This window comes from Neolamprologus multifasciatus, chromosome 5 (assembly GCF_963576455.1).
Source record: "Neolamprologus multifasciatus chromosome 5, fNeoMul1.2, whole genome shotgun sequence".
Classification (NCBI taxonomy): domain Eukaryota; kingdom Metazoa; phylum Chordata; class Actinopteri; order Cichliformes; family Cichlidae; genus Neolamprologus; species Neolamprologus multifasciatus.
Genome location: NC_140443.1, coordinates 20,417,180 through 20,705,537, shown reverse-complemented (window position 1 = coordinate 20,705,537; position 288,358 = coordinate 20,417,180). Strand labels below are relative to the sequence as shown.

At 40.4% G+C, this 288,358-nt stretch overlaps 14 protein-coding genes, 2 long non-coding RNA genes and 1 pseudogene across 27 annotated transcripts in view; 8 read left to right on the top strand and 9 right to left on the bottom strand.

The window, feature by feature from the left end:
• srgap3 (SLIT-ROBO Rho GTPase activating protein 3) overlaps window positions 1-33,293 on the bottom strand; it is a 57,537-nt gene extending 24,244 nt beyond the window's left edge. The window contains exons 1-4 of one of the 2 annotated variants that reach the window (XM_085161004.1): window positions 32,663-33,293; window positions 15,477-15,672; window positions 6,388-6,550; window positions 2,715-2,777 (exon numbers count right to left, since the gene is read on the bottom strand). In XM_085161004.1, the coding sequence (XP_085017130.1) occupies window positions 2,715-2,777; window positions 6,388-6,550; window positions 15,477-15,672; window positions 32,663-32,726 (486 nt within the window). In that variant the 5' untranslated portion in view covers window positions 32,727-33,293. The remainder of the gene's footprint in view (window positions 1-2,714; window positions 2,778-6,387; window positions 6,551-15,476; window positions 15,673-32,662) is intronic. The other variant, XM_085161005.1, reaches the window with a different exon arrangement.
• A 7,590-nt stretch (window positions 33,294-40,883) lies between these two features.
• On the top strand, window positions 40,884-53,015 carry thumpd3 (THUMP domain containing 3). Of its 2 annotated transcripts, none has more exons than XM_085161025.1 (10): window positions 40,884-40,968; window positions 41,313-41,638; window positions 41,736-41,813; window positions 41,896-42,321; window positions 42,876-43,006; window positions 47,624-47,693; window positions 48,146-48,261; window positions 48,351-48,455; window positions 48,693-48,816; window positions 52,531-53,015. In XM_085161025.1, exons 2-10 carry the CDS (start codon window positions 41,393-41,395, stop codon window positions 52,720-52,722), a joined length of 1,488 nt encoding a protein of 495 aa, XP_085017151.1. In that variant the 5' UTR covers window positions 40,884-40,968; window positions 41,313-41,392; the 3' UTR covers window positions 52,723-53,015. The 2 variants fall into 2 exon arrangements, with proteins under 2 accessions (XP_085017151.1, XP_085017152.1); XM_085161026.1 differs by lacking the exon at window positions 40,884-40,968 and adding an exon at window positions 40,994-41,201.
• A 117-nt stretch (window positions 53,016-53,132) lies between these two features.
• Window positions 53,133-63,069, top strand: LOC146518541 (prostacyclin synthase-like). The gene is made up of 10 exons (XM_085161028.1): window positions 53,133-54,234; window positions 54,783-54,906; window positions 55,173-55,348; window positions 55,839-55,982; window positions 56,335-56,462; window positions 57,505-57,686; window positions 59,248-59,404; window positions 60,442-60,623; window positions 60,998-61,149; window positions 61,282-63,069. Exons 1-10 carry the CDS (start codon window positions 54,176-54,178, stop codon window positions 61,430-61,432), a joined length of 1,455 nt encoding a protein of 484 aa, XP_085017154.1. The 5' UTR covers window positions 53,133-54,175; the 3' UTR covers window positions 61,433-63,069.
• Window positions 63,070-63,086: 17 nt separating this feature from the next.
• LOC146518539 (potassium voltage-gated channel subfamily B member 1-like) lies at window positions 63,087-108,228 on the top strand. The gene is made up of 2 exons (XM_085161017.1): window positions 63,087-64,550; window positions 102,183-108,228. The coding sequence occupies exons 1-2, from the start codon at window positions 63,996-63,998 to the stop codon at window positions 104,001-104,003; spliced, it is 2,376 nt and encodes a 791-aa protein (XP_085017143.1). The 5' UTR covers window positions 63,087-63,995; the 3' UTR covers window positions 104,004-108,228.
• Window positions 88,866-102,184, bottom strand: LOC146518540 (uncharacterized). The gene is made up of 2 exons (XR_014874273.1): window positions 101,234-102,184; window positions 88,866-99,781 (listed from the first exon to the last, which is right to left on the bottom strand). It is a non-coding gene; the product is annotated as an uncharacterized LOC146518540 (long non-coding RNA).
• A 2,204-nt stretch (window positions 108,229-110,432) lies between the features above and the next one.
• On the top strand, window positions 110,433-115,508 carry LOC146518538 (retinol dehydrogenase 10-B-like). Its single transcript, XM_085161033.1, has 5 exons — window positions 110,433-111,498; window positions 112,736-112,834; window positions 112,946-113,091; window positions 113,193-113,324; window positions 114,503-115,508. The coding sequence occupies exons 1-5, from the start codon at window positions 111,049-111,051 to the stop codon at window positions 114,621-114,623; spliced, it is 948 nt and encodes a 315-aa protein (XP_085017159.1). The 5' UTR covers window positions 110,433-111,048; the 3' UTR covers window positions 114,624-115,508.
• On the bottom strand, window positions 114,822-125,369 carry cse1l (CSE1 chromosome segregation 1-like (yeast)). Its single transcript, XM_085161006.1, has 25 exons — window positions 125,236-125,369; window positions 124,328-124,420; window positions 124,021-124,163; window positions 123,416-123,517; window positions 123,169-123,314; window positions 122,986-123,076; window positions 122,786-122,893; window positions 122,503-122,595; window positions 122,248-122,415; window positions 122,032-122,161; window positions 121,849-121,914; window positions 121,483-121,685; window positions 121,282-121,366; window positions 121,018-121,079; window positions 120,780-120,916; window positions 119,482-119,585; window positions 119,271-119,368; window positions 119,027-119,177; window positions 118,727-118,935; window positions 118,354-118,451; window positions 118,155-118,240; window positions 117,984-118,065; window positions 117,453-117,599; window positions 115,613-115,844; window positions 114,822-115,486 (listed from the first exon to the last, which is right to left on the bottom strand). Exons 2-25 carry the CDS (start codon window positions 124,410-124,412, stop codon window positions 115,397-115,399), a joined length of 2,916 nt encoding a protein of 971 aa, XP_085017132.1. The 5' UTR covers window positions 124,413-124,420; window positions 125,236-125,369; the 3' UTR covers window positions 114,822-115,396.
• Window positions 125,370-131,050: 5,681 nt separating this feature from the next.
• Window positions 131,051-143,013, bottom strand: LOC146518536 (protein polybromo-1-like). 2 transcript variants are annotated; one of them, XM_085161002.1, is made up of 29 exons: window positions 142,864-143,013; window positions 142,636-142,733; window positions 142,371-142,518; window positions 142,118-142,267; window positions 141,027-141,143; window positions 140,873-140,941; window positions 140,687-140,785; window positions 140,523-140,608; window positions 140,346-140,431; window positions 140,020-140,236; window positions 139,556-139,697; window positions 139,272-139,366; window positions 138,890-139,169; window positions 138,397-138,502; window positions 137,664-138,303; window positions 137,360-137,571; window positions 137,058-137,243; window positions 136,792-136,949; window positions 136,454-136,705; window positions 136,225-136,370; window positions 135,832-135,989; window positions 135,545-135,728; window positions 134,182-134,383; window positions 133,891-134,092; window positions 133,587-133,739; window positions 132,943-133,104; window positions 132,517-132,566; window positions 131,630-131,843; window positions 131,051-131,461 (listed from the first exon to the last, which is right to left on the bottom strand). In XM_085161002.1, exons 1-29 carry the CDS (start codon window positions 143,002-143,004, stop codon window positions 131,298-131,300), a joined length of 4,917 nt encoding a protein of 1,638 aa, XP_085017128.1. In that variant the 5' UTR covers window positions 143,005-143,013; the 3' UTR covers window positions 131,051-131,297. The 2 variants fall into 2 exon arrangements, with proteins under 2 accessions (XP_085017128.1, XP_085017129.1); XM_085161003.1 differs by having other exon boundaries at window positions 132,943-133,101.
• Window positions 143,014-150,569: 7,556 nt separating this feature from the next.
• wdr77 (WD repeat domain 77) lies at window positions 150,570-173,041 on the top strand. The gene is made up of 11 exons (XM_085161031.1): window positions 150,570-150,996; window positions 151,222-151,407; window positions 151,490-151,631; window positions 151,785-151,834; window positions 152,168-152,238; window positions 152,348-152,405; window positions 153,193-153,264; window positions 153,362-153,470; window positions 153,552-153,620; window positions 153,698-154,605; window positions 160,407-173,041. The coding sequence occupies exons 1-10, from the start codon at window positions 150,888-150,890 to the stop codon at window positions 153,843-153,845; spliced, it is 1,014 nt and encodes a 337-aa protein (XP_085017157.1). The 5' UTR covers window positions 150,570-150,887; the 3' UTR covers window positions 153,846-154,605; window positions 160,407-173,041.
• LOC146518535 (uncharacterized) lies at window positions 162,274-169,790 on the bottom strand. Its single transcript, XM_085161015.1, has 5 exons — window positions 169,674-169,790; window positions 167,753-167,841; window positions 165,392-165,482; window positions 162,508-164,830; window positions 162,274-162,408 (listed from the first exon to the last, which is right to left on the bottom strand). The coding sequence occupies exons 1-5, from the start codon at window positions 169,750-169,752 to the stop codon at window positions 162,324-162,326; spliced, it is 2,667 nt and encodes an 888-aa protein (XP_085017141.1). The 5' UTR covers window positions 169,753-169,790; the 3' UTR covers window positions 162,274-162,323.
• A 68-nt stretch (window positions 173,042-173,109) lies between the features above and the next one.
• Window positions 173,110-192,384, bottom strand: LOC146518533 (uncharacterized). The gene is made up of 2 exons (XR_014874272.1): window positions 182,431-192,384; window positions 173,110-182,397 (listed from the first exon to the last, which is right to left on the bottom strand). It is a non-coding gene; the product is annotated as an uncharacterized LOC146518533 (long non-coding RNA).
• A 209-nt stretch (window positions 192,385-192,593) lies between these two features.
• irf6 (interferon regulatory factor 6) lies at window positions 192,594-197,650 on the top strand. The gene is made up of 8 exons (XM_085161027.1): window positions 192,594-192,860; window positions 193,193-193,371; window positions 194,039-194,234; window positions 194,324-194,422; window positions 194,515-194,775; window positions 195,266-195,658; window positions 195,875-195,993; window positions 196,241-197,650. The coding sequence occupies exons 2-8, from the start codon at window positions 193,198-193,200 to the stop codon at window positions 196,469-196,471; spliced, it is 1,473 nt and encodes a 490-aa protein (XP_085017153.1). The 5' UTR covers window positions 192,594-192,860; window positions 193,193-193,197; the 3' UTR covers window positions 196,472-197,650.
• A 112-nt stretch (window positions 197,651-197,762) lies between these two features.
• eps8l3a (EPS8 signaling adaptor L3a) lies at window positions 197,763-211,610 on the top strand. Its single transcript, XM_085161021.1, has 20 exons — window positions 197,763-198,515; window positions 201,794-202,705; window positions 202,822-202,895; window positions 203,168-203,235; window positions 203,327-203,485; window positions 204,331-204,480; window positions 204,580-204,644; window positions 204,733-204,824; window positions 204,927-205,039; window positions 205,174-205,288; window positions 205,868-205,941; window positions 206,041-206,115; window positions 207,127-207,272; window positions 207,380-207,638; window positions 207,724-207,749; window positions 207,823-207,919; window positions 208,010-208,117; window positions 208,623-208,708; window positions 211,199-211,331; window positions 211,443-211,610. Exons 2-20 carry the CDS (start codon window positions 202,605-202,607, stop codon window positions 211,452-211,454), a joined length of 1,953 nt encoding a protein of 650 aa, XP_085017147.1. The 5' UTR covers window positions 197,763-198,515; window positions 201,794-202,604; the 3' UTR covers window positions 211,455-211,610.
• A 208-nt stretch (window positions 211,611-211,818) lies between these two features.
• On the bottom strand, window positions 211,819-245,660 carry ampd2a (adenosine monophosphate deaminase 2a). 8 transcript variants are annotated; one of them, XM_085161009.1, is made up of 20 exons: window positions 245,530-245,660; window positions 245,168-245,214; window positions 241,539-241,951; window positions 225,305-225,435; window positions 224,930-225,060; window positions 224,274-224,342; window positions 221,384-221,495; window positions 220,896-221,082; window positions 218,990-219,131; window positions 218,808-218,897; window positions 218,584-218,713; window positions 218,247-218,441; window positions 217,991-218,122; window positions 217,734-217,897; window positions 217,366-217,492; window positions 217,109-217,272; window positions 216,865-216,985; window positions 215,953-216,126; window positions 215,743-215,853; window positions 211,819-215,046 (listed from the first exon to the last, which is right to left on the bottom strand). In XM_085161009.1, the coding sequence occupies exons 3-20, from the start codon at window positions 241,912-241,914 to the stop codon at window positions 214,831-214,833; spliced, it is 2,772 nt and encodes a 923-aa protein (XP_085017135.1). In that variant the 5' UTR covers window positions 241,915-241,951; window positions 245,168-245,214; window positions 245,530-245,660; the 3' UTR covers window positions 211,819-214,830. The 8 variants fall into 8 exon arrangements, with proteins under 8 accessions (XP_085017135.1, XP_085017136.1, XP_085017139.1 ...); XM_085161010.1 differs by lacking the exon at window positions 241,539-241,951 and having other exon boundaries at window positions 245,530-245,658; XM_085161013.1 differs by lacking the exons at window positions 241,539-241,951; window positions 245,168-245,214; window positions 245,530-245,660 and adding exons at window positions 231,716-231,831; window positions 232,177-232,289.
• Window positions 245,661-247,989: 2,329 nt separating this feature from the next.
• On the bottom strand, window positions 247,990-254,133 carry LOC146518529 (G-protein coupled receptor 61-like). Of its 2 annotated transcripts, none has more exons than XM_085161029.1 (2): window positions 253,533-254,133; window positions 247,990-252,140 (listed from the first exon to the last, which is right to left on the bottom strand). In XM_085161029.1, the coding sequence occupies exon 2, from the start codon at window positions 251,922-251,924 to the stop codon at window positions 250,521-250,523; it is 1,404 nt and encodes a 467-aa protein (XP_085017155.1). In that variant the 5' UTR covers window positions 251,925-252,140; window positions 253,533-254,133; the 3' UTR covers window positions 247,990-250,520. The 2 variants fall into 2 exon arrangements, with proteins under 2 accessions (XP_085017155.1, XP_085017156.1); XM_085161030.1 differs by having other exon boundaries at window positions 253,642-254,133.
• Window positions 254,134-264,277: 10,144 nt separating this feature from the next.
• Window positions 264,278-269,347, top strand: LOC146518528 (amphoterin-induced protein 1-like). The gene is made up of 2 exons (XM_085161024.1): window positions 264,278-264,596; window positions 264,955-269,347. Exon 2 carries the CDS (start codon window positions 265,023-265,025, stop codon window positions 266,541-266,543), a length of 1,521 nt encoding a protein of 506 aa, XP_085017150.1. The 5' UTR covers window positions 264,278-264,596; window positions 264,955-265,022; the 3' UTR covers window positions 266,544-269,347.
• A 7,920-nt stretch (window positions 269,348-277,267) lies between these two features.
• Window positions 277,268-281,288, bottom strand: LOC146518527 (RNA-binding protein 15 pseudogene; annotated as a pseudogene).
• Window positions 281,289-288,358: the final 7,070 nt, after the last annotated feature.

Below are 288,358 nucleotides of genomic sequence, written 5' to 3'. Positions count from 1 at the left end.
TCACCAAGCTGCCAGAGATCCAAATGGGATTTCACAGTTTTGTTTTAGCAAAATTTGTTTTGTTGCCAACCAGCAAAAGTGTTGGAAAATACCACGAGGTAACCACCATGTGGCAACGCTATTGATTTAGCTATTTTTGAACAATGAAGTAACAAAGGTCTAGTCTAAAATAGAACAAAATACTGCTGCCTGTGGATCATCAAGATGGGAAAGAGACTGCTCTGTCATGTTTTGTAACCTTTAAACTGCCTTGAAAGTGTTTGCCACAGGTTGTGGTGATAAGGAGAAACCATTTCTAACACACCACTTTTCAGCTCTGAAATAAAATTGTTGCAGAATGTAAACATAGACTGTATACAATGATGGTCATGGGCTTCAAGTCCAAAAAGTGAAGCCAGTAAGAAAATGACTTTAATCTGAATCTTTTTTTAATGGCTAGCACGTCCATGGAAACATTTATCAGAAGATCAGTACACTGTAGCCATAAAGGGATGGACACTGCATTAATACTCAGGTTGTCTTTGCCATTTAAACGATGCTCAATTGGGCCCAAAGTGTGTAAACTGTTACTGTTGTCTTCCTTTTATCTCAAAGCACTCTAGCCATTCTCCTTTGGCTCTGGTGTCAACAAATTCTCTTTAAAACTTCAAAACTTTAGAGTTGGCTGCATGGGAAAAACCATCTGGCACCAACAACCATGACACGTTCAAAGGAATTTAAATCACCTTTCTTTCCCATTCTGATGCTCAGTTTGAACTTCAGCAATTCGTCTCAACCACGTCTTTTTAAAACATTTGACCAACAAGACGGTCCTTCTGAAATTTGCATGCATGTAATTTATACATATAAACTTGTCATTACCTCACATGCGAACCCGAACACTGTGTGCTGTGTCCAAATCTACAGATAGCTTAAATAATGATGGTCACCAGCACTGCCTTTGGGGTTTTGACTTTCATCACACTGCACATATGAATAAGTCATTTAAGGCAGCTCTGCCATCTCTTCTGTTTCACCTCAGGGGGCAGAAGAAGCTGAAGTTGCTTGGTGCTTGTCCAGTTTGGTTTGCGTTCAAATTAGACTAACAGCGCAGCACCAGTACCATTTGTTGCTATCCCAGACATACGTTAATCTATCAACACGGTCTCTTGCAGAAAATCCTGCCATAAGCAAAGCAGTTCGTAAGCTATTGCTAATGACTGTACAGTGAAGACAGTATAACTGCAAATGGTTGGAGAAATATTGCGGAGGAAAGTTATGATAAATCTGCCAATACACTGCAGTTAATTAGAAATATTAATCATAATATATGTAAAATGATATAGCCCATGTCTTTTATTGTTACAGCAATGCGGAATGGGTGACACCCAGGCTTTGTAGACATGCTGTTTTCATTAATATCGAGCTCTTATTATACTGAACTGATTTCTGACAAACAAAGTTCTCTAGAGTTGACATTTCATAGCTGAAATGAAATATTAATAATATTGTACCTTTTGAGGATAAAACTTTCAAACTATAGTTACAATTTATATCACAAAGCATCCATCAATATGACATTTCACCATTAACCTGTTTTGAATTAAAACATATGGGAAGCAGATGCAGGATATGAGAAAGCTGCTTGGTATGAAATAAAAATTCGGTTGAACAGAAGTGAAGGGTAAAAAAAAAGAGAGAAAAAACCCCCAGCTTTTTCGAGAAAAATGGGGTAAACCACGGGCTACGGTCAAAATGAAGCAAAATGAGTGTTTCTACAAAGACAAAAATAAATAAATAAATAAATAAGAAGCGCACTGTACCAGCAGAGAAACTGCTCATTAGAATTGCTGCATATATACAAAGTGTTGGTATCAAACACAACAATGCAACTGAGCTAGAATAGGTGACCCTAAAATTAATGAGCACCTCTACTCTCTGACAGATTTATGCAAACACATTTCATTAAAATGGCACACTTATGTGTCAGCAGGCAATTATTTCTCAGCTCTTCACAGATGCAGTCAGTGATGTGAACCCTGAAATCAACCAGATATGCTAGTGATTTGAGCCCTGAAACGGTAAACCTTGGGGAAAAATGAAATTTTATTTTTCTTCATTCATACCTACCACACACGTTAATCTTGAATATTCAAGCAAGTATACATATAACAGGAAAGTTTACAGTAAACAGAGTGCAATGAACACTCAGGAAAGACACTGACATTGACCATTTAACAATACAAGAAAAGATAAACAAAGCTTATAAGAACATAAACTGGTTTCTTTTGATTCAGTACAACTCTAAAAGTTTCATTGATCCTGTCCAAGGCTAAAGGCAGTCCCATAATAAGGAGTGCAAAAAACTGAATCCATAAATCTGAAGGGAGAAAGGCATTTTCTCTTTTTAATAAGGAAGACAGAATGAAAGATGAAGGCTGCAAGGTCACTATAACCCTTCCATGATCACTAAAAGGAACCAATATGTTTTCAGGAACACACAAAGAAAGTAAAGACAGAAAGATGAGATCAATGCACGTGTTAATAAGAGTTTCTACTATGGTGCAGCAAAGGGAATAGAGACGAACCATGACTGACAGCTATTTAACTCAAAGGAATACAGAAGAACATGAAAAAACATCAGGAATACAGTGAGGAGAAAGAACTTTGGGAGAGCTCAGTGAAGAGATGAGGTGTGAGAGATCGATCTGCAGGACACACAGTCTATTACTTACAGTGTAGAGTTCATTTGTCACCTTCACAAGCTCCTCGTGCATCTGGATACCAATGTCCTTGCTCTGAAAATGGCAAGAAGACAGAGCAGGGGTAAGAAAACAAATACTGTCTGAGCAATCAGCAGTGACCCGATGTTTCAAACTCCAGTTGTTATGCTGGCGCTGTGACTTTGGTGAGTCACAGAGAAACAACTCAACAAATATTAGATGGATGACCACAAAGACTGGTGCAGAGGGTGTGTCTGACTGTCTTTTCTCATTGAACCCCGCATACAAGTGAGAATTGGCACAACTGCACAAATAGATTTCAAAATGTGCAAGCAGTGGAGTGTTTTGGAATAGGTAATTGTACTTATTACAAACAAATTTTGAGAATACAGTAACATATAAGCATTTCCACCTTTCTAGGACACCCACAACCTCTGTTGTCAGTCAACAGTGACCAAATATTCTAATTTCCTGCAGTTAATGCACACTACATTACATGTTAGATACTGCATATTCAGATCAATTCTATGTCCTCAAAAATACAACAGCTTATAAAATATCTCAGTTAATTCTTCTTACAGCTTTTAATACTCTTACAACTTGAATTTTACCACAGAACATGCCTTGTAATAGAAGGAGAAATAAATAACAGTCGATGCATTGACATCTGTTTGTGTGGTGGGGGAACAAGACTTAATATGAAGACTCTGAGGTGAGAATACAACAACAGGATATCTCAGTTTGATGGTCTCACACATTCAAAAACAGAGGCAACACCTTCCTAGCCTAAGAAAGTGACGTGAAAGTGTTAAAAAAGAATGACACAGATAAACATCAGTACAACCCGAAATATAAAACTGTTTAAACTTCCTGATAATTTTACTTGAAACTCTTGCTGTCCTTTGATGTCACAAAACTCAGAGTTCTATTTTCAAAAATTAGGTTTTTTCAGGTTGCGTAGGTATTTTTTTAGTTGACATTCAGGGTAGGTGTTGAATGATTACGTAGATTTTCTTAGCCTAGAACCAGTTTTGTTCTCAATCCATTCATTTTGTTAACCCTTACCCAGTCAGGGTCACAGGGGTCTGGAGTGTATACCACTGGTAATAGCATGAGAAGCAGTGAGAAAGATCCTCATGCCCAGTTCCACGCCTACTGCCATTATATGCCGAACAATTGTGTCTTTGGACTATGGGAGGAGAGCTACAAACCACAGGAAGAACAAACAACAACATATTGAAAGGCTAAAGACAACTAGGGGTTTCAAACTAAGAACATTCATGCTATGAGATAACTCACTGCACCACCCCGGCAGAATTTCTGAGCATTTTGAGTAAGGACGCTAAAACTCAGTAACCCATGATTCAAACAGGAATGATCACTACATGGGTGTTTTACTGTCTCTAGAATAAACAGTCAAAATGAAATATGTTACCTGACCATCAAATCAAATTCAGCTACTTCTGAATTATAACAGAGGTTAGGGGCTAAGCTCTGAGAAGCAAACTAAGCTTGAAGTTGCTGAAGGCTGAATCCTACTGTCAAAATGGAGTGGTGGAAAACAAGAGGTACATGAAGTCCCAAGGTTCCTCAGTAGAACTGGTGTGCAAACGAGACCCAAAACAGTTCCCAGAACCTTTAAGCTCTGATACTGTGTTGTTCGACACTTGTTTTGTGTGTTGCCTGGAAGGTGTCACCTTAGCCATTAACACTGGGAACATTTCAGCTATAAACTGCAACACAATAACATACTAATAAGCAAACATGATGTTATAATGCTGATTTCTAATGAACAAAACAAGTGGTTTGTCAAATACGGCAATGACTTTTAGCAGAAAAGATTATGTATCCCCTCCTGTGCACAACTTTTCTTAGACACATTTTTTAACAGTGAAAACAGCTGACTCGTTTTTTTCTGGTGTATGGAAGATAATGACTCAGCAACAGTCATTTCATATTTGAACAAAGCATCGTTTGCTGTCAGATCAATAACGGATGTATTTTGCTATAATGAAACCTTGCTGCACCAATGACAAAGCATAGCTGAACGCAAAAACACACAAACACACCCAGTATTTTCATCACTTCAGACAGCAAGACACTGACTTACTTTCATTGTCTTATGGGGACCTGCTCCTGCCCTTCTCTTCTGTAGACTTATTGTTACCCTTGGCATAATTACTGCTTGCTTAACTCTAACCCTGAATCTAGACATAACTTTAACACATTTTGTTTGCCGGAGTTTATTTTTAGCTTATTTTCATACTGGGACTCCACAATATGCAATGTCCCCACAACATAGGTAAAAGAAGTACAAACACTCAACTTAAACCACATCCACCCACAGATCAGAGGCGTTCATTGATATATGAAAGGTAACCTTTTTTTGTCCACACCCTGGTCTGCTATGGTAACTGTGCTTGAAAAAACTTGCAAGCCATGAGTCACAAACTAACCTAATTATAATTATAAAAGAATCTCAAAAGAAAATGTTTCTGTAACAGTTCAACTTGATTATAAAGTACGCTCAGAAGAGGAAAATAAACACAGCCTTGGTAATAAAGAAGGGATTTGATGTTGCAGCTTTGTTTTTATCTGGATCACAAGCAATAAGTTCTTCTCAAACAATCATTGAACTGAATGTAATGAACTGGTTACACCCTGAGAGGGCTCCAGCAGCTGGTGAATGGCATCTGTATGCATCAGTGCCTCTGAGGTGAGACAGACTGCAGCGTGTACTGCAGAGGCTTGGGGGGATGAGGAAGGTTTCATTGAGTGAGTAAAAACTGTGATGCAATACACTGTAAGAGCTGTGGCGCTTACAGAGCCCTTTATAGTGAATGTACATTTTTAAAATCTTCCCTCAATAAAAGGCACGAAAAAAGAAGATTATTAATGTATTCTGTTTGAAATTAAAAGTGATGTAGAACAGAGAAGACAACAGGAAAATATTGCACTCTGTACATTCATACTTGCCACACCTTTTGTAATTATATTACATCTGACTATTAGCACATTCATCAGAACACACCCTTCTAACTCTGATCAGCCCATCAACAGTAGCATAACAAACTAATATTCATATAATATCAGAGATATTACCTGTAACAAAATTCCTATTTTATTTACTACTTGACAAACTATTTGTAAAGTTTCTACAGATTACATTTTGTCTTTGTTCGCCCCGTCTCACATTTAACCAAAGCTCATTTATTTTAGTATAAACATTCATGATTTTCTGCAGAACACACACACACACACACACACACACACACACACACACACACACACACACACACACACACACGCACACACACACACAAACAGAGCATCAGAATCAAGCCTCATAAGCAGAGTTAAGTTCACTACAGGAAAGCCTGCAAGGTGAAAACAACCTTCTGGTGTTTGGATAGGGCCTCAGTCATTTCTAAAATGTGCTGACAGAGAGCCAGGTGTTGCTCACACTAGTACGAGCTGTAGATTCTTAGACCAGGGAGTCTCGGCTTGTCCCCCAAGCTGGTTTTACTGCTCCGTAGGCCGTGCAAAACCTAGACATCTTACGAACTCCATGTACACTTAATCAGCAAAATTAAAGGTTAAAGGCAGAGCGGAGGTTTGGCTGCATACTGAAATCTTTTCATTGGTAACAAAGTAAGAAAAAAAGGAGGGAGACTGATGATCTTACCTTTTTGAACAGGCGAATTACATCCTCGCTGATCTGGGCCAGGCGGACAATAACATTGTTGGTGTAGATGTCACTGAGGGTGGCATGGTCACGGCTCTCACGCCTCGTCTGGTTCAGCAACAGATACCAGCAGTTTACGGATGACAGCAAGTGCTGATCTTTCCTGGGACAATAAGAGACATAGAGGACTGTTAAAGAGCTTTTCAGAACAGAATCAGGTCTCACACGGGTGGTAATTATAAACTGAAAAAAAAAGTTTTGCTTCAAATGTTCAGATTTATTTAGTAAAATTATAGTTTAGACACACTAAGAACAGACACTTGTACCTAAAGCTATCTACAACTCAGAGCTAGCTGTGGCTTATAATAAACTATTAAGTTCAATATAGACAACATGTTTATGGTTAGCTGGGGCCTCTCTGTGTAGAGTTTGCATGTTGTTGTGCAAGTAGCACTGGGCAACTAAAACTGATGGGAATTTCACCAGCCAGATACAACAAAGTTTGGCTAAAGATTAACACAAAATTAATGTTAGGATAAAAAAATAATAATAATAAAGATTTTACCTAACTGAATGTGTTAATCCTTCTCACTATCACGTCCTTTTTGCTTACCAAGACACTCCAAGCAATGCTATAGCTAGCAAGGCACCAAGTGGTTAAATTTATAATGCTCGTGACCATAGCGATCGAGAGAGTCACAGGCCCTGATTGCTGCATAATCAGTTTAAACTGTCTTGGCCTCGGGTGCTTTTAAATCGCAAGACCAAGTCACATAGACACTGAACAACTGCACACACACACGCACAATCCCTTCAAACCCATACCCTTGTCTGGATTCAATCTGAGCATTAATCAATCAACCAACCCTGAGGAAGAGACAAAGGGGGTGGGGCAGGGAGGGGGGTAAGAGCATAGAAGGGAGAGAACCAGAGCACAGCAGAGGATTGGGTTTCACTGTTGAGGGGAAGAAAAAGATGAGCAGCACAAACATCAAAGACATCCCCTTCAGAGAGCTTCCATAATGCTAATCGCATCTAATGAAGCTGATATCTTGCTACTCCAGAGTTCCTCCACCATTATTTCTTTACTTAACTCTGCCTCTAAACACACTTACAAGAGGCTGACAGGATACAAACAGCAGCACATCATCTTCATAACATCCTTGTGGAGCAGAAAATAGGATAGCATTTGAAGTAAACTTGATCTGTCCATTTACTGTGCACCCTGCCTCTTAATGTTAAACTGAACATAGTGTATCCATGCACGTTATCCAAAAGGTAGATCAGTTCATTTAAAACCACAAAAACTGAGTAGTAAAGATCCGATATAAGCCAAGTGTTAATCAAACGTCACATTTCAGTCTTGATTGTGACAATTAAAAAGCAATAATAAAATTATTCAGCAATTAACTAACTCTATTATAGTGGTATGAACTCATTTGTAAGACTGTGTAAAGGACAAGTGGGACAGTAAAAACCCAACATTAGTAGGTCTAATAAAGACCATATTCTCTGTCATTCCTCTGGGATGACCTACTTTGACTGTCTCACCATCCCTCATTTTGTACCAGTTCTTCTTGACTGACCTATCTACCCATAAGAGAAGCAGCTCCTTGGTGTATAATTGCTGTTTGTGGTTGAGAGGTTTAGGGAACAGGCACCTCTACTCACTGTTAATCCCTGAAAGTGGCCAGAGATGCTTCATCTCATCCCTAAGCACAACCAAGCTCCAATTTTAGTTCTTTTTATCCACCCCAGCTTTCCACCCAAGCACCGAACACTTCCTACAGGCATAAATCCCAGGCCCGCCTATGATGATTTAAAGCGGTAGTGGACCTTTGGTCTATAAGTATGGTTACTTTTTCCTTTAATATCTGTTTAACTTGACTGGAGCACCAGATTCATGCCACACTGAAATAAATAGTAATTTGCAGTTTACTCAACAGACTTTAAAGCACACAGCTTTTAAAAAAAACAACCCAAAAGCTGTTTTTACATATGAACTCTGCAGAATATCGATAAACCCATGTTTTCTCACATATAGCAAATACTCACAAAATAGCCACGGCTAATATGCTATTCTAACCGTTACAAAGTTTGGTTCTGCAGTCCATGTGTGAAAACATCTGAAGAGATTAGTGCCTGTGAGTCAAGTTAATGTAACCATACATGGCCCAGTGTCATAATGCTCTGAGGATACTACCATGCCCAGCATACTGTTGCTTGCATGAGTAGGGCCGTGTCTTTAGTTAGCTATTAAAAAGCCTGATGGTAGCACAGTCAGTAAAATTATTTTTCTGAGGTCCTTGGCAGGTATTACAATACTGTGCAAAAGCATGAAGCAACACTTCAGCTTTCTCAGCTTGTATTTAGCTTTCAAAGAACCAGACTATCACTCAGGACTTAAGTGATACTTAAGTCCACTAAGTTTTATTTGTTAGTCTTCTTACCACTGACCTATGAATCCCATAAAAATAAACTCAAGGGATGAACCAGTCTGAACTGTATATGTAACAAAAACAGGTTTTAAATTGTATCTTTAAGAAGTTTGTTACTAGCAGCTTGTCATAAATATGTCCTCTGTTACCATCTCTTCAGTTTAATTTACAAAAACATGGCAAAGATAACATAGTTCAATAGGCATAAAATTATGTTTTTTGCACAAATAAGGTGATTCCCAAAGAGTTGCTGGTTTCCTGCACACCAAAGCATGCTGGTGTGCAGAAGAAAACATCTGGAAAGCAGGGCAAAAGGCAGACAAAATAAAGCATCACTGTGCCATCCTGTCAATTCAGTAAAAGTATCCCAAGAAAAACAGACAAGTGACTGCTATCAGTCATGGATTGGGCTCCCCAAAGCCATTCCATGACTAGTGATGACAGTTTGAACCAAAACTTTCAAGTTGGATTAATTACTTCGTAAAATCATAACACCTGTTAATTTCCAGTACAATTCTTGTGTAATCTGGCAGATTATTCCCAATTTGCCTTCCTTAAGAATGGCTTCTGCAGGGCCTCGACATTATTGAAGCACCTTTGTCAGAAAACAGAACAAAAAGCAGCCAACATCCAAAGAAGAGCTTTGATTGCTTTTCAAGAACCCTGGAGAACTATTCCCGAAGACTGCTTAAAGAAATTACAAGAAACTGTCTAAGAGAGATCAAAATATCTTAAAGAATAAAGCTGGTCGTACCAAATAGACTTTCAAGCTTGTCACAATTCTTAAAACTCCGTTTTTTGCTTTATGTAACATCACTGCACCCAGTTCCAATGTCACTCATTCACTGAGTTTTTCAAAAAATGTAGAAGGATGTTTTTTGGTGTGTGAGTGCAGGGGAGGACTCTCAATTAAGGAATAAGAAGGCATGAAAATGGAAGGGCACAGATTTTTAATGTTGTGGCATAAAACCTTGGCAACAAGAAAAAGAAAGCGATAACAGACACAAGATCTCCTTGTTTTATCACTGGTGCCCTATTTTCACAGAAATTAGGAGCATAAGGTCAGTAATTAGGCCTGTGTGGGAGCAGAGCCTGTTAACTCTGTACTAAATGTAGCTCCTCCACTTTTTACAGTACTGAGACACAACCTTCTTCTGTACTGGTTCTACAGAGATATATCAGTCATAAAAGACAGAAAATATTCATTCCTCAATCTCTACGTTTTACCCGCTTCTTGCCAATTTCCTGTAGAAGGATGAATATCAAGTGAGAACTTGCAGGTCAATTAATCTTGAAGGCTTCAAAAGGTTTGATTTTGAATGGCTTCATGCCCTCTGTATTTATACAAGGAATATCATTAACATGCAGAAGAAGGCAAATGATGAGCCCTGACAGTCTCTAGAGAAACAAAGAGGAAGAGGAGGAGGAGGACGAGTGCAGCTTTCTGGCATCCTTTTATATTCGTCTCATTCAGCAAAGCCGTGTCTGCCTGTCTGCATAGTTTTAGACTCTGCTCCCTGTGTGATGCAGGTACATACACTGAGCATGATCTGTGAACAATTCAAAGAGAATGAAGAAGAAGATGAGACACAGTGTCAGTGGAAGTGAATGGAGAAACAAAAAAGAGAGCGTGTTTGGAGAGTATAGCAATAATCCTCTGATTCAAGGATAAAATTATGGCAGGCTGTCTCCTTAATATACATACTCTGAACAAGTGAGTATTGTATAGAAGAGTGGCCATGCTTTAGTCACGGTTGCTCTGAATGCCACCATCTAATCACCAAGAGCCTCTGATGTGTCTGAGCCAGGATTTCCAGAAGGAAGTGTGTATTTATCAAACCAGGACTCAGCTTTATAAAGGCCTTTAATCCGCTCCACACTGCTTGCCTGCTGCTTATCAATGAAACAGCCAAGGAAAAGAAGAAAGTGCCAAACAGCTTCAAAAGACAAGGGACACGTGGGCACATGCAGCTTGCTTTGCCATTTAAATTTTCTTTTGCCCCCATTTTTCAGCACAGCTTAAATATGCTACATCGCTGATTTGCACACCATTTACTTTTGGGGTTTTCGAGGAGACACACTGCCAGCACTTGATAATGCACAGCTGTACAGACAGATGGGGCAGAGCAGGGCAGAGCATGGGGCAGTGCCTGCGAAGAGGACACGGGGCTTTGACAAGACCTGAAACGCAAACTGCAAAACAGCTACTCTATTGATCCGCACACCCAGATTTGCAAAAGCATCACACCAACTGCTGTGCACTGACTACAAGAGATACAACTCAACCTTTTACTCTTTGAACCTCAGACCACCAGAGTAGCCATACTTGTAAAAACCAATGGAACTAAAGTCATTGCTCTAGGTTGATGCTTGTCTGCCAAGCCTGCAAAGCACAATTAAAAAGGTTGTTGCATTCCTAAAATGAGACGAATCATAACTGAAAAGCATCATCATGTTTCGAGGCTTCTCAAAGAGAAGCTTGTTACGAGCACAGGCTGGATCAAAATGTGTAATGCTGAAACATGACAATATCCAGCTATACAGTTTCAAGTTGTGACATCTGAGCGTGACATGAACCGTGACGTCCTTTGAATGAGCAAAGGTCATTACTAAAAGGAAAGCCTGATATACACAAAGATCTCAATAAAGACATCAGACTTTTTTCCCCAGATTCCTCTCAAACCTAATGAGCATACACACAAACTTAGACACCGCTATAATCCCAGCTTCATCTCCACAGCAAGGTTGTTATCCATATTAGTGCTGCATGATTTGCCTTCCTATCTATATCACAGACATACAATATCAATCCATCCTAATTTGATGGGTTACTTTATAAAACCTGTTCATAATTTACTCGTAAACATCTGTCCCATAAATAAAATCAAGTCAACTGTTGTCTCTAAGGATCCAATAAGCAGGGTTTTTCCTGGCTCGAAATAAAATAGGCGGTGACTCCGTATGGCACTAAGCACGATCACTTTGTACAGAAAAGGCATTAAAAGCGTTGCCCAATTTGACATCTATGCAGTTCTCTAGCATCTCGGAGTATTTCGTAAACAAAAATGCACATTGCACATGGTAAATAGAGTCCAAACACTTTAATAACAACACTGGAGGATGTGGGAGCACCCTGGTGAGAGAAAGAAAAGCACTTGCACCCTAACTGTAGCACAGAACACCTAAGTAACCTCTCAGTGTGTCTTTTCACTGAGGCAAATGGGGTAAAGCGCCAGAGCAAAATAATTCTCGGTTGGGTTGCTGCAGTGTAGCCTTAGCTGCAGTAGCTGTAAATCACAGTGGCATTCAGCTTGCTAATGAATCTGCACTGGAAGGGTTCAGCCAGCAGCTGTAGGCAGGGATCCAGGACATATGGAAGTCTGTCCTGGTCAGAATGACGCCATTTTACCGCTGTGTGTTGATGTCCACTAAGCTGCTTATGAAGCATCCCTTAGCAGTACAGCACAAGGTTTCCTGAGCATGGCTTCCTTTGCAATGAAAGATGGTCATCTAAGCAAGGGTGAAAACATTTTTTTTCCAAAAAAAAGTATAAATGAAAGGCATAATGTACATTTCTGTGACTTTGATGTTGAATACTGCATGATTTGTGCCACCAAAGCGGAGGTTTTTTCTCTTTTTTAAAGAAAAACACAAGTGCTCTTCTTGCCCATTTGGTGTTTTAGTGGCTCCTCATTAACTTAACTACACTAAAGTAGAAGGAAAGGCTGACTGAAGGGTGTGTCACGGCTGATTACCAGGATGTGTGGTTGCCCGCCTGCAGACTGGGAGTTCAAGGAAGAAGGTGCGGTAATGTTATAAACCTTTTTGTGTCATTATCAAAAGCTTATGAACTCACTTTGGTTGATGAATGGGACAGTTTGAATTTACTGTGCCCTGATGTGTTTCTGTCTAACGCACACAAAAATGTGTGTGGCCTGAGTGAACCTTACATCCTCCCCACCCACACTTCCTCCGTTAGTGGTTTGTGAGTGCATCAGTTCTTTCAGACAGAGTCCAGAGTATTCTCTAGCAGTTAGTCTAATAAGCTTTTAAAATGTCACGTCTGCTTAAATATCATTTTACTCTAGACCTGTTTATGTCTGTGCAGGAGATCTCTGCCCAGACACTGCACTGAAACACCTGTCGGCTCACCACAAGCAGAAAGCATGAGTAGACTGGATATCTCAGGATTATTCTTCTAACACTTGTCCATCACTGCATGGATCAGCTGTGGAGTCAAAAGGTTAAGCCACTGTCTCGAACTAGCAGTTCTGGTTTTTGTGAGGCTGTCTTCAGAGTAACATACACCCATTCATACACTCATACAGCTCAATTATCCAGCCAAATCCTCATCTGCTTTAGAAACACTGTACAATACTGCTAAAAAAAAAAAAGAACGCACACATTACATGGCCTTGTGTACACAGAGTTACGCAAGTCTTCTGAAAATTAAAAACACTGGTTTTCTGGTTAAAAATTGAAAGTGGAAGTCGAGGCACAAACTTAATCATCTATCTGCAAATCTCAAGCGAGATTAATATATGTATTGCGTATTACATGTGACCCAATACATTGACTTTTTTTTCAACTTTCACACTTTCAGAGGGTTAAAAAACAGGAAATCATGTACTTTTTGCGCAACTACATTTTGGCTACCAAGACCAGTTATACTATCAAAACTGCTGCTTACATTTTAATGCATCAGCAACAAGCAATAAATAATACATCAATAGCATAACCCTAACAGTTTTCACTTTATATAATCTGTTTAAACTTTAACTAGTGATTCTGCTATTAATTATAGACTTTTGCACTTAGTGTGTCAAATACAGGATGTTTACACAATTCTCTCAAACAAGGTTTTCACACAAAAACAAAAAAAAGTTTTTTTGTTAGGCATCATAATTAAAATCAGAGGTGGAGGGTTAGAATATATACTACGCATGTTGGTGCAGATTTATGCCTCAGATCTGCTGGGTTAGTGCTCCCACTACCAAACTGAACAAAGTAAGATTAATATAAATATATTATTAGTGACCCACTGAGCTGACTTGTCACCTTTTTGCACTCACACTTTCAGAGGATAAAAAAAGCAAAACAGGAAATAGTTTTAGTGCAACTACATTGCAGCTACCAAGACCAGTTATATTATTCAAATGCTGCTTACACAGTAATGCATCAATGACATGCAATAAATAATACATCAAAGCATAACCCTACCAGTATTAACTGTGTGAAATCAGTACTTTACCTACTGATTCTGTTATTACTAATAGCCTGCTGCACTTAATGTGTCAAATGCAGGTTATTTACACACCTCGAAAAGGTTTTGACACCTGAACAAAATAATCAGTTTTATTTTTAAGAATCAGGCAAAACACTAATATTTCTTTATCAACTGTTGAGAAATAAACAGACCTTCTTATGGAAATATTGGAAATCCATTTGTGTTGTTCCCATTTGCAAGAATCAGAAGCTAAAATTTGACTACATACTGCGTATGTTGGTGCAGATTTATGTCTGAGATCTGCTGCCAGATCACAGCTGGGTTAGTGCTCCCATTACCAAACTAAACTAAGCTTGCCTGCTCGCCTGAGGTGCTTGATTTTGGGAGCGGCAGAACTCAATTTCATGCCCTGCGTGAGTCATGCACCAATGTGTTGTGGTAATCTCTGGCCAGACGATTCCTTATTTCCTCACTGGCATCTATTTCAGTACTTTCAGAACTTCAAATCTAAATAGGTCAAAGCTGCATGAGGTCTGATTTTGACCTGATGACATTTAGCGATATTTGCCTTTTTTGCTTTTGTACTTGGCTACAGGATTTATAATGTTCCCTCCTGTGACCCGTCTTTAAAAAACACTGGCAGTCACCAGTGCCTCCAATCCTAGTAGATGCATCTATGGGATTGATTTGAAAATCCTACGGTGACTTTTAGAAAAGTTAACCTCTGACCTTGAGGTCATGGTCACTGGGATTCAAACTCATAGATGGTATGGTGATATCAATGTAAAACTCCTACATCGCCTTGTTCTCATATTATCGCATTCACAAACTCTGGTGTCCGCCTGCCCACCCAGCCAATGGGGTAACAACAACACACAATCAGGATAAAAATGTAATGGCTTTTAATTTATTGCTACTCAGCACATTTATGCACATTTAATTTACATTTTTGATAAAAAGTTAGAAAGCTAAGTTCTCATTTATAGTGGCAAGAGTGAACTACATGTAGTATGTCCAACATTCAAGAGTTGAAATCTCTTATGAACTGAGCAGTCATTGTGAAGCTAGAATAATCTGACCTTTGAAGCTGTCATAAAGGCGAAGATTGTAATAAGAGACATTCCCTGACAGCACGTAAACAAATGGGAGCATTCTGTTATATAATGCTGCAATGTGATTAGCATCAAGGAAGGAAGTGTTTAGTGAGAAGAAATAGTGACTTGACATTCATATGATAAAAGAAATAAAGCAAGTAGGTCATGAAATTCCATTTAAATTCAAATCTAACAAGAAGCGAAAAACTTAGACAACATTAAGGAAAGAAAATATGACAGTGCACCTGCTTCCAATCAACAACACACAAAGACTCCAATACACAGAAGAATATACATTAAACAGTACCAGCTATAAATGCTTCAACTCACTTAAACTGTTGGTGTTCTCTGGAGCTGCGGATCTTCGAGGAGAATCTCTCAGCCAGTTTCTCCAAGCTGCGGGAGTATTCCAGTTCAATCTCTGCTTTGCGACGGAAGAACTCCTGCAGATCCTGCAGGAGCTGGATACGTGATTCAGACTGTTGTTCCAGGCATTTAAACTGCTCCACCAGCTGGTTACGGATCTCTGTACAAGAAAACACCAAACAAAAAGGAGTTTAATTGACTTTTTACACACAAAATTAAGGCACAGTAATGTGAAAAATAAGATGTTCATATGACTCTAGGCAGTACTGTAAAAAACTAAGTGAACCATTACTGCTTCCATAGGAATTAAGTGAGTAAGTAAACGATGCTGATTAACTGATTATCAGCAGGAGTAACCACCTCTATAAATAATACGTTTTGGCAGTTTGTTGGTCTGGAGCATTGAGGTGTGAGTTAACACAATCTTCCCCAGAGTGGGTGTGCCAAGAAATTCACCCTAATGTCAGACACTGCAGTGCTCAAAGAAACTAAGCGCTATATCTCATACTCTACAGACCTCAGTTAGCATGCTAAATGTTAAAGTTAGCATGCTGGGCACCTGGGCACCATACAAACACGTCAACCACGAACTCCTCTGTACACCAAAATATTCTCCATCTAAACATGAGGCCTGTCTGATAGCTACAGCTTGGCTAAAACTAGGTTATTTTCTAGAACATCAACCTCAAGAAGAGAGAAAGATTGCAAACCTCAATGGACAGAAGCAACACTCTAAAGGAGACTGGGTGAAAATTCCTCCATAACGATGTGAGAGACTGATAAAGTACATTCATTTGTTGATGCTAAATCGGTTCTACACCTTTAGTGAATAATGAATTGTACTAAGTTTTGACAGGACTCTTTGCAGTCCTGTGTAAAATCTTTTTCTCCTTACTGTATATGTTGAATGACTGCTTTTAAAATTATCCATCTCCATTTTTACTATAAGAATGTAACAAAGTTAAAAGCTTCTGTGACAAACATAAAATTCCCAAAAAACATAACACAACCCAGTTACAGCTACACAGATAATAAAGCACAATAAAACCTTGACTAACCTTCAAATTAAATGAAATCAACAAAATTGAGAAATCTGCTCGTAATAATTAAAAGCAGCAGAGCAGCGGTAAAGAGAGTCAGCTGCGAGAGAGAAGCCAGTAAGTTGACCTGTGTTTATGACCTCTCATGTACATCTAAATAAAACTGATTTAATGAGAAACGCTTCACTCCCCCTCTTGGACAAAGTAGCAACATTTCGCCTCAAGAGGAACACGATGTTAGCGGCCAGACTACAGACCCTTCATGCCGGTGGGAGCCACAAGCAAAACTCAATTCCCCTTTGTAGTGCTGTCATCAGCAACAATGACGCCTCAGCTCAGGAACAGAAAAATGCCTATTCTGTAGAATAAAATTATACTGTTAAGGAAGGAGCTCAAGTAAACAGGATGAATCACACTTGAAAAGAGGAAGAAAACACCACAAACCCATGTGAAACCTTTACTAGAAATCCCAGTTTTGTTGATGCGTCTATATTCTCAATTAACTTTATTTTTCCCCTCAGTGTGATTCAAGAAGCGAGTATCAAAACATGATGAAATGACAGCTACCAGTACTGCTGCCACAGATTTTTAAGCTTTCAAGGTTTCTCTTGTGAATACTTCATACTAACCTATAATGACTAAATAAAGCCAAGAGCCACATTGTGCTAACTTTTGGCAATTAAGATTTTCCACCAATCAAAAGGATCTTTTATTTTTTCTGCATAGAAAATGTGCTAAAAAAAAAAAAAGAAGAAGAAGGAGAAGAAGAAGAAGAAGAACTTCCTAATGCAAGTCATGTCATGTTGCAACATCCCTTATTTACAATATGAGTCACTGCAAGTTATAACCTTTAAAATGAAGGCAGGATGAATCGCACACGTATAGTATCAAAGCCGTGTCAGTGACACTCTGCAGGCAGACAAACTGCTAGCTGAATGGTGAAACCACAGCAGTGACACAGACTGTGTTTTCATGCTGCTGAGGGTGTAATTTGGACAGCAAAGCCCTCATCGTGGATATATGTTGGCTCTGACTGCTGGGGAAACCGTAACGCTGTGCACAGGGAGCCTTTGCTCTCCCTGTGATGTCGTGCCGCCTGGCTTCAGCCTCAAGCGGCATGCTTCACTCTGTGGTTAACCATTGTCCCAGCCCTCCCCTTTATCCAGGGGGCCTCCCTCTCTCTCTCTCAGCAGGGCTTAAAGCTCTGTTTTTAGTGGGAACTGAATCAGAGCTCAGGGATATACAGTATTTTACTACTTCACTTCTGTCAGGAATGCTTTGCCAAACATTCAGTTATGTTTTTTGGATCATATATATATATATATATATATATATATATATATATATTACTTTCAGAAGACAGAAACAGTGCAGAAGAATTCAAGGCAACAAAAAAGAAGCCAGAGGAAAATGTGACAGCAATGTGCGTGAGTGACATCGAGGACTTCTTTCACAGAAAGGGAACAACCAGCTGCAGCCTTGCTTTTGACAGATGAGATTGGAAAAATAGGTCACACCAGAAGTGTGCCCTTCCCTCTGAGAAACCATGAGCAATTGAAGAATTATTCTCTAAGTATTTCCAGCACATTGAGTATAGCTTGATTTGCTGTGGTTTCTTCAAAGAGAAGGACCCTTCTTTAGTTCGCTTCCGTCTGTGAGGTTGGCAAAATTATGTGAATATGTGTGTGCAGTAAATTTAAAGATGCCTTCTTACAGTTTTGAAGACAACGCATTAATATTTTTGCTAGATAGATACATTTCTGTAATATCTGATATCCTTTGTCTTTCTACCATGTAATTGTTGAAAGACTATTCATTGCCCAGATGAAATACTCTGTGACTAGTATGGCACACAAACCCTAATGCTTTCAAGAACATTTACACACTCGAACTGTGATGGCCCTCCTGGCTTGGCTGAACCTGAGGGGTACACCGTGAAGGTAGTTCAACACAACCAGACTGTGTCCGCGTTAGCTGGCTTGACAGAGTTCAAATGCTAGTCGGAGATAACAGGGATCAGATGGTGGCTCTCAGAAGTCTCTGTTAAGCCGGGCTTTCCGCTTCAAGCTCTGTGTGCTCACTCATCATGTGACTCTTCCACACTAAATGACCCCCAAAATCCTGACATGTTATCAATGATGATAAAACAGTGAGAAAAATCTTTAAAGAACATTTAACCCATTCACTGCCTTACTGAGTGACTGGGTTAAATGCAGAGAGGAATTTCCCCACGAGGATCAATAAAGTATACATTATTATTATCATCATCATTATTGAAACTGCGGCACTGTTGCAAATAAGACAAGAGATAAATACTGCAGAAAATCACTAATCTGGCGATCTATCCCGCAGACCTATAGTTTATTTGTAATGTGGCAGCTGCTAATTAGAACTGTGAAAAACTAAACTGGATAAACTTAAAGATTAAAGGTTACTAGCCCAAAGGCAGATCAATGTGAAATGAATTTTATTGATTGAACAGATGTTCCTGGTGTGTGTTCTACCACTTCCAGCAGTGTAGAACAGACGTAGCAGCAGGTTAGAATTAAGAATAAAAACATTTACACATTTTTTTTTGTTTTTTGGATTGCCAGCTGCATTTATGCAAATTTCAGTGATGATGGGATACACAGTTTGCACTGCTGTAACTTTAGAGCTGGGTTTCAGTTGTGATAAAACATGCTGTAAATAAAAGAATTAGAGAAACTGTGGCTCTTCTTGCGAAACAAACCTCTGAACAATAACCTGCTCCTTACCAGAGTATGTGTACCATAAGTTACCATGGTGATTTAGCCAGGTAAGAGGAGAGAAACGTTTGTGACATGTTTAAGTCTGACTTTAAGTTCAACATAGATCACTAACCCATTAATCTCACTTCACAGTACACCCAGCTGCTCTGTGTTCTTCCCCATTTCTCCTTCTGTGTTGTCTTGCAAGTTCCCAGTAGGTGGAGTTAATCAGTTCAAATGGGAGTACATGGCCTGTTTCTGTGGCGCATTTAAGAGCTGGTTATTTCAGACTTTGCTCATCCCATCAGCCTCCACCATGCTATTTGTTTGGCTGGCTTCACCCTGGTTATTTTAGCTTTTGTCACGGTTCATGAGTTGGACCACAACGAAACTATCAATAAATCAAATACTTCTACAGTTGTCAAACAATTCACGTAGAAGTCACATTTGTACTGTTTCATCAGAATAATATTGCATAAATGTATTTTGAGCTGTAACGGCCACCTCAAATGTATTTTCCTTTCTGGCGTGTATGTAAACAGGCTTATAACCCACACACTTTGGTGTAAAAGTGTTAAATATAGATGCCCCACATTCAGTTTAGCTGCTCTGGTTTTCAAAGCATAATTCTTTTTATAGCAAAAATATGACTGTAAATAGGGAAAGCTTTCTTTTCCTAATCATTTCCAGCTAGGGATGGGTATTGATAAGATTTTCACGATTCCGATTCCATTTTCGATTCTGTTTAACGATTCGATTCTTTATCGATTCTCTTATCGATTTTTTTTTTTTTTTAAAAAGGAGAACACTAAGGTCAATTAGCTTAGATCTTTGTTTTATATCTTCTCTTTGAACAAGATAGAAATTTAGGAGTAACATGGCCTTACAAACCCAACAGTGAGATCTTAACAGATCCAACCTACGGCTCTTCAATGGGGTGTCACAGGGTCCCCAGGAAAAAAAATTGTGAATGTAAAATAATAAAATAAATATTCTTCTGTAGCAATTACACAAGAATATCCAGTAATGTCCCTGCCTACAATTAAACACATTCACTTACCGAAAATCGGGGGCATCTGCTGTGGCAAATGGGTGCAAGCCTTTTACCACAAACTGAGTCACTGCTCGGTGACATTCGTCTATCCTGGCCTGAAAGGAGACGCTACCGGTAGACTGTAGCAAGAACTGCCAGCATCTGAGCCAGCCAGACTCTGTCTGTCTCTCTCACCATGGTCACCTAAATGCACAGTAATGGCAGGTTTTGTAATAAGGCAGATCGCGCTAACATAATATGCACTGTTAGTTGATTATTTACCTGCCGTATTAACGGGAGAGGACGTGCAAACGTTACCGCTGCTGCTGGGTTGAGATTCACGAGTCCGGAGCGGAATTAAAAACACGACATTCATTTAAGGTCATCGCGTGTTTTGTGAGCAAATGCTTTTGCATATTCGTAGTGTTTCCTCCCTTAAATGAAATATCTACTTTGCAAGTATTGCAAGTTGCCCTGTTGTCATCCGTTCTCGTAAAGTATAATCAAACTTTTTAGCGTTTGAGCCGCCATGTTTCCTGCCAGGTAAATGACGCTCCGCAACGTGGTGACGTCATTCGGGGCGACTGGAATCGATAAGGGAATCGTTTGCAAAAATGGCAAACGATTCCAAGGAATTGAAACAGTGGGAACCGGTTCTCAACAAGAACCGGTTTTCGATACCCATCCCTATTTCCAGCAGTATTTCTGCTTTTGCTTTTAGAAACTGAGGTGGGGCTCTTCTTCAGACAGAAATGCTGATGATGGACTGAAGCACCTAAATGTAATTGTCAAACTATGTTTGGATAATACAAACAATGGCTGTGGGTTTCTTAAGGATAATTTAGTCACTGTAAGCTTCATGACAGCTAATGATTTGATGACAGAATATATGATTGCATAACTATTTTTTTTCTTGGGAAAACAAGTGTAATTTGGACCTTTTGACCCATCTCAATAACAAGTGACAAAAAATTATTTTTCTCCATTATGCAAATATTCCTCCTGCTGTTTGTCCACTTGCCTCCCATTACCAGACAGCTATAACAGCTATAATCAGGACTACTTATTCCTTTTAAATGCTTCCTTTTGATGTTTTGCAACAGGAAATACAAATTCCAAAAGCTCCATTCAATAGTTCTAACCAGTTACTTTTCTGACATTTGATATTCAGTTCTAGCTGTACTAAAATTAAATACATTAACTTAAAGCATGTTGGAATGAGAATGTTTTCATATGTGCAGATTCATGTATCCTATAACACTGATTCAGTTCAGCTGGACACAACATTTTCTACAACCTTATAAACACTAAAGTTGCATGACATTTGAAACCAGAACCATAGCATAACACTGAGATGTGATATGATATGCAAATTGCCATGACTGTTATATGAGCATGTACCAAGATCCATTCATACCATAGATGGTGTGACAAAATACAAATTCATTTTAGGCGTCCAATTATACAGTTATTTGGTAGCACAGTAACAATGTATAGGAGCTAGAGATGTAGCATATTTGCTAGCACTAGCTAGCTTAGCTCCGTGCCATCCACAGTTTCGGTCACACGTCCGTGAATAGTGATAATATGACTAAAATAGCACACAAATTTCCAACTCCTTGAAACATTTTTAGTACAGTTAACTACACATCAAGTCAGGTTATTACAGATAATTTCATAAAAATGCTCCAAAAGGCACCAACACTACAAACAGTTGAGAGAGCCACTTCAATGATTCAAATGAGCTGAAGTGAAGTTAACAGATAGCTGGCTGTGTCAGCATCCACCTGTCATTAAAAATTCCTGCATGCATAAATTCACATCTTTGCACATTTTTAGATGTTTGACATACATAAAAATTCACCCTCGTAAAAGTTGATTAAAAAAAAATGTTGAATTCTGCTTCGGAATTAGATATTTAACACAGGACTAAGTTACCTTTTGTAGCAGCTTCTAGCAGTCATTTGAGCAATTGTTTTGTATTTCCTAAAGTTGCTACTTGCACATAGAAGTAACGGATACTTTATGTTCCTGACTTCATGATTTTAAGCTCAGGTCCTTCAGAATAGCACCTTCTCGACACTGAAACTTGTTATACACCATTTAGGGAAGGGAACTGAAGCACAGTGAACACTCAACTCTTCACAGAACAGGAAATCTTCAAAAAACAATAGTAGGATGTTGGAGATCCCTGAATTTTGGCCCCTTACAGACAAAATCCTATGCTGGCAGCTATGCAACAACACAGTAAGGGCATCTTTCTAGTAATCACTCTTAGCAACTCTAAGAAAACTCTAACTCTAACTCTCAGAAAAAATGAATCCCAAACTGACCGTCTATGAACAGAATTGTGGCATGTCTGTAAAAAGTTTGGTTCAAATAAAATGTGTATGAAATGATCTGCACCTTTCAAGCTTTTTATGTCCACCGGCTTGTGCTATGGCTATATTACACAAATTCGATTTGTGACTATTTTAGTTCTGAGCATGACATGTATTTAAAGCCCAGATTACGTATATTTTTAATAACATCTGCATTAGAGACATCCTCTAGTTGACCCACTTGACTTCCTGTTGACTCCCTGCACACAGATTACAAAAAATCTATTCAAAGACAGCAATATGATAGTTTTAAAATCACCGGCTTAGCTCTATAAAGATTCCGGTTTCTGATTTGTAGTACTCAGAAGTAAAGTAATCAAAAAGGAATAATGAATTTTTTTCAATGATTCAATAATGGGCAAATCTTGTCACACTGTGACTGTGGCCAGTTTATCCACATTGACTGCACATCAGTTCCAATGTGTTGTTCCTTAGTTAGCCAAAACAACTGGCTGCTCTGTCAAAGATTTACATTTTTATCCACATATCTCAAAGTCCCTCTGATCAGAAATCATGGTTTCTGATGCAACTTAAATATGTCTGTCTCCAAAAGCCAAAACACAACTCAGTGCAAAACAATGACAAAAATGTCCTAAACATATGCATGAGTGTAAAGCTGATCCACATTTAATAGACTTTGACATTTCTTTTAAGGCATCATTCCCTCTGTATGCTAAGCTGAGAACAAGACATCACCCTTTTCCACATAAAATGAATCAATCAATAAAACCTGCATCTCTTCCCAGAACCAGTACAGTACATCAGTGGTGATGCATTGGCAGAGCATTTTACTGCAAGTCTGCCGTTTGGGAGGGCCACGTGACGCCTTGACGCAATGAAGCGGAGATAAAATAGGAGTGCAGTGAATGAGAGGGATTTTCTGCAGAGCATCCTGAGGGCAGCAGGGAAGGATGGGCTGCACAGGGCAGCCAAGTGACTGAGGAGAAGCAGGAAAGACTGGTCATTTCCCTAAAGAGTAACATAACAACTAAAATGTAATCCCACATATAAAAAGTTTGAATGTGAACATGTTCTATTTGTCGTTAATTACAGGCAAGTACATGAGGCAGTGGTAAAATGTCTGAGGATGCAAGAACTATGAGTCTCCTAATGTAATTTGGCTAAATTATAGATTTTAATGAGCCTCAGAAGCTATTAAACACTTTGAAAATAATGTCCCTGGGTGTTCAGATCACCATGCAGTAAAACACACACAAAAATGAGACACACACACATAGACATCACACAAAGGCAACTCTGAGCCAAATTTCTCTAATCCCCAACTCAGCGCCGCAGTATCTGGGCTCTACACAGCAGAGACAAATTTGTGTGAAAAGAACAGACAAATGCAACCCTTAGACAGACCTTATTTCACTCTATCTGTCCCACACACAGAGTCTCATAATACAAGTTCCAGTCGTTGAACTAATCCCCCTTTTTTCTGTTCTGTTTTAATCCTCTAATGATTAACACAATTTTGGATTCACAAGGGCATGCTCCCAGTGTCAGCACAGGTTCTTCTCTGTATGTCTCTATCTCGTCTGATTTGTCTCCGGCACAGACAAGCTGCAGCACATGTCCACAAAGATAAGACAACAGGAGCTGAGTCCAATCAATGGCTGAGGAACTGATGGTGTATCCTACAGCAAGATGTCACTTGTCAGTCGTCCTTCCTGATTATCTGCTGGTTTATAGTATTTTCCACCGGATATTTTGTCTAGTAAAGTAAAAATCAATCCAGCTCTAAAGAAAAAAATCTATCAAATTACCTCGTGTCGTGCTTTTTTTTTTTCACTACATTTCATTATTACAGTCAAATGCTCCTCTGTGCAAATCAACGTTTTCTATGCAACAATTACTAGATATAATAACTTTGTATTTGAATGGGCAGAATGTCTTTTTTAACCCTTCTGAAACTGAAGAAAACACACGATAACAATAACTGTTGCTTTATAAAAGGAGCAAAGAAAACCATCCCTGGCTTCCTGTTCACGCTCTAAAGACTTCTGGAAATCATTGAAGACTTCAGGGAAACTGAAAGCTTGAGGAACACGCCCTCTCAGAGTCGAGCTGTCTATCATCTGCTGTATCCATGATCCATCTCTGCAGGACCAGGCTGAGAGGTGTTGCCATGGCAACATGGGCGTGTTCCATTCCCTGGGGAGACGCTTATTGGAGGAAAGGTGGGATCTGATGGGTGTGAATAGGTGGCAGCATTGAATGAAGAGACACGTGCGAGCTGTGTGCACTGACAAGTGGAGAAAATCTGAAAATGAAGTTGATGAGGCAATTTCAAAGAGTATTTCTAAATACAGTTGAGACAATAGGCAACTTAACCGATTGGAATCTTCCAACATTACCGAGCTTTCGTTGGATGGTGTGGGCTTCTGAGGCAAACACATGAGTGTATTGCATTTCTTTACTGGCTGAAACTGAGAGTGGAAGACAAAAAAAAAAGGCAGAACTTGAGAGGAGATGTGTCATCTATTTTGGCCTTTAACTAGACTCTCTGGTGAGCCACAACCAAATAAGTCCCTTTTTTTTTTTTGCAAGTTTCAGGTCAAAGTTCTTGAGTTATTTTGGTGTTTCACTGTCAAGACATCAAACATGCTACAATCACAGAAAAACATCAAGCAATACCTGCATTTTTATTTTTATTTTTTGCTCTATTTGTCTAAAGTGACACAGCAAATAACAAAACCATCTTAAGACAGTTCCTGGAATAATCACACAATTTAATCACTTGATTTGAGTTCAGCACATGGATTTTCCTTGTGTTCATTATGTGTATGAATGTGAAGAAGAGCTGTCACACACTGATCAAAGCTGTAAAATTTTCTGGTACTATTGGCGGTGAATCGCCATAATTCAAATTGCAATCTGCAGCAATGTATGACTTTTTACCCTATAAATGATTATTTTCACTGTCTGTTGCAGTTTGGTTAGGTATAGGCAACAAGAATAAGAATCAGAATCATCTGTATTTGGCCAAGTTTGCACACACATACAAGGAATTTGACTCTGGTTCACTTTGTTCACTTTGCGGTTCTAAATGCCCATAAATACACAAGGAACACATAAATATGAGGAGAAGACAAGAAATAAGAAAAATATAAGTTACAGAAAGGCTTAAGGAACTGTACAAACTATAACAAACTACAACTGGGCATGGATGACAGATTAAAACACAGAAATAATATTATATTTGCTTTAAAAATAAATTTCCAAGGTGGTCTGGGGGGACTAGTCCCCTCTCAGAGGTCTCAAAAATATTCATTTCATGAGAACTGAAACACATGAGTTTCATTGTCTTGCTGGCTATTATGAAAAAAAGATCAGTATGTGCTCATGACCTACTAAGAAATAGGTTGAAATTAGTGAGGGTCTGCACATAAAACCAAGCCCTAAACTTAATGTCTGAGTTTGGGAGTGGTGGTCAAACAAAACAAACTATTTAAAGATAGTTTAGTTTAATTATACTTTAGGTTACCAGGTTAATTAGTACTGGAAAAATATAATACCAGTAGTTGCAGCCACAGTTTTGTGCTTCTATTAGCATGTGAAACTGTGCCACTTATGCTGCTACAATCTGTTAGCTGGAAATAGGTGCACTGTTTAATTATCTCAAGTCTGCTGTGAGACATGTGCTTCACCAATATGGAATAAAGTTATCTAACAGGTCCCAAACCTGCAATGGCAAGAACCAAACTAATTACTTCATTAGTGACTTTTTCAAACTTGTTATTTTTACACAAACTTGTTTCTGCCTGTTTCTAAGGTTACTGTCTCTTGGCAGGAAGTGCATGTTGAAATTTTTCTTGTAAAGACTACTGCTATCAGCAATAACTCACCTCTGGAACAGCAATGCGAGTTTACAAAGTGACCCAAACACACCCAGTCTCAGCATTCACACCCTTCTGACTGCCTGAGTTAGACAAATGGGAATTTTTAAAATAGGAAAATAAGAGCATTGAAATTCTGCACGCAATCGTCAAAGATCTCTAAGACATGTTTGTGTCTTTCTGAGGGGGGCGACCGGCATGACAGAAAATAGAGGACAAACTGCAACTACAGTATGCTTTTATCTCTCAAAAGCAATAGTTGTGCATTGCTGGACTCGTATTGAATCAATTGAGAAATGAAATCATGCACTGACTGGCATCACATTAACAAGAAAATTAACCCTTTTTCATGTTTAAATGGACCTTTGTCTGGTTCATCAACACCATCGTGAACTGAAAAACTGTGGGACAGCAGTGAATGATAATCTTTGCTCAGAACATTAGGCATTTTATGAAAGGCTGATTATGTCTTCTGTGAAACGGACAGAGCAAACTCTCAGCTAAACGAGTGGCAGCTGCATTCATCATACTGAGCTTATAGAGACGAGAGACGAGTCAACAAAGAGGAAGCTCTATAGCAGCTCTATAGCTGAACGCAACACAAGTGGACAGTTTGTGCTGAATATTGTACTTCTTACTTATGGACACAAATAGAGTGAACAACCAAAATTATGCACTGATTCAAATTCACAGGGTTATATACAATTACTGACTTCAACAATCTGTCATTACAAACAGACTTTTGCATTATTCTTAGTGTTGTTTGAGGTGCATATACTATCCAACAAACGTATGAATGCACAGCAACTGAAATACAATGCATGGGGTTAGAGTGTAACTGCTACAATAGCGTGTTTTTTTTTTCATTATGTAAAACAGTTACTGTTTTGCATTCTCACTTTCTATATTGTTTTGACACCCACGATGTGCAATAGAATCTCACAACACATAATAATCATATGCTTAACTTCATGCATTTCACATGCATTTTGCCATGATAAAAATTATACTTAAATGTTACTAGCGTCATTACCATAAGTAATGCAACAAATAAAGAAAATCTCAGCTTTCTTTTCAGGTTTATTCAATAAAATGTTGAAAGGATAAAACACATTTCAGTCAGATGCACTATTTACAAATGATTTTGTTTCCATCTGCAGTCATTTATATATGTGGCAGCACGGCTTTGTTCTTCCACGAGCACATGTGAAGTAGTAGGTGGATGTGGGTTGCAAAGCAGCTTGCAGGTACACAGCAAAAGCAGCTTAAAGAGAGCGCCTTTAATGAGATAGCTCATTTAGCTAACATGGCCCGTCACTGAGATTAGCTGATTCTATAATCATGGCTAAGATTGGCTTGGTGGCCTGCCATAAAAGAATGTTGCAAGATTAGTTTAAGGAGTAGTGCAGTGTTTTGGAAATCTGTACAGTAAATGTAAACTAAAATTAGCACCACGCTAACTTCTCTTAGCTAAACTGTCCTCCCAAAGAATATCTGATGTGTTAATTAATGAGTAGTGACACAAGTGTGTATATTTTGTTAGTTTTGAACAGAACCAAGTTGTTTCCAGTTTATGTGCTAATCTAAACTAGCTTTATACTTAGAAATAGAGAAGAGGGTACTTTCAGGTGCTCCCTCATTTCCCAAAGGGTCACCACATCACAGAGCATGGACCTGCGTGTTTGATTTGGCAGACTTCCTCACATAGCCCATTAAGCCAGGCTTGTGACCCACACTAGGAGCTTGTGACCTCCCTGAAGCTGGGTTTGTGATCTCCTGTTCGTCTGGGGATCTTAACACTACACCAGCATACACAGAGTTGTACAAACCATCTTATCTAACTCTAAACAAGAAAGCAAATGAGCTGTGTGTTTGACTATTCACTGCTACTCCATGCAAACAAACCAACCCCGAATGAAGTCCAAGATTTATTGGACCACACAACAAACAAGCTGTCCCACACAAATTTTATTCAGCCTTAATATCTAGTGGATGTTTTTTGCTCTGCAAATGCTCAGCAGGTTTGCCAAACAAGTGGGCAGCTGGAGGATCCTCAGCCAGTGACTCAGTGAGACCATTTCTTCATCTCCCTACATGTGTGTTTCCACCCTGCCACACTCATGCTACTCAGCAGGGTGCTGAGAGGTAACTAACCAAATCTAAGCATGATGACAATACACTCTGATCTTCAGACTGACGAAAACAATACACAAATGCAACAAATTCAGCTACTGCAACCAGAACAGTGATTTGTATCTCACTCAGCAGAGAGCTGTCTGTGGCCTAGGGCAATAACAAACAGAGACACACCTAGTGTCTCACATAATTCTCATCAGTGTTTAACCAAAGCAACACTTCGGGGTTCATTAGAAGGTGCTTCATAACACATGGCATACTGAAGTCTTATTTTCACACAAGCGGTGAAAACTGTGTTTTATAACAGCACATGTGTTAATCTGGAAGCTAATTGTTGACCTTAAACTGCCAATAATATGTCATAACACCTCACAATTACACACATATAGGTGTGTGATTACCTTGCTGTATAGTGCAATGCAGTGCTTGATTTGTAAATGAGGCACACAGGTTTGTGCTCTGCAAAAAACACAGAAAAATATTTCAATCTTTGGTAAGCTCCATCACATTCAAACTCTACTTCCTCTCAATAACACTTCACCATCTCAGCATTGGTGAGTGTGTCCGTGTCTGAATGCCCGTTCAGTGTGTGGATGTATTGTCAGTAATGAATCGGAGGCTTGTGTAAGAGCAAGGCATTAGTTACTTCTTGGAAGTGACTACCATCATACCATTAAAAGGTTAAATATGAAGCTTTGGATATAAGCTACCAGACTGAGAAATCAAATGAAACTAGAATTAAAGCATCACGTTTCTTTGCCTCCGCAAACCAGTCAGGTTTCAGTTTACATTCATGCCCGTCCAGACTAACACGGCACATAAGAGAAGACACTGAAAGAACCTCATTAAAGGCAGTAAGTGAATACATGTTTGCTCAGTGAAGCTGAAGATGGCAGAATACAAAGTTGTAGCCCCATATTACTCAACATGCAAGTGAATCTTTTTCATAATTAATTCTTTCTCAGGTTAAGACCAAAAAGGTCAAACCACCAAACTACAAATCAGTTAATCCTCGAGTGCATGAGAATATTAACCAAATTTGAAGAAAGTCCTTTAAACCATTTCAGAGACATTGTGTTCAAAACTATTTGATGGATGGACGGGCCGACCAAAGAAAACAAACAAAAAACAATACTGTCACCATTGCAGACATTCAGAGACTGTCCATGCATGAGTTTAAGCTGTTAAATACAAGAAGACAGCATTATTTAAATGCACAGTTTGATAAATAAAGGCAACACGGTAAAATGCACTGCATGACATCCAATTAGTGATTTATTACAGAGCTGGATTTTGGGAGACACAGGACCTGCTACCACTTCAGTCAAAGCACACACAAAAAGAAAGAGGGAGAGAGACAGCGCGAGAGAGAGAGAGAGAGAGAGTAAACACCAGACTAGTTAAATAAAAATGAGTCACGGTGAAAACAGTGCTCAGCTGTTGACTTTCAATTTTTGGCTTCAAAGCTATTTCATCACCACCTTCTCTCTGGTAAGCCAGCTAATTAACTCATGATTGTCATGACTGCAAAGCTTTTAAAACATACATGTATATAAAATAACAGTGGCTCAAAAGTGTAGTTGTTCACATGTTTGCTTAACAAGCAAAAGATCCCAGTTTCATCTTGGGAGGAGGCACAAACCCTTTGGGGGTTGCCTTGGGAAGGGCGTAAAAAAAAAAGAAGCTGCCAAATCAAAGGTGCAGAGCTATCCGCTGCAGCGACCCATTGTGAATAACGGAGCAGCCAAAAGTAGCCTCTATGTGTACATAATAACAGACAAGCATGGGTTTATCCCCAAAGCTGCCGTTGTAAATGTCAAGACAGCTGCTGGTGATTTAGCCCACTTCACAAACTGCCTATAAAACTGGCAAACAGGAGGAAGAATAGCTGCAGTCCAGTAACCACACGGCAGTTAGTTACAAAAGTCCAAACTCCTCAGTAAATGCAGTGTATGAACCGTCTCTATTGACATGCTAATGCAAGATCTACCAGCTGAACAGCTTGAACAAAGTGAACCCCGTCTCACAGAAGTCCTTCAGAGGCCTCAGCTTTGGCAGCCGGCCTCAAGGGTTGTCAAGAATTCATTAATAGCAGGAGTTAAGATTTTAGCAAAGTAGTTTGTTGCACTCTAACAGATTAACTTTTGATATGACACGCCAGCTCCCTGCACCGGTCACATTTAAGCAACCCCAGTACTGATCCACAATGAACCTACTGATGGGGTTTCTTCTTTGTTTCTGAAGCCAAATGATCTTTTTGTCACCCATCTATAAGCCCTCATACATAATAAAGCAACCCCGCCATCGTGTTATTAACCCATCACTGACACTCTGATGATCTGGCCCCTTCTGCCATGTACACATTAGCCATTAAGCAATAACTCAGAGTAAGACAGGAGCGATTTTCAATCTGAATTTCATTACCGTGCGCTCACTGCCAGGTTCAGCTCATAACATTACCATTGTTGTGAGGCGGTGTATGTCAAGAGCAGAGCCCTCTCTGTCTGCAGACTATGATACACACCAGCTGTGAATGAGAAACAAGCAGCATTCATCATAAATTAACATCCTTCCTTCTCACGCAGCTGAAAGGCCCCGTCTAATTCAAAGAGGCAGCAGACAGGGCAGCAATTCTGTCACAGTACTAAACTGACGCCTGAATTATCAGAAAATGTCTTGGGTAAAGAGGAAAGCAAGAGAATCAGATAAGTGCTCAGTTGTTTACAGACAGTTTTTTTCAATGATCAGCCAAGGCCACAAGACAAAAGAATAAAAAACATAATAACAGTAAAAAAGAGTTAGAAAATGGTTGAAAGTAACAAAACAAATAAATGAATCCGCTGATCCACTTTCAACACCATGTGACAAGTGTAGATTCTCACACTTAGCATCCAGTGGTTCAAACAGGTACACGACTGAAAGGGTGATCATCAGACATTTAGCACCAGTGGAACCACAGAGAGTGAGAGTGCAAGCAGTGAGCCTACGGCCTTGAAACTGAACCCCAGAGTCAATCATGGCCAGCACCCTATGCTTGTGTGCACAATTGATGTCTTCATTCCTCAGCTATTTGCCCTGGTTATCTGATTTTTTTCTCTGATTTTTTTTTAAAATTATTAAATCAGGATTAAATGGTACAGAACCACTCCAAAACCAGCAGAGTCCATCTGAGCCTAGGTGTCACACAGTGAGAGAAACACTGCACTGCAAATGCTAATAGGCTTGTGTTATAGTTAAAGAGTGCCGGATGAGTTTTAGATAAAGGCTGACATGCAATCAAAGAGCGTGTGTTACCCATGTTGTCAGGTGAAAGCAGTGAGTCAAACCATAGGCACCATCAAGGAATCAAAGGCAAAGCATGGGGAGGGTGAGCAGGTACTTATGTGCATTCAGTCTAAGCCACCATGTCATCATATGAGATTAGCCTATAACACACAGAATATGGATTTATAATATATAACCTACTATTCCTAAATATTAGTCTATCATCCAACCACAAACCACAACAAGCCAAACACAGGCTTCCCCCTCAAGAATCTGAAAGAATGAGGTGCAATAATAAAAGCAGTCCAACCTCCATCCTTTGCACAGGGATCATTTTACCCAGCAACAACAAAGCGTGCAGAACCTGGACCCTAACCACATGATGACAAATTAACATTCAGCTTACAGACATCCCACTGGCTGGTGGTGAATTAATGACAGAAGCCTTTGCACACGGGAGAGAAGACTATAGTCTGCTGCTCTTGTCATTTACTTGACTGTCACGGTTTGCTTGTTATCTTGAGGGAGAGGTCAATCTGTGCTATAAGGTTTGCAATATAAAGGATATTGCTTTGATTTTTTTTTTTTTTCCATTTTAAAAAATACAAATAAAGGAGGGAAGGGGTGCAGGGCTCGAGCCAATTAAAACTGGCTCGTGGAGAGAACAGAATCGGCGGACAGACAATCCGCACAGAGCGGACACAGGCATCAGATTCACACCGCACCTTTCACTTGGGTCTCATATTCCGCTATGATCTCCTTGTCCTTTCTGAATCTCGTGGATGACATGATTCCTCGGGTTATGGGGTTGAGCCCCTGTCCGTCGACGACTTTTGGGGGGGTCTCTGCAGTTGATCTCCGACTTGCAACGTTGCAACGCGATCCTCCGTTTTTTTCTCCTTTGTTTTCTAGTGACCATGCATCGGTAAGGGTGAAAAAAAAACCAGTAACAATGAGGCTCAGTGCTATTGTATCCCGCAGTTGTATTCCTCCAGCTTTTTAATCACCCTATCGCAGAAATGACAGTTGAGCAGCAGTCCGGTGTTGCATTCTTCTCTCTGACTGCTTTCTCTGCTGCCAGGAGTCCTCCTTCTCCTGCTGCTCAAAAACTCAAAGCCTTCAGCAGGGTGAGAGAAAAACACACACACATACACACACAAACGGACTGAAAACTATAATAACAACATGATGAAGGGGGCAAGGAGACGCCTGAAGGTTTCCAACAGGAAAGTCCTAGTACCTCCTGTGTCCAAAATAAGCAGGCATGCGTACCAAGAGCGAAGCAGCCACACACAATTCAGACTGACAAATTGCGCTGCAGGGAAACAGGAATTTAAAAGCTTGTCACGTGAGCCCCGTTCACATTATCAACCATCCCTCCTTCCTCTTCCACCCGCCCCCTCTCTCTCGCTCTCTCTCTCTCACACACACGTTTATCCACGACTTCAGGAGACACACATTGGCACACATTAATGTTCGGAAAACAAAAACTATAGTTTTAACCATTACGTCTTTGCTTTAAAGCATGTCTTTTCCTTAAGAAGAATGGAGCTACCCCCATAATGTGACTGTGTAGTACTGACCATAATATCAGTAATACGTGGAGCTGTGCACACACACACGCGCGCACAAAGCAACGTTTCCATAAATTCAAATCTTTATTTCCTGGAGACCTCACTATAACTACTTCTGCCTACTTCCAACCCTGCAACCACACAATGGTTTATATCCTCAGAGCATGAGCAGCCTCATTCAACCACATTTGTAATCCACGCACCTTCTTTTTTCTTTTTTTCTTTTTTTTTACCGTCAGTTATTGTTGTTCTGTTCTTATTGCTCAAACATTTGCAACACAGAGCATCATTATCAACACTAAAGGTGTTCCACCTTCAGGCTCCTGTTTCAGTTGTTCCCACAGCTTCAGTGCTAACCTAACCAAGCAATCATCAATTATTCGCCATTGGCATGAAAACCTCATATTTTTATCTCTGCACTACTTTCACCATGGCTACTGTTTAAGAGATTGTAAGAGTTAATCTTTGAAATGTGAGAAGCCTGGTCCTTAAAGGGCTCAATAACACATCAGGACGGCACTGATGTGGTACCTATAAATGAACACAAGCCATTAGCTGGTGAAAGCAAAACTGTGTTGCCAGGATGCATCCTCCCGTCCGTGTTAGTCACGTTTAACCTCTTCTTTCTGATAATTAAAGATAACTTTGACAATAATGGCATCAGTCACAACAATATATTTAGTCTCCTAAGCCTGTGAAACATCAGTAGAAGCAAGAATAAATAAAATAGGGGAGAAGAAATGTTAATTCTTTGTAAAGGAACAAACAAATATGGTCCAAATTTATTCAGTTTCTGTTTTTAAGTAAGTAATGCTTGTACAGATCCCTGTGCCATGTCAGTGTTGCAGCCTGTTCCTTGCATTTGTGTCATGAAGATAAGAATTGTGACAGAGACTGAGTGTGTTTCTGACAGACACTGTCATTTGGCTCTGTCACTGTTTATAACAGTTCTGGGAACTCAGATTGTTGTCACCTTAGCTATTCTCGGTTCCTAAGAACCAGGCTGCGTGACTCACATTGAAATGGCATAAAATCGGCATACTGACACACTATACACCTCTGCATTTTATTACCATCTGCAGTTCACAGGCATCAGTATCATGAGCTGACACTTGACAGATTCCAGATCTACGTTCTGCCACATTTCAAAACACAATCATTTGATTTTTAAGAAGAAAGAAAGAAAGACTTTTTTCCCCCTGAAAGTGAGATTTTTAACTTCGTTATTGCAAAATGATTCAACAGCAGATGTTATTAACCGCGTGAGGTCCAATCCAAATCTTATGCTATCAGAATATATAATGTTGTTCTGTTTAAAAACAGTTCTTCAAAGTCTTAGCAATCAGGGGAAAATAATTCTCACTGATACGGATCAAAAATATTTATTTTTCATCAAAAAACAGCTTTTTTTGCCTTTTGCTTGACTCCAAACATTGGGTTTTGGTTAGAGCTCAGTGCTAGGGTTTTCGTCATCAGTGATGACTTACATCCAAGGGGTTTTACGCCCACCAAAACCTGTTTGGGGCTTAGTTTAGGTTTATTTCCACTCCTGCTCATTTACGATTTGCTGACATGAAGTTAAAGTCAAATTAAGAAATTCTTTCTAGAAATCATATAAGTGTATATATGATGGAGATACAGATATATACAAATACATATACATGTTTGTGGGAAGCAGTCTTTTACTAGCCATACAGATTACTTTTGTATGGCTGGTAAAAGACTGGTTCCCACAGACCAGACATGCCACTCACTGAAGACATCTGTTGCTTTCTGAAACTAAAAATATAATAAAGGAAGACCCAAACTGCCGATTCAGCTGAAATCACATATTAAGCAAGAAAGACAAAATATTTTGCTCTCTAAAGTACAGCAACTGTACTCCTTGGTTCACTTCTTAAATGCGCATAGAGTGCTATTAAAGGAAGAGATGATGTAACACAGGGATATTTAAAAGAAAAAAGAATGGTAAACGGACTGCTAGTCATACTGCTTCTCTAACTGAGCAATCAGAGCACTTTTTCCTCAGTCACCCAATCACACACATTCATACAAGTACTTTTCTTTTCTATATCTAAGCACATTAAGAATATTTCAATTTCACACATTAACCCTCTGAGGTCTAAGTCATCATAGATGATATCCCTTAAGCATGCATTTTGGAGAAAGTTGAAGCAGACTTTTATGGAAACAATATGAACAGCTTTCAATGTGTGAAGGTTGGTGATTATTTTCTTTGTTCCCTGATTACAGATTACCAAGACTCTAGAGAACGAAAGATTATAAAAAAATACAACTGTGAGATTTTCATAGGCTAAGGTTAGTTAGTTAGTTAGGATAGTTTTAGACCTCAAAGGGTTAATGACTTATAAGTATGGTTTATTCAATCTTTTATGAACTGTGTATTAAACATTATTGATTCCATTAGAAAGACTGTATGCATGGCACTGTTTTCGTAAATCAGTTGTTACAAATGAGCATTAGATTATCAAGACATGTAGGGTTTTCAGAATATAGCTACAAATTACTTTAATTTGACAAAAGAAATAGCATATCATTGTAAGCTAAGGGCCTTCATTAGTATTCAGCCAGCAGCACCAATTTAAGTACAATTTACATATTACATGGTACAAATGAGATGGAACAATTAGCTAGTCACCCAATAAGCATCTAATTGATCAATTACCGCACAGATCTCTAAAGCGTTTGTCTCCGTCAAACAGTGTGCACGCAGGCTTGCTCTGCCCTGCTGCTTTCTCACCAGTTATGATTTAAGGAGTTAGGTTAGAATTCTTTGCTGGCCTTGTGATGGTAACTGATGTTTTCAGGCTGTTGAACACAGCATGCACAAGCCTCTTCACAGGAGTAAAAGGCCCAGAGGAATTTTAAATGGCCTTTGAAAGGCTGTGTGTGTATATCTATGTCGGGGTTCAGTGAGCTTGGATATGAAAGAGAAACTGAGCGTCTTCCTGTGTTGTGTGTCTTTACTGTGTAGATAACTCTGTATCTTTGTGTGGTATTTGTCAGACCCTGTGCATCACCTACACGTCTGAAGAGTGAAGCCATAAGGGAGCACCTCAGTTGTGACATGTCAGGTGTGACAGAGATCAGCATTACAGGGTGGATGTTGCTTGAATTAGCTGTAAATCTCTTAGACATTGCAGGTGCTTTCACAACAAGTAAAATAAACTTAGATAATTAATGAAACTGTTCAGGGATTTTTTAAAATTAGAATTCATTTTTTAATCTGTCCAAAATATACTGGGGTTTTGTTGTTGTTGTTTTGGGGGACTGATGGAGCCTATCCCAGCTGTCATAAAGGCAAGAGGCAGGTTACACCCCTCACCCCTCACCAGTCATTCATATGGCTAACAAAGAATGAGACAGAAAACCATTCACACCTACGGCCAATTTATAATTACAAATTAACGTAATCCCATGCATGTCTTTGGACTGTGGGAGGCAGCCCGGGCACTTGGCCAGAAACCACACAAGCACAGAAATAAGGTGCAATCACAATACAATCTGCAAAGTTTTAGGTTAAACAACTGGAGGTGTATACTGAGGAGCATGATTGGCTAACTGGACACTGTTGTGCCACAGAAAAGTGTGTAAAACAGAACAGTGGGCTAGAAACACAACTAACTGTGTTGTAAGAAACAGGAAATATTGCAAAAGAAACCCATCATGACACACATGACAGCAGATTGTATATTTACCAAGAATGATTGTCATATGATTTGCTAGGATTCCTCTTAAGGTTGAGGTCACTTTGTAATGCATTGTCCCCACTGTGTATTTAATGTGTTATTTAAATATGTAAAATGTGGTCAAAGAGAAGGACTTTTCAGAATCAGATGCTCAATTAATATATAAATATGGAAGATGGAAAAATATGTCCTATATGTAAAAAAAAAAAAGGTGCTCTATTCAAGACGCAATATTCAAAGACGAATGCTCAAAAGGTGAACGATACTGTGTACAATCTATACAGCATAAAGCTCATTTAAATAGTTTAGGTGTCATAGGAAGGACTTTTATTGATGGACACAGGTACGAATGGTTTCCTGTGGTGACTGTCATGCAGAGAGTGTGCAGAACTGTCCAATATTGTCCGTGACTTGGACAGCATCCTCCTTTCTGACACCGCCATCTGAGAGTCAAGCTCCACACCCACAGTGCTACTGGCCTGGAGGATCAGTTTATGTTGGTTCTGCTACCCTCAGTCTGCTGCTTGAGTGTGCCACGGCATCAAGGGTGAGAAATGGCCACCAGACTCGGAACACATCCAGATTTCAAAGGGCCTAAGCTTCCCCAGAAAAGAGAGATGGCTTTGGTCTTTCTTGTCTTGAACTCATCTACACTTCTGACAATAGTAATTCTGAGCAAGGAATAAAAATAGTTACTGATCTTTGAGCTGGACTCAAGGCATGAAGTATCACTAAGGAATAGGTGGTAGTTGTGTTTATAGCAGCGGTGAGTTGCCAGTAAGTTCTCTGCAGTCTCTGTTCGTATGCAGCACTTGCCATCTGTTGAGCAGGACTTTTCATTCCCTGAAGAGATAAAACGCCCACTTGTCTCTCAGACTTGATGCTTACTAATCAGTTGACCTGCAACAAAAAGTTGGAAAACAACTAAACATTTTCAACAAACACAGAGGATGCAGTGTGGGGAGGCGCGGGGGCATTTCTCTGTTTTAGAAGGTGATGCAGATAAGCATCTTAAATACCAGTGATTCATAAAGCGCTTTTTACACGTCACAATAATAGTATAGAAAACACTGTGAATAAATAGACATGATATTTATTGTTCTCTGCAAGTGTTTGCTTTAAAAAAACAAGCATCATCTTGTACTGCTTAGAGGCTTCAGTGTTGATCACTTACCCGTGACACAGAGATTAAGGCCATTATTCACATCTTCACCCACAGCCTCATCTCCATTAATGACAAATGATAAATGAGGACCGGAGATTGTGTTTGAGTGCACTGGCCAGTGGAAAGACTAACACTTTTCAAGAGGGAAAAAAAATCAATAGCAGTGTATTTGGGTTTACCTGTGACATGTAGCTGTACACTGTGAGAAATATGAAATCCATAAATATCAACAGACACTCCTATATGTGAAGCACGATCACAAATAAACATAGATAGCAATTCAGAAAAACACACATGTAAATCTATAAAAGAGATGCTGGTTTTAAACCCTCCATCATATCTCACCTACTAGATTTTCTCTGAGATTTTTCCATGTGTATAATTGTCCATTTTCTTCTTCATATGATAGGATACTTGAATATTTGGCTGTGTGATGATACATATGATGTCTCTTTCTTCCCATGTCTGTTTTTTTTATTTTGGCTTCTTCTTTTTCCATGTTCTATGAATGGGTTTGTGCTCATTTCCAGCTCAAAGCATTGTTCTGTAGCGCCCTCTGCCGGTCAATCTTTTAATCGGTTTGTTGTGTTCGGGTAAATGAAAGAGGATATATCCCGGTGGCAAAAAATTGGTTTCTTTTAATGGATTTGTAACAGCCATAAATTCTGTTATTTAGTTGTTTTGTAGTTATTGTGACGCAAACGGCTTATCTGAATAAGGACACAAAACGTTTTACGACAGCTCCAAAAGCGCCTCTATTTGAAAACAGTCATGTGTATTTGGATAGAAAAACAGTCCCTCCAAATTACTTAAATATTTGTGTTGCCTTCACACACTGATAAAGTGTCATGAGGACTGTGATTCAGGAGTGCATATGTAATAACCCAGTCACATGTTTTTCTTTTTAATCCTTTTTTTAAGAACCTATTGGCTTTATGAGTAACAGCAATTTCGGGTCGGTGAATCAGCTATTTTCTGTGTTTCTGTGACTTAATATCACAGAGATTTAAATGATCTGTACATAATTTATCTATGTGTTCATGACTATTAATATCAGCTATATAAAGGATCAGGCTTTGTTTCAGTCAGCTTTACCTTATATGAGAGCAAAATGATCTCTGCTGGCTTCCTGACATTATTATTACCTTAGTATGCAGATGCTCAGCCAACAACGACGCTCCATAACCACTGTAGCAATTTACCTGCAATAAATCATCAGTAGACAAAGCATTTGACAAAGCTTATATTTCTTTGTAATGCGGCTTATATAAAGCCTCTATGGATTGACTTTAGGTTTACATTTTGTAATACAGTAAGCTAAAGCAAGCTAAACAACCCCATGTCAACATAACTTGTCAGAACACAGTAGATTTAGTTATCTGACTAGCAATCAAAATAATGACCTGTGACTCATTTTCATTAATTAGTCTTAATAGTTATTTTTATTCAACAAGTCTTGCAGCAGAACATTAAAATAGTCTATAGTTGTCGTTTGAAAGCAATTTCACACTAAAGCCTTCCAGTCACATCAAGTTACTATGTAAATAAGATGTGGTAACATGAAGGAATTACACAGCTTCATAGACATAACCTGAATATTCACAGTTTCTGTGGAAAGGGTTTCGGTCTCTGTTGCTATGATAACAATGGTAAAGTTTTCAGATGGAAACGAAAACGCCTGTGCCGTAAATCTGCCGAAATATGAAAGAGAAGCTGGAGCTGAGCTGGTATTCTCATTTAGTCTGTCAGTCATTGCGTTAGTGGGAGCAAGTTTGCTCCATGCTCCAGCTGTCAATAGTTCACGGCCTCCAGCGCGGTGACGTCATATATAGATCGGGGCAGATATACAAGATGATGATTATGCCGGCCAGGATGTCATAATTTGTCCAAGTATTAACAAGACCTTTAACAATCAACAATCTAAGAGGCTCTCGGTGAGTCTCCTCCGCTGGGTCAACTCTCTTTTTTTTTTTTTTCTTTTTTTTCCGTCCACACCCAAATTACAATTCTCTTGGTCCCCGTAGCCGACTAGTTATATGAAAGGAACAGAAATATGTGAAATGTGTTAAATATTTAATCGATTTTTGCTCATTTATGTGGTTCACCAAACGCATTACAATTTTACTTTGAATCCATACAGTCTCTGTTTCCGGTTTGCGTCGCGTTTGTGTTTAAACTTTGACGTACAGGGGACAAGCAGGTGCTTCTATGCCCTGAATTATATTGTACGTTTTTGTCAAAATCCTATACGATTTCTATTATAATATTTCTAAAGCATTGTTCCTGATGATTTTTTTTCAAGTTGCACATAATTTTTTATTCACTTTTTGTATGTATCTAAATGTTAATTTCGAAAAAAAGAAATGTGTTGCTTACTTGAAGTGACTTCATTCTTTTTTCTTTCTTTCTTTCTTTTTTTTTTTTTTTTTACTTCATTCTTAACCCATTGTGGGGTTTCTGAGATTCAACCCAGGACTAATAGCGCAAGATATGCTTTTATTTTGAAGAATGTAGACCGGAAAAAAGTGAAGCTGTTGCTGTTGTCGAGCGGAAGCAGCATGTTGTTACCTCGTGTGTGACAGGTTGGTCTTAATACATTTAGCAAACATAATACAACTTAGTCTTAAAAGGTTTTTGTGTTCAGACGGTGGGCCTGATGCATAAATACATATTTATATGGGTTAGCAGTTCAATATAAAAGCCGTGTCAGCGGCTAACGCTTCGTGGCTTTGCACGCGAAACCAACTTTTAGTCATTTAAAGCTAGCGTTAGCCAGCTAACTGAAAGCGTTATTTCCCGAGAAGTAACAATAAAGGTCTTTGCTTACAGTAGTTAGACACACAGACATTCATGCTAATTTAATGCCACTAACTATTTAAAAGACGTTTAAATAGTATAATGCTTCGTCACATATTTCTCCCTCCAGGTGAGCTGCAGTGCTGGATATTGATTGTCACAGACACAAGTATATCCGTGTCTATTGAAGATTGGGCCTCATATTAAAATATGTCCTGCGAAGAAGATGGACCTTCAGAGCAGGGCCCCAACTCTGTGGGACCGTGCACCTCTTTTTCCTCAGAGACGGATGCCAAAAGTGGAGACGTAATTACTGTGACCATCGGGGCGACTGTGCCCACAGGTTTTGAACACACTGCTGCAGAGGAGGTCAAGGAGAAAATTGGGGTGGAGGCACGAATTAGCAAAGATCGCGGTCGCATATACTTTCCTATAACTACTGACAAGCTTTTCCAGGTAAAAATGTTGCCACGTTGGGTTTTTATGTCTGCTTTTTTCAAGCTTACCAATCTAAAATCATTGTGTCTGATTAACTTGACGTTCCCTGCTGTAGGTTCATCTTCTGAGGTCTGTAGACAACCTGTTTGTTGTCGTTGAGGAATATGATCATTACCGGTTTAAACAATCCAAGGTAAACCAGGCCCGTCTTTATTCTTGGTGCTGATGTTAGGTGCATGTCATTGTCAGGATAACAAACACACTGGCTTCTACAGGAGGAGACATTGATGGAGCTGCAGCAGCTCGCCTCCAAACTCCCCTGGACTAATGCCCTTGAGGTTTGGAAACTAAATGGAACACTTAAAAAGAAGAAAGGCCACCGAAAAGGAGGCAACACCACCAAAGTGAAACCCAACAGGAACACAGCTGATGTAGCTGCTGCTGACACTGAGCAGCAGCTACATCAGGTGGTGTCTGCTGCTGAAAGCCATTTGGAGGCGGATAGCGCAGCTAACGCTGAGCCCTGCGAACAGGACTCGCAAGAGGCAGCGCCTGAGGCCAGAGTCATAAAGTTTCGCGTGACATGTAACAGGGCCGGTGACAAACACAGCTTTTCCTCTAATGAGGCAGCTCGAGACTTTGGGGGAGCTGTGCAAGAATTCTTCCAGTGGAAAGCAGACATGACAAAGTTTGACATAGAGGTAGGCACGCTTCAGCATTGATAGATGCAAAATAAACACCATAACATTATATCACACAAAAAAGAGTGAAGCTTGCGAGGAATATTAGGGAGTAACAAAGTAATTAACACTTTCCATTAAGGTAAAGTGTTTATATCATGTGGCAAGATGAGAAAAATGCTTTAGCACCTTAAAGATATTAGAGATAGAGATATATTAGAGATGATGTGTACATTTTGCAAATCACTGTTTACCCCCCCCCCCCCCCCCCCCAACATCTATTAATCCACTACTTTATTACACTCTCCACCACTTCTTGCCAGCTTTTTAGTTTGCTTTTATTTATTTGCTTAAGTTTAAGGATATCAAACTTTCTTCTAACTGTTATTTTCAATTTTTAACGACCTGCAGATCTGTTTCTCTTAATTTAGTCCATATGACAAAGTAAAACATGTCAGTTACAGTACTCTGCAATTAATTTATTTTAATCTGTTAAATAATTTCAGCACACTCACAATGATATAATATAACATAAAAGTGCTCCAGGACACATCAGTAATCTTTCTCTCCTATAGGTCTTACTCAACATACACAATGAGGAGATGGTGATTGGTATTGCACTAACTGAAGAGAGCCTTCATAGGAGAAACATCAGTCACTTTGGACCCACTACCCTGCGGTCCACTTTGTGCTACGGCATGCTGAGGTAAGTCTTCTAACAACGATTGCACTGTTTGAGTCCAAGAGTTGATGGGATGTGATTTCCAATAATTTATATCACATAATGTTTTCTTGTCAAACTTGCTTAAAGTGGAGATGAACCACTACATGTACAAAGGTTAATTTACATCATGATGGCCTACTCTTAAAAAAACCCTCATAGTTTTAACTCTGTCTGTGAAGCTGGACTTAATACATAAATGTTTAAAAGATTTTTGGAGCATGTTAAGCACCGTCTTGTGCCAGGACAGAACATGATGTCACTGGGTTTGTTGGTTGGTTGTTTGCTGCTAATAAGCTTTCGTTAGTTTATGTTCGCTAACTTTTGACAGAACTGACAACTCAGTGGAAACTCATAAGGACACTAAAACTAAAAAGCAGTTTAAGGGGGTCAGTTTTGTCCTGCCCCTGGCTGCAGCAGTGAGTTTTACGTTATAAAACAAGGATATTCTGTCTACTTTTACTCTGTCTTAGCAGTAAAAGGCTCTACTAGCTCAAATGAAAATCCACCATGTTCGGGTGTGTAGAGAAAAGCCCATTTCAGTGAGTTGCACTGGTGGTTCACTGGACCAACAAGTTGGAGTCAAACAGTGTTCGATGTCCACAAGATGTGATCAGCACCATTTTATGTAATAAAATAGTCTTTCTTTTCCCAGGCACTCCCAAACAGCCTAGAACATAAGCAGCTACTACATCTGCATCACACCCCAGACATAACTAAGCTTCTTATTGAAGCATGATTAGGAATCCTGATATCTATTAGCATGTCTATAGAAGTCTCCTTCACATAGAGTTGGACTTCACTTTTTCTTACTTCTAGTATGATGACAGTGACAATAGTGTGAGATAAGAATTTCTAAAAAAAAAATTAATCCACATTAACCTGTTTTCCTGCCAAGATGCTGATAACAAACCTAGTTATGTTTGGGTTGGCAAATGGACTGAGAACTCAAAGTGCTTTTGTGCAACGTGCCTCATTCACCTGATCAAGTACTTGATTTACTTTTTCTTTCATAAGTGCTTTTTGTGTAACATTCACACTGTGATGATCGCTCTGATGGAGCAAATTGGGGTTGAGTATCTTGCCCAAAGATATGTGGCATGTACACTGTAGCAGCCAGGAATCGAACCACAAACCTTCGGATTAGTAGATGACCTGCTCTACCTCTACCTGAGCTGAGGTGGTGAGATGCTCATGTATCTGTAGTAAACTGTTTGGATGTGACTGATTTATTGCATATAATCAGTCTGATCGCATCTTACAGAGCGCAGCAGATTCTCTGGAAGAACCATTTATTGCTAAAGAGACAGAGTGAATGTTGACAGAATATCCTTTTTTTATCTCATTGTTTTCCAGTTAATTATCAGTTCTGTCACTAGTTAGCTAACATAAACTAATGTAGGTCTGTTGGCAGCAGCTGACCAACCAACCAATGACCCTAGTGATGGTAAAATGGTAAATGGCCTGTATTTATATAGCACTTTATTAGTCCCTAAGGACCCCAAAGCGCTTTACATATCCAGTCATCCACCCATTCACGCACACATTCACACACTGGTGTGAATGCGTGCGTGACATCACAGAACTAGTGATGTCAAGTTCTGTACTAGCACAAGATGGCGCTGCACATTGTCTAAAAACTTTAACTTTTAAACTCTTGTTTTTTAAATCCAGCTTCACGGATAGACTTTGTTCGTTTTGTTGTTGTTAACCTGTCAGGCAACCAGAATTATGATCTGAATGCTCTGTTGTGCCAAGCACACCTGCTCTTCCAAGACGAGCTGTACACATGCTGTCTGTTGTTCATGTTTTTATTTTGCTTGCTTATTTATTCACGTTCCTTATTATTATTTCTATTATCATAATTTTTCTATTTATTTCAATTACGTCAAAACTGAGAGATGGGAAAAATGTTTGCCTGCAGCCTTTTAATTTCTTTATTTTGCAGATGTGTAGTAAACAGTGGTGCACGTTCACTGTTTGGCATAGTGTCCGATTCCACTTTCATAGATATGACTGAGGCTCCTCAATCTTTCTATTAAAAAGTGATGATTGTTGTGTTGATACTAATCAGGTTAGTGAAAGATTCCGACAGGTGGGTGGTGAGGCAGTCATTCTTGGCACCCTGTTGAAATGCAGGCATGTCCAACCATACTCTATTATACTAACAGGAATTCCTCTGTGTCTCCTAGTCATACGTCAGCCTTTATTTGAAGCTGTAACAAAACACAATGAACTGTCCTTCTAACTCACATTTTCCATAAAGATAAGAATGAGAGACAATAGATTCTAAATTCTTAAGTAGGGATGGGTATCGTTTAGGTTTTATCTGATACCGGTGCCAAACCGGTACTTTTGAAACGGTGCCGGTGCTTAAACGGTGCTCAAACCGGTGCTCAAACCGGTGCTTAAAGAATGGAGAACACAAAATTGGTCCAAAAACCTCTCATGTTCAGCTGTTTTTTTTGTAAAAAGATAACAATGTTAGCCTTTTCTGCAGCTATAGGGCATATATGGTATCACTCTTGGCTGGAAGCAGTGCTTAATCAATGGAAAAAACAAAAACTTTGTCCAAAAACCTCTCATGTTTAACTGTTTCCCACTTTTTATTTGGTCATTTTAGCCTTTTTGGCCAGGGTGAAGGGAGTATCTGCCATCAAACAAGAAGACAGCCGCATGTAGCTATGATGATGTTTGCTAGTTCACCTTACATGCATTAATGTAATAACGTGGTTAGCCTACTCAACGTAAATTATACACGAACAACATTAAGCTACTCACGCAGAGAAGAGCGGCTGCTGCTGCATCATCATCCTCATCATTTCTGCTACACTGGCAGGGCTGGGGGCCAGGACTCTACTCTTCAGCTTTTTGGGGGATGTTGCTAACTCTTCGTCCGATAACAGGCACCACACCTGCAGTAGATGCGCTCGGTGTGAGGTCTCGCAGCAAGCTATCAAATACGGCGCATTTTTCGGCTTTTAAAAAAAACGCTATGCGTCGCCAGGTGTTACCTCCTTTCCACAGTATCACCTTAAAGCACTTGTTGCAGGCTGCTGAGTTTGCATCTTTTGCTGTGAAGTACAGCAAGACTTTTGACCGCTTCGCCTTGGGCATTTTTAACCTGTAGCTCTGCTCTAAAAGAACGTACGTACCTGGACCCGCCTACTATCCCCGGAAACGTAAAATGATTGGCTAGAATTCAAAGTGTATCACATCTCAGGAAAAAAAAGCACCGAAATAAAGCACCGAAATGTGCGCTGCTTTTCGGTCTGGTTACTACCGTTTATATCAGAACCGGTGCCATCATGGCACCGGATACCGGTACCCATCCCTATTCTTAAGCCTCTGAAACAGAGACCGTGATATTCACTTGAATATTTGGACTTCTCTTTGCATACATTTACAATTGTGTGGTTTGGGCGTCATCAGCATGTTGGTGACTCTTCTATTACCAGTTAAATAAAGCATTCACACATAACATAATAATATTTGGATAAATGAATTTCAAACTGTGAACATTTACACTTCAAGTTGGGAAAAACTTGTGGTCTGGTGGCTGCTTTCACACATAAAATTATGCACATTTTAATTTCTGTTGTAAGGTTAAGTTATTGATGGTGGTTGCCATCATCGCCTCACAGCAAGATAGTCCTGGTTTTGAAACCACCGGCTACCATCCTCCATGTGGAGTCTTTCTCTCTGTGTGAGCCCTGTGGTAGCCTGTACAGGGTGTACATCCCCTCTCACTCTGTGACAGCTTTGATGGGCTCCAGCCCAACCGTGACCCTGAAGTGGATAGGGAAGAATTAATAACCACTGTATACATAAAATAGGAAGTCGGGCAAAGCAAAATAATCTGCAAATGGCACAGTGGTATGTTATAACAAGAGCTTGTTTGTTCTTATCCCTGTGTTGTAATCCCACATTACCACCATAAAAGCACATTAGCACGTGAAATTCACAGGAATTCCTTCCTAATTTGGGAAAAGGTGAAAATCTGAGAAGCACAGGAATGTAGGGTTAGATTAGTTGTTTTGAAGGTGGGATTACATGAACACTGAACGATTTCTCTAAATATTTATCCATCATTGCTCTCGGTCCCTTTGGAAAGTATCTTGACAGTGTGTATAAAACCTTTATAACACATCACATTTCAACTGTACAAAATAATTTCTGTCAGGTTGTCCCACAGAATCAGAAAACATTGTCTATTGCAGCTGCAATCTAAAGCAGTGGAAATTTTTCTTAAACTTATCTTCCAGTGTATAAAAATAAAACAAATAAGACAGCACACAGCAAGATTAAAACATCGGTTTGAAAAGGAAAATTTATAAAATTCCATTATGAGCTGTTAATCATATTAATAGCAGTTAAGATGAATGATTTCTTGGCCGTTTGGGTCCTGGATGCAGGGACCCTGTAGCAGCAGGCTGATGGAAGGAGTTAAATGAGTAGTTATATGTGCTGACTTTATGTCTGACTGCTGAGTTGGAGCATCGGAAGCGTGTAATATTGTTACAAAGAAGCATATGAGAGGTAAATGTGATATAAGATGAAATGCTTATGAAGTACGTTGTTCGTTTCCTTGTCTGTTGACAGGCTGTGTAAACCTCAGGCATCCGATGTAATACTTGACCCTATGTGTGGGACTGGAGCTATACCACTGGAGGTGAGACACTGCTTATCGTGACCCTGATAATGACCTTAAACTACATCAGTTTTTATAAGAAAGTGTAGATAATTTTGCACTACACAGTGAAAAGTGTACAAGTCAGTGCTTCCACACAGATCAATTCTCGTGGGTACCCATAAAAGAATTGGCTTGATTAAGAAACTATAGATTGCACACTTCAAATATTGTTTTTGTTTTCTGAGTCGAGTGATTTGAGCCTGCAGCAGTCTGTAACTTATCTCTTGTATATTGCCATCCAAGCACCACATTCTGCAACCTTGCTATTACTGCGATATTGATCACACAACCTGGATACTGCTAAAGGTGGAGATTAACAAATATGTCTTCCGGAGACTCTGCGGAAGGCAGAATTATCCAGCGATAGCCTCAAGATCCAAATAACAATAAACCACAGGCCACTAATTGTGTATTGCTTTTCTTCTCTTCAGGGTGCCATTGAATTCAGCAGTTCATTCTACATTGCTGGCGACAACAATGACATGGCAGTTAACCGCACAGTCAACAATATATGTCACATCCAGAAACGCAGGGCCGACAAAGGCAGGTGAGAGTGAACACACAGAGAATGAGACTGAACGCAGTACATGTGGTTGATGATCCCCATAATGATGTAATCTCTCTGGCTTCAAACAGAATATCTGGATTGCCTATTGACACAGTGCAGTGGGATCTGTGCAGCTTACCAATAAGGACCAGCTCTGTTGATGTTATCATCACTGATATGCCATTTGGCAAGAGGTAGCATAACCATCAACACTAGAAGATTTGTTTCCTGTATGTAGATTTTGAATGCTATAAGTGTATGTGTGGGTTTTTTTTAATGCCTTTGCTGTTCAACACTTAGAAGTAGATTGAAGTCAGAAATTTAGATCACAGTATAACAAAAATGCACATGGAAGATGAGGCATTAAACCCACTTTAAAGCAAAGCAGTAAAGTAGCTGTGTGATGGTGTTTTTTTTCTGTTTTCTCAAAGGATGGGCTCCAAGAAGAAGAACTGGGACCTGTACCCCTTATGTCTCAGGGAAATGGCTCGTGTGTGCAGACCAGGTTCGGGAAAGGCTGTCCTCTTAACCCAGGACAAGAAGTGCTTTGCCAAGGTAGCCATGTTAATGTTGCAGATAACACATATTTGGGTATATATTCTCATGAAAGTTTCCAAGGAAGTTGAAATCAGTACAGGAGAAAGACCAAAAAAATCCACAGTGCCACAAGTTTTATCTTGCTTTGAACTTTCCAATAATTCATGTCAGATGATGTTATTGCATCATATTTCCTTAAATCTTGATCCAGACCTTGGTTGCTTGCCTTAACCTGCTGAATTTACTTAGAAAAAAGTCATTCAGAATGTCTTTAATTTGCATTTTGTGATGTTCCTGCTAACTAGGCTTTTATTTTTTCATTTTTCAGTGGTACAGTAATTTGTGTGAATCACCCCGACACAGAAGTGGTAGACACACCAGCTTAACAAATCACTGTTGTACCTATTTGCTGAATGTAGCTTAGGATCAGTTGCACCCTGAGCAACCTCTGATGCTTTGTCTCTGATGGCGGGCAGGCATGCGTTCATAGTACTGTAGAACAATACACATAAGTCACATGCTCCACCTGAGGAAGGTTGTCCTGCGTTGCATCTACACCCATTTATTATTTATTGTTTTGCAGTGAGTTTGAGATGGAGGTGTGTCGAGGTTTAGCCAATACGTGGGATGTTTGTAAATGTTTGTAAAAGTTGTCGCCATGGTGCAGTTTTAAAATTGATGCTGTTTTGAAGTTCCCAGCTAGTTGCGCAAGCCTCACAAACTAACCAGAGCCTCTTTTAATCTTATTGTATTACTTGCTGTCAGATTTCTGCAAGTAAGACAGTACTTGATATTTCTGGTAAAGAGAAGGCCACATTATATTCTGAGTTTGTAAAAATAAGAGGATAAATATTGTACCAAAAACGTCATCAACAGGAAACAATCCCCAAAACCTTAACACATTAAACAGTGTATGAGAAAGTATGTTCAAACCTGAGGCCACAGCCCACACTGAAACCACAAAGTTACATGTGTATTTTAGTATGTCCAGGGATGAAACGTGTTGTTTTTATTTCATAGTAAAACTCTGTGCGGAAGAGATTTTGAGCCCAGTCTGGTTGGAGAAGTATGTTCAGTTTCTCCAGGACTGCTTCAGTTACATTGACTTTTACTTCTTTAATAATATCTCTGATCTGCATGAACTCATATCACTTTACATTTGTCCCAATTATAAATCATGAGTCTCCAAAGCTGTCTGAAATTATCCCAAATATCTTCTTTAATCAGTGGGATGTAGATCAATAGGAGAAATTACAGGAACAAGTTAAAAAGGAGTTAAAACTTGCTAAATGTGGCTACAAGGACAGTCAGGGAATATGCTCAGTACCAGGTATTTGCTCTGTGTGGAAGGGCGTAAAGTCCCTGATGGGGATGCAGTGCAGTGATCGTGGCCTAATTTGTTGGCTGATGGATTTTTTTTTTAACTGAACTATCACAGTGGGTGAAGGTTAATGGCATTTTAACACGTTCTTGCTTCACTATGTTGCCCTAGGGGTGCATCCTCACCATTTTTTCTTATACACTCAACACGTCAAAGCCAAAATGTTATGATTCATTATTGTCATTAGGTTTCCTTTTGACTCCGCCCCCTCAGTAGTCATGAGCCTGATCACGAGCCCATAGTGTGCAAGTCGTACTGCTTGGAATGTGTAAAAGGAAAAAAAAAGATTAAAATGTGATGACAGATTTTAGGAAGAATTCAGCTGTTATGAGACTTTGTTTAGCAACACTGTTATGTGTGTGTGTGTGTGAGAGAGAGAGAGCCCAACAGAGCATGCACTTGTGTTTTCTGTAAACAAATTCTAATTTAGTTGGGCTAAAAAAAAAAAAAGTAATACCAATACTACAGTCACTGAAATCAATATGAACAATGTGTGTCTGTGGAAAACCTGCAATCGAATCAGCAGCTAAAATATTTTAGTCTAAAGCTAAAGTGGTGGACTGACTGATCATTATTATAGACCCACACTCAGGGATGGGAATTGATAAGAATTTAGCGCTTCTGCTTCACTTGTCGATATCACTCTATATGGATTCTACTAAGCAGCTTATCAAAGACATTACATTTGTGCAAATTAATTGCATGCTGTGGGTCAGATGTTTGTTCATGTTTCCCCTCTTTTCTGTGATCAGCGTTGGGGTCGTTAAATGGTAAATGGCCTGTATTTGTATAGCGCTTTACTCAGTCCCTAAGGACCCCAAAGCACTTTACACTACATTCAGTCATTCACCCATTCACACATTCACACACTGGTGATGGCAAGCTACATTGTAGCCACAGCTGCCCTGGGGCACACTGACAGAGGCGAGGCTGCCAGACACTGGCGCCACCGGGCCCTCTGACCACCACCAGTAGGTGGTGTTGCCCAAGGACACAACAACTGAGACTGTTGGAGCCGGGTCTTGAACTGGCAACCTTCTTATTACAAGATGAACTGCCAACTCTTGAGCCACAATCGCCCTGTCAAATAAGTAATTATTTCAAATATTATACGCAACACTTTCCTTAAAAGTAATGCAGTACGGTACTTAATTATTCCCAAGGGAGAGGAGTTAGTAATACTACTCATTATATTATTTTCACTTTTCTTTGTAAAATGACCTGAAACGCATCGTCTCATAATTACCATTTAACAGTATAAACCTGAGTCCCACACAAACACAAATCTTCAAAGCGATCGCCACGGGAATTTTACTTTAGAAACGTGAACAAGTAGAAATGAAGGCTTCAGCCTGACTGCTCATCACTACTTTTCTTGAACTTTAGGGTCTGGCTGCTGGGCTGGGGTCAGCATTCACTCATCTTTAACATCACTCTGATTCTTGGCTAGCTTAGCGTCTGCGTGCTCACAAAGAGCCAAAGTTTGCAGCACAATGCAGATGTCGTTTTACCTAAAATGCTGTCGACCTTTTAAGATAAAAAGTAATATCCATATCCACACTGTATCCATATCCACCACTATTTTCCTCCTCCGGCACATGACCAGGATGAAAAGGCAGTCAGACTTAAAATTCCAAGGAACTAAATTACTGGGAACCAGTTCTCGCTTCCTGCACTGCTGACATGCCCTGAAAAAGTTTGAATGCAGCAGGGAGAAGGTGTTGGATTTACATTGTAGGGTTGAGTTAAAACAGATGATTTTGCAATGTTTATGTATTGTGTTAACAAATCAACATTGTATGTAACAATAGATTGTTGTTAGTTGTACAGTGTAGTTTTAAAAAAATCCTTCTTCTCTCCTAAAATGTCACATTTTCAAACCAAGCAGTACTGCAATGAACTTTTTTTTTAACCTAAAAAGGTTTGAAGGGTAACAGGAATTAACCTTTCTAACGCAGTGAATAAAATAGTGTGTGGTAAATTCCCAGCTTTACTCAATCATAAATGATTAATGCCACCAAACTGGAAAAAGCCAGTTCTGCTTGTTTGTTTCACCACTGCTATCCTTTTAGCTGTTTTTTTTAAAAAAAGGGCTCATGTTTTATATGTTTACGCTGCTCTTCAAGTTTAAAGAAAGTCTTTATGGTCGTTCTACTTAATGAATGATTTTTCCGGTTGAATTTGTCTTGAAATGATGTCTAAATAATCCCTCAGATGTTTAAGTAATGTGGGTTTAACTTTGCTCCATCACGATAAAAAAAACCCACTTTCATTCACAGTTTGTCTATAATTTACATAAAACAAATGTCTAATTTGTTAGTTTGCCTTCATGGGATTTATGTTGTCTCCAGGCTATATCGAGGATGGGAGGGCTGTGGAGGAAGCTGCACACTGTTTGGGTCAATGTCGGGGGTTTACATGCTGGCGTTTACCTCCTCAAGCGGACCGGGGCGGTGTTTGGCCAAACTCCTGAGGATGTCCATGAGTCACGAGGAATGTCTAACACGCAGGGGGATGAAAAGGAAGACAAGGAGCTCTCCTAAGTTACACCCAGCATTTCAGTTGTGAATTTAAATTGAGCCCAGGTTAAAATGATTTTATTTATATTTAGCAATTGAATACATTTTTTTTTAAACAAGTTCTCCGATCAAGCATGCCAAGCAATTTACTTTGTAATTCACCAAGAAACTGTCGTGATCTGCAGGTTTGATGGTTTTTACACTGTTTTCCTAAAGGTTGTTCACCTGTCATATTACTGTTCAGAATCCTGCTGAAGGTTGAGGCTGCACCCCTCAAATTAAATGTGTCCACTAATAAAGGCTCACTCCTATTGTCACTTGATTTAGTCATTCTTCACACCATTTGCAGCAGTTGTCTCAGTCCACTCTTATCCCAAACACAGGACAGGAAAATGTTTTTTACCCCTCAGCTGTAAAAGGCTGATTGCTGTCACTTCACCGATGAGGTGGGTGTTGTGGAAACCTAAGTTTGTGAATTGGGGAACAAGGCGACAGGATTTGTAAATTGATACCATAAGTATATCTTATGCATTTGAATCTCAGTGACCTTGACCTCAAGGTCAAAGTCAGGTCACGTTTTCTGGAAATGTTTTGAATGCATTAACTGTAAAAGGAAGTCACCTAGGGTTTTCAAGTTGTTATGGTAAGTGCAAGTGCAAGTGTAAGGGGGAGAGGGGTAACACTGCTTCAAGCACTCTTGATTGAGGCGTTCACCTTCCTTTCTTTATCTTTCACAGTCAACGTGCTGACCTGAGCACAACACAAGAAGAGACATGATGAAACATTACTTAAAGAAAACAACTGCATGTGTGAGTGACTCTAGGAGAGTTACAGCATTCAGCTACAGTCTGGTTCTTGCTGGCAGATTTCTGTTAACCTCCAAAGAAGTGTGTAAGACTCCAAGCAGCAGGAACTACACACACTCAAGGGATATTCCCGAGGAGGAAAAACAAACCAAGAAAAATGTTTTCAGTTCTTATGTGAACCTTAATTTTAAAAAAAAGAAGAAGCGAGCCTTAATGGAAACGTCACTTTCAGTGTTAAATTTCATGTGGACCAAACCGGTTTTGACACCTGATATGAAGCACTGCTTATCACTTTTTCCACCTTCCCACACCTCTTACATTTTTCTTTCCATAAGTGAATAAGAAACAAAGCTTGTTCAGGCTTTTAGGGTCACCTTACTTTTGTCTCTTTCTTATTATTCTTTGGGAGTGTCTGAGAGCAAAACCTGGTCCTAACGCAAATGAGACGAATGACGTTCGAGTCCCTCGTGTCACTGTGTCACAGTTTAGACAAGAGACTTTTTTTTTCTTTTTGATGTGATGACGCCATCAAATATACAGCGGATAATGGCATGGGAGTTAACAATGACACTGTTATGACTGGGGTTGAGCAACGGCTTGGTATAAATGCAGTGTGAGGTCTCAGGGTGCTCCAGTGACACTCCGAGCGAGCGCAGACGTAACAACGCGAGATGATCTGGACCATCCTCCTGCTCGTCCTACTCATTTTTATTCTAACAAACAGATGGAGGTAAGTAACTTATTCATCCACATGTGTTGTTTATAAATGAATGACGTGCTGTTGTGAAGTCGTGTTTTCTTTAATATCTGAATGTTAACGCGCAATCCTCGTGAAGTGTTAATAAAACCCGGCTTGAATTATTGGGGACTGACCAGGAGCGAATCTGTTTCAGTTTAGTGGGGCTTTTCCCTGCTCCGGTTTGAGGAATGCTGTTAAGCTGTGTGCTTAAACAACTCTGAGCGTCACACCTCACGGGCTTTTGTTTTGCTTTGGTGAATTACGAGCGACAAAATCTATGATGTAATTGCAACTTTTCAGCTAATTCCAGTTAATGCTATTTGTGCTCTTTCCCTCCATAGTAGGCTATGAGCTAAAGATCAGTTTTCGCTACAAATTCAAACGGATGTGGAAGACTAAATAAAAAAGAAAATGATAATAATAAAAAAGATTCCAGCTCACGTTGCTGTGAGGAGGAAATGAATCACATATAACTGTTGCAACATGCTTTTGTAATCATTAGATTGAATGCACAATTTCTTTTATTTTATTTCCTTTAGATCCAAGGGGGAACCACCTTTAGACAAAGGAGCAATCCCGTGGTTAGGTCATGCACTTGAATTTGGAAAAGATGCATCAAAGTTCATAAATCGCATGAAGATGAAGCATGGTGACGTTTTCACTGTGAGTTATATTATATGCATTTACATATTCAAGTTTAGATGCATAAGGAACTGTGATTTTAAGTTATCCTGATATAAAACGAAAATTTCATAGTTTTGTTTGTTTGTTTTAAATATACTTTTAAGTAATTTTCCATGTAGCGGGATCTTTTTACGTTGGTGTCATTCAGAGCACTCAAGGAGCACTGCCATCTGTTCAGTGCATTTTCTAAAGCATATACAGATGTTTTAAGAGCATTTACTCAGTGTCCGCTTTTGGCTCTGCAGGTGCGAGTTGCTGGCCGCTATGTGACGATGCTCCTGGATCCACACTCCTACGACACAGTCCTGGGTGACTTCGATTCCCTGGACTTCACACGTTACGCGCAGGTGCTGATGGAGAGGATCTTCAGACTGCGCCTCCCGTATAGCCAGCAGGCTAAATCGAAAGAAATCATGAAAAGGTACTGAAGCAATAGCAAAAAACACTTTCTTTAAATTTTCAATTTCATTTTTATGTTATTTGGGAAGTGAGAATCCTCTTGGAAATTCACTGGTTAAGGTTTTAACTAACTAACACAGAGATAAAGACTGGTTAAAGTACTAACACTGAGGATATTCCTGTAGAGCAACAGCACATACTTGGAAATCTATTTTAGCTCTTTGTTTGTTATTGTGCAGAACTAACCGGCATGCACATTTTTTTCATTGAAGGGTGGAGAAAATCTTTCAGCGTCATAGGTGAATTTTTGGGCACTGTGCTTCTTCAGATTGCGTCATCCATTTTTCTAATTACCCTGCCTTTATTAATTAGCTCAATCAATTTTTGTTTTCGTTTTAAAATAATGTTTGCTACAACAATGTTTTTAACAATCAATTATTGTCAGCTGATTTGCAAGACTAACCCTCAGCAGAATGGCGTTTAACCTTTTCTTTAATGGTTTATGTCTACAGGCACTTTGTGGGAATGAACTTGGCCACTCTTAACAGCGCCATGAGCAGGAACCTGCGAGCCTTGATGAAAGCAAAGACGACCCAGAACCAGAAAGACTGGAAAGAGGAGGGACTATTTAATTTCTCTTACAGCTTGTTATTTAGGTAGGAAAAAGCCTCATCCACCCACACACGCGCACTAATGCTGTTAACTATGTCAAAAGCTTCCGACCAAACAGTTTACACACCGATCCATCCTGTGGTCATCTGTTTGTAAACCCAGCAACAAAAATGTAGGATGACCACGCTGTGTCATAAAAATGTTTGTGGGTCACTTTTCCGGTTGAACATTTTTGGCTGATGTGAGTCAAAGGTTGTTTTAAAAATGAAAGCTATGGGGATCTTTACTGTGTCATGGGGACTAAATGGAAAAGTACCATTTAAAATTGTGTCATGTGCTGGTTATCTTCTCATCGCCCACACACTCACACGTTTTGTGTTTCTTCTTTCCGTGAAGGGCGGGGTACCTGACGCTGTTTGGAGGAGAACAGAACAACAACCCCATAGACCCTTCGAGTGTCTACGAGGAGTACAAGAAGTTTGATGGTCTTCTTGTCAAAATGGCAAGGGGCACTCTCACACAAGGTAAAGAGATGAACTTCAAAATCAAAGGAGCACTTTTGGTTGATTGGCTGTAGAGGTGCCAGCCTTCCCGTAAGCATAATTAGATGACACTGCAGAAATCTTGCCACTCAAAAAAAAAAATTACAAACCTTGTTGTAATCAGTTTCATCTAAGAACTATTTACTGTTTACTGAGCTACACCCACGAGCAAAATAATGGTCCTATCATTACAGCTCAGTCAAGAGGGAAGCTGTAAATATGTCACAGGTAGACGTATGCTTCCTTACACAGGCTGTAGTTCTGTAAACATAGCTCCTGCATGTGACTGCTTGCACCAAGGTTTGTGGATTTTGCTTTGGAGTAATTGAGTCATGATTGTGAGATTTTTAAATAAACCTTTATGGCATATTGGGCACCACAAGATGAGTGCTATTTAGTTCCATTATATTCAAGAGAAGGTGCATATCTCAAAATGAAACTTGGATGAGAATCTTCCAGATGGATAAATAACATTATTGTCTGAAGAAAAAAAACATGTAAATTTAGTTTTGGGTCAAGTTTTGTGGTTAACTTTTACTAAATGAACACTAAAAGAAGCATGAAGTCATGAGTCAGATGAGAGTGTTACTTGACGTCACTGTTTACATCATGTCTCGCTTAATGTGGTTTGACATCACCACTGACTGCTCCCATAGATTTGTTTTGTGGTTGTCATGGTGGGGATTGCTTACTCACGTGCTTACATAGTGTCTAGGAGTTTGTGTTTCTAAAGACTTCGTCATCGTCATCACTCCACTGATAACTTACTTCATTATCACAACACAGAGCCTGTCGCCTCAGGACTTGGCCCTCGTTATTGTGTACAATTCCATCCGTTCCACCCATTACAAAAATAGCAGAGACAGCCAGTTAAAATATTAGTGCGTACTTTTGTGCGTGTATACAATGGCATATTTTTGTCTGGCATCTTGCCCAGTGACATTTACTGTGACCTCGTCTGTTTATATTTGGTAACATCCGTGGTTCATTCACTCACTTAATGATGTTTATGTGTGTGTAACAGAGGAGAAGAAGACAGCTCAGAGTGTTCAAAACAAACTCTGGGAGCTTCTGGCTCTAGCAGGTCTGACTGACGATTCGGGGTCCAGCCCTTGGCTGCATGCCTACAGGCAGTTTCTGCAGGAAGATGGAACCGATGCGGAGATGCAGAACAGGGCTATACTGATGCAACTCTGGGCCACACAGGTGAGTGAGACAACCAAGAAATGTTGACCTGTTTGTACAAACGAGGGCTTTTTTGGTGATTACACTAGAGCTCACTAAAAATTAATTAATTGTAAATGGCCTGGTAAATGGCCTGTATTTGTATAGCGCTTTACTAGTCCCTAAGGACCCCATAGCGCTTTACACAACCAGTCATCCACCCATTGTGTCTTTTGTGTCCAAAAAAACTTTATTTAGGTGGGACTGAAATAGAAACGCAGTACTCTTCTTTGGCACATGAGGGTGCTGTTCACTACAGATTACAAGGATTAAGCACTATGAGACAGATAATGGTACAAAAGCTGAGTGCACTTTTCAGTGCTGTCGCAGTATTAGATATGACTGATTAACTGTTGAGGTTAGTTTTATTCAAGAGTCAGTATGAAAATAATTAGTGCATGTGTTTGTTATCAAGTAGCGTGTACATATAAAAAAAATAAATTTTCATATTTGTAAAACAAAAAGTAAAGCTGGGCTAGTGAGCTGATCTTAACACCTTGAAGCTGGACTTTGACTCAGAGTCTTGCTCACAGCCCCGCCGGAGAGTTTATTTCATGAAAGATTTATCATATATGTGTTTTGGCCTATACAATAAGCCATTTGCTGTTTTATGTCAACCTGTTTTGTTTCTGTTTGATTCATAACACTCATGAACACATTTTCTAATGACTCAAAAAAGAAAAATCAAACACATTTGATGGCATGTTGGGGGTTGGGGGGGGGGGGGGGGGGTCATTAATCAGACCCAACCAATATACCCCCCCTAAAATTGAATTATATTGCATAAATAAGCTGTTGATTTTCTTTACTCATTTCAGTAATTACCTATACCTATAATACTCCCCCCCCACCCCCACCCCCACCCAATGTTCAGCACAAAGTCACGGCAATGACTTTAAATATAAAAAAAATATTTGTGTCTGGGAAAGCTCTTCCACACTTAGGACTGTGATACATGGGCCAGCTGTGTCCTGGCGACAAATCTTTTTAAAGGATACACAAGTGCTGTCATCAGAGATGCTTATGTTTGGTAAAGTGATCATCAATAGTCTTATTAGTCTATTTCCAATAAACTAACAGCCAATTTTGTGATAATTTATTCACTATGTTATGTTTTCCCCTAAGATAATAGCACCATCGTTTGCTATAAAACTGAATAGCTTCAGTGTCCTGTCCTTGGAAGCAAGCAGATGGCAGGGGACCTCAGGTTTCCAATGGCTTTCCTTTTTAAGTAAACCATTACTGCACTGTGCCTCTGCCAATAGTGAGACAATCCAGAGAGTGGCTCTTCTAATCCGAGACATTCTTATTTTATTATTTTCCAGCAGTGCAAATTCATTACATTTTTTGTTTTAATGAAACTTATATTTCAATAAAAATAATGGCTTGTTATCACTTCAACAGAAGGTTGTGTAAGTACTCAGGTTGCCGTGTGATGTTTTTATTTGCCGTTACCAAATAACCACCTGCGCTGTCACTATGCAACGCCAGAGTGAGCGACCTTATCATCCTCCTCCTCATGTGAGTCTTTGTTTGTTTCCAGGGTAATGTTGGTCCTGCTGCATTTTGGCTGTTGGGCTTCTTGTTGACAAATCCTGAAGCCCTGATGGCAGTAAAGAGGGAGTTTAGCCAGAACACACAGATGGAAACCACCACAGGGACTCCCCTCATGGACAGTCAAGTGAACACCCCAGTGTTTGGTAAGGGCTTTTCTCCAGCCTGTGTAAACAGTAGGTTTATCATAGTGTCAGGAACATAAACAAGATGTTTGAGTTCCTGTCCCCCTCCCTTTACGTAAACTAGCTGCCCCCACAAAAACAAAAGGTTTGAGCAGCAGGTGGATGGGACTGCTGTGTGATGACCATAATGGGGGCATTAGCTCTTGGCGGCATCATATATGTCCAAAAGTAGAAAAAAAAACAGTCTTAAAGTGTTTAGAGCAGTCTGACCTCTGAACTTTTGGCTCACATAGTTGCACATACACAGATTTGATTATTTGAATCTATAGCCATGTTTAATATGAGCATGTACCACTGTGCAGCACACAGAAAAAGAAAATAAATAAAAGCCTCATGTGGCTGCCCACTATTAACAAGCAGTCACCACAGTGGACAGAGCCACATATTTGATTTACACAGGATTCTCTTCCTGACATGACCCTCTCAGGGATTTGTGTCTCCTCCCAGTCTTGAGCCTGAGAGCTTTAAGCATTAGGCCCATGTGTTAACCACTACACCAATGAATGGCACAATAATAGACCCCCTTGATCAGGTCCATCCATCTATTTTCTCTAACTTATCCAATTCAAGGGCAACTAGAGCTTATTCCAGCAGTGAGACGCAGGGTGCACCCTGGACAGACCAGCAGTTTGTCGCAGGACTAACACGGAGATAAAGACAAAATTTCACACTTGCGCCCATTTTAGAATCACTAGTTAACCTGCCATGCATGTCTGTGGACTGTGGGAGGAAGCTGGTATGCCCAGAGAGATCCCGCAGAGGAAAACAACAGAGAAAGTAGAACCCAGCAACTTCACGCTGTGAGGCGATGCTGCTAACCATCACACCACAATGGTGTGCTTTTTAAGAGCATGACTGCAGTTTGTTAATAGCAAGATGGTAGTAGCAAAAGAAATCATATAAAGTTTAGAAATACTGCAGATACTGACTATTTCTTTAATAATAATAATAATGATAATACATTTTATTTGAAAGCGCCTTTTTCAACCCCCTCTCAGATAGTGCCTTGGAAGAAGCACTGAGACTCACTGCCGGCCCGTTCATTACAAGAGAGGTAGTGCGGGAAAAGACCCTCTGCATGGCCGATGGCCGACGGTACCTGCTGAGAAAAGGAGACAGAGTGTGTTTGTTTCCCTACGTCAGCCCTCAAATGGACCCTGAGATCTACCACGAGCCACAGGTTTGTCTTCCTGTCTTGTTTCCAGTCTCTAATCCATGAAAATCTCCCTGTGCTGCCAACAGGAATAGCAGTAATTATCTTATGGACTCATTGAAGGCAGAGTTAAGTGTAATTAGTACCTGCGGTTGTTTATGTAACATGGAAACAACGCCTACACAAAGCTTACCTTGTGCTACCCAGCGAGAGGTCAAGTCCGGAGCTGTGGGCCACCGAGGGATTAGCAGAGCATGGGAACAGAAAATGAGCCGATGGGTGTGGGAAGGAGGGGCATACTTAAGAAATAAATGTCAGACAAATGCCAATGCATTTGAGTGATTATTCTGATATTACTTGCATCTAATAGCTGCTTTGCAAAAACTGTGTTTCCTTTCCAGAAATACAAGTACGATCGCTTTCTGAGAGAAGACGGATCTGTGAAGAAGGATTTTTATAAAGGAGGGAAGCGGCTGAAATATTACACTATGCCATGGGGTGCAGGGACCAATGGCTGTGTAGGAAAGCAGTTTGCCATCAATACCATCAGACAGTGAGTGCCCTAGATTTATTTTTACCCTACAACTTTAGGGTCGTTGAGAGCCTCAAAACGTTCCACGCTAGAGTTTTACATTTCTGCTCCAATACCCTAATTCTGTGTTTTATCTGTGTTTTTCCTCAACAGGTTTGTTTACATGGTGTTGACTGACTATGATTTGGAGCTTTGTGACCCAAATGCTCAGATGCCAGAAATAAATACCAGTCGTTATGGATTTGGGATGCTACAACCTGAAGGAGACTTGCCTGTCCGATATAAACCTCGAAATACTCACTAGGAAAATGAGCAAGAACAACAATTGTATGCACATTTCAACACAAAAACTTTGTTTATAGTGTCTCTATGTCTTTTGTACTTTTATATTTTCTTATTTATGCAATAAAGTTTGCATTTTTCTTTGCTATTTATCAATAAATATAAATAATATTGTAATCATCTGCTGTCAGTCTTCTTTAGAGAGGGTGTTTTGGATGCCCATTCTACACCTACTATTTTATTTTTCAGTAAAACCTCATAAGACACTGAAAATTGCCTTCATTTATGGGGAGGAAACAGTAAAAACGTACGCACTCTTTTTTGTCAGCTGCAGAGACTAAGTGTAATGAAGGGACTGCCTGTACTGTAAACAGAGCCAGTCACACATCTGTCACACTAACACACGCCTGCTGTTTGCGAAGTGAAGTTTGGATTTATACGCTGTTTGGAAAGCAATGATCAGTCACTGGCAGGAGATGATAGGTCACAGATTGTAAAGCGCTGTGCAGGTCTTCAAAGGACAACAATCTTGTGTGTTATATCACTTATTGCAAATGGAGGCGTGGCCATCTGCCACATCAGTTTGTGGTGAGGGGAGGAAGAGAGAAGTAATAACCAGAGAAAAGTAATAACTAATGATGCAGAGTGGTCTATAAACACATAGTGAGTGAGAAAAGGTGAAGTCCCCAACGACACATGCCTATTACAGCATAACTAAGGGTGATTCCAGGTCACCTGATCCAACCTAACTATATACTCTGTCAAAAATGAAAGTTTAAAGCCTAATCTGAAAAGCAGAGAGGATGTCTGTGTCTTAAATCCAGACTGGAAAATGCTCCCACAGACCTCACTGTAATTGTCTTTTAAATGTTAGCCCATTGTGTGAGGATTAATGAGAAACTTTTGCAATACATCAGGCCAAGCCACAAAACCCAGACTGTCAGATTGTCCTCTCCAAGAGTGAGTTAAGTAGCTGGCCAATCTTCCCTAATGTCAAATATTGTATTTTAATGTTTAGGAAGCACTTAAGGATCAAAGAGGTACTTACAGCATGTCTCTTATTTATTGTGATGTGAGTGCAAAGTGCAAGTATTGGCTTTGAATGACAAATTGCTTGATTAATGCTCACTCCACAGATTGTCTAACCTGTATGAACTTTGTGAAAGGTTATACTTTGTCCAGTTCTGGCCAGACATGTGAGTTTTGTAGCTCTATAACACTCCAGCACGAAGCACTGATGCACTGAGCTATTACTCGCTGCCTGGGCCCGCGAGGGTTAAACTCACACAGCCTGCGCCGCTGGAGGAGCCCGAGTGAAATCAGCCCCTGCAGGATCCCGTTCACAGTCAAAGGCGCCGGCCAGCACGCACGCACACTTTGAGCAGGTGGAGGAGACACACCAGGAGCATTCCCGACTAACTCTCAGGAGCTCTACTTGTTGATTCGCTTCCGGAGCGGTGCACAGGGCAGACTGGACGTGTTGATTCCTGCAAAAAGCACTTATAGTTTTCAACATGTCGGTACGCAGCTCATGATGCCTCCATCAGCTCCCAAAAGAGAGCCGAAGAGCCGGAGAGCAGTAACAAGTTTGAACGCGTTTAGTCTCGAAATGTTGCTGATGCCGCTCCTTGAGGTGAATCGGGATATAAAGAAGACAGGTATGCGTTACGTTTATTTCTTTGTCGTGTGCGATCCTGTTTTAGTTTGTGGTTTAAGTCTTATAAGCTTTGTGATTGTGTAGCAGACTTCGAGATGCTGTGTCCTGTTCGTTTGGCGTAGCTGGCCATCGTTACAACATGCACGAGTTCCACTTTCAGCTCATGTGGGTTACTTTAAAATAAATATATAAATATATATGTAAATGCAGTTTTGCTGAATGAGTCAGTAGTGGTCACGGCATGCTTGACTAAAGGGGTAAAAAAAAAACAACAACTTTATATATCAATTATTCCTCTTTTGATAATAACTTGTCGTTATGTAAACCCCGGAAAACCCTGCACTACTGTGAGGACAGTCCACAGAATGGTCTTAGAGGATGATACAGTGTGTTATGAGCCCTTAATCAAAGTTGATAATCGGCATTAGCCCAGCTTAATATCACTCCAGAGAACAGTTCAGCAACGTATGCTCATAACAACACCTAACACAAGTGCCTTTGGGCCGAGATTGATAGCTGAGACGTTTCAGCACCGGATTTCGTGGACAGCGAAAAGACGGCGGTCCTGGGAGTGATGGACGTTTCAGCACCGGACAGCGCTCGCAAGTGGAATCCAGTTTATCATTGACTCCGCTCCCCCACCCCGCCATCCTTGTCAGCAAGAAAAGCGGCTGTGCCTCTTAAAGCTGATTAAAATATCTATTTGGTTCTCTGATGAGTGGATAAACCACCTGACATTGCTGTTGTAGGACACCAGCAGTGCCCGTTCAGCAGCACCCACATTAATTTCCCCCCCTTTTCTTCTTCTTTTTGTCAGGCAAAAGAAACGAAAGGGGACCCTGATGCGGTCATCTCCAGGACCATGTTCTTTTAATCCACCATCCTGCATCTTCCAGTGTTTTCAAGTGACCCAGTGACTTGAGTGAAGATGATCAAAACAGGACCTCGGTTGGGCACCACGCTGCCGCCGGATACAATTGACATCATCCGCAGCAAGACCCACTCCCGCCGGGTGAGACTCAACGTTGGGGGTCTTCTCCACGAAGTTCTGTGGAGGACTCTGGATAGGCTGCCCCGCACACGTCTGGGCAAACTACGAGACTGCAACACCCACGACTCTATCATGGAGATATGCGATGATTATAGCCTGGATACCAACGAGTACTTTTTCGACAGACACCCCGGCGCCTTCACTTCCATCCTCAACTTCTATCGCACTGGGAAGTTGCACATGATGGAGGAAATGTGCGCGCTCTCATTCAGCCAAGAGCTGGACTTCTGGGGCATCGACGAGATCTACCTTGAGTCCTGCTGCCAGGCCAGGTATCACCAGAAAAAGGAGCAGATGAACGAAGAGCTCAAAAGAGAGGCCGAGAACATGAGGGAGAGGGAAGGAGAGGAGTTTACTACCACGTGTTGTTCCGAAAAGAGGAAGAAACTCTGGGACCTCTTGGAAAAGCCAAGCTCATCATTTGCTGCTAAGGTAGTGTGTCACTCAGCACTTTTTTCTTACAGGTGTTCACTTTGGCACAGGAGATCAAGTGAAAGTAGTGGGTATACTGAGAGATTGTGTCATTAGCAAACAGCCAGCAAGGCTTCTGGCGCTTAAGTTTTAGATAATCGTATATCCATATTTTGATCCTGACGACTGAGGTTTAAATTTAGAAATCTTCTAAAGACCAAAACAACAACAAACCAAAAAAAGAGAGGACGTGGATTCCAGTTTAACATCCAGAAGCTGGCGTACATCTCTGGTTTGATCTAATGTCTGACTTTCTTTTGACCTGAACCAGGGCTTTTAAGCTGTCACTTCCCGCAGCAGGGCAGAAAGAATGAGCGATGGATAGAGAAAAAGGCGTTGTTGTGCTCAAGGTGAACTTCAAAACTGTCTGCAAAGTTGCTTATTCATCACTCTCTATTCAATTAGTATAGCTGTGGAAACTAATTTTGTTAGCTGTTCTCTGATCAATAATCTAATGCCAACCAGGTGCGCTTTCCTTGGAGAAAGCGCCGGATGCTGTGTTCTCCGGTGAGTCAATTAAACCTCCTTTTGTCTTTTAGCATGAAAACATGACAACTTTCATTATTCCCCTTCACAGGTTCCACTCTAGTGTCTCCCGCGGTAATTACTGAATGTTTGTTTTAAATGGCAACAAAGAGGATGAAGAGTTTCATCAATGTCATAACTGCGAGAAGCCTCCATGTGCACATTATGTATTTTTAGACATCATCACACAACACCTCCTCCTTCCCACTGTCACCCCTCTTGGCTTTATTAGCCACCTCTGTCTCATTTCCAGTTCAGTATTCAATCTTCCAGCTCATTAACAGGCTCACAACACAGTGCAGGAACAAGAGAAGTGCGCTCCTCTGGATCGATGGATGTTGTCGTGTTAACAACTTTTTTAAGTGAACCAACTCGCCAAAGATGTGACTGACTCAGTATTCAGAGTAAATGTTAAAAACAAAGCCGGTTCCATGTTAAAGTATGGGTTTTTGTGGATTCTGCAAATTCCTGTTTAGTGTCTATTTCATTACTAAACAGGGTGAAAAGGAGGTTTTTCCAGACTGAATTTACTTCCTCTTTTGTGTCATCTCAAAATGCCTGAAATATATCTGGAAGACAGGAGAATGCCTCCCCTATGGAACAGCACGCTAAGTATTTTAGATACAAAAGATCTCATGGCAATATCATTACTCAAAGAAATCTCAAACACCTCTTTGAAACAGGGGTTCCTGCATAATTTATGTAACTCGTCTATTCAAAGAACCTATATCTCTGACCTTGAATTTCTGAAGCTCCTAATTATTTGTCTCTAATATTCAGCCACATTGCTCAAAGAAATTATGTCCCATTATGACACCACCCTCCTTTTCTATGCCAGACGTTCTGTCAACACTGGAACAAGCAAGCATTCTTTGTTCTTCATGTCAAATCCCTTTAACAATGCAGTTTAAACAGATCATGTTTGAAAACACAATAAAATCTTCCTATCTCCAATGAAATGTTTGTCACTGAGGGTGTTATAATTTTAGTGTCTGGCCACATATTTGTGGTGATGGCAAAATCTGTAAAGATCTACCAAGTTCATTTTGATGAGTAGCAATTTCTTTCTTTATTTATTTACAGGTGATATTAACAGCCTTCCCCGACTCACCAGTTTAGCAGGCACTCTTTGTTAAATGTTCACATAGAAACATTTCAATATTTATTAGCACCACCCTTTACAATTATTGTTGAGACTGCAGTATTTAATTAGAACTGAAAGCCATGTTAAAATATCACAACCTCAGCAACTGCAAAATCATTTTTTACATTTACATTTTTACCTGTGATTACTTATTAAAATAGTTTGTTCCCATTTCTTCAGATGACTCTATGTAAAATGCCAAATATCACAGTTTGACAGGCGTAAAATGGCGTATTTGCACCAACAAGGTGATTGCCAAAGAGTTATTATCCAAAACTGTGGCATATCTCAGCATGGTGTGCAGTGTTGAGAAACCTAGACAAATGGAGGACAAAAGAAGAAGTGGCAGGGCTAAAAAATCGAACAAAAAAAAAAGACCAAGAGGAGATGAACAGTATATGAAAGTCATGTCCTTAAGAAAATATCCAGCAAAGACCTGACATGGAACCTGAAAGATACACCTGACCCTTCAGCTGATCATCTACTGTTCAGTGAAGCCTCATCAGAAATGTTCTCAGTGGAAGGGCAGCTGCCAAGAAGCCATTCTTAAGGAAGAGAAACAGGTAGAAAAGGCTGAGGTATGCTGCATTACACAGGACCGCACTGCGGAGTAAGAAACCCAAATTTCAAATTTCATTGTACAGAGGAGGTCAGGAGAGAGAGATGTTTAACAGCAAGTGTCTACAGCCATCTGTTAAACATAGCGGGTGAAAATATAACAACTAAACTAAAAGAGCGACTCAAAGAACTAAATAAAAATGAGCTACCAGCCTTATATGTTATATTCCACACCTTGTGAATGTAAACAAATTTAACAGGTTTTATTAATATGTTAATACATGGAATAATAAACTTGACCACAGGGAGACTAAATGTGAAAATAAATGATTGAGTCTGAATAAACTGAATCAGCTTCTATTCACTGCTAGTTATAAAACAGAGATCAGAAGCATGACCAAATACTAATTGTTTACATTGCAAATTCACACATTACAAATTCATGATAAGCTTGTGACATTGTCCACAGCACAATTATTTATGAATAATCAGTTCAATTTGGCATTCGCGTGAAATATTTGAAAACTATTATAAACAGGTTTCAAAAAACATTTTAAGAAGCATCATTTCCAGCTCATGTATTGCCTCTAGGTTCTTTACATGCATTACTGTACTTTTCAACACTGGTACATGACCGTTTTCCACTAAGGCTGTGCCATCGTGCTTGAATTTATTACACAGCCCAATAGTTTGAAATAGGTGGATAATTTATGTCCTTCCGTGCTTATACTAGTATATAGCACTGAGGTAAACACATAAGAACTGTACATGATGAAGACTGTATATACAATTATGGGGCCCCGAAACATTTGAAGGAAAGCAGCTAGAGGGTAGTGGGTGTTGGTGAGACAAATAGAGGCTTTACCTTATGGGGTCTACAGTACTTTAATATGGGAAAGAGAAAAGTCCTCCCCCCCCCCCCCCCCCCCCCCCCCAGAAAAGTCCAACTGAGGCTAAATAGCAGCCATTAAATGCAATCTTGTTCCTAAAGCTTAATTGAAAAGTTGCATCAGTGAAGTGGCTAGTTCCCAAACACATACTCTGCCTCATTTATTTTTCAGTGCTGATAAATTTTTTATTGCACATTAACAATGCTTGACTTAATGCCAGAGGGACAAGGTGTGATTCAAAATGTCTATAGCTCCAGATATCTTCATTCTGGGCCTTTTGGAGTTATAACCACCCCCGAGGTTATAACTCTTTCCCCCATTTTTCATATCAAAGCAGTGAAGGACACATGCAGCACTTCATAGTTTGCACTCATGTTTGGGAGAGTTATGAATAGATTTGCAAACACTCAAGTCTGGATTTGTAATTGGTCCATCCTAAACATAAACTCTCCAGTAATCATTCCATCAGTAACAGATAAGCTCTTGTTGATACAGGCAAGAGTATACCGAATGTTGTAATATTTATAGTAGTGTGGCCTGGTGGCATGAAAGAGTAAGCAGCTGTGAATGAAATCAGGCTATGTAATACTGCAGATCCCAGCATGCTTCTGTTGCTCAGCTCTCCCCAAGGTACAGTTCAGTCTCAGAGGAATCATGGCCAATCAATAAATCACTAAGTCAGGATTTGGCATCAAGCAGGCCTTACTCTAAACCGTGAAACGGTTTTCTGAACATTTTGAGTATTTATCTCAAGCAAATTTAATTGTTTGTTAATTAATTGAATTCTTACTAAGTAGTTAGAAATAATTTAAAAAAACATTTGAAATGCCTTATTTTTATTTGAATCTGCAAGCAACAGGCCAACTTTAAGCAGTATCAGAAGGCAAACATATATACTGTAAGCATAGACAGAGCTATGTTAGCTACCTAGCTTGGTTAGCTTGTGCTAATGCTAGTGCTGATCTAATTATTGCTAGCAAAAACACAATAAATAATGATAGAATTTCACTACAGCAGCCTTCTTGAACTGCTTATACAGTTGGACACATAAGTCATAGGAAACCATAGCTTTTTTCTCCAATAGTTGTTTTTAAAAATACTCCAAAAGGCACCAGCACCACAAACATGTTCAAGAGGTCAAATTTAGCAACAGTTAGCGTTTAGCTACCTACTCGTGTCAGCATCCACTATCATTCAGTTTGGGCATTTTGATATGGGAGCAAGCTTGTAGTGGCCGTTCGAGGAACTGTACTTTCAGCCACTTGTTAAGGGTACAGAGGAGGTTGTTAAATGTCGTCTTTGTGGAGGACAGAGTCAAAGAATATTTCATAAACCATAATGATTATTTTCACATTTAATGCGAGCAGCTGCCGATAGCTGATGCCAGGTTAAATTTCATTAAAAAAAAAATTGGGGCACATAAAATTTTCCCAAAACAGACTTTTTTTGACACTCGCACACTTGAAATGTAAGTCCCTGTCTTCTCAGCGCCTTTAGTGTTGCCTCTGTACCCACTGAAGCTGTGGACCAGAACAAGATACTGAGCAATAAAAACTGACACTTCTTTCTTTTGCCTCAGCAGAGGCTATTTGAACTAATTGCATGGAAACATCTCCTCCCAGTGAGCCAGAGACAACCATGACTAGAGGCATTTAACCGAACTTCTTAGCACACATCAGATATGCCCGACTTACTTCTCTGTAAGCACTTTGCTGTGCTGTTTGTGAAGTCTGAGATCACTCTGTGTGTCTGAGGCTATTGGCTCAGAGCACTGTGCTCTATTACCTGCTGCATATTCACCCGACACGGCTCGCCAGATGACTTTTTGTATGGATGGGAGGAAATCAGTGGCAAATACATTAAGATATGAAGTATACTGAATTTATTTAAGAAACGCTCTAGGAAAGCCTAAGATGTATGACTTCCCAAGGGCCATTGTCTGCTGATACTGTTGCTCTGCATGAGGGAATTCACTCCATTTCCAGTAGTGTGTCACAGGGAGCGCAGGAGGATCAGAAGAGATGTGGCAGTACAGTAACGGTGACTCTGTTGTTGTTTTCAGCAGGAGCTTTGTAATGGAACAGAGAGCCGCCTCTGTCTCTGTGCAGCGCTTTCTCGCCCTACCTTGCTCGTGCTGTTTCTGTGTGTAAATATATGCTTAAAATCACGCTTAGAGCTATAGAACAGTCTGCATTTTATGAGTTGCTTTCTGGAGTCGTTGCAGAGTGAAGCAGCTCTTCCATTGTGCTTAGGTGAGCTTTCAATAGCCATAAATCAATGGTGCACAGTTTCACAGCTGCCAGGCTGATTGCAGTGCCATATAGCATCAACTGGGATAACACAGAGTCACAAGGCATATAAGCAATTGTTATTGTGCAAACTATAAACAAAGATTGAAAGGATGCTATAACTGTATAACTTTTATTTGTGTAGATGGAAATAGATAATATCTCACAATCACACATTTAGGAAAATTCCTCTTAAAACTGGTGCCACAACACTAAGATAGAGTGATGTACATTTTTGTGCTCCCTTAGAAGGACAGGCTCTAATTAAGCTGTGCTCTAAACTTAGGCATCAGCATTATTGATCTATAACAAGCCTTTGATGCTGTTTGATCAGCTGGAAGAAATTCACCTTAGGAAGTAATTGTCCCATCAGAGTGGCTGCTAATCTATAGAGAAGATCTGCCCATCTGTGAGCCGCAGAGATGTGGATTAAATTGTTTGTGTAGTGGTCGCAGTGTGTTCCATATGCATCTTCTGTGGTAGCCTGAATGATTTAACAGAGACTTCAAAGCATTATGTTGCAAGTAGCACTTCCTCATTGCATAAGAGCTAAGGTTTAGTTATGGTGATTCTTGAAAGCTTTGTTACTACTTTCTAGCATAACAAAGTTGAGATCTTGAAGAACTGCACTGTTCATGGAAGGAAAACCACGTTTCAAGGAGCGGAGCTTCTATAAATGGCTTCCCTCATTGATGAAGGTGCTGTGTTTCCAACATGGACACGCTGCTCAATTTGCCTGCCAGTAACTGTCTTCTCCTTCTGGACCTCTTTTATGGTTGGCTAATTATGTGACTATACAAATCACTCTGTGCACAAGGCTGCTATGCATTAGCTAGTTTGTCCCATGCACTGGTTCATATATGTTTTCTATCTGAGGTAATGACATGTAAACCAGCAAAATTCGTGTCACGAGCTGACAGCAGCCGTAAGATTTCACACAATATGTTAATGAGTTCATTTAGAAACTCTGGTTAATTAAACACCTCTGGCATACGCTCGGTGTCTTCCTCGGCTCTACTCATTATAAGTTTGGGTTTTTTCCCATATTTATGCATCGCATGACTGGGTGTGAATGAAAGGTTGATAATTGCTAATCAGTGCTTGCTCATTACCATCAACAGTTGCAGCTACAGCCACCTGTATTCAGTTGAAAAGCTTTAAACGCCCATTGTACACCAGCAGCTTTTTCCTGTCAGCCAAAAATAAACACTCGGTTGGGAAACAATGAGCCAGGCGTTTGGTGAAGGGCAAATGAAGAAGAGCGAATATTAGACAGAAACACGACTTCATCGGTGTCTGCTGAGAACTGGTGGCTGAAAATTTTCTACATTAGCTCACAAGGCATTTCATTTTCAGTAAAAGCAATTCTTGACCACATGCCATACGGCTGAGAGCGGCTGGCCCGGGCTCGAGTCCGACCCTTTGCCTCATGTCTTCCCCCCTCTCTCTTTGACCCTGCTTTCCTGTCCTCTTTTCACTGCATCTATCAAATAAAGCTGAAAAAGTAAAAATAATAATTTTCGTGGGATATAATAATTCAGTGAAGTGAGCAGGTAGAGTTAATAAATATTGTATTTCAGTAAAGGAAAGAGTGCTTCCTCCTACTTTTAGGAAGAAGTAGGCAAATGAAGGCTTCTGAAAGCTTTCAGTACTGGTTTCCATGGAGGGAGGTGATCTACTACGCTACATTAGCTTATCACACAAACCAGCTGGGGCTCACACACACATACACCACACAGTCTAACTATATAGTATGTCTTTTTGTTAGACCTGCAAAAAGCCATGTTTTATTTTTAGTACAATGCCTTAGCTTATTTTTCGCATGCTCCTCGCTGATGTAACTGGGTTTGTAGCTGTAGCAGTGAAGTTTTCACTGATGCTAACATTTAAAAGGTGACAGGTCAATAGCAATGGCATGGAGGCATGACTACTTTATTGCAGAACTTCATTCATTATTCAGGCAGACTTGTCAGTAAGAGAACATCACTCAAGAAGATGCAGAGTGGTGTGGGGACCTGTGATACAACAGAACTTTCCAGAGAGTTGGATGTTTGAACCCAAACTAATTTCCTGCTACAGCTTTTTTTTTACGCTACACTTGCCAGTGAGGTTTTCATTGCTCCCTTGGCGGGCTGTGATTGAAAAGGTCAGTTTCTAGCCACCTTCTAAGAAAAGACTGGCTAATGTCATGAAATTCTGTTGTCAGTCCAGTGCATTTTTTGTTTTTTTGACAGCAGATATATTTCCTGTGGAGCTTAAACCTGTGTAATCCGTCTCTGAGGCATTACAGACTGTTCTTTATATGACGCTCTTTGATGTTAATCCTCTGCCTTCATCCTAACTGAAGTGCTACACGTGTGTTAACTCACTCCTGTTCAGGTGGTGACAGCAGAAGGAAAAAATGGTTTGTGCATTTCATCCTCAAGCACTTAGCTTTCAAACAAATGGTAAAGAAGCACAATGAAGTAACAAGGACGTTCAGGGCTCATCTGATTGGATGTCAGCATGACTTTCTGAGATGGTTTTATGGGATTCTGTTTTGACAGCTGCAGGATCCAGAAGAGAAACCTCCCCAGTGTTGTGTTTCTAGAAACTAGCCTCAATACTAAAGCTGCAAATGTGTAACTTAACCCAAGAAGTTAACATGTTGTTATTATAAGGACATTTTGATGTGGTGATCTTTTACACGTAACCTGCCAAGGGACTGGAGATATAAATCAGCTTTAAACTCTGGGACAAAACATTAAATGTCCCTTTATTCAATGAAACCAATATATTTTGTTAATTAACAGCTGTAAGTATTAACATCCACAGCTAAGCCCATAAACTGTAATCTAAATTTGGTGTGGTATGCCAAGTTTAGTTATAGCCCACTGATGGCTCTAAAAATTGTTGCACATTACAAAAAACAATCATTTATGTCCTGAGGTGCATAAAAAGCTGATGATTGGTCTAGCAGTGGGTTACATTAATATGAACTCAGGACAAGATGAGGTCTCAGACTAGAAGTATGCGTTTTTAGTGAAAAGCCCATTGTCACAGCTTTTCATTGACAACTTATACGGTTGCTCTCTGACAACAACAGGATGTGCATTTCCCATACAAAAGCTTACTCGATGTCTTTTTTCTGGTATTAAAAAAATATGTTTCATGTGTATCTACGCGTACTGTATTTTTCTGTCTCACTGTGCGCTGCTCTGGACTGTCACAGTACAAAATGAGGGCAAAATAAACCTGCGATATGCTTTCATACACTCCAAAAATATTTATGCCCAAAATGCAGACTTCAAATAATTTGTTTACATATATTTTTTCCATGTAATTTTGTTAGCACAGTGTAAAATATTAAAAATTACGGAATCGGATCATCAGATTAAATATATTTGTTGGGTACAGATTCAGTTTATATCAAGCATATTTTCCTTAATGATTAATTATTTGAATAAATAAACCATCAATTTCTTTATATTATACTTAAATGATTGTTTTATGCATATGAGGGCTTATAATTAATTTTTGTGTGTGCGTATGTCTAATATTCAGTGCTGGAATAGTACAAACCCTCCTTCATACGTTGTTTTAATCAATGTAACATTTACACTTAATGCCCTGCAGAACCTTCACTTAGCCTGAATTTTCCTTCAGGAACAGTGATGCTGTCTTCATGTTGGATCTCTTGGCAAGTGTTTAATTCTTGAGAAAAAAAGAACGACTCTTCCTAAATGATTTATTCTCAGTGAAAGAGCAGATAGAGAAATGTAGTGTAATTACACTCCTGCGGTTTACTGCTGTGCTGAGCTGAGCGTACGGTATCTTTGGAGTAATGCTTATCTCCTGTAGGTTTCCTATTTAAGATGAGACAGGTCACATGATACGCAGGGGTAGACAAGGTTCAGCACACACACTCAAATCAGCTTCTTCCTTCTAGGTCCATTAGCTTATTGTTGTGTGTGCCTGTCATGACAAGATATGCCGTGGAAGAAGAAAGTGTAATGTTGTGCTGAATGACAATAAAGGCTGTGCTTAAAGTGTTTTCACAAAAACAAACCAGCCTCTGAAAGACAGCATGTAAAAAAATTCAAACCGCTGCAAACAACAAAGTTCACATTTCCTTGGAATAAAATGCAGTCGTGGTATTTGAAGTTCCTCATCTTTGAAGGCAGGAGTAAATCCACGTGCACACTGCTGCTCGCAGCAACTTGCAGCCTGAGAAACAGTAATTACCTGAACTTGATACAGAACACCTAAAAGCTCCATGAACAAATGGTCAACGACAGGGTTGAATTAACAAAAGATCACCTCCAGTGTCTTGCTGTGGGGCATCACTCTACTGCAGTATGCAGGCTGAGTTAAATAAACGACTCAAGTTACAGATGTGCCGAGCATATCACCTTGCATCATTTTGGCAGGTTCTTGTGCATAAAACAAACATCCTGATGTGAAATACAGTTTCTAAATGAACTGATGCACATGATAAAGCAGAGGGGAGGAAATTAAGGCTGTAAACATGATGTGATGGAGATAAAATAGCTATCGAGTGACAAGAGAGAGCAAAGTGACTAGAAAAAGCACAGCAAACACAGGAACATTTACACTCTCATTTTACAGCTAGAGCTGTGTCCATGCGGCTTTTAAGCCAAAGCTTTTGCTCTGCTTGTCTGTCACGTGAGGACGGTTCATTGAGCCCCCTCATGAGGTGTTTGCTTGGCTTCTGAGCCTTTATATGGGAAACGTAGCTCTTCAGGTCTGACTGGTTTCAGTGGAAATGATGCAAGAGATTTTCCGGGTGGCCCTGTTGTCACAGATTAAGCCGGGAAATGGACATTATGTCTTTGTTCTGTTTTGCTTTTGTGTGTGTTTGTTGATCTCATCACCCCTCTGTCTGTTTGGACTTTAAAGGTTGCACATTAGCCTGTGTGTTGGCAAAAGTTGTGTAGCCTACTCTATCGAGAGAGAAACTGTCTTGGAGAGTTGAGTTCGATTTTTGAATCAATGCAGCCTCCTACTCCCTTTCACTCTTATGGAACAAAATAACTCATTCAAACAGAGGGAAGGCAGAAAACCCTGCCTGTATATGTTTGTTTTGGGGTGTTTTTAAAAGCAAAAGCTAAAACGAAAAACACACACAATTAATTTGCACGAGAAAGCGTGACGTAGTATTTTTACACTTTTATCCCCTGAGGAGATGTGCTGTGTTGTTAATAACAGAGTTTACCCAAAGACATTTAGAAGAACACTGCAGCAGTGAATCAGTTCTTTGTGCAGGGTGTTGCCCACCCTAATGAGCCATCGCTCGCACAAAGTTATGAAGCCACCTCAGACTGGCATCCAGCCCAGCCCCACCAGATTTCCTACCTTAGCACGGTAATGACACTCTGCTCCCAAGGGGCTTCTATAAATAAATGCACTGTCACACACATGTAGACACAGACGCGCAGGTACACAAACACACATACGTACACATTTTGCCATCTTGTCACCGGCTTTCTGTTTCAGCCTGTTATTTTCAGCCTGTTATTTTCACACTCATTCCCCCCATGAAACACACGCACACTCATATCTTTAAATAGACACATTGATGTTGTAATTTAGTTGATTGTTTGTGACAGACTGGAACCCTTTTTTTCTCTTTTTTTTATACTGGGCAACATTGAGCTATTTGGAAGTCATCGAATTTCACCGTGAGCAGGCTGTCAGATTCAGAAGAATGCTTCATGTCTAAATCAGCAGAACGTACAGCAGAGGTGTTCTTTGATACCGAGGCGAAGACAAAAAGGGAGTGTGAGGGGGGGTAAGACAGGCTGACGCTCAGCTGATTGGTGTAATAGCGCGGTGCCTGAAGACGGAAAATGGTCTGAAGGTGGTGTTTTACAGTGCTCTTTACTTGCTCACACTTTGTGTAAAGGAAAGAAGTTTAACAAAATGTAATTTTATTTGGGTGCTGCAGACAGTCCCCCAAACAGTGCTGCAGACTGTTTGGGGGACTGTTCCAACTTAACATCCACATTAAGTCAGGACCAAAGGTTTCCCAGCAGAGCATTGTTATTCACTTCAACTGTCAGTGGTTTTAATGTAGTGGCTGCTCTGCGTCACTGTATAGCGTGTGGGTGTGTGAAGATTTTCTGGGTCAACAAAGTTGTAGCTGATTTTGCCTCTATTTTTTTAAAGGGATATAATGGTATATTTTTCCGCATGAGAGTAAGTTTTGGTTCTGCTGCCAATCATCTGTGTGCTTTATCCTCTGGGCTTCAAAGTAAAGTTGTCATCCAATGAAGCAAATGGGAAAACAGATGCACTCCTAGGCCTGACAGTCAAATAGTGAGAGAGAGCAAAAGTCAGTTCAAAATATGCTCAATCCAAAGTGAACACATGGTTAAGTGAAAAAGGATCAAAGGCCACATCCCTGTGGTATTTGTATGCTAATATTGATGGTAATTATGTAAGACTCCTGTGGTGTGCTGACTGAAGAGGAACTAATGCTGTAATTACATTCAAGAGTAGCGCTTCAGGTAGCAGAGTAGTGCAGACGAGCCATACGAGCCTCGGGACAACATCATAGTGGTACGTGACTGCCAGGATAACACAGAGGAGGTCCTTGGGGAGCAGCTGAAAGCAGTGCACCTCCCCGGGTAGCTCACATGAAACCCTGTAGCCACTCAGCACATCGAATTACTGGCATGCACGGGTTTCTCATTAATTTGCATCCATGCGAATTTAACTGCTGTCCTTAGCATACCGCACCGTAAGAACCACTGAAGCTGACAGTCAGTGCCGAGTAGGTGGATTGTGTGAGTTTCAGTCACTATCCCACTAATCTCCAGGCAGCAGTCCCAGGAGTCCCTGTTTTCTTCAGTCCACTGCCAGAGCCGCAGCCTACTCGCTGTTCTCATTTCTCGTCCCTCCACCTACCAGACACCAGTCAGAAGCACATCAGCTTACCTCTGTCTGGTGTGTGATATAGGCCACATATATAGGCATATTGGTCTTAAGTGGGCCAAGGAGGAGAGGAGAGGATCAGCTGATGGTCTGTTACTAATACTATGTGCCAGCTGTCTCTATTTTCTCTTTTAATCTTTTGTAAAACCTACTTTAATGGCTTCTTTTTATTCCATCAACTGTATGTAAAAGATGGAAGGAGTCCGATTATATTGAAGTCCAAGACAAAAATACCTAATTACTTATGATATATTTTGTGGCCACAAAACCAGCAGGTGATGTCACGGTAACTGTGTCCATCTTTTATAATCTGTGTTGCTCTCTTTATGGTTATGAACATTACTTACTGCATGACATGTATCTAAAGCTTCAGGTTTAAACTCCTCATCACAGGACATTCATCATCATTATTGCCTACCTCAGGCAGCATCCTCTTCCATGTGAACAGGAGCTAAGACTGAATGGCTCCTGTGAAAACTGAGCAGCTGTGATGTAAATTGAAAGAGTTAGTGATCTGTGGGAAACATGACTCCCTTGTTGTTAACACATTTGTGGTTCCAGATGCAGCTCTCTCTGGATCCAAACACAAACTGAGCTTAGAAGATCATATTAGCATGAACCCGAGGAGGGGAGCGCTAAGGTGGAATTGATTTATTTACCCCTGGCCCATCTCAAGTTTTCTGTATATGCTTAGCATTATTCTTTTTTTTTTTAAATATGTGTTGTTTAGAGTTAGATTGTATTCAGTTCTCGACAAAACCTAATTTCTCAAGTACCTTTTATCAGCCTTTTGATAGAGTTTGATTTTGTTTAATTTTCATATAGGACTTTGTTATAGAAGTCTGCTGATTTTCTTTTTGAAGGTTTCTTTTCAAATGGCCTTTCAAACCTGTTTTCTTTCTCAGGTTTTTCCCTTTGGCATCTAAAATATCCACAAAGTCTTTTTACCTTTTGGGACTTGCTACAGTCGTCAGAGAGGCCGATCTCACTCCCAGCACCCTTTCGCTGCTTTTCCACGGACAGATTTGAACAAATGTCACACAGCAGTCGGGGTCATTCTGTGAAAAGAAAATCATGGAGGACTGAGTCTGTGTGCTGCGCTGGTGAATATCTTGTGGTAGCCCCTCCCACACCTGCTCAGCGAAAAAGGAAAACTGAGACATTCCCTTGTCAGGATCAGTGTTGGTCAAGTTACTTGAAAAAAGTCATTAGTAACTAATTACTGATTACTTCCCCAAAAAAGTAATCCCGTTACTTTACTGATTACTTATTTTCAAAAGTAATTAATTACTTAGTTACTTTTAATCTTTTCGTTTTAATCTTTTAACTTTATGCATCAAGCAAAAATGAAATTATATGCACCATTCTCTGACTTGAAGAAATTAGTTTAACATTTAAACCTATTTTCTGCACGTTCCAGCACATAAAATAAAATATTTGTGTTTACACTCAGTCTTTCAAATAGATGCAAGTAAAACACAGCAGAAAATAAATAAAGTCAAAGACTAGCGGTCCTTTTGCTCTATTTTCACCTGTAAAGCAGGAGCGGGGTAGGCGGAGGTTTGCCCTGGACGCTAATGTTTTTTTCACTTTTTATGGAATCAAACTCAAAGTAAGGTCAGTACTTCCAAGCTTTAAACGCTGCACGCTCATACTCTCTACTGCACTCGATATATTATCGATTGTTGATCTGCACACAGCTGTTGTAACTGTCATGAGACATTCTCGCAAAGAAATCACGGTTTTAGTAACACAGTAACGCAGCGTTCCTACGGGAAAGTAACGGTAATCTAATTACCATTTTTGCGATAGTAATCCCTTACTTTACTCGTTACTTTTAAAAAGTAATCAGATTACAGTAACACATTACTGCCCATCTCTGATCAGGATGCCTATGCCTGACAGTTACCATCCTTTTTTTATGTGTACTCATTTATGTGCTGTGAAAGGTCATATTTTAACTGTAAACTGACTGAGTACTGTTAGTGATTCAAGTAACCAACAAACAAGGGAAAGTGAGTGAGAACAAACACAAACAGTGGTTTCATCATTGACTGGCTTGTCTTTACAACACCGCCATCCTTCCCACCATCTTTAGTGAACTTGCATTCAATATTGCCGTAGCCGGTGCACCAAATATGCCTTTTCTGATGGCTGAGGCATTAGTCAATAAAAGTTCTAAGGCTTGAGCTGCAAAATGTTTCAATTGTCACAAGGTCTGCATGCAGACATGCACCTGCATTTGCAGATTTGGCAAAACCCACATCGCTTCAGCTTCTGTCGTTAATCATCACCAGGATTGTGCAGTTGTGACTGGTGAGTCAAATAAATAATAAGCACCCTCATGTTTAAAGGAGTTAATATTGACAGACTTCATCCTCGGTCTTTCCCATATGAGACAAAGTGATGCTGACAAAGACAGCATGTCCAAACTATTTATATCTTATTATGCTTATGTAATACCATTCCTCCTGTGGTCAGTCCAGAGGGTTTTTGAGCAGGACGGGACTTTAAGAAAATGAGATGAAAAGGGCTGCTTATTAGAGCCTCTTCATCAAACCTCTATCAAGATCAAAATCAGTATTAGATGGAAATCCCAGGGCAACCTTGGCTCTTTGGATAAGGCCAACAACAGTTTTGCCAAATCTCTAAGGATTTGCCTTCTAATCTGAGTGTGATCTCACACTTCCTGAGTCTAATGCCAAAAGGGATTACGGAAATGCTCGCTCGCTGTAGAACATACACTATTTAAGAGAACATAATCAAAGAGAAGGATGGTGACACATGGTGGTACCGGACTGCTAACAGACATAACTTTCTGTCAAGTGAAAATTATTACAGAATTGTTTGACTTATTTTCGATATAGTACATAGTCTGGTTACGTGGTCACATGGGAGACTTGAGCTGAAATCCTGAAAGATCAGCTGAAGTGATTATTTAGGAAGTGAGCTTTTGAAGAAAGGAAAGTGATTGTCATCTAAATGATTTAAGAGTAACCACAGAAAAATATAATCGCAGTGAATTGTTTTTACCTTTAGAACTGGGAATAATTAAATTAAGAGGGATAATTGCTAGTTAAATGGTCATAGAGAAAGTGCTGGCGCTGTTGTTTGGAGTGTCATTAAAATCTGGCTAACATTCAGCTACAGCTTTGTTGGATGGTTTCACCTAAGAGAAATTTTTATTGACTGACAAATGAATCACCACAAAAAGGATAAATAAAAAAAAGCATGTTTGTTTTTTTCACTTGGATATTTCATTGACATCAAAGTGTGGAGTCACAGCAACACAGCCGGTTGGACGGCTGTGAAAATGCTCCAGACTCCAAAAGTAGGGGTGAGAGGAACTCTGCGACTGTCGGGAAACTCTGCATCTGCTCTTTAATAAATTAACCAAAACAGTAGTTGGTAGACAGGACAGCAGCTGTACTCGCAGCAGAAGAGGCAGATTAGTAGTGAGAAGGATAACAGCTGCAAATTAAAACAGCTCCCTGATTGATTTCTTTCATAATAGGAAGCACTGTGACTGCCCATCAGACAGGCAATAAAGTGGTGTTTACTCAGCCTGAAGTAAAGTTTGATCAGTAAGAGGGACTGTGTGTCTGTGGCGACTTACAGGAGGTGATATCATGCAGGTAAGCTGAGAATCAGCTGATATGGGTGGTAATGGAGGTCAAACGGATCTTTTATAAGAAAGTTGTCTTGATGAGAGGGTCAGGTGGGACAGCAGAAGACTCGTTCACTGTGTTTTAATCTGAGGTCAGAATCTCCATGTATGGCAGCGACTGGCTGGGCCGGCATGCTTGACTGTCGGCCAGTTTACAGCAGGCTGGATGGATGGCAGTGTGTGGAGCATCATCCAGCAGTCTGACATGTGTTTAGCCTCTTATTCAGTGAGTGGAGCTTTCTTCTTGAGCATGATGCGTAGGAAACTAAAGTTAGGGTTCACACCTATGAGACAATAGTGTACTTTTTTTTAAAAGAATGGCATGGTTAAATTATAGCTACTCATTTCTTACAGGCTTTTCTCACTCGGTTGCTGTCCAGTATCTCCGCCCCATGATGCCAGCGATGGCACCAGCATTAAAAACATTCTTTAATTTAGAGTTTTGTTCCACTTGCAAATCATTGTCTCTGTCATTTCAACTTTATACAACTGGGATGCACAGCCCGACTGAAAATCAGCAGTCTGCTACAGTCCATGTTGGCTTGGCAGCTTTTTCTGACATTACTTATTCTTATGGGTATTTCATGAATGAGGACCTATCGTGCTAATTTTCAGCTCCATATTTTTGTTATTGGACCCAGAATTGAAAATAACCTTTATCTCATTCTGTGCCTAGGTGCGTCCACTCAGTTCACCTCTGAAATAAGCTGTTTAGCTTCTCTCCCCTTAAGCCAACTGTCCAATTAGTGTAATGGGATGATTGCCTGCTGATTGGCTGAACATCAGGTGGGTGGAATTTCTGTGCTTCCAGAGGTGTTTGCCTGAGATTAATTTCTAAAAGATATTTTCTCTCCCTGACATCATACAGAGCCAGGAGTAGAAAAAAGTCTGGAGACAGAGCTTCTGACTCACAGGGAGGACTTTTTGCGCTGAGCACATCATTTGAAACTTTGGTCATGTGTAATATGAGCAGCCATCACCAGTAAAAACGGGAATGGTTAATAGATCTCCTTTAAGGGGAAAAAAAAGCTATATATTAAACATTTAAAGCTACGTTTAACACACTAAGATAGTTTTTTGTTTTAAGAAGTGTACACACAGCCTGGGACAATTCAAAAATTGTATTAAGAATGATACATTAGTAACATATTTGCATTAAAAGCATCTTGGCTCCCTGTGAGACGGCTTTCAGAGGAGTCAAATCAATTTTCTTCTCCACAGAGAATTTAGCATTTTTTGTGTGCTTCCTCTAAAAAGGGGTCTAAGCTTGATGCAGGTGGGTTTTTTTTTTTTTATCTTTTATTGCTAACATAACAGCAGCACAGTGAGGTTCTCTGAAACTGACTTGATACAAGCTCAATAATCCAAGTAAGGAAATCCAAAAAGTCGAGTCTGTTCAATCTTGAAATACAGTTTTTAGTGGAAAAATCTGTTCATCACTCAGCGTCTCACTGAAAATGCTGCGACTAGATAAACAGCAGTAACTTCCTGGGCTCCCCTTAAATTATTATATAAGAATGTAAGAATAAGCTAAGAATATTATTGATTAGAGTCAGCACGAGTAACTGTATACACTGAAAGACCGTAGTAGTATTCTTCTTGCTGAGCTGACACCATTATGTTTATGAATACACATTCCTGTGTGTGTGTGTGTGTGTGTGTGTGTGTGTGTGTGTGTGTGTGTGTGTGTGTGTGTGTGTGTGAATAATCTACTGATTATTATGAAAACAAACTGATTGTTAAGGTCTGTGTTGATGATAGTATTGATACTTCTGCTTGTACTATTATACTACTGCTATTCTATACAGTATAGTAATTATACATCAAACCTGCACAATGAGAAATCTCTGAGCTGTTTTGCATTGACTGCTGCATCTGTTTTATTTACAGCCTATGGCACATTTAAACAACAGAAGTTGAACCAAACTGCTTTAGAGACAGACACATGTATACTCCAGATCTTTGAAAAAACCCACTTTGAAATACATGGAAAGCTGAAAGGTGTGTTTGGTTGTATTAGGTATTGTGGAAAGAGAAAATCACAGTGGTCGTTAAAATGTGTTCTGAATATTTGCAGATTGATGATGATTCATCCCATGAATCATGGCACACTGCTCTCCCCTACATAAGCTGCCTTTATAAGTTCAAAGTATCGGTATGTTGGTATCTGCATACTGACCCTGTATTTACTTGGTATTGGAACCATATTTTAACAGCACTAGACATTCAGTGTAGAAATTTTTAAAACTGGAACAAAATAATGTTGTGGGTTTTTTATATTGCTCAACTAAATGATCCAATAATCTAATAAATTCAAATTTTCGTAGAATTTGCACAGCATGCCTGGAGCTTTTTTTTTCTAGCCGCCTACTTAAATGTCGGAAATTGAACAGAAATAAGAGTTTTTTTACCCTTTGTAATTTAATTTGTGTAATATAAAGGATATTGGATATGGTCTTCAGAGAATCTAGTCTTACTGGCTTCTCAAACAGCTTTACACTGCAAGCCACATTCATGCACTCATGCAAAGCTTTGTCTACCACACACATAGAAATAGAACATTGCTGGTCACAAGCCAGTGTACTCCTAGTGTCAGGCCTAAGCCCTGATAAATTGAGGGGCTTGCATCAGGAAGGACCTTTGCCATTGGTACTGGTGACCAGTGAGGCGGAGTTGGAAAGAAGAGAGAGAAGAAGAGGGCAAAGGTGCGTTCAGAGTCAGGGAAAGAAGAGGAAAGGTGGGAACATGGAGGTGAGAGTAGGGACGTTGCATGTAGGGACTATGACTGGCAAAGAGGGAGAGCTGGCTGAAGAGAGGCAAGGCTAAGATAATTTGGACGGTGGGCTCGGATATATTTCCCATGTTTTTCAACGATCGACACTTCAGCTGAGGTGGCGTGTTTTTTTTCTCTTCGTCTGGCTGTATTGGCCGGGCCAATAGGACCCCTGACGGATATTAACGCTTAGGTACTGTGTGTGAACGCTCTTTCACTTTGCCATAACTTTTGTGGGAGAGAGTGGTTTCGGCCATACTTTTGAAATGGCATCCCACCCAGACACAGGGAGCGAGGGAGACGGCTGCGACTCGGATGCTGAAGCTCCCAGCCTGACAAAGTACATCATCCCTCGCCCTACCCCTCATGACCTCAATCTTAAGGTGGAAAGCTTGCAAGAAGAGGTGGAGAAACTGCGAGTCTGCTTGCACGATTCGCTGGAGCTACAAAAGAGCCTTCTGAAGCACTTGGATGATGGCGCGAGAGGGGAACCAGGGGAGCAAACATCTCCTCAGAGAACCCCCAACCCAGTGGCTTTCTCCACACCATTCACACAGAAAGGGATTAACACAGAGCCCCCTCCACTTCTCCAGCGTCAGTTGGCGGAACTCTGCAATACATCGAGGATGATTAGCCAAGATTGACACTGGTGAAGACGCAGGAGTCTTCCACCAGTGAACGTTCAGCCATTTTACTCCTGGGACTCCACATCTCCTTCAGGGCACCGGACTTCGGCTCAGGAGAGCCTGGATGAGACTGAAACGTTGGAACAGCCCTCATTCCCGAGTTCAGGGGATATCGAAGCAGGCGGGCACCCCACTGAGGGTGCCTCTGAGTCGCCACCGGCTGAGGGGGAACACTATCGTTTGAGACCCCACCGGTGCCCCAGAATCACTGAGGGTTGGACTGCTACCAGGTGGACTAACCGTCATCATACAGACAGAGTCATTGTTGACTGAGGGTTGGTTTCATACATGTACATGCTGTAATTGTTCTGTTCATAAGGGGTGATTACTTGTTCTGTTCCACTGAGCCCTCATCATCGTGGCCCGTGAGAGCCTTTGTTTGGTTTTCTGTTGTACCGATTTGAGTGACCGGTTGTGTTGTATGTCTGACTGTTTCCCTTGTCTATGACCATCTCTGGAAGATGGATTGGCAGTAATACTGCATGTTCTGTATTGTTTGCTTCAAGCTCTAAGTTTGTTTATTGACTGTGCCAATGCTGTAAGGTAAGGGTGTCTAACAATTCCTCCACAACCTGCTTACTACCTAATGTAACTATGTATAGTGAAAAGGGGTAGCGGGAGGGGGGTCACCTGGGTCCGGCTGAGGACAGCCTGCTAATTGCCGGGGGGGTGATGTAACAACCCTTTTGGGTTATAGCACCACTAGGGGGGGTTGTCCAACTCTTGTAGTAGCTATGGGGGTCTCCTAGTGGGTGTATGTTGTTAATGGCAGCCATTCCATGCTGCTCATGTTCCATTCTCCAAGAAAGCACCTTACTGTTGTAACAAGCTGGCGCTGGCGATACCAATCCCCGCGCATGTATGCTCGGACGAGTACAGCTGAGGAGACCTGGCATTATAAAGTGTAATGTTGCTGACGGCGAATAAAGGTCTGTTATTGGATTTAACCGACTGGCTTCGGGTTATTCAGCTAACCCCCACACCACACGCTCGCTGGACCTGCTAGCCGCTCCTTCCTCGCCAGACTGCTGTTACAGTGTGCAGAGGAAGAATAGTGTACAAGTTGGACATATAATGTTAAAAATTGAGCTGCCAGGCAGAAGGAAAAGAGGAAGACCAGAGAGAAAGGTTCATGGATGTAATGAATGAGGAAGAAAGCAGAAAGTTAATGTGAATGAAGAAGATTGGATTAGCAGATGATTGGCTGTGGCAATCCTAAAAGGAGCAGCCAAAAGAAAAAGACAAATCTTGGCCATGATGATCTTTGACATGTAGTGTAGATTTCTGTACCTCTAAGCTCGTTAGATTTGATTTATAAATCATTTTGAAATGACCGATTTGTTTTAAAAATCCTGAGTGCCAAACAAACTCCTTTGAGCCTCCTGAACACATCTTAATAGAAACATGTCAGCCAGTGCTGTAAATCGCACTGTAGTGTCTCCTGTTTGTTTCAGTGTGATAACCTGCCCCCTGGCCTCTGTTTTTTTTCCATGTCCTCTTTTTTATGAATAGCTGCATGTGTTATGCAAATTCTTAAAAGCCTCGAGTCACCATGGAAACTATCAGCTGGGTTGTACGCTGAAGTGCTGCAGTTTCCTCATGAGGATATCTGGGTACAACTGTGCTGCTGTCCTGGCATTTGTGTTCTTATAACTATGTTATAAATACAAGGCGGGGATAATTCTGCACGTAGCAGATGTACAGGATGTGCAGATGTGCAGTGATGTTTTCCCTCTTTACTGTTTGTACATGATGACTATTAATCTAATCTTTCCTTTTCCTGTGTTTTTTTTTAAATAATCAGTGTCCAAATCCTGGTCCAGTGATTCAGACAGATCACATGCAGTTGCCTGCCTTTGTTTGCACTCACCATATGCTGTGGCAGACAGCTGGCCATGCATCTCTGTCTCATTAAAATCTCTGTCCACTCCTGTTACAGCATTATTGAATGGCCACGCAGCCCTGATGTGCAGAAATCTACCATTCTCCTATATCACTGTAAATACAGTAGTTTTATAGCTTACTGGATGTAAGTATCCTTTGCTCCTGCCATTTTCTCCTGTTCTTTTTCAGCCTGCATTGAAAGGCTCCATCACAAAGTCAGATGTAATGAACGTTTTATTTTTGTATCCCAGGCCTCTAAGCTCTGAACTAATGTTCATTTTAAAGGTTAGATCCCTCTAAACTGTTCCTATGGTAAATGTCAGGCTCTCAGTTCTTTCTTTCTTTAAGTTGCCCGTTATTGCACAACTTCTTTTTAACATTTCACTGAGGTATTTAGGAAAATAGGTCACTTCCAAAGTTTCCCTTCTGCCTGTTGCCTTAGGGCTCCTTAGTGCCTGTACATCTCAGCTGCATGCATTATACACCATACACTGCACTTCAAACATCTTTTTTTGCTGGTTCCTTTCTACATTATGTATTTCTGACTTCATTTTACCATTTTACCACGGAGAACGAGCAGGTGCCTCGGAGTGCTGTTACCTCAGCTGGACAGAAATGAGCAGCTTGACACTGACACAGAAGCCTTACTGTATGAACACGAGACACACTGCTGAGGTCAACTGTAGTCACGAAGGAAATCTCTTGGTCTGCCTTTCCACTCTTCTAATCCTTTAGGAGGAGACACTGGCTGGTGTACAGCAGGAGTTTCATCTGTACGGAAAGGAAAATAGATGTTTTTATGATGCACTTTGCATCTGTGTAAAGTATGTAGGATGTAAGATCTTAGATCCTTATGAGGGCAGTTAATATTATTCAACTAATAAAACACTAGGTGTTCCCCCACAGCAATAGAGGAAAAAAGTCCAAGGTGGAATCTGCCACTCACTATACGCATATACTATATTACACTTATATATGCTATATATATATATATATATATATATATATATATATATATATATATATATATATATATATATATATATATATATATTAGGGGTGCAACGATACTCGTATCGATATTGAACCGTTCGATACAGTGCTTTCGGTTCGGTACGCATATGTATCGAACAATACAACATTTTTAATTTATTTTATCAACTTTCCTTCTGACGGTGCTGTCTGTGTTGAGCGTTCAGTGGATCTGCGCTCGACAGTGCAGCCTAGGCGGAGTAGTCGAACACAGATTCACTGAGCTCAGGGCAAGCTAGCGAGACAGAAGTTAAGCTCTCCTTGCAACATGGCAAATTGAACCTCCCCCACTCTCATTCAGATCTGGCGTTTGGAACTATTTTGGTCTTCATGTGACGTATGACCCTGAAGGTAAGCGCGTCATGGACTAAAGTAAAACAGTATGTTGGAAGTGCCAGCAATGCTCAATTACATGGCTGGGAACTAGTGTGTTAGCGCAGTTAGCTCGTTAACGTGTTGGCCGTCCAGCCCCACGCACAGGTAGCTCGTTAACGGAGATTTGCCGTGTTGTGGCGTTAACCTCATTTCAGATTAATGCTGACAGCACTAGTGGGAACACAACGAATATGACTGCACATTTACACCGACATCATCCTAGTGCAAAGACAAGTGGAAGCAGAGAAAAACAACAAGCAGGCATGCTACAAACTTTACCGGAGTCAGCGGTTAGCACATGATTCTGCTGCTGAGAATATAGCCCAGAAGAAGCGTATATTATAGCTTTTATTTTGGAAAGAGCCATTCCTCTGTAATAAACTCTCTTTTCCAAAGATGAGTGATTCCTCAATCAGATACAGGGCTCGCAAAATCGCTAGCCCGATGTCCCGGGGCTAGCGATTTTTCCAATCGGGCTGCCCTGCCCTGCCCGTCGGCCTATCGTAGGAAGGAAAAATATATGTCAATGCTTTTGCATTCTTTCGGAAATGTAGCTGGGTAATTATGTCATTGGCATCGGTGAGCCACTGTGAATATGTGACATATTGAAATCGCGTTTGAATTTGCGCTTGTTTTTTGCTTTCACTTTGCAATCGCGCGAACTGTGAGCGACAGCACTGATTGGTGAGTGATGATAATTTGCGCACCAATTCCTCTGACATCATCTTATCAATCGTTAGCTTACTATGCAAACATGACAGGTGAAATCTCCGCAGCTTAAACATGTGAGAGGTTGATCGCGCAGAGAGTCGCTGAGCATTATGTGAGTGCGTGTGTAAAAGCAGCAGGATATATATTTTAGTTCTGCTAAGCCAAATAAGACAGGTCAGGGTGAAGAAGTGACAGCCAAAGAAAAGCTTACCACAAAACGGAAACGTTATGACAAATCAGACTATAAGGCAAAAAGAAAGAGCAGCTTTATGGTTTCATGGACAAAAGAATTTCTGTGGCTGCAATATGACGAGCTAAATAACCAGGGCTGCACATAAGTGGTCCGCAGGTGTGTATTCGCTGTCAAAATAAAAAACGCGCACAAGATAAGAAGTTGCAACGCCTGTTTGCATACATAAGATTTTCTGGAGGAGGACAGACATTTGTTTAGAACTCTTAAAGATGTCGAAGAAGCTCCTTTAAGCAGTTACTTTGGTGTTCCTCCACCTCCAAAGAAATGTCAGAAGGAGTCCAAACCACAAAAGAAGCACGTATTCTCGGACAAGTGGTTGCAGGAGGTGAGCTGGCTTCAAACAAATGATGAACGCACAGAGATGTGGTGCAGAATGTGCTGTGAAAATTTAATAAATGACAAATTAATAAAAAGGCATGAACATTTTTTTTGTATCGAAAAAATATCGAACCGTGACACCAAAGTATCGAACCGAACCGAACCGTGAATTTTGTGTATCGTTGCACCCCTAATATATATATATATATATATTACTATAATATTATCTATATCTCTCTCTGCAAAATCCAAACATTATATAACAACCATGATGAAAAATAGTCTAAGCTCTTGGCCCATTCTCCAAACTCCCCACACACAGATCTAATCCAGAGTCCCTTCCCTTTCACCCCTATTTGTAGATCAACCCAAAGGACCTGTCCCATTGCCAGACTCAGTAACCAAGGTCTCATTCCCAGTTGAAAACAGCAGAAAAGATCCATTCTGCTTTTGTGCACCACAGTGCATTACATTTTCAGGTTGTTTTTTAAAAGTTCCATTCTGACCACCTGCACTTTTTACCTGTCCACCACAGACCTCAAACGTGTACAAAGGGAAGGTTTAAATATAGAAATTTGTACACCAACCTTACTATGATACTATGATACAGTGTCATTGAGGATCATCAGTCACAGTGTAAATGGACTGACTCTTAAAAAACACTTTTGTACTCAAACACGTCCCATTCACTCGTTCACTTAAGCACTTTTCCATGTCTAAGCGCTTTCTATCTAACATTCATATTCCCACAAACACATCTGAAGCAACTCTGGGTTCAGTAGCCAAGGGTTGCTTTGGCATGCAGACTGAATCAGTCAGGGATAAAACCACCAGCCTTCTGATTAGTAGATGATCTGCTCAACCTCCTGAGCCACAGCCACCTCCATGTCAGATAGATTTCCAGCTATGACTCTATGAGACAAAAACAACTGTTAATGGCCACATGCTTGCCTGTTGCCTCTTTTTCAACAGCAAGCAGGCTCTGCTTGCAGCAATCCTTCCCCTACTTACTCAATTTGTCTACCTGCACCTTCATTCTCTTCCCCAGAATGAAATTCAGGTTGATGGGTTACAGTTTCAATAGTTTTGAAACTGGAGCAAACCAGTTCAGTGGTCAGAATGGGACTTCCAGGTTGCGATCTAAAAATAGCAGTCACGCTGGGAGAGGTCTAGATGTAGAAGAGGCGGTGGCCTTGATGACCTTGAAGGGTAAACTGACCTGACGCAAATCAGGTACACTAAAAGTTGTGATTTCAGCTTTTACTGCAGAATTCATTACCTCACAACACAGACTCTTACATTAGCATTAACGATCCAAAAAAATTCATCTTCATCAGTTGCCATGGAAATTTGTGATCATTTTTATTAGGCACAATGGTTTAATATTGTGGTTGAAAGGTATGTGAAGCTAATAGAGCAAAGTGCACGTTCCATCAGGTATTAATTGTTATGTCTAACTATTTACTTACTTTCCAGTGCTTTTAAATTTTTACAAACCAGAAAAAAACTATATGATACACACGCACATAAACCAAGAAAGACATAAAGGAAAGGAAAAGGAACAGGAACGGAAGGAAATAGATTCTGCCAGGCATCCAGTGGCGCAGCACTTTCTATAATTGCAACCTGGTGAATTTGTTGTCATGGCTACACTGAGTAGTGGGTCTGCACACTGGGACCAGTTAAGATAATTTTAGTTTTGATGCATTAGTAGTTTCACAGGCTCGCAGACACACATATAAATGTGAGATGTTACCAGAATTTCTCTACTGCTCTACTAGATTATGTATCCAAAAATAATAATACTTTAAAATCAGCAACAGGGACAAATTGTAAATAATGAACCTCTCAACATCCACCAGGGTTCAATATGACCAAGGTTACTGGACTGGAGGAGACAGGGGATCAATCCACTGACCTTCTGATTGGTAGATGACCCGGTCTATCACCTGAATATCAGTGCATATATAGTGTGCAATTTGGGATTACAGGTTAAATGCTGTAAGATTATTATTTGGGGATGATAAATGGATGGGTAAACCTAAACTAGTCCCACAAACAGGTCACTAGTGAACCTGTGAATATTCATAACCGAATTATATAACAGATTATGAAATCAATCTCATATCTGTATATTCAATATAAACCATTAGCTGGTTAACTTAACTTACCATAAAGAATGGAAACTAGTGAAAGCAGCTAGCCTGGTGGGGTCTAATGGTAAAATCTACCTAGAAAGGCCTCTGTGAGCTGTTAAGGAGCCAGGTTAGCTGTGTCCATCTGTAATTACTCTGTGGGATAAACAATAGACTGCATGAATTTTCAACAATCATTCAGGGCTTTGCATTTTGAAGCTGCTGCATTAGCATTTTGCCCGCTGCCCTTTAGTGTTTAACTTCTTGCGTGTCTGATCATGAGAGTAACAGTCAAAATCTTGAACTGTTCCCTTAAGTTATTTCACAGTACCATTGCACAGTCTGTCGTGAAGTCATTAAATGTCCAGCACAGAAACCGAAAACTTGCCTCACAGCCACAAAAACCAGGCCTCTCCTGTTGCAGGTAGTGTTTACAGTAAACGTCACGAGTAACTATCTCCACTCAGTGCTGACACCCAATCCTGTCACAGGAACCCACTGACATTTAGTCTTTGTGGTAAACAAAGACCATTATGCAAATAGATGAAGTTGTATTTGTTTTACTATGACTGACTCTTTGATTCCTGCTTTTGCTTTGTAGTTATTCTGTTTTGGGTAATATCCTGTTATTAGTAGTAGTACTTTTCAGCAGTACCTCTGTGATTCCCTGACTCTGTCTTGTACTTCTGTTAGTGTCTGTCCCCCTTCCTGTTATTGTGTCTGATGTAAATCTTCTTGTGTCTGTGTTTATTATTTATCTTTTAGTTACTTCCTGTTTGAGTTTGAAGGTTAGATTTTGTTTTCATGTGTCTAGTTTCACTTTCTGTTTTTCCCTCTTGTGTGATTGTCATCCTGGCCTACCCGTCTTCACCTGTGTTACTTACTTTCAGATGTGCTTCGTTCTCCTGCTGTCTCCTGCTGTCTTCTCATTTGTTGTCGTCAGATTTTCTGTTATGCTCACATGAGTCCAGATGCCAAGTAAGGATTTTGTGTTATCCGGGTAAGCTGTTGGTTAATTCTGGGTTTTCTGTACTACAAAGGGGCTTCCCTTTTTGTCCTCATTGTCCTACCACCATGGTAACTTGTGCTGCAAACCTAACCTGCTTCATAGCTGGTTAGGATCAAGATTAGAGATCAGCAGGTACAAAATTTACCACCTACTGACTAATTGATCCCCTGGAAAATAACGTAACCATCACTGGAAGTTCTCTCAGATGTGTATGTGTGGATAGGGGATATCATGTCTTTGTGTTTATAGTCTTAGATGTAACTTTGTTTTTTGTTTTTTTGTTTTTCTGCAGGCTGCAAAGAATTTTTTTTAAGAATTTCATTATTCTCTAAGCCTCAACATATGAGCCTAAAATGATTACCTACGCTTTACTTTCTTATGAAATTTGTAACAAATTTGCACGTAGACTAAGCCTGCATTTGAATTTCATTTCTAAATTAGTCTTGCTCTCAGACCATTAGATGCCACCTGTGAGAGCTAAAACCTTAAACCGTCCTTTTAAATTTTTTTTAATTTAATGAAACGCTTAATTATAATCCATCAGTATTGGCAGTGATCCTTTACTATCTGCTCACAGAGATTCTTGGGGATCTTCCAGGAAGGTGGTGCTATTTTCTTGGTCACGAGGCGTTGATTTCGTACCTGCCTGCTAGAGAGCAGGTTAACCCCCTTCATAATACTAAAAGCCCAGTTATAAACCTGAAGTTACATGAATAAGACAAATCCTCTCATTAAAAAGCAAATCAAGACAGTAAAAGGCCCACCCATGTAAGTAATCACCATTCACTGCTAAATGGTAGTGTCTGATGGCCGCTGATTATCGTCTCTAATTACAGGTAAACCTGTTTTCACTGGAATATTAATTACAACAAGCTCTGGTTACCTTCTCGACTGGTACTTTTGTCTAATTAACATCACCCCAGCCTTCATAGACGATAAGCAAGAATCTCATCGCTCTTGTTATGCACTACAGCACCAAATGGTCCATTTTCACAGTGGTAATGATTCAGCTGAAAAATTCTGTTCGTTTTCCATTCACCTGCCAACACTGCTGCCACTTTCATAGTGAGCAATGACCATAGCAACAAGAGACAGCTGGAGCTCCAGCCTGCAAAAAAAAAATAATTATTAGTATCGAGAACAAAGACAGATTTTGAGAACTTGTCATTTTCAGCTGGGTGTGATGTGTCTTCACTGAGAGGAGATGTGAGATGGTTGTGAGCCATGAGCCTTGCCAGTGTGCTGAATTTCAGCAAGCAGAAAAACGCCCACTGTCTAACAGGATTGTACATCTGAGGATCACAGACACCATACTTATTCCATTAGCAGGGCTCACCCATGCAGACTGTATTTTTTTCCCCATCCAGCTCGGAGGAAAGCTTCCCAAGCTTATTGTGGGTAACCACAGTAGGTTTATTTAAACAGGGACATGCTGTTTGAAAGCCCAGCCTGTCTCTGAGGTTCAGCAGAGAGTGCAGTCAGCATGCAGTTCATTAAAGGTTCGCAGTTCTTCAGACAAGTTTTCTCTTTTCTCTAAAGTCTTTGTGGTGACACCCGCCCACTGACTTGTCCATCAACACAATCCTAATGAAAATGGTAGAATTTATTACAAGAATTATGTGTAATTGCTGTACGTTATGAATGATTCTTACATGAGGTGGAGCAGTGTCACCTCACAGCAAAAGGATCCTGCGTTTGAATCCACTGATCGCTCTGTGTAGTTTGTATTGTGTCCCCGTGCCTGTGTGGGTTTCCTCTGAGTAATCACAGTTCAAAGTCATGCATGTTGTAGGCTGCGTTCCAGATACAGCACAGAGTGACGCCACTCCCGAGTTAATGCGTTCCAGAAAAATGAGGAAAAACAGGATTTATTTCAGTTCTTTAGCTAAGTAGAGCCATTCATGTTCATCACTGACAATACAGCAAAATACTTGCCTTCTGACTTTACTTCTGACGGGAGCACAGCATTAGGTTAACCGGTGATTCTAAATTGGCCTTAGGAGTGAATGTGAGTGTGAATGGTTGTCTGACTCTCCCTGTTAGCTCTGCAATAGACAATAGTGTAACCTGACAACTGGGATAGGCTCCACCCCCCTCTGATCCTGAATTGCATAAGTGGTTAAAAAATGGGTGGAAAAAATGATCTAGAACACTGTCCACACATTTTATAGCAACACTGCAAAAAAAAGTCCAATTTTTTTTATGTCAAAAACCAATTTAAAAAAAATAAAGAAGAAAGTGTAAAACAGGATTTAGATATGAAACTTCTGAATTGACCACTCTACGTGAGATTTGTTCTTTAAAATCTCTAAAACAGTTTATAATAAACATCTGTTTTTTAGGCCACAGTGCTAGAGATCCTTCAGTCTACACCATCTAGTGCAGCTGCTCCAGATATTTCAGACGCAAGGTTGGCCTCCGGTTGGAGTACAGATGTTTTATCAAGGAGACGCTCACACGGTGACAGCAGCGCTGGTGCCTTTTGTGCTCGTCATCCATAGGGAATAATCTCATTTCACTTTCTCACTTCTCCCATATTTTGTCTTCATTTTCACCGAGCCACCTCTGTTCTTTATGCCACCTCTCACCTTTTCTCTGCCATCCTCGAAAGGCAGACGTCTTTAACCTCTGAGCGCCTGATGATGAGCTCCTAATACAGTGAAACATCAGATGAAATGCACTGCAGACTGTTAAATATTAGTCCAGATTAGGTCACTTTCAGTTTTTTACAACCCATACTATAATTTCAGACATTTTGGGTGAAATGAATTTAATACTATATCTTAAATTATACTTTATCTTTTAAATCTGAACTGGATAACCACTAAAATAATGCAAAATATTGTGCATGTTAGACTTCTAGAGGTTCACAGAAAGTCAGACAAAAACCAGAAATCTGTGAGCGCACACTTAACGCACTTTGTCCTCAGCGTTTTAGCACCACCTTCACACCTTCAAAAGGACACATCCTGTGAGTAGCCGCGAGCTCAGTAATCTATCTCCCTGTCTTCTCAGTACATAGCACAGGATATACAAAGGCTCTCTATGGAGAGGCTCAAAGTTGGGACAGAAAAGGTTGCTAGGTAAGGTGAAAAGAAGCAGGGGGGTACGCCTGTGTGGGACACAGAAGGTCTTGTCAATTTCAATGCTCAAGTTAGACTAGAGTAAGTTTTTTGTTTAAAAGCTGGTTGTTGCTCTTCTGTATTATATTACTGCAGAAGCTACTTTCACCTGTCACCTCATTCATCAAGGGTCACAACAATGGGTAGCTCCACATATTTGATTTGGCAGATGCCCTTCCTGTGTTGTAAGACTCTGTATGTTCCAAAAACACATCAGGTTCCGTTTACTTGATTTTGAGGGGGCGCTCTTGTGCGCTGTTCTGCTACTATTCAACTCACCAGTATCATCACGTACATTTTATTTAATATTCTAAGGTTTGGTTTGTGTTCCAGGTTTTGGTGGTTGTTGTTATATTTCTGCTCTGTTGTATTTTCTGGTCTTAGTTTTGACATCTAGTCTCTGTGTGTGTTAGTTCCTGTTTTACTTTGATAGTCTCCATCTCGTGTGTACTATGTTCAGTTTTGCTTCCCCTGTCAGCTGTCTTTCCATCCGTGTCCTGTTCCCTCGTTATCCTGTGTATATATTCTATGTGTTTCCCTCTGTTCTCTGTTGTGTTCTCCCTCATTGTAGTTGGTTGGTCTGTCTTTAAATCAATTTATGCAGTTACGACACATTTTATTATAACCTAATCCTTAAAATGATTCAATGCCGTAGAGGCCCACAGACCAGATAAAGTCCAAAAGTCTTTTTGTAAGGTTTGTTCACAGTTGCAAAATATTAAAAAATGAAAACAAAGTTGTCCCAGAAACTATAAAAGCACTATATGGGAAATAAAAGGAAGGACAGCATGTTCAGGGGTTCATCATAATTATATTATGTAAGAGCAGCAGGTGAGAGCAGTTTTTATTGCACCGCAGTCCCTTTGTGGAACTTTCCAAGAAGGTGATTGTAACCCTGGGGAGTTATAGTGTTTATAGCTGCAACAGGCCTTTTCTCCACTAAGGAGAGGACTTTCCACTTTATTTATTAGCAATGTAATACCATCCATCTGTTCCCCTGTCTCTATTAAAAAACAAAAACACTCACCCAGTGTCCCGCAGAGGAAATAACTGCAGCACCACAGCAGCCCCTGTAGGAGGACGGGCCAGTCGTTTGCATAAAGGGCAGGAAAACATTTATTGGCCAGACACAGACAAGTACAACAATAAGAGGATTAGAGATGCCATCTTGCACTCAACATGCACACATAGAATAAAATGAAGTGAATCACTGTGTGACATAATCCCCCCTATTGATTCGTCTCTTGTTGCAAAAAGGGCAAATCCAGTTACAAAGAAGTGAATCATTGGTTCACGCAGCGTGACGCAGTGGAAAATCCTAAACTCTAGTAAAAAAGAGATGCTAGTTTTTTGAGACTTCAGTATCAAGTTTGTTTGTTTTTTTATCAGTTTATATATATCTGTTCTCCAACCAAAATGTCAGTCAATTGTCTTGTGCTTTATTATCTCACACACCCACAGTTTATGACGTTCTTGATGTCAGATTTTACATCATGAGCTACATCCAGACCACTTTGATCCTATGTGTGTCGGACCAGTGAAAACTGTCTCTATGCCAGTGTGCTTAGATGTGTATATTTAAAAAAAATTATATGCTATGTCAACAGAAAGACATCTGTAAGCATGACTCTTTGAAGTAAGAAGTAAGTGTGTAAAATTACAGAATTCTATAAATAATTACGTTGGTGTAGCATGAATGGCCATGGGGGAGGTCTTTATCAGTAAAATACAAAATACTATTAAAAGTCTAAAATTTCTTTTCTCCTTCACATTTTCCAAAGTCATCCAGTGGACCAGATTGGAGTCTTTACCGGCCAATTCTGGGCCCTGTACCTCATGTTCAAAACCCCTGCCTTACTACATGTATTTCTGTATTCATATCGTCTTCAGTTGTAATAACTCTGTGATGATTACTTTTTAAGTAACAGCTCTTGAAGCCAAAATGTAAATGTGGTCAAATATTAGTTTCTGATTAAATGCCCCTAAAACTGATAATACTCCCATAATGCTGACTTGTGCTTTGTGCTAAGTGCCGATTGGCAAATCTTAGCATGCTTAGGCTACACGTTGCTCTGAGAACATAAACATGATCTCAGAGATGCCAAGAAGCTGATGGAAAGCTGATGGGTGAAATGCGCTGCAGAAGCATTTGAAAGCATTCATATTGTGATGCATTTCCTCCCCATGGAAACATCACTTCACTTTTGTAAGTAAGTGCTCTGCCTCCGTAATGCATAAGTTTTATAGCATCTGTCTTGATGGAACAAGCCACAAACTTGGGCAAAGTTTGACATTCATTTTGCCTGGAAACAAATGAATCATTGTTTTGGGGCTGGCAATTTTTTCCTAATCAGTCACTACAACAACTTTGGCCTTGTTGCTTGTCCAAGTTAATTATTAACCATATATCTGAACTCAACACCAGCGAGAAACAAAATAACATATGTCTGATGAAATATAGAGGTGCGGACACTCGTTAAAAATAATGAAATGCTCTGTTTTTTCCATCCTGGCAAATGAGCACGACTTGGTTACACAACTGTATCAGTGTCAAGGCCCCCTTCCCTCTGTCTTCCGGTCCTGACGGGACACTCCTTCCCTGTGGAAGGCTCCTGCCAGGTGTTAATAGACACCCTGTTTTCCTGTCCATTCCTCCCTCAATCAAGCGTGAAGTTGAACCAAACCCCGAGTGGTGAACGCAGTGTGAAAACTAGGCTATATCTCTGGTTCTGCAGTCCGCCATGGCCCACTGATGATCCACTCATGCACACCTTTTCCAGGACAGCAAAGCTTGCACTTGAGGAGGATATTAAATATTCAGTCTCCTGCCTCTACAGGCCTGCAGGGAAAGGAGGCTTGGGGCTAATTACTGAGCTGGAGGGGGGAGTGTGTGTGTGTGTCTCTCTCTTTCAATGTGTTTGTGCTTGTTAGGGGTGAGCGTGTGCCATGGTTGTGCAGAAGCAGCAACAGCCTTGATCAGATTTATCTTCCATTTATGCAAACAGGAAGTGGGACGGGCTGTCCTCATGACTCCAGTGCTTGTCATTAAGAGCTAATGAGGTAACACAGCACTGACCATAACCCTCTTTAGCAGCGCATCTGCGTCTTAATGTCCCTGCTGTACTGTAATACATTTGCCCATACATATTTCAGCTTTCAGTTGTGCACTGTGTCAGCTACATAAAGACACTACTGATTCATTTTAACTTAAACTTTGGAACACAATCATATTGCACTCCATGTGTCCTGACCACAGGGAGCTCATTGGTTTCTGTTGCAAAGCACAGACTGGGTTAGCCTCATTTTCCCTTCGTCACGGATTTGTCACAGCGCCGAGTGTCCTCAGCAGACATCCTTCTCTGCCTGTGTCTATCTGTATCACTGTAGCGAGCTTGCGTTCCTATAATCTCCTCTCTGGCTGACCCTAGTTGGCTCACTACCAGGGTGGGAGGAGAAAAGGTGAGCGAGGGAGATAATTTGATGGGAACTGGAGCTCATCATCCTTCAGGTGCTCTCTTTACACAACACAGCCAGGTTTCAGCGTGATACATTAAAGTGCACTCCAGCCTGCTAGAAAAGTCCTGATCTGTTGAGCGCTGTTTCCACTGAACACTTCAGGCTCGGTCTTGAGTCCCAATCTGATGCTAAATCCGCTCCCTGCATGATTTGCTTTTCCCAAAACTCCACTTTAGGGTTTCTGCTAAATTGTGTGACCTCCACATCCTCGCAAAACTACTGAAAACAATGCCGCAATCTTTTACCTTTTACAGTTAAGTGTAACGTTTGTGTTTTTTATAACTTTAGCTGACTTATTCTCTTGAGTGTGATTATTTAGTTACCTGAAATCTACCTCTAACAAGTCTTATTTCAGAGTTTAATCCATCATTTTGACTCTCTTGGGATCCAGACCTGGAGGCAGGCTATTTCAGGGAAAGCTCTGATAAACTTTACATTTCAGGGTGCCCTTTAATTCCCTCTTGCTTCTAAACTCCTGTCCTCTCTTGCCTCATCCGAACAAAAGTTTCACTGCTTTTAGCCCCTCTCTCTTTAAAGGCCAAGCTAGGTGTGCAAGCGCTCACCTGTCAAGATTAATTAAAGCTTATAGAGGTTGACTGGCACAAGGGAATAATCCCGCTCTCCAGTCGCCTGGGACATAGCCTCCACAGTGACCTTGTGCTGGATTTCACACTGACTCCAGGACAGGAATAATAGGTGTGGCACACCTACACAGCCACAACGGTGTAGGCTTCCTAATCCCCAGCACTATGACTAGACCCTGTTGTACTCAGCAGATTATATCATTAGTAGGTAGCTCAGTGCTTTAAAAGGTCTCCAGTAGCCTTTCAGTGGGTCTCGCTTGCTACGCATGCTGTCTTTTGCAGCAAAGTAATTCATCTGGGTTTTCTTGAAGCCCGGGGCATTGAAGGGTTGTAGCAGAATGAATAGAAATGGAGACAGAGGCAGTAAAGTGTCAAAGGGTTTGTTTGTTTGTTTGTTGGGGTTTTTTTTTTCAGGAGTATCGGTACAATCAGAAACTCCCTCTCGCTCTCTCGCTTTCTTGTCTTTTGCTTACACTCTCTCCCAGTGTAACGCAAGACACTTACAAAAAGAAAAATGCCCCAGAGTTCATATTAGCTCCGACCCTTCTTTTGAAATGCTGACATGAAAGTAGAAAAGCTAAAGGGGCCGTGAACTAATATCATCAAAAGGATGAACCAGGGCGTTTTAGCTATTTCTGAAAAACGCAGTTAAATGCTACAAATGGAGCAACACCAGTTCTTCTCTTCTATACTGAGTTTCTCTCGGGAATGACCGTCCTTGCTGCCATACAAGACTCAAACTCATATTAGTTTTGATTCAGTCAAGCATCTTACCTGATCCCAGCCCTGAAGACAGCTGTACACAGCAAATCCAGCATGTCCAAATTAACACTGTCAGATTTGATTTCAACACTTTTAAAGTGTCTATATGGGTCCACACCAGAGAGTGTTAATTTAACTCTTTTTGGAGAGTTGGTATGTTAACTCTGATTTAGTGTTAAACACCAAATCTCTCTGGAGTTGATAATTTAACACTTGGTGTTAAGAGTTTATATATTAACTCTCAAAGAGTATTTTAGTTTAACTACGTAAGAGTTATCTTCTAATTAATTCTAAAAAGCGGGAATTTTACTGTTCTGAACTTCTAGAAATTTCTTTTGGAAATAAACATTTACTAAAAAGACGCAATGGTTTTTGAAAAACATTTATTCTGAACTGTGCACCACAAAAAAAAAGGTCTGACATAGGTGAGCTGGTAAATGCAAATAACAGCATTCTCATCACTTATTTCAATAAATACAAAATACAATATGCATGTCCTTCATTCATCACTTTGTGGAACTTCAACGCACTTCTGCTCTCCCCCATATTCCATCTTCACAAGCATATTCTATGTGGAGATTGAATAAAAATTAGTTGACACTAATTAATGGCACAAATCAATTGCAGCACAGTAAAAAAAAAAAAAAAAAAAAAAAAAAAAAAAAAAAGGAATCCTTTTTGAGACATTACTTGTGTAAAGTATTTTCCCAAAAGATAAGGACACAGGCAACAGGTAATACTGAACTAAATGTAAAACCTCAACCTTTTTCATTTTTACCTAAACCGTGTGCACAAAACTCTGGAGGGATCTAAATGCTAACGTAGAACCCAGTCAGGACGTCTGCTACTGCTGTTTGCTCGTTTTTTATGGGAGATCGTTTTCAGGCTTCAAGTAGCACCATTATACCAACATTTCACATTCTAGACATTGTTTTAGGTGTATTTGACCAAAAAATTTAACCGAAAATTCACATGCAAGCTTTTTTTCAAGGCTGTGGTATTTGCCGAAAACAATACCTTTCAGCTAGCTAAAACAGCGAGCGGTGCTATCAGCGAGCAACATGGCTAATGCCTTTCACACAGCTTTGTCTCAACTCCAAAGAGCCACAGAAGTAAAAGCTAATAATAATAATTGAAACAATCTTTGAAAAAATGACTTACCAAGCATGGCAAACAACTCAAATATGTAGAGCAAAATGTTCTGAAACGGCTTCACTTCAGCTTCGATTGGAGCCGTGCTGGGGGCGGAGTCTGTGAATTTACTCTATTAGTGTCATAGCCCCTGTAGGAGTTCAGAGTTAAGAGGTCAAGAGTTAATGTTTCCATTGTAACACCTCCAGATTTGAAATAGAAACACTCATTTTAACACTCGATTTTAACTACTATCATTTTACACCTCAGAGTTACATTAAAAGCATGTGACTCTACTTAGAGTAAAATTAACTCTAAGACTACTAACACCAAAACATTTAACACTTTTGAATTTGCTGTGTACTGTGTCAGTGCAGAGTTGGAGTGGCAGTGTTTTTCCCATTCATCAGCAGACACCCAGTCATAGACCTGACTGTCAGTTTCCATTAGCCGGCGATGCTTGAAGAAAAGCCAGAAGGTCAGTTGAAGACACTGAGTGTTGTTCTGAAAGAAGCTTTTCAAACCATCTGGTCTAAAAAAAATATCCCATCAAGGCTGTCATCATATCAGATTTTCTCTACATGATTAACTCAGCCAAAAGATGGTTTTAGTATCTGCACTGATATTCGCTGTGAATTGCAATAAAGCAAAATGACTCCCCTGAATGTACAGCAATGTTTGATGTATCTGTGATACTTTTCCTCTTTGTTGCGAATAATAACTTTGATGAATCTGGTTTTGAAAATAAAAACTGTGGTGTGAGCTCCATATTCAGGGTAATGAGAAGGAGCCTTTCATGAATACAAAACAGATGGCTGCAGACTTGTTGCATACTCTGTGCAGTCTTTTAATCTCTAAGTGTTCATTTCTGTCTAGACGGCCATCGGTTAAGAGATATTCTGATGATCAAGCATTTGCTTCTTGTTTGTGTAAGATTAACAAAATGGATTGGGCAATTACTCTAAACTATCCACATTTGGCATGCATGTGCTGATCAATATCACGCTTTTTGATTTGTTCAGCTCAGCTTCTGTAGTCTAAAATGTGAGGAATTTTACAAATAGCTGAATTTTAGCTAAATAAAGTAATTGACACTGCTAACATGCTAATGCTCCGTGTTCTACCTTCAGGTTTACCACAGCGATGGACTATGGAGTGCTGTTAAACTATTTCAGTGTGAACCAAAGGGGAGAACTGACTGTTCTGGGGAAATAGCGATAGATGAGTACAGAGCATTGGAAGTTTATACCTCAGACATTTTTTTTAAACATTTATTTCTCTCTGTGTTTTCCAGATCCTGGCAATTATCTCCATCCTCTTCATTGTGTTGTCCACCATTGCCTTGTCTCTGAACACACTTCCAGAGCTGCAGGACACAGATGAGTTTGATCAACCCACCGACAATCCACAACTGGCCCATGTGGAAGCCGTGTGTATCGCGTGGTTTACTATGGAGTACCTCCTTCGCTTTCTCTCTTCCCCCAGCAAATGGAAGTTCTTTAAAGGTCCTTTGAATATTATTGACCTGTTAGCCATCTTGCCCTACTATGTCACCATCTTCCTGACAGAATCCAACAAGAGCGTGCTGCAGTTTCAAAATGTCCGCCGTGTGGTCCAGATTTTTCGGATCATGAGGATCTTGCGTATTCTGAAGCTAGCCCGTCACTCCACAGGTCTTCAGTCCTTGGGCTTTACTCTCAGAAGGAGTTATAATGAGCTGGGTCTCCTTATCCTCTTCTTGGCCATGGGAATTATGATATTCTCCAGTCTGGTGTTCTTCGCTGAGAAAGATGAAGAAGACACTAAGTTTAAGAGCATCCCAGCTTCCTTCTGGTGGGCTACCATTACTATGACCACAGTGGGTTACGGAGATATTTACCCAAAAACTTTGCTGGGAAAGATAGTCGGTGGGTTGTGCTGCATTGCGGGGGTTCTGGTGATCGCCCTGCCTATCCCCATCATTGTAAATAACTTCTCTGAATTCTACAAAGAGCAAAAGAGGCAGGAGAAAGCCATCAAAAGAAGGGAGGCTCTGGAGAGAGCTAGGAGAAATGGTAGCATTGTCTCTATGAACATTAAAGACGCATTTGGCCGCAGTGTGGAGCTCATGGACGTAATGGTGGAGAAATCTGATGAAAAGAAGGAGAAACTCCAGGATAACCATGTGTCTCCTAATATCCACAAAGGGACTCCAAAGCAAAAGTCAAAGACCAACCCAGGCAGCCCCACCAAGACCCTTGAATCAAACTATGTAGAGCAGGCCAAGCCTTCCAGCAGCCCCCAGCACCTCAGTGCACAGAAACTGGAGGAGCTGTACAACAAGATGACCAAGACCCAAACGCAACCCAGCCTCACCGGCAAGGAAAAGGGGCGGCCGTCCAAATGTAGACAAAGAGCTGAGCTTGAGATGGGAAGCATCCCCAATGAAGCTATCCCAAGCACACTGGAGGTTGCGACAGACATGAAGAGCATGTCCAGTATTGACAGCTTTATCAGCTGTGCCACTGACTTACCTGAGAGCTCTCGCTTTTCCCAAAGCCCCATCAGCAACATCCCGGGCAAGGTCAGTACAAACCCGAGCCTGGAGACCACCCTGGAAAATGAGCATGAAGGTGCCACAACACCCTTGATAGGCAAAGGTACAAACTCCAGAGGCACACACATCAACAACCCACTCAAAAGTCGTTCTCATAAAGTCAACTTCAGAGGCGGTGAGGATTCGGGGACGGGAGTCCTGTCTGACAGCTCGTCCGTGCAGAGCCCCGAGGCGTCCATCTACACGACCGCCAGCAGCAGAACACCCAGCAAGAGCCCAGAAAACTTACGGCCTAGCATGTTCACGTTCCACGATGCCTCCGTCAGTAAGTTCATTGATGCTGACACAGATGAGGAGGAGCACCCGCATGATGGTTCAGTCACCAGCCCAGCCCAAAGACTCCTGGAGAAACCCAGCCCCAAGTTTGGCCATCGCTCCACTTTCCAGCAGGCTCCCAACCACATGGAGGGCCTCCAAAGGAAGCTGGGAAACAGCACACTGCCGTTAGAGGGGCAGGAGAACCACGTGGCTCAGGAACTTCAGCCACTTCAGGGAGAGAAGAGTCACTCTAACTCTTAAAGAACCAAAAGAAAAGAGACAACAGACAGAACGTGAATAGAAAGCAAAGGAGGTGACAAGCAAATAAGAAGCGCCGGGAACCTCCCGGCGTTATGAAAGGCACGGAAAACATTTGCGGGAACATTTAAAGACTTACAAAAATACTTCTATCCCGTGAAGAAACTAACTGTGCACACTGGGAAAGAACTTTGTGTCCTCTCAAGCTTCTTTCTACTAATAACTCGTAAATAAATCCTTTTAGCAGAGAACTCTTAAGAGATTTTAAAAAAAGAAGCAAGGAATACATTCTGAAGAGTTTTACAATTTATACATTTCTTTTAGCCTGTCTAGTTGACTACAGTTATTCTTTTTCACAAGGCAAAAACCTACTTTCCCGGCATCCCTTGATAGCACTTTGACGCCACAATAGCAAAGGCTGTCAAATCAGTAGCAAACCACAAAGGGCATTGAAACATGGCATATTGAGTTGTAAGGGGAATACACATTTTCTTTTACTTTCTACACAGTGTATAACCTATATTCAGCGTATATGATGAAGTGGTGGGAAAATGCATAGTTTGTTTCCTTTAACTTCCTTCCTCGAAATTGGCCTTAGTACACGTCGTCTCCTGTGTTTCATGTTTGTACGGCAGAGCGAAAGCCAGAAATTAACAGGCAGTCAGGCAGCATACACGTGTGCTTAATCATTACCTTTCATATCTATTATATTTATTCCTATGTAACGTTTGTGGTCTTGAGTGTGATCTCGAGTAAGACTCAAGTGTTTCAGTCTGTTGTTGTCAAAAAAATGTTCAGTGTCATACTCGTTGATCTCTTTTCTTTTTTACTGCACAGGTCACATTAAACGACACAGAGACACACTGTGAGGTTATATCCGTGAATGTCCTTCCTGTTCTCGTTGTGCCAGGCTGCTGGCGAGAAAGAAAGAGAGAGAGCACTTTTTTATTATTAACACAGAAGGAAAATGCATTATCCATGCTTGTGTACCTATTTTCTTTGTTTCTAAATGTCTTTTGCATGTCTCTTAGACTTCATGTCCAATGTGGAGGAAACTTAAACAGAAAAAAACAGTCTGACACTGATGAAACGTTTCTTGAAGGAGCTGAGGCGGAGTCGCCATTCCTGGTGTAGCTGATAAACTTTGCATTAAATGACACTGCTTATGAGCATCAAAACAGCTGGAAAGACAGCAGTGAAAATCCCAGAGATTTTCGGATGTTGAGCTTCCGAGTGTGAATATTGTACATTTCTAATTACGCGAGTAGAATCTGTTACAACGATACACATTTATTGTACAAGGTAAAGAATCAAAATAATTTATATTTTTAAGCTATTTTCTAAAAGAATGGATTCTTAGATAAATATATTGTGCATAATCTCATAGTTTTGCATTTCAAGTACTGCATTATTTCAATGGAGCTGCATTTATTAGACAATATTCTGCAGTGCATACATTTGTATTGTTTGCTACTGTCTCCCAGTAAATGTCTGTCCTTCTGTTCTTTGTGTGATGTGAAGAACCAAAGAATTGTTCTGTCTGATAACTCATGCAGATGATTTATCTCAAAGAATATTAGAAATTGAAGCATTCCTTTTCTAAACAGCAGAACGTGACATATATCATATATACTCGCTCATTGGGGACAAACATGTGAGCCAGAGAGAGCGTGCTGGCCCCTGAAGAAGACGACTGCTGATGGAGGATGAAATAAGGAAATGAAAAAGGAAGGCGGGAACAAAGCACTTTATTTCAGATCCATTTAGAAAGCTAATTTGATTATTTACACTCTCTGGATCCTGGCAAGTGGTTCGCTTCCAGAAATCCAAAACATTATGCTCACTTGAGTCCACATGACATCTCTTATAAACTTAAAGACACCTCGCAGCTATGTGCAGCTTGCCACTCTGATACACAAACAGCAAGGAGGTACATTAGGCCACTTTAGTTCAACCAAAGGGATCCGTCATCCCACTTTTCTGAATGCACATGATCACCGGACACATGAGCGATCCGGGCGTTGATCATCCGGTGCTCTCATGCTATTTCTTACAGAAACCAAGCAAGTATCAGTTTTATATTATTGTAACTTACAACATATCATGGAAGCCAGCTACGAGCAGTCGTTTTCAGTAGTGGACCTTAAGCTTAAAAGAAATATTCACTGCTGTGCAATGTCTGCAGTCATTAGACGTAATATGAGTTAGATATTTTGGTGCCTTTGCTTATAAGAACGCCTACTCTGCACACTGAATCTGTCGCTGTTCCCTGTCTAATGGAGCCTGAATGACAATAAAACAAACAGCGAATAAACACATAGAGAACTGGGTCATCATGCTGTCAGACTGATATATTGGATATCTACAGCCCTTTCTCTCATGTCTTTCCTGTGCACTTTCACTCAAAAAGCACCAAACGGGTGCACGGAAAAGGCCCGGTCCACACAAACAAACAGGTGGGGACTCGCTCGGTAGAGTGAACAACCACTGTTTCCATGGTGATGGCTGAGATGACTGAATGGCTCAGATTTGATGCAAGCAAGTAGTCGAATTTGTAGAGATGGAGTCCTTAAAGACTCAAATAGCATATTGAGAGTGCAGACAGCATTCACATTCTGTTCATTCCTCTCAGTTTGTTCCCTGCTCGCTTGTCACTCGAGTGTGGTGAAGGCTTCAAAACAAATGTGTAAACAGAAAACTGGATTATGGGCCTCTTAAAAACAGTCACATATTCCCTTTTTTTTCCATAGAAACACAGACACATTTCCGCAAATTACAAGACAGCAGACAGAGTATGAACATATGCCCCCATCTAAGGTGATGCAGTTAATAAAGACTTCAGCTTCCTAGCTGTGCAGTAGAACTGTTACCTTGATTATAACTGATGTTCCTCTGCTCTTTCACCTCATGACCAACAAAGACAGAAGCTAATCGTTCAGAGGAGAGCATGGAAGTATTAAAGAAATTTCCTCTTTTCTTTTCGCTCATTTTTGGGAAGAGTAAAGCGTCTCTCGGGCAAAAGAACTGCCTTGACATTCTGTCAGTAAGAAGCCGAGTTATGCAGTCAGATTATATCACTCGTATGCATTTTCCATTACAAGGCCCAGCCTTCTGCTCAAGTCTTCTGTGAAGAATGACAGTGCAAAGCAGGCAGATGAGGCAACCTTTTGAGGATGTGTTCTATTCAGTGAGTCTATAAATACAATCCCGGGCATGCACCGGAAAGGTCTGAGCCTGCAGGAAAGGCTCAGTTACAGCAGTGTGTTTGGTCAGATGGTGTCATGCAGTTTATGAAGAACAAACTTTGCCTGCAAGTCTGGCAAAAGGGGTGGCTTGGAGGAAGCTACACAGCTACACCGCTGACTGTGTAGTTACTTTGCTTTTTTTTTTTCTTGCAGCCCAGCCCAATGCTGCATTGTAATAGAATAAAAATGTCAAACTGACAAATGGTCATATAACTTTGGCTGCTGAAGGTGCTAGGGACATAAGAACAGAACAAGGAAAGGGGGGAGCATGTGTCACACGGTGAAGAATGAAGGCTCATTAGTATTCAACAGTCAGACATGCAGTAAATAATATTTTGGAAAATGAGCCTCTAATCTAGTTGACTTTCTAAACAAGCCATAGTCTATTTGAATTTTTTTTTTTTTTTTTTGTGTGTTGGATGAATGTTAACAATGTCCTTGTTGCTTTTTATATAATTTCCTCTTGTTTTCTGAACTGCACTTTATTTATTTTGCCTAAATTAAGCCCTCTGCTTCTTAACGAGAATAGGAATAACAACACAAACAAAGAAAAAACTGACAAAATACAAAGTTACACATTGGTTCAAATACAACTCCAGAAAGCACAAGTTTGATCACTGAGTAAGCATTTCAAGCCAAATACAGACACTTCATTTGATTTTAATCCTTTTCTTCCCCCTCCTTCAGGGAAATAATCATTCTGTTCAACTCACGCAGGTCTGTACGTCGCCCCATCTGTGTCTGGGAAAATGTCTCTTTTGTAAAGTTTAGTACTTTGTACCAGATGACTTTGTAGAATATTTGTGATTTCCCATTGTTCAGTGCATGTAGCGCTATGAAACTTTGACACACAGAACTTGTAAATATTATCTAAAAAAGAAAAGAAAAGAGAATAAAAAGCTTTAGGAAAATGTCTATAATGAGCAGTTTTGAAGCAGATTTCTCATTTTACTGACTGATGCTTAATAAAGACAAAAATCCAGTGTTGGTCCCGCGAGTCTCACTCTTCTTGTAAGACAGTTCATTATTTAAGCACAGAATTCTTTATTTCGATGCGCGTGGCTCTTGTGGTCCTCCATACATAACAACGTGTGACAGCAAACTGCAGTGATTGTACAAGCCTGAGCTAAAGGGTCGAGGACAAACACTGCTTGTTTTATACAATAGCTCCCTCTAGTGGTATGTTTTCGTATCCATTAAGATGTGTACGGATCTCAGACTAAACTTTCAGGAGTGGGAGGTTAAGTTCCCCATGACGCCACATGAGAAACTGGGACTGTTGTGGAGGTTTTCACCAGCAAGTTCATATTGAGAAATACTGAGCAGATTTGGTGCACCTCTCCACAGCAGTCCCAGTATGCCATTAATTTACATGGAAGAACAAACTGTATTTCCTGCATCAAAGACAGTACATCTAGTTTTAATGATGAGTGACCAGTGAAGTTTCTATTCTGTGCCAACGATGACCACCAATACCAACATCAACACTTAATTACTTGTTGATTATTTTTACAGTTATTGTTATTTTTATTGCATTTTTCAATAGCTTAAGGTGACGTGGATATTAAGGTAAACATATGCATCCAACTGTCCATTTTCTTCCATAAGAAGCAAAAATGGAGCAAACACAATTAGAACACTGGGACCAGAACAATATTTTTGTAGTGTAAGTGTGAATGTATGAAAGCAGTATATGAACAATATGGGAAAGAGCAGAGACACAATTTAATTTAATGACATACAGTAGTGGGGTTACAAACACACTGGGTGTCCAAAGACAGGAATGGAGAAGAAGTGCATCGTGGGAAGTACCACATTCTACTTTTAGGATCTCTCTGAACCACCAGGAAGTGTGCAGTCTGAGAACGAAGTGCTCTGATTGGACAATATGGTATTATCAGGCCTTTAAGGTATGATGTGGTCTGATTATTCAAGAGTTTTATGCGAGGAGACAGGTTTTATATTCACTTCTGCTTTTAACAGGGACCCGATAAAGAGAAGTTGATATAGGAGAAATATGATCTCATTGTCTAATCCCTTTTAATATTGTCACTGTAGAGATTTCTATGGAAGGTTCACTCTAAAAATTTTATAGTTTAACCATTTTAAAAAGAAGGTTTACAAGATCGTAGTGAGCCTTGGTATGATGTATGTTTGGAGGCGGTGGGACTGAAAAAAGGACAGGAGGCTAAGATGGAGGTGGCAGAGTTGAAGATGCTAAGATTTTCATGGGGAGCAAGCAGAATGGACAGGATTAGAAATGAGTGTATCAGAGGGACAGCTCAGGTTGAGTGGTATGGAGTAAAGTTATAGAAGCAAGGCTGAGATGGATTGGCCATGTGCAGACGAGAGATAGTGGACAAAACGGATAAAGGATGCTGAATATGGAGCTGCCAGGCAGGAGGAAAAGAAGACGACCGCAGAGGAGGTTCAGGGATCTAGTGAAGGAGGACGTGCAGTGGGCTGGAGTGACAGAGGAAGATGCTAGTGATAGGGTGAGATGGAAGCAGATGATCCCCTGAAGGGAGCACCCAAAAGAAGAAATTGTTAAAGACTATAACCAAACAACAAAAACTATTTTTCAGTGACTGTAAAAGTTATGTTACATCATTCTACACCATGACCGAGGTTGTGAAAAGGATTAAGCTACAGTAAACGCCAGCAACAACCTTAACTGAAGTAGTCACGTCTGTTACACGAGCACTGCAATAACACAAAAAGATTAAGTGTGACCTACAGCAGATCACGAGAAAATATTCCAAGAATATGAGTTTATGTAAAACGCTACTTATTACAGATTTGTGCGTACATGATGAACAGTTTATCAGCTTAACATTTTGTACAGAGTTGGATAATCCACCTCACATCATGGATCAGGAATAACTTCTATACTAAGATAAAAGGAGAGGAATGTATATCATAAAGTCGTTCACTGTAGTAACTGTGACACGTTTAAACTAAAGGTTATAAGTCGCACTTTGAAATAAGACCCTGTTTATTTATTATAAGAAGGACAGATTTTTTTTTTCCTCAAAATGTATAATTAGAAAATAGTCATAATAATTAATACTTTTAAAATATTTTAATAACTTAGTTAAAATATAAAATAAAAATATATAAGAAAGTTAAACTCTTAAAATATTTCATTTAAATTAAATACAAAAATAAAATAAAATCTACACTTGAGATAATAACATTTTGTGAACTTACAAAACTGCACAGCCTGCTTGATGAGGCTCGTGCACGTTTGTTGATTTGTTACGTCATGACGAGGTCAGCTGTCTTCTTCGCCAAGTGTTTGCATTGTAACACCTATTCCGATGGTCATAAATGCCGACAGAAACCGTATTGTATTAAAATGACCGAAAGCAATAGTGAGACTACTAAAGCGTTTATATGTTCGAATAAAATTCTCAACCGAGCAGATTCCCCCAAAAAACTTTTTGATTCTAAACTACGATGAAAACATGAACCCAAAACTAAAATAACAGCTCATTAGAAAGTAAAAGACTGCAATAACTCTGGGTCCACTGAGTGTTATCGTAATCCCTGCCTCAATCCCACAGCCGCTCTTTATGAGTGTGTTCAAGCGAGTCACTCAGCTCCTCATTTATCAAACAAAAAGCTGCTCTATTGGCGGCCGCCATCAGCCGGCCGTCCTATAATCCGGCACAGTTACATAAAACAAGCCCCCAACCCCAACGTCACACGGAGAGGTAACTACACTCCAAAGCTTGGCGTTCTTTTTTGTGTGACTCTTTGGCTTCTCCTGGACGCAGACGGAGCAGGTGTGTCTAAGCGTCATGATTGTGTTAGTAGACTTGTTGCTGATGCTAATCGACCTAACCGGCTCTATCCTGAGCGCCATCCTGCAGACTTTCCTTCGGCCGAGGCTTAAATGCATCGATGGGGAGCTGTGTCTGATCACGGGAGCCGGGGGCGCGCTGGGCCGGCTGTTCGCCCTGGAGTTTGCCAAAGAGGGGGCGCACCTGGTGCTGTGGGACTGCAACGCGGCTGCCAACGAGCAGACTGCCAGGCTGGTGCGAGAACTGGGCGTCCGGGTGCACACCTACACGGTGGACCTGTCCAAGCGTCGGAACATTTACGAGACAGCGAACCGGGTGAGAGCGGAGGTCGGGCATGTCTCCATAATGGTCAACAACGCAGGCGTAGTGGCTGGACGGAGGCTGCTGGACTGTCCGGATGAGCTTCTGGAGAGGACTCTGCTGGTGAACTGCCACGCGCTTTTCTGGGTGAGATCTGATGCTTTTTTTACGCACACATTCGTGAACCACCACTTTAAAGAAAAAAATTAATGGGCGATCCACCGGTCTCACAGGGTTTATGTAACACCCATTTAGTGTCCTCCTCGCTGGTTCCGGTTGGACTTGTGCATTGATGTGTCATAATGATGATCATAACTCATGTACACATGAAAATAAAAACATGCTACCAGCCAGCATCAAGTTAGGTATGTGATCCTGCTTTTGATCATCCTAAAGCCTCAATCTCCTGCTCACAAAATAAGTGGCAATAAGCGGATTTGCGTAAAATCAACGAGAGACAAACGGTGGGCGGCTTTTCTCTTTATTGTTATCAAATAAGCTACACCTGATCCGTCAAATGAGACTTGTTTCTCTCCTGTTTAACCACGTGTTAGCTTTTATTCCAAGTTTCACTGTTTGAATACATGTTCATAGCACAAATACAGTATCAGTTAAAGTCATAAAGCTGTGAAACATCGACAATGTCCCATTTTCAGTTTTCAAAACCAAGATCCTCCAAACAATAAAGCCAACCTTCATGTGCATATTCCCATATCTTCATAGGTTTTGGGGGATTTGGTATGTATTTACACAAGCTATTTTACACTAAAGCCTACCTGGAGTCAATTATTTTTCTCTGCATGTCTAATCAAGAGTTCATTTGCCATTAATAGCATTTCTTTGGGAATGTCCTCACTTGACTTTTTGCCCCATTAAATGGCCCTTAAAGCATTCTTAAATTACAGTTAAAAGGAGCTTCTGTGCAAGTTTGCAGCTCCATATTTTTATTGTTGGACTTTGTAATTGTCTTACAAACTTGGCCTGATGCAGCTTGACGGTTCCTCGTCTGTCTTAAACAAGCCCTTTTAGCTCCTATATTTTTAAGTCTTTTAGCATACTTTGCTCCAGAGCTGTGTGCAGGTGCTGATGTCTCTCTCTCTATGATGTCACACAGAGCCAAATGCCCAAAAAAAACAGTGCGAGAAAGGTCATTTCTAACAGTCTGGAGTCTGAGTACTTACTTGCATACTTTGAAATATCATCACTGCACGAGATCAAAATAAGGAAAAGCACAATAATTCCACTTTAATTTCTGAAAAGTTGTAGACACATAAAGTATGCAAATCCGATTTTGAGCTTTAAGCAAAGATTTATGGTTCCTGGCCCCCAGGATAAGCTTTACTGCTTCACTTACTGCTACAACCTTCCTAATTTCACCCAACAGATGACGAAAGCGTTCCTGCCACGGATGAAAGAACAAAATCACGGCCACATCGTGACCGTCGCCAGTGCACTTGGACTGTTCAGCACTGCCTGCGTTGAGGTACCCTGCAAAGGACTATTCAGCAGAAACATAATTTCCAAAGCGTATGTTAACTGACCCGAAAAATCTTTTAAAGGCTCCTCTCTCTGGTCTTTCTACTTCCCCCTACAGGATTACTGTGCTAGTAAATTTGGAGCTGTTGGATTCCACGAGTCACTGACACATGAGTTGATAGCAGAAGACCTGAATGGCATCAAAACCACTTTAGTATGTCCTTATATTGTAGACACAGGGATGTTCGCAGGCTGTGAAATCAGGTGAGATGCAATTATTCACAACTGGAGCTTGCTGGGTGGCAAAAATGAAGTAAAGCTGCATTTCAGTATGTCCTTTAATGCCTCTGTATTGCATTTACCAGGAAAGAGCTTCGCAGCATAATTCCACCCCTTGAGCCTCTCTACACTGTGCAGCAGTCTATGAAAGCCATCCTAGCAGAACAGCAGATGATCTGCATTCCTCGTCTTATGTACATCCCCTTTCTTGCAAGAGCGTAAGTACTAAGTGGATTATATGACATGATCAGCTGCTTTTATCAAGGCTTAAATTAATATGGGGCTTTTGTTTTCCATTTCTTGATGGATGTACAATAGAGCATGTTAGCTCATAAGTACTTGGGCATCTATATTGACACAATGTTGATTTTTTTTGTTGTTGTTTGTTTTTTTTAATGTGAAAAATTGGCATGAAAATCACAGGAAACAAAGAACACCGGTCTCTCAAACCAAAATATGAGAAAGCTGTTGTTCATCAGGTTCAGAAAATTGTTGATGATCCATCCCATATCCCTTTTCAAGAGTTATTATTCTCATGGAGACCATATAGAGCACTGATGTCAAACATATTTTGAACGAGATGATGATCTAAATAGGGCGGGGCCAGTGAGGCTATCCTGTCTGCTACTGAAAACGGTTAAACTACACATTTAATCCCTGAGACGTCTAAACAATATTCCTCAGCTTTTCTACATAAAGAAATGCTTCTGTAGTAAATGAAAGAAATCAGTCAGCATAACTCTTTGGGGTTAAACTGTCAGAGAAAAATGTGTAAATAAAAAAAAAATCAAACAGCTGTGGTAGCTCATTGCACACACTGTGCTATAATTTAAAGGTAGAAAAGCAAAATGGCTGCTCTCTGGGACTCTAGGTGTTAAAAAACGAAGTTTCTGTTACTTTACGGGAAATATCCTAGTGTGGACACATTGTAAAAATTTGGCTGTCTTTTAATTGCTTATTTTTTACTTCATTATTTTATCAGCATGAAAAAGGTGTTAAACCTATTCAAATGCATTTTAAAGGTCTGAAACTCATGCCCTTCTTCACATTTTCCAAAGCTGTCAATAGTGGATCAGATTGGAGCCTTTGCTGGGCTGATTAAGCCCCCTGGGCCTTATACTTGACTCCTGGTATAAAGCAACCAACTGTAAAGCAAATGCTATAAGCACTTAGTCCTCTCAAAACCTATTGTACTTCTAAATAAAGGCTTGGAACAGTTTAAAAGGTCTGGAATTTATCACAGCGTACCTGAATGTTTGCTGGAGTTGCATTACAGGAAAGAGGTTTAATTTTTGTTGGGTTTTATTATGTGAATGCAGCCATTTAGCACTGCATACCCAAGAGGGAAAAAAATCCCAGTTTTAAAACAAAGTTCATTCTTTTTTTTTCCTTCTAGCTTACTACCTTGGGAGGCAAATGTTGCAACGTATCGCTTCATGGGAGGCGACAAGTGCATGCTACCATTCATCAAGAACATTGAAATGAAGACCTCCAACGGCCATACCAAATTGTGCTAACGTTTCTGATGGTGTCTTTATAATATTCTGAAGATCTGCTTACCTTCGTTTTTTCCAGGACTTCCCAAAGGCAAAATTGTATGAAGCAATTTGTCATGAATGCTGAGCTGCTTAAGTATCCACTGCTGATGCTAAAGGGCCTCGCAAATGAAATAAAAACAATTCACAACAGTGTGGATAGAATAGTGACTGCAGTGATAACAGATCCATACAAGTGCCTCTTTTTATTCACATTAACAAACAGTGCAGAAACAACAAAAATGGACATTAACAAATGAAGGGAAACATGCAACAGAAAAATATTAAGCTTTATGTTTGAGCCACAGACTACAGCCTCATAACCGTAAAAAGGAAGTCAAACATACAAAAGAAATGATTTAAACCCTCCTGTTTGAAAGACATGTTCAGCGTCCCACACGTTCAATTTCTTTTATTTATTTTTACATCTGCTGCTGTTGCTGATGTTTTTGAAATAAACTGGTAAGTGCTTCACAACCTGACATTCAAATCCTTGTTAGCCTTTATCACATGAAAAGAAAAAGGCCCAGATATCTTAAAGTAATTCAGTTTTGGTCATGTTTCTTTTTTCCTTTTCTTAAAAGAAAAACCTTAAAATGACTTCCATTGGAGTACACACCCTGAATTCAGGCAAAATTTACTTCTCTGGTAAATCCATTTAACTTTCAGGTCTCGAGTTCAACTGAAGCAGGTCTGTCATATGACCGGGGGTCATTGTGGCTATTCCTGCAGGGTACTGAGATTTTGCTTTGGTTTTAAACCAGCTGCACAGTAGCCGCCTGTAAGTAGCCCTGCAGGAACTGGAGAGCTTCTGCATTCAGACTCGTGCTCAGCATTGAAGGAACCTGCACAGAGGGGGGGGAAAAAGTACAATGTTTATCAATATGGTTTCCAAAGTGACAATTCTTGGATTCCAAACACAATGAATCAAACCAGAAGAAGAACAAAACTACCTGCATTTGTGAACTTACCCTTCCAGGACAGGCAGTAGAAAGCTTGTGCAGTGACTGGGCCAGCAGGATTTTTGGATTGCCAACAGCATCTCCAATTGGGTCGTGCTCCTTCTTCCCGGCAAAGGCCAGCTGTGAGAAGGCAGTCTGATAGCCCGGTGTGTCTTCGATGTCAATGAAGTGCTCATCGTCTGGGATGCTGTCATCTTCAGGAAGCTCAAAGAAACCGATGAGGGCCTGGAGCAGTGGGGTCCTGAAGAGATCCAATAACTCGTCTTTGTTTTACTCAGGACAACAAATAAACATTTGTATCTACTAATATGTAATATTCCCAGCAGCCATCTCCCCAAGGACGAACAGGAGGAGTGCTGTGGGTTACATGTGCATGTTTGTGGTCCCAAATCCTTTAGTGGGACCTTTGCTTACATCCCAGCATCATCTGGCATTTTGAACACCTGAAGTGCAAGGAGCCCATTATTTCCCATAGCATCTTCAGACTCATGTACTCAGTGTGACCTAGCGCTGTCACAATTTGTCGACTATCAAAATCGTCGAAGATTAATTTAATAGTCATCTGAAGCTTTGTAAGATCCTGAAAGATGCAGGAATAAGTAGCAGGATTTAAGAGTGTAATAACGGACTGAAACAGAAGATGGCAGCACTGCATGTACAAGGATGCCAGCTGCCGTTAAACCCCGAAGAAGAAAAAGGAGTCTCCAGTATTGTAGCTGTGTCCAAATTCAGGGGCCGCATCTTTCGGAGGCCACATTTGTTGGCCAATTACGTTACAGCGACGCAAGGAAGGCTGTCCAAATTCAAAGACTCCTCCAAATTTGTCCTTCATTTCCCCAGATTTGAAAGATTGGTCGGGTGTATCCTTCGTTGCCCAACCCTATCCCAGAATTCATAGCGCGGCCCAGTCAATTCCAGTTTTCAACAATGGCGGCAGCTACTGAGTTTTAACATTACTCTTATTACTCTTTCTTGGTCACAAAATAAACTTTTAACATATTTTCAGGTGAGAATGTAGCTGTGTAAACTTTAAATATCTGCTTGGTTTATTAAGACATCAGATTTTTGCACAAGTGCGCCGATGTTTTTGGAGACACCTGTTACCCACTAGCTCGATAGCTAGCCGGGGGTTCAAGCCTCACTAGGGCCAGCGAGAACAAACTCCCGGCACATTGTTTTCAGATCCCCGTGGTCTTCTGCTACTCAGGTTAAACATGTTGTATAAGTCACTTAGATAACTTTTGTCAGTATTTTACTGAGAAAACGGTTGGCTGAGATTAAAGTTATAATTTTCACACAGCTGAATAAACAGAAAACAGAGAAGGGATTAAACAGAAGTGTGAGATGGTAGAATATACTCCAGTGTCCTGTAATATTTTAGATAGCAAGGAGCAGACGGCGTTTATTAAACTCCACCGAGACAATCTGCATATTTCATTAAAGGTTTAATAAACTATCATCTTTTTAGTCTTTTTAGTTAGCACATACCTTAAACACTTTAAGCTGTAAGCTAATGATTGTTACATAAGAGCAGATGCATGCTGGTGCAATAAACTTTACGTTTTATGTCCAGTGGATGCATGATCCGATTAGTCGACTATCAAAATAATAGTTTGTGGCAGCCCTAGTGTGAACCTGCTCTCTTTGCAGATGAAGTGGATTCAGAGCGGTTTATAGTTCCTAACTGGACAAGCTGACATCCCTGAAGTTTAACTGATTTTGGGTTACTGTAATATAATGATCCACTGTCCACTTCAATCGTGGCATCCTGACACCTCAGGCAGTGTAAATGAAAAGTGTGCATTGCTGTGTAAAGTTTTTAAAATGTTCGAGCTTCATGTTTTCTTACCAGAGTTTTGTGTACTCCGTGTCCATCATTGCAGGACACTCAGTGAGGATCTTTGTAATGCCAACAGCACAGATCTTTTTCTCGACTGGTCCAGACACCTTCTGAACTTCTGGAATAACAATTTTCTCCAGCACCATACCAAACATTCTGCAACACAAAGTCAGTGAATTTAATACACTTTTAAATCGGTCTTTGGTTTGAAATTAAATTACAGCTACTGGTAACTACTGCACTCTATAATCACACACACACACACACACACACACAGCAATGTCATCACTTGAGTCAACTATAGTTTTAATTTTTCATAAGCACCCAAGCTAGTGAAGAAACTAAAAGAGGTGCATGATTAATTAAGTTTTGACACAAGTGTCAAATAGATCAGAGAAAATTGTGCGTCTTTGCAGTAAGTTTGAAAGCCATCAAATTAAACAGGTCGGCAGCTTATCAACAGAACTTGTTGCTTCTTTTGTGCAACTGATGGATCAAACAACACTTTGTTTTGGGGTTTGGTTTTTTTGGAACACTTACTTTGGCTGGATGCTGTCAAAAATCTCCTGAAGTGCTATAGCTCCATATTTGACACAATACAAATTGACAAACACCAGGAAACCTATGAGAGGGGAGATCAAAAGGTTCAGTCGCTGGCACTGCTGGAGTAGATTAAAGCTTGAATGTTGCTAATGGTAATGGTATACTAACTCTTGATGAACTTGGTGGTTTTGGAACTTTGTAGCCTCTGGAAGAGCAAAATGAAGATCTGTTTCCTGTACTGAATGAGTGATTCTCTGGCAAAAGAAAGTGAAAACATTAACAACAGCAAAAAACAAAAACCTAAACATTTTTTGCCAAAGACAACACTTTATAAATGAACCACTGAGGAGAAGATTTATCAGCTTACGGGGGCATGTGCTCTATGATGCTGTTGAGAAGGTAAAATCCTTGATGATCATTGGCCTTGGATGCTATAAGCTTTTGGAAAACTCCAAGCAAGCCAGGCTGAGGAAAAAAGTCGACAAACAATAAGAAAAACATGCCATCTTTTTTGCCGAGTAAGAAAACGAGAATCAGAAGAAAACTTGTTTAGTTATTTTACTGATTAGCGATTAAAGTACTCGGTTGAGCTAGATTTTAAATTAGTCATCTTTTGGCCAAAAATAAATAAATATTTAAAAAAAATAACAACTTGTAAATATAAAATTTAAAAGTATTTGTTCATGAAATTTCAGTGAAGAAGAAGGAGAAGGAGAAGGAGGAGGTTGTGCCATACTCACTATTTTATCAGCAGCAGACCTAGCAATAGTTTCACCTCCCTTCTCCAGGTAAGCCTGAAGGAGGCGCACCAGAGGGGGGATGTTCCCTGTTCGTTCCCAAAGTACAGGCTGCAGCAAATGAGGGAATAAGGCCATATAGGAGGCGGGGATAGAGTTGGAGTGGATCTCTAGGAGGAGAGACATCACCTGGAACACATATGGAAGAAACTCTGCAAAAGAAGACGGATAAAGATGTTGAGTTGTCCCTAAAGAGGCACCGAATGTGTTTTAACACAATCTACACTTATATAACTGATGTACCCTGAACATCGTTCTGGAGGATCTCCGTGAAGACGGGGAAGAGTGCTTCCTCAAAACTGCTGACAGTAGCGGGGTTCGCCTTGCAGGTGATGCGGACAGACAGGCACAGGGACTCAAACAGGTAGTGGTTAAAGTGAGGTTTGCTGGGATTCTGAAAGCAGACGAAACATTTTTCAATACTTGATGCGTTTCCCCTCAAAACAAATCTATCTGTATCTATAAGTACTAACAAACATTGTGTTACCTTGCTGACTTGGAGGAGCTTATGAGTGAGCTGACCAATCAGCGTTGGGATGTAGGGAACAATGGACTCCTGCAGCAGGGAGAAGCTGCGCATGATGGCTTTGAAAATGAAACGAAAAAAATTAACATGCATAATTAGGCTATGTTATTAACTTTGGACTTCGTGTGACAGTGAGTGAGGAGCATTTCGATAACAGGCAAGTCAGACTCACCTTTCATAATGTATTCATTTTCTGCAGAACCAGGAAAAGCCAGTGCCTTGAACAAGTTGTTGAGCAGCTGTTCAGTAAACGGTGCCATCTCTGCAGCAGTGATACTGATAACACACAAAGAAGAAGACTGACTGCACTTTGGAATCATTTCATCTTACAGTTTAATACTAAATGGATGGAGAAAAGGATACTAACAGGCAATATAGCCACTACTAGGCATGAGTGCTCACAACATTACAGGATTAATATACAGTTTTCCCCTTTAATGATTGAGACAACATTCTAATGAGAATAAATGCTCTTTACTGCAAATGAAAACATTAAGTTAATATTAAAATTTACTTCACTAACAGGGTTTGACATACATTTGCGGCTATAGGCATGTATACATGTACTCTTCCTCATCACATCTGTTTTTGATACCAAGATGGTGATGGCAGAAACTCTTATTAAGGCTTCAGTACAGACTTCAGAAAACAGTGAGTATTGTCTTAAAAGCTACATCCACCTTTTATACTGTCTATGCTACACGACTGTAGCTGATAACTAGTCGTTGTAAGCTTTACCTCAGCAAACAATGATCAAAACAGTCCCTAGTTTGACGTTAGTTACCTTTAACTATCACCAAACATGATGCAACACATTAAAATCTGTTCTTTCCCGGCATTGTGCAAACTTACATCCACACCATAGGCCATGAAAAGTGATTAATCTCCCCACAGAATTAGGGTTGACATTTCCAGGATTTTCCCCAAAATGCTCCACCCTAAATGTCCATGACTTTTGCAGGCTTTTTACAACTGTAGAAACTCTGGTGTTACATTTGGGAAATGTAAACCTTCTTATATGCTGATTTTAACATGCAGCTTTATTTCATAGATCAGTCCAACTCATTAACCACTAACCACTTTGTTCTCGGCGTTTTGAGCCTTGGGCCGTGTCTGCTGGGGTGTCTTCTTTGGTAACGCCACTGCTCGAGTTTTAATCAACATTTTTTACTTTCGTTTTTTTTCTATTATCCCTCTCACACTTTCAACATACTGGGGCGTACAGCTACAGTAACACGTCCTACTGCCAGATGCTTATCCTATGCTCTGTGCTGCATGCATCAATTTAACCCAACATGGTTCTATTCCAGCCACATGACTGATTCAGCATTATTGTCACTATAATTGGCCTTTTGTGTTGCCTATCAAAACATGGATGGAAAGAAGTTCCATTAACTTTGCCTTACATTTCTATCAAAGATATTTATGATAATTATTATTCTATGTGTTACAATATTATTTGATACTTACAGTGTTGTGTTGTTGGGTCCCCTCATAGTGAACAGTCTCTCCAAAGCATGTGCAGCATAAGTGTGCTCCACTGTGCTCTCTGCCTGCAGGTGAGTTATTAGTAAAGGGACTGCCTGCAGCAGCTGCTCTTTAGGAAGCTGAAGACAAAAAGAAAAAAATGATAGAAGCACTTTCAGTATTGGATTTTTTTCTGAAACTGAGCTAGTCATTGGGGAGGAAAAAAAGCAGGAAGTCATACCTGACTTCTGAAGATCATGACATATTTGATGGCATCAGCCTTCAGCACTGGGAACTCATTAACTACAATGAAAATGACATGAAGAAAATTCACGTTTTTGTTTGTAAATGGCAGAACATTTACACAATATCTCAAAATCTTTAGGATCTCAAAATTAATAGTATCTCTATCATCCAGCTGGTTACAGAGGAATAAATGTGAAGAAACTGCTGTATCGCACAGGCATTTGCACATTAAGATGTGAAATATTAGCAGTTTTCTCACCATTGGGGGATTTTAAATCAGGGAGAATGTGGTTCACAAAGAACTCTGTCAGATTCACCAGCTCGTTGGCTTGTGTTATTCCATGCTGTTTGGATAAGATAAAACAAGTATAAAGGATTTCACATTTAACACAAATGTTTTAGCAGTTACATATGATTTACATCAAATTCAATAACTTTGGAGTGCGTATGTCAACCACACCTTTTGTGTCTGGGCTTTCGATGCCAGCGATGTGACCAAATAGATGGCAGCATCCTTGTGTTTCCAGTTCTCCCGAGGTGTCTTGGCATATTCGGCCAGCATCGAGTTCACGTAGCCGGAGAAGATTGCTGTGACTGGTCCCTCAAAAAATTTACAAAGTCCTCTCACCAAATCACACGCAGCCCTACGGCGAGTGTCGATGTCTGAGAAAGGATGGCAAAATAGGACTATCATCAAGCATTCTGATAAAATGTTTTATAACAACTATATAACATCATTATACATTTTTAAGATAATTTTAAATTAAGTAAAAAGCAAAACTTTTTTCATTCAAATTTAATTTAAGAGATGGTGATGCATTTTTACCAGATCCCTCCAGGTCTCTTCGGATGTACTCCTCTGAGTTATCTTCAAAGGCCTCCTCATCCGCACCTAATCCGACATTAAATGTCAATCTGGTCAGTGACACTCAGCACATAAGCATGTGTGTATCCAAGCAAGCAGCGCCCTGAATCTCTAAGCACTTCCAGGTGTAATTTGATGGCTTACTTCTGAACTCCATGTTGGGCACAATGACCTTCTCACAAATGCTTGTGAGTGTATTCTGGTCCTCAAACAGATGCTTATAGTGTGGCCTTTCACAGACCGATGCCAAGAATTGGATAGCATTGCTTACGAGCTGCAACAAAGACAAGGTGAACTGTAAGTATGGGCTAAGTGAACTTCAAAAATAACAGAAACACAGTCAGGTCTCACTGTTCTCACCAGGTCATATTTGACTTCCTGGCCAGTAGAAACTAGAAGGTTCCAGATTGCAGTAACAAAGCGTGGCAGGTATGGCTGAAATTCCTCATCATACTTCTGAGCATAAAGAGCCGCATTGTCACAGATCTGAGACTTCAGCAGCTCCAGGAGACCTGCCTCCTCCTCATCCTGGGAGACGCACACAAATGTCAAAAACACTTTTGCAATAAGTGATTAAACTATGTTGCAGTAAATCTAAAGGAGAAGATAACTCACATCTGTTTGTAAAAGTTTATTATCCAAAGTCAGTAGGCCATGGAAATTGGTCATCCAGGTTTCCATATGGTCTTCAAAAAACTCTGGAAGGTCCTGTGTGACACGGCAAAGTTTACTTACAGTGCACATGAATAAATTCCTAAACAGACTGAAGCTAACCAGATGTTACTGGCAACATAGTAGTGCTACCTTTTTTGTAACTATCCTGATTTATCAATAATTACTATACAACTACATTAACCTACATTAAATTCTTTTTTTTTAATTATTTCATAGAACTGACCTGAAAGTTAAGACTGTAGAAAAGCTTGGCGATAAGTGTGAGTGATGAGAAGAGGACCTTCAAGGCATTGACATCTGTAGCATGAGTTTGACACAGCTCGATTGTGGCCTGTAACAAAGACAGATGTATTCCTAAACCTTGTTTAAAAGTTTTATTTTGTTAGGTGTTACATAACATCTGGTTTAATTGCGATAACAAACCTTGAATAGTTCAGTCAGAGGTAGAGCAAACGTGTCCAGAACCAGTTTTATCTCAGACCAAAGCTCGTTTGACTTGAACTCATGGCGATACCTTAAAAAGAAGAAAAGGTGCAGAACACATTAATTTTTTTTATGAAAACAGATTCATAAAAGATTTTAAAATCACTGAGAAGAGAGTTCTACCTCTTGAAGAGTGAATGTGCAGTGCGCAGCACACCGTTGATGATGTGGAAATCTCCACTTCTGAAGCGAGTCACCATCTCTGTTAGAAGGTCTGGCCATTTTTGTGGAAAGTCTTCACGTCCTATGATGCTGATGGCATCACTTAACTGTGAAGACAGATTGGGCACATGAGTAGGAGTGAATTTATGGATATTCTTCCTTTGCTTTAAAGTACACCTTTTAGGGACAATGGCATGTTGGGACGCACCTGTTTCTGAATCTGTTCCGGGCTGCTCAGCATCAAATTTACAATGTTTGCTTTTATTGCCGTTCGGTCAGGATCAGAGATTTTGTTGGGTTCATCTTCAACCTGTGAGTAAACAAACCACAGAATTAGGCCAGCATAAACAAACCTGCTCACAGGTGTTAAATTGTATTACACACATACTTTTCGAGAACCTCAGCACATGACAAAATCAAAACAATTATTAATTGAATAAAGAGGAAAAAATCTTAATCTAGATCACTACAACCTATCAGCTTTATATTGTGCTGTTAAAGTGCTGAATACACTGCCTATGTAGTGCCGTTTCGGTGTAAATGAATGGCAATGCATTTTAAACTGCCCCCACCCCTGGACTAGTGTGGCATAAGCTGAAGGGCTTATGCCACACTAACACTGAGGTATTTTATGTGCATGGGAGGGACAAAGGAGACCGTTTCTTTCAGTTTAGCAAGCAGATAACAAAAGTGAACTCTAACAATTTCAAATGGACCCGAGTTCAATGATAACACAGTGTATTTCTATTCAAAGATATTAAACATGTGCAGAGAAAAACACTTTCAATCAGGCTGTTATTCAGCAAGACTCACAATTCTCCAGTTTCTTTTTATATAATTTTTGAATGTCACAGCAGCACAGACGCGGATCACGTTGTCCTGGGACTTCTCCAGCAACGTGAGAAGTAACAGTGGATAGTTCTGGTTTCCTTCTACAGATTCAAGAAACTTTTCAGCTGTAAGGGAGGGGGGGAAAAAAAGAAATGTTGTAAAGGAAGTATTAGAGTAAATATTAGAGTAAATCAAGTAAATAAATAATTCATAGCTCAATGAATAAGTGAACAACAACATTCATTGTAAACTCCTTTTTGATATGCAAGCTGTCATTAGAGTGTATTACCAGGACGTCTGACTGATGGATCTGGGTCTAGGGTTTTTCTTAGGAACTCAGTCAGGGTCTGTAGGTTAGCATCATTCAGCTCCATGATCAAAACTATGAGGGAGTGGAAAAAAGACTGAAAGAGTAAATTACTGAAAAACAAAAAGTGCGTTGCAAGACACTAAATGCAGTACCTGATATAGGTTCACAACATGTAACGATCTAACTAAATCTACAACATTTTTAGCAATGCCTTAAAACCTGTGCATTGTTTCCAGCAAAATAATATAAAAGTTCCCATGTGCATACGTAATTTGACTTGGTTTGATTGAAAGCCGTTTCATTGCTCTAACAAGCCAACTTGACTTTTGACTCCTAAGTTTACAGTGTCTGCTAGGCTAAATCATTCATGCATTCATTTTAGCCTGGTAGCAGCTAAGCACTATAGACTGCCAATGCCAGATTGAGGTAATGTAGCCTTAATTTGGCAACGCTGCTGACTCCAGATCGGTTTATGCGGCGTAGCGTCTGAGCTAGCAGGCTAAAGGCTGTCTAGTCTCCTGCGAGTTTTAATATAAGCACATGGCCGTCGCAGATTCGCATGTATTGGACAGTATGCAAGGTCTACGTTATATTAAACCATTTCATCGCTGTCCCGAACAAAGCAAAAAGAAAAAAAGAGCATATTCAAAGCAAGATGGAAATCAGGATCTCGATTCCAGTGAATAGACTGATCCAGCAGCCGGTCCTGTCCAAGTCATCCAGCTACAGTTAGCACTAGCTTGCTAATGTGTTTGCTGCTAACCATAAAGTTAGCTAATTTCCGAACAATATGAATTTCCTCTTAAGTTATTGAACCGTAACAAATGTCAGACACCGAATTAACTGTCACTGAATACCACAACTGTTAAAGCAGTGGGACGTCTTACCGTGATAGTGAGTTTAATTTAGGATGGGATGGAGAGCCACCACAAGTCGTACAGACGTACCGCTTCCCGAGCCAGCTTTCAAATACCTTGAGTAAAAGGAACTGCGCGGTTAGAGTACTGCGCAAGCGCAGATGTCACGCCAACGTCGTAAGGCACGCCCCTTGTCTAGGTTTAAGTGTAGCAGCAGAACTAAACGGTTATTTACAATGTTCCTGTTGAGGTGGAAGTCGGGGTGGGTTTAAAAAAAAATCATTTTGGCTTGAATAACTCAACATAGATTCATTAAATCCTGAATCTGTTTTTAAATATAAATGTATTATGCCAGAAATGCCTGAATTCCAACAACCACCAAACAGCTAAAACAACAAATGAGAGCAGGTAAACGGATTCCGCGGAAAGATATAAACACAAATCGCGGACCCGACTCATCATTATTAGTGAGATGTAGGCTGTCACTCGATGGCACGTACTGACATGCCGTCGGGGTTGGAAGCCTCATTCTGATGCTCCAACAAAAGTTCACTGAATCAGCAGCAAAAGAAGATCAAAACTACGCTTCACAGTTGATAAATATCGTCATCAATCCCCTCTTACTTTTGCTGTTTTGCTTCCACCACGATAAAATCACACTTCCTGCACATCTCTCTCTCAGTACACTTCAAGAATAGTTTCCCATCTCAAAGTGTCAGTACTGATAAATGAATCAGAATTATATTCTGACTGACTCAAAACTGAATCGAATCGAGTCGAATTTAGGATGGAATTGGACCTTGTGAATCGGAATCGATTGTAGAAACCAGTAACAATACCCGGCACTAATTAAATGTATGTGTTACATTTTTAAAATTTGAAAACAAATTTAAGGCCACAAACATAAGATGAAGTAGACTGAACACGATTTTTTATCAATTTGTTTAAGTAAGTCACCACTACTCTTTATTCAGAAAGCTGATCAATTCAGTGTGAGTTGTCTTAAATTTGAAAAACTTGGAAATTTTGTTTCCCAGTGGGAAGGATAAATGGTTTGAAAATGCCATGTCACTGCTTTCCTCCTCCCTCGCACAGATCAGTCTGCATGTTCATGGCGCCCACATATTTTTCTGGAATGTGTTGTGCAAACCTGGGTTCAGCTGGAGAAGCTTCAGCTCAAGAGATTATTGTTGGCATTGCTGTGATTCTTTGCGTGATACACTGATTTGGTGAGTAAATGTTTACTCTTATTCAAACTGTTTTGTGCCTTCTCTCAGTTTAACACCAGGTTTATAACATATGAACTTTATATTCTTAACTCCTGTATTATTTTAATGCTTTGTGGGTGCTTTTGAACACCCTTTCTTTAGCAACAGAAGCATACTGCTTTTACATTTAACAAACATTTCTGTTTAATTACATTTTAACCAACAACAACAACAACAATAATAATAATAATAATATTTGTTTTGTTAAAAATGTGTTTCGATACAGGTTTTGTTGTGAAAGTCCAAAGCCATAAATCAGATCAGTGGCCTGTTAATTGGTTAAAGCCTAAATTGGCTTTATAGTTGAAAATAAAGTAATTTAGCTCATCCTTCCAAACTAATAATTGAATTCCACAGTTGAAACATTTTGCTGTTGCCTATGTTACATATAAACACTGCCATATGTTTGGTCATTGTGCTTATTAGAAACGTTATATATTAGAAGTTAGCTTTTGACAAGGATGTAATGATTATATTTAAATTAGGTGGTCCTTTTTTCAAAACACATATCTCTTTAGGTCTAAACAGTGGCAATACCACACATTCAGACACAGTAGTATGGTGTTTTTAATATTATATGTGATTGTCTAATTTGGATGTATGAGGTCTGCATTGACCTTCTGTGTTGTAAATTATAACGGCTGCACAGCCATTAAGGATTAAATCAGCTTCTAAATAATTTTATGGTTTTTCTCCCTCTGCTTGCTTCTTACTGTCTTGGAGGGTCGGGATCAGCACTTCCCACATTACATGAAACTCTTACAAGTCTAGAAAAGGAGCTGTTGAACAGAAAGACATCAACTGAGTGGTAAAAATGTTGGTTTTCCAAAATATTAGTAATTGTCAGTGACATTTATATTAATCAGGCTGAACTTTAATCATACTTTAGATCAGTGGTTCTCAAACGTTTTACATCATTCCCCACATGGCAGGAAGAAATGTTTTCACGCCCCATGTAAACAAACGAATGACAGAAAATCCTAGCTGCATCTTTATTTAGATAGCAAACTCATTCACAATGAATTCTTCAGTAATTTTTGTTTTAAATGAACAACTTTCATTTCAAACAACTATTTGTGACTTTTGTCACTAGACTGCTTCATTAGTCTGCACCACTTCTACAAGAAAGGTTAAAAAAGTTAAACAGAATGTGAACTTTGCCAGGAACGCAAAAATAAAATTCAGTTTTAATCTTATTAAAAAAAGAAATCCAGAAACCTGTGAACAGAGATGAAAAAATATAATTTAGTAAGTAAGCTTAATACTTTTCACTCTTAGTAGCTGCAGTGTGCCCGTTTTTCACTGCAGAGCTTTTCAAAACGTGTTTGCAGGCTTGATACTGCCACTCTCGAATCATGTTTAATGTTCAGCTTAGATCTATGCTTTGTTTTCAGTGAGACAACAGCAGAAAACCCCATCTCGCAGAGATAGGACGTGGCAAACAGAAGCAGAATGTCCACAGCTCTGTCCTATGAGTGGATGCTCCCTCTCCACACCAGCCAGAATTCACTCAGTGTCTGAGCTGCAAACCTCAGCCTGAGTGTGGAGTCAGAGGTGATCTTGATGAGCTGGGAAAATCATCAGGTACAGATGCATTAAATGGATCTCTCCCTCAGACATACTGAGCACTGTTGTTTGGGAAGAATTTCTGAAAAAATGCTCTCAGGGAAGAGATGTGTTCTTTAAAACACAAGATCACTGTGCTAGCTCTCAGCTCACTGGGTTCGGCAAAGTTGATCAGATTCTCAAAGGAATCAACATTTTGTTCATCAAGTCATCTGTTGTACATCTCAAGTTTTCAAGTGAATGCACTGATTTTGCTTGGCTGGATGTTTGCCTCTACCTTGAAGCTGCCTTGAATCTGAAGATTTAAATCATTAAGCTTTTTAAATCTATCGATGAGATAGGCCAGCTTCATCAGAAAGACTTCATCATTAAACTTGCTTGCAACTTCATGCATGCCTTCCTCCTATAAAATCATCAGAATTTCCTCTCTGAGCTCAAAGACTCGTGTCAACACTTTACCTCACTAAAGCCACCTTGCCTCACTGTGAAACAAAACGGCTACATGCTCAGCTCCAATGTCTTCACAAAGTGCGGTAAACAGTTGTGCGCTGAGGGGTCTTGTTTTCGTTGCTTAAAACAGTCTTGAGTTCGGGGTTAATCTGCCTCAATGCGAGGGGTTCTCTGTGTACAAGGCAGTGTGTTCATTGCGCATTTGGTGAGACTTTCTTGATAAGTGCGTGCAACCCCTTCTTTTTCCCTGCCATAATTTGTGCACCATCCATGCAAATTCTCACACAGTTGTCCGATTGAAGGTAATGTTCTGTAAGATAACAGTCAAGAAGCTTGAAGAGCTCATCAGCTGTCACTCTACTTGAGACATACTTGCATAAAAGCAAATCCTCACACAGAGACTCTGACATGACAAAGCGCACATAAGCAATTAACAGACAGTCTGTGCCAGTGATGCCAGTGAACTTATCAGTGGTTGCTTTAAAAACAACAACAACAACAAAATCCTCAATGAGCAAGCACTTGACAACAGTGGGGAGGAAAAACTCCCTTTTAACGGGGAGAAACCTCTGGCAGAACCAGGCTCAGGAAGGGATGGCCAGCCTGTCGGGTCCGAGTGGAGTTAAAATATTCAATGACATTGTATAAACATTATATGCACATTTTAAAAAAAGGCTTTAAACTCCCAGTGCCCCCTCCTTCTGAAAGGGACTGCTTACAGAGCAGGTATGAATGATGCCTGAGTAGACATACACAACTCACAACTTCCTGGTTCTCATGAGTGCTCTGCAGAGGATTTCCCTAAGAAGTGGTGGCCTCGCGGCGGGTGTTGGGGAACGGGGAGCTGTGCCTCACTGCCCTTCCCCTCTCAGAGAAACCCTTCTACAGAGGAGTGGACAGAGCCAGGAGCTTGTGAGCTGTGTACAGTATGTCCTGGTGAGCCTCCACCTTTTACAGGTGGGTGCAACCTGGACTGCCTAGAGACAGACCAGACCAGCTGCACCACACAGACACTTCAAACCGCATCTGCTGACAAAAAAATAGATAAGATGATAGATAGATAGATAGATAGATAGATAGATAGATAGATAGATAGATAGATAGATAGATAGATAGATAGATAGATAGATAGATAGATAGATAGATAGATAGATAGATAGATAGATAGATAGATAGATAGATAGATAGATAGATAGATAGAATTTAAAAAAGAAATTTTTTTAATCCTATCTATCTATCTAACTCTCAGAAGGAGAGAGGCACTAAGGCACCGGCTTCCGCCCCCCAGCGCCCGCGCTGTGCCCCCTCCTTCTGACAGGAACTGCTTACAGAGCAGGTATGAATGACGCCTGAGTGGCATCATTCAAGAGATTCTCACTCATAATGATTTCATTCATAATGTAAGCTAGGACATGTAGAAAAACTTTCATATTTAGTAAAAGATATTTATTAACACTATCTAATTACCAGCATATTTTTCTGAGTTGTCTCAATGGCTGTAGGCACTGGGATCTTGGTGGTTGCCTACGGTACAAAATGTCATCTATGTTTTGTTTTTTTTTAAATTCAGTTTCATTTCATTTCACAGATGTTAATAGAGGTTTACTAACTCTATGATATCCAAATTGAAAAATCTGTATGGATTTAGCATAATATATTAATCATTCATTGGAATCCAAGTATGCAAACTAAATATCACATATTTGTTTGTAAGCAGCCCTTAAATGTTTTCAAAGGTGCCTACTAAAAATTAAATGTAGGGGTGGGTTTAAAAAAATGATTTTCCGATTCAAATCGATTTTAGCTTGAATAACACAATATCGATTCATTAAATCCTGAATTGATTTTTAAATATAAATGTATTTTGCCAGAAACGGCAGAATCTCAGGTTAAAGCTCACAAAACGTTTTCAACAACCACCAAACCAGCAAATGAGAGCAGGCAAATGGACTGCGCACAAAGATGTAAACACCAAGCGCGGACCCGACGTCTCACGAGTCTCACAAGTGTCAGTACTGATAAATGATCAGAATTATACTATTTTTGACTGTCTAAGTCAAAGTGTGCATCACTTTAGTTCAAAGAACCAGCCAGATTTACTGTGAAGACTGGGTGGGGGGAGGGTAACTGAGTTTATTTGGGTACCAGCACACTGGTAATGAGGTGGAATGGCACACATGGGGCTAAACAGGTACTACAACAGTGCGTGGAGGTGACACTTGGTAAAATAGGAAGAAAAAAACCTCCTAATCATGGTGAAAATAAAAAAGAAGTGGCCGCACAGTAGAACAGGGAAGATAAAGTATACAAGAGAGTAGGGCCAAGCAAGGCAACTGGAAGAAATAGAAAAAAGGAAGTCAGTTTCTCTAGGCTAATAATAGGTCTGGAATAAGTTCAGCCACACGACCATTAGGAAAACATGATTCAGAGCAATGTGTAAAATGCAGGAGTGCAGCATGTGTTACTGAAATGTAATGGATACAGACAGCTGCTGTAGACCTCTCAAGTCATGCTCCTCAGACATAAACAAATACCAAATCAGTCAAGGAATGCAGCCGTGCTGAACTCTTCACATTTTAATTGTGAACGCGTGAAATCCTTCAGTACAGAATGACAGTCATTAACAATAATGCACTTTGAACAGCATATTTAAACTGTAAAACAGAAAACAGCATCAACACAGAAAGCAGCTTGTATGAATGCAAACATTTCTTTTTATTATGACAACACAAAGTAAAGACTTTTTAGTGAGCTTAACCCTCATCCTGTCTCACAGGTTTTGGAACAGAGGCTCGCAGTATGAGCATGCTACAGGTTGTGCATCTGACGGATGTTCAGGGTATCCCGCAGCATTAGGTCACGTAGTCGCCAAAGTGCATCTGCCATTGTCTTGTGGGCGCCCTTACTCTTCAGCCAGTGGGACGGCAGTCTGCTCTCTTGCTCTTTTGTCAAACGCACGTCTTGTTTTTGAACTGAAATTGCGAAGACATTAAATCAAAGATGAATATGAAAAAAGTACAATTAAAGAAAATATTGGTATTCATGGATAAGAAATACGCGCAGTATGTGGAGATATTTCTACTACTGTAACTACCTTTCTATGTAGGCTGAATGACTAACTATTGAAGTATAAAATGAACCTGAGAGAGCTTGGTCCCACTTGCTAACAGTTGAGGATTCTGCTGTAAGGCCCTCGATGTATCTCAGGTAAGCCTCAGAGTGGAGCACCCGCTGATTTTTGGCAGGCGGGGACACAAACACCGGGGTGGATGGCTGCTGCAGTGCAGGTTGTCCCATCTGAGCCTGACCAGGGTACGGTGGTGGAGCCTGCTGTCCTGGGCCAACCAAACCCATCTAAACATAACAATGCAGGAACTCCATTATTTCTCTGATTAAAACTATAATTCAGCTCAATGCCACTCAATTTCTTTATACAGCCCAATATCACATGTGGAGGTTGAAAGGGTTTTACAAGCAGGAAAAAAATATAAAAAGGACATTCACATTACATTTGATCATCATCAGTACTGACATGTATACAAAGCTATAAAATATTGGCAGCTGCCAGTGCTACCCCTCCTAGTAGATACAAGTATGGTATAAATTTCATAAACCTAGGTGACTTCCTTCTTGAATTATTGTATTTACACGATTTTCAGAAAGGTTGTCCTCTGACCTTAAGATCAAGGTCACCAGAATTCGAACTTGTCCAAAATTATTAGTAGATATACCTGTGGTATCAATTTCAAACTCCTGCGTCATCTCGTTCACGATTTAGCGGATCCTCAAACTCTGCAAATGGTATAAAGGTACACTTTCTTGGAGGGAGCTAAATAAAGTGCAAACATTAAAGAAGTTTTTCAGGTACTCTGTATTGAAGTTGTTTGATGTAAACTTTAAACCAATGACCTGATGATTTCCAGGCTTATATCCAAACACACATCTGCATAAAGGTTGCAAACTATACCTAGACACAAATCTTATATACAGTTTTAATGGATTTCTTTTTCAGAGCCCAACTGATTACCTGAGATCCATGAACACTTCCTGCTCCAGGTCCACCTACGCCATTGATACCTGTCAAGATATTAATCCATGACAAATTGGAGCCAGCCAAGTGCTACTGGTTTTTATTCCAAATACTATGTTAAAAATACAATACTAGAAATTAACCGGTGTTTTTAGGAATTTCAGAAATGCCAATCGTTAAAAAGATGATTACATGTGGATTTATTAGCATCATAAGCAAGGTTATGTTAACACATTACCATCAGGTCTGTTGGTAATGAGCTGCATAAATACCCAAGTCCTTGTTGAGACTATGCGCTCTCAGCTGTCTAGTCATCAACTTAAGGACCTCAGCCTATTGGTACAGGTAGCCCCTCCAGCAAGTCAGATTGGTAGACAGGAAGCAACTGCTTGACAGGTGGTGTGGCTATGACAGCACTCTTACCAAAGTATGGTATTCCAGGGAACCCAGGCATAACGCGCAGGAGATGTTGGGGAAAGACAGGCACCCCCATGTGATGTGGTGGTATGCCAGTCATACTAACCATGCCTTCAACATGTCCTTGCAGGGGCATCATAGCTGACCTATATGCACCCATCCTACCTTCTTAGGAAGGAACAGTAGTAACACAAAACAGCAACATGCATTAGTCAAACATGCATTCACTACCAGGCATGCAGTTATATGTTACTATATAGTTTAATCATAAATGAATGGAAAAGGTCACACAAATGGGAAATGTGCATGAAATCGTTTTAGTGTATGTGCAGCATGGCCAAGCATTCATTTTACCGTATAAACCCTTAAATGGTGTATACCACCCTTTCATGTGTAGGACACTCCATGATCCAATTGAAATGCAGATTCTACGATTTTTATTATGTGTCTGGGTGATGCATAATGGGTGTTATGCACAATTTAAGTTTATGAATTAGGTGAAATAATGTTAGAGGCAATATAAAAGGAAATCACAGCAAAATGAAAACACAAAAAATGAAATTGAAAATGTAAGTAATTCTAGCAGTTAAGCTTCTTATTCCGGCCTTGTAGTGTGCACTGGGGATCCATCTGCATCTATGAGGGGTTACCTGACACAGGCGTCATGCTGGGATTTAGCATCCCCATGGGGGTTGGGGGAGGCACCACCCCCATCAGTGCCCCTACTGGGGTACCTGCTCTAGGGGACGTCTGATGCTGGGCCCTCTCACGTTCCTGTTGCTCAGCCACTTTTGCTGCTCGCTCTGAAACACAAGAAATATAAGTATAAGGTGTTAACTTTATCATTCACAATTCGTGAGCCATAAATAAGTGGATCGATAGATTCAATCAATCGATCCATCAATCCATCTCTATGCTATTAACTGAATAGGAATATCAAATAAAAATACTCACCTTCATACTCTGCTTTCCTGGAACTGTCCAGGTTCCTCCACTCTGTGCCAACCAGGCGGCTCAACTCCCCAAAGGAAAAGTCTGGGTGCTGAGCTTTTATCACCGCTCGCATCTCACTGCTGAACAGGATGTAACCGCTCATGTTGATCTTCCTCTTTGAGCCTTCCTTCTTTGAAAGCCCTTTTATGGACTTTGGTGTGGACTGTAACCAATCAAAGGGGAATAATCCGTAAAAATACCGCACAATTATTATTGCTCAAAATTATTTAAAATAATTACTTTCATACTAACCTGCGGAGGAGTGTAAGGCATGATATCCATGTCACTAGACATGGAAGACTGCATCTGTGGAAGAGTCTGCTCCCCTAGCTCGCCATCATCATCCCCAAGATCCTCTAGCTCTTCATCAGTCATGTCAGCAAACTTAGCTTCCAGTTCCTCAATTTTCCTATCTAACAGAGGGGATGGCTCCTTCTGGGGTACTATAAGCTTCCTGTACAAGACATTCAGTGTAATTTATTCTTCTTTTTCAAATAAAATCTTCAGTTATGAAAAGCTTGCTAATTGATTTAAGTTCTCCTTTCAGTAACTCAAATACATACATGGATGGCAGTAGAAAATTAAAGCACACCGAGAAATGAAAACCATCCAGTATGAAAAGATCAGCTGTCTCTATGCAAACTATGCCAGTCTTTAAAACAGTTTGGACTAGGGATGGGTACCGGTATCCGGTGCCATGATGGCACCGGTTCTGACATAAACGGTAGTAACCAGACCGAAAAGCAGCGCACATTTCGGTGCTTTATTTTGGTGCTTTTTTTTCCCTGAGATGTCACACACTTTTGATTCCAGCCAATCATTTTACCTTTGCAAGCGTAGTAGGTGGGCCCAGGTACGTACGTTCTTTTAGAGCAGAGCTACAGATTAAAAATGCCCAAGGCGAAGCGGTCAAAGTCTGGCTGTACTTCACAGCAAAAGATGCAAACTCAGCAGCCTGCAACAAGTGCTTTAAGCTGATACTGTGATACTGTGCAAAGGAGGTAACACCTCAAATCCGATGAAACACCTGGCGACGCATAGCGGGTTTTTTTTAAAGCCCAGAAATGCACCGTATTTGATAGCTTGCTGCGAGACATCACACCGAGCACATCTACTGCGGGTGGGTTGCCTGTTATCGGACCCGGAGTTAGCAACATCCCCCAAAAACCCGAAGAGGAGAGTATTCCCTTCACCCTGGCCAAAAAGGCTAAAATGACCAAAGGAAAAGTGGAAAACAGTTAAACATGAGAGGTTTTTGGACAAAGTTTGTGTTTTTTCCATTGTTTAAGCACTGCTTCCAGCCAAGAGTGATACCATAAATCCCCTATAGCTGCAGAAAAAGCTAACATTGTTATCTTTTTACAAAAAAACAGCTGAACATGAGAGGTTTATGGACAAAGTTTGTGTTCTTCATTCTTTAAGCACCGTTTAAGCACCGGCACTGTTTCAAAAGTACCGGTTTGGTACTGGTATCGGATAAAACCTAAACGATACCCATCCCTAGTTTGGACCAATAAAACATTTATTACTTCGCTCTTTAACACTTAATAGCTGAGACGTCTTGATTTTTCACCAACCAACAATGATAGGCATACATAGTGTACAGACTGTTCACCTAAAATAGTAGATTTCATCTTCCAGCACCTTCCCAGAGAGTGAGAAGCGCTTCAGACCTTTGAATTTCTTCATCTGCTTCTCACTCTCAATGTAGCGGCTCTCACAGAGCAGAACGTTCTCTTCAGGCACTTCAGTCGGCCGACATGACAAATAGTCTTTGAAGGACGACACGACACACTTTCCTGTGAAATGAGAACAGATTTAATTAATGCTTTTAAGGATTCTTCTGATAATGTTATCATCATAAAGTAGTACACAAAACTGATGGTGTTCTGTTTAGGGTACCTATGATGCAGGTCATGGGACAAGTCTCCTCCAGGTTGCTGAGGAACACTTCCTTCTTATAGAACATTTTTGTGGGTTCGTGCTCCGTTTCTTCAGGATGAATAAAGATGGGACCAAAAAAGTAACCTGCTCCATCGCGCATCCACATTTTCTCAATCCTGTTCAATAAAAAATATAAAAGACGCTGTTTTTTAAGCATTTGATTAACTATTATCAGCATACAAACAATAGAGTTTCAATTATTATAACTGCAGGGAAGCATGAGGCATATTCCAAATGGCAGATTGAATTGTAAGCATCTTTATAACTAAGCAAAAATATTAGAATTATAATATATTATAATACTAAGTTTTGTCTGTCATAACGCAACTTTCACAGGAGCAGCTACGCTACCTGCCAACTCGGTGGGGCACAAGTCCATGAGAAGCGATGTAAACGAAGTCTCCTACTTTAAGCCACAGGTTGTTGTAGCAGAGTTGCTCGTAGTACTGACACCCTGGCTCCCCATTGGTCACATCCAATGGCACATCTTCCCTTTCCTGCAGACACAAATCATTTTGCTGACAGCGAGACTTATATGCACACTACCAGTTTTTATAGAAGCAGTCAAATCGCTATTTACCTTGTCTATTATACCATTTGTAATCTTGCTTTCATCTGCAATCTCTGGTGGCTTCTCCTCCTGTTTCTGGGCAAAAATGGATGCCACACGGACTACAGGAAGGGGTACCTCTCTGGGAACAAACCGAACAGAGCTCAAGGGCATCGTCCACATCTTGATCTTCTTGAAGGATTTGGACTTGGCAGAGTAACGGGACTCACAGACATAAACATCCTCCGCTCTGAAGCCTTCAGGATGAAGCTTGAAGTATTCCTTCAATGAAAAACGCATTTAAAACACAGCCGCCATAAAACAAAACCTATTATTAATCTAAAAAGAACAAAAAAGCAGTGAATTACCTTCACAAACATGACCACACATTTTCCCATAATCTTGCTGACAGGAGCTTTGTTATAATAGTCACTCTTAAAAACTTCCTTCTCCAGGAATTTCCTTGTAGCCAGATGAAATGTTTCATTTGGCCTATAGAACCAGCAGCCATACAGCCACTTTTCCCCTGTGTGTATAAGCGGTAGAAAAACTTACTCAGTTTTACTGCCTGAAAATATCTATATGATTTTTTGTTTTAATGACAAAATAATTTAATTAGTGTTGAGAGACTGACCGGTGTTGTCTTGCCAAAGACGCTCAATGTAGATTATATGGGGCTGGAGGTTAGGCTCCGCAGGCTCCACGTACACGTAGTCTCCCACATGGTACATACTGTCCTTGAAGCTGCAGTCCTGACTGTATGTGCGCTGTAGGCCCGACTGCCATGATCCTCCAACAGGATCCTCCCTCTTCTCTGCTTCTGTGAATTCACCACATATTCAGCAAAACAAGGCTATATGCACAGATGCATGGTAGTCTATGATAGCACTTTTTATGGACTTTTAGTTTGAATACATAAAGTGTTTGACAGAATACCGATTTTCTCCTCTTCTCTCTTAATTTTGTCCTCTTCAAACTCCTTAGGAAGCTTCTCTTTCTTCTCCTTTTCAACATCACTATGCAGATGTTTAGAAGTATAGCTGAGCGCTGGGGACATCAAGATCTCTCCGTTCTTACACAGTTCATCTCTGATACGTATGAAGAACTGCTGCAGCTCCACAGCATCTTCAAAGATCTCTGAGTCTGTCCTGTAATGAACAAATGGTGTAACACTAACTTCTGCTTTTTTTAATAATAAGCACTGATTTGGTTTTGTGCACAATGTTCAGCAATACTTTACCGATTCAGTCTTCTGGCCTTCTCCAACACTTCAAACATGTGGTCCTGAAATACATCCAACCTCTTGTAATGGCCTCGATCCACATTATTTCTGATAATCTCAAAATTGAGCGATGGCTTCTCTGGGTTAGCGGGATCAACAGCTGGGATCTCAGCGAGTGAATCGCTGTAACAACGTCCTTCATCATCTTGGTGGCCGAGCACAGAAACAAAGAGGCTGCGAATGAGTTCCTGGATGAGGCGAGGCACATCGGGTACATGGGCATCCTCTCCTCCCTCCAGGTCACGCCTCGTCTCTAACAGCACCCTGTGCAGCAACAGAGCGTCGCGGTAAATCAGAGACTCTGGCTCATTGTAAGTGCAGGCGTTGTTGAACATGAGCACCAAGTCCTCAACCAGAGCATCTACATCCTGGTACTTGTTAGCCAACATGTGGCTCCTGATCTTCTCCATGTCCACAGGTTTCTTGATGGCAATGTAATAGTCAGGCAGCTCAGCACGAGAAGGCAACCGCAGGAAGATCGTGCTGAGACGACGGCCCCGCTTATCAGTGTAGTTCTTGACAGCTTCATACAGTTCATGCAGTTTCTGCTGTAGAGGTGTTAAATACTTTGACTTCTTTAGAGTAATGCTGTTCTTTCCTGCAACAGAAGTAGGAACATTTCTAATTCTTGACAGATAAGAAATTTACATACTTGCATATATGGTTTGATTATGTTACTTGAGTGACATACTTATTTTCAACTTTGGGGACATCATGTCATCATCATCAGTTGCTGGGCCAAGCTCTTTGCGCTTGTCTTTCATGATCTTCTCTAGGACGTCTGCATCGTTGTAGACCTACAGATACAGAAGTTCAGGGTAGACCCCCTCTAGGTTCAACCTCTGTGTCAAACAAGCCAACTTTCCTTTGATTGGCTGCCCCTTGCAAACAAAAGATTTGAAGTGGCTCCGCTGACAGAACTGCGTGGCTTAGATGATGATATCAAAGATATCTGGTCTTAATAAATAAAGTCTGAGCTTCAAGCTCATAGGTGTGTGTATATGATTGAAAATAATTAAAAGCTCAAAGGAGACCTTTGATTTTTGTCATACTATCTACTCTAATAGTGAAAGAAGGACTTGTCTTCAGGAACAAGAAACAAATCAGCTTCTTTAACTTTAGAAAATATAGAACAAATAACTGGGATCTCTAAAATGTATCAAAAAAAGGGAGGCGCATCAAACCTGAGAGCCTTCCTCATTGTAGTGTCGCGCATTGCGGAACATCAGCTTCATATCTTCCAGCATTGAGTCTTCGGTAAGGTACTTGTCTGAGCGGATATTGTGCTCTATGGTCCTCAGGTCCATTGGTTCCAGGATGACTTTGTAGTAGTCGGGATAGTCCTTCTTCGAAGGCTTGACCATGAAGAGGTCACACAATCTGCGACCAGTGCCGGCTTCTCGCGCCTCAGTCACAGCAGCAAAGAGAGCTTTCATCCTGTTTTTCTTCGTATTCTTCTTGTGACTAGAAACCAGAGAGAAACCACCAAAGAACTGTCACACAGGTATCCCCTTTCCAAGAAATAACCAACTTCAGAGAATTCAACAAGTACGTGACAAAGTGCACCTTTTTCTTTTTGTGCTACTGGTGTCAGAGGTGGCAGAGGAGAGCATGCTGTCTCCATCATCATCATCTCTCTGTAAAAGCTCCTTTCTCTTCATCTAGGTGAAAGGTGATAAAAACAATCCGGAGTTACAATAATTCTTTAACAAAAAAACCCAAAACAAAACACCACAAAACGGACAGAAAGGTGTAATCTTTAATAATCCATAAAGGAGCTCTTTTTTAAAGAGAATGTCCAAGCAAATCCAACATAGACGCACAACTACGAGGAACAGGCAGGCACTGACCTGCTGAATATGCTGAAGTTTTAGAGCACGCTTGTAGATGGAAGAGTGAGGAACGTTGTAGCGCTTGGCATTCTCAAACATCAATGTCAGATCTGAGTCGATGTGCTCAACACTCTCATACTCATTGTTTTTCATCTTGTTCCTGTGGGGAATTATGGGCTCTCACATTTGGGAAGGAGGGCACAGGAAAACTGAACTGTACAGTGAGTGTGTTTGATGCCACATTTTCCCACATAAGATAAAAAAGACAGGATGCAGGTGAAAAAAAAAAATAAAACAAATCATTGATGAAAACATTGAAGAACAAATGAGGAACAAAACGAGCTGATATTTGCCAATATAAGAAAATGAAGTTTTCTTTCTTGATTTCTTTAAATTCTGAACTACAAATAATTTTACCAAAATAAAAAAAAACAAGTTTAAGAGCATGAAAACCACACTATGAAAACACAGTTCTGTCATACTTGATCTGATGAAGGCAGATGGGCTGACTAATCTGGTGGTAGTAGTCTGGGTAGTCTTTCCTGGACGGTAGCTGCAGGAAAGGCTCAGAAATCAGCTGGCCTTGGCTGTTCCTGGCACCGCGCACAGCTTCATACAGCTGGAAGATGGGATTACTCATGTCCATGTTAGAGGTCATACTCTCTGCCTCTGATTCTCCCTCATCATAGTGGACAGACCCTGTCAAACACAGAAGGAGATAAATGGCTAATGGCACAATCTCTGTTACAACACCGTAAAGAGCAACTTAATCAACATCCAACAGTTTAACAATGAGATGATGATGTACCGGAGAGTATGCCTTCCTCATCACTTTCATACTGAAGAGCCATGGTGATAGCTGAGAGACGGTCTCCCTGTGCAGATCTTCTATTCCTTGCAAAGACAGACAGAAAAATTTAAAGAGCCGAGTCAAAACCACACAGTTAACACAACTTCTCTCTACATTATTCCAGGTGTTAAGTACCTGATACGAATGCTGGACTTGATTGGCTCTCCGTGTTCTATCTCTGACTTCTTTTGTGCAAAAATCTTTTTAATGGTGTTTGCATCCTGCAAGACAACAGCAAGTCACAAGTTAGTCTTGGACACCAGCAATAGCCTGCATCATGCTTTCAGATGCACCCTGACCTTAAACACCTGTGATCCAGGCTCATTGTAGGTTTTGGCATTCTTGACCAACAAGTCTATGTCCTTAGCCATGGCATTGACACTCCTGTAATGGCCCAACTAAAAGCAAAAGTATTGGTTGGACATTTCATTAAGAAAATATTTAAAAACACTAAATCAGAATTTAACAGGAAAATATAAGCGTACCTGAATCTTTTGAGCGATGATTTTCAGATCTATTGGTTCCTTAATGATGGCATAATAATCTGGGTATTGCTAAATGAAAAAGGCAAACTGCAAATCAAACTAAACAAACGGATTTTATGTTTCATTTTACAAGTCATACTCAAGGTTCTCGTACCATTTTGGAGGGAAGCTTCTGGAACAGCTCGCTGACAAGGCGACCAGTAGGCTCAGTGTACGACACCACAGCATCAAGGAGCTGCTCAAGGACTTCTTTCAAACAGGTAGGTGCACTCTGATATGCAAGTATTTACATCAGTCAAGCAGCAAAATACAGTATCATCTTAGTCATGCCAGCTGTAGACCATATAAACACTGACACAGTAAAAGATGGCTTTTAGATCTGTTACTGCTGGGACTGAGTTTAAAAGTCCTTAAAACAGATGAGCTAAATGTTTCACATGACAGAACTGCAACTGCAATATCTTCAGAAAAATTTAAAGTCCTATCCGGTCGCTACTTCTTCTGTTAAGATCAGTGTTAGTATCTTGGTATAAAGTTTACATAATGCATTAAAATTTAATCACACTTTCTATTAAAAAAATTTGTAATTCATGATTAATTTTCTCATTATTACTACACATAAAAGTGATCAGCTTTATTAACAAATTAACCCCTGGAGAAATCTTGCTGTTTAAAAAGCACAATGGCATTAATTGATCATTATCATTTTAACTGTAGGCTGCAGTCAGAAAAAAAAAGCAACAACCTGTTACTCTGTTGCTGCATTTATTGGTTAGTTTGCTTGTGTGACTCATATTTTAACACAGCAACCTCATGTTTGTAGATTTTTGGTTTTGGTCTTTTGGTGGGTTTAGCGCTGGTAAAATATTAAAAATAGCTGTGACGGTAAGCAAAGCAAATCAAATAACCTGAGTATAAACTTCAAATAGCCCAAATCAAACTTTTCTGTTTGCCAATCCCATGGAAAACCGAAACCCCAGTGAAATACTTCATACATATGCAAGTGTGGAACAGTGCAAAGAATGGGACACTCCAGTTGTTGCAGGGCTAATATGGCTAACATAATTTTTAGCTTTGATCAAAACTACACTAACTAGAGCTGTAGTAAAAATGCAACTGAGGGACAACCATAAACTGTAGAAACTTTGCTGATTACTAACAAAATACACTGAGAGCTAATTCAATACTGATTCTGGCCAGTAGATGGCTTATACTGAAGAATAACAATGTATCCCTAAAATGCACCTCATCTTCGGTAGATCCTCCAGGGTTGTCTTGTGCATCGTATCCATCTTCATCATCTTCATCATATTCCCCTCGCTGAACAAACTCATTCTTGGTGCGCAGGTAAAGGTCCCACAGTTTGCAGGCTGCTCTGTATTCTGGACTGTCCGACTACATTAGGGCAAGACAAATTAATTTTATGTTCATACTTTGGACCTTACACTTTCTTTACAAATATGTTAAACCATTTAGAGTAGAAATATCTATTTGTTACCTTATAATAAGTCTTTGCATTGTTGAATAAAAGTTGAAAGTCACTAGTTAGTTGTTCAACATCATCGTACTCCTCCATCTTTAATTTTTGCTGGATCTTCATCATGTCAATAGGCTGAGACACCACGTGGTAATAGTCTGGCTGATTCCTGTAGGGAAATTAGACTTTTTTTGTGATGTTTGTCTTCAACTTCACATTTTGGGATTGCTATTATAGGATTTTAATAATGTAAGTATGTCTAATGATCACTCATCCCTCTCATCACCTCCTTTTCGGGGCTCTAATGAACAGCTCACACAACATCCTCCCCTGGTCATCCTTGTAATCTCTGATTGTGTTGTATAGTTCGTGGCATACAGCAATCTGTAAGGCAAAATTTAAACACTTAAAAACACCCACACCCTTTTCATCATTAAATACTTACGGTCAGTGTGGCACTATAATTCTCACAGTTCATTTTTTAAGAAATGGTAACTGAAATTTGTAAAATTACAGGATCCACAGTAGGAATGTTTGAGGTCCTTCTCCTCTTTCTCCCAAATGAAGGCACTAACGACGAAGCCTGGCTATCGTCAAAATCTCCTCCACTCACACTGCTAGAGGGAGACGTCGCCCTTCTTCTTTTCAAGGCCATGACGAACCCCTGAGAAGACAAAGTCCAATTAAGTAACAGCATTTGGGAAATAATGCACAGAATGAACAGAGCTATACTCAGTTGTACTGTATCAGAAGCAGATGATAAGATTGTCACTCGTGAAAAATATAAACTGATATTAGGAAGTCAAAAGATTTGAAATGCCAGCTGTTCACGGCAGTGCTGCTGTGACTTTTCTTGGAGTCAAAAGGGATGAACATAAAATAACAATTTGACATGTGATTTCCTATACCTACAGATAACGTGGTCTCAAAATCTCACTAAGATGATTTCACGTATTAAACATAAAAAGTTGCCTTAAGGTTTAGAACTGGTCTCTTCCCCTTCTTGACAGAGCCTCTCATCCTTAAGCGCAACATGTACTGCAAATGGCGTGAAAAGGGCAGAAAATAAACACAAAGAAATCAGGCTCAAAGCATACAGTGTGGCTGTCGTTTTCTTGATTTAAGAAAAAAAATGCAGGTTTCTCAAGTATTCTGGATTTCTGGCATACACTTTCACTTTGAAAAACTAGCAATAAATGATGTTACTTCTCGTTATGGTAAAAGCAATTAAGTATTTAGTTAAAGGAGTCTCAGTAAAATCAAGAACGTCAGTGAAAACAATTTCCGCAAACGCTTTGTTGTACACACAACCACACTGTATGACTAATAGTTATGAAAATGATTAAAAATCTAAGCAAGTAAAGCTTAAATGAGTATGAGAATGGGGACCATGAGAGACTCCCACTGAAATGAGTGGTTGTTTATCAACTGTCACTCTGTGGGGGTTCAGCAATAGTTATTAGTATTAGTTACAGTAGTTCAGTTAGTAGTTACTAACTGAAAGTCCTTCCCAACTCAAAGTCCTTCCTCAAACCCACATTTTTTTCCTTTACACATGCACTCAACAGGCACTTTATTAGGTACATCTCGCTAGTACTAGGCTGGCCTCCCTTTTGCCTTCAGAAATACAATAATTCTTTGTGATGCCGATCTAACAAGGTGCTGGAAACATTCCTCTGAGATTTTGGCCCATATTGACATGATAGAATCACATACAGTGGGGCAAAAAAGTATTTAGTCAGCCACCGATTGTGCAAGTTCCCCCACTTAAAATGATGACAGAGGTCATTAATTTGCACCAGAGGTACACTTCAACTGTGAGAGACAGAATGTGAAAAAAAAAATCCATGAATTCACATGGTAGGATTTGTAAAGAATTTATTCGTAAATCAGGGTGGAAAATAAGTATTTGGTCAATAACAAAATACAACTCAATACTTTGTAACATAACCTTTGTTGGCAATAACAGAGGTCAAACGTTTACTATAGGTCTTTACCAGGTTTGCACACACAGTAGCTGGTATTTTGGCCCATTCCTCCATGCAGATCTTCTCAAGAGCAGTGATGTTTTGGGGCTGTCGCCGAGCAACACGGACTTTCAACTCCCGCCACAGATTTTCTATGGGGTTGAGGTCTGGAGACTGGCTAGGCCACTCCAGGACTTTCAAATGCTTCTTACGGAGCCACTCCTTTGTTGCCCGGGCGGTGTGTTTTGGATCATTGTCATGTTGGAAGACCCAGCCTCGTTTCATCTTCAAAGTTCTCACTGATGGAAGGAGGTTTTGGCTCAAAATCTCACGATACTTGGCCCCATTCATTCTGTCCTTAACACGGATCAGTCGTCCTGTCCCCTTGGCAGAAAAACAGCCCCATAGCATGATGTTTCCACCCCCATGCTTCACAGTAGGTATGGTGTTCTTGGGATGCAACTCAGTATTCTTCTTCCTCCAAACACGACGAGTTGAGTTTATACCAAAAAGTTCTACTTTGGTTTCATCTGACCACATGACATTCTCCCAATCCTCTGCTGTATCATCCATGTGCTCTCTGGCAAACTTCAGACGGGCCTGGACATGCACTGGCTTCAGCAGCGGAACACGTCTGGCACTGCGGGATTTGATTCCCTGCCGTTGTAGTGTGTTACTGATGGTGACCTTTGTTACTTTGGTCCCAGCTCTCTGCAGGTCATTCACCAGGTCCCCCCGTGTGGTTCTGGGATCTTTGCTCACCGTTCTCATGATCATTTTGACCCCACGGGATGAGATCTTGCGTGGAGCCCCAGATCGAGGGAGATTATCAGTGGTCTTGTATGTCTTCCATTTTCTGATGATTGCTCCCACAGTTGATTTTTTCACACCAAGCTGCTTGCCTATTGTAGATTCACTCTTCCCAGTCTGGTGCAGGTCTACAATTCTTTTCCTGGTGTCCTTCGAAAGCTCTTTGGTCTTGGCCATGGCGGAGTTTGGAGTCTGACTGGTTGAGGCTGTGGACAGGTGTCTTTTATACAGATGATGAGGTCAAACAGGTGCCATTCATACAGGTAACAAGTGGGGGACAGAAAAGCTTCTTACAGAAGACGTTACAGGTCTGTGAGAGCCAGGGATTTTCCTTGTTTGAGGTGACCAAATACTTATTTTCCACCCTGATTTACGAATAAATTCTTTACAAATCCTACCATGTGAATTCATGGATTTTTTTTTCACATTCTGTCTCTCACAGTTGAAGTGTACCTCTGGTGCAAATTACTGACCTCTGTCATCATTTTAAGTGGGGGAACTTGCACAATCGGTGGCTGACTAAATACTTTTTTGCCCCACTGTAGTTGCTGCAGATTTATGGGCTGTATATCCATAATACCAATATGCCGTTCTATCACATTGCAAAGGTCCTTTATTCAATCAAGATCTGGTGACTGTGGTGACCATTTCAGTGCACTGTCATTTTCAAGAAACTGGTTTTGTGACATTGCACATTATCCTGCTGGAAGCAGGCATCAGAAGATGGATGCACTGTGGTCATAAAGGGATGGACATGGTCAGAAACATTACTCAGGTAGGTTGTGGTATTTAGACGATGCTCAGTTTAAGAAGGGGTTGAAGTGGGTCAAGAAAATATCACCGGCCTTATTACAACACCACAATCAGGCTTAACCATGAATATAAGGCATGGTGATTTGACAAGGTTCAACGTGATTTGCATTCAGAGATGATCTTCTGCATACCTTGGTTGTAATGAGTGGTTATTTGAGTTATCTTTCCCTTCCTATCAGCTCAAAGCTATTCTCCTCTACCCTCTGGCATCAACGAGGCATTTTTATCCAGAGAACTGCTCTCACTGGATATTTTTCCTTTTTCGGATCATTCTCTGTAAATCCCTAGAGATGGTTGGGTAAATCCCAGTAGATCAGCAGTTTCTGAAACAGCCCGTCTTGCACCAACAAACATATCATGTTCAAAGTAATTAAATCACCCTTTTTCACCCAATTCTGATGCACGGTTTGAACTTCAGCTGGTCATCCTGATTACGTCTACTTGATCTTTGCATTATTGAATACACTGCAGTCGCATGTGATTTGCTGATTGTATATTAGTTATATTAACAAGGACTTGGACAGTTTTATCTAATAAAGAGGTTAGTGAGTGTATGTTCACGTAGGGTGTACTTGATACCCATCATGTAACTGACATTCACACCCATTTAAAACAAACGACTGCGTGTAGACTGTGTACCCAGAAGAAGCCCACACAGTTGCAGGCAGAACATGCAAACCAGCCTGTGGAATCCAAACCCATCTCTAAAATACCGCATCACTGTACCCCAAGTCAATATAGCCCATAGCTTACATTTTATTTAATACATACATATCCATTTAAAGTGTGGATTGTGAAATACACACATTTTGTCTTCTTATGTTTACTTTTATATTATACATGACATTTTACATTATACAGGAGTATTCTTTAATGTACAGAAAGTGAGGATGCCCCAACTGTTAATTCTTGTACCAACGCTAATGTGTAAAATGACAAAGTACCAGGTGACCAAAATGATCAGTATTATTGTTGTCATTCATTCCTCTTTGTGAAACAGCCAAAGTAGGATTTATGCAGCACCATGGGTGAACACTGGCCACTGCTCTCAGTAAATGTAATGCAGATTTTTGGCTCCTATATCCCTGTAGAAAAGCAGTAGTAGTAGAAAGCTTAGTCTTAGTAGAGTAAACAGCAATGATCCTCATACATATGTGATATCAAACAATAGGCCTAACGCAGAAATGTCAATAACTGTAATAAAATTATACTATTGGCACTGTGTACAGTGGAAGGAGGAAGAAAAAGGCGCGTTGGAGCCTTAATGATGAATTTAAAGGTATTTAACATATACTTTCGGGAGAGGAGAACTAGGAAAATGAAGGTGTTTAAAAAATTAAATAAAAATAAAATAAAAATAAAATAAAATAAACAAACCCTTTGCTCTCCTAGTAGGTTTTAAGTACCTTATTTTACGTTGTTAAATGCTGCAGACCCAGCAGCTCATTGCTTTTACCTCGAATGACATTTCTCTTAGTGCGTCATTCACCAGGTCCCAATGATGCTGGTATGTCTGGAGGTCTGACTCGCCAAGAATGTTAACAGCTCTCCCTTAATGCTCCCCAGCAGCTGCGCACAGGCTGCCGTCCAGCGTGCACACATCAGCAGCCTAGCATGCAGAACGGCAGCTGTCCACACACCTGAGTGTCTGTCACTCAGCGTGGACAGGTACGCACCTCGGAGCAGCTAGCCTTAGCTACAGTTAACGGTTAGCCTTAACGTTACCTGGTGGGTTAAAGCCTAGACAAAGGCATCACTGTAACGACGACTAACGTTACAAAGCTACCGTTATGTGCACCGACGACACTTGTATAAGGAGAGAAAACACACACACGTTTTACAACTTGACATGGCTGTGTGCTTACCTTTTGTGAACACGACAGCACTACACCCACAAAATCTTAACCATCAAGTAAGCCAATCACTTATCGATTTTAGGTAGGGGGACAGAACTGTAACGTTTTCGCCAATGTAACCTTTATTTCCGTTTGCTTACCTTCACAATAAAAGCGCAGATGGATTTGACGTAGTTATACGTGCGCATTTACATTACTGTAATTGCTTTTCTTCTCTTGTCACTTTACTGTGGGGGTTGTTCGATAAGGAGTTGACATAAAAGGGACTACTTTAGTATACATAAACTGTCCCATGCCAGAATTATAAATAAAAAGGGTCAAACTGGAATTAAAAAGGAGCGCAAATGGACTTCCGGTTAGTTCAAAATTATTTTACTAACTTTTACTGCGCCATTAAAACCTCATTGTTGTTAGTCAAAAAACCTATTGAGCTGTCAGACTTACCTAAACTGTAACTCCAGTTACATTAAGCAGTAACTTTCCACATATTAGCCCATGTTTGTGCTATATTCAAACAAACTCATTTTGCCACATTCAGTCAAGAAAAACAATGGTAAATGGACTGGTTCTTATATAGCGCTTTTCTACTCTACCTGAGCACTCAAGCTCTTTTTACAACATTCCTCATTTACCTATTCATAATTTTTTTTCTATTCTTTCTTTCTTTCTTTCTTTCTTTCTTTCAATCATTCATTCATTCATTTATTTATTTATGTATTTATTTATACTCCAATGGATGGATAAGATAAGAACTTGGAGTTAGAATCTGGCTGCGGATATTTGGCATGTAGACTGGAGCAGCCAGTTAAACCATTGAACCACCAACCTTCTGATTAGTAGATGACCGGCTCTACCTCCAATGGATATTACATCCATAATGTTATGTCATGGCTTTTTCTTCTTCGTTTACTTTTTTTTTGCAGTATGCACATGAAGTTTAAAAATGCTTTAAAATATATCAACAATGTTTTCTTCCTCTTTTGGCTGCAACCAGTGGTCACCACAGTGAATCATCAGCCTCCACATCACCCTATCCCTAGCATTCTCTTTGACAACCAACCCTCTGAATGTCCTCCATCACTAAATCCATGAATGGCGGCTACATATTTAACATCTTTTGTCCAATATCTCCACTGTCCCCGGTGAGAACGTCCAAGCCTTCTCAGTCTTGCCTCTCTATCTTTCTCTCCAAACTGCTCAGCCTGAGCTGTTAGTTGTGGTCCCTCCCAATAAAAGTCTTAGCATCTTCAGCTTTTCCACCTCCAGCTCAGCCTCCTGTTTGATAAGAGATGGCAAAAAACAATAAGATCTTGGAGGACATGGGAATTTTGTGAAATGATGTCCTCCCGATCCTGAAGACCTGAAAAAAAAAGGAAAATATATGTAACATAATTTATACATCAAATTAAGTTCTGAAGGTAGCTGGCCAAATAGTCATGCCATAGTCACATATGACTTGTGGCACAGAATCTATCTTCTAAAGCCCCAGAAAAAAGGACAATATCAGATTTCTTGGGCAATAAGAGGGCACTGGGGAAACCTGTCACCCAGCTTGAAATCCTTTTATTGAAAGATTCACTAATATGAACATTGATCTTGTTGTGTGACAATAAAGTAGTTATTCTCAGTTCTTCTACTCTGATATTTAGAAAGAGGAATCTCAACTATTGGATAGATTGTGGTAGACAGATACCCCTTCAAGATAAGTTTGTGGTCCTCTGTCTTTGCATCTCGTTCCATCATTAGGTGAATATTTTAATAGAATTGCTAATGATGAAATAGCTGTGTTACTAGACGATATTAGGATGGCAGACATTCACATTTTTTGATGGTTTAAATGTAATGTTTATACTTGCTTTATTTTTCAAAGAGCTAATAGTGCTACACTCATATTAACTGGAAAAAACAGTGCTAATCCTGTAATAAATTATAAAACAGTAAATATGCTGTAAATAATAATAATAATAATAATAATAATAATAATAATAATACCTTAAGTTATTGTAGAAATTCCACGTTTTAAAGTGGTATAGTGAACCTATCAGCAGATACAATGCCATCTACAAAAGGCAGTGATCAGGTTTATTTTATCTTTATGATCAAAACCAGATGGTGTGATGAAAAGCTGAAGGGCTTTAAAGCAGTTCAGTTAGCTTTGATGTTCCTGTTGACTCGGCACGAGCGGCACGAGCATTACAAAAGTTAAATAAACACCAAAATAGGCTATCTGCCGAAGTGCGAATCTAGAAGTTCGTATCTGTAGCTAGCTGTATCAGCCCGGGAATGAAAGAATGTAATAAAAGAAAAGATTAATAACTCACGGACTGATTTGTCTGTAACTAACATACTAACTAACTGACATAGGAGTTCACATCAAAGTACAGGCTGGAATTATGTCTTGTTTTTCGGAAGAAAGAAGCTACACCAAAAACTTGTTTCTGCCCCAGGGAGAAAAAAAATGGCATCAGCATTATTTGCCATCCATACGTTATAAATATGAGTTATCATCACAAAATTTCTAACACTGAAACGAATAAAAACTCAAACTAAATGAGCAAACGCACTCCGAAAATTAACTGAAACTAAACAGCGTTCAAAACAAAAAGTTAAAACGAAATAAATAAAAACATAAAAACATGATATGGAAATACAAAACTATAGTAACTCCAGGTGGCAGTGCTGCATTACATTACAGCATTATACCTTTGAAGAGGCCGCATAAGCCTAATAATACTGCAGAGGGAGGTAACACGTCTGGAACTGTGTATGCGGCCAAAAAAAGGAGAAGAAGAAGAAGAAGAAAAAGCTACACCAGACAGGAAGTGTTTGCTAATAGTCCATGTGTTGCGCTTCTCCCGGTCATTCATTCGCGAAACAAAAAAATTACGGACTCGTTTTTCATGCATTCAGGCTTAATCGTGTTTTTTTAGGAACCGACTGTGTACTATTAATGAGAGTAATAGTAATAATATTTTCCAAATAAACTAAAAACAAAGCCTGCAGCATTTCTGCAGTAGCACTAGCTAGCTAACGCAGGAGTTGTGTTGTAGAAGTTTAGGAAATCTCATCAACATTTAAAGTGCGGTTTCTGGATGAATAGTTCCGTGGATACTAGCATGGTCAAGGAAAACCGGTGGGACATACCCCCCAATGCTCCAGCGTGCATGGAGAGGCACCTGTGCGCGGCACAATACAGAGCAGGTAGGGAAAAGGAGCGCTAGCTGAAGGTTAACGTGTAAACACGTGGAGCCGCTAGTTGGTTATTGTTATTGTGTTCACATTTGTGCTAAACTGTTCAAGTCCTACGTTGAAAATGTTAAATAAATAACATTTTATGTTGAATACCAGTCAGAGTAATCTTAACTGGCAGGCGATGAATGAAAATATAGATGTTTGAAGGGTTTTCTCGTTGGGTTTTCTCCACAGATGGCACCCTGCTACTTGGTGCCTCCAGCCTCTCTGGCAGAAGCTGGCAGGGATCTGTTTGGATCTACAGCGACCCTGACCAGGCCCCCAGTGAGGGATTCTGCAAAGCTGGTGTGCAGACTGAGGCTGGTGTCACAGATGTCAAATGGGTGTCAGAGAAAGGAATTATTGTTGCGTCAGATTCAGGTAATGAAATGTTTTTTTTATGGCAGATGAATCAAGCACGCACTTGAAGCTTGTATGAGACTGGCCTCATTTGTCTGTGCAGGTGCCTTGGAGCTCTGGGAACTGGCAGAGGATGAACGTCTACTTGTTAATCGCTTTACCAAGCATGATCATGACCATATTGTCACTACAGTAAGCCCCGTGGTTGGAGCAACCGCTGCAGTCACTGGCAGCATGGACTGCAGGTTAGACTTGTTTTACATGAACATACATACACCATTCCACCTGTCACAACAGAGCAGAAGCAATGTTAATTGCTTTTGTTTCAAACTTTGGCTTAATTAATTTTTGAGTTGCCCTTGTCATTCCTTAAAGTGCATCTTTGCTTATTATTACAGAATTAAAGTCTGGGATCTAAGTCAGGAAACGGTTGTCACTACCTACAATGGTAAGCATCATCTTAACATTTCTTCATACAGAAATGCACAAAACTTATGAAAATGCTTTTTTTCCCTTAATGTGGAAAAATAAAAGTAAAGTGTTTATTTTTTGTAGCATTCCTGTATGTATAGATTTTAGATTAATTAATTTACCAAGGGTTTTTTTTCTATTGCTGACATTACCAGACTATCCCAGTGTCATATTCTTATTGACTCTTTGGAACGATTAATTGCTGAAGGAAAGTTTTATATTAAAATGGTTTTAAAAAGCCAAAAATGTCATAAATGTCATTGATGTGAAAAGTTTAACTCAACAGTTCTTGGTTTTTTTCTTCCCCCAGTGCACACACAGCCAGTCACTTGTGTTGCCTGCAGTCCTACAGATGAGTCTCTGTTTCTCTCCTGTAGCCAAGTAAGATACTAATCAGCATGTTGTTTGCATTTTTGGTTTATTTTTTGGACCATAGAGCTGCAATCATTCAGATAAACTCAACTACTTCTTCTTGTCACCTCTTCTTTAGGATGGCCGTGTGTTGTTGTGGGACAGGAGGAAGCCCAACAAACCTGCATCAAGAATAGGTAAGCTATGTCACCAAGCTTTGATAACCACTTTTGCCAAACACTACTGCAAGAATAGTCGAGATTTGGTAGAGCTGCACAGGAAATGAATTATGACAGAGAGTAAAATTTGTTCCAAAACAAACAGTTATGTTTACATATTTATGCCAGTACACACACTATGCAGCAGTCATTCACTCTGCAAATGTATCTGTGCTAAAGTAGGCGTATGTACTAATACCTAGCAGGTAGAGAATATTGCACCTGCAATGGAGATGATTCCTCAAATACGCAGCCATTACCAAAGTAATCAACCCAAATCCAGAGCCTTAACTTTTCCCCCACATTTGAAGACTTTATCTGTCCTCTGAATGATGGATTTTGACACCTCAAAACCCATAAAGATGTGATTTCAGGACCATTGTAGTAGTTTTCAGGTTTGTCCAGGAGTGGCTGCATAGGCAGAAACCACCCTCACTAACTTTAGATCCAGATCCCATCATTTAGTACTATAAGCAGGCCTGAAATATGACAGAAACCTCTCAGTTCACAAAAGAGCTTTAAGGGTTACTTTCACGGGGTAAAGAGTGCTTCCAAAACTTTGGAAGTGCTCCATAATTACCTAATTAGCTACCTAGTGTTTTATTTTTTGTCTGGATAATTAAAGAAGGACTTTGTCTTATTGTTCCTGGAATCTGTTTATAGGCCTTCTTGGAAATATGTCAGTGTCTATGCTGTACAGGATGTCCTGTGTAAGTAATGAGAGATGGCAAGCGCATTCTCAGTTTCTGTTTTTGTTTTGCCTCAGATGTAGAGTCACCTAGCTGCTCCCCTACTTCTCTAGCTTGGCACCCTCACCACAGAAGCACCATTGCTTTTGGTAAGACGCTGCACTTAGTCACATTTGATTAAAAGCTGAGTTTAATTGAGAAAAAGTTGATTTCCTTTTTTTCTTTTACATTCTCATCGTGTCTCAGGCGATGAGCTCGGCAGGGTGACTGTGAAAGATTTCCTGGGATCGGAGCCGTCTCAGGTGGAGAACGTTCACAGCCGCAGAGTTAATGGGCTGGCCTTCTCCACACACAGGTAAATGTAATGTGTGTCACGATCTCACCTTTGGCTTTATTGCTCTTTTACAAAATTCTGACTTCTTCCTTTTCTTCCCAGCACACCCTTGCTAGCCTCTGTTAGTGATGACTGTAGCGTTGCTGTTATGGACTCTGAACTGCGAGAAATGTGAGTACTTGTAATTCATGCTGAAAGCATTTAGTTTGTTGTTCTATTAAAAACACTAATCACATATTTGTTTGTAGACTCAGAGACCGGCGGCACCAGGACTATGTCAAAGGTGTGAGCTGGCTTCACAATGGCTCCTCCACCCTCACAACAGTAGGCTGGGATCATCTTGTGCTTCACCATAAAGTCGGTCCAGCTGATGGCATTCCCAGTTCCTCTTCTTAGACCCATCAGTTGGAAATGCACTGAAGGAAAGCACTGTTTTCCCCTCACTACTCTCCCCTCATTCCTGAGGTGTGACATTTTGCAGAAAAGAAAATCTATTGAAAGATCTCACCTTAATTTAGCCCCCGAAAACCACACAATATTGGGAATTCTGCTCTCCTAGTCATGGTTTTTGTGCATTACTAACATAGAGAGCATAAAATGGACCTAGTTACCTAGTGATGAGCGTTTCTGCTGTCACCATCTTGGTTGCAAAAAATGGACATGCTACAGAGGGGCAGGTCTGATTTAAAATGCTTAGTCATTGGCTAGTGACGCGATTGACACATCGTTAGCCACGAAGTGAGCTATTGAAGGGTATAGGATGAATTCTGTAGGAGAGTCTTTTTGCAACCGCAGCTTTCGCCCTTAGGTGGTCTTCACATATTTCTGACCAGATAGCTGCGTCCATATTTTTATACTCTCTATGACTACTAATCACATCACAGCCTCCCTATCCACTTCTTTCATACTGTATAGTTTGTCTTTGTGTAACTGCATCAAAGCAGCACATTTGTATTGCAGAATTTTACATTAAAGGTAACTTAATGTTATCAGTGGCATCATTTGGTGTGTTCTTTGTGTTTACTGAGATCAGATATGATAAACTGTTACTACTGTGAGGTAGTGGGAATAAGAGGAGTTTTCAAGGATACACAAAGTGCAGTCAATAAGTTCCTCTTCCCCGAAAAGCCATAAACCTTAACCCCCCTCCTTCAAGGTCATGTCCTTCATTTCAGACACTGAGATTCACCCTATAGCTGTCAGCGATCATGCTCCTGTATCTTTAACACTAATACACAAGAATAATACTACGCCAAGTAAAAACTGGAGATTTAACACATCACTACTTAAAGATGAAGACTTTATTAAATATTTTAAAAAGGAATGGACTTCATATTTAGACTTTAATGACACTCCCGGAACATCTGCTTCTGTTCTATGGGAAGCAGGAAAAGCTGTGATGAGAGGTAAAATAATTTCTTTCTCATCACACAAAAAGAAAGAAGAAAACAAAAATATTCAGGAATTAGAAAAAACCATCAAATCCTTAGAAGAAGCCTACGCGTTCCACCAAGATCAAGAAATAATGAACAAAATATGCAAAACAAAACTAGAATTAAATGAAATTATTAATAGAAAAACACAATTCCTTGTACAAAGACTTCGCTTGCAGAATTTTGAACACAGTAACAAACCAGGTCGATTTCTAGCAAACCAGTTAAAAATAAATAAAGAAAAAACAACTATATGTGCCACTAAAGATTTATCAGGGAACACAATATATGACCCTGGAAGAATAAACAAGATTTTTAGGGATTTCTATGAAACTTTATATTCACCACAAATAAACCCGTCTAAAAATGAAATTGATTTGTTTCTTGACAACGTAACTCTTCCAAAATTACTAGACAGTCAAGCAATGGCACTGGATTCGCCACTGACGCCAGGTGAACTCCAGGAAGCCCTGATAAGTATGCCCATTAATAAAGCTCCAGGTCCAGACGGCTTTCCTGCAGAATTCTACAAAGAATTCTGGACAATTTTGGCACCAGTATTCCATGGAATGTTGCAGGAAATCAAGAAAAATGGCAGACTACCACCAAATATGAATTCTGCTAACATTAGTCTCCTGCTAAAACCAGGAAAAGACCCTTTATTTCCCTCAAGTTATCGTCCAATATCCCTTATAAATGTAGACCTTAAAATAATCTGCAAAGCTCTCTCAAAGAGATTAGAGAAAATAACCCCCCTCTTAATTCATCCTGACCAAACTGGTTTCATAAAAGGTCGGCACTCCTCAACAAATACTCGTAGATTTCTTAATTTAATAGACTACTCATACAATAAAAACATTGAAACCATAATATTATCTCTAGATGCAGAAAAAGCATTTGACAGAGTTAACTGGAAATTTTTATTTGCAACTTTACACAAATTTGGTTTTGGAAACTCTTTCATAAATTGGATAAGAATATTATACAATTCCCCAACAGCTCGTATCAGAACAAATGACCAGACATCCTCCAGCTTTTGTCTCCTGAGGGGCACCAGACAGGGATGCCCACTCTCCCCTTCACTTTTTGCAATTTTTATCGAACCTCTAGCAGCAGCACTTAGACAGGCTACAACAATTAAGGGCATAAAATGTAATAACGTAGAACATAAAATCAGTCTCTATGCAGATGATGTGTTGCTTTTTCTGCAAAACTCACAAATCAACCTCTCTGAGGTAATTACTCTAATAAACTGGTTTTCAAGAGTTTCAGACTATTCAATTAACTGGCCAAAATCTACAGTTCTTCCCATTAACTGCTCCTTCCACAATTCATCTTCTGCCCCACTACAATCTGGAAATATTAAATATTTAGGTATTATTGTTTCTCCTAAGCTTTCAGACTTAATTAAATTAAACCACATCCCACTTCTAAAGAAAGTAGAAGGCGATCTGACTAGATGGAAATCTCTACCCATATCACTCATGGGAAGGGTCGCCACTATAAAAATGATGATCTTGCCAAAAATAAATTACTTATTTTTAATGATCCCTAACAAACCATCACAAGATTGGTTCAGATCTCTGGATTCACATATTTCTAAATTCCTTTGGAAAGATAAACCCCCGCGCATCAGCTTAAAAACGCTACAAAGAACCAAGGATAGAGGAGGACTAGATCTGCCTAATTTTCACCAATACTTCTTAGCCAACAGGCTTCAGTTCATCTCAGAATGGTTAAAATGTACCCTCTTAGATGAGCCCTGGCTAGATGTTGAACAGGCACTATGCAATGATCTAGAGATTTCAGACCTACCATTTATTAGCTCAAACATCAAAAGACATGAATGCTTTAAAAGCATCAACATCAGCTTTTCTCTGTCAGCATGGTGGGAGTTTCTAAAAATAACGGAGTCTTCATTAATCCCATGCAAACGTACACCTATCTGGAATAACCCTGACATATTACAAAACAAAAATATGATTAATTTCCCAGAATGGAGTTGTAAAGGAATTAAATACTTAGAACATATATTAGAGGGAACAGAATTTATTCCATTTGACAGACTAGTTACACAATATGGGATCAACAAGAAAAGATTTTTAGAATATCAACAAATTAAATCCATAGTAAAAAAGAAATTTAACCTCAGTCAAGTTGAATTACAAACACCACCAAGTGTGGTTCAATTTCTTACTCTTAAATCCCCCCAAACTATTATCTAAAATATACAGAACACTTTCGAAAATAGATGAATCAATATCCCTTCCTATTGCAAAGTGGGAAGCAGATTTATCAGTCAGCTTAGACCAAAACGTCTGGTCTCAGATTTGCTTAAAAACCTTTAAATTTATTAAAAATCCCAATCTGCAATTAATACAATACAAAATACTGCATAGAGTGCACTATACAGGTCATCGAATGTTTAAGATGGGCTTTACATCCGCCAACAACTGCTCACACTGTCAAGGCAATACACCAGACAGTTACATCCACGCTCTTTGGTTCTGTCCACCAGTGCAGAAGTTTTGGCACGAGATATGTGAGGACTTATCAAAGTGTCTGAAATGTAAAATTCCAACCTCCCCTTTAGTATGCTTGTTGGGAAATTTGGATGATGTCACTACAGAAATTAATACAGTCCACATGGTTTTTATTGCCCTATGCATCGCCAAGAAAACGGTCCTCATGAACTGGAAAAATAAAAATAATCTTAATTCTAGCCAATACAGAAACTATCTAATAGATCACATTAGTCTCGATATAGCCTCTGCCACCACATTAGATCAATCCCTCTGGGCTCCTTTGATCGGCTCCATCACCTAGCGGGGGTGGGGGGGTCGTGGTTTGGTCCCGCCTTGGCTATTGTGGTTGATGTGGAGGTTGGGATGGGTTTAGGGCACCTGGAGGACCCCTAGAGACGTTATCCCTGGAGGGCTTAACCCGGGGGTTGTGTTCATAACCTGGTTAGTGGCTCTGGTCGCTCTCAGAGGTTGTTCTCCTCGTGGCCGCGTGCAGCGGGGCTGGAGGATGGTCTGTGCTGGCGGACGTAGGTTACTGGCCTGGTGGCCTGGCTGCCCCTGAGTGGATCCGGGGCGGGCGTGGGGGTTTGGGGTTCGGGGGTGCTTCGCCTCCATGCTGGGGCTCTGGCTGGGCCTTGGGGGCTTCGGTCCTCGTCGGTGTGTCGCCGAGGTTGTGGGCGGGTGGGTGCACGGGGGCTCAGCCCTGGCGCAGGGGGCCTCTTGTGCATCGGCCTAACCGGGGGGCTCTTGAACTGGCAGGGAGGTTGTTCCATCTTTGCAGGAGTCCACTCTGCAGGTGGGGGAGAGACATAGGAGAGGTGGAGAATAAACTTAACCTGGGTGTCTGTGTCTTGTGTAGTCTGGGAGATGATTGAATGTTGGGGTGGGTACAGTTTCCTCTGCGGTGGGGTAGAGTGGGCTGCCCCGGGTCCTGTGGGGCTTGGCGGTGTTGCTGCCGTAGGCCCCGGTCTGGATGGGCCTGGGCTCCCTTGCCTTGGTGGATACCAGAGGACGGGGGTGCATATTGGGGTCAGCGGGGGAGCTGGCCCTAGGGAGGGACACCCTCCCCTCCCTTCTTTTCCTCCCCATCCCCGGCTGCCTCCCTCTTCACGCTCCACCACACCCACCCACACAGGTAGGGCTTTGGGGTGCGGGTGTGTCACCAGGGTGCAGGGGAGACATTCCCCCCCCCCCCTCTGTCCTCTTCTGGCCACCTGTGCCTCAATTTTATCTCACAACTTAGACATCCACATTACTTACACTCTCATAACACACACATATATATATATATAGGGCCTTGAGGGTGGGCACGTTAACGGCGTCCAGTAGACGGTCTGTGTATTCAAACCTGCCTCTGGCGCCGGTGCCCACCTCTCAATTTTAAATCCATGTAGACATTGAGGGTTCTCGGGAGGGGCCGTGCTAACACCTGCTGCTCTCTGGCAGCAGCACCATGCTCTCCCTTGTTTTAAATACACTTTAGAGCAACACGCAGCAACACTACACTTGAGCGGGAGGAGGGAGGTATGGGGTCTTAACACACCCCTGTTCTCTGCTAGCCATCGGGGCGGGGGGGCTGGGAAGAGATGCTGGCTGTCCGATTGGCCTCCCTGCTGCTGCGGAGCCTGGGGCAGTCTGCTTGCCTCCACCCCGGAGGGAAGGGTAACATCTCTTGGGTCTGGGTGCCGTTTCCATCTCTGGGGGTGAGGATACCTGGACCCGGGATATAGAGTATGTTTGGGGAGTGTGATTGTGTGTACATGTCCATTTACGTTTATTCCTGCGTTGGGTGAGTGCTGAGTGTTTGTATATGTGTGCATGAGGGTGGGAATGCATGTCTGTGTCTGTGTGTGCCTGTTTGTCTGTGTCTATATGTCAGGTCGGGTCTTAGACTTCACCTCTCTGGGAACTCCAAGGCCCTCCAAAGTGTGGAGGCCTATCTCCCCTCACCACACTCCCTGCCGGTGACTGATGCCCTCAGGGGTCGGTGCGTTGGTGGTTCTTGGTGTCCGGGGCTGGGCGCTCAGGTATGTACCAGCTCACTCCCGGTGACTACTTGGCGGGGCCTGGCGCCTGCTGCTCGGTCAGGCCTCTTCCGGGGCGCGGGGGGCCCTCGGGCCTCCGGCCTCTGTGCCTGCGGCTCGGTTCACTCTGGCACAGCTGGCTGCCGGCAGAGCCGGCGGGCACGCCGGTGCAGCCCCCTCTAGCTTCTGCCCGGTGGCTACTGGGTGACCCCTCATCTGGGGATCCTCAGCCCTTCCCATGAAGGTGGCACGGATGCCCCTCCGGTGGTCCTCCTTGGGCTCTTGCACTCTGGGGCCTCTGGATGTCTGGGGCCTGGATCTCCTCCATGCCTGCTTCATGCCCTGGGGGACGGGGCTATGGCTCTCTACATCCTCTAGCAGACCATTACATGGGGAAACCATTTGAATACAAGCGCGCCGATCCACACAGGTGTGCACATGGGTGTTCACTATTCGTAGACTTAAATCACACCTTTCTTGGCTGCTACTTCAAAGCACATTGTGCGCTGTCTGTCCTGCGTGCTGCACAACAACATTCAATATTTAGTATTTACTGCTGTTTACACTTAGCTAGATTAATGCGATGGTGTTGTGTATAGTATGTTGCATTGTTTTGTTTTTTTGTTTTTTTTGCTTGTTTTCTATTCTTTTTCTCTCAACAGGTGATCCCGGAGATATTTTTTCTTCCCCCCTTTCTCACTGTCCCTCTCCCCTTCTGTTTTTCTTTTCCTTCCTCTTTCTTTCTCCCTTTCCTATCCCTCACTCATGTCTGTCCCGTCTGTAACAACTGAAAATAAAATAAATAATAAAAACAAAGGTCGATCAAATGGACCAATACGGCAATGCCATGATGATCCATTTGGCAAAATAAATCCATTGGGTATCCTTGTTGGTCTTCAGACAACAATTCTGACGGCTAAAGAACCAAATGGGACAGGCGGAAAAAAAAAAAAAAAAAAAAAAAAAAAAAAAAAAAAGGTCATGTCCTTATGCACCTTTGCACTGCTTCCAGCACTGCAGCTATTTTGGAGTTGATACTTGGAATTCCTGTTAGGCTTTTAACTTGGAAATTCATTTTGTGGAAAAGGACAATAATAGAAGGAAATACAACTTGGTTGCAATGGTAGCCCTGGAGAAGCGATGAAGGAAACCATCTTGAGTAGCATAGTAGCTAAATTTAAATTGAGTATGTTTCTTTTTGTTGTTGTTTTCTGCTTTTTATTGGCAGAACTTATTTTATTCGTGGAACTTTTTGATCACATGCCCTGTAAATATAAACCACTGTGTTGGTAAGGGTGTGGCTGACGCAGACCCCAGTCATTCACTAACAGTGTCAATGTGAGGTCTGATGTTGTAGATAATAATGATCTAACTTTTGGTACATTTAAGGCCTTTCATGGAGGTCTGTTAAATTACATGTGCTTTGATATGTTTTGGTTATTTGCATCAACAACAAAAAAACACATAATTAAATCTAAATGTCTTTGTTAGCAGAATCTTGGAATTATTTGGAATTAATTGCGTGATGCTACTTGGGACAATTCTTAGGAAGGAAAAACAACTTACACCAGTTCTTCAGCTAGCTTATATCTTACTTTAATACAAAAAAAATCTCTGTTTGCACACAAGCTCCTACATGATCTGGAGTTGGCACAGGTTCTTCATGGGGCCCTGACGATTCTTGTTTATATAAAATATTATGAGGTCATCATGTTGCCTAGCAGCCACCTGACAATGTGGCACAATGACACATTTGTAGCTTTTATGCACCTACAAGAGCCTTATAAAAGTATTGTATCATTTTAATTTCACAATAGTAACACAATTTATATCCCAAAAACTAAGCATGACATATTACGATGATGTCACACTGTCTAGCAACCACCTAACAACAAACTAAAGCCACAAACTAAACAATACTGTACCCTGGGAATTTACCAGTATATTAAATCTGCACTTACATTCTGAGCCACAGCTAAAAGCTTTAATTACTAGGATGATGCAATTCACTGCAGTGTTTTTACATACAATTGTAGTACACATGCAAGCCATGTGTACTCAGCTATTTGTTACATTTATTTATTTCCTACTTAGAGTTGAATGTCTTAATTTGATGACTTTCTATATACAACTTTAACATGTACATATAACTACATCTTGCAATGTCCAAATGTGATTTTCATATTATACAAATTGATATCTCCATCAATAACAATGTGTACGTAACTAGATTAACACTCTTTATTGTAGTGGTATAGAAAATCCAATACAAACCATAAAGGATTTTTTGGGATAAATGTGAGAATCACACTAGACCCCTACTACTTTGCGCCATAAGACTTTCATAATCGAGATGTAACAGTGAAAGAACATTTCCCATTATTTGGCAGGTAATTACAGCATGAAATAATAACAGTTATGCTCCAAATTACTATATTTTACAATTAAAATTTCTTATTGTTTTATAAAAGACTTTTTAAAAACCTTTGTTAACTTTTTTTAATTTAAATATTAATGGAGTTTTCCTATACAATAACATTACCCAAAGCTAATGTTAAAAAGTCAACATATAGCAAAATATAGCTTAAGACTAAATAATTAGCAGCAACTACACAAATGTTTAAAATGTTCTTTCTGACTGTGACACAATAGAAAAGAAAACACCATTTGACAGTGACTGTGTCGTGTTCGTCTTTATGATTCGGCAGTCCTTTGTCAACAGGCATTCTTAACATATTTGCTACCCAATGTGTAAATAACCTGTGTGAAGCCTTCTTTTTCAGCTGTGGTACACACTGCTGCTGATAAAAGTGTAGTTTCACACACGCTGTGTCCCATAGTCTGTGTTGAAGGTCCCAACATGTCCAAGAATCGAAAGACCCTTAATAATCCCCGCTACTCATGATAAGTAATAGGATTTTTGGTTCCAGGCCGAACTGTGAAAGTCGTACCATGTTGATATTTAGACTTCGGTCCATTGCTGAAAAGAAGAACATTTTATGTATGAATATATTAGCCAACCAGTGAGTTTTGGCATCTTAAAAAGTCAATGTGTGACATTTGAGCATGACAGTCTTACCTGGTCAAAGCTTTTGTTGGCGAGTTATCTGGATATTTTTTGTTCACTTTACGCTGCAGCTCCGTCATGTCCAGAGTTGCTGCTTTCTGGTGATATTTGGTAGTTGGTGATTTGAGCTGGTCATTGGACTCCCATTCATCAGACGAAGGCTCTACATCTTCCTTTTGGTGGGAAATTTTGGGGGCCATTTCCTCCAGCTTCTTTTTTAGGATGCACTGGAGATCAAAATGTCTTTGTTCCAGAGTGCGTGCTGGCTGAGTGGAGTCTGGCTTGGGTTTTGTCTGGACTTGTGTCTTTGGTTGGACATTAGGAGGTGGGTGGTTCAGAGGAGGAGGAGGTGGAATTGAAGCTGTAGGTGCTGTCTTCAGAGGAGGAGGTGGAACTGAAGAGGGAGGTGCTGTATTCAGAGAAGGAGGTGGAATTGAAGCTGAAGGTGCTGTCTTCAGAGGAGGAGGTGGAACTGAAGCTGGAGGTGCTGTCTTCAGAGGAGGAGGTGGAATTGAAGCTGTAGGTGCTGTCTTCAGAGGAGGAGGTGGAACTGACGCTGGAGGTGCTGTCTTCAGAGGAGGAGGTTGAATTGAAGCTGGAGGTGCTGTCTTCAGAGGAGGAGGTGGAACTGAAGAGGGAAGACTTGCAGAGGGTTGTGTCTTATTCAAAGGATACTGAACTGAGGCAGGAGAAAGAGAGGTTACAGGTGGTGACGGTGCCTTTTTTGTGGGAGGGTCCGGTGGAATGATGGAAGGTGGCAGGTCCATAATCTTGCTTAAATCATCAAACTCTGGTGGTGGAGGTAATAGTAATGGCATGCTGAACCCATCTTTATTGCCCTCAGGTTGTGGAGTCTGAGACAGTGAGCTGCTTTGATATGCATTTTGCTCTGCTTTTTTGCTAACAGCAGGGGTTTCTGTGATCCTGTTGAGAGCTGGACTGGTAGATGGTGCCTGACCATTGACCAGGGCATGACTGCTTGAAGTTTCAGGAGCATCATTTGTTTGTGGACGGTCTACTGGACTGAAGGATTTTGGAGTCTCTGGTAATATTTTTTCTGTCAATTTTACAGCTGAAGAGACAGAACTTGAAAGGTCACTTGAGTGAATACTTGGCTGCTCATTGTTCTTTCCACTGTTTTCCTGTGAAACAGAGTGTGTCGTTCTGTTTTTCTCTCTTTCTTTAGCTGCCTTTAGAAGAGCCAGCGGAGAAGCTGCATGCCCGTCTCGTGCTCCGTGGGTTTCACTTCCTTTCAGGTTACGTAGTTTGTGATCCAATATCGGACTGTATTTTTGGTTTGGATTTTGATACCGTACAGGTTTGACTGGGGTTGGACTTTGGTACTCTCCAGGTTTGACTGGGGCTGGACTTTGGTACTCTCTAGGATTTTCTGCTTTTGGACTTTGGTTCTCTCCATGTTTGTCCTTGCTTGTCTCTAAATTAATCTGAGTATTGTCAACTTTATCAAGCTGTAGAGACTTCTGAGGCGGTGGCTGTACTGGTTTGGTTATTTCTGGTTGCACTGAAATTGTCTCTGTTTTAGCCTTTGTCTTAGTCTCTGTCTTAGTCACTGTCTTTTGCTCAAATGGGGTAGATTCAGAAGGTTGGGCAACTTGTAAATTCTCCTCCAGCTCCTTTACAATGGGAACTGGTTTAGATAGTGTAGGCACTTTGGGAGCATTACCGTCCACCTTGACGAGAACAGGGCCAGAGCTGGAAGACCCGGAATCTTCCAGGAGTAACATGTGCTTAGGTTTTTTGTCACGGTCTTCAAACATATTGAGAAATGAGGTCTTAGGAGCAGTGTTAACTTTTGCTGTGTTTTGGGGGTTGAAGGTGGACAATGTGGGTGTCTGCACAGGGGGTGGTGGTGCAGGAGTCTGTGGGGGGGAGTCAGAGTTGGAGACTGAAGAAATTCTAATGGGCTTTGGAGGAGGTTTCTTCTGAGTCTTCTGTTGCCTTTCAGTAGGGGGCTGTGGGGCGGCAAATTTTGGATGCTCTGGAACTTGAGCTGATGTTGGACTAGAGATGGGTATGGATGATGGAGAGCCAGTAGAAGTGGTAGATGGAGGCTTTGGTGGAGCCATTGGTGGTGGTTTTAGGAAAGATAAATCCTTTGGTTCTACTGAAGGAGGGTTTGGTGCGGGCATGGAAGGAGGCTGTATGGTTGCTAGGTTTAGAGTGTTTAAGTCACCCAGGAAGTCTGGTGGAGGTGGAATCCATTCACTTGGAGGTGGTGGAGGTGCTACAGAAGGAGGAGGAGGAACAAATATTTCCCCTTTATCAAGGTTAGGCACTGAAATAATGGAGCCATTGGACAACGGATCACAACCAACTGTGGATGAGAAGAAAGGAAAAATGAGAAAAGTTTTTGCAGAAACAGATACAGTATTCAAATATGCAAACTTGCTGCATAAATAAGAGACTAAAATTGAAATCCTTCTGTTTCATTTAAAGAATGCAATTCATTTGTGCATATAATATGCAATAAAAAGAATATTATTAAAGAGGCAGAAAAGATTATAAAGAATAAGGAAATTCTTTATAAAGCTTTAAATTCAGCTTTCTTACATAAATTTAGAATTGTTAAAAAAGGAAACAAAAGAAGTAAATGGTTTCCACTTATTGAGAATGCTAACACTCCCATTATGTAAATATATTTGACGTCTGGTATGAACGTTTGGACATTTTCAGGGGGAGTTATTGAGCAATGCCCGAGCAAACATTAACCTGCCCTCCTTTTTTTCCTCTTTATTTTGATTGCTGTGATCCATCAACCGAGTCTGAGCAAAAGCCCCTCAAGTTATGTGGACTTTTTAGGGTCTAATTAATGGGATTCTTGCCTTTTAATCAAGTTAAACCTAAAGTACATATTGGAAGGTAGCTAGATGCTCACCTGAACCGTTGGTCTTTGGACCATTGACAGGGGGCAGGAGAGGGACTTTCGGCATTGGGACAGCAAAGCCTTGGAAACTCTCAGACAAGGACTGCGAGGGAAGAAAATTAAACACCATCAGACTTGATTTTTCAAACCCCTTAACACAAGAGACAAAGATCAACAGTAAAATTGAGATAAGGTTACATACTGTAGCCTGTATGTACAGAGATTTTTGTCTGGCAAGTATTTGGTCTTGAGGTGCACAAACCAGTTCTCAACTATATCAGCTCTCAGTGTTCCTTGAAAACAGGTTGGCCTGTCCAATGCTTGCAGCATTTTTAGCGTCAGCAGAACAGAAGTAGCTGCCAAAATCATTTCAATGTGCTGTTACGTGAAAATTCTATGATGATGGTTTGCAGTGCCTTATGTTCACAAAATTAAGTACTAAATATGTCAGACTGCTTTACAGCAACTTGGGTACATGTATAACCTTTAGGCTTCTTCAACATAAAACAGCTAGAGGTTTAAAAAAAGAAAAGAAAACACGTTTGCATACTTGAGTGATGAGAAATATTTGGTGAATCAGAGGATACACCTATTATTCATCACATTGTCTAAGATGGGCCTGGCTGACAAAACTGCGTGTTACTTAGATACATGGGTGTTTTATGTTGTAGGCAAGAGGGGCAAAATAGAGGAAGAGTTATGGAAAGTAAGTTGCTGTTCTCTCTACGACACCAAATAAATAGAGACTGTGTTGACACAATACAAATCTAAGAGACTTGGAAAGTTATATGTCCTTCAAATGGGCAGGTATTCAGTCCAGGAATACATAACAGCTGTATCCTTTTGATCTTAGTCTGCTGCAGACCATTTGATGAGGAAAGCAACAAGGAAATTTTTAACTGGACTCAATTTATGCCCTAAGAGCTCCCCTTATACCACGATGTATGCAGTAATGAATTAAATCAGCATCAATAGATAAGAATAAAAATCTTCAGTTTCAGGCAGCTGCCATCCTAAAAGATAAATCACACCTTGAATAACACCCTCTTTTGCTAATAATCCCAGTTGCGTAGCTATTAGGAAAGGTATGAAAACTGCTTCACGGAGCGAGGGCGTGCCATTAAAGACAGCGTATGATCCAGTTTGATTCCATCTCGCCTTTTCTCCACGCTATGACTCACGTTCATCTGTCGCAGCGCTCAGAGCTGTCCTGCCCATGTGCTGCAGGGTGTGCCGCATCCACATGCCACAGACACATTCACAGAACACTCCCAGAAAACACTGAGCTGAGGTGTGTGAACCAAGTGCTCAGATGAGCTTTGCATTTTTGTCTGCACCATGACAATGCGATGGGAGACGTGTGGTCAAGATGAATTGTTCCAAACTTCAAAACTTAACGAAATGTTTTAATAGAACAGTACTAAAAAAATATATTATAAGCAAAAGTGGTGCATCTTAAATAATTTGCAGGAAGTCTCATATAAAGGACCCAAACTGGTCACTTTTATCTTTATCTAGACATATTTAATCAATAAGCTTATTGCATTTTTTAAAAACAAAATCTTGCCACGTCAGTTAGCTAGTAATTGGAAGGTAAAGTAGTAGTATCAAATGTGAAGTGAACCACAAGCTTTAAGTACAAGACTAAATTGTAATTGACTTGCTCTAATGTCTTATGGCAACTTTGGCAGCTGTAGCTTTTGTGCGCAGTGTGATGTGACCTGCAGAAGATCATTGATCATGTTTTCTGCAAATTACCTGTTGTGACAGCATCGCTGTGAGATATGTCGTTTTTTATAGTCATATTGCATGTCATTCTAAAAAAAGAAATGAGCATTATCACTCCCACATGAGATACTGGAAGAAAATAAGTCGAGATCTCTCTGTGAAGACTTTTACTGTGCGGACCACGTCACACATCAGACTGCACGAGTAAATAAACTCTTTAAACACTAAACTGTCAGCTATCAGTTCATTTGCATCTGCAGGCGCAGGGTTTGAGACTGAATAAAATGGTGGAGCTGTTCACATGCAAATCTTATTCATTAAATTCCATTTTATGTAGTGTCAAATCACAACAGTTGCCCCAAAGGGCTTTACATTGTAAGGTAAAGACCCGACAATAATACAGGGAAAACCCCAGTAATCAGATGACCCCCTATTAGCAAGTAGTTGGTGTCAGTGGGAAGGAAAAACTCCATTTTAACAGGAAGAAGCCTCTGGCAGGCTCAGGGAGAGGCAGCCATCTGCTGTGACCGGTTATGGTGAGGGTAGAGAGACAAGAGACACGTAAAACATGTCATTTCAATTTCAGAAACTGGGTAATGAACGTAAAAATTGATGTGAACCACATGGTTTCACAGAGATACTCACAGCACCATGCTTCACTGTGGGTCTAGCTCGCACGCTCGCAGTCCCTGACTCAGGAGTTGCAGATGACCCCAGGACCAACTCTACATTGTCTGTGAAAAAGAAAAAAGATCATTAATATCCAGCGGGCCTCTGGTAGCAAAGCAAGTTCAATTGAATTGATTCAGCTATTAAATTTCTAATCAAATCTCCATCATTAATCTGCCAGTCAAGGCCAAAACAATGAGGTTGTACACTTGCAGTGTGCAGGTAATGAGATACTGTGTGCATCCAAGTGTCCTCTAAGTAGTTGTCAGTCAGCCTAATAATCTGCTGTGTGGCCGTTGGTTGTTGACAACAAAATAGCTATGCACAACTGAGCCGATGATTGCAGTCTTTATTTAAAGTCCACCATTGTGTTTAAGTGAAAACAGTTATGGTGCCAACTGAAATCCATTGCACCACCTTCTGCTTGCTGTACAACACCACAATGTTTATCATATAGCCAGACGTAAATAGTTTATCTGTCGCAAAGCCTGGAAGAATGAATTCAAGGTTTATTCTTGGGAAAAAAAATGCTTTAACTGTGTTCACTCTTTGGGAGGAGCTTCATAACATGCAGCCAAATGGTGCTGCTTTTATGTTGCATAACCCTTTGTTCTTTAAACAAACAGTGCCACACAATGATCGTCCATTCTTAAGTCAAAGTGGTTAAGAGACCAGTCACATTTGTCTTTCATGTCAGTGGAAAAGCCTGGTTTTTCTGTATGTATCTATGTCACAGGATGACACAAGACACTCAATGATGACTTAAAAGTGCACCGAGGCAGAGACCCGAAACATGACCATAGTCATTTTTAGATATGGAAGACAAGCAATAACATTCCTGGGAAACGGATGATTTGAGAACGTAAACTTCGAAGTCACACATTCCTTTGTTCCAGTATGACATTGACTGCTGAAAGACACTTGCCACTTGAAGATTCTTAATCTATGTGTTCATTTAGCTTTCTATTACAAAAGAATCAGCGTGACAGAGGAGCCTGTCATAATAGACAAGGAAAGGGAACTGTTTTCCCACCTATTCCCAGTAGTCACAGGGTGTAGGTCCTCATAGCTTTTATGCACTTTTGTGTCATTTCAGGAAAATGTGGGAACTACAGAATGAATTGGCTGTGGTATTAAACCAGTCTAAGCAAAGGATTAGTTTTTCCTATTGCGCCCCTTTCTGATTTAAATAGGCAAATGATCTTTCCTGTGTTGCAGCTTTGCATAGAAATTGTCCTCTCCTTTTCTGCTTTCGCTAGTCAAATGGCACTAATGTCACTTAGAGCTTATCAGTAAACTGATATCAGTGTGTGAAAGTAATATTTTTATTATTAAGCTATTAAGTTGTGTTTCCTTTTTTAAGGCTTTAAACTGCATCACACACTCTTGCTCAGCAGATGGAGCTTGCCCAGCTGTTCTACTATGGAAATATGCTGTTATGCATTGTTGTGGCCAGAAGAGTGAATTTGTTTGTGTCAGGTAAATAAAAGTAACAGATTTCTGTTTTCATCTATAACACCGTGGATTGTATGTCTAAGAGTAGCCGGCTCATGTGAAATACACCCAAGGTACACATTTAGCTATTCTAGACGAAATCTTAACTTGGATCAAAGTGAACACAGTCTGAAGAGGACCCAGACTCTTCAAGTGGGGTCATTCACATTAAAAATATGGATTTACTTTTGTTAAAAACACCGAACAAATTTCCTAGATGACACCTGCTGCTACTTGTTTAAAGCACCTGAAGGATTCACTCCTGTCAGCACGTCTAAAGTTTGGAGCTTGGTGGAAACATATGTGTCCTATTGCAACACCAAGTCCAAAGGTCGTGCTGCTCTTCACTGTAGGCGTAAATACCTGCTCTTATAAACAGACCGCACTGTAAGACTCTACTCACCCATCTCCTGCATTTTGACATTGGTGTCGAAAAGAGAATGATTCTTTCGACCCAGAAAATTCAGCGACCCCTTCTTCATTGTTATTGATTAGTTGATGCGTAGCTACGATTCTCGGCTTCAGCGGATCACTGGCGCATTCTCGCTGGCAGGTAAATCCGGGATAAACCGCAAACGTGCTGCTCTGAATGACGGCGTTTCTCCAGGTACACCTGACTCCAGTGATTTGGTGCAAACTTCTCGGACAGACAGAGAAAATGGAGCAAACCCCGCCCACTCGCCTTTCATTGTGCCTCCCTGTTTCTGACTGTACTCTCCCAACAACAGCAGCAGCAGGTGAGGCTCTCGGCTCTCCTTACATTCCAGCGCAAACCTCACCTGTGGAAAGAATCAGGTCCTTTAATCACAGGTTTGCTTACGTTAATGGCCTGTACTCTCACTGTTTGATGAGTCTGCCATCCGCATCCGAGCTTTAGCGCACTGGTCTACCTGTATCTCTAAATATGGGGCGAAGTGATCACATTAAAATGCTCAGGAACGCGGGTCTTAATCTTAATCAAAAAAGACAACAAGGGTTTATTGCATGTAGGTCACTGCTATTATGGTCATAAATGTAAACAAAGAGCAAAATAAAACAAAGCATTTGAAAATGTCAAAACATTTTAGTATCCTATTTTTTTTTTTTTTTTTTTTTGCTTATGCTTAAAAATTTGATCCAAGAAATGTATAAACCTAATAATCAGATTGTAACGTGTGCTTGATTAAATCATTCAAAATGAATTAAAAGCCACAACATTAAATAAACTGGTTCTCTGTAAGGATGTAGACTAATACTGAAAGGGCTCTTTCTATCTCCCGGTGATTTTACATTTAATAGAGTACATTTTGCTGATTGCACTTTTGGTTGAGTACCATTTCACCTGTTGCTGCTTTTATGTACATGATTAATTATTTCCCTATCTGTGTGTCTTGCATGTGCACCTAAAACAATTGTTATGATATAGTTTAAAGTCTGAAGAATAAAATAAAACCAATTATCAAAGTAAAACCATTGTTTATTGTAACCTTCCTTTTTAGTTCAAAAATTCTAGAAGAGCAGCTATTAAAAAGTTAGGCCTAACTGACTATTTACAAAGGAATGGTTTATTTGAAGAGTTTCACAGAAACTAGTGAAGGTTACAAATGATCTTTTTACAGCCTTTTATAATGGACTCATCTCTGTGCTTGCCCTGGTAGGTCTCAGTGCAGTGTTCAGTACCAGTACTGACCATAAAACGCTACTACAGAGATTAGAACACACACTTGGTATTAAAGGAACTGCGCTGCAGTGGCCTGAATTATATCTGGCTGATAGATAACTATATACGTTTTCATGGCTATGCAGATGATATCCAGCTTTATCTATGCATGAAGTTTCGTCTTGATGCATTCTCAATCATCCAGGAAAGTAAATCTCCAAAAAGTTGATTCTGTTTATCTGGACGTAGCGTTTTGTGGGAGAAACGTTTTGTCACTCATCCAAGTGACTTCTTCAGTCTCAGCTGACTGCAGGTTTCCCCAATCTTATAAACAGTACATTTGCATAATGACTGAAAGGAACAATGAGCTGGGAGGTCAGTTCCTTAATCTTAATTATGCAAATTCTCATGACCATTGATCAACAACCACTGACCAAAACCCACTGATCAAAGACCACTGATCAATGGCCATGAGACGAAACGTTTCTCCCACAAAATGCTACGTCCAGATGAACAGAATCAACTTTTTGGAGATATGCATGAAGTTGATACACATCAACTAATTAAACTTCAGGCCTGTCTTGAAAACATAAAAACCTTGATAGCCTATAATTTCCTGCTTCTAAATTTAAACAAAACTGAGGTCGCTGTACTCTGCCTTACTTTAAAAAATATTACCTTTGCCTTCAATACCACTGTGAGGAATCTTGGAGTAATTTATGACCAGGATATTTGGTTCAGTGAGCACATTATACAAATATGTAGAACTGCCTTCATTCTTTTGCGCAGTATGTCTAAAATTAGAAACATCCTGTCTCAGAGGGATGCTGAAAAACTAGTTTATGTATTTATTACTGGTAGGCTGAACAATTGTTGATTATTCTCCCATATTGACTTTACTTCACTACTGGATTTCTCTTACATTCAGAATCAAATTTAGAATCCTTGTCTTCAGATAAAAATTCTTGAATAATCAGGTGCCATCATATCTTAAAGACCTCATAGTAGCTTATTATCCTCTGGCTGTCCCTCTCTGATCCTGGTAAAAGGGAGATTATTCTCCCCACTGTCACCAAGTGCTTGCTCATAGGGGCTTGTCTAATTGCTCTGTTAGCAGGGGTGTCAAAATCATTTTACATTGTAGGCCACATACAGCGCATTACGATCTCATGTGAGCCGGACCAGTGAAACTCTTCTTTCTGCCAGTGTACAGAAATTTAAGCAGATATCCCTAAGATATTTTAATATAAAAAAGAAGTCCTATTTACTTTTTCATTCCTTCCATTTTTTTTCAAGATTCAAAGATTCAAAGTGTTTATTGTGATGTGTACAGAAGAAATAGCATTTCTCTGTGCAATGAAATCCTTTCTTTGCTGTCCATACACAAATGCCCAGTTAGGTGGGGTTGAAGGAACAACATAAATAAGGATAAAAAATAAGACAAGATATTAAGATAAATAAGGAAAAAAAAAAAGGATAAAAAATAGTGAAAGATAAATAAATAAGTAAAAAAATAAGTAAATGAAGACAAGTGAGTTAAGCAGTTGTCAATGTCAAAGGATATACAAAGGAGCTTAATGTGCAAATTGTCCTGATGTGCAAATTGCAGTTGAGGTAGGTCAGCTGTTCAGGAGTCTGATAGCAGTGGGGAAGAAATAAAATAAATCTGTCAGCACAACGTTTTGGACTTAAATTGTAAGAATAATTTTTACTACATAAATAAAACCAAACTGCACTGAACTGAAATCATGAATTAATGTCTTCATTCCTGTTTCAGTCACATCACATCACACAGGTGATACAGTCAGAGAGTGACTGAAGAAAGACATTTGTCACTTAAAGATTCTTACTCTATGTGTTCATTCAGCTTTCTGTTAGACAAGCTGAGACAGGAACCAGAGTGACAGAGGAGCCTGCCATAAAAAACAAGGAAAGAAAAACATATTTCCATCACTAGGTATAGGCATCATAATGTCCTCATAGTTTACACTTCGAAGCAAAAATGTGTCACATGTGATTTACAGGTAGACCTAAAATACATTTCTGACATAGAAATATAAAACAAACATTATTAAAGAACAACATAAATCACAGTAATTGAAGTTTTGAAAATGCTATGGTGTGTGGAAGCTGTTACGGATTCAAATATTGGGAATGGATACAAGAGGAAAACCAAAATAACCACACTGGTCCGGCCGGGTCTAGTCAAACGATGATTTAATGAACACACGCGTGGGAGATGGACACCATACAGCAGACAGCATCAGATCTCAAAATGGTGGAGCCTTGATCAAACTTTTATAGCCTCTAGTGGCCCCCACCTAATCATAAAAGCCTAAACATTCACATTCTTTCTCTCACACAGCGCCTAAGCTACAACCTTGGCTCCCTGTTTATCTGCTCCTGCTAAGATGGGGCAGTATACTCTGTTCTCTTCTAATCAGACAAATAAGACGATGACTTTCTGTGAACAATATTTCTTATAACTCAGCAGTATAATGCATCATAAAACAATATCATTCATTCACAATAAATCAGCAGTCTAATGTAATGCAAATTAGTTTACCAAATGTAATAGTTATCACCCTCTTCTAATTCAGGAGCATAATGCAAACTAAAACTACATAATAATTCACAATCTTTAATTAGGGGTCTAACATGGCATAAAATAATATTATAATCTGACAATTCCCCCTGATGAGCTCTTTAGACTTAAAGAGCTCACTTACACCCTCCACTCCAGTGTTACCGGGTTCATTTCTCCTTACTCCTTAGGCCCTTTGTCCCCCTGTTGGGTGAACCATATGTGAGATGACCTCTGTGTTTGCGCAGTTCAGATGCAAGAAAAACTTTTATTACAACAACAACAGTAGATACAGATGATACTCCCATCACTCCCCAGTTCTCCCACAGCTTTATTTCGGTGCTACCTTATACCCTCCAAACGTACTCGGACTAGAACCTCTGTCCGAGGAGCTTTTAACCTTTATTTTATTGCTGTAGGCACCAATGTCTTCCAGTCGGGTGATCCTCGGCTCTTGTTTCCTTCAACATCAGGGGTTAGACAACCCTTCAGTCGTTGCACAGATCAGGGGATTATTCTGCCCCGATTTCAAACAATGATCTGTGTATTCTGGGATCACAGCTGTGTTCCCCAGGAAAAGGAACAGAAAGGTGTTCTCCTTATGACCAACAGCCTCTCGAACGTCGTTGGTGTGGTGTTCCTGGATTTCCGTCAACCCCTTCATGGTTATTGCTGTGTTTATGGGATCCATCCTTTTGAGGTGACTAACTGGAGCCCAAAATGCCATGACACTTGAACCCAGTTGATGTTTCAGCAGTCACCGTGTCTGTCTCTGCTGCGAAGGATCCTCGTATATCTGTGACCTCGTCTGGTGTCTGTTCCTTTCTCTGTAAGAGACAGAAAACCAAAACACCTCTCTTCCTAGCTCTAATCTAATGTTGCTGTCTACTGATCTTTTGGTGATTCAGAATTGGTTTAGAACATTCAGAATGTCCCAAGGACTTATCCTAATTTAGTGTATGTGTGTGTAAGCGTGTTTGCATTTAGCCCGCTGCACTCAAGGCATTTCCTACACTTTATCAGTCCGGACTATCGCCGAACGAAGCTTATGACCTTCAAAAAAAAACCGAGTGCCAACTCATTATAAGCACATTTGCAAGATATGTATAAAAATGATTAAAACCACTCATTCTAATAAAAGACATAAAAACAAATTAGCCATTTCTAATTCTAACATGTGTCCATTCAATGAAGCTAGAAAATTAAAAGAAAAGGTTAGTGACCTCATATCTTAGAAAGTATCAGACTTTCTCCTGTCCAGTGTCGTTGCTCCAGTCTTGTTATTCTGTGTTAGGGAATGAAATCAATTTAATTGTCATGTTAGATCTGTTCAACACCTGGCTCCGCCCAGAGCCTGCGTCTTCACAATCGTCTACAAACAAAACCTGTATTATTATGAACTTCACTTCAACATGAACTTGTTGACTACTTTTGACACCTGTAGATAGAAGATTAACATGGGGTTATAACAATCACTGTAATACAAATGTTAATATGTCAATAACTTCAATAAATGTTCAATGCAATGCTTGTTATATGATTCTGATGTAACAATAATGCTGATGCTAAAATAACAGTAAAACACACCCTTTTTTATCCCTCACTGACCACAACAGGGGCCTCTATGTTTTAATTCAGCCATGAGGCTCACCTGAGTCATCACTGAGCCCCACCGGCACTGGCATTTGACAGGGTGGTGCTGCATATTCTTCCTTTAATGTCACTATTTTCAATCTGTTAATTAGAGTGCTTAAACATGAAGTAGACTACGTCCACTACAAGTCAATACAACTGTGAATGTGGCCAATTATCAATCTATTTACCAATCAATAGCAAAAAATAGCTTTTATTTTATGCATGCTTTTAGTCAACCACTCACCCACAGGATCTCCAATCCCAGAAAATTCCTTCTCCTCATTTAATGAGTCTGTCCTCCTTCCATGCCCTGGTAACTGGTCCATCCAGAGCTGTATCATTATGAAATATACATACAACAAGCCAAACCACACCTTGGTCACACCAACCCTTTTCCGCCCTGAAGATGTCCAACGCCATCTTAGTCTGGACTGTCAAAGGTGATTTTAACGCTGATTGTTCCGACAATCCATTTATAACATTTCCTGGTCAGATTAGCCAATCTCTGCACACTGGAATAAACATAATCAACATGATCAACATTTTTCCTGCGTGTTTTTCACCATCTTATTAATTCCAATGGTCCATCCTTATGTGGTTTGCTACATTATGTTTATCTAGAACTCCACTCTGTCTCTAAATGTCTGAAGAATTTTTCATGTTTGGGGTCAAGTTTTAAGAATTTGACCATACGTGAAATTAATGGTGTTATTGTAACATGGTAGACTAGTGTGCCTGTGTTAATTCAGCTCCATATTATTGTGTGAAGTTGCACTGGGTTGGGAGTGGTTTTTTGTGTGTGTGTCACATTTTTGGTTAGCCAATGGCTGGAATTCGGTTTGACTAATTACAGGCAGGTGTACTTGATTGCACTGATACACTGGTCTACTTATAGCCCACACTACAAACACTGCTGTGTCATTTTGTCTCTCTGTGCATGTATGTAATGTGATAATCTGATATGTTTGGGATGCATGGGTTTTGCGCTATGAATTTTATACTGAAGGTGTCATTTTGTCTCTCTGTGCAGGCCAGGGCCTATTATATGCCACAGCCTAAAGGCAGCATAGTTGCACAGGTTGGAGTGATCACTGGCTATATGCTTGCAGGGTGGTGGGTCTCCAAGGACAACTTCTACCCCTGTTAAAGGCAACATGTGGAGTGCAACTGGCCGTGTGGCATAGCTGGCTCTGACCTTGGGACTGTGTGTTTTTATTTGATTCATGAATGGGACACTGGACTGTTTTATCTTTTATCTCTTAATATTTTTTGTCACTAAATTATCTTTTAGAATTTTATTGACTGTCATCGTTTTGCCCACGACTGAGACGGTTGGTCAGACCTAAAATCTTTCTTTGGGTGTGTTACATTATCACCCCCCATCGGGGCTTACCTTTCCCACTTCTGATGATATTCCTCCCTATTCTTTGCAAGTACCCGCTTTTGGTGGCGAGAAACTGTTGGTGTGGTCAAGTGGGCGCTGTAAAAACAAAAGCTCAGGACAGAACAGTTATCAGTCACGTACTTCATACAAAATTAGCATATATTGAATTTCATATTGATCCTCTGAGTGTAATGGTACATTTTAATTTTTCTTTATTTTGCTCTTATTCTTGTGCAGCACCACATGCCCCTGTCTGTCGGTTCTATCTTACTTTTCTAAATTATTGACTATTTCAATGGAGAACCTAAATGACGTGGACCAGTGTTTGTCATTACATATCTATATTTTGAATGTGACAAGTCTATCATTCCCCTGTTATTCATAGACATCAGTAGAGTTTTTTGACTTTTTCTATCTAAATTAATTGGCTTTTTTTTTTTTTTTACAGTGGCCTGCTATGGTTAATAATAACATGTTCAGTCTTGAGTGAAATCAAAGCTTCTCTTCACTTTAGCATTTAACATTCCCAACAATATAATGTGCTGCATTAATCGAAACACAGCTAATAAAACCCAATTTTCTTAATGGAAACATCAGTAACTCAAAATTAGCAACCAAAGGGTTAAGTCTGCAGTTCACACTCATGTGACGCTGCAGCCTCCCCCCTTAGCCTCTGTCCTCCTACTCCTGCAAAAACAAAACAAAGCGAGACAAAACATCCACCCTTCTTTTACAGGCGAGGTGAATTGTTTGTAGACATGTACTAATCCTAAAGTCGGTACCGTTTTTGTCTCAGTATCAAGTCAGTTAAAACTTTTAGTCGTCAGTCCATCACAGTCCAGTCACATGCATACATTCACACACATTCATACCAGATATTGCTGATAATGGAGTCTCACGCGGAACCTATTCGAGGCTCCATCACCAGCAAGATGACGTCATCATTTTAAAGGAAAAACAGTTCCTTGTTTTTTGGACTGGATTGACTCGCTGCAATCCTTTTAGGTTCAGGACTTCTCATGTGATCAATGTCCCATATAAGTGAATTTCTCCAGAGCCCATTATAATCATGGAGAAAAATACTTTGCAACTGTTTTCAGTAAGAATGTTTTATAGCGCTTTAAAGTTCAATCTCTCAGGCCTGGATTAAAGAGCTGATTTGTTAAATCAGGAACTCACAAAATACCAAAATATCACCACCGGTGGATCACTCCTCTCAGATGTTCTTATTTCAGTGCACTGTGACAAAAGCAAAAACAACGTAACCAATAAAATACTCATATAATAACAAATACTGGGGCCCATTAGAAACCTGTCCAAGCATAAAACCATCTTTCTCTCTCTTAGAGAAAGAAAACAATCCAAACCTCACTGATAAAATCAACCTAGTGTTAAGCAAAACCCAAAATCAACCAAAACTTCACCAGAAAGTTTTTCTCTGTCCCGGGACAATATTGTGTAGGAATACAGGTACCGTAACTTCTTTTGCACTGACAAAAACATGTTGGACTTATTTGATTCAATAGTGGACACTAGTTGCACACAAATGTTTTGCTTTGGTAGAAACTTAAACAACTGAGTTAAATCAACACAACCTTTTCATTTTCAGTTAACCTGTGTATTTTGAGTTCATATTACACGATTAAAACATGTTCAGATGGAGTAAGTTGAGCTCCTGGAATATTTTAATCCTTCACAATTCTGTCCTTTTATTTCAACACTATTCAATAACTTTTATCCAAATTCTACTTGGTCCCTTAAATACTACATGTTGTCTTCATATTGCCTACGGTTCAACAAAGTCTAAATTCTGGTTACCATAAAAATTAAATGGGTCTACAACAACTACCATCCTCCTATCTTTATCCTGATTGCACGAGGGCTGGGAAATAACTCTAAAGTGATAGGTTACGAGGCAGGGTGCACCCCGAACCGGTCACCAGTCTATCACCTAGAAACAAACAACCATTTACACTTACATTCACGGATAATTTAGAATCATCAATTAACCTAACTCTAACAGCTGCATGACTTTTCACTGTGGCAGGAAACCAGAATACCCAGAGAGAAACCACTGCAAACTAGCCAGACTGTGGACTTGCACCCAGGACCTTCTTACTGTGGAGCAACAGCACTCACCAGCATGCCAACAATGTAGGAAATACAGGGAAGCTATGATTTCCTGTTGAATTTTTGTACAAATCTTTAAAGCCTGAGGCAATTGTGTTAAATACACGTGGGATGCTTACGTAAATCCAAGGGCTGGCCCCCTTTTCTTCTTTTTATTTTATATTTTATTATTGTTATTATTTTTATTTTATTTTATTATTTTTTTTTCAGTGTGTTCCTCCTTCAATTAAATCTCAATCACAAAAATGTGGCGCTCCGAAGTAAGGCCCACACCATTAATTCACCATTTTCACTCTGTACCACTGCTCCTTATCAGGCTGTGTGAAGCACAGTAAACAATTCAGTTGAGGCCTTGAGCCATAAACAGACATCACTCACAGACATTGTTTTCTTAACCAAACTGCTCTAGACCCTGTCCCCTAAATCTGCACAAATGCCCTCTGGGTGACATGAAATGCATTTAACCAATTAACAATCAATGGCTTCTTGTTGTTGTAACAAATTCTGTATTTGGACGTTTGTGTGCAGCATTTTGCGTATCAGCATAGCATTTGTTAGTAAAGCATTCTTCATTGCAGCAGCGTGTGTGTATCACTCTTCATTGCACAAACATGTGTAGGTGTATGTGTGTATGTGAGTGTGTGTGTGGATCACTTCTCAATGAATTGAATCAGCATTTTGATTTGTGTGTGTGTGTTTGTGTCATTTCTCAGTCAATCAACGAGTGCATATGTGTTCATATGTGTGTTTCTCTTGCTTCTGAGTCAGTGTGTGTAAATGTGTGTGTTTGTGTGTGTTTGTGTTCATCACTTTCCTGTTCTGGTGTTCTGGGTAAACCATGGCCTGAAGCACGCCCTGGGGTCCTGCCCTCCCCCTTTTCAGTCCGTTTGGGTCCATTGGTGCTGCTGCCCAAAGTTCTCTCCATACTGGTTCTGGCCCCAATTGAGGCAGTCCTTTTCTCCAGTGTCCTGCATCTTCTCCTTAACTTGACCCTTTTTGCTTCTGTAGGTCTTTCAGGGTTTGCTCCTGGTGTTGGAGCTTCTCGTCAGGTTTGACAACCTCCTGCTCCAGCAAGCTCCGGCCTGATTTTAAGTCCTGTATCTGGGACTCCAAGCCTGACTGATGGGTTCGATTAGCAGCCAGCTCCTCCTGAGGCATGCTCAGTTTCTGCTCTGATGTCTTGAGCTCTCACTGAGGGCAGAAACCTCCGAGTCTTTTCCGTACACGTCAGATTGAAGTTTATTGATGTTTTCCTTGCTTTGCTCCACGGCCTTCTGCAGCTCTGCTGTTCGGCTCTTCTCAGAGGTCAGCTCCTGGCTGCCCCGACACCTGTGCCTTCAGCTTATGTTCTTCTGCTGCTTTTGTCCAATCTGAGGTGCCTTCTGACCTCAGTTACTCCTCGTGTCTCTGGCACGCCCTTTTTGCTGCCCGATCATCCGTGTTGGTCCATCACTGTCCTGCACAGTTTTAATGCAGAGTTGTTAAGGTCAGCATTCTTTTGCTCGGCCTCACTTTTCATCCGGGCTTAATAGGCGTCTCGTCACAGCTCTGTCAGCTGAAGCTGTCTGGAAATCTCCCCCGTGTAGTGAAACGGGCCTTGGATTTAACGTTCTCCGTCTCCGCTGCATGAGATCTCTTTCCTGCAGCACTGTTGACATTCTCAGGCTGTTGTTGTGAGTCCAGCTGCTGTAGCATTTGGTCAGGGTCACATCAAAGATGGTAGAAGGGAGAGCAAAGATGGTAGAGGGGAGAGCAGGAGTCCAGGTCAGCCTCGGCTTTCCGGGCCGACAAAGCAGCCTGTAATTAAGCATAAAGAGAAAAAACAAAAACAAAACAAAAACAGACGAACAGGAAAATGATGTTGTTTGAAAATAATGTTGTTTTGGCCATGTTATTCAGAGAGGGGCCAGGCCCTGTGTCAGCCTTCTCCCCCCCTTTTTTTGTTTTTTCTCAATATATAATCAACTCATAACCCCCCAAGTTGACAGGACAACACAGGTACACGTTAAAATTCTTAAGATCATGTTTAATAATTCAAAAAAGGAATTTTATTTCATTCAATAATCACTTATATTAATCAATCACAGGAAAACATGTCACAATTTGACTCTTTTAACCACTAAATTTGTTGTTTCATCACTGGTTTGTGATTTACCAGTGTCTGTCTTTTTGAAGTCAAGTTGTTGTCCTGCAACCCAGAGAGTTTAATTGTTAGTAGTGGATAGACTTTATCATTTAACATCAGGTGTATGTTAAGTTTCGCTGCTTTAACCTTGCTTGAAAATTTTCACGTGTTCCTGAGTGTAAGCTGTTTCTTCATTGCGTGTATGTGCGTTTGTGGGTGGGTTATTTTAACTTTTTTTTTTTTTTTTTTTTCTCAAGCAAGGCATTTCTCCAATTGTATGTGTTTTTAATTTTGTTTCCCAAATTTTTGATTTCCCACCTTAAATAACAGCATTCCATGTCTTCAGCCAGGAATTAGAGCTTGCTTGTGAGATTCAGGGACACATGGTGCCAAAAACAATTCAGTGAAAAACTTGCCTGAAAATTTCCAGTGATGGTAACCGATAACTGGAGGAGAAGATGTCCTTTAAGCTTCTTTTTCGGGTGGGGACAAAGTGAGAGGTCAAACTGTAAAATTTTGAGCCAGAGCTTGGCATGTGTGTCGTCCCAATTTTATTAATCTATCCTTTTGCTGCTGTACTCAGGTCTCCTGGTTGAGAGAAATCCACCTGTATTAAGAGACTAAAACATTCATTTACTATTTTTCTTACAACATCCATTTAATTCATCCACCTAGATTTTACTCTCTCTCTTGGTGCATAGTTCACACAGTCAGGCAGCTGCCTTTTATGGGCATGCAAGTTTCCGGTCACTTACCCCCAACAGCTGCGAAGCCATCTCTCCCATATCAAAACTCAGCCAAACATTAAACATTCACCGTAGTCATTCAAAACTTTATTTGTAATATTATAATCAGCAAAATCAGCGTTTTAATTACAGGCATGTATCATTGTTTGCAAATCATACTTATAAAACTCAATAACACGCTAAACAGGAAGTCCTCTGTGGGCTTCACAGCAACCACCTCATTTGCATGTTCACACACTATCTAAAAATAGCTCGCAGCGCTGCAGCGCGCTGTCGTCACACACAGCCTCGTTTCACACTCAACTTTCTATTATATTACAAAGACGTCTTATATTTACAATCACTCTCAGGCCTGAAAGTTTTAGCGCCTACACAATTTTGACAAATTTAAGATAACGGGTCCAACCGAAGAAAGTCCAACTTTTTTGTAATCAATTAACCAGTATCAGCCTCTAACTGTATCTGGCCTCATCTCTAAAGTCCCTAAGTCAATTTACAGTGCCCAAAAAAGCGCAGATAAGGAGACTCTAACTCCTAGTTATTCTGGAGTGCCCCAAGCTCCACAGTGACCAACTGAACTAACCCTGTTCGCCGACAGGTCAAGGTCGCGCGTCCGCGGCCAGGAGGGAGCGTAACCTCCGGGCTATGCGCCTCCTAGTGGCCTCTAACCACCGTTCTAACAAAATTTATAATACTTTTAAACCGCCGTCAACCCTCTAAAACAAGAGTATGACTGACGCAGATGCAACGTTATGGACAATGGAGCCTCTAACTCTCAACATGGCCAACACAGATGCAATCCTTTAGACCAATGGAGCCTCTAACTCACAAACTGACCAATTCCCTATCAAACTACCTGAGCCTCTAACTCAGCATTATTTTTCCTTTATCTTGGGCCTCTAACCCAGTATTATTACTTTTAAGCTTATTTCAAGTTTCAAAACTCATGAGATTTTTTCATCAAAATCAAAACAGGCCTTCACCAGTAATTTCAGTGAGTAGACTTTTAATTTATACAGTCCAATTTGGCACAGTTTGGATTTACATTCAACAGGTTGTGCCTCACCTTTAGATATGCCGGCTTGCCCACTCACGTCAGACCACTGGCTCGTGCCTGCCCGTTCAACCACCTCGGACCGTCCAAACCTCCAAAACTTCCATCCCAATACCACAGGACGAGCCCCCAAAACTGTTACGGATTCAAATATTGGGAATGGATACAAGAGGAAAACCAAAATAACCACACTGGTCCGGCCGGGTCTAGTCAAACGATGATTTAATGAACACACGCGTGGGAGATGGACACCATACAGCAGACAGCATCAGATCTCAAAATGGTGGAGCCTTGATCAAACTTTTATAGCCTCTAGTGGCCCCCACCTAATCATAAAAGCCTAAACATTCACATTCTTTCTCTCACACAGCGCCTAAGCTACAACCTTGGCTCCCTGTTTATCTGCTCCTGCTAAGATGGGGCAGTATACTCTGTTCTCTTCTAATCAGACAAATAAGACGATGACTTTCTGTGAACAATATTTCTTATAACTCAGCAGTATAATGCATCATAAAACAATATCATTCATTCACAATAAATCAGCAGTCTAATGTAATGCAAATTAGTTTACCAAATGTAATAGTTATCACCCTCTTCTAATTCAGGAGCATAATGCAAACTAAAACTACATAATAATTCACAATCTTTAATTAGGGGTCTAACATGGCATAAAATAATATTATAATCTGACAAAGCTAAAATAAAGTCTTCTTGGAAAACATTAGAAAAACTTCAAGCAAAGATATGATGGCGCTGTAACGTGTTGTAAAAGTAATCAGCTTTTTCTCTCCATTAATGTATGCAAGGTGCTTGAACAAAACAAATCACAAGAGTTATATTCAACCCTCTGGGTAATTGTTCAGTTAGCTATTAGCTCACGTTGGAACATTACATTTGTGTGATAAATGCATGTTTTTAATCTTAAATAAATCTTTGATATTACTGAAGGAAAGCCTTCATTCCTTGGTGTGACTTTCTTAAGGATAGTGAAGGATGAGAAACGTGGAAGCAGGATACTCATAAATTTGATTTTGGCTAAAATGGATCAAAAATCTTAAACAGATGAGCTAACCCCTTAAAGTAACCCTGTAACAGCATTTTATCTAGTGTGCATCACAGTTTAACAACCTGTGGGTATTTGGGGTTGATTACAGCTGGTAGCAGAGTAATAATTTGTAGAAGTATGTTTCCTTACACTGATATTCAGTTTTATAAAACACTTTATACTTTTTACTTTGAATTTCGTAACATTTTAGAAGGATTTAATTTGTGATGCTCATATATTCAATTCAATATTGTTATTAATATACTGTGTTATCAGTATATTAATAATGTACTTGATTGGTCTAAAGTGCATTATAGTAAACTAAACCTTTCACTTCAGTAAGCTTAAAAATGGAGAAATTATCATGAGTAAACATGAAATTCTTGATAAAAAATATTCTGATTTTCTGACAATAGTGTTGAGATAAAGTTTAGGCCTTCAGTTTGTCCGAGCATTACAATAACTAAGTACATGATGTGGTTTAAAATTGACATTTTATTTTCATGTCATCCAGCAACAGACACATTTAGATACATTAATTTTTTGGACAATGATACATTTTTCTGTGCACCACCACAGTGGATTTTAGACCAGATAATCAATATCTAATTGGAGTGCCGACTTTCAGCTTTAATTCAGTGGGTTTAAATTTCTGAGTTAACTATTGGAGATACATCGTTCTCCAATTTCAGAGACTCAGAAGTAGAATTAAGCGATAAACTGTTTCAAGGTCAAGTAAAGCCTGCTTACTTGTTATTTCAAACTAACTAATCAGATAAAAGATCTGGAGTTGATTTCAGGTCTTGAACTTTCATTTGCTATTGTTAACTGGAATTCTAAACATGCGGTCCAAAGACATGTCCATGTAAGTAAAGAAAGCCATCATTAGGCTGAAGAAACAAAATAAACCAGTCTGAGAAACAAAAAAAGGAGTGGCCAAATCAGCAGTCGTGTACACTCTTAAATGGAACCAGTGGAGCAAGGTCATTAGCGTTCATTAATCATGTGACTGCTGATAGACATAGCAGGGTGGATTGTGAAGTATACAGGGTTATACTCTCTGCTCAAATTCAGCCAACTGCCACAAAACTGTTCAGAGAGCATTTCGCAGTGTGAGTGGATGATGACACAAAAGAAATAGTTTCACAGGGCAAAGAAATGGGATATTCTTCAGTGGCCAAGTCGGCTATCTGATTCCAGCCCCAAAGAGCGTGCTTTTTATTTATTAGATTCAAAACTGAATGCAGCAGCTGAAGGTAGCTGCAGTAAAAGGCCTAACGGAGCATCTCAGTGAAGGAAACACAGCACTTGGTAATGTCCATGGGTTCTACGGACCTTACATTTAAAACTACTTCAGGTTGTCCACATCATTTTGTGCTTCTAAAAACAGGAGACTGTATATGAAAATAGAGTCCAACACTTGGCTGTGTTTTGTTGTTGCTGATTCCTTTCACTGTTTGATATGTTTTCTGGTGTTTTTGTGTTAAGATTTAGCTGCTGAAACAGATGTACTGATTGATGCCTCGGTGCTCATCTTCAAAGTTCTCTCTTTCAAATGTTAAATTTAAAGAAAGGTTTCAATAGATATCCAACAACAGCTACGATCTAGAGAAGTACAACTAACACAATAACTTAGATCCCTGTCACCCAACATATAGAGCTCTTACCTTAAAGACCTCATAGTACTCTTACCTCATACTGACTGTATCGAGCCCTCGCCTGCAGCCTGTGAAAATATTTTACACTTTTTTATTGAGAAGGTCTTCTCCACCAGGGCTCAAATCTCTCCTTCATGACCTCTCAGTCTCTGCTTCCTGCGCTGCTGTCTTTGACAGGTTTGAGCCCGTGACTCTCTTCTCTTTAAAGGAGATTTTTGGTCGTTTTAAGCCTGCAGGGTCTCCAAATGATGTCCCTCCTCGACTCTTAAAAGAGGTGTTACCAGCAGTTGGACCTTTGGTTCTTGAGCTGGTAAAACACAGTTTGATGTTAGTTTGATGCCCTAAAGATTTTAAACATGCTCTAATCAAACCCCTGATTAAAAAACCTGCTCTTGATCCTGCAATTTTTGCAAATTACAAGCCTATCTCCAAACTACCTTTTCTTTCCAGAATTCTTGAAAAGATAGCTCACAGCCAATTAATGACATTCCTGGAAAATGTTTTAGACGTTTTCTAATCTGGTTTTAAACCCTCACATAGCACTGAATAGGCCCTTTTAAAAGTTTTTAATGACATATTTTTAGCTACTGACGCTGGGAACTGTGTTGTTCATGTGCTTTTAGATTTGACGGCTGCGTTTGATACAGTGGATTGTGCCATTTTACTCTCTTGTTTGGAGCACTGGGTGGGCATTAGGGGCACAGCACTGGAGTGGTTCAGGTCCTGCTTGGCTGGGTGAACTTTTTGTGTCAGTCTCTGTGACAATGTGTCGTCCTCCGCTCCTCTCTTGTGCGGTGTCCCACAGGGCTCAGTTCTAGAGCCCCTCCTCTTTTCTTTGTATCTGGTCCCTCTTGGTTCTATACTGAGAGAACGTGGCATTGCATTTCATCTCTATGCTGATGACTGTCAGATCTATGTCCCTCTAAAGAAAAAGGCACATATTCCATACAGCCATTACTTCAGTGTCTGGATGACATTAAGGTTGGATGTCTCTTAACCTTTAAAAATGTAATGACAAAAAGACTGAGGTGATGGTTTTTGGTAGCCCCAGTGAGACCCCCAATGTGTTTTTAGATACTTTGGCCCAGTATAATAAGCCATCTGTCACAAATCTGGGGGTCAAAGTGGACTCTGAACTGAAGCTTGACAGTCGGATAAAAGCTTCTTTCATCTTAGGCAGCTGGTTAAAATAAAGCCAAATTCTTTCACAGCAGCACTTTGAGACAGTTATCCACGCCTTTGTTAGCACCTGATCTGGATTACTGTAATGCACTTTATATAGGGGTCAGTACTTCATACATTACTCATTTACAGAGGGTGCAAAATGCTGCAGCTCGTCTTTTAACTGGCACTCAAAGGTTTGAGAACATTTCCCCTATTTTAGCTTCACTTCACTGGCTGCCCACTCCTTTTAGGGTTCATTTTAAAATTCTTTTATTGGCTTTTAAAGCCCTCCATGGCCTAGCCCCATCTTATCTCTCTGAGCTGTGCCTTAAACGCCCACCTGCTCTCTCAGGTCAGCTGATAGGCTGAATGTACCCAGGATTGAGACTAAACTTAGAATAGATCGTGCTTTTGCTGTAGCAGCTCCCAAACTGTGGAACAATCTGCCTTTAGAGATTAGACAGGCCTGTTTTTTAAATCACTCCTGAAAACCCATCTCTTCACCCTGGCCTTTGACACCTTGTGAGATGTTGGTTTTAGTTTATTCTATGCTGTTTTATCTTGTTTTTAAATATAGGGCTGTTTTAATTTTTGTGTATTATGTATTTTATTTTCTACTGTTTTGTTTTATTCTATTGTTCTTAATTTATTTACTGTACAGCACTTTGTCCTGTGCTAGGTATTTTAAAGTGCTTTATGAATAAAGTTGGATTGGATTGGATTTTAAAATATACAACGTAGGCTTCTGTGAATCACTTTTCCAGCGCTGATGTACTTTTACATGAAATAAACTCAGGCATATTAACTGAATCTAACTTAAGATTTCACAGAACTCACTTAATTTTGCACACTAAATTAAGCTCTGGCAACTTATGCTTTAAGTAAGTAGCTCTGCTTAATGTAACTGTTGCACAAACATAAGTTGTTTTTGTTTTTTTTTCTCTGAGACATGCTTGAGTTGCTTTTTTTTTGGTAAACATAAGATATAAAATGAGATTTAAATCTCAATGAGACTTTTCACCTGGATAAATAAAGGATAATAAGGTAGCTTTCACATAGTGTAGGGCCAGATTTAGCTTAAGTATATTTTTTATAAATTACAGGATGAGGAATATACGCATTAAAATATAGTATGTAGTTATGTAAGCGCAGTTTTGGCACAATGCTTTAACTGATTGTTTTTATTTTATTGCTGTCCAGAAAACCAGTCCGTCCTTTAAAAAAAAAAAAAAAAAAGTCTGTCTGTAGCACCAGGTCGTCGTGGAGACAAGCTGGTCCATCCAGTTCCTCTGTACTTGATGGAAGGTGATCGTGGCCATGATTTTCATTGAAATGTGAGGAATGTTTGGTGTGAATGCGCTTTTAATGGTTTACCTGCTTGACAGCACTGGACTTACTGCCCAGGATGAGACAGCAGTAACAGAAAGAGTTACTCACAGCATTAGCGTCATTCACTTAGTTACCAATTACCACAAATAAGCAATGGAAGTGTTGCTGTTTTTTATTTAACTGAGCTTTTTCCTTTTTTCCACTTGCTTCCACTGCAACTTTAGCTATGAATCATGAAAAGACAGACAGCTTACAGGCACTGAAGTAAAAGGAAATGAAGACCTAAAAAACACAAATATTTTTTGCATTCCATTATGATGTGGTGTAAACTGGCTGGAAGTGGAAATGAAAGCACTGATGATATCTTAAAATTTACTGAATGAAAGAATGTGTGCAATAAAGCAGTTTCGGTGCATGGCAGCATCGTAGACCAAAACTGTAGCTTTCATTTTCATTATTACTGCGAAAAGTGTTCACAGGAAGATCTGCAGCTTCTCCCGAGGAATGAAGGCACTGTTGGTGTGAATCCTGATGCTGAGTTTTAGTTCAAGTCTTTGTTGTTCACCACTGTGTGTGGTCAGGGTGCTGTTATATATATACCTCTATCTCCATTTGTTACTGTCCTTTCATTCTATTGTTTGAGAATAGTGACTTTTATGTATTTATGTATGAGTTTCTTTTAATTCATGAAAGCTCACTTTGTCTACTCTGCATTCCTATGAAATTTTTCAAAACCTGTTTCAGTGTAATGAGGTATGTCAAAGAAAGTTGGTGCTTCTTGTGGCTAATTTGATTATTAGTGTATCATTCTCCTTGTTAAAGAAACCTTCTCTGGTGATGGAAGTAGAAGTCTAATGAAACCAAAACTATATGCATACCTGCTGCTAAGTGAGAGCTTAGAACATGGTGTACCGCCTTTAATACAGCGTATCACTATTACATGTGGTATTATTTTGGATAGTAGCGCAGTAAATGGGTAAGTTGAGACATCACAGAGAGAAGACTGGAGAAAGGACATGTGTTATTATAGGGAAATATTCTGAGTCCTTGTTGAATGTAGTTCTTATCAACATCTGCATTTAAACAGTAGCAGCAGAAGACTGACTGTGTTGGCTGAGGGACTTCAGGCCAGCTGTGGCCCTGATTTCACCTGTGGGACAGTTACAGGACTACAACCTGAGGAAGAAGATTATCCACGCGTACTCAGTCCTGATTTATAGTTTATGCTGCTGTTTTATCAACATAAAATTATATGAAGTTTTTCACTCTTTCAACCATTCGAGTAGGAATTACAACATCGCCTCTTCCAAACTGAACTATCTCAACAACTTCTGGATATTTTGTTAATTTGTTCCGATTATTTAAGAGCGATTTGTGATCCGGTGATTTTTCACGTGAACCATGATTAAATGTTTCAGCTTTGATGTTACAATTATTTTGCTTTTTTTAGCGCAGACATATAGGAAAGAAGGAGGAATGCATTAACTTTGAGTAAACATAAAGAGTTGCATAAATCCACACCCTTTTTGATAAATAATACTTCCTATCAATAACAACCAAAAAGCTCAATAATGCCTACAGAGGGAGAGTTATATAAAGCAGTGATAACTGACACTAAGCTGACACCTGCTGGTTGACAAATGTAACAATGAAGCAGTCAGTTTGAGTCACTTGTTAACCTCCTGTGTCATATTTATTCACCGTAATTCCAGGAAGTCAGAAGAAGACAACATGACTGATGTGTGAAATGAAACAAAATGTCACAACTGCAGCGACTGCATCCCAGGTTGTGGTGATATCTTCATGAAGCAAAAAGAGTACACAGAGAAACCGATTTCTAGCTGCACTATTTTACTACTAGATTGTTATTAACTGAGCCAAGCAGGTTATGTTTTTGCAACCGTTTGTGAGTGCGTGCCATAATTTTGTCTGTGAACTTTAGAGCTTGAAGAGTTGTGAATGAATTCTGATAAAACCTTGTAGGAGAGTGGAGTCATGTAAACAATTAACACTGAGGTGTATGCAAGCCAAAGTGTACCCAAAGACTTATAAGTGTGGTGTATAGTGTTAACATGTTGAAAGATTTAAAATCTCCTGTCATATTTAACCTTTGACCTCTCCTTCAAGGTCAATAGATTGATCTGAAGGGCAACGTGCTAATAACGGGACATAGAATTAATTCATTTCTTATTGCCATTGTTTGCATTGGCAACATACAGGCTTACAGATAATAAAATATTGGGATACTAAATATCACATTACTTTATTGTGGCTTGTTATTTAGATTACAGTAACAGGTTAGAACTGTTTACGATAAGAAAAGTAAAGTATTGTATTTAAAAAAAAACAAAATAAACTTGTGATCAAAATCTTTTTTCACATGATATTTTTGTTACAAACCTTTAAATGAATTTTACTAAAAAAATGAATTGAATGCTACATGTGTGCTATCCATCATCCAGTTAAAAGTAATATTTTCAAATATAAAAAATACAAAAGTAAATACTGCCCAGGCAGTGAGCTGCCTTGACGAAGGTCTGCAGAATGCTCAAAGTGCTTCATATTACTGTCCACTCAGATTTTAGTTCAGACTTTTTAAAAAATTATTTATTTATATGAGGGAGTGTTTGGACATGAGACACATTGTTCAAGAATCCAAGAAAAATCAGAACAAATGATCTGAAAGTGAATTTTTGTGTGTATATGCTATCTACTGATACCACTGTATAAGCCGTAGAGGCTGGGAAAATTGCTTTAGTGGGACACCATTTCAGTCTTCAGATTCACTGTCTGCCAATTCCTGTATGACTTCTATCCAGTGTTTATTATGCATTACAAACTTGGCAGTATTGTTTGACACATCAGAGGTAGAAGGGATGGTGCAATGGTGTGAGAGCCACAACCTAATGCTAAATGTTAGTGAAACTAAAGAAATTATTTTGATATTAGATGTAAAAGAGATCATAGTTTGGTCTTAATTGGTGAACAGAAGGTTGGGCAGGTAACAATATTTAAGTAGAAGTTAACTTACAGTTTGTCAGTTATAGTAGTTTAATCATGTGAATCCAAAATGCTGACTTTATCTAATTTCCAGTAATTAGATGCAACGTTTCCATGTAATTTTGAACAGTTTTTAAATGTTCATTTTAATGGAATCCGGTAGAATGAAATACTTGATTGGTATACATTCAGTTTATACCAAGCACGATGTCCTTAATGATTATTTATGTGAATGAATAAACATTTTATTTAATATATTTCCATTGCATTTTACTCACACATACTCCGGCCCCTGTTTTTGTTAAATCTATTATCCGACATGGCATGCAGAAAAATGTAGCATTTCATTGAAACGTGCAAACATACATTGGAAAAACAGTATCTAAGGCAAAAATGAATTTGGACAGTTCTCTGAAGCTTGGAAGTCAGTATTTGGCATGATGATTTTCGTATGAACACCCTCTCTTATGCAAGCTGTTTTGTAATTTTTAACTAGTCTTCAGAACTGTTGTACCTCTCTCCTAACATCCACCATACCCACACTCAACATGATTTGAACCAAGAATTTCAAATTTGGATTCCTCACATCATAACAGCTGTTGCCACTGACTTTCACTGAATTCCAGTTCTTGTGTAATTTGGATTTCAGTGAACAGGAGACGGATCAACTGAAGAGTCAAATTCATCCCTCAGGTCCTGTGTCATGTCTTTTTTTAAAAAACTTATTTCTTGTGGACATGACTTTCAGGTACTGTTCATCTGATGTAGATAGTTGTTGTTTTTTTATTGTTGGGATTTTTTATAGATTCAACTAAAGAAATTGGAACAAATGTTTTTGCAGCAGGCTGCTAGTAACTAAGTAGCTAAAGGTACAATTTAGAACACATTGCTGCATCTATTCCCAATTTCCACTTCTACATATAAAGAAATGAGTGATTGCGCATGACTTTTGCTTGTATCTCAGTTCTTGGAGTGCCTCCCACTATTTTATCTATTAAATCATCTATTAAACCCTTTGCAGCCCCTAAGGTCACATTTATGTTGGGAGAAACTGGAAACATCTGGTAACCGAACTGGATCAGACAGATCGATACTGCAGGCAGTTGGCAGTAAACTGACCCTATCGCCCCAAGCAAAAGAAAACCAAAAAACCCACTATTCGCATCACACAAGAAGCAACAAGCACATGATGTATGCTGTGCCAACACCGGAAAAAAATCACAAAAGCAGGCCAAGTGACACGCTTTCTGCAGTCCATGAGCAGTTTCAGGGAGTGGTTTGATATCGTCGGCCTGTTTTTGGCTCCCAATGGTGATAGGATCATCATCAACCGTCCACTTGTCTGGAGCAAACTCATTGTGTGCATTGTTTTGTTTTGTTTTTTTCGTCGAAACGCCTCCTTTTCCTGCCAGCTGAGTCATGTCACACCGGTCGCGCTTTTCTTAGCTAAGCAAAGCAAGTGTGTGAGTATAAAAAATAAGCATGTAAAGCTGACAGGATACAATTAGTTTAAGTGTTCTCAAAAAGGCCAGCTTTGCCCCCCGCCAAAAAAGGTCTTAATATTAATTGTCCCAAAAAGCACGGTGTATCTCGTTCTATTTATTTATTGATATATTATAAATAAATAATATATATATATTATTTAAGGAATATATATATATATATATATATATATAAGGAATGTAGAGTATCCAAATTACGAATCTGATCAAATAAATTCCTAAAGGACAAAAATAAAAAATGTCGTTCTCGTCGAGATCAGCTGAGATATTCGTGGAAAAATAAAGTGCCCTGTCCACATGCTTGGTGAAAAACGATCACCCAGCTGCTCAGAAAAGGTGTGCCGCCGGTGTGACGTCACACTCCTACCTGAGTTTCGGTGTGGAAAGGGAAGGACCAAAGGAGTGAGGAACATCAGCCATTCTGAGCTCCAGCTCTCCGCCTGTCGTTGTTATTAGTCGCCTTTCGTCGAACCGGTAAGCGGTGAGTTCGCTTCAAGGGGAGATTCGTGGGGAGTTTGAACCCACCGAAGCGGTGTTATTTCCAGCTGCTGCTTAACAGGCCGACGAGATCTCCAACTTCCTGCTTTGCCCACAGGTATGTGTGTCGTCTTTTGTTTTCGTGTTTGCTTGCGTCGGGTGTTTGATTTTTGGACTGGATTGGACTGACACACAGATACTGCACTTCACATATTATTTAAACACACCGTGCAAAATCGCCATACGAGGCCTAGTCTGTAAGTAACCTGGCAAACAACTGAAAGGTCGCTCCGTCTGCCAGAGCTGAAGTCCAGCAGCTCTAAAATGTTTGTTTCCCCCTAAGTGCTGCAGCGTAGTTTGCCGTGGGGTGCACTAAAGATCATGGGGGGATGTGGGGGGGTTATTAAGACTTCTGAGGGTGGACTGATTCCACTTGGGTTTTATCGGCAGTGAGGATGGCAGTCACCCCTCGGCGTGTCCGCCTGAAGCCCTGGCTGGTCGCGCAGGTGGAAAGCGGGCGATACCCGGGATTGACGTGGCTTGACCGTGAGAACATGCGCTTCAGGATCCCATGGAAACACGCCACACGGCACACACCCCAGCACGAGGATGAGGACACCATCTTTAAGGTAAAGACTCACTAAAAGAGGGGTGTCTGTGTGTGTGACTTTATTCCTTATACATGATCAGAAATTGTTCTTCTGCAGAGAAAGTGAGGAGGTTTAAGCAGGGGTTATGCTAATTCATTCCTGGTTAATACCCTTTTAAAAAATACAATCTAATAATGATAATAATAATAATAATAATGAGTAGGACTTTTAATAAAACGTCTGGCTTTGCAGCCCAGTTATATTTGGTTTTTCTGGGTTCTGTTGAATGAAATTTTATGTAGGTGTTTTATTTTATCGTTCTTCTATAAACCTACCAAATTAAACAGGAGAGGCATAAAAGGAAAAGGTTGTGGCTCATGAGGTTGTTTTCTTTTCTTAAAAAAAAAAGTAAACTTTTTTTTTAAAGAAAAGAAAACAGAATTTGATCAGCATAAACTTTGTTGTGACGAGGTGTGTGTGCCTCATGAAAAATTGAGCCTCTGGGCTTGAGTCTTTTCCTTCTGACATAGCTGTGAATACATTATACAGCTGTTTCCTGACAAACATGCTGACCCAGCACCACTCAGTAAATGAAGAGCACTGGTTTTATTTTATTTTTTTTAAAGTGAGTGCATACTGTGCATATATAGAAATAAAAATAACTGTGTGATACTGATCCCTTCATTTGGTCTAAATATTCCCCCAGGCATGGGCTGTGGAGACCGGAAAGTTCCAGGATGGAGTTGACGAACCTGATCCTGCAAAGTGGAAAGCTCAGCTTCGATGTGCCCTGAACAAAAGCCGAGAATTCAACCTCGTCTATGACGGCACCAAAGAGATCCCTATGAATCCTTGGAAGATATATGATGTCTGTGACATCCCTCAGCCCCTCAGCAACCACGGTAAATGAGAGCTCTTTAATGCGGCTCGCTCTCGTCTTTCTTCGTTCATCTTTAATTTTGCAGTATTTGCCACCTCCCTCACTCTGCAGGCTCTTCAGATGCTGGCCCCTGGACACCTGGGGATGATGATGGTCTTGAGGAAGATATTCCAGATACTCCAGAGTCTCTGCCTCCATACCCATCTAATGGTGAATGGCTTTGTCTAAAAACATTACACCTGTTTCTGCAATGTCTAGTTTGATTGCTTATTAACAGTAAATGAATTATTTTCTTCGTGTAGGCACCCCCTCTCCTCTCATTATGTGGTCTCCAATGGGTTCTGAGTCATCCATGCAGCCTCCCAGCTGTCCCCCATCAAACGAGGTCTGGCCCAAAGAGGAGCCTGTTAAACCCTGGCCTAAAGAGGAGCCCGTGGATGTGGAGATGCAGCAAACGACACACGACATGCCCCCAGTTACTCTGCCCGATCCGTCTTTGCAGCCCCCTCCCCTGCCCGACGGCTTGTTTGCCTCTCCCGAAATGTGGATCAGTTCCCTTCCAAGTGAGTGTGAACTGTTGCTAAGACACGAGTCTTGTACCTGCTTGCTTGGCAGGCTTCAACTTAAAATAACAATTTGAGCTTTTTGTTGTGGCAGGCTGAGGTGCAGGGGATACCTGCTGTAGCTCTCCAAGTGCAGTTGAACTTCATGACATTTGATTGGTTTAAATTAGGAAAATATAACATCAGAAAACCTCAAATCTTCTCTAGACAGCAATACTTGCTGGTTCTATAAAAAGATAGTTTCAACTCCTCTGCTTTAAGCTCGAAGATGTCCCTATTCCTGTTTTTGTTTTTAAATAAACAGAACTTTTTATTAATTAATTGAGAATGTGTCCAGTATGTGCTCCATGGTTGTAAAATTGAGGTTTCTGCTTCTCTGTGACCTCTCCTTTTTCAAAAATTAAGCTTAGTTCTTTTTCTGTTTTTACCTAAAATATAGTTTTATTGCATTTTCCTTTTTAACACGCTTCCACCTTCATCTCTGACCCAGTGACAGACCTGGAGGTGCAGTTTCTTTACAGAGGGAAGGAGATGTGTCCTACAGCGACAGTCAGCAACCCGCTAGGCTGCAGGCTGTTCTACGGAGACCTCGGGCCCATGGTCAACCAGGAAGAGCTGTTCGGCCCAGTGAACCTGGAACAGCTACGCTTTCCGACCACGGAGCACATCACCAATGACAAGCAGAGGGTCTTCACTAACCGCCTTCTGGACGTGATGGACAGAGGTCTGATCCTGGAGGTCAGCGGCCACGATATCTACGCAGTCCGTCTCTGTCAGTGCAAGGTGTACTGGTCTGGCCCCTGCGCTCCAAATCCAGCTGCTCCGAATCTCATAGAGCGGCAGAGGAAGGTCAAACTGTTCTGTCTTGAGTCTTTTCTTGCTGGTATGTATTAATGTCACTTCTTTTTAATAAATGAGATACAATGTGTAGTTAAACATCTTTACACTGACAAAAATGGGAGTTTCAGCGGTTTGGCCCATGCCTTAACATCAAGTTGGGCTGCATGTGGCCTGCAATGTAAAATAAGTTTGAGTACCTGTGGAAAAGCATTTTTATTTTTATTTTTTTATATATATATGTTTTTTGTTTGCTGTGCAGGTGTGATAGCTCAACAGCGTGGCCAAGCACCAAGCACTCCTGACTATGAGATCAATCTGTGTTTTGGGGAGGAGTGGCCAGATGGAAGGCCCAAGGAGAGGAAACTTATCATGGTCCAGGTAAAGAAATGTGTAACATAATTTAATGGTCATCAAAGGATGATGGAGTCGTGTCATCGCAGCACGCAGAAATAATTTTTGAGTCTTTTTGCCTATAAAATGTCACTAAGTCATAAAAAATGACAACCAAAAGTTTAAAGAATCTCAAGAAACCAAAGATGATAAGTGTTCTATCTTGGAATTTTTAAACAAATAAGATTGCGAAGTGTCTTTTTCCAACACTTAACGGCCCTCTTTCACCCTGCAGATCATTCCAGTGGTGGCCCGAATGATAAGCGAGATGTTTTCTAGCGACAACACGCGATCACTTGACAGCGGCAGCATCCGCCTCCAGATTTCCATCCCAGACATCAAGGATAACATTGTGACCCACCTAAAGCAGCTTTACTGCCTGCTACAGACCCACCAGGGCCCGGAAAACTGGGCGTTGCCGCCTGGCTCAGCCCTCAACATCCCCCCGGCACTGCAGACTCAGTGAAACACGTAAACCTGTGAACTAATAATCACCGATCAGCCACAACATTAAAACCACATGCCTTATGTTCAGTGTAGGTCTCTGTTGTGCCAACTAAACAGCTCTTGCTCGTTGGGAAATGTACAGGCGATGTCTGGGTGTGTCGTGGGATGTTGGAACTGTGTTCTTTGTGTCCTGTGTCAACTCCATGGGCTCTTTAATTAAAGTTACTCGAGTGGTTTTTAAGCACTTTCCACTGAGTCATTGCCAAAGTAATGTAGTATTGTGTATAAAACAACCTTTAGGGGGGAGGTACACGCCAAAGTAAGATGAACGGGCTGAATGATTCCCAGCAGACTGTTGCATTGTAGCAATGATGTCATTCACATCAGTTGTTGTGGTTTTAATGTTGTGTCTCATCGGTGTTTATCTACACTACACTTCATCTGACGGTTACCTACTGTAAGCAGGGAACTGCTTACAATCATATTCAGAAGTGTACTCAATACTGTAGGATTTATACCCTTTTCAAATTTTCTCTAGTATAAATGTGCCGTGTTTGTGCTTTTCTCTATATAAAAGTTGTGCCTTGAAGCCTGCATTACTCAATATCTGCAGAAACCATAGACAAATGCTGTGGCTTCACTGGCCAAAGTCCTGCTTGTTGCAAGGCAACATTTAACAGAGTTAATGAGTTACAGATATCACGCTGTGCCTTATTTATCCTGAAAGGGTCCTAGAGTCTGCCATTCATGAAGGGCAGAATGCTTTTTATGGTTTTCAGTTTAAATATTTTGAAGCTACATGTTTAGCACGAGATTTATAGATTTTGGAAAAATAGATCAATGTGAATTAAAGTTTGAATTAATAAATTTTTCTACAGTTCATGCATGACTACACAGTTGAGTGGTGCCCAGCTACTTGAGATCGGTGTGGAAAAAAAAATGTTTTTTTTTTGTTTTTTTTTTGTATGTATGAGTTTTGTGGTCAGCTGGCCCAAAGTTTCTGTGATTTTTCTATTTACTCTTATAGGATAGTTTCCATATCTTTTGTTTCATTGTACTAAACAATACTGAGTAATGGGTCTGTTCTGAAATGGATGCTGCTGCACTTTGGGTCTGAATTGTTTTATGGCTTGTTGAACGTAACTGTATTTAGCCTGTGATCGCATGTTTATTTTATCAATAAAAGCGTGACTGTGAATTTGTGTGAAATCCTTTGAAAAAATACAAATTATGCTCGTCTTTGAGCCATAAGAGTAAAATGCACTTTATTAGTTACATGATGTCATCACTCCGCTGCTGCAGATGTGTCAGCTGCACATCAACAATATGGATCTCCTGCTCTGTCACATCCCAACCGTGCTCTGTTGGATTTGGATCTGTGGACTGTGGAGGCCATTTGAGTACAGTGAGCATAGATCCTCACAGACCTCTGAAGAGGTCATGCATATGTACTCAGTACTTTGTTTGGGCCCCTTTTGCATTAATTACTGCATCAGTGCAGCACGGCATGGATGCTATCAGCCTGTGGTACTGCTGAGGTGTTATGGAAGACCAGGATGCTTCAACAGCGGCCGTCAGCTCTTCTGCATTGTGCGGTCTCATGTCTCTCATCTTTCTCTTGGCAGTGCCCCTATAGGGTTCAGGTCAGATGAGTTTGCTGGCCAATCAAGTATAGTAATCCAATGGTCATTGAACCAGGTTTTGGTACTTTTGGCAGTGTGGGCAGGTGCCAAGTCCTGGTGGAAAATTAAGTCAGCGTCTCCATAAAGCTTGTCTACCGAAGGAAGCATGAAGTACTCCAAAATGTCCTGGTAGACGGCTGCGTTGACTCTGGACTTAATAAATCACAGTGGATCAGCACCAGCCAGATGACAGGGCTCCCAAAATCAACACAGACTGGAAAATGCACACTGGACTTCAAGCATCTTGGATTGTGTGCCTCTCCATTCTTCCTCCAGACTCTGGGACCTTGGTTTCCAAATGAGATGCAAAATTTGCTCTCATCAGAAAAGAGGGCTTTGGACCACTGAGCAACAGACCAGTTCTTTTTTCCTTTAGCCCAGGTAAGATGCTTTTGATATTTGTTGTTCAGTTCTTCCACACTTTTCCCTTCCACGTAACTTTCTATTAATGTGCTTTGATACAGCACTTTGGAAACATCCAGCTTCTTTTGCAATTACCTTTTGGGGCTTTCCCTTCTTATGGAGGGTGTCAATGATGGTTTTTCTGCACAGCAGTCAGGTCAGCAGTCTTCTCACTGAACCAGACTGAGAGACCATTTAAACGCTCAGGAACCCTTTGCAGGTGTTTTGGATTAATTAGCTGATTAGAGTGTGACACTTTGAGCCTACAATATTGAACCTTTTCGCAATATTTACATTTTCTGAGCTTTTGAATTTGGAGTTTTCATAAGCTGTAAGCCGTAGTCAGCAAAATCATAACAAATAAAGGCTTGAAATATCTCTCTTTGTCAATCTATATCATATATTTTTTTCACCTTTTAAGTTGAGTTACTGAAATAATGAACTTTTGCATGATATTCTAATTTTTCAAATTTCATCTGTATAGTGTTCACAGTATATACATACATATCTATTAAATCACCTTTTTCAACCTATTCTGATATTCAGTGTGAACTTCAGCATGTTATCGTGATCATGTGTACATATCTCATCGCATGGGGTGTCCGCCATGTGATGTGCTGATTACATGTTAATGTTAACAAGAAGATGAACAGGTGTCTGACATGTGAATGTCTGCTCATAAAAAAACAGACTTTGTTAAAACATTGTTTATTTTTGCTGTTGATTCTGGAGGTTGAGAGATATTTGAGTTAATTGCAAATCAGCTCCCCAGAAATGATAAATGTGCTCAATGAAACATAGCTGACCTCCAGTGGTTTAGTTAAACAACAGCAAGCATGAGATCAGCACAACACACTGTAATGTTAAAGTCACAGAGCAGGCACTGAACGTGTGTTTGTTGAGTCACTTACACTTGGAAACCTTTAAAAAATTATGTAAAATTTAATGTATCACAAATCTACGTGACAGTGATGAATTTAACTGTTAATCTGACAAGCATCTGTTCCTCCAGCCAGAGCCTCTGATCAGTGTATCCTCTTTATTTTGGAGGTGGTCAATTTCCAGCGCTCATTTTTTTTATTTCTTTGACTGAGAAAATGTTGATATTCGTCAGAAAAAAGCGTTCAACTAAAAATCATACAAAATAAATGACTTGCTCATCAAACATGTATTATTATTTTTTATGCCTGTCTAACAGACAAAGAAAGAGAAGCATGTTTGCTTTAAAATCCTGTCTTTCCTGGACACATCCCTATTTGAATCTTTTGAATACAAGAGATTTTATTATATATAGTCCCCTGCATTGTGTTAAACTACGTTCTGTAAATGATTCTGACCCAACACACCATGTTTCAGTTTTGTTTAGCTTTTATTGCACACTCCTGGCTTGGCACACATGGCAGCCAACTTTCCAGTCAGCTGTGCCCTCTCCTGCCCTCTGCTCTCCAACATCATCCAACAACATCTGCTCTCCCCTCCCCTGCAGCTGAGTCAGGGATCACACCTCAGCCACACTTATCATTTCTTTATATTTTGTGACGAAGATGGGAAATAGATTTATTGAAACGTGCAATTATACATAGAAATACAGCACAGAAGGAAAAACTAAAGTCTAAACAATTGGAATGAGCTTGAAAGTTAATATTCTTCAGCACCGTTTGAACTCTCTTAGTCAAGATTTCCTGTCATTTCTTTGAGTAGTCTTCAGGAATAGTTCTTCAGGCTTCTTGAAGGACATTCAAAGCTCTTATTTGGATGTTGATAGCCTTTTGTTCTGTTCTCTGTCAACAGGATCCCACATTGCTTCAATAATGTTTAGCTCCAATCCATGACCAATTGTGAGCCACTCAGCATTTTCCATGTCTGCTTTTTTAATGCCATTTTTGTTGTTTGAAGTCTGTCAGCACTTGGAGGCACTTCACTGGCCTGAGGTTCTAAGCAGTTATCTGCCTTGCCTAAGGGCAAACAGCACCTCTAGGAAAGAATTATATGTTTTTGTCTCAGGCTGTTCATAACAAAGTGCCTAAAGACACAATCGGGTCCTTTGCCAAGTTGTCTGTTATGTGTAGACCCAACACCGATTCATCCCTTGATTCAGGAGCCTTTTTAATGTGTGAATGACTCACTTCTTAATTAGCGTTGCAAACAAAAACATTCTTCTGATAATGGTCACAAACAAGGACTGAACTGAAAGTGAGTGAAAAAGTAGCCAATTCTAAAGAAAAACTTTGATAGATCGCCAGAAAGCCTGGAGAACTATCACTCAAAACCACCTATAAAAAAGTTCTGGCTCCTTGGAAATAAAAACTAAGGAAATGAGGGATGACTCAAGACTTTTCTCAACATTTTCTTAAGGTATTACACTTTTGAATAATATTGCTGCTTTGGATAGTGACAAAAAAGCTCATTTTAATCTGGTGTGTAATGTCATGCTTTTATGATTTGTCATATTTTTGGATTTGAAGATCTTAATCTGCAAAGCTTCTGCCAGTTAGCGGCTTGAATGAGCAAAGTTCCCTCTTAAATACAGCAAAATGGCAATACGAAGTAGCAAACCTTTAACGAGACATTGTTTATAGTACAACCATCCCAAAATAATGACATGGTACAGTAGCCACTTCCTGCTGTTCAGCAGGCAGGATTTCTGCAGGCTCCTCGGTTTACTTTCTGGAAGGATGAGCTCAGTCGTATAGAAGCAATTAAAGCAAATGTGGTGAACAAATTATTCTCAATCTGGTAAAGTTTTCATAGATCATTTGAGCTAAATACATTCACACTGGATGCTGTGACACGCTGTGTCTGGTTAATGTTTGGCTTTGTGATATCTGCTAAGAGGACATAAAAACCAACAAGCCAGGTAGATGGTGTCATAATCCTTTTTGAACATTTATAACAGGGCATTTAAAGCTAAAGGATGTAAAAGGGAGACTTTAAGTGCTACAACGGTATTTAGATTTCCTTCTCTCTCTCTCTTTTAACCTTGTTTCACTTGTACCCATTTAGCTTTAGCTCCAAATGTATTTATGTATAGAGAATACAACAGATATACAGATTACATAACAGCAGACTATTGAACAGATATGAAAGAATAATAAAATAAAGTGGTGTCATCTTATCTTAATATTTACAAATGGAAAGAATGCAAAATGCTGATCAAGTTTTCTTTGTAGCATTTATTGATGGGAGGGTGATTTCCACGATATCTGGTAACCTTTGCTCAAACGGGATACCACTAAAGATCTCACGCCCTCATCCAGGTGGCTCTTCCACAGATCCGGACTTTGTCCTTCTCTCTGATGAGGAAGTCTAAGCCGTACATTGACAAAGTGCGGGTTTCAAACATGAGCAGAGTTTGATTGGAAGCAAAAACAGCGCATAAGGAACTAACAACAAAAGGTAAGAATTGGTGACAATATCAGCAGTACACTGAATATGTCTTTATTGTTTGTCTGAACGATGTACGGCGAAGGCTTGCTGAAAGGTTGGACTTAGTTCTTCTCTTTATTCACGGCTATCAACATAATTTAAAAACATGCTTTTCAAAATAAAATTTAAAGAATAAGGGAAAACTTGAATAATTATTTAAAATGAATTCGTGGTGTGGTTTTGAATCCAAACTTTTAAAGGGTTAATGATTTTGATTTCTACTGGCTGTCATTACGCCACTTTTCCACCAACTACACATCATATGTCAGTCAGGATTTGAACCTCATGTATTCTTCATATGTCATTAATCAAGATCTGATTTAAGTGTTCCCTTAATTATTTTGATGTGTAGATAGATAGATAGATAGATGTTAGATGTACAGTGCACGTTGTTTTATTTGTATCATATTTATGTGTTGTGTTCAGTGTGTTTGGTCATGTGTCACTGCAGGTGTGCAGTTGTGATGTAACTGACCACATTTCTGTGTTACCACAAGATTGATTTTTATAATTCTCTGCGTTTTAATGTAATTTTCATTCCTCTAATTAGCTCGGACTTAACACAATAAACTTGTAAAAGTGGAAGATTTATGGGTTTATTTCAGATACAGGTGGGTGAGTCCACTCACGTATGACGTGTGTATGATTCATGTGATATCCCAGGTGAGTCCAGTCAGCATGTTCAGGAATAACAGCCCCTTTGGCTGTGATACCAGCAGCTATGCAGACTCACTCCAGTCCAAGTATGTATTCTGGCAATTTTTTATCTGGGCAACAATCAATTGCCTGATTGCTTTATTTGTTTATTTTATTCAAAGGTTCAAAGGTTTATATTTGGGTTTTTGTTTTTCTGTGACAGTGGTTATTCCACGATGGATGAAGCGCCATCACGGCTTTCAAATATGTCGAGGCCAAGTGCAAAATCGATTTACTGTAAGTGAACATTGCTGTTAAACGTACTAATAGGTTTTAATTTCATATATATAACTCTGATTTATCTTATTGGATATTTATTTCTTTTATGACCTTATGTAACTGATCATTTGACTATGTCATTGCTGCCTTTCCATCCTAAATATTTCAATTGTCAATTGTTATTATTATTATTATTATTATTATTATTATTATTATTATTATTATTATTATTATGCTTCCACCTTTAATTGTATTTGTGAAAGAACATAAAGACCTGCTTTGTGTTTCAGCAGTGCAGAGGCAGGAGTATGCAGCATCAATAAACAAGATGATGGGCAACTTTCAGTGCAGGGTGGAGGTGGAGTATTAAGAACATTTTCTATTATACATCCAAATGTACGTGTCTCTGGATAGTGTCAAACTTCTGTTTTAATCCTTCTGTGCCGCAGCACCTGTTCACCTGTGACCTGGACGGGAAGGACCTGAAAAACATCACAGACTGTGTGGACCGTTTGAACCTGCTGGAGGAGATGGGTCATGTGTGGGGTCAGAACATGCAATTGGAGGTGCAAGGCACCAAAATGATGCTCACAGACATTGAAAACAAGGTAACAACCACAGCGCAGCTTACAAAAAGTCTATTTAAACTGGAATGAGTTAATTGGATGAGTTATCATCTCATTAAATTTGTGCCAATTTGCATAAATGTCTGATATCAAAAGTACAGTAAAATGCAGACCCGCTGTCATGTGTCATACAGGCGGGTTGAAAGTTCTGGGTAGGGCTAATAACATGGTGAGGCAACCACGTGTATGTCAGTAAGAGGAAAATGCACATTTGCCAGTAGCATTTCACCTTAAAACCCTTTAAAACCTTATTTATTTATTAGGATTTATTTATTTATTAGGACACACTAACCAATAAAGTAAAAACATACCTGGATAAGAAACTCACTGCGGATCATTATCAGTCATCGCCTGCCTAGAGCCCAAATATCAACATTATTGAAGCAGTGTGGGATTATTTTGACAGAGAACAGAACAAAAGGCAGAAACATCCAAAGAAGAGCTTTGAATGTGACTCATGAAGAACTATTCCTGAAGACTACTTAAAAAAACCTAAAGGAAAACAAAGAGAGTTCAGACTGTGTTGAAGAATAAATGTGGTCATGTGAAATATTAATTTTCAAGTTCATTAGAATCATGCAGACTTTGTTTTTGGCTTTTGTACTCTATATCAGTTTATTTTATTAAACATTTTAATACATTCATTTACCTATTTTCAGTTTCTCTAGCAAAACATAAAAACATGAGCTGTGACTCCAGAGGTTTTCACAGTACTGTTTAATGATGTTCAAACTTTTATCCTGCAATGATAGAAGCTATAAAAACATGTGAATCAACAACACAACATCCTTTGTGATGACTTTGTACTTGCTACTGTGCTTTTTCAGGACGAGCTGGAGTCGATGCCTCTCAGTGACATCCAGGAGTTCAACGCTGTGCTGAACGCCGGGGTGTTTAACTCTCTGCTCACAGTGTCAGTCCAGGCCAGGAAAAAACACAACCACACTGTCTTCATGTTCCAGTGTGATGATGTCAGGGTGAGGGCAAACTGGCCAAGATGGCTGCCATCATGACTCATATCAAGCGAAAGCAAAGGGCAAGTGATTTTCTAATTCTTTCTTCTGTTTTTTTTACAGGCCGACTATGTTGAAAAACATCTCTCACTAGCACTGGCACGCCAGGGACAGAATTCGGGCATCAAGTACTGTAAAATTTCTGTGTCCATACACTTTAATCTTTATTAAAGTTTTCTTCGTGAAACTGTATCTCACCTTTTTTTAAAAAATCAGAAATGAAGGAGTGAAACCTGCAGTAATCCCTACACCCAGAGAGCCAGAGCCTGCAGCTGAACCAGCGTGTCAGTGGAGTGAGCCTGACTATGGTAAGGTTGTGACAGCATACATGGTGATACTGATGCACTGGTTATTGGTGTGATGATGGCGTATTCATCCTCTTTTTCATCTGTTTGTGGTTGTGTGTATAGAAGACCATTTGCATGATCCTGAAATGTTACTGCCTGAAGATGAGGAGGAGGATGAGGAGCCCTTCATGCGTAAAGACGTACCTCGTTCATACACGGAGCTGGACAGGAATGTGGTGAGTTTTCTTTAGAAGTATCTTTTGCTTCTTCTTTGCATGCTTAAATCAGAAAGCATCTTTAATAACATCTGATGAGGGAAGAATAAATGAATAAATTCCTCTTTTCTCAGTGGCTTTTTTCTTTCTTGCAGGATATGTTGAATCATATTTTAAGTGACATCGAAATCTTCATGGGACAATTAGCTGCAGCAGAAGCTAAAAATGCAAAGAAGAAGAAGACAAAGAAGAAGAAGCAAAAGGGGAAAGGTCATTTTACGCAAAAATTAAAAGCACAAATCCCATATTGTGTGAAATTCACAGCTTCCAGCAGCGCCTGGTTAAGTTTTATTTATGTAGCGCCAGATCACAGCAACAGTTGCCTCAACGTGCTTCATATTGAAAGGTAAAGACCCCACAAAAATACAGAGAAAACAGAGAAAACCCCAACAATCAGAGGACCCTCTATGAGTAAGCACTATGGCGACAGTGGGAAGGAAAAACTCCCTTTTAACAGGAAGAAACCTCCGGCCTAGACCTATTGCAGGTCTAGGCTGCGATAACTAAGGGAGGATTCAAGGTCACCTGATCCAACCCTAACTATATACTTTATCAAAAAGGAAGGACCTCTATTTTTTCTTTTAATTTAGTATTAAAAATATAATTTTAGATGTTAGTTTAGTTTAGCTGTGAGTTTCCCCTTTGGTCTATATTCATTACATAACTGTAGATTGCTGTGGGCTGGCTAAAATGACAAAGACTATAATCTGTATTTAAACAAATGTATTGCCTTTACTTATTTATTTACTTACTTTACTTATTTATCTTTGTTTGTTTTTTATTTTTCAGTCATGGACAGCATGCCCTTTCAAGAAGAATTTGAAGAATGCCTTCATAAAATTAAATTTGGCTTAAACCTGCTGGTCTGTTTCCCCTTTTCCATTAACACAATATCATCATGCTGTGGGTCTGTGTGTTGTTCCTGTGTAACATACAGTACGTGCGACATCTTTCTTTGACAGGGGGAGCTCAATGGAAAGATCAACAATCCCAGTGCTCCTGAATTTGTCCACTCCTTTTTTGTCTCATTAAAATTCGTAAGTGACTATTAAAAACATTTTTGGCATCATCTTTAGAATTTCCCAGCACTGTTTCCACCTTCACACACACACACCCACACGCACACAGGTGCGCAATCACAAATATAACAGAAAACATAAATTGATTAAATTAATGATAGTCTAGAGTGAGGAAGAAATCTGAGGAAAGATAGCAAGGACATTTAAAAAATCACGCGTAACAGAGCTGCTTAAAAGCAGGACTAAAAAAAATTCTCTCCTCACACAGGTCATTTCAAAACTGAAGCACCCTGACTGTGAAACGTAGTTAAAAAGACGTTTTTTTCACAGGACTGCACCCCATGATTCATTAGCTTGTAGAACCACTTTTAGCACTAATTGTTTTGTGACCCTATCAGTCTCTCACATCACTGTGATGAAATTCTGGCCCACACTTTTTTACAGGGTTGTGTCAGTTAATTGAGTGTTGTGGGCATTTTATTTATGCGCAGCTCTCTTAAGGTAGCCCCACAGCATTTCAGTTGGGTTAGTTTGGAGGTTGCAACACGTCCATTCTTTTCTTTTACAGCTGTTCTGTTTGAAATATGCTGCTCTGCTTGGGATCATGGTCCTACTTATAACCAGTTTAAGCTTGAAGTGTTACACAGAGGGCCTCATGTTTGACTTCAAAATACTTAGCAGTTCATGGTTGTTTCAGTGACTGGTTTCCAGGTCCTGTGGCTCCAAATGAGCCCAAATCATCACCCCTCCATCGCTGTGCTTGACAGTTGTTATGAGGTGTTCATGCTGATATTCTGCATTTGGCTTTTGTAAAAATGCTGTCACATAAAGAACTGTTAATGAGTGTTTAAACACTGGGAATTAACTTAACTGGGGATTTGATTCTCATTTTCTCACTGGCTGGACTTTAAACTGCACAGACACCTTCTGCTGTCATCTCAGCAAGCCTTCCACCTGCTCAGGGTGGGCTGTGCACACCACTATTCCACTGGACTTATATTTGTTATTAATTGTTAATGCCCTCATCAGGTGGTGTCACACTGTCCTGAGGTTCTGCCGCCCAGTATTATTGCGCCGTTGCTGACGCCTCAGTGTATCCGTCTCATGAGTGAAGTGGCGTCCACGGAGGAGGACGAGCTGTGGCAGTCTCTGGGAGATGCCTGGAACATTCCCAGGTGTAACAAGACATCTCTTATACTTTGACTTCTTTTTGTTTACAGCCGAGAAAGTGTTCTGTTAAATGTCAGCAGGGCAATCAAACATGTACTCTTACTGTTATCAGTACCCAGTGGCCAGAAGATGATGAGGACATCCCAACCTACACCCCGCAGTTCTTCGATGGCTGGCAGCCCCCTGAAGTCACTGCAGAACCTCCCCCCACTCCACCTCTGACCAGACAGAGGAGTGCACCCAAATCTGTGGCCAGACCAAAGAGCCCACAACCTGCACCCAGTAAACCAGTAACCAGGCAAGACAGCCAGCAATCTGCACCCAGTAAACCTGTGACCAGGCAGGAGGATCGGCAACCTGCACCCAGTCAGGTAAACGAAGCATTCAAGTATCTTCTAGTTACTTAAATAAATAAGACAGAAATTCACATCAATGCCATTTTCTTCTTCCACACAGACGTATGCCAGTTGGAAACCTACACGGTACGCACGAACACACAAAGGAGTCAATGATTCAGTGCAAAGTGAGTGTTTTTGATTTTGATTTTTTTCCCAGCTCAATGGAGCCAAAACTGCGAGAAGTGCATGTGAAGTCCGACTTCATTTCAAGAAACCAAAGAGAGCTCACCGTGAGAAAAGGAGAAATAGTTCAGGTATCAGCAAAGTGACTCATCCAATTTTTCTGTCCCTACTCGCATTTGTTTTGCAAACTGCCTCCATATTTGCTTTATTTGTGCCTACAGCTGCTGGACAAGTCCAAGCAGTGGTGGAAAGTGAGGAATGACAGAGGGGAGGAAGGCTTTGTCCCCAGTAATATCCTGAGCGATAATGATCACCAACCTGATGAAGAGGTTACCACTCAGCAGACACAAACACGTTACAGTTCACATTAAACTCAGTGTTGTAGAGACACACAAACACTGAATTATTCTGAGCATAAATGATAAGAAATAAAAAGCATGTTTGTGTAGGATTAGACTTTTGCAAAGCCACAGGTGCTAATGGAAATGATCCCATTCCTGTTTTACTCCACACTCCAGGAAACTGGGAATTTACTATAAATACAAGAAACATTACTTGTAATGTGTAACTGCTGAGCGTTTTTGCCCTTCTAATTTGATGTTTACTTGTGTACAACAAAGCAGAAAGCCCAACAAAGACAGGAAGTAAAACTTTCAACTGTGTAAAAGAGACCAAGAATTACAAAATAAATTAGGAACGGACATGAGCAAAAACCAATAATCATATAATTTACACTATATAGCAAGCTGTATGTGCATTTTTATTTTCATACTTAATTATAGTAATACTACTTTACACTTAAAGTAATAATACATTATCGTTCCATTTTCAAAGGAAATTGTGGCCTCACCTGTCCTAACAAAGAGGTCCAAGCCTGCCGAAGTGAAAGCCTGGCTCGAAGACAAGGGCTTCAGTAAAATGTGAGTAAAACCAGAATTCTTCACTCCCTAATGTAATGAATTGGCTGTGCGGGTGACCTTGGTGTTAGTTTCTGGCATTTACTATCCAGTGTCTGCATAAAAAGAAACATGAAGGTCAGAAAGATCAGCTGAAATATCAGGGAGGAGGGACAAATGTGGACAAACAGTTAAAGAGTAAAAATGGTCTCAGATGTGGATGATCAACCTGCTGTGACATGTGCAATCATCTCTGTTCTCCTTCATATTAATATTAGTGTTATCAATTATCAAAATTATCACAATTTTCATACATTTCAGCTTTATTTATTCATTTTTTCAGTCTGTTAAGTATAAATATTAAAAACAACCTTAGCCGAACAACAAAACATGACATATTAATGTATACTTCATTAACCCTGTAGGAAATTGCTTAGTCCTCTGCATTTAACCCATTCTACCAGTAAGCAGTGGGCAGCTACCAATCCAGCACACAGGGAGTAGTGTGTAGAGACAGCACCTTACTCAAGCCCCAAAACTATTCATGGCAGCGGTGGGATTCAAACCAACGCCCCCAAAGACACCGGAGCCTTAATCCAGCACCTTAGACCGCTCAGCCACGCTACCGATTGCACTGTGTTATTATGTATTTAATCCAAAAAGCAGAAGCTCCATGTGAAAATCGGAGTTCTCCTTTACCCTCTTAATCTCTATGGAAGCAGTAAGTATTATGCAGGTGCTGCTAATCAAATGCACATGACTGACTTAACTGATCATCAGCAAGTGTGAGCAACTCTATAAAAGCTGAAGTCTTGGCAGTTTGCATTGCCAAGACATAAGCAATGATCTCATTTTCAAATAATTTCAAGTCTTTCACTCTACGGTGAGAAAGATTTTTCGCAAATGAAAAACATTCAAGATTTTCCAATCTTCCCTGGAGTAGACTTTTCAACCCAAGGTCAGACCATGCAATGCAGAGGAACTGCAAAAAATCCAAGACTCACACTTTTCAGACTCTACAGGCTTCAGCATGTTAAATGTAAAAGTTCCTGACAGCATAAAGACTGAACAACTATGGCTTGTTTGGAAGGATTGCCAGGAAAAAGCCTCTTCTCTCTAAAAAGAACGTGGCTGCATGGTTTGTGTTTGCCAAGCCTAAGCTACACTAAGAACAAACTACAAGACTTCTGTAACAATGACCTTTTGACAAATGAGATCAAAATGTTTGGCCACATTTGGGAAAACCAAACACAGCATATCAGCACAAAAAACAAACACCTCATACCACCCGACAGCACGTTGATGGAGGGGTGATGATTTAGGTTTTGTTAGCAGCCACAGGCCCTGGGTATGTTGCAGTCATTGAACTGACACAAAATCCTCTGAGTACCACAGTATTTGTAGAGTCTAATTGATAGGTTTGTAGCTTAAACCTATTCGCTGGAACGTTGAAGACAATATAATTACACAGCAAAGCAAGACACAAAGTAGGCAAAGTTCTTCATGTTACTCATGCATGAGGGAGACCTGCCTGGAGCCAAGTGTCGTTCCACCACTTGACCTCCGTCAGACTCTCAGCCAGGTTCCCCATAGCACTCCTTTTATTGTGGTAACATGAATATGCATAGGGTCATTAACACATAACATCTTACATAGGTATACATGTGAACAAAGGATTGTGTGTGTGTGTGTGTGTGTGTGTGTGTGTGTGTGTGTGTGTGTGTGTGTGTGGTCAGAGTGTGACCGTGTGTGTGTGGGGTCAGAGTGTGACCCCATAAATGACTTCCCTAAACCTACTAGTCTGGAAAGTCCAGCAGTTCACATAAACAAAAGGCACTTAGACTAAAACAGATATAGCCACGTTTATCCTACCATAAAACAATAAAACAAGGTACGACCTCTTCCCATGCTCCCAGGATGTAGGTGTGGATTCCAGAACACTCTGGAATGCACACCAAGCCTTTGCAGCCTGCTAAAGATCACACATCCTATCACTACACAATTAATTATACACCTCTAAGCATATATAAGTAGATATTTCTAAGCATAAATGACAATCAACAATACAAAACCTAACACTAATGTGAGGCCATCTACCATGTTTGGCTGAAAGTGAGTGATGCAACAATGATCCCAAGCACAGCAGCAAATCTACAACAGAATCACTGAAAGTGAAAAAATACAGGCGTTGATCCAAAGTCCAGACCTGCAACTGACTGAAATGCTGTGGTGGTACTTTAAGAGCTGTGCATGGACAATGTCTACAACTTAACAGAAGAGTGGGCCAAAAGTTCTCCATAATTACACGAGAGACTGTTAAAGTCATACAGAAAATGATCACTTCATGTTATTGTTGCTAAAAGCAGCTCTGCAAGCTAGTGAATCATGGGAGGTACTTAGCTTGGCTATATAAATCTGCAGGTATATAAAGACACAGTTGTGTGTACTGCTGCACACTAAGCAGGTTTTCCAAAGTGTGAGAAACACAGATCCATGTTACTTTTTCTCCTGCAGCACTGTACGCTGTCTCGGCGTGGTGAGCGGTGCTACGCTTCTGGGCATGACAAGAGAGGAGCTGAAGGTGATGTGTCCTGAGGAAGGAGGCCGAGTCTTCTTCCAGTTAAAGGCAGTCAGGTCGCAGCTAGCCGTAAGTGACAAAGCACTGCTTCACTCACTTCTCCCATCCATGTGGAGTTTCTATAGAAGCATGCTGCATGTAGCACAGACAACTCTGCTCTGTCTTTTGTGAACACTTTAGGCTTCCAGTTAAGTGAGACCAGTGACGGGACATCAAAGGGGACAGAAGAGGACCAAAACTGGTCACCGATGATCAGACTCTGAAAACTTTGAGCTTTGAGTTTACAGTGCATACTTACGTCTAGTCTGAAATCGATTAAATATGCTACTATATATATATATATATATATATATATATATATATATATATATATATATATATATATATATATATATATATATATATACACACACACACACACACACACACACACACACACAGTCGTGTTGTCGTCTTGTGTAATATAAGATCAGTAATCGCTTGAACTCTGTAATAAAAAGTTGGAGTGTAATTTGTCACAGAATAACCTGTAAATAAAAGTGTGACACAACCTGGGTGAATTAACATGCTTTATTTTGTTGTCGAGTCATTACACGTGAACCTCAGAGGCATCTGAATCTGTAAAACACTGGCAGTCCATCTCAAGCAATAAGGCTACAGATTACAGATTAATGGAAATAAAATCAGGCAGAATTTAAAAAATGATAAAAATGATAATAATAATAATGTCTACACAGTTACATGGCTGTAAAAACAAAGAAAAAACCTCAGCTGAATACAAACACACACTGAGTATCAGAATACTTAGAGCACTATGAGGTTAGTAATGTAAATGATGCTGAACATGTTAACTGTTAACGCCATGTTTTGAATATATGCTGTGTTTCTGTATTGGCTCCCACTCAGTGTTACTCGACTTCACGCTTTTTCTCTCTGACCCTCATGTGCTACTATTTACTGAGCTCAATCTCCGGTATATATTGAAATATTGGTTTTAATACAACAATACCAGAAACGTGAGCTTCTGAAGTAAAAGGAGTTGTTGCTTTTTCTTTTTTCCTGATGGTTGGCTTCAATATATTATTTATATGAGTAATATATTAATTTGAACTATGCAAACTATAATGGGACTTTAATGTAGTTTTCAGTATGTCAGCATGCTGTCAGTTGCAGTCTTGAATACTGCTGCTGGGCTCCAAAAAGACATGATTTGTGAGGTAGGGTGTACTATATGTTGGACATAATTAGCATAATAAACAATAAACAACAAGAAGTAAAAGTGAACAGATAGAAACCGAACAGGTGGAAAAGTTTTGGGTTGGTTCAGATGACAAATGCCGTAGCAGCATGAGCAACTGTAATCAAAAAAACTCCCATAATCACAGTGCAAAATGTTACAGAGTAGTCAAAACTGAATATTAAACGAGCAAGTAAAAGGCTAACGTCAGTGTAGATGTAAAATCCATCAGTGTTTTGGTTCAAATGAAAAAGTGCAAGGGCCAAAGTGTTCACAGACACTGCTGGGGGTGACGTTTGGCTTTAGAGTAAAAAGTACCAACTTTGACACTTTATCTGTTACATTTGCATTGAAATACTGAGAGTTCACAGGAATAAAAACAGGTGAAGAATAACGACTAATGAAGTAATAAAGAGGCAGAGCAGACACTCTGTGTCCACTTAGATTCAAAAAGCAATAAACAGACAAATTGAAGTGTCAAACCTTCACATCAATTAGATAAAATTACACATCTTTGTATTGCCTTTGAAAAATACACTCTTTACAGAAACTCCCACAGTGACATTTCCACGGAGCTCCACTTGTGTAGCTACAATTTATAGCTGAAAAATGACAGATTCTCCGTTTTTATCCTAACCACCTCTAAAGCAAACACTTTCCTACCCTAATACTTTACAGCTGGTTATTCAAATAAAGCCCAATACTTTCTGACTCGTTCTCTTCTAGTCTTGGCATCAAGTCTTACTCGACTGGGGTTTAACAAGTATGCTAGCAGTTTGATGGGAGGTCCAGTGGCAGGCAGTGTGATGTTATAATACAAAAATCCCGAGGTGGGTGATACCAGCTTTGACCAGGTTTGGGGCAAGTAAAAAAAAAAATGCTACAAGTACCATGCAAATGTCTTAACCATGTCCCAGCATGGTTTGTGAATTTGTACATGGTGAACAGAACCGAGTACAAACCTGCTTGCTACATTACAAAACAGATTCTGGATTGAAACCTGGTCAGCAGCCCTGAATTAGTTTAGATGTTTTACACTAAAGCTTGCTGTAAACATCAGTCTCATTCTCTCCTGCCATCCATTAATCATGCAGACATGCAAATAAAAAAAAAATCATCTACATACTCACAGAACCGGTAATAGATCCTCCTAAAGGCCAAAGTAAAAGCTACTTTACACTGATCATGCAGCTAGGTGGTTTCAGCTAATCGGTGTGAAGCGTGTATATGCTCAGTGTTTATCGACTGAGGGAAAATAAGCAGGCGAGAAAGAGAGCATGCACTGCTCAAAGCTAAAAATGAAAAGGCACTGTGAAACCTTGGCTGGGTGCATATGTACAGTGCATTGCATGCAAAGGGGAAAAACCTCTGTGACTGTCTACTAAAAGGAATGAGAGTGATTGGGGCCCCTAAGACATACAGAGGGGGTTTCGTGGTCACAGTGAGGTCAAAGTGAGAACTCATCCACATTTTTTGTGCTGTGATTAAAATCTACAGTGTCTCTCCTTCAGCACACAAACATCTCATCATTTTTGACGAGGTCGCTTCGTATGCTGCTTAAAGAGTCCCATTCGCTTCAAGGAATGTTTGCAACAACCTGCTTCTCTCCTCTCGACTGTGGAGTTTTTTTTCTTTCTGTGCTGACTGAATCATGGAAGAACGATTCTAGAAAGTGCAATTTAGCAAGTATATGATTAAAAACCACACCAAGCAAGACACACACAGCTATGATTTAGTTTAGTCAAAGTTTGTTGTGCAGGTAAGTCCAACCTCCACCAACACTCAAAGCGTGTTATTCCTGCAAAAATAGATCAGTAATTTTTCATTTGTGTGTAATCAAATGAAAGAACAGAATGACTAAGTATAGAAGAAGCTGAGCAAAACAGGGGAGGTTTAAATGTGCTGGTTGTCAGTGTAAATACTGCAGCTACTTCTATGAAAGCATGTTACTAATTAATAGAAAACACCACAGGGACCATCTGATGGACAAGACAGGAATACACCACACGTTTCCCTGCTGTTCAATCTCAGAAAACCCTGATGGCAGGCCCTGCAAACCTTCATGGAACTGACTCAGATTGCAAACAATGGACATTTGGAGGAACTTTAAATAAAATAACACATGGCTGGATGTCCCCCCCCCACCCAGCAACATTAAAGTAAGTGGAGCCTAAGTGTTCTGGCAGAACTATATTCTTGGCTTTTTCATAGCTGTGCAGCTGACATACTTGTACAATTGTTGTGGTGGTGTTTATGCTGCTCTCACAGCACATGTCTTCAGTGTCATGCTGAGTGGACCACGGGTTTGGGGATTTTACATTTTGTCAGGTTTCAACGCCGTCCCGGGAAAGAGCCCATGGTGAGAGAGTCCTCCTCCTCGATAGCGTCCAGCTCGTCCGTGCGCACAGCATGAGTGATGAGCTGAAGCTCCTCGGTGAGCGTCTCGCTTCGGTACGCCACGCGGATGTCCGGGACATTGGTGCGGCGGATGTCGTTGCTCTCAGAACCCTCCTTAGCGTAATTTGGACCCAACCAGTAGCTTTTGGCCTGGAATGAGAGGAAAATATATAGTTGACACTGATGTTCAGTGTATGTGTGTGATGGCGCTTCGCCATCTTGTGGTGGCTCTGTGTGTGTGTGTTTTGCTCTGTTGCAGGGTTTCCTCAGTCGAGCTCAGCTATTGTACTTCCACTTGCCTGTAGGCCATCGTGCCTGCACCCTACCTCGCTCTGAATGTTTTAATTTATTCTTAATTCTTTACATTTTTCTTTAGATTTGTTTCAAGATTTATTAATTACTGTCAAGTTGGTCTGTGTGGGACGATCATTATTTTTTGGCATTTTTGCCTTTATTGGATAGTGGAGACAGACAGGAAAGTGGGGAGGAGAGAGGAGAGGACACGCAGAAGGTCAGACTCAAGTTCACTCCTGCCCTCTGGCATGTGATCACCTGCTTACCCACTGAGCCAAAGTGGCGCCCGCAATGATTTTAATTTTTTGAAGTCTTGCACCACATTATATAACAATGTATTTCTAACCTAATGTTACATTATTTAACACTGAGCAATACATTTAAGATATTTTTAAAGTGTTTCCACAACAAAAAACTTGTAAAGGATACTATTTATGATCAAACTACAATATTTTAATGACTTGCAATGGATTGTGTGGATATGTGCAGTGCATACATATACATGTGATCCCTGCTACACAAATACACGAAGAGAGCTTTAAATTAGTTTACCTTGTGTGAAAATCCACTCATGAGGACACTGTTTCTTGCCAGCTCACACATGTCACATGAACTTAGTTTCCACACTTGAGTGGCAATGCTGTACTCCTCCATCAGAGGTTCCTGGGTCCAAACAAGCAAACATGGAGATTTCTACAATTTCCTTCTATAACTTTTCACACTGTGTGCCTAAAGTGAGGCCATGTGTGGATTCATACCAACCTTGGTAAAGTGGAACTGGAGAGGATCATCGGTGGACAGGGAGACCATGAGGCCTCTGGACAGATACTCTGGCAGTGGGTTGCGGTGGTAACTGAGGAACAGGCTGTTGTTGCTCAGTGGTGACATGGCAATGCCGACTTGAGCAAGGTAATAAAGATACTGCAGCACCGGAGCCTGAGGTCAGACAAAGGTGAAAAGCAACAGAGACAAAGAGACAAATCAGCAAATACAGCTGCAAGCTACAGTGGATTGGCAGATTTGCTTTGATTATTCTTGCAGAAACAAAAAAACAAAAAGCACACCACACACAGTCACACTAAACTAAAAAAACAGCCTCTCATTTTCAATTTATAGCATATAGGGTTAGATCTGTAACTCCTTTGAAAAATTAACTCATTTCATTCAAAGCAAAATTATACAAAAACCCCAAAACAACTATGTCAGTGTTCAAAATCCTATGGCCATAACTATAAGTGTCTCAGTAAGGTCCTGGGCCATCAGGACATCTTCAATGCACTTTCACTGTACAAATCTCCAAATTTTCACCATCCACTATATATAGCACCGCTATGATGATGGTGATGATGAAGGTGGTGGTGTATCAGGTCAGATGATTTATCTTCTATTTCAGCTGCTATGATGGCAATTATAGCAAATGTGAAAAAAATGCCACTTTTTAACCACTAATGGTTAAAAAACATAATATAATATAGACCAATATAACAAAAACAACGCACCAAGCTAAGGACCCCTGGTGCCCTGTTAATGTTTTTTTAACCCGTCAGAAGTGTTGATGCAATGTCAGCATTACAAATCCAAAGTTTGTAAACTACTTTGTTATTTTTTTATGATAAAGTGAAAAAAAATTCCACAACTGTCTTTCAGAAACAATCCCCTGTGTGGTGTCCTGACCTTTCTGAGCAGCAGACCATGAGAGATGTTCTCTGACAGCATGAAACCCGACACCAGGTGGTGGATTGGCCCTGCTTCCCCACAGTGAGGTCGCAGCACAAACGTATGGAAACCTCGCCGTCTGAATCAAATTAAAAAAGCAAAGCTTTATGTATTTGTCATTTATGATTTTAATGAATCATGTCTTTAAACTAACAGATATGTTAAATTATGTAAAAAAAAAAGAATCAATATATCCATATACCTTCGCAGGTGGTTGAGCACACTCATGTTGGCATAGGTGTAGTAGAGGTAGTAAGAGTAGGGTGGGTTGTCTTCTTCTGTCCAGTTTGCTGGAAGCGGACTGTCAAGATTAAAAATGTGGTGCTCAGGTTTGGACTCATCGTCCACGCTGTCAAAGCCCACCACCTATTAAGCCACGAAAGCGGACAACAACATAATCATTTAGTGTCTTTAAGTACGGATCCCGATGCGGTGAATTCCTCGTGAAGAGACACTCACATGCTCCAAGAAGAGATGCAGCTCAGGATGACTACGGGGGTTGATTGTGACTTCAAACAGAGGCATGAAGATGTTCTCCAGCATCTCCTGGAAATTAGCCAGCTGCTTCTTTGTGTGGTACACGTCACTAGAAAGGTGGGGATTGGACAGTAAGTTGTGTCAGGCTGTAATCTTTAACTCAGCTTTGTTTTCTTTCTGCTTTTTCGTTTTTTAAAGATTTAACAGTCCAAGCACAGTATAGGTCCTTATCTAAATCCTAATATCCTGATCTAAATGCTAAAGAAACTTCCTCGTGTCCTTGGTGTATTTTTTGTAATCTGCTGCGTACTCTCAATCATTTAATGATGAACTGTTGGAGGAACACTTACAACAAACGGGGCACCTGGACAAGCCAGCGCACATTATCAGAATACACGCTGTGCTTGACAGCCCACTGAGCCAACTTGTCCCATTCATCTCTAGAGCGGCCGTAGATGGACAGACGGAGCTCAGAGTTCTGGTACTTGCTCTCTTCGAGGTCAAACATTACCTCCTGGACAGATAAAGCCAAAAGAAGTGGGTGTGAATACTTTCAAGGATTATTTAAATAAGACACATACAGTACCGTACAAGTATCACTTCACACCTTAATTATATGTGCAAAATATTTCCCTTCGATGTAGTTGTCTGTCTTGATGAAGATCTCTCTGAGGATGGATTCTCCAATGGGGTTGTATTTGGCGTTGAACTTGTCAAACCGATGAAATGTGTTACGGTCCTGATGAGTTAAAAACAAAAAAATTTAATATTATATCAAATATTATTTTTCTACCACATGTATCACACAGTGTGTCTTAACACACACACACACATATATAAATATAAATGTTACTCTCTCTCACCGCGTGCATGTCGAGCGTGTCTACACTCAAATCGAAAGCAGTCAGGTTCATGCTCTCAAAAACCTCCTTGAGGGTCTGACCACGCCCACGCTCAATGTGAACGATCTCCTCGGGATATTTCTTCATGGCTCTCTTAATGAATCTCAGCAGGTGCTTCTGGTTCATGCAGGATGAGGCGTGTATGTGTGTGTCCACCTGGAGTCAGGTCAGAGCAGGTTTAATGTTCGAGCTTCACCAAAAGCAGTTATTTATGCAGCGGGATTAGCTCTCGATGAAATTGTTTAAGCATTTTTTTAACGTAGGTATCTATATTTAACTGTCACTTGTTGACTCTTGCCTTTCTGATGTTGTAGAAGTCTCTATGAGGAACTTTCTTCTGAGCTGCCAGCTCCTTCATCTCGTTCAGAAGGATGTGCATTTGAAATTTAGAGCTTAGGTACTGCAGGCGACGGTAGCAGAAAGACTTCCTACAGAGGAGACATGGACATGTTATATTTAGACTGTGCACTGAGCCATAAAACAACTCAGACTTCAACTCATATTGTTAAAAGAAAAACTCACACTGGCCCATTGATAATAAGAGCCATCATCACATTCATGTCTGCAATATACTCTTTAAGGTCAGGATACGGCAGGTCAAGTTCTCCACTCCTGAAAAGCAGAGTGATTATAATGTTATACTTAATACAGACAGAGTTGCTTAAAAAATAACACGTCATTATGAAGGTGCAAACAGATCATACTTGTCCATATTGGTTTTCTTAGTGTAGACATGGACTACCCCGTCTACCATCTTGCAACCATATTCTGTGTCTGGTGGCATGTTATTGGGGTCCTGATTGTCGTAAGGGTGTGTTTCAGAAACAGGTGGATGGACTGGGGCATCTGGAAAAAACAAAAAACAAAACGGGAAATGGATATCAATCTTTTTTTTTCATGCTACAGCAAACACATAGGTATAAAATATATATGCTACAGAAACTATACTTTTTAATGCCAATAATAATGCTGAGATGTAAGAAGCATTTTTGTTACACAATTCACCTGGAGTGTTTCTGTTTTCACTTGTCTAGTTTTTACCAAAAAAAAGTTCAGTTGCAATTATTTAAAAATCTCATAAATCTGCATTTTATTGAACAACATAACAGAGACAACATTTCAAACGTTTAAACTATGACAATGTATCATTTTAACAAAAAATGTGTTCAGTTTGGATTTCAAGAACACAATACATCTCGAAAAAGTTGGAATGGGCCATGTTTCATGTGTAGCATCGCTGTGTAGCATTAACAGACTTTTGGGTCCCATTTTTCTCTGATAAAAGATTCAAGCTGCTCAACACTCGTGTGTCTGCTTTGTTGTATTTTAATTAAATGCTGTTACAACTGGTGAAAGGTCTGCACTGCAGACAGACGAGCACCCAGATTCTTCTAATATGAAGCCATGCTGTTAAATTAGATGCACTATATGATTTAGTATTGGAATGCTGAAATATGCGAGGCCTTTCCTGAAAAAGACATCAATTGGATGGGATTGTATGTTGCTCTAAAACCTGTGTGTGTACGTCATCTTCACATGTGGTTTGATCTTTGCACGACAGAGTTTTAACCTGCATTTGTGGATTGCACAGTAAACTCTGTTTACAGACAACGATTTCTGGATGTGATTTTGAGCCCATTCAGTAATTTTCCATGACAGCATCATGCCTTTTTTTTGCCTGAAGATCACAGAGATCAAATATTGGTCTTTGGCTTTACCCTTGTGTGCAGAGATTCTTCCAGATTCTCTGAATCTGTTTTGAATGTTGATGATATTGTGTTCTGTAGATTAAGGTATTTAAAATTCGCAATTTTACGCTGAGGAACATTATTCTACAATTGTTTGTTTTTTTTAACTTCTATTAATCTGCAAAAAAACCACTAAACCAAAAGTCTGCTTATCTGCCTCTCTCGGACGCTCTTTTTTGAGTTGTCTGCCATCAAATTCAAAATGAGCTAATGTTTTTCATGAAATAGCAAATGTCTGTTTTCTGTGTTCTATTGTGAATAAAATATGGGTTTATGGGATGTGAAAATCATTGCTTTTATTCTCATTTTCAGCATCCCACCATTCTGGGAACTGAGGGCTGTGGCAATGTCCATCAAACCAGAGAAAAAATACAGAAAGAAATCTTCAGGAAATTCAATCACTTCTCTAATCTATAATTAGTCTATAATTACTGTTTGACGTCTGTCAGTCTTTTTGAAGGCTGAATGAGCCAATTAGCTTTTGTACCTGTGAAGCTTCTGATTTTCCACAAAATCTGAAATGTCATTGTAGTACGGGAAATATAACCATATCTTGGTAGTTTGCAAAGCTACTATTATGAAAGAACTATTATTTACAGTGTAAAGGGGAAATAACTTCGATTTGTAAAGGGTGACAAGGGAACTTGTGATTATTTATTTTACTGACATTATTGTTCTGCCAGTTATTTTCTTCATTATTTGACTGTTTGCCAGAAAATCTCAAGGAAGAAGTCAAAGGTAGCTGCTTTTTGTCTATTTATGAAGTCAAGTCCAGCTGGTTCAAGTATGTTTTCTGGCTCCGTCTTTCTAATGAAACTTTTGCTTTTTTCTGCCTAGCTATGTTGAATGTTTGCATGTTTACCAGCATCTACAGGGGTCTCTGGTACATCTTCATAAATTCCCAGATCCAGAGTCTTCATCCCAAGGTCCTGCAAGGCATGAGCTGTAGTCTTACAAAAGTTCTGCAGGGAACGGTTTATGTACTTCTCCCGGATAAATAGTGCCTTCACAACACACTTGGCAGCATCTACTAGGTCAGTGAAGGGCACCTGGAAATATAAATAGAAAAGTCGTGAGCAAGGATGCAAATGAAACAGATTTGAGTATTTTGTTTTCACTCCTGATACATTTAACTGCCACCACCTTGTGCAATTTGTTACTGACTCTCTATGCTCTCATACTGACTGCTAGGGTCTCTAATATTGTCTATTGTGTATAAACTTTGAGGCAACTGTTGTTGTGATCTGACACCAAATAAGTAAAAGTGAGATGAACTGGACTGAATTACTTTGCTAACTATTGTTTATTATTTTTAAATCCTGTAAGTAGCGTTCAGCAAACGATTCTCACCCCACACTTTTCCTCTCCAGATATTGAGACCCGCTGGTACTCTCTCTCCATCGGCATTTCTCGCTCCTTAACGGCATCATCAACAGTGTCCACACTTTGGTCTTTCATTAACCTTAAATGATAGAGGAGGGGGCAGAGGAGGGGGAGTGCAACGGCACACAAAGTGGTGAGATGGAAGAAAAAAAAAAATTTAAAATTTAACATTTAAAACATTTATTTATGGTAGATTATCCATTAACTGAAAAAACAAGACAGGTTTGCAAACATTTTACAGTAATGAGATGAGGATTTTGTTCTCTTCAGTCCTAGAGATTGAAATCCTAGGTATAGAAACGAAGACAAACTGACTGAGCATGGGTAACAATAAGATGTCAGGGTAAAACCCTTAATAGTTAACCCATGAAGCTACTCAATGACCACAACTCTGTGAGCAAGTCAGGATTTACAGGAAGTACAAGTTTCATTATTGAAGAAACCCAAAATTTTAAAAAGAGGGGATACAAGATGCCCGAGTGCCATAGATGCACTATAGGGAGTTCAGTGACTTTGTTCCAGTAAGAAAAGCAGCTTGCAGTGTTTAAGGTTTTCTGCACAGTACAGGTCCATAATAAAAGCAGCAGAGAGCATCAGATTTCTTGTCTTTAATCAGCAGCCAGCACACAGAGAGCTCTCCTACATCACAAATAAACCTTCAAATACTCTACCTTTCACGCTACTTCTGTCTCCTATCACATTTGTTCCATAAGATATTGAATAATAAAATAAAAATTTTAATAAATTTTAATAAACTTTTATTTAGCTTTTAATAAAAAGCTAAATAAAAGGTCACAGTAACCATTTCTAAGACATATTAAGTCACCAGCAGGGGGGAGACGTAGTCCATCTCGACGTGGCAAAAATCACTGCCACTGGTTTTGGAAAAAAGTACTTTCACTGGGTTAGCAAGAACTATAGGCTAGGTATTAATAAATATTATATTAAGGATGAAAATTAAATGTCCACAGGTACAGTACTATGCAAAAGCCTTGAGCAATCCCCTCATGTCTTTATATTTTCTTAGGAAAATTGGAAATAGATGTAGAGATTTATCAAAGCATCCATAAATATGAAAACATTTTAAAGGGGAAAAACAGAGTTTATACAATCATAATAAGCTTGAAAGTCAACATTTGTCATTTGAAAGTCAACAGTTTGAACACCTTTATTCTTTAACACAGCTTGAACTCTCTTAAGTAAGATTTCCTAAAGTAGTCTTCGGAAATCCAGACTCCTCGAAGGACTTTCAAAGCTATTCTTTGGATGTTGGCTGTTCTCTGTCAAGATTTTCCCACATTTCTTCAATAAGGTTGAGGTCCGGGATCTGGGGAGGCCAATCTATGACTGAGTGTTCCACTGTCTGGTTTTACTGGATTGCATTGATATGCTGAAAAATGAAGCCGTTGCCAATCAGATGCTGGGTCAAAATCTGATTGAGCTTCTGAGTTCATAATTCCATTAAATTTTGATAAGATCCAACTCCACTGACTGAAATTCAAACCCAAACTATGACAGAGCCTCCACCATGTTTTACAGATGGCTGTAGAAATTGTTGTTTCTTTCTCCTCATGTTGAAACTTCAGATTAGGAATTCATGACTATATAATATATCCTGCCATGGAGTGTGTATAAATTGGCATATACCACTATTATCTCCCTGTTTCCTTTCTGTAAGAATGTTTTTAACTCCCACCTCACCTGCTGTCATAGCTTTTAGGCTTTTTTGCCCTCCACTTGTCTATTTTCCCCACAACCTTTAAGTACGCCCTGCACACCATCCTGAAGTTTTCAGTTAATAACTCTTAATCGTTATTAGAAACTATGTTAGCTTGAATTTCAACTGAAGAAATATGGAAGGAATTTTGTGTTTTTATGACAGGCCTCTGGTAACAAAGTGCCTAAAGAATTTAATATACAATAAACAACTTAAAATGAGGTCTTTGCTAAGTTGTCCGTTATATGTAAACTTAACACTAGTAGCTTTTTATGCTTGAATAATAAGCAAGCACAAGAACTGATCCGCTGGTCAGGGTTTAATGGCTTAACAAAAGCAGAAAGAAACATGTCCAGCTACAAGGACTGAACTGAAAATGATTTTAAAAAGTCACCAATGGAAGACTTTCAGAAAGCATAGAGACCAATTAAAAAAAACAAAAGCACTCTCTCACACACACACACACACACACACACACACACACACACACACACACACACGCTCCTTGAAAGAAAAATATTTTAAAAAATAAGGTTTGGCTCATGACTTCTGCACATTACTACTTTAACCATCTCCGTTTCTCAGAGTATGGGTAAACAAAACAGATAACAGAGATAAATAAAATTATACGACCAAATACCAAGGAGGAGTTCGAAAAAGTTCGAGGCATGGAAATGGCAAAATTAGAGCCAAAATGTCACCTTCACGTCCAAATGGCGGACTTCCTGTTGGGTTTGCGTCAATGGGCCCACAGAGCTTTTTGTTCGTCTTGGCATGGTACACATGTGTGCCAAATTTCATACATGTAGCTCAAACGATGTGGTCGTAGGGCTGCATTTAACAAGGCATAGGTGGCGCTCTAGAGCCATTTCCCAGTGCTCATATGTAAAACCATTAAAATACAAAATTTTTCACCAGACCTGGCATGTGTGCAAAATTTCATGAGTTTTTGACCATGTTTAGGCCCTCAAAAAGGCCCTTGTTTTGCCTGAATAATAATAATAAGAAGAAGAAGAAGAAGAAACGGAGCAGATACAATAGGGCCTTCGCACTCTCAGTGCTCGGGCCCTGATAACAACCACAGTTAATAATGACTAAACAAAGGATAAAAAAAACCCCACTGAGGCAGAGCTCACTCACTCTAGGTCTGCAGCACTGTCGATTTTCATGAAGTCCTGTTTGGCACGGAGCAAGATCTCTGGCTCAAGCCTTGGGGTGATATGCAGCAGTGCAGGATAGTGTGGGCAAGGCGGGGGGCAGATGGGCACAAGAGGTAGTGAGAAGAAATTAAGCACACAAAGGAAGAGAGACCAGATATAGACACCCATTCAAAAAGCACTGTGTCTTACACACATATACATACTGTACACAAAGAATTTTATGTGAATTTTAAGTGATCAAGGTCATCTACACAAGCAATTATTATTGGTTAGTAATAGTGAACTCTGATTGGTAAACAAAAACTTGCAGAGGGCAAGTCAGATAATCACCCAATGATCAGCTTAGTGGTGCAGATAGTCAACCCTGGCAATCAAGACAGACCCCACCTCCTTATAAAAGTATGACTAGGCCACGAGAAAAGATGCTAGCTGCTGGCTATCCCAGTTATCCAAAAATTGTGGTTAGTCAGCCTGCACGTGGGCAGGTTGGGAGCTGATAAGCATGTGTGCTTGAGTGGAAACAAGACTGTGTGTAAAATGCAGGAGGAAAAGGGAAAGCTATAGTTGTTTGTCTCTGATAATATATCGAGCTAGTTTAACGGGCTCTGTATGTGTAGTGTGTTTGCATTTCCTCACTTAATATCCTGGCTGATCTGCCTCTCCAGGCGATGACGTCTTTCCTCCAGCTGTTCGATGGGACTGTCCTCCGGGAACTCATACGGAGCACTCCGCATCTCGCTCTCTGTCATGCTGCGTGTGAACAGCTCCTAGTTGAGGCACAGATTATACCATTTATGGTGTCGTAAATCAGGAAGCCATGTCAATATTTATGCATTTATGGAAGCCACTGAGGCTCTGATAAAACATCATCATATTTACCTACAAATGAAAACCAAAGGTGAAGGTTGGACTGGGGTGTGTCAAAACAATTTGCATAGTTTGTGTGAGATTTTAAAAGACCACCCCCCTATTTTGTCTGGAAACAATAGCTGTCCAATTTTAAGTTCTTACCTCAGCAATCTCTTTGTACTTTTCCTCCATTGATGTGCGCAGGTCGATTGGGCAGTGTGCGAGAGAAACAGGCGTCCCTGGAAGGGATCGCTGGGTTTTGAGGGGTTTGGGCCCAGATGCACCGCAAAGATCTATAGAAATGCACAGAAAAGTGTTACAGCGTGAGACAGGTATGTGATCTGAAATACTTTGTGGGTCATTCCAGGATTTAATAAAGGCAGAGCCAGTAAATAATATTAAACTTTCTAAACACAAAGTACAATAATAATTTAAATGTACACTTTCTTAAGTAAACCTGTTCAACTGCTCGTTACGGCAGTTATCAAATCAGTCAACATGGCGACAACTGAGTATATTTAGGTATGTAGACATGGCTAAGACAACCCCTGGAGTTTAAACTGAACATCAGAGTGGGGAAAAAAGGTTATTTTAAACATGGCCTAGTTGTTGATGCTAGATGAGCACATTTGAGTATTTCAGAAACTGCTGATGTGCTGGGATTTTTGAACAGCTACCTCTAAGGTTTATAGAGAATGGTCTGAAAAAGAGAAGCTATCCAATAAGCGGCAGTTTGTAAATTATGGCATTCTGTTTTTATTTACATTTTACACAGGGTCCCAAGTTTTTCCTGACTTAGATTTGTATTTAAAATTTCACAGAGTTTAGATAACCACATAAATTATCATGTGCACGGGACGTGTGGTGTGTGTTTATTGCCAAAAACTCATGGAGGTTCACATACATATTTGGGTACTTTACAGGCCAAAGCTAATTCTGTAGCAATGACATAAGTCACTCTACAAAGTTCTTATTCATTTCACGGTCTGCTAAAAACAGAGACAGACAGAGTGATGATTAATATCAAATGAAGAAAAAAGGGAAAGACTCTATGTTGGATTAGGAAAGACTGAGAGGATATCTAAGAGAGGAAAAGTACGACTCTCATAAGCATAAATTTGGCTCAGACATAACAGCTTAGTCTAATGTGGCACTTAGAACTACCATGAGCAAAAAGATTTAAAAAAAAAAAAAAAGAAAGAAAGAAAGAAAGAAGAACAGCTCCAAACATGTCTGTCAGCTAAAATCTTGAGTGTGTTATTATAAAAGTAACTGTAGCAGGTAACAGATTTCAAGTCAACCCAAACTCTGGCAGTTATCACAAAACTGGGCAGTTTTTACTCAAGATGTTACTTTGCTTCCTTCCTTCAGCTGCAAGAACACTGCAAGCAAAAACAAAAAAACACAACACAACACAACACTTACCCAGAGGTTAAAATAATTAAACAGGGTGTAACTTTGAGTAGCTATAAAAATCTGGTCGCAGCAGTTGTGTCTGCAATCAGTGATAGAGCATGAAAATACTCGCACAATGCTGTCGAACAAAGGCCAGCTTAGAAAAAAAGACTAATTTAACACTGTACTTTCATGTGAAAAACATGACATGTGACAAACACAATGAGAGTGACACAAGTTGGAAATGGATGACAACACTATTTCACACTAAAACAAAACAACAGAGGTACAAAATGAGAAATTTCGTGCCTTTTTAGACTCTAATACACTGAAGAAAATCAAATCTACTGATTCTGCGTACTTCCTGGGGGCAGCCAGGAATTTCAGTTAAAGTAAACTACAATTTAAACTTCCGTAGTTAAAAAGGCACAAAATCTCATTCAACCACTCGTGAGGCCTCTGGGAGTGGTGTGTTCATGCTCCTCTATAATTCCTGCCATCATCAGTGACGTGTCTGCCCTGTCACAATTAGTCTCCGCCATCTGCTGTCTGCCTCTAAGGCAGTGGAGTCAGGAAGGAGAAGAGGGTAACTTAGCACAGTACATTAGTATTGTGAAACATTTCATTATTGCACTTTGAAGTGACTCATGGAAAAACCCAAATGTAACTGAATTACGGTGGTGACACAGATTACACTGGACGGAAAGTTTCAAGCCAAACGAGGCTTATTTTTCATTTTAAAATGGACAAACAGGTGACTTAAGTATACAGATGCTCACATAAACAGTCATTCCCAGTATAGTATCCATTTAATCCTCTGGCCTTTCCATAACAGATGACTCCTAATCCAGTACATCACAACTCTATTTATCTCAGTGACATCACTCTGATGGGCAGTACAAACTTTCTACAGACTTCCAATGCAAGTAAACACACCAAAAATGATTTGAAAAAAAAAAAGAAAAATTGAAGCACAAGCAAGCAGAAAAAGTACATTTCCACTAACTTAGCTAACAACAGTGATATTACTAATAATACTAATTTAAAATAAAATCACTAAAACAAATAACATCCAAAATCACAACATGTGCTACACAGTAAAACAGCCTATCCCTATCAGCCTAGTAAGAAAACTTTATTTACAAAGGCCTACCAAGTCATTTAATGGCTTATTTTTTTTTTAAAAAAAGTGAAATAACAATAAGAAATAGAAAGACCATCAATTATTAAAATGAAGACATGCATTGTTTCTATAATCTTTACACATTTTTAATATTTAAGACTTATGTTAAAGAGGGACCTAAAATCTAATCATGCTCATTTTTCTTGGCAGTAATTTTGTAAGCATCCCTTTTTATTTGCTTTGGTACACAAGCACTGACTTCCAGACCAAACATGTCGTTTGCTGTGTGAGCGTTCCTGCCTATTTCAGAGTGAAATAGCTTAACCCTTTCATCTTCATCTTGAGCTTTTTTCCCTCATAACCCTGGGTAATATTGACAAAGCACTCCATCCTAAGCCTCTGTGATGTCCCTGGGACCTGAGACTGCACACCGCCCACATGCTCGTTTAGTATCTGAGGAGCTGGCTCCTACTCTAAAAGGATCAATGCAGTCCTTCGAGTCTACCTCATTCTCCCAAGTTCTAGCTCTAGATCACAACAAAGAAGCAAAACACAGCACTGTACAGTTTATTCATGAACATATGTCAAAGCAAGAGCAAAATGTAGCAGTTTAACAAAAGTGTGTTTTCACAGCAAAGCAAGTTTGTAAGAATCTAACTTTTCATAAGCCTCGCATTAAAACAGTCTTAAACAGCCCCACTGGATAACCAAAATTCCTAGTGTCAGATCTAACATTACAATTCAGGTTTAGATACATTTCTGTATCTGCAAAATATAATGCAAATTGGCCAAGCTGCTAATGCAGGTCCCAGTTGTAAGTTTTTAATTTACAGCTAGCAGTTTGTTCACTTTTTTTTATATGACAAACTTACTGGTGATACAGACACATCAGGTCTGACTCTGCCACTTCTCTAAGGCTAGACTGAAAAATTTGTTGAGTGGTTAAAGGAGATTTTTCACTTACATCAAAGCTGACTCACTGTCCTAAGAATTCCTGTTTTGTTTATCATCTGCACAAGCACAAAGAGGCAATACAAAGTCCTACCAACGACGTCACTGAAGTCCTCTGATTTACAGGTTGCATTAGTGTGCCAAGATATGCAGCAGTATGCCAACAAAGAGAGGGAAGAAGACTTCATGATAGCATTGGCTTGGCTAATGTTTTATAAGGACGGAAGTGCACTCAAGATCTTCATTAAAGCCTGAGCATATACACAATGCATTTTGGTGAATGACACTAAATGAAAAAGTTTAACTTAGCTTTGTTTGTTTATAATGAAATTAATTGGCTCGCACTAAGTCCCTGAAAATCCCAGACCACCACAGCTGCAGCACATTAAAGGCAGGAAAGTCCCAGTCAGCTCACTGGCCTCTGAATCAGGACTGCTTTGTATCAAATTCACTTTGTTACAGCTCTTTTCACAGTAGGTAAGAATATTAAATTAATATCTTCATATAAATAAGCCCACATAATCAAGATTTCATGTCTTGTTGAAATGCTGCTTATCATGTTTTCCGGTTGAGTAACTACAAGCTGCAAATAGTTGGCCTAGTTTAAATGATGGTGCTTAACTTGAGAACTGGTGATGGCAGACATCAATCTGAATCTTTGTGTTTTAGAATTTTATAACTTTATCAGTTTATTTGATAAGAGACTCGGCAGAACTAAAAATGTACTTGATTTGCTAAATCCACATCTATCTCCAAATCTCATTTTAGGTGTCACTATAATGATAAACAATGCTTTGCTACTATTTCATATACTTTATTTCATTTATTCCATTCTTCTCTGTAACTTATGGGCATTTCTGTCAGGTTCACTGATTATCAAGCTACCAATTGCATGAGACTGCACTAAAAACAAACCCTTTATGTTGCATCTCTGCTTTTTTTTAGTGCAGCATAACAGAGGCAGTTATCACCTTTAGTCAAAGGAGGCTTAAATAAACCCTCAAAACAACTTCATTTCTGGTACCCAAAAGATAACTGATCATTTCAATCACATCTCATTTATTTCATTTAGAGTTTGAATCTTTTCTAAAATACAAAAACTTTAAAATCTCAAGCATTAGAGATTGCCACACTGTCTCAAAGTCTCTTAGGAATGAAACTAAGGTGACTACAATTGAGCGAAAGAGGAATTTTAAGTATTATACTTAGCAAAATATGTTTGTTTCTCCTCTCTATGCTGTTTTTTGACCTACCTATATTTGAAACAGACACACCCTGACATAATGACATGAATTTGAAAGTGTGTCTACCACTAACTGCAGCAACCTTGCCAAACACTTTTCTTGGTATTTTCTTGCTCTTTTGTTTAACTGGTGCACATGTCTCTGTTGGTGGAGTTTGGCTGCATACATATACACCTTATATGGTCAAATAACAGAGAATAACTATTTTTCTGCAGCAAGAGGTGTTGAGAGGCCAAATGACCCTCTGCTGAACAATGCAGTGAAGGCATATGGACCTGCATTTCTGCAGGGATCCATGCTGGCTATGCAAAAATTAACAAAAATGTGCTGACTGAACAAAAATAATAATATAATGATAATTTTCTCAGAAGTATAGCAATATATGCTCAAATTCTCTACTGGGCATATTTGTCACCCCATTAAGACAGTTATATAGACAAGACATTAGAAACACTTTTAAATGAAATTTAAAGTACTGTGTTGAGTACTAAAAACTCCACATATAGTAGAATGATCAACTTTCTGATAATGTCAACAAAAACTAAATATGTTTCTTACAGATTAAGCACATCAATTAGTTGAGTCAGGCCCTGAAATCAGCTCAGTCTCAGTCCCAGCAGACTAGCTGATCTCAGCATCAGGCAGCATCTCATCTGAGCTGATGCACTGTACTGCATTCTACTGGCTCACAGATGTTTGTAGAGCACTAATGTAATGATAGCATATTTACAACATAATATGACTATGCAGTTAACCTACTAATAGCTGAGCGTGCTGGCCATGTGAAATCAATCAGCTTGCAAATTTTAAACCAAAAAATAAGTATGTATATAAATTAACTAAATAAAGGTTGTCATTATGTTGTGTATTTCTACTCTGCAATTTCCCTGGTGGAAACATGCTTGGAATGCCACAAACACGACAACCAGCTGATTCACGCAGAGTCAGGCAGAGCATAAACAAGTAAATAAATAACTAAACATATGGAATGATCGGGAAATCGGTTTATATCTCATGTGTCTAAAAGAAACAAAAATTGTCAAAATATTGGAGTGTCCGAATTGTAGTTTTAAATGGCCAAATAATGGGATCAGGCATACAAATCCTATGTCAGTTGAGCTCAATTCAATGTCCGATGCAAAGACAAGGGCACCAGCCTGGATTACTGCATCTGTAGCTCCACTGTTTAGAAACCTTTGCTTTAGAGATTACACTGAGAGGGAAAGTAATGACACAGGCTTCATATGTTCCTTAGCAACTACAGATGAAAATAAATCTCTACTTTGGACCTTAATCTCCAAAATGTAGTTTCAGTACTCAGCCTGCAGAAGGAAACAAACACAGATGATGAAATTTTTCAGCTAACTACTGCCTGCAAAAAAGCTTTCTGAAGGACCCTTTTTTTTTTTAACATAATAATACTTAATGAAGGTTTGCTACAGAGATACATGTGTCAATTCACGCATAGAAACTAACAGGATCATTCTCAGTGCTTTCCCTTGCTGTGTATAACATAAACAGCCTCTAACAGAAGATGGAAACATATCTAATAATCCCCTTCGCATACAAAAATAAAGAAAACAGATACCAGCTGTTCTCACTAAAGCACTGCCCTTACAAACATCGGGATGGTAAACATGCTCAGGTGGGTTTTTAAGCAAGTATCTGCTGACACTAACCGCCTGAGGGTTTCAGTGTTAATGAAGGGGCAAATCTGAAAAGGATGTTTGTTTTCTTCTAGCTACAGTGGCACCTGTTCAGCAACCGACACGCTGCTGCAAATCATCTCTTCACTTCACTGCGCACTCTTGAGAGAATGGTTGCTATGAACTGTATGCGTTTTGTTTTTAATCAACTCACATTGAATAATTTGCCCAATTAATCAACCAGGTAACGGTACTGCACTATAGTTAGCTGTAGCAGACAGCAGCAAAGACTAGATGCCCCAAATATTCGACCACTGCAACATCCAGAGCCTGTTAAAAACAAAAAAACAAAAAACTGAAGATTATTAAGCCTTGCAAAGATCACCATAAGCAACACACCAGTTTGTTTATGCTCCTTACCTCACACTTATCTCACACTCATGTACACATTTTCCCTCAATGTCAGCCTTATGCTGTCAACTTATTCCAATACACAACAACTGTTGTTTACTTGCACCTCATCTGTCACGATGAGCTCGTTTGTGAGGTATTTTGGGAGCGATAAGTATCATGCTTAATAAGAACTGATGAAACTTCTTTTAACACACTATTCATGTTTACAGGCTTTACATGCTAAGGTACTGTTTTGTATTTAAATGCCATAGATTACAGTACCTCTAGCTCCCTGTCTTGTCCTGTTCTCACAGTCTCCGTTACGGTCGCAGTGGCCTTGTCTGAGCTGTGGTGGGATGCTGGGACATGTAACTAGGCCTGGGACGGCCGATGTACCCTCCCCCGCTGGTACAGTGGAAGAGAGAGAATGACAGCAAACAGAGAAAAGAACGCTCTCTCCAGAAGCCAAGCTGCTCTAAGACGACATCACCCAGTTCTCCTCCTTTTGTCTCTCCTTTCCTGCTCCTGCTGTCACTGCTGCCACCTTCAGTGTGCTGCAGAAGCAGTTCTCTTTTTTCTTTCTTCTCCTCTTTTCCCCGATTTTGTCTCTGCCTCTCTCTCAGCGGCTTCCTGTACTACACCGGTTTACTGTGCATGAACAGCAGAGCCTTCAAGCCCCCGGATTTAAATACTGGGTTGGATCATACCACGTGGCAAAAAAAAGGGGGAAGGACAAGCGTTAACCACTTCATGCTTCATGCATTGTGCTATAAAATGGAGGCGGCCCTGGATAAAAAGCCACTCCTACTTTACTTCCCTTCCCACCTCTCATTCATGAACACACAGCTTCAGTCATGTCATGACTGTAAATGATGTTATGAATACCAGTATTAAGAAAATCTAATAAATGGAAATGTATTATTTCTGTACATACAAACTGATGGTCATTCACTGCTTCTTTCCAATTTCTGATTTATTTTGTCCTTCAGAGCTGGACGACTTTTAAAGAGTGGTTTTGGAAGTTCAGTCTTGTCTTTGTGATTAAAATGTTTATTTGACTGCAAGTGTAATTTATCCTTTTGTGTATCCAACTACTTTATAGATGAGAACACACAGTCTTCAGCAGGATAATGTTAATTTTTATACTGCAGGTTTGTGGTCTCCACAGCATGTCCCTGAAAAAACAGCAAGATGTTTGTTTGTTTTTTGTGGCAGTAAATTTTATGGCTAAGTGAGATGTTCAAAGGGATATGGGGTGGGTGTGGTTCTTGTAAAGAGTGATCTGTTGTTTGACTGCCAGTCAAAAGACTGAACAATTACCGGTAACTGGAATTAATGAAAATAATCCTTGGATGAAAGAAATCACTGAAATGTTTCCATTATCCATTTACCCCGCACAAGAATAACCTTCAAGGGGCAATGGCAAGAGAAAACTAATACGTTTAGAAAATGTTTTTACTTTATAGATGAATACCATACAAAGCCAAGTTTAAAGTTAAATATACAAAGAATGCAAAAGTCCTCAAAGAGAGCTCAGTGAATACTGTTCAGGTGGAAATGGTATTCCACTGCTTGGATCTGAGGTAGGCATAACGGTGATTTTTTAATTTTATTTTTATTTTGGTGTTGTCGAGGTTGAATTTTATGATATTTTTAATAAGATCCAATTGAAGAATCCTGATTTGATGCTAACAGATACAGTATGTTTTTGAAATAAAGACTTTTGCTTTAGCAAGATTTATAGAAGGTACTGTACCCAATATATCTAACATAAAGCATTTCAGTTAGGCTAACGATAAGAATAACAAGAATAAGAAACACTGACCGAAATTTATCCCAGTACTCTTGTTAAAGCCGATGAGCTAACAATAACAATATTAAAACGTCAGCAGTCATGCTATATTGATCGGAGCGCGTGTGTTTATGTTCCCCATCTTCTCCTAGGCATGTGGAACAGTCTTGAGGAAACTTAAATAGAAACATAAACATTTCCCAGGGTACCGTGAGTGTCAACATCTATATGACATATTTAAAATATTTTATACATATCCCTCATTATATTCATCATCATACATCATTTTGGTGCATTTGACAGTTCAATTGAGCACTGAATAGAATTTCAGATTACAATATACCCATAGCATCATATTCCAATGATCGTAGCAAGTGTATATATGTTTATCTCCCACCCACGGGTTTGCTATTAATAACAGCAGTAGTAGTGTTAATGGTATTGTCATGTGACTATGTTAGTCACTGTGGGCTTTGAATGGGAGCGGGACACACAAACAATCAATCACTGTTAGGAATCACTAAGTTCATCTCCTCTATAGTGCTTCTTAAATGTTGTAAAATGAGTGTTAAATACTCCTTTGTGGACCAATATACAGGAAAAAAAATTTAGTTTAAGTCACTCAGGTCAAACCTCTGTGGCAGCCATCTTGTTTTGCAGGTAAAGAGGAAGCCCGCCTCAAATGCAGCTCTTGTATAGGATGTAGAAAGTGTAGAACATTAATTGAATTTATTCAAATAAATGTAAACAAATGAAATAACAAACAAATGTTTGCTTTATATTTCATTACTGACAAATAATTGATAATGCGATCATTGTGATTCTGTAAAAGTTAATCTTCTTTGTTTTGAGTGGTATGTTCTGTTTTCCCCCACTACACCTTCCTGTGTAACAATCATTTAATATGTTATAAATTGTGATGAAGTGTTTTGAAAGACTGATGAGAGATCACATTACTTCTTCACTTCCTGCCACCATCAACCCACTTCAGTTTGCATACCGGACTAATCGTTCCACAGACGATGCCATAGCTCACCTGCTCCAAACATCCCTGAGTCACCTGGACACTGGCAGAAGGAATTATGTTAGGATGCTGTTCGTGGACTACAGTTCAGCATTCAACACAATAATTCCCTCTAAATTTTTCACCAAGTTGAAGGATCTAGGACTCAGCTCATCACTGTGTCAGTGGATCCTCAACTTCCTCACAGACAGACCCCAATCAGTGGGAAAACAAGTCTCCCCCTCCATGTCACTCAGCACTGGAGTGCCTCATGGCTGTGTTTTAAGCCCCCTGCTGTAATCACTGTACACTTATGACTGTGTAGCCACATCAGACACCACCTCCATTGTCAAGTTTGCTGACGACACTGTTGTTGTGGGCCTGATGTCTGACAACATCAAGACGGCCTACCTGGAGGAGATTAGGAACCTGGAAACCTGGTGCCAGGAGAGCAACCTCCTCCTAGTCAGCAAGACTAAGGAGCTGATCATAGACTTCACAACAAAGCAGGTAAGGAATTATGAGTCCCTGATCATCAATGGCATGCCAGTGGAGAGAGTGGACAGTTTCCGATGCCTGGGTGTCCACATCACTCAGGACCTGTCATGGTCCTGCTACATTAAAGCCCGCCAGCGTCTCTTATTCCTCAGAAGACTTAGTGACTTCCATCTGCCACTGAGGGAGCTTAAGAACTTTTACTCCTGCACCATCGAGAGCATCCTGACAGGAAACATCTGCACCTGGTATGCGAACAGCACCAAGCAGGACAGACAAGATCTGCAAAGAGTTGTGCACTCAGCCGAACGCATCATTCGATCAGAGCTTCCTGACCTGCTGTCCATCTGCACCAAGCGGTGCAGGATTAAAGCCAGGAAGATTATGATGGACCTCTCCCATCCCAACAATGGACTCTTCTCACTGTTGAGGTCTGGGAAGCACTTCCGTTTCCTTAAGGCCAAAACAGAGAGAATGAAGAGGAGCTTCTTCCCCCAGGCTATTCGGGCTCTGAACCAGGTGTAGGACTGAACTCTCCCACACACATCACATCTCCACATGCACTCTGGTTTTTCTTTTTGCACACTTCATATAATTTATAAATTTCTTTTTATTAATAATTTCTTATGTAAACTATTTTGAACATTTTTACTGTAAATTTCTAAGTTAAAATCTGTAAATTTTTGTAGTAATCTGTAAATATTACTGTCAATTCTTACTGTCATTTAATGGTTGGGCATTGCACAGCAATAATAATTTCACCTCATGTCATACTGTGCATGGTTGTGTGTGTGTGACGAATAAAATTTGAATTTGAAATTTGTGTTTGTTATATAATGCAACCCGAAGCACAGATGAGGAGCCTCTTATAGAAATCTTCAAAAACTTTTAATTAAATCAAGCTGATTCTCTTTCAGAATTATTCAACTCAACTGCCATTACTACTTGCTTGTATAGTCTTTTGCACATTCTCAGTCTTACTATTTATATTTCTTTATTATTTTATTTTGTCTACCTGTCTACGATAACCTAATAGGATGATATTAAGCAACACGGCTGATGGAGTTTAATATTGCAAATTTAATACGGCAGAAGTATATGAGATTTATTTAGATGCTTGAATGAAAACACTCCAACTGTTTGGAGACTCGACGGTTAAATTTCTTGTACAAATAGGTGATATCTCATCTTCATGAACCTATCAATAAGCTGACTGAGGAAGTTATAAATGTTATGAGAGTAAGTTGACCAGTCCTGATTTATTTGACCTTCGGGCCTTTTGCTTGGGGAATATTTCCTTTGACTTTCTGTTCTGAGCTTAAAAACAAGAAGGACATCCATTGTAAACAACAAATGGCAATGTGTTCTGCCACTGATTGTGTTATTACAACAGAATCATTTACGAGGCTTGCTGGCTGAAACCACCTACAGCCTTGTGTGAATTAAATTCAGACATACTATATGTCCAGTGGTTTTTGTTAAGTCACATTTCTCACAGGCACTGAGGTATGTTTTCTTTTTCAGCCCCAGCTTGAGTTTTTCTGCAGTTACATCATCTGTTGTGTTCTGCAAATCTCTTTCCCTGGAGACTAATTAACAGCACAGGGGAGTCGCTGTGCATTATTTTTCACTCCCTTTCTCCCTGAAGAAAAAGAGAGCTGACATAATTGCACAAGCATTCCCGTGTGAATGAAAGAGAGTGAACATGCAAATAAAACTGCTTCCCAGCATTTGCGCTGCTGTTTTTGTATCCCATCAGGAATCTTCTCAAAACAATAAGTTCTCTCTGGAGCCCGAGACACCGAACTGTGCACAAAACATGTTGCATACCCACAGCAGCACATGTAAACACTAATAGTCACACACCAAAAAAGGCACACGTATTCACATCATTCATTTTGACCCTCTGTGATTATCCAGACCACAGTTGTTGTTGTCACCGCTGTCAGTGCACCTCTCACCACATCGGAATATCTAAAAGGAACACTGTGTCATTTGATAGTGTCAACATATAACCCTCTGCAGTTAGCGCTGCTCGGACATCAAGAGCTCAGGATTCCAACCCTGAGACAAAAACTGTGTGAAGTATTAAAGCCAGAGACAATAAAGGGACTACTGCTTCCCTGCCATGGCTAAGCAAGAAAGCTTTTGATCAGTTTCCATGCACATTGACTGCTCTCTTTGCTTTGGAGTGAATGAATTGCGCACTGTTGAAAACTCGCAATTCTAGCTGTGATTTAGTGTCTTGTGCTGCTGGCAGAGCTTCCACAAAAGGATGTTATAAATACAGCAGTTTTATTAAAGATTAAACTCTGGACAACTGTGCACTGTTTGCTTTAATGACTAATATTTCATTACTGTATCAACTAATGGTTGCAAACTAAAACAACTGCGACTAACCTGACTCAGGCTGTATAGCGGAATCAATTTTTTTCAAAGCAAGAAAGAGTTGCGGTGTGATAAGAATATAACAACAAAAGGAAAAAGTTCCTATTATATGTTCTGACATCAACTAAAGATGAATAGTTTAACATGAAGATATCAAAATTATGGAAAACTGGCCAGCTGTCAGACTGAACAAATGACTTTTCTATGTGTGAGATGACCAATGAACTGGAATGTGAGAAACATCAGTGTGGAGTTGCCTGTGTGAGAGTATATTCCTAATTAAAGTTTAGAATATGATCTGGAGAATCATTAAATGAACAGGAGGGGGTGGGTGAGAGATTCAATGAGTCACTGAGGTCAAAACACAATAAGAAGTCAGTGAAGGACTGAAACATCAGCTGATGCTGCTTCATGTGTGATCGAATGAGGTGGATTAAATGAAAATGGATCTTCATTGGAAGCCACGACAGGAGCAGAGACAGACCAAAGTAGCATGCTTAACTGTACTTAAGCACTGAAATACAACCCATCATAACCATCTGTACAGCCTGTCAGCCAGCAGAGCACCCGAGTGAGAAATGGTAGAGTGGAAACAAGCCAATCTTCTGTGTGTTTCTATGTGAGTGTGTGTGTTCCTGTCTAGCTATCTTTGTGAGGACCAAAATCTGCATTCTGCTAAACTTGTGAGAACCAAGAGTCACTTGTGAGGACACACTCACCGGTCCTCACAAGTTTGAAGGCCTTTTTGAGGCTCAAAATGTGGTTTTAGTGTCAGGGTTACAATTAGGTAATGGTTAGGTTTAGGGTAAGGGTTAGGGTGAGGCATTCATTTTTAATGGTTAGGGTAAGGGGCTAGGGAAACCATTATGTCAATGAAGGTCCTCACTAAGATAGCTGAACGGGGTTGGGTGTGTGTGTCTGTGTGAGTGGAGTGGGGTGGGGTGGGTTGCCTGGACAGATATTATGATATCACTCGCTATCTGGTAACAACAGGCACACCTGTTGGTGTGACAGTTTTCAAGGCCTCACTTCCTACCTCTCCAAAATCCCTTTTCCAGGACTGAGACACTCTCTTTCTAACATGGGAAGCAGCTGAGCTATTCATAGCAAAAGAAAGCCCTGGAATTTTCCACCAAACACAGAGCAAAGTGGTCCTCAGTCATGTCTGAGGGAGCACAGCCACAGACTGGAGACCCTAGCAAACAGCTGCTTGTTTCAAACCGATGGGCTGCCTTGTATTTTCCTAAGCCTCCCTCTAGTGGTTAGAAAGAAAAGCAAAGAAACATTTTTAATATTGAGTATTAAAGTGTAGAGCAAAAACGGAATAAAAATAATATGTTTTTTTCTAAACAAATTCACCTTAAATTGAAGCTATTCAGCGTATTCATTGTAGCAGTGACAGTGAAAAACATGTTACATTGACACCTTTTCAGTAGGAGATCAAAACACAACTGTGCTGGAAAAACCCAACTTTCTGGTTTTCTCCCAGTATTTGCTTGTCACGTGTTTCTGTCTACTACAGGGCCAGAGCGTGGGAGTGAGAAGAGGTGAACAGGCACGGTGCTTTTCAGTCAGCTGGGTTAAAGTCCACAGGGAGACGAGTAGATATGATAATGATTCAGTAAGGACTACAGCAAATCCCCTCAGGGGTAACGGCACAGAGCTCACGTGACCTGGGGTAAGAATACACATAAATTGAAGACAGATGCACAAGAGACATGCCGTGACACAAGCAGTATATCTGCTTAATAATGAACCAGAACAGGAGACAGCCAGAGTCTTGGAGGAAATACGGTAACCATCCAACTGAGTATAAAAGATACAGATTAATGTGGTGCCTGCAGGCCAGTGGCCACCCATTAATAACCGATACAGTATTTTTTATTTATTTATTTATTTATTTTTTTTTTTTTGGGGGGGGGGGGGGGGAGGTTCGAGGGTACAGTGCAGTTTAAAGACAAACAAACATATCTTTTAGAATAATTAAAAGAACTGACATAAATGGGTACTAGAAATACATTATCCAGTATTATATAGATGGCACAAAACTAATGTTAAATCCAGGTAACAACACAGCGATCCCCACACTTCTGAAATGCTGAGCTGACAAACCATCATACATGCAAGAGACAAAAATAACTGCCCCGACAAAAGCATCAAGCTAGACAACCAGACAGCCTGCAGGTAAAATGTGCAAAGGCCTGTATGAAGTTAGAGCCAAAAAGAATTATAAAGATAGAAGGCTGCATACAGGAAGAAGAGCACTGATCCAAACTGGTGAGAGGAATTCCCTGCACTGCTCTGGCAGACACTTTAATAACCTCCACATATCACGTCATATAACTGGGCATTACATATTCTGCTTTATGCCAGAATCCAGTGGGAGAGCTGCAGAGCCTACAGGCAGAGGCAGTTTCCTCCAGGAAGCTGGTTAGTTAATCAATGTTTACACCAGCAAATCCACTCAAACCATTGCATAAGAGAACTGTTTCAAGTATGCAGGGGTGCATCAGTGCTGGAGAGATGTGTTTGGTGAGAGGGGAAAATGTGATAAGAGAACTATTTCTGCTAAGGTTACAAGAAGAAACAATGCAAATATTGAGCTTCAGTCCATGACCTGACTTTGAGAACAGTCGTTTAGAGGCAAAAATAAAAATGTGGTCAGATGGACCATAATGGACCATGTTATCAGACTGGGAGAGCACAAGGCTCAGCCAAGCGGCTAATTGAGAGGACTTGAATGACTGCATGGCTGGAGAGACCTATAAGTTATTTATTACTGCACCAAAGACAGGCGTCCTCAGCAAATACTGTAAGGAGTGTGTCAGCGTGAGTTACTCCTCAGGATCTGCTGCCGCATCCCTCCAAATGCTCGACTTTTGTGCTGTGCAGCACCCTGAGGAACCAATTCATTTCACATATAAATTGCAGGTCTAACTTGATTGTTTCTCATTAGAAAGAGCAGTTAACATTAAAATCAAAGATAATCATAAAAGCACAATAATTTTTGTCTATCCCATCACACACACACACACACACACACACACAAAATGTTAAATGGTTTTTTTTTTTATCTGGGATGCTGAGAGAACAATCTAACAGAAACTTGTAATGAGAGAGAGAGTTGCAGTTGAAAGATAAACTGATACCACTGCTCTGTGCAAAGCTGATAAACTGCAGACCTTTGATAAACTGTAGCAGAAACTGTGCAAGGTGGTCGGGTAAATAGGCCCACAAACTCCTCACATTCCTTTACAATCCGACAATAATACACAGACAGTCAGAAATGTGTATATAAACAGCGATATTCACTGTGCAAATAAGGACAATAAATGCTCAAAAATCTATATTTTGCTCTTATTTTTTGAGGCGATGTACATTGTGCTGTCACACTCATCTGCAAAACATTAACTTCACAAGGTAAGTAAAGGCTGTTCATCGGTGCCTCGTTATGACAAATGATACACTTAACCTGAACTTTACCTTCTTATCAAAGTACACACTATTATTTTTTTCTTTTGCACAACCCTGCTGGACTTTACACTGTTATCTGGCTTCGAGAACCATTCATGTGCGCTAGTCAATACTTTCTGATGTTTCATACACTATGTAATTGTCCGACTGAAAAAACTAGAATAGCAATTGTTAAATAATCAATTTCATCTGAAGTTTTGTGAAAATGTTCTTTGCAGTTAATCGATTCAGTGAGGTGTATTACACACAGAAGAGCACACATGCTGAACGTATCCAACATGGGTGGAAGCTTCAAATCAATTTACAGGCGGAAAAAAACTAGCTAGAGTTGCAGAATTCTCCACTTCCCTCTCATTGCTCTTTGTGAGCAGCATGAATTCTTAAATACCATTGCACAAGCACATGTGTAATTTTGTGACTCCACATCCACGCAAGATGTTCCCCCATTTCTTCTTTGGGACCCCCCAAACCCACCCTTTCACCCACACTCACCAGGGCTGGTGGTGCTCTGCAGGCTCCCCCTCTTGTGCATCGGGGATTTAGGCTTAGGCTTCCCTTGTCCATTTGCAGCATTAGAGGAGGAGGTGGATGAAGAAGATGACATCTTGCCGCCTGTGCTCTTGTTACTAGTCGAGCACAGTGGGTCAGAGCATTGAAGTGGCCAGCAGGGGGAGAAAGGAGCACTAGCTCTGATGCTGGAGCTCTGTCTCACAGTGGGACAGCGAGACGGTAGGACCCATACTGGGCCAGGCGAAGCTCCTCTGCAAAGTTGGCTCCTCCTCCCAGTCAGCGGCGGGTCAGCAGGCACACTGCACAGCGCCGAGTTGAAAGACAACCCAAGGCTTCCCCAACTCCTGCTGGGGGCCATCGTCCTCGGTTGCCTTAGCAACCAGGGAAGGAGCTTACTGTAGGCAGCACAGGGAAAAGCGGCCACAGAGGAGGGCATTGGAAATCAAAGAGTGTAGCTAGCATGACAGCTAGCAAGCCAGAAAATCAGCTGCAGCTGAGCCAGTTGAGTGCCTAGGTCAGCGAAGGACAAAAGTTTTTCCACTCTTCTAAAAATAGCAGCTAGATAGATATCATTAAAACATGCAGTGTATCCAAGAGAAGCAAAAACAAAGGATCGCGATGAACAGCAAGTAACTAAAAAAAATAAATAACAGAGATAAGCACGATAACAGCTCACCAATGAGCTCCCAGTCTTCTTTGCTGGAAAATTCTGAGGGGAGACGGACAGCTTACACACACACACACACACACACACACACACAGGCGCGCGCACGGACGGAGGCCCGCCTGACATGGAGTATTATAAATAGTGACAGCTATTGCCCAGCTAGAGGCTGTGGTACAACCTGTGACAAGTACAGTACATTAATGACTTGTTGTCACTTACTTCCTGTAGCTGAGGAGCAAAATTACAATTCATCATAAACTCTTTTAAAAGTTTAGCAAACACACAAGCATCCAAAAGTCAACACAGCAGGTCAATGATTAAAAAAAATCTTAAATTTTACTAGTGTTCATGCTCTCAATACACTCATCACTAAATTGCAAACTAAAGTGTTCTGTTGAAAGTTTCACAGACTGGAAATTTACACAGTTCATAATCACACTGGTATATTTTATAAGTTCAATACTGCATATTTTATGCTTTAGTAATGTTAATATCACTGCTAATTTAGCTTTTAAACACAATGCTAAATCAGTGATTGCAATTATTCAACTTGAGAATTCAATTTCAATATTCTGTAAATCCAATTCTCCAAAACTAGGAAGAAACTGTATTATGGACCAGAATAGTCATACAAAGAGAGTTGTTAAGAACAAGCAAAGAGCCCCATCTAGTGGCATGAAAACTGTATGCAGCTGGATGAAAATTTCTATTCCTTCTTTTCAAAGTTTAAAAAACATGTGTGTGAAAAGTTTTTGCTTTTTACATGGTAAAGCTTTTATATCTAACAGTTACATCCAAGTAACTCATGTGATAGTAACATATTCAAGTGTATCTAACCAAAAGTCTAAAAGCAAAAAAGAAACTGATAAACTTTTTAAAAAAAGACTAGTACATTGTGCAACAAACACTTAATTTTACAATAATATCTTTAAAAGATAACCTTATTTGGCTACTGAAGTGGAAGTGTCTGCAAAGTAAGGAAAAAATAAAAGCTTATATCAGGGTTTCTGCAGGCTTTTTGTTGAAAGCTCCCCCAGGTTTTAAAGACACTGCTTACCATCTGGCGCGGCAGCACCAGCAGAAAAGCCTAAAACACACAGGCCCACTTTTGAAAAGGAAACAATAAATAACTAACCCGATGAATATCTTAACTACTTTGCAAAATACAAATTAGTTATATTCTTAAAGCCTCACCAAGAAACAGAAAGCAGTCATAGTACCTGAAAACTCTCCTTTGGTTTTCTCCCTGCTTCTGCTGCTAGGTCAAGCCTTCTGTTTGCACACCCTTTTGTTAAAAATGAGACCAGTGAGCATATATCTGGCTGCTTAGGAGATTTTTTTTCCCCCACTTATTCAGACCAGTGCTTATGAAATGCAACATTTTGTTTACCAAGGCCATACAGGGAAAAAACCCTACTGTGGTCACATCTATTAAACAGCATCTTGACAGTGTACATTACACAAAATCCTGCTGAACAAAGTAACATATTTTCAAATGAGCTAATATACACTTTGAAATAGTCTATACTGGTATTTTCTATAATAAAATACAACCAGGGCATGTTTTTATTAATAGCACTGCTTCTTCTATTGCCAGGTCCCTGGATTACCTTAGTCTTTTCTCCCTGTTTCCCTTTCTTAACAATGGCTTAGTGACAGCCACCTTTTTGATGAGGCTTCAGCAAACAGTATATGGATCAAATGCAGGGTCAAATGCATCTTTCAAGTCCAGTCTTTGCTGGATTTTTTCCTATTGCTTGATTTTTTATTTTTATTTTTTGCATATCTTAAGAACACTTTCAGATTATGTCTATCTGCTGTAAATAGCTCTTTAAGTCTCTTTGCTTATCCTCCATTAGTCTAGTTTCCTTAATATTTTTTAAGGATGCACAGCACATCATGCCAACATATGCCAAGTTTTCAGTGAATACAATTTTTAGGGCTGTCAAACTGTGAACTAATTATGTGTTTTCATGCCAGGTTGCCAGGGGGGGGAAAGTACCTTTGAAACTTTAAAACGTTGTCTGTTATGTGTAGACATCCCCTGAGTTAAGTGTCTCTCAGTTCCCTATCAAATGGCTCAACAAGCAAAAAACATTCCTATGAATATGATCAGATACACAAACTGTATTAAAAATAAGTCAAAAAAGCAGCCAGTGTCCAAAGAAAAAACTTTGGAGAACTATTGCTTAAGAGCACTTTTAACATGTTACAAGAAAGTCTAGCTCCTTGGAAGCAAAACAGAAATAAATGAGTGGTGGCTTTCACACACCACTGTAACAAAATACTGATGGTATATAGGAATATGAACTGATAACCAGTGTCAGTTGAGAACTAGTTCTATATTGTTCACTCCACCTACAACGTGAAAGTTGATCAAGTTCATCCAATGGCACACACAAATTTACTCCATTACTCATAAATCACATAAAGACAACACAATCAAAAGACGCATCAAGACCAGCTGCAAAGCCACACTGTCAAATGACAGGAAGTGCAACAGGATGACGAAAGCAAAGTCACAGCCACATTTTTGTTTTTGTCCTGTCAGCTGATCAACGCACAGACACAATCAGTTTGTAAAAATAGTTTTGTCACAACTTTAAAGGTGAACCAAAGCATAACCGAAAAGACACAATTTGTTTTGTTACTTTTTAAATCCACATGAATGTGAGCATAATGTTGGTACAAATAGGACCTCACAGCTTCCTCCTTGGCCACGTAAAAGCAAGCAAGTGTACAAGCTTTCAAATATTAGTACTATTAGTACATTTAACGCATAAAAATACCAAACAGCTACTGTTTTTTATTTTATTTTTTTACCTATGTAATAAGCTTCTGACAGAGTTTCTGGTGATAAGTCACTTAAAGGGAGAGCTAAACTCCTTTTTCTAGAGCGTGTTTCGTGTATATTTGAGTACAGCTATGTCGGGTGCCGACTTACCAACGGACATTGTTGACGACTCGTTAGCGGGAAGTGGCAGGAAATACCTTGACACAAAGATAAAGCAACAACGACGGCTCGTTACAGTATATACGGGCTCTAAATATGTGTACGTATACGTCCGCAGAGTAGCTAACAAGAGTGCCGACTGTAAACACGTTATCGAGGAGTTTCACATAGCTAACAACGCGACTGCTTCGTACTAGCTTAACTGTCCACTATGAAATGTACAAAGTTAGTTCAAGCACGATAACTGCAGTGTCAAACTCAATAGCCTACGTTTTAGCTTAAAAACGACATAAATGGCTAACCCATGAGAGAAATAAGTATTAGTTAAATAATTCTAGCTAGGAAAGACTTACCAGGGGTGATATTCGGTTTGGGTGGGTTTGTTATTCTGTTACTTCAGTTTCCTCCACAGAAGGATGAAGTGTTGTGTTCAAAGGAGGCGCTGGGAGAGGGTTCAAAGGTCCAGGTGAAAGAAGAACAAATGTGTTTCCACGCTGGTTAGATAACGTTTGATAATAGCTTATCTTCAGCAGCTGTATTTAAAACAAGTTCTGAAATATTTAGCAATTAAATCCTAAAATGTCTTTCTTACTGGTGACCAATATCTCAAAGGTCACCATATATTAACGCTATTGGTGTTAGTTTTATGTGTTATTTTCCTCTTTTTATTTAGATGGAGCACATTTTTTTTAGCTCCTGGCATGCACTCGCTGGCCATTTTATTAGGTACACCTTGCTAGTAAGTCTCCCATTCCACCACATCCCAAAGTTGAATTGAACTTTGCGACATGGTGCATTGTACTGGAAATAGCCGTCAGGAGATGGGTACACCGTGGTCACGAAGGGATGCATATGGTCAGCAACAATACTCAGGTAGACTGTAGTGTTTAAGAGATGCTCAGCTAGTACTAAGAAATTATGCTCCACACCACCACCGCCAGGTGCCCGAACGTCTGATACAAGGCAGGACGAATCCATGCTTTTCGTGTTCTTTATGCCAAAATGACCTAACATTTGAAAATGGCAGCAGAAATCAAGACCCATCAGACCAGACGGCATTTCTGCTGTCCAGATTTTGTGAGCCTATGTAAATTTTACCCTAATTGTCCTGTTCTTATCTAAAAGGAGTGGCACCCAGCGAGGTCTTCTGCTGCTATAGCACATCTGATTCAAGCTTCAACATGCTGTGCATTCAGAGGTGCTCGTCTGCATACCTTTGTTTTAACAAGTCGCTATTTGATTTAATTTTGCTGTCCTGTCAGCTCAAAGCAGTCTCATCATTCTTTGAGCTGTGATATCAACAAAGTACTTTTAGCCAGAGAACTCGAAACTCACTGGATATTTTCCTTTTAATCCGTCGCATTCTCTATAACTCTTACACATGGCTGTGTTTTTGAAAATTCCAGTAGATCAACAGTTTTTGAAATACTCAGATCAGCTCATCTGATACCAGCAACCATGCCAAGTCAGTTAAATCACCTTTCTTCTCCTTTCTGATGCTCAGTTTGAATTTCAGCAGGTCATCTTGGCTATGTCCACAGAGCACTGAGTTGCTGCCATGTGACTGGCTGAGACTGGTTGGGATATTTGCATGAATATGCAGCTGAACAGGTATACTTAACAAAACACATGGTGAGTGTGTGTTGCAAATAATTTTCTATGTGTAGATTATATTTGTCATACCTGTTACAGAGGTCAAATACTAAAGTCAAGTAAATGTAGTGGAGTAAAAAGTACAGCATTTTTCTCTGAAATGCTGTTGAGTAGAAGTAAAATACTTCTAAAATGGCATAAAAGCAGATTTGTATCTACTTATAGCAGAATATAACTGATTCCGCTTACTGTTATTTACCACAGTGAATACCAGTATTTAAAAAGTAAAGCAGTGGTGAAAATGTAAAATATAGCTTCCTAAACTTTCACTGAAAGTTTGCTTAAGCTTATATGTTAGCTTAGAAAGCAAGGCTGTTTGCAAAAACAAAGAAAAAGACTCTCTGCCAGCTCAAATAGCCTTAAAATAGGAACACGTACTGAGCTGGCTGACTCAAGGCATTTAAGACTGAAGTCCAATGTTTCAGTGTCTCAAACCTTTGACCTTTATTACCCACCAGATAAGATTTATAATAATTTAGTAGATCATGTTAAAACATGTACAAGATTCCGTTTTGAGTGGGTTGATCAAATGACTCGCAGACGATTACCTAGGATGATGATTAATTCCCTTTACTGTGCTGCTTTAGTGTCTGTCCTGGACCACAACACGCCAGATCTTTCTGTTAATGCAAAAGCAAGGGCATAATGTGCATATAAAAGCATTTCAAGGTGTATGATTATAACTAATGTTGACAAATATAATATGAATCTTTAACAGAATATAACATTGTTGTTATGGTACAACTAGATATATTATAAGGCAAAGTAACGAAGATCTCACATAAAATAACAAATAAAGTCTAAGGGTGTCATTCCAGTTTACAACATGACATATTCACACTAGGAGTGCTATGGTTTGTGATAACATAACAAAACCAAATGTCAGCTCTGGTTTAGTGTAGAGAATATATTTTAAGAAGTCACAGATAGGGGCGTCATGTTGGATTCCCAATCGAGTAAGCTCCTCCTACCACCCACTACAGCCTAGAAAAATGTCTCTAGGTAATAATTGCCATGGGGATGGCAGAGCCTGCCGAAGCTGGGGGTGGTTTGACTGAGGTCCATCATAGAAGTGTGAGGCGTGTTGAGCAATCACATCTTCCAAATGAAACAAAGCAAAAAAATTAAATAGAAACAGGATATATATATATATATATATATATATATATATATATACATACATACATATATTAAAGCACATTATTATTATTACCTTTGTTATTTATTTTCATGAACAGAAAAAATGTTTTAGTGGTTGATTGACACATTTTTCATGTATCTCTAAAATATTTCCATTTTTTCATTTTTGAAGATTTTTACCTTCAGATTACTGTGAACTATATCCCCCCACCATCTCTCTTTGCATCAGGATTTCAATGCAAAGGATTAAGGCACACACATGTACAGTAGTATAAAACACTAAAATGTTAATGTTATTATAAAGAAAACTATGCCACAAATATTGATTTCCTGTTGAATTACTATTTTAGTGATCAAGAGTGAATTGTACCCTCAATTTCTTAGGAGACAGGAGTGAAAACTGATACGGTCTTCTGCTTCAGGGTTCAATGATGCTCTTCTGCATACCTTGGTTGTAACATGTGGTTCTTTGAGTTACAGCTGCCTTCCTCTCAGCTTGAAACAGTCGGACCATTGTCCTCCGACATCAATGAAACATTTTCACCCAGAGAGCTGAAGCTCACTGAATATTTGATCTTTTTTGAACTCTCTGTAAACCCTACAGATGGGTGTGTTTCTGAAATTCGGTTTGAACTTCAGCTGGTCATCTTAATCATGTCCACACACCTAAATGCACTGAGTTGCTGCCCTGTGATTGATTGATTAGATATTTGAGTTAACATGTAATTGAACAACCGTACTCAATTAAGTGGCCAGCAAGAGTATATTGCACTTATACCAATATTTTGGCAGAAACCTCACATTGTAGGTTAAATTATGCGAATGCATCCAAAATATTTTACAAACATAGAAACTCTTTATTACAACAGTATCTCTCGCTTTAGCTTCAGCTGTGTTTTTTTTTTTTAACACATTCATATCATTGTACAGTGGAAGTCATTCTTTATCTTCACCACAGCTTAAAAAACAATCTCCGAACAAGTCAAAAAAAAAAGCCTAACACAAACATTCAACATCATTCACAGTTTGAGATATTTAGACGTGATAAAAAGAAGGTGTCAAGTTGGCCTTGTCACTAAAACACCCTCTGAAAAAATATCTTAAAAACCCTGTTTCCACAATACATAAGAAAGCCTCTTTATTTTAATCAGTCATTTTCACACGTCTCCCTTCTAACAGTTCGCTATAAAATACAATTTCAGCTCATAGTTAAGCTGCAAAACCAAGTCTTTTAAAAACCTCAAGCAAATTCTGTCTGCTCTGTTCTTCCCACAACATTAAAGTAGTGTGCAGGGGTCGTATTAGACAGTGAAATATTGTTTCCTGCACTGAGGTACTTAAAAACAAAACCCTGAAGAGAATCAGGGTAGTAAAAAGAAAACAATCCACATGTATTCTCCTTAAAATCTCACAGCGGAAAAACACGAAGAAGGCAGTTACTGCACTTGTCAAAATACATTGGCCTCCTTGTCATCACTTCTTTTACAAATACCTAAACTCATCATTTAAAAAATGCTTGTGTTGACTGACATACACAACCAAACCTTACACAATTTTACTGAACATAACTTAGAGTTTAGTACATTAAACAATGTAGAGAACAGAATCATCATTCAATTTTTAGCAGTGCATCAAGCGAATGCTGATTTGTTAATTTTTTTAAGATCTAAATTTATATCCAAAGACATTGATAGATACATCACATGGCAGGAAGCGGGGGTAACCCTAAACATCGTAGTTACATCGTAAAGCACCAAGGAAAGTTTGTCTGTAAACAGCTTGTACCAAATCCATGAGCAGTCAGGCCACAATATGTACACATCTAATGTAATCGAATTGGCTTAAAGCTGCCATTGTCACTGACAAAACTCCAAACTATTGTTCAATATAATGTTTTTATTGCTGTGTTCTTAACATTACTTTTCTTGCAGTAATGTTTAAAATGACTTGCTGAAGTCTTGTAAAAAAAAAACAAAAAAAAAAAAACAACAAAACTTTTTAATCTTTGTATTTGTATACTAGGGTAATTTTTCTGATAGCAAGATGTAACTGCACAATATTAAAGTAATGATTTCAGAGGGAGCCAGTGTATTTAAGCAAGTGTTTCTTAATTTGAGATGAAAAGAAATTCTTCAAAAATATTTTACTGCCAAAACGTCAGAGACTCAAACACCAAATTAATCTTTTTTTTCATCTATTAAAAAAGCTTAAACAACATAAATAGCAATTCAGTGAGTCATTTACTGTACAGAGCTGAGCCGAAGGCCAAAATACAGCCTTTTATTTTCTTTTTTTTAAATAAAGCAGTAACTTCCCTGTTCGCAAGCAAAGGTTTGTACATCTGCATTTAACTCTTCAACCATGATTGTTTTCAAAAACAAGGATGAAAACTGATGAGGCAAAGTGCAGTGATCCAAAGATACAATTATTAGTCTTTAAAATGAATTTAGCTACCTGGTGGACAGCTTTCAAGAAAAAATAGAGAAACGTGTTTTCCTGAAAGACTGCGTTTCTTTGAACGTATTTTTCAAAATATAGAGACATTGAAAAGTCAGCTGTCTGTATATATATGGTTGTTTTTCGCCTGTTCAATCTCAATAAACTCTGAAGTCTCCTCTGCAATTTGTCCTGGGATACGGAAATCAATGGGTATGGCATGTGCCGGCTCGGCTGGCTGTGACTGAGCCACAGGGCAGCAGGCCTCACCCTTAGGACTGGAAGTGCTGTGAGAGTTTTGAGGATCCAAGTTGCAGCCGGTGCCCTGAAGAAACTGAAGGAAATTTTCCTCTATGGATCCTTCACGGCTGGGCAGTCTGTCCTCCACCTCGATCCCCGCTCGACGAAACAGGCAAGGCAGATGCTTGCCCAGCTCCTCTCGGATCTGTCTGTTCAGACAGCCATAGAAGAAGGGATTGGAGGTGAAGCAGAAGTAGCCAATCCAGGTGACCACTTCCTCTAGAGAGGCCAGTGTGGCTGGAGGGCTGGCAGCCAGTGCTGAATACAGGTGGAAAGTAAAGTAGGGCAGCCAGCAACAAAGGAATTGCCCACCCACTGCTGCCAACACTGCTGCAGCCTTCCCTCCTCCAAAAGGGCGTTGTGGAGTTCCTCTGCCAGTTCCAGTACCTGTCCCGGAGCTGGTAACCATTGTAGAACGGCTGCTGAGTGACTCTGACCGCTGGCGGCGAGGTGTGTCCATCCACGTGGGCAGTGGGCCGTGGTGCATGGCAGCCACCCGGGCCACTTTAAACATGTTGCAGTAGACAACGAGAATAACCAGCAGTGGGCACAGAAAATACACCAGAGTGAAGAGGACCATGAAGGCCAAACGGTTTGACCCTCCCCCTGTCCAGTGCAGTGAGCAGCGCCTGTGACCCTGAGCTGGGGGAGGTGGCACGGCACCGCCACCCCCTCCCTCAACCCCGCTACTCTCTAAAAGAGGAGTTTTTCCACCCTGCAGGAACCAAGCAAGCAGTGGCAGAGCAGACATGGCCAGAGCTTTTACCCATATCCCTACAAGCACCGAAGCTACCAGGCCAATGGTCATCTTCACTTCATAACGCATCGGATGTATGATGTAGTAATAACGCTCCACATTGATGACAGAGATAGAGAGGATGGCAGCACTGACTAGGCACACACTGAGAAAGAGGTAGCTCCTGCACAGGGCCTCCCCGAAGAAGGTGCGGCTCGAGAGCATGCCAAGGGGCATCAGCACCAGGGCTGCCAGAAGGTCCACCACGCACAGGTGGAAGACAAAGGCAAACTTGTGGAGCTGCGGGGCCTTGGCAATGACTGCCATGACAGCGACGTTACCCACCACAGCCAACAGATCCATGAGCAGCATCGCCAGTAGGGCTAGCGACTGAGACAGAGCCCAGCCTTCAGGCAGAGAGGAGGCAGACATGTTGGATGTAGGCTGTGGAGGTGTGTGGGAGGAGTTCCACATTGGCTCCATTGAAGGGTGGGACGAGGCAGGCGGGCAGAGTCAGTCACAGGCCCATCACCCATCCTTCAAAGAAAGGGAAATGTGGCCAGAAAACAGTGACTTGAAAATGAGGTAAAAGGCTGCCCCGTAGTCCAGAAGATGTTGCTGTGATGTCAGGAAGTTTAGATGTTTTGAATCCTTTACATTTAAAAAGCCTTCTTGTCTTTCATCAGTCACAAACCCACCCTACAATAAGAAGAAGAAGAAGAGAGGGTAAATATCTGTTAGTGGATGTTTGCCTGTGTGTGTACTGTGTCATGAGAGACCTCTAATTTGCAAATATCAGTTATATGAACTTATCCTTCCATGGTGAGTTTCCCTTTTTGTCCCAGCTACCATCAAAATGAATTCACTTAGATGAAGTTTTATAAAAATCCTCCTTAGCTTCTGAAATCTCCGTTAAAGCGATCTTGCTGATAAGGCAATTCAAAGCCACCCCTCAAACCAATTAACTCTATTAGATATTCATTATTCAAGGCATGGACATTTGACACCTTTTTTAGCAACATGCTGCAGGAACTGAGTGAGTAAAATGAATGAAAAATGAGAAGTCATCATGAAGTAGAGTTAGGCCACGTCTAAAACCAAATAATAATACTGAAAAAAAAAATGCATATTTATTATCAGAATAACTCTAAGGGAAAAAATTGGAGATAAGTTAAATTTTTAAGAATATATTACAGCAAAGAAGGTTAACGATACATCCAGACTTATTCTTCCCGGGCAGCAACTGCAGGAGGGTATAAATACTTTTCAAGCACACATCCTGTCTGTACATGAGCTAATTCACCAAAACCAGTACTATCACTGACTAGTTAATAGGCCTTTTCCACCACATCTACAACTGCCATGAGAGCACTTCGCTTGCTTCAAAGATATATGCATACTTTGTGGTTAACCTGCATATTTATGACTACCTTTTCTAGCCCAAAAAAACCAAAACCTAGCCACAGACTCTGGGAGGCCTGTATGTAGGTCTGTGATTGTACAGAGGGTGATGTCTTCCACTGAGGAAGCCCTGATCATTTAGAATGAGTTGATTTAATGTTCCAAATAGAAATTCTACGGATGTTCACAGGTTGAGCAGGCTGTTAGCCTGTTACCTGTGCACAGAAACAGAGAGCTATGGTTGGCTGTTGCTATATAAAGGAAACCATGCTGCCTGCTGATATGAATTCTGTCTGCCACAGATGTGACGTTTACAGTCACAGTAATCCACGTTCAAGTAAATACTGAGCTCTAACCTCTCTCATCGCCTATGAATGACTGCCCACACTGAGCAATGTCTGTATACCACACATAAGGGTACAGTCAATTCACTTTAACCCTCCTGCCTGGTTTGGCCATTCCTTTCCCTTCAACCTGCTGTTTTAATTATTAATGCATTACACCCATTTTAATAATAAGCAAGGCTCTTATTCTGTATATCAGAATGTAGCTTAAATGAATTTGTTGCAGTCAGCGCTACACAACGAGCAGATTACAGGAGGCGTGAGAGAACAAGCGAGGAGAATGTGGTGAGGATCGGGGAGTGTGATGGGAAGACACAGAAAGAAAAAGGCAGAGAGCATAATATACCTGAATCAGAGTATTTCCTGATGCAGCTGTCTGCTGCTTTGGGGTCTGAGGATGGAATCCTGGTTTAGCTCCTACTGCTGAGGTATACAGTGGAAATCAATCACTGTACCTTAAAAAATGCTGCTGAGGTACTTCCCACTGTAACAGCCTGTTTCTTTCTCCATCCCTTGATCTGCCTTGTGCATCCTTCTCCCTAGCTGACAACAGCTGTGGCAGCAGAGATTTCTCTGAAACGATGCTGATGTAAATGCTTGCAAAGACACTAGCTCACTCTCTGCCTTCCCCCTCCACTCACACACATTGCAGAGATGGAGCAGGAGGCAGTGAGAAACAGGACCAGAGCTGCTGTCTCCACAGGGTCCTAATGTCCTTACCGTCATCTCAATCTGAATCTTCAAAAATGAAGGAATGCCACTGCAGCAGCGTTATAAATTTGTTTTAAATAACGAGTGCTTTAGTGTGTCTCCGCCGGGTTGTCACAAAGTTGGTAAAGATGGTCTTCTGAGGATAACACCAGTCACTTTGGCAGTCCTCTGACTTCACAATCAACCACACAGGGAGTTTAAATATTAGCTTTATTTAAAGGGTAGCTCAAAGTTGAAACTTCCTATGTTAAATTTACTGCAGCAACAGTCAGAAAGCCGCTTTGCTAACTGTACATGTTCCCTAAATAATGTACAGAGCAAAATCCAGTCACTGCTGATGTGCAATTTTTGCTTGCTGTGTGACATGATGGTTACTTTGCTACACCCTGACTGCTCCAGATGTAGCACAGCTGAGCTTCACATTTTTAAAAGTTGCCCTCTGCTGGGAATTTAGAAGGGGGAAAACATGTCACCTTTCCTGACAGGAAACCTACTGTCACCTACCACTAACATACCAAAAATATTGTTTGTGTGTTTCCAAACTGCTACCTTGGAAAAGACGATTCCCAAATAACCTGTTAAGGTTCAATCTTTGCTCATGCTCCCCCCTCTCATATCCCGCCCCTTATTTTTCCTTCCTCTTCCAGTTGATTTACTGTTGTCAGCCTGTAGTGTTTCAGTTTGTTATTCTACAGATTAAAGCACCTTCCAGTCTAAGATTTGCTGAGACATTTAAGGATTGATTAGACCAGGCCTCGGCCTCCATCCATCCCAGCTTCTCAAACTGGGACTCCTGTTGCCACGGTGATCTTTTTCACATGGAGTCCATCCTCACTGCTGTGTCTGCCGACGACAATAAAATCTGGGCTATTATGGATAAGGCTACTCTACTGAAGGAGTGGGCATAAAGCTGCTGAGTTCTGGGGTGTTTTTCATTTGCATTTGTAAGGTTTCCCATAATTACACACATAACATTTGCATTTCATGGAAATTATGTCTTCTTTGACCATTAAAAAGCATGTTTTAATTTGCAGCACCTCTCATGCATTTTTAGATAAAACTAGTCGCTCACTAATAGCTCTATTATGATAAGCTTTAGTTGCTGTGAGAATTTAGGTTTTCCAGTTTATTGTTCCCATCTTCCATATCAGTGTATTTATTGCACTATGGCAAGTAGAAGATGCTGAGAGTGGAGTGGTGTCACCCACTTAAAAAAGAGCAAATTGTATTTATTGCTACACCATCTGTCACTGCAGTTGTTTGATTCATTTCTAACCAAAGCACCTTTTTTTTTGAAGATTTGTGAATTGAGTTATTGTGTTTTTACAGCATTACAAATTTGCAGATTTTAAATATGTTGGACCTGTGGCCTGAGGAATTCTCCATTTCACCAAGAAACTGCTGCTGACAGATTCCCATACAGGTGGCTACGGTAAGAAGTTTGGCATCATTTACAGCTCCGTGCTCATCACTGTGCCAGGATGTGTAAAAAAAAAAAAAAAGCCATTTTTTTGTCCTTTGGCCTCACAACTCAAATGCAAACATGATAAATCACAGTAGCATCATTTTCTGTATGTTACATAACTGGGTGATTATACGTTAATCGCCACCATCATCATCAGCTTCTTTCAGCCAATGCTTCAAAAACAAGAACAAGCAGAACATACAGAACATAAGGAAACATGACCAGTTTTTGGTGGAGGGATTTAATAGACAGCACTTACTACTGTTGTCATGGCGAAGATGTATCAAGATGCCTGGTAGCGCTGAGGAAGGATGCGAAACGTACACATGCTTGTGTAACGCACAGCACTTCTCAAACACTACACATGAGTGAATCAACATTGCAGGTATGCGGTGTGGATGTGTGCACTGGGCGAGTGGAACTGTCTGCTTGAATCTGTATTCAGGCATGTTCACCTGAGTGTGTGTGTCTGTGTGTGTGTGAGAGAGAGAGAGCGTGCATATCATGTGTTGACTCACGACAAAAATAGCAGAGTCTTGCTTGGCCGGCAGCACCAATCACTGCCACCACAAATACAATGGTTTCCATGGCAACCTTGAAAAATAGACTCCACATTCGCACTCAGAAATAGCAAAGGACGCTTGCAATAACCCCAGAGAGCCCCTACTGCCAATAATAACCACCGATAGATATGAATGCGCAAATAACAGCAGCACTCAGAAATTGAAAAAAAAAAATCCTTCCATTACATTTACCAAAGCATAATTACCTCTGCCTACACAAACAATCAGCTCAAATCCAAATGCACTTTTCGTAGGGGTGCACCAAGGCATCAACATTAACCTGCACCGTGTTGATAGCATCAAAGCAAGAGAACAAAACGACTGTTGAGGCAAGCTGCACAATACCTGAGTGAAGGATACAGAGTCTTTACAAATGTCTAACAAGCGTCTGTCATGTCACATTTTCAGATGGCTTGTAGAAGTCAAAATGTGTTGGAGTGATGCAGAAAAAGACTTAAGTGCTGACTGAATGTTGCCTTGGAGACTCTTGGGGAGGAAGTTTTATATCAGAGCAGACAGTCAAACATATTAGGATGCAGGGATTTTTTTTTCTACACCCCTGGGAGCTAAACAGCAAACATTTGAATTACTACCAGGCAGGGTCTGGAGCTGCTATAATGCAGAGACACAGATTGACTTATTTTGCCATGTGCAGTATGTTTTTTGGGTTGTTTTTTTTTTTTTTTAATATGTTGAAGATGTGGCTCTCTCTGTTATTACTATACTGTAATCAGAAAGTTTAGCATAAACACCTACAGTGGGGCAAAAAAGTATTTAGTCAGCCACCGATTGTGCAAGTTCCCCCACTTAAAATGATGACAGAGGTCAGTAATTTGCACCAGAGGTACACTTTAACTGTGAGAGACAGAATGTGAAAAAAAAATCCATGAATTCACATGGTAGGATTTGTAAAGAATTTATTCGTAAATCAGGGTGGAAAATAAGTATTTGGTCAATAACAAAAATACAACTCAATACTTTGTAACATAACCTTTGTTGGCAATAACAGAGGTCAAACGTTTACTATAGGTCTTTACCAGGTTTGCACACACAGTAGCTGGTATTTTGGCCCATTCCTCCATGCAGATCTTCTCAAGAACAGTGATGTTTTGGGGCTGTCGCCGAGCAACACGGACTTTCAACTCCCGCCACAGATTTTCTATGGGGTTGAGGTCTGGAGACTGGCTAGGCCACTCCAGGACTTTCAAATGCTTCTTACGGAGCCACTCCTTTGTTGCCCGGGCGGTGTGTTTTGGATCATTGTCATGTTGGAAGACCCAGCCTCGTTTCATCTTCAAAGTTCTCACTGATGGAAGGAGGTTTTGGCTCAAAATCTCACGATACTTGGCCCCATTCATTCTGTCCTTAACACGGATCAGTCGTCCTGTCCCCTTGGCAGAAAAACAGCCCCATAGCATGATGTTTCCACCCCCATGCTTCACAGTAGGTATGGTGTTCTTGGGATGCAACTCAGTATTCTTCTTCCTCCAAACACGACGAGTTGAGTTTATACCAAAAAGTTCTACTTTGGTTTCATCTGACCACATGACATTCTCCCAATCCTCTGCTGTATCATCCATGTGCTCTCTGGCAAACTTCAGACGGGCCTGGACATGCACTGGCTTCAGCAGCGGAACACGTCTGGCACTGCAGGATTTGATTCCCTGCCGTTGTAGTGTGTTACTGATGGTGACTGATGGTACTGATGGTCATTCACCAGGTCCCCCCGTGTGGTTCTGGGATCTTTGCTCACCGTTCTCATGATCATTTTGACCCCACGGGATGAGATCTTGCGTGGAGCCCCAGATCGAGGGAGATTATCAGTGGTCTTGTATGTCTTCCATTTTCTGATGATTGCTCCCACAGTTGATTTTTTCACACCAAGCTGCTTGCCTATTGTAGATTCACTCTTCCCAGTCTGGTGCAGGTCTACAATTCTTTTCCTGGTGTCCTTCGAAAGCTCTTTGGTCTTGGCCATGGCGGAGTTTGGAGTCTGACTGGTTGAGGCTGTGGACAGGTGTCTTTTATACAGATGATGAGGTCAAACACGTGCCATTCATACAGGTAACGAGTGGGGGACAGAAAAGCTTCTTACAGAAGACGTTACAGGTCTGTGAGAGCCAGGGATTTTCCTTGTTTGAGGTGACCAAATACTTATTTTCCACCCTGATTTACGAATAAATTCTTTACAAATCCTACCATGTGAATTCATGGATTTTTTTTTCACATTCTGTCTCTCACAGTTGAAGTGTACCTCTGGTGCAAATTACTGACCTCTGTCATCATTTTAAGTGGGGGAACTTGCACAATCGGTGGCTGACTAAATACTTTTTTGCCCCACTGTACATGTGCCTCTGGTGGTGTCAAATTTAGTAGCTACATTTATTTATTTATTTTCTTTGTGCTGTAAACGGCCTCTGAACACTATGCATGTTTGTATACATGAACACTTGTAGCCAGTGCATTTACCAGTTGTGCAGTTGTGTTTCCTACTCTACAGGTAAAACAGATCAATGATAATTTTCTTTATTGATATGTTGATCTGTTACACAATTAGTACTTACATATGTGTGTGTGGGTGTGTTTGCTCAATGTAAGAGCGTCAGCGCTTCGCCCTGCATAGAGGAAAGCAAGGTCACAATCAGTTTTACTGATGGGGTATTGTCAACACCCTGCCGGGCAGGCAAGCAGGCAGGCAGGCAAGCAGGCAGGCAGGCAAGCGACGTGAGCACCTAAGTTTTTATAAATGTGATAAGTGAAGAATGAGGCGAAGTAGGAGCTTCAAATTGCTACCATAGGTGAGTCTACTAAAATTACTGGATGACTTCAAATCTCAGTGCCCTTGGCCTCAGGGTCAGAGTAGGTTTTCTAAAAATCTTCTAAATGCAATAACTTGAGAACAAAGCAACATAGGATTTTGAAATTGATGCCATTGGTGTGTCTACTAGGAGGCTGAGGGGGAACACAGGTGGTCACCAGTATTTTTCATATATACTATAAGCCATACGTTGTTGGGCTTACTTTTTTACTTTATACTTCCAGGCCACTACTTTCAGGTAGAAATATTGTGTGTTTTTAAATGTGCAAGACTTTTCCAAAGCTACTTTTACACACAAGCATATAGTTTCTAAAATATATTTTGTCCAGGTTAATTTTGACAGTATACACTGGCTGGCCGCTTCATTAGTTTTGCTAGTATTCGGTCGGACTCCCCTCCCACTTTCAGAAGTGCCTCTATTCTTAATGGCACAGATTCAACAAGGTGCTGGAAACACTCCTCAGAGATTTTGGTCCATGTTGACTTGATAGCATCACGGAGTAGCTGCAGATTTGTCAGCTGCACATCCACGATGCAAATCTCATGTTTTTAACCACAGCCCAACATGTCTATATTGGATTAAGATTTAATGACTGTGGAAGCTGTTAGAGGACAGTGAACTCATTGTCATAATCGAGAAACCAGTTTGAGATGATCTGAGCTTTGAGACATGGTGCATGAACCTGCTGGAAGCAATCATCAGAAAATGGGTATGCTGTGGTCATGAAGAGGTGGACACAGTCAACAACAATACTGAAGTAGACTGAGTATTATTGAGTATTACTGAGGGGTGGATATTTAAGTTACTGTTCAGTTCATGTCAGCTCAAAGTAGTGGCTATTCTCCTCTAACCTCGTGCATTAGTAGGGCATTTTTACCCAGAGAACTGCTGCTCGCTGGATATTTTCACTTTTCTGGACCATTCCCTGTAAACCCAAAAGATGGTTGTGTGGGGGAAATCTCAGCAGATCAACAGAAATTCTGAAATACTCCAGACCAGCCCGTCTGACACCAACATCCATGTCAACTTCAGAGTCACTTAAAATACCTTTCTCCTTGACCCTCAGCAAGGTTTCTTGATCATGTCCACATGCTTTGATTTCCTGCCCTTGTGGTTGGCTCATTAGATATTTTTCTTAATGAGCAGTTGAACAGGTGTGCCTAATGAAGTGGCCAGTGAGAGTGTCCTAAGTAGTCAAAATGAGCCATTTAGTTACAAAATGCATTTGTTTGTCTGTTCACACAGATCTTCATGAGCTTTCTGGAAGAGGCAGAGCAGCTGAGTTATTTGTGTAACGGGTGAGCAGAGCTGAAAAGTTATACAAGAAAGCACATGCGCTTCTTCGAGCAGGGCCTGAACATGCTGCTTGCACCAGATGGTGGCAGTATGTCCACTGTATTGTGCATTGTATTATATCAGTGGTTGCCGGCTGCATACATTTTGAACAGTGAGCAGTAATATCTCAAATAATGATAGAAAGAAACCATATTAACAGTAACCATCAAGTAAAACCGCAAAAGCTTTTATGCATCTTGGCATCCGCCGGAAGGCTATTCGTCATTCTTCCAAAGAAATTCAATCATTTGGTGGTTTGATGATGGAGATGGAGAGATGATGGAGGGCTGTCTAACACAATGGGACAAAATCTTAAACAGATTAAGATTAACATGATATCCATGCTCATCAAACCTTCCAGTGATCCCTGATGCTCAGGACTACTTACAGTATTTATGTGCAGTGATCCTTCTTTTTAAAGGGGCAAGCAAACTCAAACAACCTCAGCATAACGTCCCCCATCGCATAACAGAGCCACAAAGTTAATTCACTGATGGGTTCAAGATTTTTTCTTTAATTTGCCTCTGCTTCTTCTTAACCTGTACTTGACACAGGTTACTCTGGTTTAATTTTTTTCTTTCTCAGGCTGTGAACGACTTCAAATGTTTAGTAAATTAGCCAAATCTGTTACCATGGATTCCTTAATAAGGAAAATAGTAATCGGTGACTCATGTGATCCTACAAAGAACACCACAAGCACAAATCTGTCCTAAAATATATCCCAGCTAAGACTGTGGAAGTGGCAGGACATACCCTGGACACAACAGGGCAAACAGAGAGGCAGAAGTCAATGCAATGTGTGCATTCAATCCAATGGACAGTTTACCTAACAGTGAAGCACAATAAACAGCGGGCTCATTCACTGGAAAGAATGAGTATCTATAGTATAGTAAGGTATTTATGTTTATTCTGAAGACTAGCTTTGTGGATGGATGAGGATGTCAGTTTGCAACATTTTTGTTGCATTTAAATCTAGTGCCAGTCTCTTAATATTTGCGACAAAAAGAGCAGACCACCTCCAAGCCCAGTTTTTTTACCGAAGGTGTCAAACTTTAACTCTTTGTTCAATAAAGATGATATTTGTGACCCTCACATACCCTTTGTGACAAGTTTTAACATGTCAGTATATATCAATAAAGATGTGGTTTGATGACCATTAGAGTAGGTTCTGGGTTTTCCCCAGGGTAGTCTAAATAAGCTGTGTGGGCAGCAGTGTTGGGTAAGTTACTTTAAATTAGTAACTTAGTTACATTACTAGTTACTTCTATCAAAAGTAACTCAGTTACTTCAAGTTACTTGTTACTTTCAAAGTAACTAGTTACTAGGGAAAGTAACTTTGGTTTTACTCAGAATTCTCTTGTTAATGTGTTGCTTCCGTAGCTGGATACCCAGCCAGACTGCCAGTCTTCTAGCTTGCTTACTTGCCACAAGTGCACTGTGCCACCTACCAATAGAAAGGAAAAAATAATGTGCATATTTCCACGAGAGAAATCCCACACCTGGACAGTCGTTGACCGCCACCATGATTCTAGCCTACGTCACAGCGTCATGTGCGCTTTTTACATCCAACACAAAAACTGCAGTCGTGGTGCTTTCGATTGTGCTCAGAACTAGGAAATTCTGCCTTCTGAATAGGAAGATGTAGGTAACACCAGACTGCAGATGAGCTGCATACAGGGCTGGACTGCGACAAAAAAATCGGCCCCGGCGTTTTGACTGACCAGCCCACCATTATAGGAAAAATCATAAAGACTTTGAATGAAAACAATCGCTGTTGTGACAGTGATGTACACTCTTCTGATGGTATATATGTATCAATCTATCAATCGTTTGTTGTAAGATTCAGATAATTATTTTTTAAAAGCTAGACATTTTAAATGATATAACAAAGAAAAGTATTTCTTTGTGCCCCCCTCTCCCTGTTAATGCCCTACCTGGCCCCCCTGGCAACACTTTGCTAGACCCGCCCCTGCACAGTTACCAGCTGTCAGCTACTTAGAAAAGGATCCTGGTGTTATCTGTCTCTCAGAAACAGTTCATAACTTCCCTTGAACTCATCCATGTCACCTAAAAGGTAAACCTGTTTCTCCATCACCTGTTCAGCTCTGATGATTCAGTAAGGACATCTCCTGGTTTCATCTTCATGTTTCCCTCTCACCAGATAGCCAAACCGATATCATGACCAGCAGCTTTTACAGCTGTGCCTCCAGCAAACATCAGCTGATACTAGAAATTAATATTAAATAAATGCTAACAGCAGCTGATCAAGCTTAAACGTGCTGCTGTTGTTTAGCGCGACAACCGCTGGTTTCTTCTTTCTGGCGCGAAGTGGGCGATAAACAAGCAAGAGAGAAAAGCCGATCAGCTGATCATTGATCAGTTTCATGATTGAAGTAGAAACAGGAGAGGGAGGGGGAGAGAATGAGAGAAGAAGAGGCAGCTGTGCAGCAAAGACACAGAATAACTCCAGCTTTGTGTCTTTTCCATTCTAGCTGAAGTCCAGGACAAACTGTGTTCCTTTTCAGCTCAACACGAAACGCATAATATTTTCTCTGAATACGAGACGATTCCATTTTTTACGGGATGGTTGGCAATTAGAAATTCCGTCATGCTAGCGAGTACCCAGTACGAAAAAGTCAGCATAACGAAAATAAACTCCACCTAAACTTGGTTTATATCTGATCCAGATAGACTGCAGGTCATAACTTCTTACCTGAAGTTCAGTTCACCTGACAGTCGGACCGGCGGCCGCTTCAGGTCTCTCCTCCTCCTGCCTCCCCTTTCCCTCATCCACCTCCTGGCCTCCACCACTTGCTAATGTTACTGAATCTGTGGATTCACCACACGAAGTAACGAATAACGACCCTATCTAAATCCCAGTAACGATTAACGCGTTCCTGATTCCTACCACAATAATAACGTAGTTACTCTAACGTTACTTAATAACACGTTAGTCCCAACACTGGTGGGAAGTGAGAGTTTATACCCTCACTAACTTCTGATGCACACTCACACTCAGTTAAGGTTACGCCACCACTTAAAACCAGGCACAGTGGTTTATTCTTCAAATAACAGTACTTGCTGGAGATCATTTACATATAAACACATATCTGGCGCTACAGTCAGTATTTACAGCATCAGGACTGTGTATGAAATACACCATAGAGCCCATTTCCCCTGCAGAGAAAAGCACCACATCACTCACTGTGGCTCACAGAGGTCTGTTGAACGGTGAAATAAACTTTGCTGGGCACTAGATACACAGGCGATGTTATACACTCTCCTAATGATGAGTATTTACACACTACTATAAAGTGGCATGCAGACCTTTTCCACAGCAGACATATTGACCTGTCATGAGGTGGAAACCACAAGTTTAATTAATAGCATCACTGATGGCACAGTCCCCTTTAAGCTATTCCAGTCAGCTGGTACAAGTAATACAAAAACCACAGAGATAAATGTTGCCTTTGTTATGAGTTACACCTGAGGTCTACCTCTGAGATCACAGCCTTGAAAATGACTGTAAGTGAGGTGTGACCTCATCAAATAAGAAACCAGTTTTCAGGACTGGTTTGTCAAAGTGTTCCTTTGCATGGATGTTGCAGTACAATAAAACTTCTTCAAGCAATCCATCTTAAGAAACTTTATGTGCCTCTTAATTTTCCTGCTTTATTTGACTGATTGTGCTTAATGTGTCTGTGCCTGCCTGGTATTTACTGTAAGTCCATATGCTGTGCTGTACTCTGAACTCCCCGTATTGATTCCTATGTTACTGTACGCACATCATGTCCAGAGCTGCAGCAGTTCACCCACGCAGGTACCTCGTCCTTCACCAGGATGTTAGGACAACTTTGAGGAAAGAGATTCATTATTAAAGGCATGGTAGTACTGAATGAGCCATCAAGTCAGGTTAGGTAAAAGTGAAGAAAAAACTTAACTATTTATGTTTTTTGCCTGTTAACAAACTAACTAACAACATTCCCCTAAAAATGTGTCCAAAGACAAACTTTGGAAGACCTCCAGAAAACCTGGAGAACCACTGTTTTAATATCAGAAATGTTGGCTCATTGGAAGCAGAATACGAATCAGCTTCGATAAAGATGATGAAATGTTTACGCTTGTGTAGCCAAGCTGTCATCTCACTGCTTTCATGTCGGGTGCTTGTTTTTTGTCTTTTGAATCAGAGACTGGCCATTAGAGAGACTGAGAGCAGGAGAGGAAGTGTGGCACACACCCACCTCTGCTGTTTGCACCCCTCACATCAGATCAGCTCTCGGATATAGTTGCATTTCCTTTCCTCACCAGCGAGGCTTGCACACAGCCTCTTCCGGTCATTTGGAGCCGGACAGCAGAGTGCGTTCGCCCGTAGCTCAGCGTGTTAAGGTGGATGTCTGTGAGCTCGCGGGTCGCCGACGATAAAGATGATGAAGATGAAGAAGATGCATCTGTCCTAATCATCTCCGAGACTAGACTGCCAAGGACTTCTTTCTCTTTAAAAAACGAGAGAAAAAAAGGTAACGTAGAATCGCGTCCGCCCGCTGGGACAAATGTAAATGCTTTGATAACTGATATCAGGGAAACGACTAACACACACACTTAGTTAACTTTTAGACTATTCTGTTTATTTTGAATAATTTGACACATTGATTAATCGCCATAGTTTGTTATTTATTCTATGCTACGGCAGATATGACACTGATAACATTTTTGCCGACATTCAACTTTTTAATGATCCAGCTGCGCAAATGCACCACGCCTCTCTGCATTAGAGCGCGGGTTTGCTTTAATGGCATGACACTCTGCATCATTATCATGTCATATTATGTCCTGACAGCTTATTTATTGATCACGTGGCCCAATGTGTGATTACAGATCCATGATTTTCCACTGTGAAAGCTAAGAGAACATCCAGAGTCCCTGCAGTGCGTAGTGCTGGCGCCATGGTGGGCTCCATCGGCTTTTTTCGGCCTGCTGCTGTTGCAGTGTTAAAACGAAGGAGCTGCTTTATTCTGCACTTGACTTTGCTGTTACCAGCAGTGCGAGCCAGTGGGCAGCTAACTGGAAGCCCCCTGGATTGTCAGAAGACTTGTTTGTGTGCCAGCACCATCATCAGCTGCTCCAAGAAGAATCTAACAAATGTTCCCAACGCTCTTCCATCGTATGCAGCTGTGCTGGACCTCAGCTTCAACTTTATCACCAAGCTCCAAGCTCAGTGGACCGGCAGCAGACTCGACCGGCTGCAAAGCCTGCTGCTCAGTAATAACAACCTCACCTTTCTCTCCACTGAGGCATTTGTAAATGTGAGAAAGCTTCGCTACCTGGACCTTTCCTTTAACAGCCTCCGCCTGCTGGATGAATACATTTTTGAGCCGCTGGAGAATCTGGAGGTGCTGCTGCTTTATAAAAACCACATCTCTCAGATAGATCGCTCTGCCTTCTCTGGCCTCATCGAGTTGCAGAGGCTCTATCTGAGCCACAACCAGATCACACGCATCCCCGTAGAGCTGTTAAAGGGCCGAGGCAGGCTGGAAAGCCTTAGACTGCTGGATGTTTCCTCCAACCGAATTAAAGCTCTGCCCCTGGATGAGCTTCAGGCTCTGCCTGCCTGGATTAAAAACGGTCTGTACTTCCACAACAACCCTCTGACCTGCAGCTGTGAGCTGTATGAACTGATGGCACACTGGGAACTCAGGGAGCTCAGCCCTTCCACTGACTTCAGGAGCAACCACACATGTGTGACATCAGGCCAGCCGAAGGAAAAAATGGCCATACTAGATCTGACCAGACAGTATCTGAACTGCAGTGAGGTCAAAGGTTTTAAAAAAGAAGGCTATCTGGAGCAATCTTTGGTGTTAGACTGTGACACCAGACAGAAGAACATGGTGAAGAGATGGGTGCTGCCAGGAAACTTGACAGTGTCTCAAAACGAAACCACTTTAATCCGTAACGAAAGCAGCCTTAGGATTGGGTCCTTGAAGGTAGAAGACTCAGGGGTCTACACCTGCTATGCCACAAGTGATTCATTCAATGAGACGCTGTATGTAACTGTAGTGGTGTTTAATACCACCATGAGCAAAGGACTGGAGAATCTAAAAACAGCCTACACCACCCTTGTAGCGTGTCTGATCAGTCTTGTCATGATTCTCATCTACCTCTTTTTCACACCGTGTCGCTGCGCTTGTTGTCCAGGTCAGAACATGGAGAAAAATGACGGCAAAGACAGCCTCCACTCTTCAACTGTCAGTCTCTCCCAGGCACACGAGGAGAGATGGCAAGAGAGGGTGGGAGGTGGAGGTTTCCTCTACAGACACGCGGCCTTCCTGGAACCTAAAGAACAGCTGGAGCAGAATGGGAAGCTGAATCCAATAAGTGAGGAAGATGAGGAGTGGCAGGGGGCCAACAGGGGCAGAACAAGGTCTGATGTCAGCTCGGTGTGCTCCAATTCTCCTATGGTCATATGAAATAAGAGCGATGCCGCTGCTTCTTAGTATTCTAAGAATGTGAGCAAAATATCAAAAGTGAGCATCTTCCAAACAACGCTTTAGTTGACTCGAGACGGTGGTGCCGTTCCAGTAACATAAGATTCAAATTGATTTTAATCTTTTGATTAAATCAGTTTTAGGCCTTTCCATTTGTGATGCGTCTTAAAAATTTAAATGAATCCTCTGTGAAGGCACAGAAAGCTATATTTCTGGTAGAGGACTGTTTTTTTTTTCTTAAATGCAACACGTGTTCCCTAAAAATGAGAATATATAAACTTTAAATATTGTTTGCGTTCTTAAAAATACTTACCATGTAGACATTAACCACCAAGCAGCGCTTAGTAGACTACTGAAAGGCATTACTGAGAGAAGGTCACTTCAGAGTAGCCAGTAGCCTGCATGTTAAAGATATGGCCGTTCTTGCAATTGGGATGAAGGTGCTGCAAAGGTGAGAAGTTCTGAATTTGTTGAATAATGTAGAAAGGGAGGCTAATTTTTATGCAAAGCTTGCAGAACTCACTGTGTTACTATTATTATGCAATATTTCTGCTATATGTAACATTCCTGTTTGGTTAAACTTCACAGAAAACAGTGCTGTTAATAATTACTCTTATGCAACTTTTTCAGTTAAATTTCTTTTTAGATGCAAGTGCGATTTAATGTTTAAACAGCAATATGTGTTTTTTTGCAGTGATTTTGGCCTTAAGATGAAGTGCTTTTAAAAGCAGCTCTGATTAAATATCACATGCAGGTATACTTTTATTATCATTTAAAAAGAATTCTAATTTCTGACGAATTTTGTTGACTTTCTGTCTCATAAAATATTATTTATATTGCTCCAGTTCACAACAGCTGCTGTCTGAAGGCACTAATTAAAAAGAAATCTTTAAAAGGAACCAGACTAGCTGTTCATATCCTCCTGAGAACCAGGGGAAAATGAATCTTCCCACTGAACTTTTTTCGCCCTCTTTGGGGCTAAAAGAGGCCACCCAGACACATAAGATATTGATGGATAGACCAGGTTGTCCTCTATTTAGTACACCAGGACTTATTAGCATAGCTCAAATAAGTCAAACGATATCAACCAAAAACAAACGTCCATTAGAGAGGACATAAATGAATAGGCTGGTTCTCAGGATATAAACACTCAGCAGATATTTTATCAGTATAAACACAATTATTGACTGTTATTTGGCAAATTTATTCTCATCCAGTATACATACATTTCCAGTAAACAGTGCTGTTGTTGAGCGTCAGTAATCTGCAGTAAATATTGATGAACTCTTGATGTCATTGTCTGATTGATTAGCAAATAGCATGCCAATAGCATGAATACAGTCTCATTTAAAAAGAAACTATTCCACCGACTAAGCTTCAGGTATAGTTACTGTTATCTGTGGATTATGCAGAAAAAACAAATCCTGGTTCATAAAAAAATCATTGCAATAAGCTAAAGTTAAACACACATTCCAGACGACAAAAACAAAATCAGCCAGCTGAATTTAGCTACAAATAAATGCCACCATTTTATTATGTTCTATATGAGCGAGTTATTAGATGTAAACATTACAGTCAAACGGCTTGATTTTAGAGGTTGGGTTCAAATTAAATTACCAAAGATTACAGACTAATTTGAGTAAAACAAATAGTATAAATAGTATTGTTTTGTGAGTTTGGATGGATGGATGAATCTTAGAAACGTATGGAAGCTGCTCTAGATGGAAAACTTGAAACTGATTAATAATGCTAACAAACATAACAATAAGTTTCCAGTTGAGCAAGTTTATTTGCATATTTTGTTATCACACTGTGACAAAATATCGTGTTCAGTGTCAGGTTTCAGAATGGCAACATGAACGCACGTACTTCCATACTGAATAGCAGCCTGGAAGAGCCTGAGAGCGAGTACCATCCACTGAATGCTTCTGGGCATTAGTGCCCAACCCTAAGCAAATCAGCCGATGCCAGCCACAAGCCAGAATTCTCATAAACACTGTCAGAAATAGCAGCTGCAGCCAACACTCGGGCCGACAGCTGAAATATAAATGTACACGTAGCAGTTTTTCAAACAGATGTCCAACAGAATCCTCTTAAAAGGACTAGAAGCTCATATTTTACCCTGGCTGGTGCAACCACAAAAGCTGTGTTACACTGTGCAGAAAGGGGTGTGGATGAAAATCAATGAAGACCAAAAGATGACTCAAATAAATGCAACTTATAATAATAATGAAACAATAATAATACATTCAGGCTGTTCATTTCAGGTCACAATGTTAGCAGTAGAGCATCGTAATTGCTACACAATTGCTGGATAGTCAAAGTTGCGTTATAAAGGGTATGTATGTTAATGTTGAAGGTACAGTGATGTTTATGCACTTCTCATGGTGCTTTTTCAATATAACCTCAATGTAATCACGATAAATGTGTCTGTGGGAGTTTAGGCTCATGACATCATCAGAATCTAGCATGTCTGTCAAATATTATAATGTAGCAACACAACCGGAGGAACTTTTCAGTCTGTCAGAGGAGGCACATATGTACTATGTCATCATGTTGGACATTATAATAACCAAAGACGGAGCTACGTGTGACAAATCATTACCTACATGTTCAGTGTTTACAGTCAGTATATTGTCAGTGTGCTGAGTTCACCTGCTGTATTTTAATATATGCAATCCTGAATAACGACTTATTGCATTTCATTGTTTGCTCTGTGTAGCTTGTTTATTGCTGTACTCCTCATGTAGTTCACAAACAACAAAAATAAACATAATGTAAAAAGAGACGTGTGCAGTATGTCCTGTGACATATGTGCAGCTGCAGAACTTTCACTGTCATGTGCAGCCAACAGCTTGTTAGCTCAGCTTCACACAAAGAGTGGAAATACAGAAACAGGGTAAAATCATTGGTGTGGCTCTGTCCCAGGCTTAGAGAATCCAGCTAACTTATTAATTGTGACTTTGCAACTTCTTTCACATGCATAAAAAATAAAGACTTGAAATGTATGAGCTATGTCATAGTGCAAAGGCACCTTTCATTTTTGCTTTGCAGTTTTTGCTTGCGTTAAAGATGCTTTAAAGGCAGATTTTAACATGTTTGGACACAATCAGACCAGTTGTGCTGTTCTGCAAAGCTAAGTAGCGGGTGACTGAATCCTTAAAAGTATGCACACTAGAATAAGGGGCAACACAGCAACAAAATTACTTATTAATAATTTAAAATATTAAACTCAGAGGGAAATTCCCTCTCCAAGTCCACAAAACACATGTAGACTGGTTGAGCAATGCACTCTCAATTATCCTCCGGTCCTCCTTCTTAAAGATGGGAACCACATCCCGAGTCTGCCAACATAAAAGTACCGCCCATGATCTCCATGCAACATCGTAGAGGCAAGACAGTCCTACAACATCCAGAGCCTTTAGGAACTCAGTGTGAACCTCATCCACTCCAGGGGCTCTGCCAGCAAGGAGCTGTTTAACTGACTCAGTAATCTCACGCCCAGTGATGGACAAGTCATCCCCCTCGTCTCCAGACTCTGCTTCCTCTAGGGAAGATGTATCAGTAGGATTAAGGAGATCCCTTCCACTGCCTGACAAAATCCTCAGTTGAAGTCAGCACTGCATACAGTGCAGGTAGAGGACCGCTTTCCCCTCCTGAGTTGCCTGACGGTTTGCCAGAATCTCCACGAGGCAGTCCAAAAGTCTTTTTCTGTGGCCTCTCTGAACTCCTCCCACGCCCGAGTTTTTGCTTTGGCCACTGCCCGAGCCGTGTTTCATTTGGCCTGTCTGTACCTATCAGCTGCCTCTGAAGCCCAGTAGGACTCCTTTCACTACTGGTGTCCACCATCTCATTCGAGGGTTCCCACCATGACAGGCACCAACCAGCTCAGTACAGCATGTCTGTCCAGCATCCTACCCGGCCACCTGATCCAACTCACCGCCAGGTGAGGTGGTGGTCAGTTGACGGCTCAGCCCCTCTCTTCACCCAAGTGTCCAGAATATACAGCTGTAGATTCAGAAGGCCAGATACGCTAAACTATTGTTCAGCTTATAAGTGCAGAGAACAGTCAGGACCCATTCCCTGAACTGCAGGATCAGGGAACAAACCCTCTCATCCACTGGGAAAAAATCCAACATACAGGCAGCAGGGAAGATACCCACCCCAGCCCGCCGCCTCTCACTACAAGCAACACCAGACTGAGACAGATTCCAACTCCTTTCCAGGAGACTGGTATCAGAGGCCAAGTCGTGTGTTGAGGAGAGCCCAACTATATCTAGCTGGTACCTCTCATCCTCATGATTAGCTCATGCTCCTTCTCCACCAGAGAGGTGGTGTTCCATGTCTCAGTCACTAGCCAAGAAATTATGCTTTACTTAAATTTACTTACAGTCTAATTATTTATTTTTTTTGCTGTAAAAACCTGACTCGTTACATCCTTATTCTAGTGTCCCTACCTTTAGGAATTTGAAGATAAATATATTTAGATTGTCATTTTAAATAAAATATATTAAAATCTATTTAATTGTTGGAAAATGATGCCCTTAGTTGTGGGCCATATTATAAAGTGTTGCTATCTTTACTACTCAGGGCCACTGACTCTCTTATCAAGAAAGAGAGTCTTAATCAGAGAGTATTCCAATTCAAAATGTAAAACTGTTCCTTTAACTTTGGCTCTGACTGATCAGACTTGGCCTGACTGTTGTGTCCTTCTAGGCAAATATTAATTTTCACTTGCTGTCCTAGTTAGTCTGCAGGAAATCCTCTGGCTTCAGTTTCTAAATTACGTTATTGACTCAACCTTGTTCACTGGAGAGTGAAATAGGAGACCACAGGGACTGCTGGGGTGGAAGCTGGGAGTCGTATTTGTTGCATCTGTGCCTGAAACATGCCGGCTTCTGGCCACATTTGAAGTTGCTGGATTTTCAACCTTATTTGGATTGTTGACCACAGTATGTCCCCGAGGAGAGTGAACTCGCTGTGCTGTATTCAGTTTCCTCTGCCTATCACAGTCCAAGACAGAGCTGCATCATATCAGCTTCTGACAACCTAGTGTTTCCATCTTATTACTGTAAACTTGCAATTTACACACATAAAACGCATCTAATTTTATGTGGAACATAATATATGACACTTGTTCATGTGACCGTCTGGCATGTGTGTGAAGACGGTGCACTGTGACACCTCACCGGCTGGCCTGCAACTCATCTCCTGGATAAATGATTGAAGAGGTCTGCAGGGATGTTCGTGCTCCCTGTCTCAGCAGGCGCTTTCTCACATTACCACACTTACTCACAACACACCCAACACTACCCAGGTGTGTGTGAGACTAGGCTTAAAGATCTGAAAAACGCTGGACAAAAACACAACACTGAATCAGGATCTGCAAAGTGTTTAATTCATAAAAAGCCCAAAGGAGACAGAAGGGGGCTGACAGTGGTTCATCTGTGTGATTGTGCAAGCGTTTAAATGGGAAAGAGCTACATGATATGCCAGATTATTATTAGAACAAACGCAGCTGTCTGAAGAAAATATCAGATCGCTGAACATCACACACACACACACAGATGGCAGTGATTGTGAGCCTGCTGACAATGAATGAATGGCGTCTTTGCTCGGTGGCTTAAAGGCTGAATTCTAAGTGAGATGACTCATCCTCTCCTCAGGCCCCTCCCAGGAGAATCACATGAATGGGGAAGCGACTGAAGCAGCAGTTGAGCGAGTCTACTGCCATCTAGCGGTCACCAATACCCTGACATGGAAGGATTCATTCTTCCCTCTGCAAAAATATTCTTGGACACTTCTCAGATCATTTTTTCATGCTTGCATGGAGTATGTAGGATTTGCCCTGATGTTGTATAAGATGAAATGGTTTTTTGGTGGTCTCAAAAGCAGAGGATGGAGGCTGGTGAAAGAACAGATCAGTCACTTTGATATTGTTGTCTTCCATTATTTGTTAATCTTATATTGGTGTTCCATATGTTTCACAGTTTTTCACTCCATCGGGACAGAGCGGAGCCCGTCCTGCTCAACAATCATGGCCGATGCACTCTAAAGATGACTACACGGCAGGAGAAATGTTCTCCTCTTGCAGTAACTGCCAGCAATCACTTCAGTGAAACATCTGGGAGCACACTCATAAACATTTTCTCCAGAATATCTCAGGCCTCATAGCTTAACCTAAAAAGGGATAACATGCTGGGAGTGATTTATAAACTCTGAGCTCGATGAGATGAAGAACACAACGCAGCCCCGGTGGTGAAACTGCACAGTTAGGTTCAATAAGTATTTGACGATGACACATTTTGCCTCTGTGCACCAACACAGAGGACACTAAACACACTTTTAAGAAAGGTATTGACATAATTGTTCATTTTACAACCATTTACCCCATTTTTAGAGGCTCGTGTCAATATGTTTAATCTTCCAAAAGCTTATAGATCCAACTGTGAGCCACACCTGTTCTCAGGTGTCCTCACTTTCACTACATCCTGATTTAGTTTCTGTTGACTTCTCTTATCTACTCTCTGTAAAAGCCTGTAAAAGTCCCTCTGAAGTGAAGAATACTGTTGCTGCCTTTATTTGGCAAACGCAACGTTAGTTGTGCAATCATAAAGATGAAAGTGACCGTCTCCTATTTGTGTCAGAATCAACGTGTTCATCCTGCACACGGGAGACTGGATGTTACTTATGAGAAAATAGCTGAACTTTCCCCCCATATAAGCTACAAAGCCTCTGTTTAATATCCCTCCACTCAATGCTGCCCTCTGGAGGACTGACAGTGTAAAAGGTTCATCATTCAAACAAATACAAAATAAACACAGACAATCAGAAAGGTTTAAAGAACAGCAGCCTTTATTCAAGCACAAAATCAGCTGATGTTCACATTATTATGAGAAACAATAAAAAAACTTGGTGTCAATATGAAAAGTGCATTTTTTAAATTTAATTAAGTTGTACTCACAGAGCCAGCGTCCCACAGCGTGAAGTGGGCTTTTTTTTAAGCTGCAGACGGCTCATTCAGTCAAAAGGTGCTTTCAGAGGGCAAACCACTGGGGATGTTTTCATTCTTCTTTGCTTCTGTGTCGAGGGAATGACCTGAAACACTCAACATTTTGATTAGAAGCATCTTTAAAACATGTTCAAAACAAAAAGAACTGGATTTTCACAAAGAAGGCCTAAAACTCAGTGAAACAGCAGAAACGTTTCCAGGTGTGCAGGTTTAGATTCAGAGCTGGACGAGATGACATTGAGTTAGGCCAAATAATACTCACACCAGTTGATATTTCTAATAACCACAAATGATGGCAAATTTCTTTGAAGTTAAAAGACATGGTCCTGGGATACGCTCACTCATTAATCATATAAAAGTTTTTGTTTTTCCACTTGATTTCAAACTGTTTCACTGAGTTTGCTCATTTTAATTTTATTTGGAAATGCTTGTTTCAGGTAGTTTGTATTACTTTTTTATTATTAATATGTGGAGGGTATTTATCAGATGGAAAAAAACAAATATTTTATCAATAGCTGACTCACAGTCACTCATGTGAACGGCCCAAGTTTAATAAACATGCATAAATGTCTCCTCGGACATTTCCCGCCTTTATTTTCATTTAAATGTGACTTTTTAAATGGTTCAGTTCATTCTTGTTATTGTTTCCACACCTAATTTTAGTTCGCTATAACAACATCAAGTCACCTTTATCCCTGCAGAAATCCAAGCGCCTGCACCTCCTCTGATTTAGCAAGCAATCGCGTTGGCATGAACCTTTGCACCGACTAAACCTGAAGCTGTAAAACAAAATTTGCACGCCTCATGTACCGCGGCGAGCAGCGCCGAATACAGTAAACTAAACAGACTGCCATCATAACGAGTAAGAACTTGCTTATGACTGATTGTACTGCAGGGCATCTATATCCATCATACACAGCACTATTTTCACTGGGCAATACTGCAAGTTTAGTACAAGCACAGCATTGTTAATACCAATACGTTTATCTTATAAAGGCAGCTTATGTAGAGCAGAGCAATGTGCAATGATTTATGAGATGAATCATCATCAATTTGCAAAAATCTGAATAAATTTTACTGACCAACAAATCACTGTGATTTTTACTTTCCACAATAATTAGTTAATAATACAAATTCAAGACACACATTTCAGCTTTTCATGTATTTTAAAACTGGAAAATGTTTAAGAAATTTTTCTAGTGTATGTCTGAGTTATAGTTTTTCAATTTCAGAACAAATATTTAGTAAAGTTCAGTGGGTACATTCTGAACTTGGATGATGGAAAACAAAGTACTGATCCTAGTATTCCAGTATCCATCCGATACCATCACTGGTATCAATACTATCATTATGTGGATCAGCCGCTGCCTCTAACATTGACATAATTCTTTCTCTCAGAGCAGGTAAGAGCACTTACAAATTATAATGGTCTTGAGATCTACTTTTCCCCATTTTTGTAATGTTTAGTTTAGTTTACCGTGTATTTGTATTATACATATATATATTCAGTTATTACAGTTTTGGATTTTCTTTACCTTCTATTTTTATTTTACTTTAACTTTAGTTTCCGGAGTACGTTTGTTCATTTTAGAGCATTCACCAGAGACAAGATTTCGGATAATCAGTGTCGATGCTACAATATAAACACTGAACTTTTGAAAGCAGTCGACTCAGTCTTGTAGGCTTCCAAAGCCTCGTCAGGCAGGTTGTGCTAACAATTTTTACCAAATTCTAAAACTTTTTTTTAATTTTAGTTTTCAAAGTTCACAAAATTGTTTCTTTTTCAAAAGTCAAATTTTTTATACCTATTTTAGTTTTTAGTGAACTATAATGATCTTGCCTGCATTACATTGTCCTTCTGTGTCACTCAGAGACTCTCAGGCCTGCTGAAGCATCGTTCTTTAGTGCACCTTAACCGTTTCCATTTTCTTGGCTGTTCCCACTCTATTATTTTATTTATTTATTTTACATCTATGAGTTTTACTCCTGCACATATATTTGACTTACTTTGAAAAATCAAGATTTCATTTTTTACTGTAATATCAATTAAAGGAAACTACAGCACCGTCTCACTGAGATTAAACTTTACTCACATGTTAATGCTCTCAAAGGGGCAGAACTTAATTTTAAGTACCTTTTAAAATGAAATTAAATCTTTTGCTAGGTTACAGCAGTTTATGGGATGTAAAACCCCAATTTGGTGAGACAACAGGAAAGAAACTTTCACCGACTGTCACTGACAGAAACTGTGACAATGTTAGCTCAACACTAATCTCTGGCTTTTATGCTTTTAACAAAATCAGAATTATTGTAATTTTACTGCATGTTAACTGATTTTTTTCTCACCCCTCCACTTACCAGTTTTTACTTAAGCAACAGTGTGCCTGTGGTGCTCTCTGACATTACAATACGTACCCGCTCGTGTCGTTGTGGCCATCAGTATACGTTACCTGAGGGGTGGGAGCAGCCAGGAGGCGTAAAGCTGTTACGCTTCACGCCACCCCGTCCAGGGGACACCTTGAGCCAGAGCACCGTGCGGATACCTGGAGCTGAAGGGTAGCCGTCCCGTTTGTTTGAAGAACAACCAGGAAACTATGATGGGAGTCATCCTCTCGTCTCTGTGCTTTCATATGCAGTTTGCCACACAATCTTTTTAAAAGTGCATAAATCATCAGATCAACAAACCAACTAAAAGATTAGGATTCCCTGCTCAGGCCTCAACCGGGGCGATCTCTCGTCTCCACTGCGCTTCCTTTCCGATATTTGGCAGACGCTGTCTCCCCGCCTCGACCTCCTCTCCGACAGGCTGAGGCAGCAGGTCTGGCCCTAGCACAGAGATCTTCTTCTTTAAAACTCCCGCTGAGAGACGAGTTGAGAAACAGCTCTCAGATGAGCAGGTTCTGTGTCACACCTCCGCACGCACAAAGGCGACCGAGGAATAAGCCACAGGTCTGAGGAGGCACAGGGACTCTACATTTGCCTTTCCCAAACAGGCTGCACAAAGTATTCTAGCACCGCCAAATTTCAATCTGAATGAAGGTCATATGGAAAAGCTCTTCACGAGAGAGGCCACCAAACACATGTCGAGCATCACGAAAACACAGAACTGAGAGGCTTTCCCTCGATTCTCACACTTCCTCTCACGTCTGCCGGGAAGCCTCCTGCTGTCAAAGTGAAAGCCTTTTTTTCCCCTTTTCTCTCTCTTTTTTTTTTAAAGACTTTCACAGAAAATTCCAAGAACAGAAAAAGGTCACAAAAGTTGTCTTCCGAGGCACTCGTGTTTCCCACGAAAGAGTAAATTTATTAAGACAAGATGTATGAAGTGCATGTTGCACTTTGCGTGTTTTTGCTGACAGGTATACTTCTTAGGCCCATGAGCATTGATGATCTCCATTTCTCTCTCTCTTCAGATATCCTGAGTATACAGCACAAATCACTCTTTATCCATTTGAAACACAGTACTCAAATCAAAGCATGAAAAACAATCATTATGAGTCCCTTTTTGAAGGCGGCAAGTATGGCCAGTTGAACATGGCCTCCGTTCCTCGTGTGTGGAAACGTACACCAAAGTCCTCTGATCGTACTGCAACATTTTCTTTTTTGGAAACTCACAATCAGGCAAAAAAAAAAAAGACCTGTGCATGGCATACAGCTCCTCAGTTGGAGGTTACATCATTCTTTTTTTCTTTAAAAAAAAAAAAAAAAAACCCAATATGCTTTCTTAGGATAGTAATTGTAATAAGTGAGTTAAAACATGACAAACTGAGTGAGGTATCTGATCAAACAATAAATGCTCAACCAAACTTTGGATAATTAAAAAAAGAACAAAAAAAACCAAACAAACCACACAACGGAGAAGGGAAGGACACAAAAAGCAACCCCATACTGCAAAATAAGAGCCTGACAACACAGACTAGCCGTATGAGATATCAATGTAAAATTTGCATTGAGACTGCGGGGGAGTTGATTTAGCTCATTACTAAAATATTAAAAGATAACGATAAGCAAAAAATTTCAAACACACACACACGAACAAAATCTAGTCCTTGGGTTTTGGACTTTTGGTCAATCAGGGAGCATTTTTCACAATTTCAGATGAATGATAATAATAATTTAAAGATTAATCAGTAGTTGGATCCTGATACGCCTTTGAGAAATGAAAGCTCGCAGAGCTTGCTGCTTGTGTCCATCCCCTCACAAACGGCTGCTGCTGGTACAAGTGCTTGGTGAAAATTGTGAAAGCACCGATGACAAACCTCCACTTAGTCATAAAGTAACATGACTCATGAAACATGGCACACACACACGCGCAACTACACATACACACACAAAAGCACTGGTAATGTAATTATGCTTGAAACTCCTGATGCTCTCGTGTACCTTAACTTTACACATGAATATCCAGAAGGAGTGATGGAGTGATTTGGTCTGTTTAACTGCTCTTTCTGCTATAATTTGACATCTGGTGTAGGTCAATTACTGGCCAACGGATAATGATTTAAAGCAACTGGACTTCCTTAATCAAGAGAAGAAAAAAAAAAAAAGAACAGTGTACATGAGTTTGATTTCAATTACCAAAAATGAGGCTAAATGCTCTCTTCTGGATCTTCAGCTCATTGTTGTAGGCAGGAGTTGTGTGAAAAGCACATAAAGGACCTGTTCTTTTTAAACGATAAGGCAACACACACAGTACTGATTCACAGACCTGTAGTTCACTCTGGACTCACCTTAGGATAGTACCTTCAGGTAATGTGCATTTAATCTAAATATCTAAATAGTAAAGGAAACATTTCACCTGATTTAACAATCAAATTCCTCAACTTATAAAAATGTACTTAATTCAGTTTGACTTTAATTTTATAAACTTTCACCAAGATGAAATAGAAGCAGGTTAGAGAGCTTAAAATCTGCATCCTGCTGTTTGTCTCCTGCACTGCTTTAATACCACTTCTTCTCCCTATGTTTACATCTCACAATTTAACAGTTTTGAGTGTGACATGACACATGTTGTTGTTGTTTTTTTTTTTTCACGATGCTCCTCTGATAATAACCATTACCAAGTAGTCATCCTCTGATTTGGCAAAGGCTTTGGCAGAGGCATCCAAGAACTGCTGGGAAAACTCACATGGGGGAAAAGCGTGTAGTACTCCTCCGTGGTCCTTGTCACGGCCGCCCCCAGCGGGGAGGCTGATGATACCTGCCGCCTCTTTCTGCTTCAGGTAGGACACCAGGTTCTTCAGGGGTCTCTCGGTAGAGTTGGCGGCATCCTGGGCACCGCTGTCGTCGGATTTCCAAGGCAAAGCGAGGAGGATGGCGTGTCCGCTGGAGCCGGCGGCCTTGATGCGACGGGAGACCTCGTCCAACTTCGGCTGGTCCAGGCGCAGGCGCTGGCTGATCTTCAGTTGGGAAACTTGGCCCCCTTTAGAGCCGTCCACCAGCAGACTGGCAGCCACCTTCATGTCCCCTTCCAGCAGGTGCAGTGAGGTGGGGAAGCTGCTATTCTTCAGCAGGAGGACGCCCTGCCAGACCTGACTCAGCTTCTGTTTTTCAGCATCTGGGTCAGGCTGCTGACCGGGTTTGGAGGAGTTTGTAGAGGAGGAAAGATGTTCTGAGCGGTCCTCTTTCTTCGCTGGGCTCTTGGAGGAGTCACTGACTTTGTGTTTGCGCCCCTTCTCGGAGCCGGAGCGTGGCTCTGATGGGCTGCGTGTTCTCCTTTTTTTGTCCACAAACCCAGCGTCCAGGCTGTTCTTCCTGTCTTTGACTGGGGAGGGTCTGCCAGAGCGAGGCAAGCGTTCAGGGTCACTGTAGCGCCCCCCATCTCGGCTGCTCCCTCCCGGGCTGCGGTCCAAAGAGCTGCCATGACGCCGCAGACCAAAGTTACTGCCATCAGGAGAGTGCTCCCGCCGCCAACCGTCATCTAAAGGTCTCTTTGTGCGGGACAAATCTCTGCTTTGCAACTCCCGCTCCCGTTCTAGTGACCAGCTCTCATGGGAGCGCCTGTCCAGACGATCTGCCGGGTCAAAACCTCGCATCCTCTCGTGTGCACCGAGGCCAGACCATTCAGCAGGGTAGAGATCCCGGTCTCTGAAGCGAGCAGGAAGTGGAGGGGACCGCTCTCTCGCTCTCACTGGATCAGAAAGGCGGTGTGAATATGGCTCGGTGGCTAATTCATAGTGTGGCAGGGGGAGAGGAAGCTGCGTATACTGCTGCTGCTGGTAGCGAGTCTCTGCTTCTGCAAAGTCCACTCTGAGTCTTCTGTCGGCGCCACCGAGAGGGAAGCCACGCATGTGAGTATACCCAGCCTGAGCAGCATCCAGGCTCTCATACTGGATATAAGCCCACGCATCACCTTTTCTGTAGTCTATAGTCCTGATGGTCCCAAAGCGGTCAAACTCTTTGGCAAGTGCAGCAAGTGGAACCCAAGGCCCGAGCCCCCCCACCCACAGCCTGGTCGAGGGCGTAGGTTTCCCATATCCTATTTTAATCGGGCTGTGGCCCAGGATTTTCCCAGCCATGGCCACTTTGGCCCGATGAGCCATGTCAAGGTTCTCAAACTTGATGAATCCATAGGTGTTGCTCTGGCCTCTCACTGTGCGCTTAATGTCCACCTCTGTAATCACTCCAAACCTGTCAAACGCCCTTCTCAGGTCACTCTCCGTCACAGTCACATCCAAATTGCCCAAAAACAAAGTCCTGTTTGCCCTCTGGTCGTCCTCGGGGCTCAACGTGTCCTCATCGCGGAAACACTCGGGAATGTAAGGCGGCCTGTTTCTGCCTTCATACACGGGAAAATCTCTGTCTCTGTCCACGTCTCTGAGGTGAGGAGGCGGCAGAGGGGAGGGGGCAGACGGCCCAGAGCCAGCTGCTGTAGCCGGTAGTCTCTGAATCCCATGCCTGTGGGAGACAGAGCTTTCTGAGCGTGTAGGGGTCTGTGTCCCGCGGGGAAGCCGTCTTTAGCAACGGGGGAGCGGCTCCTCCGTCTGCTCATGTAGACTGTCTCTATTTTCAGCGGCCGATCGTACAGCACCAGCTTCCCGCGGGCGTGTTTGGCAGCCCGGGCGTCATCGGGTCGCCTGAAGTTCACAAACGCGACCCTCTCGTCGTTTTCTCGGGTCATTTTAACGCTCACGTCCCCAAACTTCCTGAACTCGTGGAACAGGCCGTCCTCTATTTCCTCGTCGTTGAGCTGGGAGCCCAGCTCGCTGATTTTCAAAGTCTTGTACTCACTTCCTGGGTATGACGGAGGCCTCGGGTCGCTGCGTGAACCCGGCCTGGAGGATTCCGCGGCGAGGTCAGCGCCACCGTGCGGCTTGTTCCCGGAAACAACTCCGTAGTCGTAGCCGCTGCTAGTCCGACTGGATGTGCTGTGTCCGTCCGAATCCCTCAGGTCTCTTTTGTCGTTGTGTAAACTCCTCCTGGATGAAGAGCCGCTGTAAGCAGAGCCGTTACCCGTGTTGCCGCTAACCGCCGACAGGGCTCCGCTCTTCTTGCTGCTCGGGTGGCTTTCTCCTCGGTCTCTGCTATCATCCAGCGCCCGGGAGCGCTTCTTCATCGGCGATCGCTCTTTCCCCTTCATTTCTAAAAGTCTGATCCGCTTTAATGAACTCTACTACTGAAATCGAGCTGAACTTAAAGCGCTTCCCACTGCACTCTCAGGCGAGCAACGTAAGCGCCATGTTGGATTACTTGCACTACTGTACAGGAAGTCCCGCCTACCTCCCTGTAAAACAAGCCGATTGGCGCCGTGGCTTGTCAATCCATAAAAAAGGAAACCAGCTCACCTATTATAAAAGAGGGTGCGGCTGTGCTGCTGAGGTCAAAGTACAGTCCTGCAGGCAGAAGCTTATTTTAAAACGGGTTGTGGGATTATGGTTGAAGCACTGCATAAACAGAAGAGGCCCAAAGCAAGAGAACACTTGGCTTTTAGATTACTATAACTTTCATTTTCTTATTGAAATATAAAATAAAAAATCTAATATATTTTTTTATATTTTGAAGATTTAGTTTAAAAGTGGCGTAATGTCTGCACAGGAAGGTTCCAGGTGCCCTTGAAGTAAGGACACCTGATAATACCAGACAGGAAAACAGTGGCGGGGGGGCTGACTGCCATAATACGTAGAGCTAGGATCAAACAAGTAATTTGCATCCTGCGGTGCTGTGTCTGAAATAGCCCGGTAGGTGCAGCTGGTCATTGCTATTCCTATTCGAAGAACAGAGTTGTAGAAATGTGATGAGCTGAGGAGACAGTTTTTAGATTGAAGTGCACGCCTTAACTGAGAGGTAACTTGCAGGATAATCTGTAAGATTTGAATAGTCTGATTTAATAAACCGTAATCACACTTTCATTTCTGGCCTTTAGGTTTGATGAGAACCAATCAAGAACCTGATCTGTTAAACCGAGTGAATCATGATAATCAGATATTTTCAGTATCCTCCTTCCTTCAGATTGCTCGTGTTAAATGTCACGGTCTGTGGCGATTTCTTAGACTGCTCAGTCTGCTAGTTATTGTAAGCACAATTTATTCGCCATTAGAAGTGCAAACTGTGCTTTAAGAAGTGAACAGCGGTTAAAATCCGTTTATGTCCGTCTGTCTGTGACTTGCTGGCCCGCTGCATGCTGAACACAGAAACACCACCAGAGGGCAGAGAAGCTTCTTTTAACATCTTCAGTGAAACAGGAAATCAAAGAACAGACTGTCAAAGGAGCTTGCAAAATGTCTGTGAAGGTTCTCAGTCATCCAGGTCATCGTAGTCAAAGGAGCTTGCAAAGAAAAGCGTCTGGACTTCTTTAAGTTACTTGAAGACGTTTCACCTCTCATCCGAGAGGCTTCTTCAGTTCTAAGGTCAAATGGTGGAGAGTCCCAGATATAACCCTAGTGGGAGTGTCCCCCCACAGAGGGACAAAAGGACCCCCTGATGATCCTCTAATCGCCTGAGCCAAGGTGTGGAACTGGGTGTGGGTCCCAATCAGCCAGAGTTTCGGGTGAGTTCATTGTGAAACCTGGCCCACCTTATCATGCGAATTCCTGAGGTCAGATGGCCCAGGGTGTGAGTGGGCGTTAAGGCGTCTGGGAAGGGATCTCAAAACTGGATTATAGATGGCAGAGAGTTGGTGTCGTAAACCACCGCCTCTGTTCAAAGATGGTCGCTCACAGTGGACATAGATGGCTTCTTTCACTCCTCTTTCAAACCATCTGTCCTCTCTGTCCAAAATGTGAACATTGGCATCCTCGAAAGAGTGTCCTTTATCCTTAAGATGCAGATGGACAGCTGAATCTTGTCCTGTGGAGGTGGCTCTTCTGTGTTGTGCCATGCGCTTGTGAAGTGGCTGTTTGGTCTCTCCAATGTAGAGGTCTGGGCATTCCTCGCTGCACTGTACGGCATACACCACATTGTTAAGTCTGTGTTTTGGCGTTTTGTCTTTCGGGTGAACCAGTTTTGTCTGAGTGTGTTGCTGGGTCTGAAGTACACCGGGATGTCATGCTTGGAGAAAACCCTCCTGAGTTTCTCTGATACACCGGCTACATAGGGGATGACAATGTTGTTGCGCCTGTCCTTCTTATCCTCCCTCGCTGGTGTCTGATCTTCTTTTCTGTGCCTCTTTGCTGACTTTAAAAACGCCCATTTAGGATAGCCGCACGTTTTGAGTGCTTCCTTTACATGTGTGTGTTCCTTCTTTTTCCCTTCAGGCTTAGAGGGAACATGTTCTGCCCGGTGGTGTAGGGTCCTAATTACTCCAAGTTTGTGTTCCAGAGGGTGATGGGAGTCAAACAGGAGGTACTGGTCCGTGTGTGTGGGCTTCCGGTAAACTTCGATGTTGAGGTTACCATTCTCTTCAATGTGCACAGCGCAGTCCAGGAAAGGCAAACAGTCATCCTTCGTGTCTTCCCTGGTGAACTTGATGTTTTTATCCACAGCGTTGATGTGCGCAGTGAAGGATTCCACTTCTTGTGTCTTGATTTTGACCCAGGTGTCGTCTACATATCTGTACCAGTGGCTGGGTACTCTTCCTTTGAAAGAGCCAAGAGCCTTGCTTTCCACTTCCTCCATGTAAAGGTGGGCTACAATAGGTGACACGGGGGCGCCCATGGCACAGCCATGTTTTTGTCTGTAATAGCCTTCGTTGTATTTGAAATATGTGGTGGTGAGGCAGAGGTCTAACAGTGTGCAAATCTGATCGGGTGTGAAGTTGGTCCTGTCCTCCAAGGAGTTGTCTTCTTGTAGTCGTTTTCTGACAGTCTCCACTGCCTCCGTGGTGGGTATGCAAGTGAAGGGAGAGACTACATCAAAGGACACTATGGTTTCATCTGGATCCAGGGTAAGTTTCTGGACCTTGTCAGTGAAGTCGGTGGAGTTCTTGATGTGGTGTGGGGTGTTCCCCACGAGAGGAGCAAGGATGGTAGCAAGGTGTTTTGCAATGTTATAAGTGGCTGAGTTTATGCTACTGACTATGGGTCTGAGTGGGACAGCTTCCTTGTGGATTTTTGGAAGTCCGTAAATGCAGGGTATGGCATCCCCTGGGTAAAGGCGGTGATAAGTAAGGCGGTCAATGATTTTGTCCTTTTCCAAGTCTTGAAGGTCTCGCTTTAAGGCTTCGTAGGTATTGTTGTCACTGAGGAGAGTAGTGATCTTTGTATGGTAATCTGTAGTGTTTAGGACCACGGTGCATCTTCCCTTATCCGCTGGTAAAACAGTGATGTTGTGGTCTTTGCTCAGGGAAGCGACGGCCTTCTTTTCCTGTATTGTGAGGTTGGACGGAGGGACTTTGGCACTGGAGAGGGTGGCTGAGACTTTCATCCTGATTTGCTCTGCTTCTGTCTGTGATAATTTATTAATCCGAATGGCAGATTCTGTGGCTGTGATGAGGTCCACTATGGGCAACTGTTGTGGAGAAATGGCAAAATTGAGACCTTTGGCTAATACTCTCTTTTCAGGTTCAGTGAGATTCCTGTCTGAAAAGTTCTTAACCCATTTCTCCTGACTGTCTTCAGGTGTGTTTTCTTCTATGGGTTGTGTAGGTTCAGATTCAGAATGAGGAGTGTGTGTTTTTGAAAGCAAGGTGTGAAATTTCCTGCGTTGTCTTTCTTTTCCTTTCGAGTGTTGGGCCCGCTGAGCCTTGTCCACAAACTTGTAAACCTCTTCTAAGATTGGAGAGGGTAGAAGTGTTTCCAGTTCCTGCAGAGTCTGGCTGATCTTGATTTGGAGGGCATCTATAGTGAAATGGACCTGTCTTATCCTTTCACTTAAAAGGTGATTTTGCGCTCTCTGTAGAATCAAGTCTGCTCTGTATCCCCTGACAGTGGATCCAAGGCGCAGGCTCTTGGGAACAACTCTGGTTTGTCTGCATCTTAGGTTGAAACGGAGATGGTTCCTATAATCCGCTAGTTTCCTTGATTCCCTTTCATACTCCCTTGCAAAGCTTGCAAAGAAAAGCGTCTGGACTTCTTCAAGTAACTTAAAGAAGTCCAGACGCTTTTCTTTGCAAGCTCCTTTGACTACGATGACCTGGATGACTGAGAACCTTCACAGACAAAGAACAGACTGTCTCTATAGCAGAAACCTTTGGGTATCAGTGGTAGAAACAGCTCAGCTGGAAACATTTTCATGTCTAGTTACTCTTCTATACTACTCCAAGCAAAATATAAAACCATTATATCCTCCTGAAACCCAGCCTGTTCATTTATGTCCTCTGTAATGGACTTTTTAGGTCCATTTGAGCTAACGCACCAAGTCCAGGAAATCCAGGTCTTTCCAGTGATTTCTCATGCATTTCGGTGGCTTCTTTTAGCTCCAACGAGACAGGAAATCACAAAAAAATTAACTAAAAGATACTTTTTTCCTTCAGTTCTCAGGATGATATTACATTTCTATTTTTAATTTAATTGTTACTGTAGTAGCTCTATATTACTCTCTTCCTGGGAAGATGTTTTCCACTTGTGATTAATCTTTCTCACTGTCGACTGACGTTCACACTTGCTGATGATCAATTCATCAAATGCATTTAGCAGCACCTAGCTGCTACTTACACTCTTCATTCATGTGGATGCAGTCAGGATGTGCTCAGTTTCACTGGACTGCAGAGAGTCCTGTGAAACGTTTTGGTCACATGATTGTAGCTCCTACTAAAAATGAGATCACCATCTTCCACATTATTCTTATTATGTGGGATTCATTGTTAACATTGATAACACAGAGAGATAAAACCCTGAGGCACGTATGTAGGGCACTCCCACGTGTAGGATTACAGGCATAATGACAGCAGGGCGGGAAATGGTTGTGCAGTTATTATGAACAGAAAAGCTTCCAGTTTCAAAGCATCTCCATCCACTTTCTTCATGCTCATTCAAATATAAATCCATGCCTAGCTACAGTTACATCAATATCATTAACTGTTTGCTTTGTCCAGCCTATCTCCAAATAAACAAATCCTCATTTTAGGTCATAATATTCAAATGACACAAAATCATGTCTTTTTGCTACATTTAAACCTGTATATTTGGGGGGGGGGGGGGGGGTTTCCACAGTGAGTTTGACCTGATTATTTGCAGCACCAACTGTGTTGCACCAACAATACTTTTTTTGTTGTTGTTGTTAAGTGTGCTTTGCAGCAGGGGTATTTTAAAAGGATTATGTTGTCCAAAAAATGGGGACAGGAGCTTTGTCCTCAACCCTGTGAGCTGGATAGGCCCCTGTTTGAGAGGCCATCTGGTGAGGTTCTTCCACGGAGAGTCACATGTCCCCTCACAGGTCCAGCAAGGCAATCTGCTGTCCAGTATTAAAATTGGTTTAAGTGTGTCTACAAAAACAGCATGAGTGGAGAAGTGTGGTGCCTCTAATCATTGAAGTAGAGCAAATAAATGACATATAAACAGTGGCAATGGGTTAAAAGAGATTTTGTTGTAGCATGAACATGTTCATACCACAAAATAAGCAGCTGGAAACAGCAGTGTTGTCAGTAAGTGTTATATAAAGTGTTTGCCAAATTAAATCATTTTAGGTCAAATTTCCCAAAGCTGCTGCTACAAATTCACAGAAATATTAAACCTCGACCACAGTGAAACAGATACGAGATTCATCTGTTAATAACCCCTGAAAACAGAACTGCGTACCAAGGTTTTTGTTAATGAGCTGTCAAAGGGTAAATCTGGATTAGTGGAGGGGAAAAAACAGCTTTTAATGAGTTTCTATTTTTGTGTGTTGCTTTTAGGTGAACATCGCGACCTGATCCACCGCTCCACAGCTTTTATCTGAAACAGATGCTTGGTAACAGATCTGCCTGTACTTTTTCGGCATCCGCCAACCAAAGGACAGCCGGCCTCTCACCTGTGTAACCTGAGCCAGCATGGATGGAGTCATGATGAATTTCCAATCTTCAATAGAAACTCAATCCTGAAAATGAATCCCACTGATGTCACTGAAATCACAGTCCTCTAATGAGACCTATCATTATGTCTGATTAATATTAATTAGTGAAAACCTTCTCACACAGCAGATTTTGAGTAAAATATGTGTAAATAATTTTTTGGAAAAAATATCTTGGAGTGAGCGCTGCACTAAGTCTGTCAGAGCTAAGCATGACCCACTTTCTCCTGTGTCCTGTGAACACCTGCATGACACCAGCATATCCCCACGCACTCATGTGCAGGCAGCAGTTAATGCTGCCTCAACACAGAATAATGTAAGAGCTAATAGTACGAGTCATGTGCATTTGCTGTGTTAAAGATACACATGAATTATGACTCGCACGAAAACAGTCTTTGTTTGATTGTGTTAATAGACGACTTGTGTCTTGTTTTTTGCCCGAAAATAATCCATCAGAATTAGTGAAATGTCAAACATGTGGACAATCAGTTACTTTGACAAGCCTTTTCACACCTTTTAAATGTGTCCATACTCACTCGCCTACAGTAGAAATGTCACTGATTGTGCAAGCATGTTTATTCAAGCGCTTGTACTGAGAATAATGGGCTGTGTAAACGAGACCACAGAGCCCAGTGCAGGGTGAAGCTTTTTTTAGCAGCTCAGAGTGACCCAGACAGCGCAAACCACGAAGGAAGAAACAGCAGGGAGGGAGGGGGGAGAAAGAAAGGGATGGGACAGGGGGAATATAAATGAGACTAGAGTAAGGGAAAAGTACTGGGCGGATGTGGTGTTGCAGATGCATAATGCCTGAGCACATGTGAGTGGGTGTTGGGGAGCAGCAATGAATGCTGCGAAACAGCAGGGAGACGACGTGGAGTTGGAGACGACTGAAGGTGAACAGCAGAGAGGAGCAGAGATGTGTTGAGAAAGGGTGTTGACGTCAGGCACCAACGGTCAAGAGAAACAACAAAAAAAACCCAAAACAAACAGGAGATATGTTGTTTGAGGAAAAGGTTTTAAAGAGAGGTTTTTTAAGGCAAATGGAAGGACAGTGAGAACAATCGCTGATCATAAAAAGGTTCAGTGGCTAAGACAAAGAGGAATATAAGACTGGAAATAAACTGTGTTTGTAACACCTACACCACGGTGAAATGTTTTGTTTTTTTCAGCTAATTGCTTGTTTGGAATCACCTTGCTGGTGCACAAATACTATTTAATGCCTGTCAAACAGTGTTATCTTTAGAATTTGTTAGGTAAAGAAATGAAACGAATGATGTGTTTCTGTGACAGGTGGGGTAGCAAAGTGCCCCACCTGTACTGACACATAACACTGGTTTATTCCTTGAGTTAGGGGCCTTTTCTTTATGCTTGAATGATTCAGAGTTAAGTGATTTAACAAGCAAAAACTATTCCTCTGAAAAGG

Excerpts from the sequence above, each read along its gene's own strand:
- thumpd3 (XM_085161025.1), top strand. The coding sequence starts at position 41,393 with ATGTCCTGCGAAGAAGATGGACCTTCAGAGCAGGGCCCCAACTCTGTG. Across the intron at positions 43,007-47,623 it reads TTGTGCTACGGCATGCTGAG|GCTGTGTAAACCTCAGGCAT; the intron begins GTAAGTCTTCTA and ends GTCTGTTGACAG. Across the intron at positions 48,817-52,530 it reads ACAAGAAGTGCTTTGCCAAG|GCTATATCGAGGATGGGAGG; the intron begins GTAGCCATGTTA and ends TGTTGTCTCCAG.
- LOC146518541 (XM_085161028.1), top strand. The coding sequence starts at position 54,176 with ATGATCTGGACCATCCTCCTGCTCGTCCTACTCATTTTTATTCTAACA. Across the intron at positions 54,907-55,172 it reads AGCATGGTGACGTTTTCACT|GTGCGAGTTGCTGGCCGCTA; the intron begins GTGAGTTATATT and ends TTGGCTCTGCAG. Across the intron at positions 61,150-61,281 it reads GCCATCAATACCATCAGACA|GTTTGTTTACATGGTGTTGA; the intron begins GTGAGTGCCCTA and ends TTTCCTCAACAG.
- LOC146518539 (XM_085161017.1), top strand. The coding sequence starts at position 63,996 with ATGATCAAAACAGGACCTCGGTTGGGCACCACGCTGCCGCCGGATACA. Across the intron at positions 64,551-102,182 it reads GCTCATCATTTGCTGCTAAG|ATCCTGGCAATTATCTCCAT; the intron begins GTAGTGTGTCAC and ends TGTGTTTTCCAG.
- LOC146518538 (XM_085161033.1), top strand. The coding sequence starts at position 111,049 with ATGATTGTGTTAGTAGACTTGTTGCTGATGCTAATCGACCTAACCGGC. Across the intron at positions 111,499-112,735 it reads ACTGCCACGCGCTTTTCTGG|ATGACGAAAGCGTTCCTGCC; the intron begins GTGAGATCTGAT and ends TTCACCCAACAG. Across the intron at positions 113,092-113,192 it reads TTCGCAGGCTGTGAAATCAG|GAAAGAGCTTCGCAGCATAA; the intron begins GTGAGATGCAAT and ends TGCATTTACCAG.
- cse1l (XM_085161006.1), bottom strand. The coding sequence starts at position 124,412 with ATGGAGCTGAATGATGCTAACCTACAGACCCTGACTGAGTTCCTAAGA. Across the intron at positions 119,369-119,481 it reads AAATGAATACATTATGAAAG|CCATCATGCGCAGCTTCTCC; the intron begins GTGAGTCTGACT and ends TCATTTTCAAAG. Across the intron at positions 115,845-117,452 it reads ACGGAGTACACAAAACTCTG|GACCCCACTGCTCCAGGCCC; the intron begins GTAAGAAAACAT and ends GGATCTCTTCAG.
- LOC146518536 (XM_085161002.1), bottom strand. The coding sequence starts at position 143,004 with ATGGCCTTGAAAAGAAGAAGGGCGACGTCTCCCTCTAGCAGTGTGAGT. Across the intron at positions 142,268-142,370 it reads ATGCAAAGACTTATTATAAG|TCGGACAGTCCAGAATACAG; the intron begins GTAACAAATAGA and ends GCCCTAATGTAG. Across the intron at positions 140,237-140,345 it reads TGAGGAAGGCATACTCTCCG|GGTCTGTCCACTATGATGAG; the intron begins GTACATCATCAT and ends TGTGTTTGACAG.
- wdr77 (XM_085161031.1), top strand. The coding sequence starts at position 150,888 with ATGAATAGTTCCGTGGATACTAGCATGGTCAAGGAAAACCGGTGGGAC. Across the intron at positions 150,997-151,221 it reads CGCGGCACAATACAGAGCAG|ATGGCACCCTGCTACTTGGT; the intron begins GTAGGGAAAAGG and ends TTTTCTCCACAG. Across the intron at positions 153,265-153,361 it reads CAGAAGCACCATTGCTTTTG|GCGATGAGCTCGGCAGGGTG; the intron begins GTAAGACGCTGC and ends ATCGTGTCTCAG.
- LOC146518535 (XM_085161015.1), bottom strand. The coding sequence starts at position 169,752 with ATGAAGAAGGGGTCGCTGAATTTTCTGGGTCGAAAGAATCATTCTCTT. Across the intron at positions 167,842-169,673 it reads TGTCAAAATGCAGGAGATGG|ACAATGTAGAGTTGGTCCTG; the intron begins GTGAGTAGAGTC and ends TCTTTTTCACAG. Across the intron at positions 165,483-167,752 it reads CCACAGTGAAGCATGGTGCT|TCCTTGTCTGAGAGTTTCCA; the intron begins GTGAGTATCTCT and ends CTTCCCTCGCAG.
- irf6 (XM_085161027.1), top strand. The coding sequence starts at position 193,198 with ATGGCAGTCACCCCTCGGCGTGTCCGCCTGAAGCCCTGGCTGGTCGCG. Across the intron at positions 194,423-194,514 it reads GCCTCCATACCCATCTAATG|GCACCCCCTCTCCTCTCATT; the intron begins GTGAATGGCTTT and ends TTCTTCGTGTAG. Across the intron at positions 194,776-195,265 it reads GTGGATCAGTTCCCTTCCAA|TGACAGACCTGGAGGTGCAG; the intron begins GTGAGTGTGAAC and ends TCTCTGACCCAG.
- eps8l3a (XM_085161021.1), top strand. The coding sequence starts at position 202,605 with ATGATTCATGTGATATCCCAGGTGAGTCCAGTCAGCATGTTCAGGAAT. Across the intron at positions 207,750-207,822 it reads GCCAGTTGGAAACCTACACG|CTCAATGGAGCCAAAACTGC; the intron begins GTACGCACGAAC and ends TTTTTTTCCCAG. Across the intron at positions 208,118-208,622 it reads ATCACCAACCTGATGAAGAG|GAAATTGTGGCCTCACCTGT; the intron begins GTTACCACTCAG and ends CCATTTTCAAAG.
- ampd2a (XM_085161007.1), bottom strand. The coding sequence starts at position 241,992 with ATGCCCTCCTCTGTGGCCGCTTTTCCCTGTGCTGCCTACAGTAAGCTC. Across the intron at positions 218,898-218,989 it reads AAGAAAACCAATATGGACAA|GAGTGGAGAACTTGACCTGC; the intron begins GTATGATCTGTT and ends TCTGCTTTTCAG. Across the intron at positions 218,442-218,583 it reads ACTTCTACAACATCAGAAAG|GTGGACACACACATACACGC; the intron begins GCAAGAGTCAAC and ends ACCTGACTCCAG.
- LOC146518529 (XM_085161029.1), bottom strand. The coding sequence starts at position 251,924 with ATGGAGCCAATGTGGAACTCCTCCCACACACCTCCACAGCCTACATCC.
- LOC146518528 (XM_085161024.1), top strand. The coding sequence starts at position 265,023 with ATGGTGGGCTCCATCGGCTTTTTTCGGCCTGCTGCTGTTGCAGTGTTA.